The sequence below is a fragment of the Lagopus muta genome, chromosome 2, assembly GCF_023343835.1.
Source record: "Lagopus muta isolate bLagMut1 chromosome 2, bLagMut1 primary, whole genome shotgun sequence".
In the NCBI taxonomy this organism is placed as follows: Eukaryota; Metazoa; Chordata; class Aves; order Galliformes; family Phasianidae; genus Lagopus; species Lagopus muta.
Window position 1 is genome coordinate 108,963,387 of NC_064434.1, and position 244,398 is coordinate 109,207,784.

Sequence of the window (244,398 nt, forward strand, 5' to 3'; positions counted from 1 at the left end):
AAAGGTGGTCGCCTCGTGCCAACTTTGCTCCAACTGCGGCCGGTGCTCGTGGCCCAAAGCCGAGGCGAGGCGCGGCGGCACCGGGCGGCCCGGGGGGAGGGGAGAAGAGGGGGGCCAAACTCCGAGCAAAAGTTGCCATCCACCCCCACCAAAAAAAATAAAAATAATTTAAAAAAAAAGAGTCCGCCTGGCCGGGGGGCGCGGGGGCTGCGAGGAGTCCGGGCCGGGGGCGGCTGCGGCGGCCGCGCTGCTGGCAGCGGCCGAAAGGAAGAACAAAGGCGAGGGGAGAGGGGCCGGCAGGGAAAGGAAGGGAGAGGAAGGGAAGGGGCCGGCGGCGCGCCCTCCCCCCCCCCCCGCCTGGGCCGCGCCGCGGGCGCAGAGGACCGGCCAGGTTCAAGTCCGCTGCCGGCGGGGTTTTTGATGTCGGTGTGCCTCCTAGCGACCGCCCGGCACATCCCGCCCGGCGCATCCCGCCTGCCCGGCTCCTCGGTCCCGCTCCTCCGGTCCCGCTCCCGCCCCCGGCCCGGCCCGGGGCCGCACACGTGCGGAGCTCCGCGGCCGCGCGGTTACGCGCCCGGCTACGCGTCCTTCCGCTGCCCGGCCCGCGCGGAACGGGGCGGCCCCTTCGGGACGGCGGCGTGGGCCAGCCGGCGTCGCGGCCCCCGCCTCGGGAGAGGCGTCCCCAGGAGCGAGAGCCGAGCGCCGGCGTAGTGCCGAGGCAGTGCATGCGGGAACGTGCGGAGAGCCGTGGGAGGGAGCGAGGGAAGGAAGACGGCCCGGAAAGTTCTGCAAAGCGTGAGCGGGGACTGAACGCGTCGCGCCGGGTCCTGTGCCGGCCCTGGGAAGGAGCAGGGAACACTCGCTGGGAATAATGGGAAAAAAAAGATGGGAAGAAATAAAAGGGAAAAAAATAAACAGCCACGAGTAGCGTATATCGTTTCCCTTTCTGCACGCTCACCCGAGAAAAGGGGGATTTTCTGTCCCTTCCTCCCCCTCGCCCCGCATCTTTCTGCAACCCGAGGTGCCCTTTGTTGTGTGTTGAGCGGTCCGCTCTCCGTGTCCCGCCCGGAGCGCGGTGCCGCTAGCGGGGAGCGGCGGTTCTGCGGCGAGCGGCGCTCCGGGACCGGGCTGTGTCTTCTCTCTCCCAGGGAGAGCACGTTGGGTTTGGGGCTTAAACGCGGGCGCGGGGCTCCCGGCTGTGCGAGTGTGCGAGCGCGAGTGCGTGTTTGGTGTGCGCTCAGCCCGGGCTCGCTCTTGTCTGTGTTTGTTGGCAGGAGGCTTCCCGCACACGCGGCGCTTGTAAACATTCAGACACGAGATTTTTCCCAATCAAAATCCACTTCCACTTTTTTTGAAAATCTTCCAAAAAATAGTAAGTGAGCGAGGCAGCGCGAGGCGAGGGCGAGGAGGGAATCCCTCTCGGCGCGCCACGGCCGCCCGCCCGGGGCCGCCCCCCGCCCCAGCCCGAGCCGAGCCTAGTCGGGGCTGGGGACGCAGAGGGCGCGGGGTGCGGGGGGAGGTGGGGCGGCGGGGCCCCCGGGGCGGCCGGAGCGGGTCCGGCCCGCACCCCGCGACGGAAACAAAAGACAGCCGGGCCCGAGCACCCGTACGCCCTCGCCCCCGGCCCCGCGGAGGGTGCGAAGGCGCGAGCGGCGGGGAGCGGCGGGCTGCGCTCGCCGGACTTTCTCCGCGCCTCTCTCGCTCCCGGCCGCCCGGCGCCCACCGCCGCCCCGGCCGCGCTGCCCCGCGTTTCGCCCGCCCGCCCCCGGTCGTGCTGCCCGCCCGCGCGGGGCGCTCTGCGGAGCGGGGCCGTGGCGCGGAGCGGCGGGACGAGGCGGGATGACCGGAGCGGCGCGGGATTGCGGGCGGCGGGAGTTCGATCTGCTCCGCTCGCTCGCTCCCTCTCACTTTTATTTCTTTTCTTCCCGCTCTCGCTCGAATAGAAAATTAAATCCGCGAAAGGGGAATTGAAGGAGTCGCTCCACAGCTTACTTACGCGAAAATTCCCGCTTGCTTAAGTGCTGGGGCTTGCCCTGCTTGCGGCGCGACATGGTGGGCTGGCGGCGGCGGAGCGCGCGGCTCACATCGGGAGCGCCGGGCTGCGGAGGAAGGAGGCTCCCGAGAAAATATCTTCATCAATGTCTTTTGACATCCAAAATAAATTAGAAATAATACAAAGATGGCGCAGGGAAGATGAATTGTGGGATAGCAGTCATGGCTTTTTTTTTTTGTGCGAGGAAAAAAAAGAGAGGGAGAGAGAGAGGGAGAGAGAGGGAAAGAGGGAAGAAGAGAGAGAGCGAGATGAAAAAAATGGCAAAAGCCCCCCTGAGCCGCAAGTTCAAGTGCGGACGTGACGTCCCCGCGAACTTGAACGTCAGGAGCCTGGATGGACAGAGACATACAAAACATGGGCAGGGCGAGCCGGGGAGAGGGGAGGAGGGAAGGCGAAGGCAACACCAATGGACACTCATCGGGGGCTGGACATGAAAAAGAGAGCAGGACAAGCCAATGGCCGAGGACCGCGGGGGGGAGCGGGGAGGGGGCGCGCCGGGCGCACGCCGCCGGAGGGCCCCGGGGCCAGGGCGGAGGGGGCCGGCCGGGCGCGAGCGGCCTCGGGGCGAGGGAGGAGGGGGCGGGGGGAGCGGTACCCGAGCCCGGGAGAAGGACTGGAGGAAGGGGAAAGGGGAAGGAAAGAGAGAGAAAGAAAGAAGGTAGAGGCAGCGCGCACACTCTCACACCCCCGCTGGAAAAGTAAATACATCTCTGAAGCCAGAGGCGGGGGGGGGGGGGGGGGGGGGGACGCCGGGCAGGCTGCCCTCGGGAGGGGCGGGGGGTAGACCGAAGGAAGCCAGCCAAGAGCGGGGACCACCCAAAAGGAAGGGGGACCCATCCGGAGCCGGCGTCCCCACTCGGCCCCCTCCCCCCAACCTCCGCGCCGCGGAATCCCCTCCTCCCGGGAGCCGCGGCCTGGCCCCGAGGGACGGCAGCGGCGGCCCCGCGGAGAGCCGAGGGGCGGCGGGGGCCCGGCCCGGCCTGAGGCAAACTTCGGCGGGGAGCGGCGTGCCGGCAGCCGGCCGCCTGCCCCGGAGCGGGGGAGGAGGTGGCGGGGGAGGGGGGGTGGCGGGAGGAGTTCCGCGAGCGGAGGAGCGGGAGGAGAAGGCGCGGGAGAAGAGGGAGCGGAGACCCCGTCGCCTACCCCTCCGAGCCCAGCCCGCGGCAGCGAGCGGCGGCGCGGGGCAGCGGCTGCAGCTGGGGGATGCGCAGCGCCGGCCACAACTTCCCCGCCGCCGGCACGGGGAGGGTTCAGGTTGCAGCGGGAACGGGCTTGGGAGCCGGGCGTGCCCGCACCGCCGGGCCGAGAGTACCCGCGTGCGGCACGGAGGAGAAGGCGGAGAACGGAGGTGGCGGCTCGGACGGAGCGCGGGAGCGGCGCGGGGACCTGTTGACCGAGCGAGGCGAGCCCGTGTCGGAGCGGGACCTCGAACCGCGGGCGGCCCGCCGCCGAGCCGAGCCGAGCCGGGAGCGGCGGGCGGCGAGGGGTTCGATCGGCGCGAGGCGGGGAGGAGGCGCGGGGCCGGAGAGCTCCAGGTGCCACGGTCACGCTGCGCACAGGGCGAGCGGCCGTGTCCGTGCGGCCATGTGCTCCGTGCGGGGCGCGCATAAACAGGCGTGTGCGACACAGGTACGTTCGTACGATTTGATTTGTATATAACGGAGCGTGTCAAGCTTCTCGAGGTAACTGCAGTGCAGAAGTAATGACTTTATTACCTCTGAAACGTTCTGCAGTTCGCATTTAACAGTGCTCTGAATAATTACAAGTCATTACGCAACCGTGCGCTCTCCGAAGCCCACGTACGGTGGGATGCCTGGCCGGGGCCGGTTCTGATAAATAACAGGCAGCGTCCCATCGGTTCTCTGTAAAAGCTCCTAGCGAATTAATCTCTTAGTTACACCTCAGCCTGCCGGCTCGCTGCACCGCGGCTGAGATTCCAGCGGTGAATGCCCCGGCCGCACCGTGAGACGTACTCGACAGCTGATTGTGCGGATGCTCTCGGGAACGGCTGCGAGCGAGTCCCGCCGGCAGCGTGCCCTCAGTGCCGGCACGGAGCAACAGCTCGGGCGAAGCGGAGCCGTACCTCAGCGGGGCGCTCCCCCCGGCCGGCCGGGCGCTGCTGTCGGCACTGATCACAATAACGCGCTCTGCCCGCCGCCCCCCGCGCCGCTCTGTCATGTGACGAGAGGGCGACAACAGACCGGGAAACGAGGCGTCGGGAGGCGTTCTTAGAGCGCCGTATCCACGGGCTTTATTAAAGCAGGTGGGTTTTTATTTTGCTGCGCTTTAGTGGAAGGAAGGAGGCTGTTTAACGAGCAGCCGTGGACACGAATAACTGTATTTACAAGCCCTGACGCGGCTTTTGCCAGGCGGTAAATCCTGAGCCGCGACCATTATTCGCCGTAGCCCGGGGCGCGCAGCCCAGTCCGTGCCCCATAACGATGCAGCGCGGCTCTCCCCGAGCCCTTCGGTGTACTCCAGTGTCAGCTCGCGGCCAGCAGTGTTTTGAATGGGGGACTTTTCTCGGCGCTTCCTGAGGTATGGTTCTGTCTCTGATCTCCGCCTTTAATGGCCGAGCCCTGGTTTATGCTTTATAACGTGTTGACAAGTTTTCTAACAGACTTTCTGAAATAACGCACATATATTCACGTCGGTTACAAACTCTACAGTATTTTTAGCGCCGAGTAGATCTATATCCTAATGCACTGAGAGGGAGTGTAAATCATGGAGGATTTCATAGCCCCTTCAGTAGTTTCTGTATGAAGTACGAGCAGCGTGGCCTCCAGACGTAACCTTTTAGAAAAAAAGACAGCTCTTTTATTTTATGGTGTAAAGTGCTTTTAGCTTCAGGGCTCTGAACGTGAACGCGGTCAACAAACAGCTCCTGCGAGGGGCTTAGCTGCGGTCCGGCCCCTGCGCTTGTTGCTGCGCGGCCGTCGGGCGGCTCACGGGGCCCCCTCCCCCCCGCCTCCGCTCCGCCTGTGCACAGCCGCGCACGCCTCGCCCCGGGGAGGGGTTGCGGGGCCCCCGGCGCGGCCGGAGAGGCAGCAGTGGCGGGGGTCCAGCGGCAGCGGCCCCCGGGAAAGGAGGAGCTGGGGGGGCCGCAGGCGCTGCCCTTCCCACAGCATCCTCTGTACGCCGCCCGGGCGCGTGGCGCGTGGTCAGTCCGCACTGTACCTACTGCATGAAGTGACGGCACTGCTCAGTCACGCTCATGGACGCAGCACTTAAACACAGCTAAAATTTTTCAAAGGCTGCTAGTTGTGGAAATGCGGCAGGCAAAAGGACGAGTGGGAACAAAACTGGGCAAGCGCTAAAGACTGCCCAGCAAAAGGGCTGCAGGACTGGCACGCACTCACACGTCACCTCCCTCTCAGCCACGGCCCTCCCCTGCCGTGCCATCCTGCCGCTGTGCCTCACCCCAGCCAGATCATCCACTCCTTGGTACGGACTCCTGGCTCCAGAGCTCCAGAGCAGTCTTGGGAAAATGTGCCTGATTGCTCTAGCCGTGTGCAGGCAAGCCCAGAGGTTGGCGCTGGAGCCTGAGCCATAGGGTTGTCACATTCACCTGGGAGTCCAGCCTCAGGAATAGGCTGCCCACATGCTGCAGCCCCTCAGCTGGCTCCCATCCTACCCCTTGCAGACCAGAGCCCCAAGACGCCTGCCGAGAATGTCTCTGTGCCTCTGGTGCCTCAGCCCTGGAAACAGCAGCATGGTCCTTCCTTCCAGCGGAGCCTGGAGGCTGCTCTATAAAGGGACTGCCTCAAATGGGGAAGTGTGGTCTGCCTCCCTCTCACAGACAGGCACATGGTCCCTGTGTGGCGCTGAGGCCCAGAGGTACAGAGGAGCGTGATGCAGCATGTGCTGCATGCTGCCATCCCTGTCTGTCTGCTGATTTAGCTGCAGACTTGGTAGCAGGTGAGTTCAGGAACTTAGGTGGGCAAATGTTCCCACTTCAGTGCTCCAACTGTCATTCTTTCATGGCAGCGTTCTCACATGTCAGAATGGAACATTAGAACCAAACACAAATTCCAAAACAATGCCAGTCCTCCTGAGCCACGTGTTACATAACGGCCAGCATCACAGGCACCCTCCTCACCCAGTGATAGCCTCAATCAGGCAGAGGCACCATGGGTGGAACTCTTATCGCACCAAGCTCACCCCCGACGAATGAGCAGAGGACTCGCGTGTCCTAGAAATGGCGTGTGCATTGGTACTGCAGGGCGAGCAACGTGGGCACACTGCTTTCGGTTTTCTCCTTTTTTGTTGCTGTTTTTGTTTTGTTTTTTACTAAGGGCTCAAAATAAGCTCTAATCCTGCAAGCACTTACTAGCAAGCACTGCACACACAGCAGCGAGTCTGTGCAGGATCACACACATATGGGCATCAGGTGACCAAAAGATTTTGTTATGGGCTGCTCTAGACAGGATCCAGAACAAGGTGCTGAACTTGAGGAGAGTTTTTCCAGAGATTACAGCAAGGTGTGGGTTGTCAGCCTGCTCCTGCTTGCACAGCACTGGGCACAGTGGAGCCCTGAACCTTGACTGGGCGGTCTAGGGATGGCTGTAAAATGAATGGCACAAAGCACTCGGGATGTAGACTCATTTGCAAACCCCTCCTCTAAGTGTACACATCCTCGTGCTCGTGGGTAGGCAGGCGGGGAGGCACTGGTTATAAAGGATGCCAGTAACAGCTCACTTTTAATCTCATGTTTCATTTTGGCCAAAGTCTGGTTTTAGTTTTCACTACTCCAGAAGTTATTTTACTATTAGTTATTTTGTATTTTATTTATGGTCTCCTATTTTTGTACGTAAGCATGTAACACGCCCCTGACAACTTGTATCCTAAGCTTCGAGCCGAGGCAATTTAAGTGTGGTGGGTTTAGAATCGATGTATGGTGTGAATCCATACGATCTTAATTATAGCAGTATAGCAGACACGGTACGAGGGAAGTAGCAGGGCTTTCATTACTAAAGAGGCACAGTAGTTAAGGTCTGTCAGTGTTCCTGTTACAATCCCCATCTTGAAGAGGTTATAACTTGGGCTGTGTAAATTTGATTGAGCTGAAACTTGGGACTCAAACTGCCAGTCCAAATAGGGAATTACCTTATGAATAATTGGCTAACCCGCTGCTTGATTCAGAGGCCTTTATAAAATGATTTTAATGGGTTCTAATGTTTTTTTCTTTTACTGACATCTAGGGTATGAATGTGGTACTTCTAGCTCTTTTGAAGCTCCATATTGAACAGCACATATATAGGTACATGCATTAAAACTATACAGCAACATAAGAGTTCATGGGGCACATGTGTCACTCTTACAGATCCATGTGTGGACATTTGCAGACCGAGACCGTGTAGAAGAAGTGTGACAATCTATCTCAGAATATGTGAGATAAGCAGAAAGGAAATGCCTCAGACAGAAGGGAGCTAAAGCACATCCATCGTGTCTGCTGTGTCCCTCAGTCCCATGGTGACCCGCTGTCAGACCTGCTCACACCACACTGCTGGGAAAGGTGGGTGTTTCCTGATCCAGCCGCCTGAAGCAGTTCTGGTGCACTACAGGAAAAAATATGTCATGGCATTGGTCACTTGGTTTTCCTTGTTAACAGTTTTTTGGGACTTAACATTTCTGGGGACATTTTCTTTCCCCAAAATGTGTGGAAGTGAGTCCCATGTGCACCTTAGCATCAGAACAGGCATCATCATGAGTGCACTTTGAAAGACATCAGCTGCTTGACTTCGAGCACTGGCCTTAAGCATGGCTTTGTGTACAAAGAATTTTACTTAAAAATACTCTCAGTGATACTTTCTGCTTGTTCCAAACCTCTGTGGTTCAGAGACACTTTTTATCACTTGGGATCACTCTAAGCCAGAGCATGCACATCTGGGGAAGAGTGCAAACTTGGAATTTTCTTTGACCCTAGCAGAAAATACTGGCAAGCCCAAGGCCAGCAAGATGAGCTACAAACCATGGACAGGTTGCTCTAGTGGAGCCAAACCCCAGAACATTTCTCTGCCAACCTTGTAAATGTCTGCAAATCATGAACACTATCTTTTGAGACGCCGAGTCATCCGTTTACCTAAGCAGGTCATTCTTTGAGCTTATGTTATTGACCCAAGTGACTTTCTAATTGGTTTTCTGAATTTAGCTGCTAGGATTGGGGAGATCCCTAGCTAGCCCAAGGCCAGGAATTATGGCTAGCTCAAGCCACAGGCAGGCAGGCATAACCTGGTGGCCCAGCAGACATTGAGCTCAGGGAGGATGAGCATGCTGCATGGGTGAAAAAGGGTGAGACAAGCAGCCAGCAAACTCCTGGTAAGGCTCAAGACAAGAGGAAGCTGAGTCTGGCTCTTTGCAGCTGTGCTGTGGGGCTTGACCTGCAACTTTAAGAAAGGACAGCAGTCACCAGTGCCTGGCATCAAGGCATGCCAGCAAGAAATTTGTTTCCTGGTTCCAGTTCGCTGCAGCTGGAGTTATTTCCCTGCTATATGACAGGCACTGGTGCCAGCAGCCACTGTTCTGTATGTATGTGTGTATCACTCCCACAAGTGAGCAGGAATGCACCCCAAAGTTTAAAAGCAGTGGCACACAATCACTGCAAAGTGTCTGCCAACTGGCAAGATGGGAAGAGCTGGTCTGCTCCTGGCCAAATGACACACGTGGGGCAGCACCAGTCTTTTCAAACTGTAGTTGTTTAAGATCAGCCTTCCCTCAGGATCATCACGATAAGCTTTTCATGCTTCCCTGAAAGAACAGACCAAGGGGTGGTGAGAGCTTGGGCTAACAGGAAATTCAGAAAGCTCCACTCTAGGTGCAGCGGGAAGGAGGATGGAATTGCAAACGTTTTGTCTTGGAAAATAAATCCAACTACACTTCCATCAAATTAAATAAGAATTCCAGGATAACAAAACTAATTCATGACCAAGTCACCCAATACAAGTGTCAGTGATTAAAAAAAAAAAAGAAAGAAAGAAAAAAAAATTCCGTTGAGGAATTAGTTTTGCTGCAGGAGATGTGGAAAGATTCAGTCTGTTTGCACACTCCCCAGCACATCTGGCTTGAGTGACAGCAGGGATGCAGAGTACAGTGGAAAGGATTCTCTCCTCTAACGCTGCTCAGTGCATCCCATGCCTGAGGAATCTGCTTGGACTTGGGCACCGAAAAACCCGTAAGCATATCTGACACATCAGCTGTACCCAGAGTCTGCAGTAAGCATGAGGCCAAGTATTCTGTTAAGATGGTGTCTTTTGGAAATAAACTCTATTAGGTAGGTTTTTAGTTATTAACAATGCATTTAGCTGAAATTTCACATCATCATTCTCGATATTAATTTTGTGTTACTGTTGTAGATTACATTTAATTTTATCCTTTAGGTTCAGCAAAGAAGAAATACACGTGCTGTCTAGAACATGGGGCCATTTGTGTGAGGCTCCATCTAGATGGAAAACAAAGAACTGTTGAGATAGCAGAGATCTTCTGCATTTAAAAACAAGAATGGCTTTGCTGTGGGGTTTTTTCTTTGCCATATTCATCCTGTGCAACTCCGTGTGCAAAATTTCGACTTAATTGAAGTATTTTAATGCAACTCTCTGTAGTCAAATTGATATAGTGTTATACAGCCCAAAGCTGCACAGAAAGATGCCGTGCTGAGGCATAGCGAGAGTGATGGTGAATAAAGCATGATACAAGCACACTTCTTTCAGCAGTTTGGATACTTTTGCCACCATTTGTTATTGTCAGCACATATAATTTTTACAGTACGGTATGAATTCTGACTGCAGCGAGAAGAATGCCTTCCACTGCCAGTATGAATAAGATTTCACTCAATTAGAATAACGTGCAAGCGTATCGTATAGTATTAGCACAGAAAGCTGATGTGCATTAAGTCTGAATGCTGGGAGTTATTGTGCTAATGCTATTGTTTGGTGAGCAACTATTTCCCGGCAGTGAAAAAAAAAAGAAAAAAAAAGCAAGGGAAATTAAATACATAAATCAAAAATATGCGCAATGTTTGATATTACCATACTGAAATTAATGTATTCATAATTTAAACTTTACCTTGCTCTATTGTATTAAGTTTCTGCATACCTATAGAGAAACAAATGTAAACACAAAGAGAGCGACCCATAGCCTGTGTGCTGAAACAAGTCTCTCATTGCAGTGCTTGTTGTTGTGGGTAAATGCAAGGGAAATGCAGGCTGTGTCGCGTTGCCAGGCGTACAGGCTGTTTGCTACCTGTGTCAGTGAGAAGTTGGGTCTGAACGCTGCAGTAGTGACGCATCTGCTGCGACCACGCTCTCCTCGACACCCCAACAACGTCGTGCACTGCAATTGCACTCACGTTTACACCCCAGCAACGTGGGGCACCGTGTTCCCACACAGTGATGTGTTCGGGGGATGAGGAGCTGCACAGCTCCTGGCACTGCACTTCTGCTGCCCAGAGCTGAAGGTGTGCGATGCATAGGATGGGCACACAGCTGCCACCGCTCCTGCGAGAAAGGTCAAAAGTGCCTGGGAGCCGAGGTGTGCCTGAAACAGCCGTTGTACTTAGAGCCAGTAAACACGAAACTCTTCTCTATTGAGACTCAATTAGCTTTTCTATTCAAAGCCATGCTGCACTTCTGCACGTTGCTTACGAGTGGGACTGAAAAACACACGTACCGTGACACTACACTTTTAAAGTGTTTATTGACTGCCTTTCCCGTTCTCCCAGGATTGCCTCCTGCTTAGATGTGAGTTTTCGGTGAATATGACCTGACTAATTGTTTTCCCCTGCCATGATCACTGCGTTTCTCAAGCAGTTTGCACCTACTCACGGACCTCCCATCTTCAGCCTTGGATCTTAAAGAAATTGATAACTGCGCTTCCAGAAAACTGCTCGGTAAATACATTTCCTGCCCTGGGCTTTACAAGGACCGCTCTTGTCTCAGAGCCACCGTGTACGTACCATTCTTTTTTTCCCGGATTTTTTTTTTTTTTTTTTTTTTTTTTGGTGGTTTTATATTTTTTTTTTCTGTTACCTTTTCTGCCAGTGAAGTAATCAGGGAGAACGGCGGGAGGCTCCATAAATATGCAAATTGTCGCCAGATAACTGGTTTCGCTGGTTCCGCCTTGGGACTCCCGCCGGGCGGCTCCGCGGGGAGATCCGTCGCCCCCGGCCCCGCCCCCCACGCTCCGAGCGCTCCTTCCCCTCTCCTCTCCTTCCCTTCTCCTCTCCTTCTCCTCTCCTTCCCCTCTCTTTCCCCTCTCCTTCCCCTCTCCCCGCCGCTCTCCGGTGCGTGCCTGCGCCTTTCAGCTCCTTGGCAGCGTCCCGAAGGAGCTCCGCGTCTCGTCGCTGCTGGGGCAAAGCACGGGAGGCTGAGCCGCACTCGGGCCCTTTCCTTTCTAACTCGGAATCGGAAGGATTAAAAGCGGCCACTGGCTTCCAAGTTAAAAAATATGTTGAAGTGAAAGTTCAATTCGTAGTTAAACACTCACTCCTTAGTGGATTCTGATCTGACTGCTGTTAGACCAACATCGGTGTTGCACTGACGCTTTAATTAATAAAACGGTTGGAGTCCTCTCTGTCATTTCATTGTTTACCAGCCTCCGCACAAACTTTGAAGTCCCTGTCTAAATAGGAGAGCGAGAAGGAGAACATCAGCCGCCAAAGTTACTTCGAAGCCAGAGAAGCGAGGCGGCTGATAACTGCGGGCACTGGATGGGCTCCATCCCTCCGCGATCGCCGCAGCTCCCCGCCGTGGAAGCTGCCCGGCAGCCCGCGCTGGGACGGCGCTGCACTCACGGAGCGCGGAGGGCTGGAGGGGTGAGGAGCAGCCGCTGCCCCGGGATTTCCTCCTGCCCGCGGAGCCGGGCCTCACTGGGAAAGAGATGGAGGCGGCCGGATGGACAAATCCACCTGTGGATTTGTGGGCAGATCCACCTCCGTGAGAGATGGAGAGGGCAGCAATGGCCTCGTCTGCGGAGGAGGAATCTGGACTGCAGACTGGAGGCAGAAATGGGGGTTGTAGTTAACTTTCACAGTTTGCCGCCACTGAAAATTTCAAGTAACTTCCCTGAACTAGATTTAAGACTTTTTTTTTTTTTTTTTTTTTTTTTTCCCACGTTATCTCCAGATTTGACTGCTGGAAAAGGCTGACTGCACAATAGCAAAACAAGGGCACCATCCAGCAGTTGGGAATCAAGGCCCTTCTTTACCAGAGCCCCTGCCACATACGTGCTGTCACCCACCTTCCAGACACACGGCACAACCATTCGATCTACTGAATCGAGAGACTGTTTGATCTTATCTGCATCTGTGAGCTGACTGTCAACCTGCTTACACTGCATATTAAATCATCCATAGTAGCTGCATCAAGCTGGGATGATCTGTTAATTCTGAATTTACTAACCCTTCGAGTGCAGTCATTGTGTTTAATCTAGTGTAGCCAGCATTTATTTTACAAGCTTAAATCCTTCTTATATGTCTGTGCTGTAGGTTAAAAAATCATTAACGTGTAGGAGATGGTAATTGGGAAGAGTTCACTTTGATCTTTGGAAGCCAGTTGACAGCATCACTGCTCCAAACACACACGTGTGTGCTCTCACCATGTGCTGGATGTGTGCACGCATACACACCTAATGACATTTCCTTGCAGAAAGAGTTTTGCATGAGACAAGGAAAAAGAGAGGCCTCAAACAGTGCCTTCATTCCATGTCTCAAGGAAGACTTACGGTTGAGAGGCAAATTCCTGGTGCTGCAGTGCAGTGAGAGCATGTGGCTGCAGGCAGAGCCCTGCCAGGAGGGCCAACAAACGTCTCCTCGAGGCAGTGCCCAGCTTGATGCCCAGCTTGATGCGTGCCTGCAGCCACTGCCAGCACCAGACATCCCCACGCACTGAGGACCACAGCTCCTGCCAGGCTTGAGAAAATCAAGTGCTGCTGTCAGCACCTCTACCAACGTGCCCCCTCCTCGACGCAGACACATACGCAGAAAATTGCGTGCAGATATGTACATACATTTAAATATGCTAATCTGTTCACTGTACACACCCATCTCTCCCTGTCCCACTCTCCTGTTACCTATTATACTTGCACGCTGCTGATGGCATCAACGCATTCACAGCTTTTATTTCGGTCACAAACTGGTAGGCATGCTTCCTTTTTTGGTAATCACATGCCTGGTGTCTCTCTAATGTAGCCTAATAACAATTTTAGCATTCAGATAAAACGATTTCATTCTGTGATTGCCTTTTCTATTAGATTTGATTCTGAGAAGCCCCAGTGGGTGCCTCCGAGGCAGAGATCTATCTGTGAGGCTGCAACCGATTCAATAGCAGCCTGAGCTAACCTTGACCTTTCCCTAGACCCTGCTCCATCTGGTGCCAGCCTGGTCCCCCCCTTCTCCTCCTCCTTGCTTCACAGGCAGCATTGATCAAGACGAAATCGAGCGGCTCTCTCCCTCGGAGGGCTGGGCAGTCACAGGAAGGACAGCACATTTCAATATATGGAGACGACCGAGCCTCTTATGCAATCATAAATCTACATAGAGGCTTCTGATTTGATATTTCCTTCACCTCCAAAGATTTTCCCCTCCCTCCCCCAGCAGGGATTTATAAACTATAAGACAACGGCTTTCCCCAACACCTGGAAATTATAAAGCTGGCTGTTGGGAACGCATCCTGGCGATTTGATCTGATTTACTCGGCTTCTTATTTATTTCCTTGCAGCTTGCTCCATCTTTTTCCTACGTCCTCGGTTCTGTATCTCTGTCTCTTTTTTCTGTTATTTTCCCCCGTTCGGAGGAGGCCTTCATTCGCCTCCTCGGGGATGTCGGGGTGCCGCTGTGGGCAGGCTGGAGGGGCCGCGGGTAGGCTGGATCGGGAGGACCGTCTCCCTCCGAACCCCGGCACCGACTGCCGGCTCGCTCGGGCGCGTTTCTCTATCTGCAAACGAGAAGAGGTTCCCGCGATCAATCGGCGCACGGCGCTTCGCGCTTCGTTTTCTTCCCTCTTCTCCGCTCTGCCGCTGCACCTGTATCCCAGCGCCGCCTCGCCCCCAGAGCCCAAGCGGAATTGCGCCGTGCCCCGCGGCCCCGCACCGCCCCGCACCGCCCGCCGAGGCGTTCCGACGCGCTCCCTCCCCCGTTCCCTCCCCGGCAGCAGCCGCGCTTGTGTTCGCCCCGCGGACAACCGCCGCGTCCCGTGCTCTCGTCTCTTCTCATCTCCGTGTGGGTTCCTTAATTGCCAGGACGTTCGTTTACAATCCGCGATTTGCTTTTGCTTCCCAAGAATTGTAGCATGACCGCGTTTTCTCAGCTCGCAACAGTCTTGAGATTACATAACAGATGATGCAAAATTATAATGACGATCTAATCTGTGTGCGCTGTAATTATTGTATAGAGTTTCCTGCACACACACGGCTCGTGCAGTATCTGCAGAGCCAACAACAGGCTGCGGATGCAGAGTAGAAAAAGTAGAGATTGATATTTGGCAGTATGAATGTACCAGAGAGGGATATTACTTAATAGGAGAATGTGTCTGGAAATGCATTTCTCTTTCTTCTGAGCAATTTGTTTTGCTTTATCTCCATGGGTTGTAAAAAATAATAGGAAGAAACTGTGAATTAAGCTGAAAAAATACATATACTCAATTTATCAGTTTACTATTACACTTCCTATCTGCAGTGTTACAAAGATTTAGTACATTTCCAAAACTTCTGGATCTAATCCGCATTTTGTGCAGCCTACGGTTTGTTTGCGAGACCTGCCACCACATGCCAGCTAAAAATGAGTGTCAATTAATAACAAAAAACTCCCTTCCTTCCTTATTTCTGCACTCTCGTACTCTAACGGATAAAACTACTGATGGTGAGAATTTTCCATTACTAACAGTTTTTATTCTAAAGCACCAAATCTTCCCCAAATAGAGCTGCTGAATATTTCCTTGCTTTTCCCAGTGGCAATTTATGCACACCACTGCTCATTAAAAATATAAAGAATATTCAGCACTTTAAGCAGTGTTTTTTCCTCTACCCAGATCAGCCAGTAGAACCAATCACTAATCCAGTGACTGCAGTGCGTTGTTTGTGGTGTTCCAAATTAGAAATCTTTTGAAACCAGAAGTAGGTTTGTTTTTTGTTTTGTTTTGGTTTGTTTGTTTGTTTGTTTTTTGTTTTGGTCTGTATTTCTGTTTTGTTTTTACTGTTTTCTACGTGAGAAGTAACTGAAAAACATTCACCCTTGTGACACAACAGATTTTCTAAGCTCTTTTCTTTCCAGGCTACCTGAGCAGCCGTGTCATCTCTGCAGAAATGCCCGGGTGTGGGTTGCTGTTTAAGAGCATATTGTACTTATCAATAAAATGTGAAATGGCTTTAAAAACAATTTGAGCTATGAATTGCCATCTGCTCTTTTGGGGGGGGAAGGGAGTGGGGGGTGTGAAACAGAAAGTAACTGCATTTATTTTCTCACTTTCTTTCTCTCTCTTTTTTTTTTTTTAATAGTAACATAAACAATACTGCAGAATGCTGTAAAGCTCTGGCTGTATGAAAGGCATCGGCACAGCTCATCATACCTTAGGTCAGGACTTTGCCCACGTTGTTAATCACCACTTCTTTTATCTATCTGCAGAAGTGCCCACAGTACTTTTTTCCCCATTAAGCAGGGTGTCCTTTCTAATTTCAGACATTAAAAGCCTGGTCCATCTTCCCACGTGACACAGAAACGTCCCAGTGGACAGCAAAGCGGCCTGCAGACCCTCTTCTGTTCTACATGGGAGAGTGGGATCACTTCCTCTGGTTTGCCAGCAAACCTGAGGCTTTGCCAGCACCACAGCCTCAGTGCTGGCGATGCAGTGCTCCTGAGCGAGCTGTGTGCATCACTGTGAGGCCAGCTCCAGGTGCTGGGAGGCCTCTGCCCAGCCCAGGGGAAGGCATGGCAGCCCTGCCTGGCTCCTGCCTCTCAGCAGCCCTTCCTGCCCACACCACTACTCCCCGTGGCAGGGCTCACCGCAACAACATCGAGAGAACAAAATAACAGCTTGCTTCTGCCTACTTAGCTGGAGTTATTTCTTTGTTGTCATTCAGCTGGGAGCCCTGACTTTTGTAACCTGTTTATTCCAGTTCTTGCTCAGCTAACCAACCCAGACACTGCTCCTACCTGCTATGTGGAGGGGAGGGGAGGAAAGGGGAGGAGAGGGGAGGGGAGGGGAGGGGAGAGGAGGGGAGGGGAGGGGAGAGGAGAGGAGAGGAGAGGAGAGGAGAGGAGAGGAGAGGAGAGGAGAGGAGAGGAGAGGAGAGGAGAGGAGAGGAGAGGAGAGGAGAGGAGAGGAGAGGAGAGGAGAGGAGAGGAGAGGAGAGGAGAGGAGAGGAGAGGAGAGGAGAGGAGAGGAGAGGAGAGGAGAGGAGAGGAGAGGAGAGGAGAGGAGAGGAGAGGAGAGGAGAGGAGAGGAGAGGAGAGGAGAGGAGAGGAGAGGAGAGGAGAGGAGAGGAGAGCACTCTGGGAGCACACAGAGCCCTTCAAACCAGGCAGTCAGGGTGGAGCAAGTGGAGGACATGAACAGAAGGTCTTGGCTGTAACCGGGTTTCACAGGAGCACGAGGGAGGGAGCTGTGAGCTGTTACAAGCCACTGAAGGAGCACAAGTTTCACACGGCCATTGTGCAAAGCATAAACTGCCCTCCTCTGCCCAACATCTTGACACTTCTACTCTCTGAAAGACTGATCTGTTAAAAGCACTACTTCAAAAAGGAGAACGAGGGGCAGATTTTGCGCTCCCTCGGAACATGGCTGGAGTGTAAATAAGATGTAAGGGAAGAAGGAAAGGCAAATAAGGTGGCATTAGATAGGCCTGCACCCCTCACGTTTCAATTTTCATCGTGCTCCTGTTAGGGCTGGGGCAAGCAAGCTGCCTGGAGAGTTATATGCACAACACACAAGCTCCTTGCGATAGCTGCAGCACAGCACGTGCTGGGTACTTTGCACCTCACATCCACGGCCACTGCAGCATTAGGATTCAAATCCTCCATCACTAACACAGATGAAATGCCGGAGTGGAAGATTGAATGCAGTGGCCTGACGGAGTGTGTCATGTCTCACATAAGAAGAAATGCAATGAGTGCATGATCAAAAATAGCTGCCTTGTTTTGTGGCAAAAGGTTTCAAAGGTGAAATGCGTGTTCTGGGAAGGACCTAAGCCCTTAAACCAGTTTCATATGAGAGTAGCATGAGGCCAAGCCATACAGCAGGACAAATTGCTGCGCTGAGAAAAACTTACAGGTCTGTGAGAGTCACAGATTCTCTTTCTTTTTTATTTTTTTTCTTTCCCCTGTTACATTGTGCAGAAGTAAACAAAGCACCCAAGCCAAGAAGCTGCTGCAGCAGGGCGCTGCCGTGCAGAAAACTGCTGCTGCTGTCCTTTGCAGGGTTTATCCATTCTAAAACTTAGAGATGCTTATTCTTGGGTATTAAAACACCTCCAGGCATAGTTAGACTGGGGAAGGTAGCTTAATTTGCTAGTACAATGGGAAACCACATGTTTTTAATCTAGTTATCTATTTTTAACCAGGTAAAGATGGGAACAAAGTGAGCTTTATTGGTTTTAGAGGCTTGCACGTGTGTTCTTGTGTCACAGGAATGATAGAACCTCTTCCAGGTCAAGAATCTGCAGCATGAGAACAGAGACTTCAGAGATTTTGCAAAGAAGTAATTTAGATACCTCACTGCTTTCCCAAAGCCGCGTGGTTTTGTCTCAAATACACAACAGCTTTGTCTGACAGCACGTATCAGAGCCAGGTGCAGTCTGACATGCATGGTCCTGCAGCCCAAGATGCCTGCCAGACACAGGCAGGGTTTCTTTCCTCCAGCAGCGGAGTGTTTCAGCACTGCTGGCTATTGGCAGAGGCCAAGGACCAGGCCCTGCTCTGGCCATCTGACCAGTAGCCTGTTCACACAGTGGGTGGCCACAGCTCTTGGTGGCTGCTGTGACCGGTGGCTTTTTCAGTCTGTCCTGGCCTCATTTCTTCAGGAGAGAGAAGAGCCAGAGAGGGTGGAAAGCTTGTATGGAAGTGCTTCTGTTTTACAAAGCAGTCTGCAATATAGATGCATCTGATAAGCACAGTATGGCACTCAGAGAGAGATGCAAACAAAGTGGAGGGACTATCATTAGGGAATCACACGCAACAGGTATTTTCTTCTGCGTGAGTGGCCACACTATTTACACAAGGGCGGATATTGCCAGCTCCTCGCTGCTGGTCCATCTCCTCATGCACATATAACTAAAGGGAGAGTTAGAACTGGTTCTAGAAGGTTTATTATGGCCGCAGATGCTGGAGTGAGAAATGTATGCAATGCTTGCTTTGTGCTTGCTTTGTGCAGCAACTGCTCAAAAACATTGCCACCACCTGTGGGAAATCATAAGCTGCCAAAAGATTTATCCCAAGCAGCCCCTGGGAAAAGGTCTGTGGAGGCGTCAGCGCCCTCAGCATCTCCAAAGCCACTTCTCCAATAGGTGGCCCTGACGCTGTTCTGTCTGAGGAGGCACAGGTTCTGGAGTATCCTCTGCCTCATGAGATCCTCTGATGGGAGAGGGAGACAGGAGGAAAATGTACCGTGCCACTGCCCATGCCATGGCTGTTCTGCAGATAGCACGAGGACTTTGCTCCGCAGGACTGTCCATCTGGCACCATTCCTGAGCAATAAAAGCTCGCCCACAAAGCATTTTACAGCAAACAGCCTGTGTAATGAATACCTTAATACTCCTGTAGCTAGACAACAATACTACAGATGGTAATTACTCTAAACATACTCGCTCCATGAAAAGAACCCAAGTTCACGTACCTTCTTCTTCAGCCAGCAGGACCCAGGGCCCCACAGAGGAAGGGTGACTCCTCATGTTACTTGCAGAGATTCCCTGGCATGCTCCAAGCACACTGCCCAGGTTTTCCAAAAGCCAAGGTATCCTAAAGCCCTGTGGTGAGCGCAAAGGCAGCAAGCTGGCCACCAGCAGGCTCTCCCAGAAAGAAAAGAAGTGCTTATGCATGGGTGTGCGCATGCATGGATGTGTGGGGTCAGGCATCAAATGTTCTAAACCCAGGGTTCTGCACTTACCACTTTCCTAAACCTTTCTCTAATCTTTGCATAGATTCTTTCCTTGTCTTCACCTACTTTAAAACAAAGCAAAACAGGGTTACTGAAACAGCCTTGAGAATCATACGCTGTCTGTGATTCCTCAGCACACATCACGCACAAGAGCAATATCTGAGTTTGTAAGATACTTGGGAAAAGAAGCCTGTATTCTGTGAGATTAGAATTCAGTGACCAGAGTGATGCTTAAACTAAAGGACACAGGCAGAAATGTGAAAACATGACTTAAAACTACCTCCCGACCTGCACTCGCCTCCCTGTAGTGTCCTCTGCTCTGTATACAGCAGGCAGGCTGTGGTTCTGTTCTAACTTTGGAATTCTGGATTTGGATTTTGTTTGCTGAGAAACAGATTCCTCCTTTTGAAAGAGGCGTTTTCAAAAATGGCCGTTCATCACAGGATTGTAAAATAATTACTGAAACCTGGTGTATGTGGGCGCTGTGCCTAAAGAAGGCTTACATTACCTCGGGGAGAAAGAGCACTGTGAGGGGCTTCTCCTGTTTGGTTTCTTAGCACAGCACATTCAATCATCCCACAGCATTTTATATAATTTATCAATTAATAATAATACCTGTCACCTAAAATGAAAGCAGTATCAATTCATAACCTCGTTCTACTCCCAATCACCAGTACTCTTTTTCAAATGCAATGTATCTTCCACTAAATTTACAAGCCTTTTTCATGAAAGCAAGTGCTGTTTACTTTATGTGGCTGTATCAGTGAGCTAAATATTTATTGCGAGCTCAAAGCATTCACTGGCCTCATTTCCACCAGTTGTTGCATTCAGATTAATAAACCAGTTTCCTAGTTAAAGTGGAAAGAGAATTCAGAAATGTTAACACGAAGTGAAAAAAGAAGCAAGAAAATGACTAACAGACACCAGAATGCTTCATATTTATTTTATCCTGTCAATTATTTTTAAAGAATACCCTGTTTATGGAGAAAAAATGTTAAAAGACTCGGGCCATTAAATAAAGATGTCCACAAACACCAGTTCCTTCATTTTTCCTCATTTTGGAGAAAGTGGATACTGCACAGGTGTTTTCTTCCCCCTTTTACTTAACTCTATTATACTTTCACCAGTGCTGGAAAAAAGCTGCATCATGAGTTGATGACTCTACATGGTGTGTTTATGAAGCCAAGCACTCATCAGCACTTGCAGCAGTAGGAAATCATGAATATCCAGCAGTCTTAGCAGCCACATGTAAGGTCATGTAGCTAAAAGTTACTCCCAGGCAGGGGTGGCTCCAAGTAAACACTTTAGGGGGCTCAGACCTGGAGATAATTTCAATTTGTTTGTAAGCAGTCATGAGCACACAGTCACCTACTGAAAGTGCCTGGCTTGGAGCACAGACAGATGGAGAGCACAGAGGTTAGTACAGCCAAGCCTCGGACTGACCTTTGTAAAGAGAATTAAATCACTCTGACCTTGTTGCGAAGCCTAAATTATATCCATAGACCTCAAATAATACATCGCTGCCCTCTTTTTATCAGCCTTCTTACCTCGAGGGTATCTTGTTTGCTAACTACTAATGTTAAATTGCAGCATTTATGCTCGCATTTGTGACCTTAGTGGACATCTTGTCACGTTTTTCATGAACGCTTAGAAAAACAGAGAGAATGTATAAAACCAAAGTCTCCTTTCACTTAGGCGCAAAATAAATGTGAATAGGAAAAGAAATCTGTTTCAATCAGAGGGCACTGAACACAGCAGTCACTGTATAATTCTAAGCTTCGGTATCATCTATAACCTATCATCTGGACAGACCAGAAAACAGAGCAGTGCCATCTAACAGCATTTCCAGTACCTCAGAGGCACCTTTTCTTCTCAGATAGTTTTAATATTTCAGGATTTATTTTACTTGGACTAATACTAAGAGCAGCATAACCCACGTGGCACCTGCCAGTGTCGGTAAGGCAGGCATGAGCAGCACCAGCAGCAACATGCAGGAGGCCGGGCTCTCGTGCCTGCAGCAGCAGAGGAGCCCGGTGGAGGTGCAGCAGAACTGCAGCCCTTTCCCCGGCTGCGGGCCTGGCTCTGCCTTCTGTGGTTTTTCTGCTTCACCACAGCCTGACCAGGAGGTGCTTGGAAAAAAAAAAAGTCTAATTTCAGGATGCATCTTATTAGGGATCTTCTTTCTAAGGTGTGCTGGAGTTCCTTCCCTTTAAAAAACCAACAGCAACAACAACAACAACAAAAACACGTTTTGTTTTTCCTCTGCAATTGTTTTGATATTTTGGCTCTGCCACTGTCTTTCTTTGTAACAACAAGCAAGTCTTACCAAGGCCCTCAATGGGGAATACCCCTTGAATCTCCCCGCGGATGGCTGTGAGCCTGTGGGACAGCAGCCCTACAGGGCTGGCAGTGTGCAGCAGAGGGGAATGCTGCCTCGGGCAGGTTGAGCTGCCCAGCAGATCTTCCATCCCATAGGATCACACCTGCCCCTACAAGATGCCTCCACGCCATGTTTGGCACTGTCCCCTTGCTGACCATTCTTGGCTCTCTAAGCCAACAGAAAAACAGCCATTTCTTGCTGAGATGGTGTTCAGAGTGTTCAGCAAGCTGGACTGAGAATTAAATGGAGGGGTGAGCACCAGAAGTGGCAAGCAACAAGAGCCCACAGCTGCAGGGTGGAGAAGAGAGCAAACCAGCGCAGCACTGATGTGGATCAGCTACAGAACCACAGTATTAGATTTAACTGCTGATGGGGAGTTAACTTTGGCATGGGAGCAGCTGAAATGCTTGAACATAATGCTTTCTCCCAGCTTTGCTGTGCAGTACAAGAAAAAAAACTCACCAGAACTCTGCAACAAATGTCACTTACAGCCTGCCCTCCTAGGTGGACTGCAATGGTAAAAATCCTTCATGTACTTTGTTCTTACAGTAGTTTAGTGTTAAACTAAAACAAAACAAAACAAAAAACAGAGAAACAAAACAAAACAAAACAAAAAATACCAAAAACCAACCACACTTAAAATATTGCCCCTTCCCTGATAGATTAAACTGTTGATTTTCAAAGTAGACACAGCACGGTGAACACCATCCCAAATTGCCAGCTATTAACTCTTCAGTAGGTTCATTCTTTAGCCCTGAGATGAGTTCAGTCTCCCACATATCACAGATACAGGTAGTAATCCTCCCTACTCGTGTCACTTGCACCAAGGAAACCTGTCCTCAGAAACCAACAGCTGCTTGGTCAGAAGCACCAGCCTTGGACACAGAAGTCGCAACTGTGTGTGATGGAAACTGTATGGTGTTATTCTACTGAGGCTTCATTAGATTACAAGCCTGCAGATTCTATTGAGAACTACATAGAGTTAACCTACTTGAAAAGGCAGATGTGTGAACAGCCCATGGGGGTGTGCTTTTCACATTTTTTTGCCTGCAAAGGTACTAGAAATTCCCCTAAAGGAAAGTTCCACGCTTCCAAATGCACACTGCAGATTGAGAACACCAAGGAATGTATTTCCAGCAGATTCCTCTCAATATTTTAAAGAACTTTCAAATAAATAGATTCCTGCATTTCTAGGGACAGGGCCAGTGGCAGGCTACAAAAGCAGCCAGCCAGGGTCTGTCAAATCCCCCATGCTCCAGCTTGCTGCTGCTGTTGCTGCCACAGAGCAAGTGCTTGGGGTGGCTGCTGCATCCTGGATTGGAAAAGCTGTTCCCTTCTGACAGCAGCAGTCTTTCTCCACCTTCCAACCAGACAACTGCAGGGTCACCAAGCCTGGCCCCAAGATCTCAGGGCTGAAGCAACAAAATTCAGCCCTGCCAAGTGCCTCTGAGAAGTCTTGCTCCAGCTCTGACCCCACTACTCTTAGTTGTTCCTCTTCTGCTGTGTAGTTCCCATGTGGTTCTCTGTAAGGTGTGTGGAGTGAGGAACAGAGTCCCAAGGAGTGACATATCTGTGCATATCTGTGCAAGTCTGACCGAGGAAGAGATGGTCACAGGAAGGAAAAGATACAGAAGAAAAGCAGGCTAGGAGAAAAGGTCCATGTCTTGGAAGTCATTTAATATTCCAGGGCTGTGAGCTCAAAAAAATCAAGTCTGATCTAAACACTCATACAGGAAATAATGAGTGCGAACCACTGCTTACCTCCTTTGGCTACACAAAGCAAAAACCAAAGCAGTAATGACACTGTTTTATTCTGCGATCTGATGCCTGTGTTACCTTATTTCCCTGAGACTGTTCCTCTGCATACCACAACACGCCTGTCAAGATGTGGATTTACAGGTTACGCTGTAGCTGAACCTGCTAGTTTTCAGCTCCTTTTACTTGCTGGTACATGCCTAACAGTGTTGCAGTCCAGATTAGGAAACATTTGTTTATGCCCCAAAATCCCCAGCATATTTTTCCAGCTCTGCTCCCAGTGCTGGGTTTCATCCCACCCCAGCTCTCTGTTACTCAGCTCCCACACTGTTTCCTGGTGTAAAATTGATTAGAAGCAGCATGAAATGTCATTGGGGTGACCCTCAGGAGGCTGGGCCCACAAATAACAGGCGGGAAAAGTGGCCTTTTGATTAAACTTTCAATTGCCAAAAAACTGTGCATCTCCTCTCACCGTGCATGTGCACACACATTGAAAGCCAAGAGAATTCCACAAGAGATGCACACACCACAGTGACTTTAGCACAGACCTGTTCTTAACAGCTTCAGCCTTGCTGAAGACAGCAAAACTCTTGCTATCAGCTTCAGGGGCAGCAGAAGGGTCCTTTGTTCCCCTTCCTATTTCATATCTCTTTCTTCCTGGTCTTTCTCAGCTGTTAGCAGAGAGAGAATGCAAAAGTACTGTGCACCGGGACTGAAGAGCTGGTGGGGGGCAGCGTCTTGGGAAAGCAGCACAAGTTTTCAGGCATTCTGTAGAGTCCATACCAACGTGTTTTCTGGGTAGTGTTAGGATTGTGTTGTTTGTACTTTTCCAGTATCAACAATAACCAAGAGGCTCTTCTCATAGGGGCCTGGGAAATCCAGGTACTGCTTCAAGGAGACAAACAAGGCACATGGAGTTTTGGTGGGAAAGAAAATGTGACAAAGGAAGAAGCATGCCCTCATGCACGCCTGTGCTGATACGAACATCTGATACTATGCGCATATTTTACATATTCATATATTTATATGTCAGACTGCTCCCATTTCACAGCCTCATTACCTAACTTGCTGCAGAATAGCCAGATGAAAAGGAATGAGGGAAGGAAAGAATAGCAGATGTTGGAATACCAAAATTTCTGGGCCTCAGCAGACTTGCCATGGTCTCGTTTGCGTGTATTTTTTACCCTCATTTAGAACTACCAGGTTACAGTGAGCCCCTGCTGTACACCACATCTCTGCTTGAGGTCAGTAGCAAAGCAGCTTGGCTAGGTGTCAAAGCACATGTGTTAGTAATGCTTTCAGGTTCAACATTTAGAGCTCATCTCTAATCCAGGTGAGATCAGTGGTACATAGAGGCAGGCCACGAGCATACAGCAAACCTCTCGCTGCCTCCTGGGGCTGTCTGAGGCCAAAACCTGCCTCTGCAGGGCTGCACCTGGGCCACAACAACATCCTATGGTTGCTTTGCAACACGAGCAAAGCCAGTCTTCTTAGGTCTAGCGATGAGCTGTAAGAGGCTGGTGTTACAAAAAATAATGACTGCTATTATTCTGAAAATAGGGCTTGAAATGAGCCAGTGTGAGCTGCGTGATATGTGGTGATACAGACTCATCTTGCCTTCTCTCACTCACGCTTCTCTTTCTCTCCTTTTCAGAGGATATAGGAACTTTCTTGCCTCAACCTCAATAGCAGCTCCTCTAAACTTAAAAAGGACAGCTCTACTGCTACAGTATTGCTTTTTTTTTTTTTTTTTTTTTTTAACATTTCTCATCTCCCCTCCACTATATTCAGCCTCTGAGTTTGCAGTGTGCATAATAAATTGAAAAAAAAAAAATTTCTGAAATTTTTCTCAAATAATTCTCGAGGATTATCATTATCACCATATTGAAGTGACAGGAAGAAAGAAGAAAATTCACAAGGGCCTGGTAAGGCATATCTATCTTGAGCAGGGAGCCAGTGTTTGGTCAGTGATGTGCAGTGTACCTGCCATGGAACCTGGACACTCGCAGCAATTCGAGGTAATATCTTGGTCAGCAAGTGGAGACCCCAAGCACACAGCTGGTTTAAGATGGGAGAAACAGACATCCACAGAAACCCGAATCACACGCTAAGGCTGTTGTTTAACATTCTAGGTATGTAAGATAGAGGATAGAAAGAATAAGAATTATCATAAAATCCCTGCTAAATCATGCCCTGCTTTCTCAAGGCAACCTCGAGCTTTAGTAGTTCAGGCAGATTCTCTAGCTGACAATTAATATTAATGGGTAGATTTCACAATGTGGCATTATCACACTGTGAGATGGGTGGGCATACCATCTGGGTTTTGGCAGGTATTAGATGTAATCAAAGGGATTACTTGGCTCAGGGAGAAATGGAAAACCTTGCGCTTGTTTAGTCTTTCTTCTTTTGTTTGGATGCAGCTCTAGGTGTACTTAACTATTTTCCCCTTGTCCTTTGTTTCTCGTGATGAGCGTTTCTGAGTTTACATGGGAAACGAGAGGCGGATACCAAAGCAATTGTATTAGTTGAAGACTGAACCGATTTGCCTTATAGCCTTTCTCTTTCTCATGCAGTGTTGTTTTGGGATCGATTGTCAGCTCGTTTAGGGGCCTCGCTTTCGCACCTTAGAAGGTTAAGCGGCGTATTTAAACGATGAGCGATTTAAAGAGAAAACACATTTAGATAATCAACCAACCAGACCTTTTTCAAGACAAGCTGAGGAAATTAGGTGTGTGAACAGATATGCGGGCTGAAAAACAGACTTTGTACTTTTCTTTCCACAAAGCAAATACGAAGTGCCAACTTTCCGGGGCGGGTGGGAAATTCCTGTCCCTCCCTCTCCCTTCTCCCAGCCCAGCCCAGCCAGCCCCGAGCGCCGGCGCTACTGACGAGGGCAGGTTTCGTTTTAAACTTTAGGAAAGCTATCGATTTGGCAGCCTTTCTTCCCGCCTGTCTGTTCCCCAGCTGACTGTAGCTAAGTAATCCTCATCAATCTGTGGTAATGCAGGACCGTGTTTATTGCTGTAGTAGTTAAGTTGTTGTTAATTTTACACTAAATGGTTGTTATGATGATGAATGAGTAGCTCAGGCTGCCACCCAGGGGACTTCAGCCCATGCAGCCAACGAGAGCGAGATCGCAAGGGGAAGAAGGGGAGAGGAGCAGGGAAGAAGCCAGGGAACACACTCGGAAACTTTTTTCAGGACCTCTAAAAAAGGCGGGGGGAGTTGGGAAGAAAAGGAGAAAAACAAGAAAGAAAAAAAGAAAAGAAAAAGAAAAGGAACGAGCTGATCGGCTGCTTTGTGTCTGAATTAGTACGCGGTGGGGTAACGAGCTGTCCGAGCGTTAGCGCGGCTCTTTTACACGTTAGCTGGAATGAAAGGGGGGATGAAAGCAGCCGCGGCCCAGCAGCGGCAGGGATCCCGCCCGAGGGCAGCAGAACCTCCCGCAGCCCCCCGTCCCTCCAGGGCTGTCCTGCCGGCGGCCGCAGCCGCGCTCCCATCCCGCGGCCCGGCCCCGCCGCTGCCCGCCTTTGTCCCGTCGCACCGTCCGCTGGCGGGCGGCGCCCCCGTGCGGCCGCGGCGAGGCACTGCGGGCGGGGAGACGAAGGGAGGGGAGCGGAGCGGCTGTCGCCGTGGCGGAACTTCCTCGGAGGTGGGCCGCGGTGAGAGCAGCGCTGAGCGATGCAGCGAGCGCTCCGAAGCCGGACTGGCCGCAGGCCCTGAGGTTTTTATTTCTTTGTGTCGCGTAGGTCTGGTTACAGACCAAAACGTACAGTTTGCCCAGCTCTTATTGCTCATCTGGGTCAAGTGGCTTTGCATTTCCATTATGTGTCACCGCGCAGAACGATTAAGAAGAAGGAAGTGTGGAAATTTATTCTGGGAGACCCTGAAGGGAAAATAACAAGAGAACCCAGGAGCTGCAAATATGCCCTGGGAGCATTCAACGGCTGGATCCCAGAGAAAGTGTGGGCCAGAGTCAGTACGGAGTGTTGCAAGCTGGGCGTGCTTCTTCCAGCCTTCATTCTGTCTCCAATTTTACCTCGTCCCCCCTCCTAGTGATCACTCCAAGTGATCACTCACATCAGGCCACCATGCAGGTACAGAAGCATACAGCCACATTTCTGTAGACTGGATGCAGCACCCACAGAAGCCCCTCACTTATGAGGGCTGTCTCACGGTGTTTTGCAGCCGCTGGGGTTCCTGTGGGTAGTTTCTCAACTCCAGTGCTGGGACCTCCAGAAAGCAGGTTCTGCCGCCAGCCCTGTGCCCAGACAATCTCTGTAGCCAGGATTCTTTCATGGAAGGCAATACAAAGCAGTCACGGGTGGCTCTGAAAGCTGGTCAGCCCACCTCCAGTCCTTTGCACAATCCAGATAGTATTTGTGCTGAGGAGGTGAAATCCACCTGTCACAGATTTGAGACATCTGTTACAGGTGAAAAGCACCACCACAAGAGCCAGTAAAGCACTCCATTGCTTTGCTTCCCACCTTCAACACCTGGTCTTGGCTCTGCTCTTATTTGTTGCACAACTACAATATTTGGAGTTTGACAAAGCTTGTCTGTAGTCACAAACTTTGAAACTACAGGCATGGTCCGTGAAGACAGCCTGTTTCTAGCACAGTCTATCAGTTCCAAGTGCTGCCTCTCTAATACTTGCTGCTTAGAAGTTTGAAATTTGAAGGACATATTGAAGAAGACCAATTATATATTAAAGAAACAAACAACAATGCAATTCCATAACTCTGCCTTACAAACAGATTATCTTGCATTCTCTTAAAATTTTGATAAAGCAATCCAAGATTCCCTATAGGAGCAGCAATAAATAAATAAAATAAATAAATAAAAAGTAACTGTGCTTATGTGGCTTTAGATGTTTAATTCTCCCTGGACCTCTCCCATTGCATTCAGGCAACACTTGGCAGCTGGCGGTAGCTCTCCACAAGGCCCTGCCATGAAGTCACCTGCTTGGCTCCACCTGCCAGCTCTGTCTTGGAACAGCACAGGATGGTACAGGCACCCTTTGATCTCTTGCTGCCAGATGGGAACAGGGCCTCCCCGCATGTGTGCTGAGCAAAAAGGCAATTTCTGCCACAAATTGCTTGTGATCCACTGTTTTCCTAAGGCAGCGGACAATATTTACTTTCTGTTACGATTAGCTGGAATATAGGCAAGTAGACCAACGTTCCTTAAAATTAATAGATGAATTCTAGTTCTTCTTTATTTACATTGCTGTACCTGTTCTGAGCATGCTGTTATTAACTCTCAGTCTGAGGACCACAGCTCTATACCACAGATGGCCACACGGTGCCCTAAACTGTGAGAGGACACGTACACACAGTCCTGCAGTGATCATCTCTGCATATATTTAATTGTACAGCACTAGTGCTATTGCAAGAAACAGTATGAGCCAGAGTATATGATATTATTTTCTCAAATCTGCCACAGCCTTTCTGGATGGCTTTGAGCAATTCACTCAGCCTATTGCATTTTGATCATTATTATTTTAAGATTGCTATGAACTATTCATGAAGTCAAAGGATGCAATTCACAGCTGCCCTTGCACAAGACAAAGCTCCCTTTTGGATTATCCTCTCTGCGTACATATCTGTGCTCCTGTGCAAGAGACTCTGGCAAAAGGCACAGACATGTCAGTGAAGTGCTGGGAGAAGCAGATGCTGGGTGGTCCTATGCTTAAATTATTTGCTGGCTGCTTCTCTAGGGACCATGGCAACTGTGGCACAGATAAGAGAATCCCCAAGGACTACACTCAACTGGGTCACAGCCAGGAGAAGAAAAAGGAAGAAGTCCTGGTATTGGCATAGGGATGAGATGCCCTGCCTCTTCTCTTGGGGCCAGAACCATCTCTGGCCCCAGCAACTTGTGCTCTAAATTAAGGGCTACTATCCATCTGAAGAAAGGAAGAAAAGGAAGCAGCAGCAATACAAAGAGACTAAGCATTTATTTTTGGCTCACTTGTTCTTAATGGAGATAACAATACCTCAATCTTTGACAGCAAAGCAGGGAGACTCAGTTCATGGAAGTTTGCCAAGTAAATTGAGATCTTTGTACAAAAGGCACTTTCGACATGCACAACTTCTGGCTTATTAAAGCAAAACAAAAACCATTCACCTTAAGGAGCATTCAGGAATTAGGAGGCACAGCTCCCCACGACTCAGTGCCTTATATGATTATTTAAGCTTGTACACATCCAAGAGCAATGTTCAACTAGTTTAAATACCTAACGCATGAGGCGTGGAACAGTGAGGATGCAGGACTGCTGTCTTTTCCACGTAATTTGCCAGTCATTCGCCAAGGCTCTGCTCTGTTCTTTTTTGAGCGGCATCTAAGCCACCAAACAAGGCGTTGTATTGTAACCTTATATACTTACAGCTGTTTTAAATACATGCATAAGAGAGGGAGGCTTGTGGCTAAGTGGCCTGTTTAGAAAAGCCCCAGAACACCTTTTCTGTAATTTTCTTCTCACTTACCCTCCCTTCTCCCCTCTCTTCTTCTGAAACAGCTAGTAACCAGAGCAAGAGCAGTGTATGAATTGATTTGGAGACGATCAACATATTGGTGTTCAGCTCTGGCCAGCTGCCATGTCGTTGACTGCCTCAGGATTGATTTGCACACCATTTCTTCTCAGCACATCTGACAAGGCAAATGGAGAGAGAGCAATGAAGTGAGAAGAAAATTATGTATTTGTAGTAGACACTTTCACCTCTCTTCACATCCTCCCTTGGGAGAAGTCGAGGGACACGGACTGACTTCAGTGCTACTTTTAGAAAGTGCCAGGAGAAGAGTTAGTAGAAAAGGAACAGCAGGGATCCACCTCCCTCTCCCCCCTCAAATCCTCTGTCAATAACCACCTACAAAAGTTAAAGAAATTAAGTTTCTGTCTATAGCAGAGACAGATGTTCAGCAGGCCAGTTTTGGATAACATATAATGATCATTTTTGCTGCTGTTTAGTAGCCACAAGTTTCAGTTTGCTTAAAACACATCTAAAGAACTACTAGAGTACTCCATCAGGTAAGCATTTTACAGGCATCTGCTGCCAGTGACAATAACAGAAATAACAGAAGAAAGCAAGCTCACGACAAGTTGCTGGAGAAACCATGTGGTACCAGTTATATTCACAGGGCTTCCAGGCAGGGCAGGTAAGTCAGAGACTGATCAATCATCAGGACATTGGCCATGCCAGAAGCTAGAGATAACTCAGCCCATCTGGGATGTGTGCACTGCTAACATATTTCTATTACCTGTATATTTTCCCTTTGGAATCAGGAGGTGCTGATATCCCAAAGATATCCCAAGTTGTGTCACTTATTTCTAACTGTGAATTTCATGTCACTGGTGCTCTCCTGGAGACAGAAGGACTCTTTCAGGTGAAAGATTTCTTGCAGATTGATACCAAAACTTTGCGAGGTTGTTTTTATCAACATCTCTATCAAGAAAAGTGAGAAGTTACTTCCCTCTATTTTCTCTCTACTGTCACATGTCAAATTCTCCACTTAGAGCTACACAGGGTTGTAACAATTCTCTAATTTTTGCTGCCTTTGCAAGCACAACAGTTTTCTGATTGATTCCTCTCATTCATTTCTAACACTCCGCACTGAATTTGGCAACATTTTTCAAAGATCAATTCAGACCTCAGCTCCCATTGTCAACAGCCAGTGACTCTCAAAAAGTCCTGGTTTCTTATAACACTTCTGAAAATGTGCATTAGGCTCCTAAGTCAACTGGAGTGCACTGTGTGTAGCATGTAACTGTAAAACAAGACCTGGATGCTAGAATTCAGAAGCAATCTTCAAAATCAAATAAACACTTCCATAAAGAACCATGCTGGTTTATTAACCAAGGTGTTTTGAACAACCTCATACTCAGAAAATTCATAGTCTGCAGACTGCAACATGTAATCTAGAGAGCACCACTCCATCTGCTATATTTTAATCTCTTCTATCTTTCGCACCTTCTATTGGTTACTCAGAGACAAAAAATTTAGATGAGAATTTGGGTTGATATTGTAGAGACATATCTATGTTCTTATCATCTGGGAAATTTAGGTTCCACTGCACCCATGATACAGATGTCATTTTTCCTTCCTAAAGAGTTTGGAAGAAAGTGGCAGAGTAACTAGGTGTTCATTTTGCAGATACCATCATGACTATAGTTACTGCACAATACAGTCATACTGTTACACACCACTGTTCTGTTTTCTTCTGATTTCACTTCTATAAATCAGAGACACTTGCTTTCTAATTTTCAGACACACCCAACGCTTTCCAGAGAAGTTTGGGTCTGAAAGGTCACCTGTATATGAGTGCTAAGAAACCTTCATTCTGTTATCCTATTTTCAGAAAAACTCAGCTTCCATTTAAGTAGTATTATGCAAAAGAGCAGCCTGATAATATAAATTGAATCACAGAATCATAGAATCACTAAGGTTGAAAAAGACCTCCAAGATAATCCAGTCCAACCTTCCACCTATCCTCCAATATTTCCCACTAGATCATGCCCCTCAGTACAACATCTAAATGTTTCCTGAACACCTCCAGGGTCAGCAATTCCGCCACCTCCTTTGGCAGCCCATTCCAGCACTTGACCTCTCCCTCAGAGACCTTTACTGGTGCAACTGGAGGCCATTTCCTCTATTCCTATCACTAGTTACATGGGAGAAGAGGCCAAACCCTACCTCACTACAGCCTCCCTTGAGGCACTTGTAGAGAAGGATAAGATCACCTCTGAGCCTCCTCTTCTCCAGACTGAACAATCCCAGCTCCCTCAGCCACTCCTCATAAGACTTGTGCTCCAGACCCCTCATGAGCTAAATTGCCCTTCTCTGCACACGCTCCAGGGCCTCGATGTCTTTCTTGCAGTGAGGGGCCCAAAACTGAACACAGCACTCAAAGTGCAGCCTCACCAGGGCTGAGTACGGAGGGATGATCACCTCCCTGCTCCTGCTGGCAACACTATTTCTGATACAAACCAGGATGCTGTTGGCCTTCTTGGCCACCTGGGCACACTGCTGGCTCATGTTCACTCGAGCATCAACCAGTACACCCAGGTCCATTGACTGGCATCTCAGGAGATCTTTTGAGTGTAATGTGACCTGGCGACGAACAGAAATTTTTAAAGTTGCATTGATAACAATCAGAGTTTTGAAGAAACCTGGACAGCAGCTGGCAGACCCCAGAAGACATTACTTTGTTCTCTTGCAGGGTAATTTATGCAACTCTGAGCTCAACAGACAAGACAGGTACTCACTGCCCTGGTGAGTAACAGTCAGTGTTACTAAAAGATGCTAGAATACATTGGTTGTCATGGAACTCACATTGCTCTCTTTTCACAGGCATGATAGAAGGCTTGGTCTCTTCATCTCACCTCACTTCAGATATATATATATATAAACATTTATTTATATACAAATATATAGAATATATATATCCTAGAAGCTATGTTAAGGCACATACATGACAAAGAGCCAGCATGGCTTCACCAAGGGCAGATCGTGCCTGACTAATCTGATGGCCTTCTATGATGGAGTGACGGCATCGGTGGACAGGGGAAGGGCGACAGATGTCATCTACCTGGATTTCTGCAAGGCCTTGGACATGGTCCCTCACCGCATCCTTATCTCTGAATTGGAGAGGTGTGGATTTGAAGGATGAATTGTTGAATGGATGAGGAATTGGCTGGCTGCCGAAGCCAAAGGATTGCGATCAATGGCTCTGTGTCAGGGTGCAGGCCAGACACAAGTGGTGTCCCTCAGGGATCGGTCTTGGGACCGGTGCTCTGCAACATCTTCATCAATGACGCAGATGATGGCATCGAGTGCAGCCTCAGCAAGTTTGCAGATGCAGCAAATTTGCAGATTTGCAAGCTGAGCAGTGCAATTGATACATTGGAAGGAAGGGAAGCCATCCAGAGGGACCTGGACAGGCTGGAGAAGTGGACCCATGAAAACCTAATGAGGTCCAATAAGTGCAGGCGTTGCACTTGAACCGGGGCAATCCCAGGTGTTTATACAGAGTGGGGGAAGAAGTCCTTGAGAGCAGCCCTGCGCAGAAGGACCTGGGGTCCTGGTGGACGAGAAGCTGGCCATGAGGCAGCAGTGTGCGCCTGCAGCCCGGAAGGCCAGCTGTGTTCTGGGCTGCATGAAAAAGGGGCGGCCAGCAGGAGAGGGAGGTGATCGTCCCCCTCTGCTCGGCTCTTGTGAGGCCCCATCTGCAGCGCTGCGTCCAGGCCTGGGGCCCCCAGCACAGCAAGGACGTGGAGCTCTGGGAGCGGGTCCAGAGGAGGCACTGAGATGAGCAGAGGGCTGGAGCAGCTCTCCTATGGAGAAAGGTTGAGGGAGCTGTTTAGCTCGGGGAAGAGAAGGCTCCAGGGAGACCTCATTGTGGTCTTCCAGTATTTGAAGGGAGCGTATAAACAGGAGGTGGAATGTCTGTTTACGAGGGTGGACAGTGATAAGACAAAGGGGAATGGTTTTAAACTGAGACAGGGGAGGTTCAGGTTGGATATGAGGAGGAAGTTTTTCACCCGGACGGTGGTGAGGCACTGGAACAGGTTTCCCAAGGAGGCTGTGGATGCCCCATCCCTGCAGGCATTCAAGGCCAGGTTGGATGTGGCTCTGGGCAGCCTGGGCTGCTGGTTGGCAACCTGCACATAGCAGGGGGGTTGAAACCAGATGATCATGGTGATCTTTTTTAACCCAGGCCATTCTATGATTCTCTTTCTATATAGTAGCTCTGAGCTACTGTCTGGATTCCTTTTAGAAACAATGGAGAAAAAACACCTTTTGGAATGCAAGTCAACCAAACTATTTCAGGTTCCTGACAGAAGAGAACATGAATCAGGCCCTAGAAGTCATTTTTATTTCTATTGACTACATAGATAGTTAAAATATTAAGCCGAAGTAGCGATATCTGCAAGACAGGTGCCCACAAGTCAGTCTAATAACAGTCTAATGACTCTCACTCTTTGATTCCCTTCTAAGGTAAATAGCTTTCAGAGAACAGAACACTCATCACCTACCATGTGGCATGTCACTATAACCCTCCTTTTGGCCCACTCTTCCCCTTTTGCCTCTTCTTGATCCTTTCCACCCCACACAGATTACAAAGGTAATGTTTCTTGCCTTCTACTCCAAGCCCCTGCACTTCAGATTCCTCTAATATTCTCCATTGTTTCATCACAATGACAATTGCTTTGTTCTTAGTTTCTAGCTTCTAAGCACTTACTCATTCTCATCTCTTGCCACATAGCCTCAGAACTCTCTGTTCTCCTACATGAGCCATCACCATCTCCACACATGTCCAGAAGGGTCCTCTCTCCTCCAACCCCTCCACAAACCAACACATAAGATGCTGTTCTTCTATAGCATGGAACCTGTTGCTATTGTGGCATCCACAAGAGACTGATCAGCTAATAACCAAGATATTAATGACTAGTTTGGTACAATCAGACCACGTTACATAAAGTTTGGAAATGCAAGTAAAAAAAAAATTCATTAGTGATAAGAGAGTCGCTTTTTTCTGAGGTAAGAAACAGATCTGTGCTGACCATCTCCCTTCTAAAAAAAATAAGCTTTAAGAAAATTATGTCCGGACACACACATACATGAGAAAAAAAAAAAAAAAAGAAAGAAAAAAACCCAAAAAACTGATATGACCCCCCCAGTGGTATAAGTACTTTCAAAAAACTCAGCTAAAAAATCTGTTTTTTAAAAGAGTAAGGTGGAACAAAAACGTACATCTTCAGAGCATTTTTCTCCACTGCTTATATGGCATGTATTCTTACTGGATTCGGTTTCAGATACAAATAGTAGAAGTGAATAAATCCTTAAAATGGAGTTTCTCAAAACTAGATTGCAAAGTCATGATTGCAGCTTTCCTCAACTCCAGATTGTCCAGAATTCCAAGGGTAGTCTGCTACCCCCCAGGCTTTTTTGAAATGCACATAAAAAGTTCACAGAGATTAGTTAATGTGCAGACCAAGGAGATTTCAGAAAAGGCTGAAAACCAAGAAGCATTTTTGAAGATGGGTTATGACAGAAAATACCTGAAGCTAGCCCAAAAGGCTGAGAAAAGCATAGTCACTTCTCTCTGCCCCAGGATGCTGCTGCACACATGGCTGGAACACAGCTCCCTTTATCCTGGTGGTTGCTATACACTGGTATTTAGAGTTCAGTCTGCTAACACAGCATTTTGTTCCATGTTTTGCCATAACTTCAGCAGAGGTACATATCTAGAAAGTTAAAATTCCTTTCTGAACCCAGGTACAGACATACAACCTGAGTCCTGCTGTAAAGACAGCAAATATAAGGATGCACAATCATGCCACACTTAAAAACATGCATTTTCTCTACTGATATATTGTGGAATGGAGAAGAACACTGAGCACTGATGTAAACGTGCTCTGCAAAAGCTTCCTCTATGGCCCAAATTAGACTTAGAAATTCAGTTCATTTTGTGTGCTCTACAGAAAAGTTATTTATAGAGTTGAGGTTCCAAGAAATAGGTTCTGTACCGTAAGCTTTTGTTTCCTGCCCAAGAAAAGAGGTAGTCTTTCCAAAATGCAAGAGGAGTAACTTTCTGACATTTCTTTCTGACATACTGAGCTTTCACAGAATCACAGAATTGTAGGGGTTGGAAGGGACCTCCTGAGATCATCGAGTCCAACCCCCCTGCCAAAGCAGGTTCCCTACAGCAGGTCACACAGGTCGGCATCCAGGCAGGTCTTGAACATCTCCAGAGAAGGAGACTCCACCACCTCCCTGGGCAGCCTGTTCCAGTGCTCCGTCACCCTCACTGTAAAGAAGTTCTTGCGCATGTTTGTGCGGAACTTCCTATGCTCCAGTTTCCAGCCATTTCCCCTTGTCCTGTCTCCACTCACCACTGAAAAGAGTCCGGCAATTTAGCTGTGGAATAGAAAATAGTTAATATTACAAACAAGCAATTGCATCAAATATAGTTGCTTTGAACTCAGTTCAGAGTGAAATACAACAATTTTTTGAATGCAAGACTGTCTGGATTATGATAGGTTGTGAAACTCTTTTTTGAGTTAAGTACACATCCACCAGTTCTGGTCATCTCTATAGATAAGTAATTCATGGTGAGCTGGTAATTTCCAAAACTAGAGACTTCTTACATGATATCCATAGGAGAGATGCTCCAGCTGTGATCTTGCTCATGGCCTCCTCTGGATCTGTTCCAGTAGTTCCACTTCTTTCTTGTGCTGGGAGCCCCAGGCCTGGATGCAGTACTCCAGATGAGGCCCTGTGAGGGCAGAGTAGGAGACAACCACCTCTTTCACCCTGCAGGCTACCCCTCTTTTGATGCAGACCAGGGTGAAGTCGGCCTTCTGAAGTTCAAGCACACTCTGCTGGCTCAAGTGAAGCATTTCATCCACCACAAGATGACCCATGTCCTTCTCAACAGGGCTGCTCTCAGGGACTTCTTCTCCTGATCTGTACATATATCTGGGATTTCCCTAGCCCAGGTGCAACACCTTGCACTTGACCCCATTAAACACATTAAGTTGTGGTTCCACCTTTTGAACTTGTTCACGTCCCTGTGGATGGCAACCCTTCATTCTGTTCTATCAGCAGCACCTCTCATGTTGGTGTCATCAGCATACTGCTGAGGATGCACTCGATCCCACAGACCATGTCATTGATAAAGGTGTTAAAGAATACGAGTCCCAAGACAGACTATGGGGGGAAACCACTCATCACTGACTTCCATTTGGACATAGAGCCATTGGCCACAACCCTCTGGCTGCTATGCCACTGAATAGTCCAGCCTTCAAATCCACAGCTTTCCATTTTAGAGATAAGGATGTGGTGTGGGACCATGTCAAAGGCCTTATAGAAGTCCAGGTAGATGATATCAGTTGCCATCACTCTATCATAGAGGTTCATCAGATTGGTCAGGCACAATTTACCCTTGGTGAAGCCATACTGGCTCTGTCTCTGTATCTTGCATGTGCCTCAACACGTCATCCAGGAGGATCTGCCCAAGGCAGAGAGGTGACGCTCACCAGCTTGCAGCTCCTCAGGTCCTCCTTTCTCCCTTTCTTATAAATGAGAGTGATGTTTCTCTTTTTCCAATCACTGAGGACTGTGTCTGACAGCCACAACTTCTCGGATCTGATGGAGAACAGCTGGGCAACCACATCAGCCAGTTCCTTCAAGATCCTGGAATGCATGCTATCGGGTCCCATGGACTTGAACACGTTCAGTCTCACGAGGCAGTTTCAGGCTTGCTCCTTTCTTGCACTGAGAGGGGTTTTACTCCCCAAGCTCTCATGTAGATGTTTAGAGATTCAAGGTTCAGAAGTATGAGAGGCACGAGAAGCCTGGCCACCAGTGAAGATTGAGACAAGGAACTTGTTTCATGCTTCATCCTTCTCCATGTTGTACCTACTTTTCTCACTTACCCAAGGGGTATGCTCTCTTTGTCCTGTCCCTTCAGATGCTCATTCTCTAATTCATGTCAGAAAAATTAGCTAAGAGAGTTCAAGCCAACTGTTGGTACTGATAGAGATAAGCCAGCTGTGCAGGGGATGAGAGCTGAATCCCATGTGGCTCCCAGTTCTTTCCTCTGTTACTGCAGGATCAGCAGCTGTGGCAAGTGCTTCCTTGGCCAACAGACACAGACACCTCTGTCACTGTGTTACAAGAAGGCATGACCCTCTTTTAGCTGTTCCTAAGAAAGAACAGAATGAGCAACATGGAAGCAGGGCACTTTTGCGACAATTTTTATACTTCCACAAAGGTTTTTATCTGTTTAATTACTTGAGAAAACAAAAATACACTACTAAGTTCTAGTTGAAATGGTCCTTCACATACTTAGAACAACACCAGCTTAAATAAATGTTTTAGAGGTGAGTTAGCTAACAAAACAACAACTTACTTGGCAAGCCTGCCTGTTTTATGCTGTGGTCAACTAGGAATCACAGTTTCCTTAAATCTTCAATTTCACTCAAACTTCTGTGGGATATGTGAGTGGGATTCTACGTATTCGGTATCACCTGCATAAAATATGATACCAAAAAAAAAAATGATACCAAAAGGGTATCAGTGTACTGTTCTACTTAAAGTTCTGCATTATTTTAATAATGAATTATTCTGTTTATGAAATCTGTCATGAGTTACATGCTGCTGCTTCTACTTCTTAAACAGACTAGTGTAATTCTGATAAGGACTCAGTTGAAATCAGGCCATTGCTTAAGGTTGCCTAGGTGTTTCACATACCATGTTAAGTCATAGCTATCATATGATACACACCAACCCTATTAATACATATCCCTGCATCACAGTATCCAGTACCTACAATCCAAAGCCATACTTCACATCTGCAAATGCAAGCAACAATAGCCAGAGACCATTACTCAAGCAGGTCATCCTTATCTGTTTTTATAAATACCCTTCATGAAAAATCAGGTTTTGGAAAGTTGGACTACAGAAATCAATACTCAGATTTATCAGAATATTACTGACATAAAAAATGCCTTTCTCCAACCTTTCTCCAATATAAGCAAAAGGTTTAAGCCAGAGATTCAGGAAGATATTTCAGAAGCCTGACACAGGGAAGCAACTGACAAACATATTCAATTAATCACAGATCTTACACTTCTTTTCTTTTCCCATCATCTTCCACTGTCTTAGTGGCTGAAAAGAAAAGGCTTGAACATTTTGGAATAGGCAAGGAGGCATATCCCAGAATGTTCTAGGTAATCATTGGCTGAAAGGGAGCAAATGCTTAGATCACAAGGAATCAACCACAGATTTATCTGTTGCTGAATGCAGTAGGTTTGAAATCAAATTGAAGGCAGCAGTCAGTAGACTCAACTATATGGAGGCAGGAGAAGAAACACGGGATAATAAAAAACTGACAAACCTAATCTCTAGTCTAATCTGGAAGAGACACCAGCAGAAGTCAAAGTCACATCTGACTAAATCTGAAGCTCTTCTATCAATAACATCAAAAGAGTACTAACATGACCATTACTGAGAAGTGCAGGAGAATAATAAGACTGAGACATCGTAAATTTAAGCCCACACACCACTGGTGTGCTAAATTCAAAGCTAGTATCTCCATCCTTCCTACTTGGTGTATTTTTTGAGCCTGAACAGTACATCCAAATCCTGCAGAGTCTGAACTTCTTTTTGCGTTTGACTGTAAGAGAGAATCTTCAGTCCATGCCCAGAGTTTTAACCAAGGCAATGAAACATACCCAAGTTAGAATCTCAAATAATGGTCAAGAAATGAAAACTCTCTCACCTACCTTTGGATGTCAGTGCCAAAGCAGAACAATGGCAGATAAAAAGCCAGCATCAGCGGTTCTGCTGAAAGCATTGCCACAGATAAAACGGGAAAATAGTGAATAGCAAAAAGTGGGATTTGGAGCTGCTGAAAAAAAAAAAAAAAAGATTATTTTCTTTAAAAATAAAGAAAAAGAAACAGAAGAAAGGGAGGAAACCATATATGTATTAGACCTAAAACAGGGCACATGTCCCTACAGAACAATAATGTAAATGAGACTGTAAATGTACAGGAAATGGGGTTATCACTAAAACAGTGAGGTCATTAAGACAACTGGAGTCTCCATGAACACCTTCCACTGACACCCACTGTGGTGCCACCACGGACTGAAGGAAGGGCAGTTTGGCACTCGCACATTAGCCTACAGGTCAAAACAAAACGTACAGCTGTGCATTCTGCACTGACTTAATGTGCCAATTTAGACAGATCTCTGTGCTACCAAATACATGACAACTTGAGGAACAAAGTAGAACAGATGCCATTCTAGGCAAAAAAAAAGAAAAAAGAAAAAGAAAAAGAAAGAAAACAAACAAAAAAAAAGCCAAAACCCCAAGTGTTTTGAAGTTTTAACTATCTGAGATTTGTCAGCTGGAGAAATTTTTAACATCCTTTTCTGTTAATGAAACTTGCAACAGCACTGAGTTACTGTCCGTCACACAAATCCCCTCGTGCTCCACCTCTGAGAGGTCTGTACATGTTCAGACTGAAGAAGGAATGTTTCATATCTGCATAGCTTAACAGAAAAACTCAGGAAACTCTGGAACAACTTGAATCAGGAAATAGGCTGATACTGACATTTGAAAGTTGCCTTTCTTTGGAAGTTTAATTGTATTTCTTGGAAAACACATCAAGACAGATAGAACTCACTTTAATGTAGCTTCTTTCTATTTTTGTTGCTGAAGTGTAAACCTAAGAAGTGTTGGCAAAAATAGAAGGCTAATCTCGGCAGCCAGAAAACTCAGAGAGGTGGGAGAAAAAGACAGGAAGGGTTGAAACTCAGGGGTGGAGGGCAGTATTTGAAAAGCACACAGGAAAAGCAGAAGTTTGAAACTGTTCACAACTTAACAGGAGAGAGAGACATCAAACAAGTAGTTCAAAAGGTAGAGAGTGACTCTGACAATTTCTCTAGTGCCCCAGCAGCAGCTGAGACTGCAGGTAACAATTCAACCACTAAATCACGATTTACAACTGCAGGTCTTCAAATACGTGCAAGGCCGTCCTTCTCTGGGGAATGTTCTACCTGAGGGTGGCACTGATGGATTCTCCAGTGCTCACCACACTCCCTCTTCACACAGACCTCGTCCAGCCCTAGAGAAGCTGCCATGTAAGGCCTCTGGCTGCCAGTTGGTCAGCAACCTTGATGGTTGCACTGGATGATCTTGGATACCTTTACCAACCTTGGTAATACTATGATTCTGTGATTCCCCCGTGCTTATTGTCAGGAATTTGGAGGAAAACAGTGAAATGCAAGCTTTTTGGATATTCTTCTCTGTGGACAGGTAGCCATTAACAAGTTCATCTGCCTTCATGCACAAGTGCAGTGATTTCCATTCTCATCCTCACCGTTCTGATGTATTCTTACCAAGGCAACTCAGCACATTGCTCTAACATGTCCACATGTCCCCATCCTTCTGTTCACTGTTTCTTTTTCCTTGCTCTACATTGTCTTTTCTGTTCACCTTCTGCCTGTTATCGACAATTTCCACTCGATGCACACCATGGCACCAGCAGAGATAAACTGTATCTGGATGGATACCTATCATAACATAGTTTTATGGCCGGAGAGTTCTATAAACAGAATATGTCATAACTATTGCAGAGCTGGACTCCACATACGAGGTGAAGTTGAAACTACTGCCAGATTACATCCCTCATCAAGGGTAACTTCTCTCTAACAGTCCAGTATCTTTTTACAGATGAATTTGATCCCTGAAAGGTGGTAACCAGCAACAGAGCATGAAGCTAAACATTGTTTGGATTTTACACCTGCCTTTATAAGCAGAGAGCACGACTGTTGCACTTTGGAAAAACTTGCCTAATTTTATTCCCATTTCCAAACAGGTATAGTTCTCACTTAAAGAATGTTAATTAAGATGGATTAATTGTGATTTCAGAGTACTTCTTGTCTAAGCTTGATAAATTTATCACAGACACCCCTAATAATACATAGTGAGTTATATCTGTACTTTCTGCAAAACTTTTTGCAAGGGAGCAATCATTGTATCCTGCAGATCTTCTTGTCATCCTTCCTGTGGGTGGACACTGAAGCAATTGCACACTTCAGACCTTGGAATGGACTTCAGTATCTTTAAGCTTCACCTGTACTGTCAGGAAATATCTATAAAACCCTTGCAAAACTGAGCAAATCTGCTTACTACCAGGCTGTACAGAGAGTGACAATGTGCTGCAGATTTCAATTGCTCTATTAATGTGAATATCCCCAGGGCAGACCCAAAGAGACAGCCTTCTATTATCTTCAAAACATGGGAAGATTTTTACCAAACTCTACATGAGTTTGATCTTTTAACTGGTCAACTTCCAATTTTAAAAGGTTAAGAAATAGCAAGATAAAGATTGCCAGCGATTGCTCGAGTTTGACTCTTGGGGCATATTGAAACAAATCTTTAATTACATGACCATACACTACTATCATCCCACCTTCAGATTCCTTTTTTCTCCATGAACTGTGGAAATGAAGTATGACTTCGCACTGAGAAATCTTTTAGGCTTTATCTTCTTTTTCACGTAACTAAGGCCCTGAAAACAGGATAATGTCTTGAATTTGCAGAAGAATGATTGTAAAGTTTTAACAGCTGGCAATAGCAGGACAGTAAAATTGATGTTTATAGATTTTTATTATTATTATTGTTACTACTTTTTCACATTGGTCATTGCATGTGTTTTACATGTGTGCAGGAAGGAATCAAGTGGGAACAATGATAAGGAGATCTAACAGAAAATCATTTGATTAAAGCTTGTGACATGTTCTTTACTAACAAGAAGCCTGAAGTAAACTTCTCCAGGCAGTTTGGACTTTGACTTTTTCTACCTTCTGAAGCCTTAAAACTTCTTTTTTTTTAATTAATAATAATAAAAAATATATATATAATTGCTTCCAACTTTTGGGCACACATGATATTAACATTATACAGAGCAGTAAGGTTAATTGATTTGTGAAATATACAATGGAATGAGAGTCAAAGACTGAGCAAGAGTACACAAAAAGAAAAGATGTCACATTGCTGGTCGGTCACCAGTGAAACTACAAATCATTCCTCAACATTAGGCAAAAGTATGTAGCAATATTGCATCCACAAAAGTAAAATTGAAGTGACAAAGTACCCTATGAATTAAACTGCAAGGAGGAAGAACACATGGCTAAAATAAACAGCAGCACAGAAGCCACTGTTCTGCCTCAGGAAAACTGAGAACAGTTGGGAAAAAAAAATGTCCTCAGATTGATCCTCTGATTTTTCTGTGTTCAGCACTGAGCTACCCAAAGGCAATTGCCTGCTGCAGGGCCCCATTTCAGGATATGAGCTGTTCCATGAGGTCCGAGAGGTGTGGAGCCAAACAGAGAAGGCTCTAGAACAAGGCTCTTAAGGCATGAAACACGTAGGGACTGGCAGCATGTCAGTGTCTTGTCTGCCTCTGACCTCAAGGATGGTCCCCTGCACTCAGTAGCATCAAGCAAGAGTTTCATTCCACTGCCAGGAACTTCCAAACACTTGGAAACCAAGAAACGGGAAGTTCCTGCAGTAATCATCTACCTACCTGCTGGAGTCCTTGCTTCAGAAATCCACGTTCCTGTTCTGCCTAATTTAAGTGGGTGCACCTGAACTTCAGTCCTTTGCATCTCAGATTAACACCTCAGCCACCAGAGGATTTAGTGTCTTGGGCATATCTCTTTACTTCCCCTCTTAAGCCCTATTTTCACATTATATAAATAATCTAAATTCTGAATTAGAGAAGAGCATTGCTATGTCAGCGGAGTGGCCTGTGCTGGTTAGAATTTAAGTCCCTGAAGGCTGTAGAGAGCAGATCAGCCTTGTTTTTTAAAGCGTATCTGGAGACATCACTAGTCACATATATTGGGAAAAAACAAAAAACCAACAACCAAAGGAAAACAACAAAAAAGAACTGTGACACATCTCTGATATTGCCAAGATCTTTTCATAACACCCGGATGTCTTCCAGGTGTGCTATACCTGAAAACAGATGAAACAATCTAGGCAAAACAGTACCTGTCTTACCAAATACCCTTCACATAGAGAGAGAAGTGAGAGCAAAAAAATGAATGCTAAAGGAAGTTCAATAAACAGCACACAGGCTACTGAAAAACAAGGTACACTGCATCTTTGCAGACACAAGTTTTGCAAAGATACTGAAAAGCTTTTATAAGAAATACTACCTACCTTGGCAGAAAAAAACTGAGAAAGATCAATACAGGTTATTGTAGAACAGGTTACCTCACCACATGATGAACATCAGCAGATGGATGCAGGTGGCTAGCAATGATGTGCAGGATCTGATCTACCACAGAGGAATGTTAATGTCACCAGCAAAAACAACCAACAGGACTTCCAGGATTTAGGATCACATCTGATGATACTCTGGAATGTAGGCACAGGAAATATGTAGGCATAGCAGAAGCAGTGGCAGAGCACTGCTGTATCTCCAGCTGATGGCAAGAAAGCACTGAAGGTAAGTTAAAGTGAAGCTGGAAACAGCTGCAAAGCTACACACAGGGCAGCCTCATTCTCACTACAGGACGTACAAGCTGAGTCTGAGAAGCCACTCAGAAGAGCTGCTAAAAATCCAGCTAGGCTCAGGTGTTATTAGTGCTTAACATTTCAGCTGAGCTCCCAGATGCAAACAAACTACTGATAAGAACAGTAGACAGAGTTGTGATGCAGACATGGTAAATTCAGCACAGCCTTCCTAAGAAGCTGGGAACACAGCCTACAGTACAGCCACAGGAATGGGGATGTTCAATGCCATGAGAAAAGGAGGTATTTGGTGGAATAAGACATAAGATTTCTTTCTTTAGAGTTTGAAAGTCAGTGCTGACATCAGAAAAAAAAGAAAGAAAGAAAAAAAAACAACAGAAAACATACCTTTGAACTGAACAGGTAACTCCTGCAGCACAGCGTGAATGACTACTTACAGTCCAGGAGTGGAAGAAGGATCCAGAAATCACCAAACTGCACTGTTAGAACCCTGCCACCTCTGCTCAGCCAGGGTTTGCATGCGCAGTCATGGCTGGTCAGTACAATTCTACTCCAGTTCAATGTGCAAGTGCTCATTTTCCATCACCATTAGTTAAATGAGTAAGTAGAGAGGTGATTTTCACACTAGGAGATTCAGTCCAAAATATTTCATTACGCACTACAAAAATTACTATGTTATAGCTTTAAAATACAGGTGATTAAAAAAAAAAAGAGGGGCAGGATCATGCTGCTCATGACAGCAGCAGCGCTGTGGCATGAAGATGCAGTGCCTAAGCAAGATCTAGAAAATAATTGAGAAGTAGAAAATGAAAGTGAGATGGTAGTAGGCTCAGGTATTGCATGCTGCTCTCAGGGCTGGGATGGAAAGAATATGGGAACATTCCCCACAACTCAGAATGTTTTCACAGGTGTTTGTAACCATCTTCTGTCAGGATGGCGACTCAAAGAGATGGTAACTCAGCAGGTGCTCTGCCTGTAAGTATTGGGCGAACTGAGCAGGCACAAAGTTATAAGTAAGAGCATTCAAGTTACGAAGCAGAGGTCATTAAAAATTAAAACAAGGAATGCTTCTTGCTACTGCTCATTCTAAAGGCCTAAGTGTGGAAAATCACAGATGCCATATACTGGACAAGTGTGTTAATTAATATCAACCTCATGATGAGTAAAGATGAGACACACATGGAAATGCAAGCAAAGTGACAAAAAAAAATCTGTGAAAACAGAATTCTTAAGAGACCATGAACTAAAACCAAAGTAGAACTATTTCCCCAACTGATTTAAATTATGTAATTGCTGCAAACAGCTACTCTGACTTCTGCTAACTGGTTATGATGACTTGTACTGCTACAAGAATCATCATAATCAAAGTGGTGAAATGTGTTGATTCAAACTGTGTTGATTCAGAAAGTAAATTTGCAGTAATTTGTAAAAGAAGGTTCAGCTATACCAGAGTGTCACCATAGCCCTTGCTCATCAGAAGGTAAAAGTGAATTGGTAAGCTCAGCAGTTACAAATAGCAATGATTGGCAAGACTTTCCAGGCAAGGGAAGTATCCCTTGGGAATGGCAGTGAGAGCAACCTGGAGTCCCAGTGCTCTCACAAAGCTCTCACAGAGAAAGGGCAAAAAATGAGAGGGGGGAACACAAAACCTCGCAATAGCCAGTACCCACCCATACTGAAAAGATAGGACCAGATCTAGAACCAGCCAAGACTGTGTAGTAAATGATTTCCTTGGGCAAATCGTGCACTCCTAATGGTATCTTGAACATAAATTCTCATTCACATTACATAGCAATGCTGGATCTCTCTCACTAGTGTAAAAGCCTCTCTCTCACTAACGTAAAATATATTCACACATTCCAGCTTAATTAGTGGAAGAGTAAAAATGCAGCCCAGGAGCAGATAAGCTCATAAATGTCTGAGCATTTTCAAACACCCCAGAGAAAAAAAGTCAAGACAATAGTAAAACAGGGAAATATCTTATTTACCAATCAAATAAGCAGACGCTTTAGAGTTGAGCTCACTTTGTATGTTTCCGCATATAAGTTCAGATGTTCACTAATACAGACATTTGTATGTGATATTACAACCCTTATACAAATATTTTAAGAAAGTTCTATAAGTATGTTTTTTTGTTTGTTTGTTTGTTTAATCACAAATACAATAGAAAAGAAGTTAATTATACCTTGCCCAGTAGGCAGGCATTCTACTGAAATTATATGTATCTATGGTCAGGTCTAGGAGCCTTGGCATATACATGTGGCTCTAATTAAAGTGTAGTGTTCTATCCAGTCCTTCTGGTTGGAGCCTGGGACTCAAGTAGAAAGAGAGGAATGGATCAGTTGAATGAATAGCTGCATGAACGATGTGATGCTTGGGATTTTTTGGATTCTATGAATTCAGACACGACTTAGAGAAACCAGGCAAGTTGACATCATGTGAGACACAATTGACTGGGAGGGGCAACAATGTTCTGGGCAGAAAGCTGGCTGACCTGATTAACAGAACTTTAAACTAGATTTGATGAGGGAAAGGGATGTACTTTTGAGTGACAGAGAGGAGTCAAAGAAAAATTTGTCTCGTATTTGTCCCAGAGAAATTTGAGAGGGCTCCTCCATGAAAGTAACACAGCTGATCGCCCAGCTGAACTGCCTCTGCACCAGTGCACACAAGATGGGAAATAAGCTGGAGGAACTGGAAACCGTGGTGCAACTGGAAAACTACGATTGTATGGTATCATGGAAATATAAGGAAACAGTGTGATGACTCACACAGCTGAGTACCATAATTGAGGTCGATAAGCTTTTTAGAAGGGAAAAACAAGGTAAGAGGGGTGTGGGTGTTGCCCTGTGGAAGGACTGCAGAGAGCTGTCTCTGAGAAACAGTCACAAACAGGTTGAGAGATGTAAAATTAGGGTAAAATTAGGGTAAAATTAGGTAAAATTAGGGACTGGACCAATAAAGGATATCTGGTGCCTGAAGTCCACTACAGGCCAAGGGGATCAAGGGGAGCCTGTTCATGAGGCCTTCTAGCTTCAGCTGCAAAAAGCATTGCACTCACAGACTCTCATCCTGATAGGGGATTTCAACTGCTCAGATATCTGCCTTGAAAGCAACACAACAGGCTATAAGGAATCCCAAAGACTCCTGCAATGCATTGAGGTTAACTTCCTGGTCCAGGTGTGGACAAACAAAACAGAGAAGTATTTCTGGACATGGTGCTCACCAACACAGAGGAACACATTAAAGAGGTTAAGACTAGAAGAATTGTGAGTAGTAATGACCACAGCTGAGCTTGTGATTGTGAGGAGATGGGCCTGGCAAAAAGCAAAGTTAGTACCCTGATCTCCAGGAGAATAAACTTTCAGCTATTTGAGGAATTACTGTATGAGATCCCTTGGGAAATTGTCCTTGGAAATGAAAGGAACTGAAAATTGCTAGCAACTCTTCAAGGACAGCTGTCTGAGAGCACAAGAGTTCTCACTCCTTCAGCATAAGAAATCAGAGGAGGCAGATTACCAACACGGCGGAACAAGAGCCTACTAGTTGAACTGTGACATAAGAAGAACATGTACAGTCAGTGGAAGCAGGGATGTGTGGCCTGAGAAGAATACATAGATACTGTCCAGATGTGCAGAGATGGGATCAGGAAAGCCAAGACACAGATGAAACCCTGATTGCAAGGGATTTCAAAACTAACAAGAAGGGATTCTACAGGTATGTTGGTTAGAAAAGACAGGCCAAAGAGACTGTACTTCTCTGAAAAACGAGAAGGGATACATAACAACAATGGACATAGAGAAGGCTGAGGTGTTCAATAAGTTTTCTGCCACAGTCATCAGAAAGTGGCAGAAAGCCTTTCCACATCTTTCATGTATCTAAACCTCTAAGTAGGAGCAAAATCCCTCCCACTTTTAGAAAAGAGCACGTTTAAAACCACCCAATGAGGCTGACTGTGCCCAAGTGTACGGGGTCAGATGACACACATCCAAGGTCCCGAAGGAACTGGCTCATGTGGTTGCCAAGACACTTTCTATCACACTTGAAATGTGTGGTGAAGTTCCTGGTGAAGTTCCAGGTGAAGTTCCTGATGACTGTAAAAGGTCAGCATCACTCCTATTTTTAAGAAAGAGAGAAAGGAAGATATGGGGAACTACAGGCCGTTGAGCCTCATGTATATGCCTGGAGAGATCTTCGAGCAGATCATCCTGGGGGAGATATTCAGGCACAGTGAGATGCAAAGGTGATCCAAGACAGCCAGCAGGGCTTCACCAAGGCCAGATCATGCCTCACCAATCTGGTGGCCTTCTGTGATGGAGCAATGGCATTGGTGGACCAAGGAAAGGCAACCAATGTAATCTACGCTAACTCTGCAAAGTCCTGGATATGGTCCCACATCATATTCTTATTTCTAAATTGGAATCTATGGATTTGAAGGCTGGACTGTTCCACGGATAAGGAATTGGTTGCAGCCAGAGGACTGTAGCTAAAGGCCCAGGTGGAGTCTGGTGATAAGTGGTGTCCCCAAAGAGTCCATCCTGGCTCCAGTGCTCTTAAACATTTTTATCACTGGCATAGGCAGTTGTCTTGAGTGCACCCCGAGCTTAACATCATCAGCAAACTTGCTAAGAGGTGTAGTTGATAGAACAGAATGAAGGGATGCCATCCCCAGGGACGTGAAGAAGTTCAAAAGGTGGAACCACAGGAACATAATGAAGTTCAACAAGGTTACATGCAAGGTGTTGCACCTGGGCTAGGGAAATCCCAGATAAATGTACAGATCAGGAGAAGTCCTTGAGAGCAGCCCTGCTGAGAAGGACATGGGGCTTGTGGTGCATGAAATGCTTCACTTGAGCCAGCAGAGTGTGCTTGAACTTCAGAAGGCCGACTTCACCCTGGTCTGCATCAAAAGAGGGGTAGCCTGCAGGGCGAGAGAGGTGATCGTCTCCGTCCTCATGAGGCCTCATCTGGAGTACTGCATCCAGGCTGGGGACCCCCAGCACAAGAAAAACATGAAATTGCTCCATAGGAGGGCCGTGAAAATGATCAGAGGGCTGGAGCAGTTCTCCTAAGAAGACAAGGCTGAGGGACCTGGGCTTGTTCAGTTCAGAGAAAACAAGGTTCTGGGGTAACCTTAGCACATCCTTGCTGTACTTAAAGAGAACTTATAAACAGGAGGGAAAAGAACTTCTCACACAGTCTAATAGCTATAGGGCAAGGGGGAACCGTTTTAAACTAAAAGAGAGGTGAATTAGTTTTAATATTAGGAGGAAAATTTTTACTCAGAGGGTGGTGAGGCACAGGCATGGGCCTGTTGATGTGGATGCCCCATCCCTGAAAGTGCTCAAGGCCAGGTTGGATCGGGCCCCGGGCAGCCTGACTCAGTGGGAGGCAACCATATGATGGCAAGGGCTTGGAACTGGGTGGGCTTTTATATCCCTTCCAATCCAAGCCATTTTGTGGTTCTCTGGAAGATAGACTGAAGAAAGCTTTGAATACTGAATTCAAGCACAGGTAGCAGACTAACTGTGGGAGCATGGAGCTCAGCAGGGGCTAATTTGTCCTGCTGGAAAGTAATCATCATGTAATTAATGGAAATAATACTCCTTCATCTACTCCCACCTTTCAGAATCAATCTGCCATACAAGTTGTCAAGTAAAAAATGTACGTTTCAAATATTTATCTTTCTGCAAAATAACAAAGAAGTGTTTTAATCTAATTGCAGGTTTTGGAGGGGGAGGGAGGGAAATTTGCGTAGCAGATCATTCTTATGCAATAGGTCACAAGAAGCATGTTTTGTGCGCTGAGGTGAGAGGGGAACTCTGCCCTGCCCTGCACCCTATGTGGTCTCAGGACTTGGCTTTATGGCAAACATTCTCAGAGACTCTCCTGAGATCACTACTTCCTCTTCTCTGGTAAAACAAAGCTGCTTCTCTCTTTTGTTGTATCCTTCCTTTGCAACTCATTAAGTAAAAACCACCACAATATTTACTATGTTTTTTCTTCCGCATGTGGTAAAATTAAGCCTTCAAATACAGTGTAGCAGCAGTGTCTCAAATGGAAACAAAGAGCACTGTTTCTACCAACACTGCTTTTGTAGTGGATTAGCTGTGTGGAAATGGCGTATCTGTCGTGGATGTTCATTAGCTCTATCAAGCTCCTCTTCTACCAGCATCTCTTCTAAGTCACAGCTTACATTGGAGTGATTTAGCTCAATTATGTCTTAATGAAACAACTCGTTTTAACCAGGCTCACCATCTTCTCAAACGGGAACCGGACAACTTGAGTCTGCTGCACAGCAAGATGCCATAATCTGAAGTGAAAATACAGCTATGCTGTCACAGCTTACTCGCTGCCTATCAGCTGAGGAACTAACACTGATTATCTTCTGATGATTACATTCATTATTCAAAGATAGGTCCATTCTCTCTCCAAGGCACTGGACCATAAAACACAGTCCCACTAAGGTTGCTCACCAGCGTTCTGGGCCCTTTTTAAACAGACTTGCTCTCAACAGAAATGCATTCCTGCCTGTTTTGGTGTGCACAGAAATGGTTAAGCAGTTGGATGTTGCTGGTGCTGCAAATAGATTTTCATGTTAACCCCTAGCTGAGCTGAATGAGGCAAACCTCTGCTAGCTCAACAAAGCCTTTCTCAGGGCATCCCTACTGAACATGCACCATCAGTTCCCATTTTTGAAGATGACTTCACTACCACATAAAGAAATGTAAGAACAACTTTAAAACAATGCTGAAGAAAGCCAGTTATCAGCATCCATAAATCAACTACATACTTGCTAGAAAACAGGACAACAGGTATTAAAACAGCACTTACTGGGCTGCCAGTTCAACAAGACACCAATCATTTTATTGTTCTCTATTCATTAATTGCTTAACATGGTGGAGTAATGGCTAGGTTTTGGTACCAAGGCGGAAATATTTTGTTAGCTGGTAGCAGTAACAATAGATGAACCTATTCTTTAGCCTTCTCCTGGTTACCTGTGGATGTGGGGCTCCACTTCCTTTCCCTTCCCCCATTCACTTAGCCCCACAAATGCATTCCCATCATTGTGTTGCCTATCTCAGCTAACAATCCAACAAATTGCTGTTTCGGTGAATGGTAAATGGGGGAAACAGAGTGGAAGAAAATTAAAAAAAATATAAAAACATAACAGCAAACTAATAAAGACTGTTTTAGTATTTACACAAACCATATGGAGAATTTGGGTGGAGAAATAAAAGACATGCAGCTCACTGCAGTGAGAGAAAGGCAAAAGGACGCTGCAACGAGAGACTATGAAGTACACTTCGTTTTCCTGGAGAGTAGAAGGCAAAGTAGAAAAGAACATTTAAAATTCATTCAAAATTCTTCCAAGCCAACATGCATGCCAAGCTGCACCATTTCCAAGGTAGATTTGTCTTCATTTGTTCTTTGGTATATACATACATATTTCAGACTGAATTTCAGCAAACTGGAGATTGCAAAGAGAACACTCAAACTTTCACTACAACGATGCAAAACTTCTTACTGGATTTCTCTGTCTGGTCAGATGGATGCCACAGAGAGCAGAGGAAAATTCTTCATTGGCAAGCATTATGATAATTCTGGGGCTATTCATCGTTGAAAAGTACAAGTTACACAAATGCACAAGGGTTTCTGCATGAAATTATTCATTTTGGAACTCACATACCTCAATATAACAAGCACAATTATAAATGTTCTTGCCAGCATATCAACAGGTGATACAAGATCTTTGTGCACAAATGGAGAAGAGCAATAGTCAAAGCGTTTACATGAATTGAATGATACTGCTGTTTTTCCCACTCCAAATAAATCTGGGGCTCTCTCATTACACCATGAAACTTACAGGCACTAATCATGAAAATAAATGTTCCTTGCCCTCAGGTGCAACACAGTTCATACACAAGAGAAATGACCAATACAACTCTCTCTGATCAAATTACTGAGGATGAAATGAATTTTAAAGCAATGTCCCAGGTGGACTGTGCATTTAGCTACTTAAGAAGAGACTTCATAAGTTCTCCCGTTTATTACTTTCTTTTCAAAGCAAGCTATTGCAAATAATTAAGGTGCATCTCTCTTCACTTGTTTTAAGGCTTTGGAGCTGAACAGTCTATGGATAACAGCCAGGTGCCCTATTGTACCTCTCCCTTTATTTTAGAAAAAAAAATTGATATCAAATAGTAAATCCAGGTAAATTAGATGCTATCTGTTATCAACACTTCACTGATTTTTACAGGAAACCACAGAACACAAAAGAATATTTTGACTGTTGACTTCCTCTTCCCCCTCCCCACCCCAGATTGGTAGAACCAATCCTACAGATGTGCACTTTCTGATACACTACATATAATCTCATTAAAATTAAAACAACAATACAACACTGGAAGGCAGGTGTTTAATTATCTGTAGACTCACATTTTAATAGGATTTCATTCAGGTTGGGCTTCTCACAAGTATGAAATTAAGCATGATGAAGCATTTTCCAAATGAGGAAAGGCTGAGAGACCAGGGACTGTTCAGGCTGAAGAAGAGAAGGCTGGTAGGAGTTCTCATAACTGTTTATAAATATAAAGAGCTGTGGAAGGCAAGTCAATAGGGACAGACTCTTAGGTGGCTCGCAGCAAAAGAGCAGTGGCAACAAGCAGAAACTAGAACTCAGGATGCTCCATACAAACACTAGAAATAATTGATTTACTGTGGGAGTGATGGAGCACTATAACATGCTGCACAGAGAGGATGTGGAGACTGCTTCTTTGGAGACACTCCAGACCTGTCTAGACAGTTTCTGTAGGTAACCCTCTTTAGCAGGAGGGCTGGACTTGGTGATCTCCAGTGGTCCCCTCCAACCCCTACAGTTTTGTGATTCTCTGATGTACATTTGCAGAATTAAGGCTTGTGAGCTGACTGGCAGGTTGACACTGAGACTCCACTGGGGCTGCATGCAGCCAAGCTGCTCACACGCATGATGCACCCTATGGAAGCAGCACCTACAGTGATACAAATCTTTTGTGCCATCCAGTTGGTTGCTTCCTTAAGTCTAATTTTGCCAACTCAAGGCGTTCCAAAAGTAAATAAAGCACACTTTCCAGAAGTCATGTGATTAATTTGAAAAGCATGCCATTATTAGTCAAGAAAAGAGTGTGTTTTTTTCTAATTGAACAGTACCTTTTGAACTCCACCAAGAAATCTGTCAATGGAGTCAGTTTGTGTGTTCAAGCTTTCCTTCACACTACCAGCAGAGACAGAAGTTTAGAAACAAAAACTTCAGACTTTCTAACCTCCTGATTACAAGTATTTTCTCCAAGCATAGGACAAAAAAAAAGAACATAAAAGGTATACATGGTCAAAATTAGGATTGTGACCAAAACAACTACTGTTCCTCAACTTCAGACACCAGCTCAATGCCCTTTTCAGCCATCCTGGTCTAGTTTTTTCTCACTGCACTGTAAATCACTGTCCATTTTCTTGCACCCAGAATCAGCATTCATTAAATTCCACAGTGAGAGCTCAGCTGCCAATACAGCTTTATACAGATTTAGTTTCTTCAACAGACATATGTATGAGAAACTCACATGCCAGTGCAAGGGAGACAGGGTGGAACTCCAACACCACCACCTGACAATGGCTTGAACACAGTTACATTTAACTATAGCCCAATGAAACCGAAGACATCAGTATTCAAATATTCAGGAGAGTAATTATTTGTCTTGTAGAATGTTCTCACTTTCTAAAATACGTAGATGTAAGCTCTTCTTTCAGATGTGCCAGTGTAAATCAACAGCGGAGCAATTTGCTCAAATTTACTTTGGTGTGACTGAGAATAGCTTTTGGCACATCTGACAAAATGAAGTAGAACAGTGTTTTACAAACACAACAGAAGTATCTAATGCAAGGATTACTACGTGAACATCTCAGTAATTACAAGGAAGCTGTTAAGAAGTGGCAACTGGGTGGTAACAGAACTAATACTTAGTATTTTTTTACTGATTTGTGTCCACCTAGCTCACATCCCATAAGCTAAGAAGCATCAGGTAAGCTCAGCATTTTGACAGAAGATTTTCAGAAGACTGTGAGCCTGACGCACAGCCCCAGATTACCCTTCAGGGTTCTGGCTGTTTGTTTAAGCACTGCAGGCAGCCACAATTGTATGGCTGGTAGATGGCTTTTTTTTTTTTATTATTATTATAATTATTTTTTATTTTGCAAAGAAGTGACACAAAGTGATATGAAGAATTCCTCAAAATAACAGAAGGATCACTCAGGATATTTATTCAAGGTTCCAAGTGCTATCAGACATTCTAAGTAATAACAACCCTACCAAGAAGTGTTAGATTTACAAGGCTCTCTACAAGAGCCAGGATGATCCGGGCAAATTCCAGTTTGAGTAATTAGATTGTTCTGCTTCCAAACTTTCACTGACATCATAAATGTGTTTATTCCTTGCCTGAAGTGTAGCGGAGCCTCACTGCACTATTAATCAGCTGCATGCCTGAGTGCTAGGTGACACGATCCATCCACCTTATTCTTAGAGTGTTTCAGAACTTTACAGAAATGAAGAACTTACTACTGAAAAAAGAATAGCACAGAAATGATGTTTGGTCCTCTCACTAATGTTTCCTGCCAAATAAAATGTTAAGAAAATATTTAATAGTAAAACAAACAAGTAAAAAAAAAAAGCGATAAGGGAAGGGCACAGAAATGACAACACTAAAATGTTCTAAATAAAAAGAAAAAAAGAGGTAGAAAAACTGTGCCAAAAGGAGTGCATGAAATGAAACTGTGAACTTTCTTAGACAAACTATAAGAGCAAGCAGTATGAAGAACTATAAAATAATTAATTCTAAAGCTAATTCATATGCCTCTACAGTAGTAAAATATAAAGTGTCTGTTCCTGAGGGTTTTCCATTTTTGCTAGCATTTTAACTAAGGACAAAATATTTAAAGGCAAATTAAAAATATTATCTATTGCTAAATTACATAGTATATAAATGTAAATGTGATCACACCACACTTAAATTCTTATAACAATAAACTATTCTGTTTTCTTCCCCCTGACATTTACAAAATTCATTTGGAGGAGTAGGATATACCTTACAGAGATTAGTGATAAATCATGTATTTTTAATGAATATCAATAGGAGAAACCCCAGGACATAGCCCAACATCTAATTTGATTAAACTGTGCTTAAGGCAACACCACCTCTCTGTCTGGGGAATAGCACTATAATGACTTTGTGAGCATTATTGCAGGCTATTTTAATGATTTAATGAACTACCTCTATATTTAGTTCAATAGCCTTAAAATGATTAGTGTTTAAGAAAAATTAGCTCACTTTGATCTGATTCTATTTGATAGTAAGTTTAAATAACCGAACCCTTCAAAACACAGTGGAAAAAAATTCCTAGAATCACAGCCAGCTAACTGCTAGAAAACATTACGACAGTCATTAATAACAGTTCATTTATGTTTAGCTACAGCATATGGAATGACATATCCATCCCCCTAAGATAGAATGGAGCACATACATTCAATTGTATTGAATCATTTTCCTGTGCATTTTTAGTGTGAATTATGTACTAAGAAAAAAAAAAACCTCACGTGTGCCAACACAATGCAAAAATTTAAATTAAAAAATAATTTTAAAAATCCATCAACTTAAGAATTTTAATTGTTGGGTCCAAAGTATGGACCTGCTTCTCAGTGAGATGCATGAAGAACTTACAGTTACCAAGGTAAAACAGGAAAGGTGGGCCGATGCTCTGCCAGTCTCCTGGACTCGGCAGTAAAGGTGAGGTTTCTAACTTGGAACTAATCAGGAAAGAGAGGGAGAGTAACCTGAGATTTAGATTTGCAAATGGAAATACCTGGCCTTGCAACTTGTCACTGCTGACATAACTATGTGCATGACTGATGCATCCTAGTTATCAAGGGTGAGCACTAAGACTGGATTTCGTTTACATTTTTAGCACACTTCAGAAGAGGACACATCACTTGAATGTACTGGTCTGCGAAAAAAAACCAAAACCAACAACTTGTGAAAATGGCAAGCAAGCAAGCTAAACATATTTAATTTCAGTTATATTACTTTTATTCTATGGCCACTACACATAGTGTGATCTAGAGTTGGGAGATGATCTTGCAAGGCCTTGCATCTTAGTCACGCCAAACCCCCCACTATCAGCTGGGGGACAAAAGGATGGAGCACAATTTTATCAGAAAGGATGAGGGAGTACTGGTGGACGGCAAACAGGGCATGAGCCAGCAGTGTGTGCTTGCAGCCCAGAAAGCCACCCATATCCTGGTCTGCAGGTCAAGGGAAGTGATCCCTCCTCTTTGCTCTATGCTGATGAGACCTCACCAGGAGTACTGTGTCCAGATGGGAAGTCCTTAGCACAGGAGAGATGTGGACCCATTGGAGTGTGTTCAGAAAAGAGCCACAGAAATGATCCAAGGAATGGAACACCTGCCCTACGAGGACGAGCTGGGGCTGTTCAGCCTGGAGAAGAGAAGGCTTCAGTGAGACAAAAGAGTGACCTTTCAGTATCTAAAGGGAGGCTGTAAGAAGGAAGGGGGAGACTCTTTAGCAGGGTCTGTTGTGATAGGACAAGATGAAATGGTTTCAAATTAAGAGAGGAGATTTAGATTGGATATAAAGAATAAGCTTTTTACATTCAGGGTAGTGAGGAACTGGAACAGGCAGTCCAAAGATGCAGTGGATGCCCTGTCCTTGAAGACAATCAAGGTCAGGCTGGACCAGGCACTGAGCAACCTGATCTAGAAGTGTATGTCCCTGTTCATTGCAGGAGAGTTGGACTAGATGATCTTTAAGGGTCCCTTCCAACTCAAACAATTATTTGATTCTATGAATTTGGTATTCTGGAGCTTTGAACCATGCTTGATGACATTTATCAGCATTGGCAAGCTACTTGAAAATACTCAAGCAGTGAACGCAACGCAATCATGCTGCCAGAGGAAAATCTCCAAATAAACCATAATGCTCAAATATCTCTTCTGCGAGGTTGTTTATAAAGAGTTCAATTCTAGATTTCCAATTGTAATGAAGCTGATTTTTTGGGGGAGAAGATGAAGAACTACCCACTATGCAGGCTTTTCTTTGCACGTAAACTCTAAGCACACACATTATGATCCACATCCAAGGAAGCTTGGGTGTATTGCATTAGCACGAAGCTTGGGTGTATTGCATTAGCACTCTCTCTTACTATGATCAGCTGAAAGCAAGACCACAAAACAAGTGTACAAAACTATACTGTGCTATGAAAGCTCAGAAGTAGCCAGCCACTGCCTAACCCATCGAGGAACCACAAACATAGATGTGGAATTCTTATGGAGAAACAGCACTAGCAGGCAGATTATCAGCTCTTTGCAATAACACCTCAGAGGAAATCACAAGTACGAGCTGAAATAAGAAATTAACAGAAGATACTCCCTTGTGTATTTTTACACTTTTTTACACTTTCCTTCTCAGTGTTTCCAGCATTATAGCTATGAACTATTTGCTCAGTTCTTTGTCCTAAGCTGTTCATCTACAGTATAAACTGAAGTCAAAGCCGGGAGGCAGCAAGTATACGTTTCCCTTCAGAGAGACCAACCGCACATAATTGATGACCAGTGAACCTGCCTGGGTAGCTGGCAAGTTGCAACAGTAAATCTGCAAGTAGATACCTCAAGAAACATTCCTCCAAGCTTCCTTGGGAAGGGCACAATAGGCAAGTTGTAAGTACAGGAATTTAATTTCCAAAGCAAGTTAATAACTTAGGTCAGGAGTTTTGCAACACCACAGAAGTTATGTGACATGGAACAGAAGGCCTCGCACAGCTGGTATTCTGAAGAAGGCAATGCAGATTCAAAACACCAGTATGCAAATACTCAGGCATGCAGCAATAGGAGAGCTTTTGCTCCACTTCTGATAACAATTGCTATTATCTAGATGCAGAAGACTGCAATCCTGTTTTTGGAAATCGGTGCATTTGCATCATCTGAGGCAACCACCAAATTCACCCGAAGTCTGGAAACAAGGCAAGTTTTCCAGTAAGATTCAGTAATTGCTTCTGTTGAAACTAGTCACAGTAGTATCGAACCAGTACCTAGGAACAAACCAATGCATTTTTCTCTATGGAGATGCAGCTGTCCTGTAATGCTGGAGCTAAAGGTGCTTTTCTCTTTTCCTTCAGTTGCTGCCCCCACTCTCTCCTCTGCAATCCCTCAAGCTCATTTGAATTTTGTTCCAACTTGAAATGTAAAAAAATAACTTTCTGCAAAAGTGGCGTGATGGTGAAAATGTTTTTGGCAATCAAAGAGTTCAATTTTAATACCTTTCATTTCTTTAATACATAAAATATTTAGTATTCCATACTTAAACTCTTACCTCGGTAGATCAGGATGATCACTTTCATTCTGCTTAGAATTTCAATGTGAAACATGTCAAATAGTTTAATAAAGAATATATAGTCCAAATGACACTCATATTACTAAAACACTGAAAAACTGAGTTCATTTTCTTATTCCCTTATCAAAAGCTGCAGTCAGATAGCCACAGTCCCATGAAACATTCTGATTTCCACTAAACACATTTTCTAGCAATAAACTGTTTCATAAAAAAAAAAAAAAAAAAAAAAAAAAATCAGCCAGCTCTAATGTGCCTGAAGTCTATGCAATTAAAAAAGTTTCTAAATATAGCTTTAATCATGGCCGACCCCAATCTTCTCAGAAGTCCTTGCTCTCTAGGCCATCCCAAAGGGATGAGAACATCCAGTAATAAGCCAAAAGTCTCATGACAGTGTGTTGACCCCATTTGATATTTATCTCTAGCCATTTCTGAGTGCTTCCCATGAGCTTAATTAAGCTCATTCATTTCCACAAATTGTGGCATCCTAGAAAATATCAGACTTCCCTTTGATAGATGAGATGTATGAAATCTTATGGGAGGCTAGGTGTCTCTCAGGCTATTTGACAGAGTAGTTCATGAAACAACTTATCCAGTCCCTCCTTTCAATAGCATGGAAATGAAATACACATAGGATTTCAAGCTGTCCAATACAGACTACAGCAAAAAGCCATCTGCTATGAAATTTGAGGGGAAAAAATGCTGAGGAAGCTGTATCCTTTATCAATGGGAGCAGTGATGCAAAACTGAAAAATTATTCCTGCCCTATAAGGGAATATTTCAAAAGGAAAACTCTTGCTTCAGAAAGGGAAGATAGGAGAAGTAAACACACAGAAAAAGTGTGTTTCTACACTAGCATTTGAGTTCAAATATCATCTTCGGCTTCCCCACATTTTATTTGGCATTGGTGCTATACCCAGTTGCCTCTAACAAAGATGAATCATGAGAGAAAGCCCATCGGGGGGCACATCGTAATAGTCTTCTGCTATGTGAAGGGCTGCTGTAAAGGCCAGTCAACCTAGAGAAGACAAGAAATAACAGCCTTAGAGTCTTAAATATCAGGAAGAATCCAAGCATGTGAATAGCTGAATATAGGAAGACATCTTTATTACTTCAAACTGTTTATTTTTGTGTACCTTTTTTGTTTTGTTTTCCCTCCACAAAACCATGACAACCAAAGACTAGGGAAAAAGCACACCTACTGTGCTTTAAAAATGCTTCCTAATATCAAATACATAGAAAAAGCACATTTTCCTAACACAATAGGTATTTTTGCTTTCAAAAATCTTTCATTTTATTCCATGTCAAGATATTAAGGTACAAGTTAAAAACCTAAGATTTCTCCACCATGGATTTTTCTTCCACAGATGTTTTCTTTCACAAAGCTGTTTCATTCCATTTTTTTTTTTTCTGAAGACCACTGCTAATATAACTATATACAAACATACATATATATATATAGCATATATTTAAGCACTTCATTTACTTCTGAACTTTGATTCAAAATTCATCCAATAATAAATTGCTTCATTTTCCCTTAGTGTATTTTCACTATATCTGTACCAAGGAGTGCAGGCACTTCACATGAAGGAAAAGCATTTGGCTTGCAGACTAGTTCTACAATTGCTAATTTTTCCAGAGCTTATTTAAGTCCTTTTCTACTGTTTTTACTGTTTCATTCACCCAACACTTCAAATCAAAGCTTTTTTCCCTTCTGTATTTTATCATGAAATATCTTACTGCTATAGCACAAATACTCTGATCTCCGCTTTCTCTGTACACGGAAGCAGACGATCCTCAGTGCCTATGCTGGCAGGTTTAACCAAATAGCTCACCTGAAATAGACAGGTACCACATAGGTATCAAAGCACAGACTGCCCTGCATCGTCCTTGCTGTTACATTTTGACTAATGCAAGGTTTTGCTTTGTGCTCAGCAAGAAACAAAGCCATCTAGAATGTTATTTAAATATCTGTTTCTAGTAAAAACAAGCAAATTAAAGCATACAAGGTGTCTCACAGAAATCCATCAGTAGAAAACAAGTTGCAGGGAAAAAAATGAGAAATCTAATCTTTTTACAGAAGTCAGAACAATTAGTTTTCCTTTGGCCACCAGCATGACATCACAGACTGTTTCCTAAAGGTGGCATCTCTATCCTGTAAAAAGTGAAAAAGGGATAAAGAATGCCCTTGAAAGAGAATCGGCATTTCTGTCCAGCTCCACTGGAGAATATGGAAGGAAGAACACCGAAGCAGCTTCCTGAAGAGTATACCTCTCAGATCTATGAAAATATCCTATAGCACAGAGAAGCTGCAGTTCACTAAGTGAGAAGTCTCACCTATCACTGCTTGCCTGCAATTCTGAGACAAGCCCTAAATTCTAAGACAAGAGTATAATTCAAAAAGAAGCATCTTGCACACCATGCTAGTTAGTACAGTACCACATACAAAGCTTTTTATCTCATGTATTTGCTGCCACTGAATACTCTTTTATCCTACAGGGGTTTTAGTCTTCTGTAGTTAAAGCAGCTTCTTTTCTTCATAGTTTCCCTTTCTTACAGGTAGCTTGCCTGGAAAAGAATGAATGCAAATCATCTCGTCCTGGAGCCTATACATTTCTACACCTTTATTATTATTAGATTCATACAGATTCAAAGTGGCAAGATAAGGCACTTCATGAGGATGAAGTGTTTTGAGGACAGAACTGTCTAAAACACCAAGATAGAGTCAGTAGGTACTGAGCAGCTTCAGGGAAAAGCAGCTGTAGGGATTTACACGCATAGACACTGCTGCCCTAAAGCCTAGGAATATTCTTTTAAAGAAGAATTCAGGTTGGGTTAGGTCTTTTTGAGGGGTGGTTTGTTGTTTATTTGCTTGTTTCCTCTCCAGTTCATCCTGTATTTCAGGAGATGGCTTGGATGTAACAGATGAAGCCAATGCGAAGTGAAGCAGTGACAACTGGAAAAAGAGGCAAATCTATTTCTCCATATCTTGGCCCCATACCTACAAAAATAAAAGACTTGCCAACCTTAGATCAGCAGAGCTTCCATTAATATATATTTCCAGCTAGTAAGGATTTCTTAATTCCCCACTTACAGGAGCCTATCAAATTACTTAAATTAATACAGATCAGGGACTTGAGACACAGATTTCTTAGAACCACAAAAATATTATACTACAAGACTAAAGAACCTAACCTGGGCTGTGTAAGTGAAACTATGGGGTTCTTATAGGCTGCTTTTAGATATAAGACATGTACATACAGAAGTGGTCTGTGTGGGAACTGCTGAGTCATGGTCTCACCTGATTGATCACCTGGGGAAAGGACAGGGTCAGCCCTGGGAGCACAGGTGAAGGCAATTCAGCTGTGTGACCAGAAGGGGTGGTGCCTGGCTGCACCTCTCTAAGGCCCCATTTAAGGCTGACTGCTGCTGGGGAACAGTCCCTGGTTAGAGATCTCTCCATTGTGGAGTCTTTACTGTGAGCCTAGATCTTCAGAGACAGGTGAACACTTCCACTTTTCCTTTGAAATGCTATCTTCTCCTCACTATTCTCTTTGTTGTTATGCTCCTGTATCACCCTTCCTCTGCATTAATCTTTCAGATTGTAACAGTGGTCAAAAACTTAAGGAAGATTATAGAGCTGGCCTTATTCTGTCAGTGTTGTCCTACTCTGTTCGGGTCTGACAGCTCAGAAAGCTAAAATGTGCTGAAACATGGATTGTAGAACTATAAAACTCCTCAATTACTTCTTGTTGGCTGGCTAGGCAAGCCTGTTAATTAACAATGTATAATGATCCAGAATTGTAAACTTTATCACTCAGAGGTCATGAGAAAAGGGGCACAGGTACAGTTTGCTAACCTTCCCTAGATAGGTCTTCACAGTTATCATCCAGAAAGTGTAAGAGATATGTTATCTTTGAGCTTGGTTTGTCATAACATAGGTGAGATTCCACATGAAGCCAACTTAGTATGTGACTGTTGCATGTTCTTCAAAACAAAGTCAAATCAGTAAAATATCTTTTTTGATCGTTGAAATGTTGAGAATAACATGACACCTCTCCTTTCAGAGACTAACACATTATCATTCTGCTCTAGTTTACCTTTTCTTGACACCCACTGCTCTACAACTTTAAAAACACCTCCTAGCATCATTTATTATGTAATACAATATTTGCATTAATACCTGAGTCCAAAGTCGAGCATTCCAAACTGACTTGCATTTTTTCCAAGTGTCAACAATTGTTTAGAGTTTTCCTCTCACTGGTAAGGTATGTTGATGTTTGACCAGTAAATTTTGGCTTATGTTAACTATCTGTGCAGTATCAGATGAGTAGTTCTTGTCAGAGAGTTTGAAGAACAGATCAGCCTTATTTCTTTCAATTTTCCTACACAACATTCATTTCAGGTATGGACTTGAAGACTGGTTTCATAGGTCTCTGGCTTTCCCCCCAGAAAGGCCCCTGCAGTTACCAGAAGTACTGAAAAAGACTTGGAACAGACAATTGCTGGTCAAAGCTGAAAACCAGGAATATGTTAGAGTGTGTATTCAGTTCTCTAAAATGGGACAAACAGACTTTATTAATGTTATTGGTGGAATCATAACTTTGTCCTTCATCTAGATTAGCCAGAGCTTTGTGTTGACATAAACAATTGTCATCCTGATAGATTTATACAGAAGTTAACTAAAGTACCAGTAATATTAAAACCAAAGTTCTCATAAATCTATTTAGTTAAATGTGAGCTGGGTAAGCTCGGTTTGCAGCATTTTACTGAATCAGGCTGATATAATAGCATATCCCTAGGTTACATCTTATGCTTTACTCAGTCTAAATCTGTTCCTCTCAGGAGCCAGAGCCCTGTTTGTCCAATGCCTTATTGCTGCTGTATTCCTCCTCATGCTATCAACTAGCAGAGGTTTCTGTCGGCTTCTTTATCACCACTGGGCAATGCAAGAACAAGAATAATCTATGTCAGCAATGTGTGCAGGTCTACTCTTTCCACATCTGACATTAGAATGACTAAATTGCTCTCTGGGCCACAGCACACCCACACTTAAGCTGTGTAACCCAGAACTTGCCAATAGTAAATTAAGCTGTCAAAATTATTCCAGAGATGTCAGCTATGGCTCAATAAAACAATTACAGACACAGCTGTACTGTTTCAGACTTGCATCATTTTCAGACCAGAATCCTCAGTAATAAGAGAAAACTTCAAAGACCAGCAAAAACCTTCATTGGTTTCTAGTGACACGTAAAATATAGCTAAACCAGAGTATAAAGGAATGTGGAGCACCTTTGGGAAAGGCATACTAAAGCTTGTGAATCTGCAGTGATGTATGATGTGGTAAATGAAGCATTCTTGGTTTACTTCAGGAACAAGCTCAATACTTCAGCAAGGTTCACCTCTAGTCACTCTAGTGTTCCTCAGTAACAAAGTAATTTGGAACCTCTCATCCAAGGATCAAATCATATGCTTTGTGTATCAAGTACATACTATCATAGAATGGCTTGGGCTGGAAGGGACCTCAAATGTCATCAAGTTTCAGCATTCTTACAGTGGAAATGCTAAGTGATGCTTGAAACAGTGATTGAGCGCCTGGTGAGAAGGCAAGGCCAACCCAGGGGAGCTCAGGTGCACGAGTTCAGACCTCATTTAAGAACTGTCTGTGGATGTGAGGGCATTTAGGGTGCATTATCTTGAAAGGTTAATGCTTTGGCTGATGACCAGAACCCTAATATCTCAAAGGAGACACTCCCAGGGGAAACCCTGGGATTCCTGTGTTCCCCATGGCTGAGTGCTGCATGGATTATTGAAGAATGGGGACTTATAAAGGACAATGGTCCTATTATTAAATCCTCTTCCAAGATGGCTGAGTTTTTGAATAAATTACAATAAACTTTCCTAACAACTGAGGAAAAAGTAGTAGCAGCATCTGCTGTAGCGTGGTCACTGCTACTAGCTATTAACATGTATCATTTCTCCAAGGAAGAACTGAAAGACAAAAATGAGCTTTTATTTTCCAGTTGTCTGATAAGGATTTTTAAAATTTCACTTCTGATGGGATAAATTGCCTCATATTTGAATAGCATTTCCCCTCTAAATTTAAGAACGATATCAATGGAAGTGGAAAATGACTTAGATCAACAGGATCCGAGGATCCCAGTTGAATCTAAAAATAAAAGGAGAATCAGAAAGACTAAAATCCAAGTAAAGGATCTGGGATCCTCAGAATCCTAAAAACAAGACCAATAATTACTCAAAACAAACAAAGTCCAAGACAGACCAGTGGGGTTGTCACTCAAGATGTGGCCCCCTGATCATACTACATTACCTGTGATGGTGCACCTATACATGGCTGACAAACCCATGGATTTATTACGATTCAAACAAAAACCATGAGAGAGCATTACCAGTTTGGCTTTTAAATGGGGGTACAAGATGAAAGAGGACATGAAGGCCAAAAGTGTAAATATTAATGGACTGGAGGTTTCTAAACTTGCATCCAACCCTCAGACAAGGACTACCTGCAAATGTAATGCATAATGACAAAAATCATGCTCTAATTCAGTGGATAATGGCTGCGTGTAGAATCATGTTGCCAAATAAAAGCCAATAAACACTGGTCTATGGACTTCGATGGAGGAACTTCAAAATTTCATCAGAACTGGGAATGAGGAGACTATTTATGATGATGCTTTTGAGAGTACAGACCTCAGCCTGTCTTTGTAGGAGAGGTGTTCCAGCCCTCTGATAATCTTTGTGGCCTTCCTCTGGACCCACTCCATAATCCCTGCATCTTTTTGTGGTCTGGTTGAAGTATTTAAGATGAATCTCATGAAGACTGAGCAGAGGGAGACGACTATCTCTCTCTCCTCTAGCTATCCTGCTGCTTATGCAGCCCACGATACCACTCGCATTCTGGGCTGCAAGTGCACATTGCTGTTTCAAGTTAAGTGTTCCATCTACCAGAACACTGCAGTCCTTCTTGGCAGGGCTACTCTCAAGGAATTCTTCTCCAAATCTGTACATATATCTGGTATTTCCCTACCTCAAGTGCAACGCTTTGGACTTGACCTTGCTGAACCTCATCAGGTTCTCATGGGCCCACCTTTTAAGCTTGTTCAGATTCTTGCGGATGGCACCCCTTCCTTCTGTTCTGTCACTTGCACCACTCAGCTTGTTGGATCATAGAAGGCCACCAGATTAGTAGACAGGATCTGCCCTTGATGAAGCTGTACTGGCTGTCTCAGATAATCTCCGTGTTTAACATAAGCATTAATATATCTTCAGGATAATCTGCTCCATGACCAGAGGTGAGGTTCACTGTTTCTGGGTCTTCCTTTCTTAAAAATAATAGTGATGTGGCTTGGCAATCCCATCAACCAGTTTCTTCAGGATCCTTGTCATCCAGTCCCATAGATTCATACGCATTGAAGGCTCAAAAGGCAGTCAAGGGCATACCTGTACCAACAACACAAACATAATGAGCATGAGTATTTAATGTAAATATCTAACTCCAAATTAACATCTCACACTGGCTAAGCAGACATGAGGAGCTTAGAAGCAAATGCTGCAGGCCAAAGCTTTTCTTCTATGACACTGAATTTTCTCTTGGTAATCGCTTTCCATTCCTCTGCAGCTTAATGATTGCCTAATAGATTTGCTGACTAAGTATTACCTGGAAGCATCCTAAATTGACTTTCTTCAAGTATAAATGACAGAGGAGAAACATCATTGAGATTTTTATGTCTGCTTCTTTTTAAATCTAAATATTTTAGCTGTTCAAGGGACACATACTTCTAGAAATCTGCATTTTAGATCTGTTTGTTGTGTTAGCTGTATTCAGAGTCTACCTTATATCTTATGGAATATCTTTGCTCCAAACCAAAATGCAACAACATTTAAATGAGAAACTGTTGAATAAAACAATGTATTTCTAGAACATGTTAACCAAAACACTCTCTAATCTTAGGGCAGATAACTTCCATGCTAAATAAACTGAAATGGAGAGAGAATGAAATGAGTCTTTAGATGACAATATAATTTCAGATTTTATTTTTTTAAATTCAGTTCATGTTTGCTTTTTTTTCCCCTTGGCTGATCTATAATATTAGTGGTAAAATATAAGGCTCCTTAAAAATACTGCAACTAGTCTTCTGTATCCTAACAAAAATTTTCTTCACTGGAGCATAATTATTACAAACATCAGTGAAAAACAGAATAAAAATTGGGTTATAAACAGGATTTATTAGCATCTATCTGAACCAACTTCTTAACAAGTTTAATCCATAAGTGCTCTGGCAAACTTGGTACTGAGCATTGTTGTTCACATCTCTTAACACAGGGGCTTAAACAAACATCATCTTCTATTTGTTTCATGAACCCTGGATTTGCTAGTTTCAGTGAAAAAAGACTGCCCAGAACATCAGTTATTTCTTGGTTTTCTATAGGCACATATAGATTGGTGATACATACTGATTTGTCCTTCCAAGATGTGGTCTTCTTCTAATAACCATGCAGTGTTTGTGAATATAACTAGGCAACTCCATATATGCCTGATCAAGCTGCAAAATGTTTTTTAGTAAATCCTTATACCAGGCTGGCAGAACTCTAATTATTTTCATGGATATACTGACAATTATTCTGACAATAATCAGAATTAACTGGCAACAGAGTGCTTTTATATTATTTTAATATATTTATACAGAGTGTACAACTGTGCAGAGGACATTTTCATTAATTAATAGAAGCCCTGGGTAAACCTTTGATCAGGTAGATAAACCCTTTGTCCACAAAAGGAAAGATTAAATTAACCTGCAAATCACTTCTGATACGTAATATTCCATCTCTTGTGTTTGCTTTCACTAGAGACTTTGTCAACTGAAGCTATTTCTGTTCTACCTAATTGACAGGTCTAACTATAATACTTTCTGACTTATTTTTCATGTTCCTGAAAAAACAAGAATAACCCCTTTAGACTATTCCATATAGTTCCCCTACGAGGCCAGGAGAGGGAGTAGTAGGTTATATTTTCCCCAAGAAAAATCACTCTGGATGGCAAGTATTCAGGTATATTCAGTTCCCCAAGGGGTAAAGATTTCATCCTGTTTATTATTTTTTTTTTAAAGACCAACAGTAGATATTTTTCCTCCCCCATCAAGAAGAGCTGCACACTCTGAGAGAAGAGCATCTGCTATAGGAGAAATTCAGATTAGCTTTGTAAAAAATCAATCTGACACACTGAGGAAAGATATGCATGTGTTTACAGAAGTTAATCAATGCAAGCTCTGTCATTATTTACACAGCTGAAGGAACGACAAATCCAGATCACCTGCAACTGTGTAACTGTACAGATGCTAGCCAAAACACATGTAGCAGGAATGGTAAGTCACATCTTGAGACAGTACTTGAGCACCTGGTGAGAAGGCAGGGCCAACCCAGGGGAGCTCAGGTGCTTGCAATGTCCCATAGTGACTGGAAGTGGTGGAGCCAGGATGGAGGCCTTCCCAGACCTCATGTAAGGGCTGGCAGTGGAGGCAAGTGTGCCTCATCTGGAGATCCCTGCACACCTGAGGCCTTCTGAAGGTAAGCAGATGATCTGCCTTACCTCTGTGCCCACAGCTGTTGCATTTGAGCAAGTCCTCACTTGCTGCAGCCTAGGACCTTACTGCTCTGTTGTCATTACAGTGCTTTCTATTGTGTTACAGTGTTACAATTTGATATTACGTTCAAATCCTTCCCACTCCTCTTACTCCAGTTACAGAAGTTTTAATAAAAATAGCCAAAAACAAACAAGTGTTTTTCTAAATTTTGTTGCTTCTGATGGAAAACAGAATGTACGCATGCACTTTTGCTTCAAGTTTCCCTGCAGCAAAACCTGAAAAAGGACTTAAGTTTTCAAGAATTCTGGAAAAATTCAACATTTCATAGAATGGCTTGGTTTGGAAGGGACCTTAAAGATAATTGATCTCCAGCCCCCTGCCGTGTGCAGGATGGCCACCCGCCAAATCAGGCTGCCCAGAGCCCCGTACAATCTGGCCTTGAGCACCTCCAGTGATGGGACACTTACAGCTCCTCTGGGACCAGTAGTTTACTGCCCCCTGAGAAAAGAATTTCTTCCTAAGACTTGATATAAATCTCCTCTTTTAGTTTAAAGCCATTCCCCCTTGTTCTTTCACTACCAGACTGTACAAAAAGTTAGTTTCCCTTCTGCCTGTAAGCTCCCTTCAAGTACTGGAAAGCCATGATAAGGTCTCTCTCTCTAGAACTTTCTCTTCTCCAAGCCAAACAAGTCCAACTCTCTCAACCTTTCATCATAGAAAAGGTGCTGCACCCCTCTGATCATCTTCATGGCCCTACTTGTTCTTAAGCAATTTAAAATTCTTTGTTGCAAAGCTGGTCTTTGTGAACTCTCCACTGTCAAGATGCTGCTAAGTGACATCATCTTGCCGAAGGTGACTTAGAAGAGGAAGAAAAAACCCCAGACTAAAAACTTATGTATTTTCCAGCTCTTCCAGATGGTGATTATCTCAACCTGGAAAACAAAAAGGAAAAGAATTGAAATCACAGAACGTATCAAGTCAAGTATTTTTCAAAGAGATGAAGAGAGGTATAAACAACACAGTAGGAGGCACTGGTCAGGTATGAGCTACAGTTAACCCTGCCCACATCTCTGCTGCAAAGCCTTGTACCGGAGGGATTAATTTCTCTCCTGACTACAGAGACTGCCTGAGCAACTAACAAGTTCAGAGAGGTCTGCTAGGTGAGAGCAGTGCCAGAGAGAGCGATGCCAAGCTCAATCTCTTACATTCCAGCTGAGAATTAGTGTGATTGAATGCCGGGTTTTAAATCTTAGTCTGCACTCATGGGTTCTGTTTCTCTAGCTCAACCAAGAAGCAAGTCCCTGCACATGTGTCACTGTGGAAACTGGAGATGAGTACACTTGACACCCACGAAGAAGTTACCTTACACAATAACATCTAAGTGTAATTGTGTGAAATGGTATCCTCCTTCTCTGAGAGTCAGTGGTGCTAATGGTACTTAAATGCATTGGTATTAATTAACAACATACAGCTACAACAACTCTAATACATTCTACAGGGCCAAAAAAGCACAAAAGTTAAGCAAGCAGTATGAAACAAATGAAATCACAAGCTGAAAAGAAAAATATAAGTCTAATATGGGAGACTTTTTTTATTGTTTTACTTTTAAACCTTGCCACCTAAGAAAGTTTAAAAAACATGCACACCACCCTATACTGCATTGCAAGTACCTACAGCTAATGAAGGAAAAGAGCTGGCAGGAGTGAGAAATCAGACAGGATCACAGTAGGATTACCTGATACAATCGAGCCTTGTCACCACATATATGCTGTATTCAGGATTAGGAAGAGGATCAAGGCATATAGTTTGTTATCTGGGCTGTTTGCCAGTCCAAAATGTGCATAAAAGGTGACTTTACAGTTAACTTAAATTGCTGGAAATAGAGCATCATAAAATCTTATTCTATACTCCTGAAAAAAGTCTTCACTCATAGGGTGAGGATGGGGGTAAAAAATTCTTTCCATATGAGTGAAAAAAACCCAAATACAAATATATAACTTGATTGATTTCCAGTTTCAGTTTTGAATCGGAGAAGTTTCCTCTAACAGCACTGAGTTACTGGGCTAAGGTGTTCATCAGCGATACTACAGCCTGTAGGAATCCAGCCACTGTATTTTCAGATATCTGCTTGAGTATTTAGCCACTCACCCCTTCACAATTAAACTGTGCTGGATAAAGAAGTCGTTGTGTGCCTAACCGCCCGTGCAGCTTGTGGAGAAATTTTAGGAGACTACATTTACATTATATCGTCCCCTCTTCCATGAGAAGAAGGGGGAAAAATTATTCTGAGTGATATTGCTTGCAAACTAAGTTTTTATGCACTGCATTAAGGGGCCCTTACTAGTGGCAGAGGCCTTGTCAATTTAAAAGTTATGCTCTTCAGTGTTGAGGTGCTTGACATGGCTCCAATTAAACTAAGTAACTTTGATTACATTGCAGATCTTCACCGGATGAAAATCTAGCTCATCCGTTATAAATGATTTTCCTTCTGTTTTTCCTTCTGTTTGACCAAAGATATAGAAGCAACGATCTTCTAGCAGAATTTGAAGAACCAGTTCAGACTCAAATTGTGCCAGTCCAGTCTGAACTTAGCTCCATATCAAGCCCCATTCAAATTTAAGTAGAGCAATCACTTTCTCACTGACTTTCACATGACATTTCACATTTTTTACATTAAAGATAATTTTAAGTAACCTTTAATATTCCTTATCCAGATCTTCAGTTATCCAGATTTTTAGTTGCCTACACAACAGGAAGTCCATACTGTTTCCAATCCTTTTTAGTGTGAACAAAGTATTATTTCCTTATTTTGCAAGTGCTGTTATTCTTATTTCCTAAAGGAGGGCTATGATTAAAGATTCACTTTCACTTGATGAACAATTCATAAAATTAATTTACCCCACATCAGCTTTCTCCCCCCTGCTACCTCTAAGGACATTCACTGCTACACTCCTCTGACCACCAGCTTCATTATTAATCCTCACTGAGCTGCTATTACGCTGATTTAGAGAATGTTTTATGGGAGGCAAGTTCCAAAGAGCCTCTTTCTTTTGTACATGCAATGTGTTTAGCATTCACTATCAGCTCTGAGATTTACCAAGAACTCAAAAAATCTGTTCTCATTCTCCATGAAAGATTAGCAAATTTAGGTATTTCTACAATTACAATGGACAAGTTTCTAGAAATACCATTATCAAGAATGAACTCTGTCTCACTGAAATTAGATTCTCCTTATCATTAGCTTTAAAATTGTCAAGATCATCTAGCCAGCATTAAGGGGATTCCACTAGCGACTACACAACCAATATTTTCTACAGCCTAAACTCTCTCAGGAAAGTGAAGGCCTATCTTTTGCAAGCCAAGAAGTATTCACTAGACTGAAAATCTACCATATACTATTTGGAAAACTGCAGTGCTGGTGGAAAAGATTGGAAAAGAAGCCTCTATGCTGTTCAATCGTTTTCAAGCTCCACACTTCACAATGGCAGGCACTCTTGAAAGCTTCTAATTACAGTGCAATATGAAACTAGCAGTATGAAAGCCTATTTATTCTTATTTAAGTAGTTAAACATAATTTGTACTTTTATCTTCCTACATGCTTCATTGATGGAGTACAAGGAAAGGAGAAATTGAAGAAGTCTACACGTAGTTAATACCAGTCTGTAGAGTTGCAATCTAAGGACAGAGGCATTAATCTACTTATTAGTCTTGTTTGTGAAAAATAGAGATTTATACAAGTAAAAATAAACATCTAGTTGCTGAGCTGTGTCTATTTTTTCGCTTTTGACCCAGCCATGAGAAGAGATCTTCACTTAGAATTTACATTCCACCCCATCCTGTTGCGTAACAACAAAATTTTCACAGCATAGCTATGAATCAGATATTTGGCAAGTAGGTTCTTTCCACAGCCATGACTAAAGTAGGGGTGGAGAACACACACTGCACTAATCTAAACTCAGAAAAATAAGAAAAATACTTCCTGTTATTTTCTTGAAGAAACTGTGGACATCAAAATGAAACCCAAAGCAAAACTCAGCATTTCATAAATTCTGTTACACCCATGTGGGTACCACGTTGAGGCCAGTCCTCACAGTAGCAAGACCACTGTAGCTTTGTTGCTAGAGGTTCTCAGCATCGAGATTTGGAGCTGAGTTCTGCTCTTGCTCTGCTCCTCAGACAGGTGACCTGGAAATCACATGGCATAGCCAGTAGAACCACATGAAAGCGTTCAGATTAGAGAACATGCAATCACAGCAGAGTTCACTTTGCACAGCATATGTGAAAAGCTCTTATGCCTACCAAACAAAAAAACAAGCATAAAACAAGTAGTTAAAGTTTAGACAAATCCTTTGTTTCAGCAGTACCACACTGAAGTAACAAGGAGAGAATTTAGTCACTTGTACAACCTAGCTCAACTGTTAGAAAGACGATCAGCGAACTAAAAGTTCATCTCAACAATATCAATTGCTTTCTAGGATCATCACAAGTTTTATTTATACAGACTGTAGATGTTAATTCCCTGCTATTATTCATGTTTATTAATCAAGAAACATTAACAAACATACTGGTCACCCACCATGGAAAGGAACCAGTGGTTTAAAAAACAGGATACATACGTATGTGAAGCACCTGGCAGATCTACAAGCACATAAAGACTACATTTGTTCTCTTCTCTGCCTGTAAGAGCAGTTTGTTTTTGCAGATGATACAGAAAAGCATGTCAAAGACAGGTGTTCAAGTACAACCTTGAGCGCATACTTGCTTACAGCCTCATGTTGCAGTATAACTGTGCCAAAGGTGAGCAGATGAGAGAGCAATTAAAAACAGTCTTGCACAAGTTGATATTATTTCCTATAAATCTGAAAGAAGTATTCCTGTATAAAATAGCAAAGAACAGGTGGAGCCTTATTGAAGAGTAAACTGAGCTGTCTCAAAATGGGTCACCATCTCCAGTTATCAATTAAACAAGAGCTCCTCAGGGAAAACAGAGTGCTTCAAATATGGAAAAGTTATCTAGCAAACTTTTACTAAATCAATTTTGAATGATCTCAAAAATCTTCATAGGAATATTCCCTGTGAACACCTCTTTTTTATTACATTATTGCAAATAGCAACTAAGTGAAATCTTTCAGACTGAAATGGGATTATTAAGAGAAAGACCAAGACCAAGAGAAAGAAAGAAGCATTATTTAGGCAGAATCAACAAAATGAAAGTACAATAAAGACAAAAGTAACTACTAGACACATTAAAAATTTGTAAATTCCAAAAGTCTGTGGGAAATCTTTCATTATTGATATTTTCTTTCATTACAGCATTTAAAAAAAAAAAAACAACAAAAAACCTACTTGCAGTCAGGAATAAAGCATGTTTATACCACCTGATTCTCCTTTGTATTTTAGGGGACACAACGTACAAGCAAATGAAGCCTTTCTTCAGGAGCTCAAAGCATTTCAGTGCTACTCACACACTGGAACACCCACCCTAGCACTATTCCTGAAGGCAGCCTTCATGGAATCACAGAATCACAGAATGGTCCAGTTTGGAAGGGACCTCAAGGATCATCAAGAATCTCCAACCTCCCCGCCCTCCCCCCTCCCCCTACATGCAGGGCCACCAACCTCCACATTTAATACCAGCCCAGGCTGCCCAGGGCCCCATCCAACCTGGCCTTGGACACCTCCAGGGATGGACGGGGCATCCACAGCCTCTCTGGGCAGCTGTTCCAGCACCTCACCACTCTCATAGTAAAGAACTTCCCCCTGACATCCAACCTAAATCTTCCCTCCTTCAACTTCAAACCATTTCCCCTTGTCCTGCAGTTATCTACCCTTTCAAAGAGTTGACTCCCCTCCTGTTTGTAGGCTCCCTTTAAGTACTGAAGGCTGCAATGAGGTCACCCCGCAGCCTTCTTTTCTTCAGGCTGAACAAACCCAGCTCCCTCAGCCTGTCTTTGTAGGGGAGGTGCTCCAGTCCCCTGATCATCTTTGTGGCTCCTCTGGACCCTCTCCAACAGCTCTCTGTCCTTCTTGTATTGGGGGCCCCAGACCTGGACACAGTACCCCAGATGAGGCCTCAAGGGGGCAGAATAGAGAGGGACAATCACCTCCCTGTCCCCACTGGCCACCCCTCTTCTGATGGAACCCAGGATACCATTTGCTTTCCGAACCACAATTGTAATAATTTTGTTTCCTAATCTTCCTCTTGCCCTTTCCCAGATTCTTACTTCATTACTGCTCACTCATTTGCTTCTTCCTTTCTGGTTCAGGTGAGAATTCAGATGAAGAGTTCAGCCAAAACCACAAAAGCCTCAAGAAGACTGCTCTAGGCTATTTCTGCGTTCACCTCTTATTCAACTCTTTGCCAACTATGTCCTCTATTATGGAGATCGGTGACAAGTGGCATTTCTCAGGGATCAGTGTTGGGAATGGTATTGTTTAACATCTTTGTAGGCAACGTGGAGAGTGGGATAGTGCACCCTCAGCAAGTTTGCAGACAATACCAAGCTGAGTAATGCTGTCAACACGCTAGAGGGATGATATCCAGAGGGATCTAGACAGGGCCAATGACAAACTCAGGAAGTTCAACAAGGCCAAGTGCAATGTCCCGCATCTAGACTGGAGCAATCTCAAGCACAGATACAGGTTAGGCAGAGAACGTCTTGAGAGCAGCCCTGAGGAGAAGGATTTGGGAGTGCTGATTGATGAGAGATTCAGCATGAGCCAGTAATGTGTGCTTGCAGCCCAGAAGGCCAACTGCATCCTGGGCTGCATCAAGAGAAATGAGACCAGCAAGTCAAGGGAGGTGATTCTGCTCCTGTACTCTGTTTTTGTGAGACCCCATCTGAAGTACTGTGCCCTGCTACGGAGCCCCCAACACAAGAAGGACATGGAGTTGTTGGAGTGGGTCCAGAGAAGGGCCACAAAGATAATCAGAGGGCTGGAGCACCTCCTCTGTGAGGACAGACTGAGAGAGCTGGGGCTCTTCAGCCTGGAGAAGAGGAGGCTCTGATGAGACCTTATAGCAGCCTTCCAGTACCTGAAGGGGCCCTACAGGAAAGCTGGGGAGGGACTTTTTATTAGGGCAGGTAGCAACAGGACAAGGGGAAATAGTTTTAAACTTGAAGAGGGTAGATAGGGTAGATTTAGACTAGAGATTAGGAAGAAATTCGTTATTGTGAGGGTGTTGAGATACTGATGCGCATTGCCCAGTGTGCACGTTGTGAATGCCCCCTCCCTGGAACCATTCAAGACCAGGCAGGATGGGGCTTTGAGCAACCTATTCTAGAAGGATGTGTCCCTGCATATAGCAGGGGGGTTGGAACTAGATGATCTTGAAGTTCCCTTCTAACCCAAACTTGCGATTCTATTATACTTTTTACTTCAGAACAATATGGCAGTAGACGTTAGAGAAGTTTAGTTAGTTTTTGCTCTTTGTTTGGAGATGTAATATAGTGAAAAATCCAGAAAAGTGCTTAAGTCATACCGATTTTTTCAGAGAGATTATCCTCTTCATCCTTCTGGCATATAGTGATCCACTGTGAGTTGCCCCTTCATAATTGCTCAGGAAACACCACAACAGAAATATAAGATGGTGTCATGGTTTTATGATGTTTGATTATCAGTATTCTACATCATAACATCATGTAGTGCACTGGGAATTAAAGAGTTAAGGCTCCAGGTCCAGGTACCTGTCCTGGAAGAGAAGAACTACCACACCCCAGAGGACTGTTTGTTGTTCTGTTATCATTTCTGCTCAGAGGGAAAAGATAAAAGGACCTTCGTAGATCACCTGATGGCCCCTTTTGATCATCTGGCTCATCTCTGTCGTAGGTGCCATCTCAACAGAGCATTAGAGTAAGGCCTTTGACTTTCAGACTGATGATTTAATTTGATGTATTAATTTCAATTCTAATTATATTGTATTACAGTGCATTATCTTGAATTCCAATATCTTATTTAGTAAATCAGTTTGTTTCTCTTCAGATTGCTGCTACTGTACTGTTTTTAGGACCATCTCTCTACCTCCCATTCCCCCCCCCCCCTTTTCCTTTTCGGGGCATGGATCTGTAGGTTCCCCAGCCACGCTAGTCACAAAGCCAGGCTGAACCAGCCCATAAAATATTGAGTTGACAAATGTGATGCTCAGAATGAAAGAAAGTATATAGAGAACTTTAGTTTTCTTGACCTTTCATTTTGCTTCTCCTTGTTTCAGCATAAGGAAAGTGGGAACAAGCATACTGTGGGGAAATAAGATGCTATGAACAAACAGTATTTCCTTGGTAATGTCTTCCATGAGACAACAGGTCTCCACAGGAGCACAATTCCACCCAGAAGTTAAACACATTTTTAAGCACTGTCTATCCAATTGACTGTTGAGGAAGTAATTAAGAGGATCAATACTATTTACTTGTATTTCTTATTAAAGCAGAAATGACATTATTGAATAGTTTATTTCCCTTAAAACAGTAGACTAGATCAAAATTGCTTAAAAACAAGTACAGCTATACAACCTCCCTAGAGCTTTATCACTTTTGTCGAACTAAGGAAGGGAATCATCTCAAATATAGGAAGTCAAATAGATGAAGTTCGGCCAACTCAGAGTCCTCTTTAGTGGGCTCAATTCCACAATCAAGTTGACTTCTTTTTGGAAACAAAACAGATGCTTAGCTTCTGCACAAGGCTGGTAATAATGCCACTGGGTAAAAGGGTGTAAGGGAACCGGCTTCAGCAATGACTTACTCTAGTGTTAATGGATATGAAAATTTCTCCCAATGCTAACACAGAATTGAGCGGTTACAGTAATTATCGATATCCATTCCTTTAAGTTTTTTTTCTGCAAGCAGTAATCAGAAATATATACTTTCTCTGCATGAAACTAATGGATTCATGACTAAGACGACTCATCAACATGATAAGAGATGGTACATCAGGGATATTTCCCTCAGGCTTTAATGCCCAAAAACACTCTCTCAGCCACGTTTCAGCTATAAATGAACTAGAGCAAATTCCAGTGCTGTACAACATCGCCTGTCCAAAGACTTGAGTTCCCACTCCCATTCCAAAATAAAAGAAAGTAAAGAAAAATGCAAAGACTAAACAGGTTTGTTCTCTTCCTCTACCAAAGGAAAGAATATATTTCTGCTCTCTGTGTAAAGCTATTCATAAGCAAAAAAACAGCACTCTCATTTATTGAGGCTTCCATTCAGGTTAGAGCAACCATTTTTTAAACATTAAAGATTCACATCTCCTCCTGTAAGAGAAGCATTAGCATACTACCTTAATGTTACAGGTAAAGATGAAAAAATAACAGTGGAATAGTCTGCATATTACGGCAATATCTTCCTGTCAACTAAAGAATGCCTTTGGTCAGAATTCACAGTATCTACTACAAAATTTTTCCTTCTTTAGGTGTTACCTAGCAAGCTCATTTTTATTGTAATTTTCTTTTTCCCCCCTCCAAAATAAGTGCATTTCTCACTTACCTTTCCCCCCTCCCTCCCCCTCCAAGGACACACATTAAAAAATAAACTGCAATGGCAAAGAATTATGTATATATCACCTTTGAAGGGCACTAGAGTTCAAATCAAATCTTCACAAAACAGAACCCAAGTTCTCTATGGGAAATGCAAACACTTCAAAATTACCAACAGTCAAACTTGTGACCACAGTTTTCCTTTCACAACAAAACCCAAAGAAATTGAAGACGCTTACATGATTTAATATGTCAGCTGCTTAGGGAAGTGCTGGCATACACAGACTTTGTTAAGTATACCCCTCACTTGAGATTACATGTCAAGTACCAAGAGAGCTGTCTGCACTTCCACGGGAAGAAATATCCCCAAAATGCTGTCACTACACCTGAAGCATGTTGTGGAGTCAAAGGAAGCTCCTCTAATATGAGACGAGCAGATTGTAGTACAGATAAAAATGCATGAAGTGGAAAGGCAGAACTGTGACTTTGGATGTGGGAATGACTACAGAAAACAGACCTCAGAAGAAATAGTTGGAAAGGAATAATGGTACCTTTAACTCTCTCTGCCATTTTCTTGCTGGTTCCTAGGCATGTTAAGCCATACCCCACAATGACACAGCAGAGTAGCAGTCCTTTACGTAATTGGATCAGGTAATCAAAGTAGGAAATAGCTAGGAATACTGCCAAGTGATTAGAAGAGAACAAGTTGTAAATTTAAACACCATTTTGATTCATTAATCTCCAACAGCTAAAGACAAACCAAAAGCAAAATTAACATGATCATAAACTAAGCACTCATATCCTGCAGAGAAGAGAGAGCTGAGAGAGAACAAGCTGATCAAAGACACATACTTCATTGTGAGCTGCAAGATTAGTGCTGCTTTGGTGAGCTCACACTTTAGATCCCATTAACTAATTTGTTTTAGAAGCAGGTAGCACCATAATTAATCTTAGCTTCAATTCAAAGTGAAACAAGGGAATGACCTATCCATCTCCAGATGACATTGAACCTTATAATCTGCTGCAAGTTTATGTATAATCTTTTATTGTTGTTGACCAGGTAAAGAACGGTAACTAATTTCACAAACAGATGAGTCACAAGCTTCCAAGATCTCCCTGGGAACACAAGAAGGAGATTTTGTTTTGCTAGCTAGCCTTGATGTACAGTGGCAAGCTGAAGTGATTCCAAATAACCTAGAAAAATCTACTGTGGTTTTTACAACCAGAAACGAAAAGCTAGAAGCCATTAGCAGCAAACCAGGCTGAAAAGGCATATAGTATCCCAATAACTCAGTCCCCTTAAGCCACACTCTCCAAGAAGAGTGCTTCAGCAGAAACAGGATTTACTTAAAATATGAGTGTTTACTGCATTTCTATTTCTGTATAGATTGTTAGGCTAACAAATACCAGAGTTTTGTACAGTTACATCCCTTAATTTGTTGAAATTCATGAAAGAAAAATAAAAAACACTTCAACCACCAATTGTTTAAATCCATCCATCTGAAATGTCTTCAGCAACTCTACCTTTTGCTGTTCACTGCTATCTCTTACCATAACCATATTTATCATCCCACACAGCATGATAGATGGGTAAACCCTGAGAGAATTTGTTACAAGACGTAGCTTTCCAAAATTGAATTAATGTTATAGTAATGCTGATATTTGTCAGGAAGTAAATGCATATTTACATATTACTGCTGACAAAGATCTTTCCCTGATGAAACATGGTACATTACAGAGAAGAAATTTTCCATATATATATATATATATATATATATATATATATATAAGAAAAAAATAATCCAAAGTCTGAATAAAATATTTGTCTGATGAATTATGCAATACTAAAACACTGTCCACTGAATTGAGATTATTTCTACCATAGCAGTCAGTTTCCATATGTTGAAGCAGAAAGGTTAAGGTGCACTTGCTGGTGCACGACTGTCCATGCAAAAACTCCTCCAAATAACTGTTTAAATTCTCACAGAAAGACTAGGATGGGATCACAGCAATCATCACAACCCAACCCCATCTGCCACAAGCAGGGATACCAACTACTAGATCAAGTTGCCAGGGCCCCATCCAACCCAGCTGTGAGTACCACGAGGGACAGGGCATTCACAACCTCTGAGCAGCCTGTTCCAGCACCTCATCACAGTGAAAAATTCCCTTGATATTTAACCTGTGTCCTCTCTTTTGGTTTACAACCATTCCCTCTGGAAACAGACAAAACATTTAGCAGGAGACAGAAACATGCCAGCAATGGGTTAACTAAAAAGTGCAATAGGGCATCCCCTGTTCCAAGACACACATCTCCCCCTCCCACTGCAGTCTCCCCCCGGCTTTTATTCTCTCCTAGGGTCTGCAAGATTTTTTTCCCCCCACTTACACGCTGCACTTGGTCAGCATGTGACACAGAGCTCAAGTGTAACACCTGCTTGCAAGCTCAATCACTTACAAAACAAGATAAACTGGCAAGGTCAGTTCTCTACAAAAAAAGATAAACAGCTGTAGCCACATATACAGCCTCCCTTAAAACTGTCACACAGCCCGTGATTCTAGTCACATAGGCATCCAGTTGTGTTCTCTCCCAGAATCCTTTGTTTCACCTCGGGATCACTCTTCGGTCAGAACCTCTAGGTCCCTGACACACCTCAGCAAAGTCACTCTCAAGGAGTTCTTTTTCCAGTCTGCATACATATCTAGGATTACCCTGATCCAAGTGCTAAACAATGTACTTTGCTTTGTCAAACCTTGTTAGGTTCTTGTGGGTTTACCTTTCAAGTTTATCAAGGTCTATCTAAATGACATCCCTTCTTTCTGCCACATCAACTATACCACTCACCTTTGCGTCATCAGCAAAGTTGCTGAGGGTGCACTCAATCACATCATCTACATCACCAATAAGGACACTGGACCTTATTATCCGTCCCAAGATAGACCCTTAGGACACTGCTTGCCACCAGCCTCCACCTGGACATAGAGCCATTGACCATAATCTTCTGGCTGCAACTTTCCAACCAGTTCCTTATCCACCAAGTAGTCCAACCTTGAAATTTATATCCATCCATTTTAGAGATAAGAATGTGGTGTGGGACCATATCAAAGGCCTTGTAGGAGTCCAGGTACACAGTATCAGTTGCCTTCCCTTTGCCCATCACTTCATCATAGAAGTTCACACAGATTGGTCAGGCATTACATTCCCCAGTGAAAAGTGAAATAATGCTGGCTGTCACAGACTATCTGCTCATCCCTCATGCACCCTAACATGTCTTCTGGGAGGACTTGTTCCAAGACCTTCCCCAGCACAGAGGTGGCCTGTAGTTTCCTGGGTCTTACTTTCTCCCTTATAAAGGAAGTGATGTTTCCTTTTTTCCAGTCACCATTTTTCACCTCATTTTTCTTCAGTGATCAACACACTAGAAAAAAAACACACTAGAAAAAAACATCAAGCAATTCACCAACTAAAATTTAAATTAAGGGCACATAGATGAAAATCTTTCTGAAGAAAGATATCTTTTTATGGGTTGCAGCACATAAACTACTTACGGGAAGCTGATAAAAAGCTGCAAGACTAAGGAAAGAGAGTAAATCATAACTTTTCACTCACAGATATGTATTGCTTGATACCATCATCACACAACTCTAGCTTTGCTCTTCCTCACAGATATCAACTCTTCATAGACATCTCATTTAGTAAAAGAATTATCTCCAAACAAATGTGTACAATCATCAATAGATCAGCTGATAGATGGTACGTGTTGAAAGACGGATCTAAGCATATAAACGCTCCCATATCCAGAAATGAGAGTTCACCTTCTAAAACTAGCATTGTAATATTTGACTGCAGTAATACTTACACATAATCCTGTTTTGCTGTCCTCCAAATGATAAACTGTCAAGCCATCTTCCTAATACGGGAACATTGAGTACTTGACAAGAAGTTGTCTTCAACTACACATTTGCAAGTATGCTGTGTAGAGCAGATATGCACACCTGGATGCATACAATTCACTAGATACAAAATAGAAGAAGGAGAATCAAAGCAGAGTAATTTGTAGGGAGAGCTAATAGTTTTTCAACTTACGTACTGGAAAAGGATGCAAGCTTCTGTGTATGCTGTCTCCCGAGGATGCACTAACCTAACTAATAGAATCCTTAGACTTGGAAAGGACTTCTGAAGTCCATCTAGTTCAATTCCCCTGCAATGCACAGAGACACCACAGCCAGATCAGGTTGCCCAGGGCCTGATCCAGACTTGCCTTGAAAGTCTACAGGGACAACCACATCACTAGAACAGATCGCCTCACCACCTTCACTGTAAAAGATTTTTTTCTTTATATCTAACCTAAATCTACCCTCTCTATGCTTGAAACCATTTCCCCTTGTTCTATCACCACAGACCCTGATAAAGAGTCTGTCCCCTTCTTTCCTGTTGCTCCCTGTTAGACATCAACAGGCCGCTCTCAGGTCACCTCACAGCTTCTCTTCTCCATGCTGAACCCAGCTCTCTCAGCCTGTCCTCATAGGAGAGGTGTTCCATTCTGTGGAGCATCTTCGTAGCCATTCTCTGGACGCTCTCCAAGAGGCCCACATCTCTCCTGTACTGAGCACTCCACACCTGGACACAGTGCTCCAGGTGAGGTCTCACAGCACAGAGCAGAGAGGCAGGATCCCCTCCCTCAGCCTGCTGGGAGGCTCTGGGCTGGGAGGGCACACTGCTGGCTCGTGTCCAGCTTCCCATCCACCAGTACCCCCAGATCCTTTTCAGCAGGGCTGTGCTTCATCTTTTTATCTCCCAGTTTGTACTGGTAATGGGATTTGCCTCACCCCATGTGCAAGATCTTGCATTTGACTTCATTGAACCTCATGATGTTCACCTGGGTCCACTATTCAAGCCTGTGTAGGTCCCTCTGGATAGCATCCTGTCCCACTGGTGTGTCGACTGCATCCCTACAGCTTGGACTTAATCCCGCAGTCCATTCTTTGTCTATCAAGCAGTCCACCCATCAAATCCCTATCTTTCCAATCTGGAGAGAAGGATGTTGTGGGGTACCATATCAAAGACCTTACTGAACTTGAGATAAGAGCCACTGATGTCATTGCCCTTGTCCATTGAGGCAGTGTCAGTAATCCAGAGCGAGTAATCCAGGCTGTTATTGTTGCAAGTCAAGTAGAGATTTATCTTTGTTCAAATCTTGTATGGCTACCCTCAATTATAGCAATATGTACTTCTGTCTAGGAGAATAATCACAACAACCTAGATCAGAGAATATTATTATGGAGCTGCTATATGAGTTTAAGTGGGAAGAGTCTTATCTGTGGAAGATACAGAATTTCACTGGCAGCTACTGAAAGCATCACCTCATCTTCTTCTCTCCCTACAGTCTATTGTCACTCCTCCATTTTTATCAGTAGTTCTGACTACATGACCATAGAGTTGATCTGATTTATCTAGTGAAAAAGAACAACTTCAAAGATTATCTTAATTTGCATGAATTGTATGCCAAGTGAAAAGCTGGTTAACTGTACTTCAAATGAAAAAATATTCTTTATAAGGGAAAAATGGCAAGATTATCACCTTCTACTGAAAAAGCACACTTCTAAACAAGCATCCCCAGTGGAACGTGGAGGCTGTAGACAAAAAGGAATATGAAATAATAACAGCAAAACCTATACTTAGCACCTAGCTACTTTTCATTAGCCATTCACATTTACACCATAAAACTCTAAGAGTAACTAGAATGTAGCTTCCCATAAGTAGGTTCTACAACGTAGAACGCTATCATTGATTTAACACAAATGATACAAGAGCTACAGACCAGAATGCATGAAAACACACAGTTTATGTATAACTATTTATTATGATGCACTTCACCAAGAAGTTGGTAACAATCTCTCATAAAATAGGAATACCAAAACACATCTTTATTTGCCTGATAGAGAGCACTTTCGCTTTTAGAGCAGACCAGCAATTAAAAGTAAAGAAACTAACATAAACAAAAAAGCCATCTGTAACACAATGGAAAGCGCAACAAGACAGCAGAACAGCAAGATCCCAGATTACAGCAAGGAAGGATCTGCTCAAAAACATAACAGAAAAAAAAGAGAAAAAAAAACCACTTATCTTTAAACGTCCTAGAATGTCCTCAGGTGTAGGGGAAATGATGAGATACCCTCATCAATTGCCAACTGTTAATTGAGGTCTGGGAAGGGATGCATCCTGGCTCTGCCCCTTCTCTCACTCAGGCATACTGTGTGCTCCTGAGCTCCCCTGGGACAGCCCTGCCTTCCCAATCACTCAATCGCAGGTTCAGGTCGTGACTTAGCATTTCCACTACGCCATCCTATATTACTGTAAGAAAACAGATTCTGTTTTTCTAACACCCCATCTGGATAACTTGTACACATAGCAGAAGAAAACATTTGACAAGCTGCTGCTTCCTTCTGCCTGGACGCACCAAACCGCGGCACAGCCTGTGTTTCTCAGACACCGATCGCTTTTCTCTTGATCAGTCTACGTGCTTTCAGTAGTCAAATTCAGCTTGATTAACCACCATTTGCATTTAACACGAGAGTTTTTCTTCCCTGTTACACCTGAAGAAAAACCCGACGCCCCGTTAAGCGTTACAGGCGAGTTAGCGAAAGGTGCCACGTCTCACTCAGCGGCCTTCCCGCAGCCGCTAAGCGGAGCTCCAGAGCAGAAGCAGTGCAGGTTCAGCTCGCAGACGAGGTGCGGCCCGGCCGTGGGGGCGTGCCCCGCGCCAAGCCCCGCCCGCTGGTGAGCGGGAAGGAGGCGCGGGCGGCGCGCGGCATAGGAGGGAGCGGGGCGCGGGCTGCGGTGGGTTCGGCAGCGCGGTGTGCGGCGTGCGCCATGAGGGAGACGGGCGGGTGAGGCGGCGGCGGGACTCTTGGGCCGTTCCTCCTCTTCCCCGCGCCTTTCTTTGAAGCTTGTTTTTCGCCGCGGTCTTTGATGCCTTGTGTGAGGGGCTGATGGGTGGGAAAGCTGCCTGGTTCGGGGAGGCCCTCTAAAAGCGTAGGAGAACCCCCTGTGAGGGGCGCGAAGGGCGGTAGAGTGGGTTAAGGGCTCCGTGAGGTTAAAAAAAAGGAAAAAGAAGTGAGTTGGTGTTGTTAGTCCCGGATCCGTGTGGCTCGGGGAATGGATTGCTTTAAGTTACGTTCCTGGGTAAAACTAGAGCCTACCAGAAGGGATCATTGGAGCAAGGGTGTGTGGTGTGTCTGAGTGGTGTCGCTCTTCGCGTTGTTCTCCGAAGGAAGCGCTGGGGCAGGCTGTGCGCTCCTGTTCGCTGATGAGCTGCCGGTGTGTTTTTGCTTAGGTGTGATGCGCAGCAAACAGTAGAAGCAACACAGGCTTTTCTTCTGTCTCCTGTGAGAATGGTGTCATGAGAAGAATGATATTCATTATGGTTGCCCTCACTTATAAGCTGGAAGTTGGCAAAGTCTCTGAGCTTTTTAAAAACATAGTAGCAGACACTTCATTTGAGAAACAAGGCCACGAGAAGGAGGGAAAGAGTTTAAAAAAAAAAAAAAAGCCACCAGAAAGCATCCACAACTAAAAGCTGCAGCTACAGTTAGATAAAGCTACACTGAGATAAATCCTTCTTCCCTCAGTAGAGGAGTGAAGACAACGATTAAAAATTTAAAAGCAAGCAATCAGTTTCTATGGCTCCTTTAGGTCAGCCACTGAAATTGTCTTGTGGGTCTTCCCATGTCAGCTGAACGTATTGGGTACCGTAATGTTTTCACAACTTGTTGACTAACCCAGCTGATATTTTATATATATAATATAAATGTCTGTGCATGTACAGCTAAGACTTCTGAACTATAGAAGTTGGACATTGTTAAGAGCACAAGGCTCTGCATAAGCTGCAGATTGGTTGATAGTTTTCATTCATGTTCTTCCCTGAACAAAATAAGGGAGCACTGAATCTTCAGCATCGACTCTGTTGAGTAGACCATGCCATTTTCTGTCCTCCTTTACACTGAAGTGTAATACCCTTTCAGCATCAGTAGAAGCATGGCAAATCTGTTTTTTTTCTATCTTGCAGTTTGCTATTGTGGTATCATGCTTCAATGTGACTACAAGGAGCTTGCCATAAATTGTTTTGATTAATGTTAGCAGGAATCTGGTGGGAGTAGCTTAAGTTAAACAGTGTGAAACAGAAGTGTATCTAGAGCTTCTGCTGTAGACAGGGTTGCCCTTAATGGATATCAGATCTTATTTCCTAGTGATTTGTTCTGTTTACGACGATCCATATAAAATGCATTGTCGAAGTAACTTAGGATGTATTTAATATTCATAATTGTGGTTTCTTTAATGGTTTTGACTCTCAGTATTAATAACTTAACACTTGCAATCAGAGCACCTTAAAAACTCATCTAAATGGTTTTCTTATCAATATTAATGGTGAGCAGAAATTGATTTGGAAACCTGTAAGGTGGAAGATATTAGTGAGGTTTTGGTTTGTTTCTTTTTGTATATTTTACTTCTGTGACGTCTTCAGTATTTTTTTTTCTCCCATAGTACTTCTATGCTGCAGAACCAGCCACACAGGCACTATGGAATTACCTCTCCAATTAGCTTGGCTCCTCCAAAGGATGTAGATTATATTCATACTCAGAAGCTAGTTGAAGCAATGGAGTCATTTGGAGTATTTGAAGATGAGGAGGAATTGAATCACAGGTATAAGAACACAAATATTAGTTAATCTCTTGATTTTTTTTTTTTTTTTTTTTTTTTTTTTGAGAACAGATTTAATGTGAGTTTTATTTGCAGGCTGGTGGTTCTTTGTAAACTGAATAACTTGGTCAAAGAATGGATTTTTGAACTTGGTGAGAGCAAGGTAGGAATTCTTATTATGCTCTTATTGAAAAATCTGAAGCCTCATTGTTTCTATTGATGTCACACTACTGACTTATGCTAAACTTACATCTTTACTCTTAAGTGTCAAGCAGAGCTATGGTAACTGGCACTGAAATATGGTGGAAAAGATTATTCATATCAAGATCTTGAAGTCTTTGAGGCAGTGAATAAACTTGTGAAGCAGCTGTATCAATTGGTTGTAGCAGTTAACAAAGATGAACGTTTTTGGGGAGTCAAATGGAAGTTAAATGGGCACCAATTTTTGCCCCAAACAGCTTGAAGATCTCAATCTAATATGAAATCATGCTAGACTTGCCTATTGTATAAGATAATGTTAATTAAAATGCTTCTTCTGCGGGAAAGGCTAATAGTAGGTCTTAATTTGTATAAAAATAATTAAAGGACTGCTGCATTGCTCATGCTTTTTTGAGTTGCAAGTGCTTACTTTAGAAAAAAAAAGTATTAGTCTGTTGGAGACTTGACTGACAACGCAGTACAGGAGTGGAAAGCCACGTTTAAGGATGTATTCAAAGTAACTCATTCTAATTAAACTTGCACATACTTCAGTAAGTATTATATTCTAAAGAGAACTTACTTCTACCTGCAGAACCTTCCCCCTTCGGTGGTAGAAAATGTTGGTGGCAGAATATTTACGTTTGGTTCTTACAGGCTTGGAGTACACACCAAAGGTAAAGTTCTAATTATTTGATCGTAGTTCTAATGATTGATAGTGGCTACCAACAGTAATAGGAGAAATTGAATCTCTCTGCAGGTGCTGACATAGATGCTCTTTGTGTTGCTCCTAGACATGTGGAAAGATCAGATTTCTTTCAGTCATTCTTTGAAAAACTAAAGCATCAGGAAGAGATAAAAAATCTAAGAGTAAGTAAGCTCTTCCTCATAGACTGTGTTACTTCTACAAATAGGAACAGTTGTGTTTGATATTCACATTAGTAGTGAATGTATTTCAAGTTCTTGACCATTATAAACAATGTTTTTTTGTGGTGTGAAGATGTTGAAGCCAAGCTTTTGGTTCCTTTCCCCAGTGGCTGTACATAATGGGGATATTTGTGGTACACTTGTCCATATACCCAGCTTTAGCAAACACTGAATTTGCCACTAAGGGTTTTGCTTTAATTTTAGATGCTGCAAGGGGCTTGGAAATGAGGTTATTACTTGCATGTAGAAAGCAGAAGGGTCAGCTTAAATTTAAGGTAGATGAATATGATGTAGAAAGGCTTCTGTCAGTACTTCATAGGGCTGGATTTGCTTCAGTATTTTCAAATCATTTGTCTCCTTTTCTGGGTACTTAGCTTGAGATTTTGCAGCAGTGATGCATATGGACAGCTCTATCTAACGCTCATGGGGGCACATGTAAGCGTATGTACACATTGCTGCTTTGTAAAATCACTTCCAGAATGTTGCATGTCTTACGTATAAAGCTGAACTCCTGACCTGCCAACTTCTGAGCAGGGTTAATACCATCTTCCTTGGGGGAGGGAAGTGAAAATACTACAAATGTTATTCTAATCAAGGCCTTAAGGTATGTATTACTCAAGTATCTAGGGAAGGTGTTGTGCCATGATGGTGTGTATCTTCTATAGGAGGTGAAAGATCTTCAGACTTCTGTCTGTATGGCTAATCAACACAGATACGATCTTTACTTAAAATATCATGATACTATTTCACAGCTAAGCTGTAAAAACTTATTTTTAAAAACAGCTGTTTGCTTTGGCAGATCTAGTGGATAATACCAAAGGTGCTTCTAGAACAGCCATTTAGCATTGATTGTCACCAGAGTTAAATCTTTGACATCAGCTTGTGCTTCACTTGTTGAGTTAGTGATTCCTGGTACTAAGTCTCCAAGAAGTCCATGTTTTTGAGTGCTGTAATAAGATTTGAAGGATATTTCGGGTCATTATTTTGAGACGAGAAGTGAATGTGTGAACGCTTTTGAGAAGGTGGGGAATTTTGCCCTTATGAGTTCTACTCTGGTGCTAGCCTTTGGTCTCCACTGTAGGCCAGCAGTCACATGGCCTTTTGCTGAGCAGAGGTTAGTTTGCTTTGCACTGGTCACTTTCCCTGCAGGCTGCTGGATGTTTTCTTACCTATTTTTTTATATTTTAGATTTTAATCAAATATTTCATGCATCCTTTTATTTTCATGTCACTTGTTTTGTTTGCAGGATGCCTAAATTGCTTATCCCTAGATGTAGCAGTCTTACCTGAATGCTGCTTGCAGTCTGACTCTAGCTAAACATAGAAGGAAGAAGAGGCTTTGTTCCTGTGGGGGGCAGGCACTAGGCACCTGGAATGGCTGTCCTTCAGTTGTTTCTCCTAGAAACATGAGCTAATAAGCATAGCTCTTATGCTTACATTAAGATTGGAGGCTATGCTTGTTCATTCTTGTCTGCTCTGTTCTTAAAAACAAATTCAAGTTGTAAGCTTTCTAATCTTTATTATAAGTTGACATTTTTCTTGGAAAAAGTCAGTTGAGTCAGTTTGATCAAAGTCAGTTTGAGTCAGTTGAGGCCAAGCTTCTTATTTAACAAAAGTGCTAGCATATGTGGCCTCCTGCTTTAAGTTATGGGGACAGTCTATGCGATAGTTTTTTTGCTGTCCAAACCTTAGGAATGGAAAAGTGCTTCCCTACCTTAGTTTTCCTCTGGCAGTCACATTGGAAAAACTTCATATGTATAAGCAATGAGCTTAAATAACTTTAGTATCAGTACAATACTGCCTGCAGCTTATCCAATTTTGTTGGTTCAGAGGCAACTCAGTACTTATATGAGTACTATAAATTCTTTATTTCTTCGTAGTCTGAGGAAAATGACAAAGTAGCAAAAGGGGTTTTTAATTATCCTCTCCTTCCTAGGCAGTAGAAGATGCATATGTACCTGTTGTTAAGTTTGAGTTTGATGGCATCGAGGTAAGAATTCTTTTTTGTCCTTTGCAATAGGATAACTTAGCATCATCACAGGTCTCTGAAAATTATACCAGGGTTTTGGTACCTTAGGGTTTTTAGAAAGCTGTAGGAGAACAGCTGTACCACAATCCAGGGGAAGACATTACAGCTGAAATGGAGTTTGGAGAAAAGTAAGTCCTTAGGAAGCCTGGCACACATGAGAAAATCAAGGATGTTTTGTTCTAGATGTGTGCTGTAGGCCAGGTTTGCCTGCTTGAATTATTTCCATCTCACAAGGACTGTGCAGACTGGAAATAAAGGCTAAGGCTTTGCTAATTCTTCTTGGCTGTGACAAGCTAGCTTTCTTCAAAAGGCTGCGTGTTGTGTATTTCACTGTATGAGTTGTGGGCACAGTAATAAACATGCTATTGCAAGTGGGGGGGAAAAAAGTAACAAATAAATGCAACAGGACAAAATGAGGAAGTATTTGCTTGATTTCTGCCTACCTTTGTTGGTTGTAGGAATCCTTGTATCTTGAGTAAATGTTTTCCATTAAATGAAGGCAGGTGTGTGTTGAAGTACCCAAGCATGTTACTGCTTGATATCACTATCATTAAATAATAGTTTTTTATCATCTTCTCGTGGCTTTTGTCATGTAAAGACATTTTCTTAACTTAGGTTGTACTAAATAACATAGGCTCAGAAGGGGTTACCACACATAGTGCTGTCTGCTGTAGTTGAGGTCATAGAGTTAAGGTGCAACTTTGCTTTTTAAAGGGAAATCTAAGTTCAGAGTCTTAAAACACCCCCCCCAAAAAAAAAATCAAAAAAACCCCAAAAATCTATCCCAAACTCTTTTATGTAAGCTAGAAAGAAGTGATGCATTGTAGAATTTGTAAATAAGCTTCAAGCAACTTTTTTGTTTGATACTTCTTTAAGATTGATCTCGTGTTTGCAAGACTGCCTGTGCAAACTGTTTCTGATAATCTTGATCTCAGAGATGACTCACGTCTCAGAAGCCTGGATATAAGATGTATACGGAGCCTAAATGGTAAGTGTGTTCGTGCATCTTCAGAAAGAAGGTGCTACTAAAACTGGTATGGAACGCATGTTACTTCATCCAAGTGTCTGTGTGAGATGCAGAAACTGATCTCAGTATACCTAAAATCTGAGGGGGTGACGGTGGGCTTTAAATTTAAATGCTTTCCTTAGTAGTGAGTAGGTAAGCCTGTATCTTCTGTTCCATTGGTTGTGATGTGCGTTCTTACAGTGTACCACAGGGTTTCTCCAAGTGAATAAGTGAAGCACTTGATAGAGAAAGAGGCATTGTGATTACTAAAAATAAAGATATTGAGGATACCTGAATCCTCACCAATACCAACAGATATAGCTGTTGAAAGAAAGCTAGCTTTCAGAATAAGTGTAGAAAGGCCATATTAAAATTTACTGGCTGGAGTTTTTTTGTTTTGTGTTTTTTTTTTTTTTGTTTTGTGTTTTTTTTTTTTTTTTTTTTTTTTTTTAAGTTCAGTTGTATCAGTTATCCAAAGTGATCCTGAATGTTAGGTGTAATCCAGGTAATGCAAAACAAGTGATCCAGAGTTGTTTTTAGACTTGAGTATTAAGTTGTAAGCAATTGATCCAAAATAACAAAATCATGTGATACATATGAATTGTATCAAACATGAAATGGACCTGTAGCTGTTACTGCAAACTTTGATACTTAACTTTTTTTTTTTTATTTTTTTTTTACAGGGTGCAGAGTTACTGATGAAATATTGCATCTAGTACCAAATAAAGAGAACTTCCAGCTCACACTCCGTGCAATTAAACTGTGGGCAAAACGTGAGCAATGTGATTTTATGATCTTTGAAATGTTTGGGGGAGCTTCATGCTGGAAAGGAAGTTAAAGATCATTAGAAATACTTCAGACAATTCTTTTAAATGTTAGTTGGTTTTTTTTCTGGGCAATAGACATAACAAGATAAGATTCTTATTGGGAACCTGACTACAAATGGTAAAAAGGAAGCCAAGTTTATCCAGAATCCTTGATAAATAGTGAATTGGGAAATATCTTATTATCTTATGGGAATGTAGTTAAAGCAAGTGCTGGAACAATGGCAGAACTTTTGTTTGTTTGTTTGTTTGTTTTTTGTACCTCTTCACCCTCCTGGAAAAGAAATCAGGGCAAAACAATATCTGTAACAGTACAAGCAGATTTCAGAGCAGTAATATTTTGGGAAATGGTGTAGTAATGATTATTTATCAATGTAAGAACCAACACTTCTTAGCTGCTTTTTTTTTTTTTTTCTGTGCTACATGGTCTTGTGAAGTCTGTGCTGTAAATTTGAAGGGATGTAAGAATAGGCTAACTGCAAAGTATCCTTTCTAGGACGTGGTATTTATTCCAACATGCTGGGATTTCTTGGTGGGGTTTCTTGGGCAATGCTAGTAGCAAGAACGTGTCAACTCCATCCAAATGCATTGGCTTCTACTCTTGTGAACAAGTTCTTCTTGATTTTTTCAAAATGGTAAGAGCTATTGCTTATGCCAGTTACGGTCTATAACGTAGTAACCTTTTTAAAGCTAGTTCCTTAAAAATGGTATTAACAACATTCAGTCCTAGCCTGAATTACATGTCTGAGTTTTAAAATGGGCAGTTGTTTATCAGTTAATGGGTTATCTTTTATAGGGAATGGCCAAATCCTGTACTGCTGAAACAACCTGAAGAGAATAATCTTAATTTACCAGTATGGGATCCTAGGGTATGCAGAAATTAAATACAAAAGCCTTAAAACTTTCTTGTGGATTAAACTGATGCTGAACAGAACTATTTTAACACCTTAGGTCAACCCATCAGACAGGTACCATGTAATGCCAATCATCACCCCAGCCTACCCACAGCAGAACTCTACATACAATGTATCTACATCAACACGAGCTGTAGTGGTAGAGGAGCTCAAACATGGTAAAAATAAAGTTCTTTCTGTGCTTATTAACTGATTTAAAAAGTATAATGTTTACTGTGTGGAAGCATTATTTGAGTTGGTTATGTTTCATGAACCTGCTCCTTCAGGTAGGATGGACCACAGGGAAAAGATCTTGAATTGCTGACCAACCCAGTTTTACAACAAAACATTGTAGTATGCTTGCTTTGTGTCAAGGGAATTCTTGCTTTTCATCTATTAATGTTCAAAACTTTTATCTTGTAGAGTTTATATCGTGTTTTTATCATATTTTTGCAATGTCAACTGTAGGTCTTGCAGTTACAAATGAGATTCTCCAAGGAAAGTCAGATTGGCCAAAGCTCTTTGAACAACCAAACTTCTTTCAGAAATACAAGTATGTATGAAATCTGTTTTCTGAACTTGGAATGATTTGGGTACTGGTGAAAGACTGGAACGTTATCTAAATAGATGACGCTGATGTTTACCTTTTACCTACTGGATCTGGTATTAGATTTGTAATAAGGATGAACGCAGGGGAGATGCAGAAACTGTTGTGTTACCAGCTGATATTCTAATTAGAAGATCAATTGCAGTGTTTTGAATGTAATAACAGAATGTGACTCTAAAGAATGTGGTAACTTTTTCATTTCACAGTTAATACTGTGCTGAATACAGGATACAACCTTACATACTTACATTACTGTCTTATCTAGATGTCATGTTATCTATATTTAAGTTTTGACTTTGTTTCAAGGAATAAAGACCTCAGCCAGTATATTTCTGTTCTTATTGTAGGCATTATATTGTACTGACTGCCAGCACCTGTACTGAGGAGCATCACTTAGAATGGTAAGGCTTGAAAACTTGGGTTTGGTACGCAATTGAAATACAAGTAATTGTTGCACTTTACTGTTAACTGTATTAACAAATTAAATATTAAACTGTGAAGTATGGCATCATCTACTAAATGAAAAACTATCTATCTTGTAAAAGAAAACTAGTGTAAATCTTACTGTTTTGTGGAGTTATCATGAAGATCTGAGTCACAGTGAGGGAGAGCAGCACTAGTGTGCGATATACGTGAAGGTCAGGTGTTCTGCGTCATCTGGAACAGCAGATGTGTCTCCTTACAAACATCAACACATCTTCAGTTAGGAGGTTCTTGTTGCAAAGGCTCTATCAAACAGGGATTACTTGATGTGACCAGATCTGTAACAGCCACTGGAGAGCCAGGTATTTTACAGACTTGAAGAGCAGTGGTCAGTGCACCCCCAATATATGTATTATTTTCAAGTTACACTTTACTGAAATTCTCATTTTCTTTCTGTGTATTAATGGATTGTCTTGTGCACAATTCCAGCTTTCAATACAACCACTCTGTAACCTTGAAAGAATTAATTTATAGCTTGTTTGTTAGATGTAATATGTGATTTACAATGAAATTGTTCTTGAATGCTAATTTGCTCCAGCTTGGTAGTCACCTAACTTCAGAGCCTGCTTTTTCCTCCAGTGAAGTCAAACAATACTGTTTCATCTGAGTGAGGCATCTGCCTGACAGCGCAGAGCATCTGTTGTAAAACATATTTACTGAGGTTTTAAGCTATTATGCGTTTAGACCTGTTACATTTTGTGATGAAAATCAGCACTTCAGTATGACTGGTAGTTTAGAAGTGCTGATCTGCTTTGCAAAACTTTGTGAGAACAGCCTCAGTTACAGTTGGAGGAAGCCACTAATTATGAAGTGATGTTTGGCACTGCCTTAAGGGAGATACAACAAAAATTCTGGCCATCATGTGCTGCAAAACTTTATGTATGTTGAAGCAAGGAGTAGTAGGTGAGGAATTAAGGTACTGTGACTTTATTCTTAGCTTTGCAGTGTATTATATGTTAAGTATTTTATATTCCCTGTTAACTATTTTGAAATGTTCTCTGAACTTTGGAATCTGTCCACTTCAGTTGTATCAGCTACAACTTTGTGTCAGTCACAATTAAATGCAACAAGGATTTATGGGCGGAGGGCTTAAAGAGCTCTGATCTATTTTTTTTTTTTTAATACAACATAGTTTGCATCCAAATATCTTGCTTGCAAGATGAAGAAAATTCTGACTTCAGTAAGAGCTGAAATTTTTTAGTTTTTAGAAATTGAGCCATAATGAGGCTTGATTGTGTATCTGTGGAAACATAAAAGCAATAGATGGACTTGTTTCAGTTTGCTTTAAGTTCATAGCTCTTGGTTGGATTTGGGAGTAGCCAACACATCTGTTGTTCACTAGTTTATTTCCTGTAGTTTTTTAACTGCTTTCAAAGTTAGTGGTGTTCTTGGGTAAAAGGGTGAAGTGGCATTACTCTGTGGGCATGGTTTGTGTCTTGAAGTTAAAGTGACTTGTATCTTAATTATAGGAACTACATTTTCTGTTTGGTTTGAGGAGGGTAAACTTCTGTGTTTAATCTGTCTAATTCCGTCTTCACACAAATGTGATTGTCCTTGATTTTCTTTCTGAACTGCTCATCCTGATGATCTTTAGGGTTTTGCCTACTTTGAGATGCAGGTAGAGATGCTGGGATGTGCTGACTATACTCCCACAATTCTGATGAAATGTAGTCTGTGATGAAAATAAAAACAAGTAGGTAAACTTTGGTCTTCGGAAGCTCTAAAGCTCGGCTATCACTGGGTTAGTCTCAAACTGCAGTGTGTGATCTCCTGTCTTTTCAGTTGGAAGGAGCTTATTCCTTTTTGGTTGATTAGCATTACGTTATAAAAAGACATAATTACTCTTTTGGGCACGGTAAAGCTGAGCCAATGTTTCTTGTTCTTAGGGTTGGCCTCGTGGAATCTAAAATTCGCGTGCTTGTTGGGAACTTGGAAAGGAATGAATTTATAAATATCGCACACGTAAATCCACAGTCTTTCCCTGGCAACCAAGAACACTGTAAACAGTGAGTGTCGTTACTCTTAAATACAGTTTAGCCATTGTATTAACTTGTTTACATTCATTTATCTCAACTTGTCCAGCATGTTCTGCTATGTACCTACTGCTCTGTAGGTGCAAGATTCTGAACACTTTGGATTTTTTCAAGAAGGGCAAACTTCCAAGAAAAGTACTTGGAGCTTAAGTAAGGGCTGACTTCAGTATTTAATTGCTGTGTACAGCCAAGCTGTTGTCTCAATCATTTGTTGAGGCTACTCATCAGCATACTTGGCATGTCTGCATAAATGATAGATTTCTGAATCTGTCTCTCTAGGAGTCGCTATGTGTCAATGTGGTTTCTGGGAATCATATTTAAGAAATTGGAAAGCGCAGAAAGTACTAAGATTGATTTAACATATGATATACAGTCATTCACAGATGCAGGTAAGCCTATGTTTTATTTTGCTCTAGTCTCGTTTCTTTTTTGGTTCTACTGGAAGTTGCATCCTGGAATGAAATGTACTTCCCCCTGTTAATTATTATCTAGGGACCAACATAAAGGGTATCTTTAAAATCTTCCAGTTCTGGCACTTTAATGAAGTCCATCTTAAAATGGGTCTGTATTGGTCATATACAAAATGATGAGATGCTTCCAGATGCTATACCAGAAGCAAGGGACGTAGGACAGATAGGTCTGGACTATAGTACTCAACAAGAAAATGGTAGTGCTACTGTAAGCCTAAAAATCCCACTGTTCTAGTGGGTGAGTGAAGATCATGCTGAGTTTGGTGGAAGAACTGCATTTCATGAAGCAGGCGGTCAGATGTGAATCTTGTAGGTGTTGACTGGGTATATCTACAGTTGTTAAAAAGGAGTCAGTTGTGTGTTGCTCTGAAACAGGAGGTCAGCTGCATCAGATTCTAAAGACTTACAATATTTTTCTGATATGTTTGTGTATGATAACCTTAAAAGTTCATAAGCCGGTGATCTGTCGTGTTAATTGCATGCAGTTTTGCATGTTTAACTTCATATTCATCTCCTATCATTACTTTTGATAGATGTAACAGTAATATTGTATGTATTGTCAGGTAAGGCTAAAATAAAGAGAAAGCAGGGGAAGAAGTCATTTGAAACTACTTTTTTCTGTAGCCTACTAGCTCCTGACCTGACTACTCGTGAGTTTCTCAGAAACACGTATGCTGTTAAGCTCATGGCCTTACAATTTGCTAAAGAAATCAGGTTGATCTTCTGAAGTGGTGTTAGGACAAATAATTTTGAACTGTGAACTTCCTTAAATGTTTATTATGCTGATGGAGAGTTTATCAACAGAATAAGCTTAGATTTCCACTTAAAAATGTGGTAAAAGCTGAGCGCCTTACCTCATGCTTTGGGATGTAAGACCTAGAAGAATGCATCTGAACTCATCTGAATTTTTAAGCTAATGAGACTTCCTTCCTCAGACTCATGCTGTTGTCTAATGTGTACTAATTCTGCTGAGCTAGTGTGACAGTTAACTTGCATTTAAAAAAAAAATGCAGGCAGTTAAGGAAAACTGTCTTGAATTGCAATTCTGGTAAGTCAGATGTACCTCGGATCTAGTTTTTGACTTTTCTGGAAGACTGAATTCTTGAATCTGAACTGCTGGGATGTTGGATGATATTACAGAACTGTTATAGGGGGGAGGGAAACGCAACACAGTTGCACCTTAAATATGAAACTAGTCTGAATCTTGAATAAGGCATCTGATGTCTTTTCAGCTGTGCACTAATAAGGGTTCTGGAAAATCAACTGGATACCTTCTCTGTTCTGAATCAGAAAACTAATGGCAATGGAATACTATTTCCTTTAACTTAAAATCAGTCAGATACAACCTGCAGAGTCAGCTATAACCAAGTACATAAACACATTTGAACTTAAATATCTGTTACGTGTCTGGTCTGTACTGGATGTGAAACGATCTTGAGAAGACAAGTGAGCTGATGTGCTGTGTGGAGGACTGGAATTGCATTTGGTGGTTAGTTGGGCGAGAAACTTCTTGTTCTTCATTTAGGCAGAACAGATTCAAAAGTTGCTTCTTTCCAAATAAACCGTGTAGCTTTGATAAATATGTAATGCAAATGTTATCATTAAGCTACGATACCAAATTATGTGTTAGTTTACAGGCAAGCAAACAACATTAACATGCTAAAGGAAGGTATGAAGATTGAGACAGCTTATGTGAAGAGAAAGCATCTCCATTATTTTTTGCCTGCAGGAACCTTACAAAAAAGAAAGAAGGTATGATTACAAATAATGTGACTCTTTTGCAAACTTTATCTTGCTTACTACTTGTTTGGAAAATGAAAACTTCCAATTTGTTTCAGCAAAGCATGCTAAATATTAGTCAAAATGCTACTGGGCTTCGGTGCAAAAGGGCCTCTTCAAATGAAAGCTTGAACAGTTCCAGAGACGACAACTCCAGAACACCATATAATTCCTCTTCATTAAGTATGATATCTAAATTGGACACTTCTACAGCAGAGATGGAAAGGTTAGTATGATAACCTTAGAACTGAGAAAGCTTCTGTTAACTGACTCATAATAAGAACAAGGTCTAGGACTTCATGTTTGAATCTATGAAGATCATGAGAATGTGGGACCCCATTGGCTTTGGGAACAAAGGTGGAACCTTCTTTGGGAGTGAATCAAAGGGAAATTGTTACAATAACTTCATACACATCAGTATGTAAGAATAGAGTAGAATTTGGTAGTAGAGCAATTATTTGGTTTGGAGTATAAATAATTTTAGGTTAGAATACAACTTTTTGAAGCTGGAGTATTTTATATGTAGGTAACTGATCTTTCTAACAAAGCATGGTTAATGCCAAGCAGAGTTGAGTTCTATTACCAGCACTGATCTTGATCATAAAAACTCCAGAGCGGCTACTGAATTATTGGGGCTCTGTAAGAACTTGGACGTAAGATTCTTCAGTGTATTGCCAGCTGTATTTAGGCTTAGTTTGGTATTGTAGAAGTAGCATTTTAAAAAAAAAAAAAAAAAAAAAAAAAAAAAAAAGAGGGGTGGCACCTGTTAGAAGAACAGATGCTTTCAATGAAGAAAGTAGCATGGAGCACTATGTATGCAAAGCTGGAAAAATCTGCTAGTATATGGAGGCTCACCTAAAGAAAATATTCATCCTTAATCTGAAATTCAGTGGAACGATCTGCCAGATTGTCAGTGAGTGTGCCTGAGCTGCTTAATAGAGCTAGGGAGTAGACTGTTCTTGTTGTGCATGAACGTTCTACAACTGATGTACAATATTTTGAACTAGTATTTTATTACACCAGAATTGTGGAAAAACATATTTTTACAGAAATGCCACAGTTTGGAGAACGAATGGTGCTAACAATAGAGAGAAGATGACTCATGTAGCTGTGTCACCAGTGTCCAAGGGAATCTCCATTCCAGTTATTGGTTCAAGTATGTATTAAGGTGGTAGGTGGAATGCAGTCTTTAACTTCATGACCGAGGTCTAAAAGTTTGATGTTTCCTGCAGAAATGGAGGCTGCAGTTGCTATAAGAACATCAGGACCTCCATCTGACTGCACCATTCCTACAGCAATAGGACATAACGCTGTTTCTCAACTTAAAACGCGTTTTGTCCAAGGACATCATGAACTAAGCGGGACTCAAATTACAGCTTCAAAGAGTGCTGCACCTAAACGGCCTCATTCACCTGCCTCAAAAGAATGCTCCAAGAGATCAAAAGACAGAGAAAAGGTAGAGAAGAGGGGTTAGCCTGAGGAGGATTTGAAGTAGTAGTTATTGATACAGAATGAATCGGATAACTGATAAAAAATATGTATGTACATCCCTAACAGATTCAGGAGTCTAAACTTAAGTATAAGGATGGTTTTACTAATGCAAGTATTAAAAATTGTCTTGGATATAGTATGTGTCTGGTTAGCAGTTCTTTTCATGATCTGACACTGACTGTTTCTAGTCTGATGACATCATATCTAAATGCTACTATTTTTGTTCATGCTCCAGCCAACTACCAAAGGAAATAGCTCATTTGGAAGCAGTTCTTAGAACAATTTAGAAAACATCATAACTGTCTCTAACCGAAGGAGATAGCATCTTACAAACACAGATCTTCTTGTGCTATGGAAGAGAGTGTGAAGTTGCTTGTTAAATCTTGTTCTCATGAAAGCTTTAGATTCATGCTTGATTAGTTCTATTACAGAAAAAAATCTCCTTTGAGGGCTGCTTTTTGAGATTTAACCTTTGCTTTGAGGCAGAAATCAAGAACAATTCAACTCAATTTTGCATCTTGAAAAGCACCACCAACCTTTGGAATTATTAACTAGTATTGAATATTTCATGTGTAAAAATGTAAAGAAAGAATAGTAAGAGTTCTAAGTGATCTGAGATTTCTGTTAATGTTCTCAGTGTCTAAATGTTATTATAAGAATGGCTAATATGACTGAATGCTGTTATCTGGGTATGAAGGTAACTTTAGTCTAGGAATTGAGTCCTGTATATTTTGTTTTTAGTTAATTGGCCAGGATTCAGCCTTCAAAGATGATGGTAATCCGGAAGATGTAAAGAGAAGATCTACAGAAAATGTAATTTCAGGTGGCTTTATTCAAAGTAGAGTAAATGGAGCGTTCTAATGCTGAGAATTCATGACATACTCTACACTTACTGATGTAAACAAAAGTATGCTGCGTAGTCTATGCTTGTCATGCATTAAATAGATTTTTCTGTATCAGCAAATCAAGTTGTTAAAGACTAAAACTGCTATAAAGACTGAAGCATTTAACCCTTCAAAGGACGATACAGAGCCCTGTATTTATTCCTGCTTTCTATGAACTCTTGAGGGCACGTTCTCAAATCAGGATATGGTTTTGTTGGTAGATTGGAAGTTGAAATACCTTAAACATCGCATGTATGCTTATAGGAACTTAATGAAAGTGTAGTATTTATCTAAAAGGTGGAGGATGTCAATGCACATGTGTATTTAGCTTTGCTCTCTGTTAAGTAACAAATTTGGAATAGCACCTAATATATCCTTTTTTGCTGTTTAGGTTGGCCTTGGAGGAAAAAACAGGCTGATTGCAAGTATTGACACATCGAGGTCACAGGTATTGGGAAGCAAAATTAGATTTTTCCTTGTATGTGCAAAGGCTTACGTACTAACCTCTGAAACTGATTCTTCTAGTAAGTGGCAAGCCTTTACCTTTCATGCTTCTGAATTGAGTTGCAAACAGGAATCCACATTTGCAAAGAGAAATCAAAGATTCCAAGAACTTACGCTTCGAGATCCCTGTCGCCATTTGACATCTCCCATCCCCAAAATGACAGATTATTTCCAGTTTGCTTTCTTATTTTTTTATTAAAGTGATGTGTATGTTCCTTGCAGACCTTTTGTAAGGTGCTCTGAGCTCCAGCTACTTTTAAATATTTGTGTACTGACTTCATTGACAGGGCTGGAAGCTTCAAAGTGTACAAATAAATCAAATTTTTGAGTCAAGTGGAATGTTGAAGAACTGGGGGGTTATAAGAGTGGAAGTACACTGGACAGTAGAGACATTGTATTCCTGATCAGTGGATCCAAGAGGAACAGTAGCTGCTTCTATTACGCCTTTGAGCAACTTCTTTTCTGGCAGGAGATGTTTTTTTTTCTCTCAGGAATTAAGTGTGTGGAGAGGAAAAGTGAAAAATATCCTTTTCTGTGAATGTTTATTTTGAGCTATACTGGTTTGAGATATAAGAGATAATCTATTCAGCTAGGAAACTTTTATCTGCTACTTCTTAATGCACTTATTTTTTTTCCCTGTGGCATCTTTCTGTGTGTTATAGAGGCTCTGCAGTGAAGAACTACCTGATTCTTCATCTCCTGTTCCAACAAATGGTATTCGTATTATTAAAAGATCCATCAGACTCACCCTTAACCAGTGACCAGCATCTTCAGGTAAAGATGATATTCCTTTGTTTCATATTATTTTGTGGCTCCCAACAATAAATGGAGGGTTACTGTTGTCGTGCTGCAATGTTACCTAGTTAAACATTTGTGTTTTTTTGACTTGCAGGTATTGTAAGAAACTCCTCTGTGTAGTTTTTACAAGATCACTTGCTGCTGAGTCACTGGCTATGGAAATCATACTGCTATTTTTAAGTAGTACTAGTTTAGGCACTCGCTTCCTCTGGAACTGCTTCATGTGTACCCTTGCAGTAGCTGTACTTAAGCCTTTTTAAAAGTCTTAATCACTAGCTGAAACAGCTTTTTGAAAAAAACCACAATCAACTTGTCTTGTGACTTGGATTCAGGATGTATGTAAACAGGGTTGACTAGTCACTGCAACCACATTGTGGCTTCAAGTATGTAGGTATGTGCTTATTCATGTGTGCTTTCCTAGTTGATGTGGATTATTGTTCTTATCTTAAAGTATCTTCCAGTTTGGCACACACACCCTGTGCATTCGTCACAATGATGCTCGGTTTTGTACAGGCAGTAGTTTTCAACTGTCTAGCACAGCTGTGTACTATGCACCTATTGTCTCTCATAGAGGCCCGTAAATAATCTTCACTATTGAAGAAAGTGCAATAGGACTCTAAATAGTTACATGTAGCAGTCTTATGTCTGGCTCTATAAACATTTATAACACTTCTTACCCAGTTAAGTGCATTAGAGTTTTTTGGGGGGGTGGAAAGAAATAACTATTGATTAAAAAAGAACAACAATCTTATGCTATGTTTCTACTGCAATTTCTTTATAATCTGGTATTTTTTGTAAATGAAGTTGAATGTCTTTTCCAGAGTATTTTTGTATGTATTGTAAATACTATCTTTCAAAGAAATCTAAAACTTCAGTCTCTTGTTTCCATTTTTATGAAAATGAAAAGTTCTTTTTAAAAATGTCAAGCCAGAGGTGTGGGCAGGGACAAACAACGTTCTGCAAAATGACAGCCGTGCTACAGGCAACCTGAGCCAACAGTGCTGCTGCACTGCTGCTGATGCTTCCTTGTCTTGAGTTAACATACCCTGAGTGAATAGTGCAGTTGGTAAAGTGAGTTGACAGCTGATGTTCCAGTTTGCTCTTTGGGCAGTAGATGCTCCTCTTAAAATGAGTGCTTGTCTTACAGCAGTTCTGAGCTTTGATCATCTTTAGCATCCGCATGAAGTCCCAGTAACAAAACTGAAGGATCCTACAAATCTTGTGAAATCTTCCTTCTCTAATATTATCCCTACTGCTAGTTTTCCAAACTTGTGGAGAGAGCATGACCATACTTAAAGTACATACGTAGTTCACCCATATTACACTTGGCTTCACCCTTTCTTCAAGCACCTTTTTCTTTTAAAAAGCTTGGCTGGGTTTGAGAGGTCACTTCTTATACACCCTCTGCTCTCAAAAACAAAAAAGCCCACCCAGCCTTCACTGCAAGGCTTGCATTTAATCACAAGTTGAAAGGAAGGAGCTGAGCACAAAGTGGGATTGTAAAAATGATACTTTGTGACTGTTGTTTTCACATAGGCAATATTTAAATATCCTGTTATTAGCTACTGTACTTACATATAACTTCAACACTTGTGTAGATAAAAGTTTGCCATGAGTTTGAAGAAGCCTATCTAAAGTAGATAGGCTTGCTTTTTTTTTTTTTTTCTAATAGGAAAGCTTCTTACAATAGTGTGCAACTCTGTAATATCGTGCTTCTTAAACAATTTCCCTTTCAGTATTACAGGAGCATTAGGGGCTGCCTTGCCCTTAAGCCCCTTCATCAGCGCACAGATTTATGCAAACAGTCTTTGACTTTGCTAATGGTTATTGATGAATGCCTTCAGTTGTTTGTTTGGTTTTTTTTTTTTCATACTCTCCTGTGCAGTTAGCTTCTAGTCACTATTACACCATTTTTCTTTATGGTTAGAGTGAAGAAAAATGTTTAGGAAGGATCTAGGTTACTAGTTTTTGAGACTTGATCCAAAATAGATGAGATCACAGATTCTCTTCATATACCCTGGTTTAACACTTAGTGCAGTGCGCAGTGTCCCCGTTGTTCTGTGCTTTCACTGGCTATTGCAGATGTGCAATACTGCAGTTATCTGGTGTTCTCAGTTCCTCTCTTGGTCTTTGGTGAGTTAATGATTGGAATTCAGCAATTTTGACTAATGTTCAAATTGCAGAAATGTAAATGGTTTTCCTTTGTTTATTGAGCAAGTCCTTTGTTAGAGTGACTGAAAGTTACTCATGCATAAAGACTTATTGAGCCTCTCTTCCTGCAAGTTTGTTTATCTGCTATCTTAGCTGACTGTTGAGTGTGTGGCTTGGAGATTGAGGTGAAAGGGGATGAAGGATGCAGTTTTTTAAGGAGATGAATTATGCTTGTATTGGAAACTATTCCCAGTTACTAACAGTGTGTAAGGAATTAATGTATACTGTAGTTTTGTTTGCTTAGTATTAGCAAGGAGACAGTTGCTGTAAGTTACCTACACTTCCTTTGTAATGCAGGACCCTGCAGCAGCTAGGAACAGCTAGTAGAATATTTCTTGTGCTAGTGCATGGGTGTCCAACCTTTTGGCTTTCCTTGGCCCCACTGAGTGAAGAGGTATTGTGCTGCGTATACATGTGTTACTTTTGGTGCAACATCTCCTACTTATTTCCCTGGAAACTACACCAGATATGAGGAACACAATAACACTATTTAATAGAGCAAATAGTGTTTCAACATATTCATTGTCATGCATTTTTACCAACAATTAACAAGAGCCTGCATGCTGTACTGGCCTAACTCTGTACCAGTAGAGGTGACCTACCGCTGCTGCTGTGCACCACCCACTGCCTCTCTGTGCTTATATCCACTGTTTGGTCTCCAAAAATGTACGTCAAGCATTGATGAATGTCAGCGGGTGCCATTTTTTCTCCGTGGTGCAGTTCAGTGACACTTTTGCTTCATACATACTTCCCTGTCAGATGCCATTTTGTCAGTATGTCCCTCTTCTGTCATTTGTCACGCAGTAACAAAACAATATTAGGGGAAAGGTTCAACCTCTGCTGCTATACCACCACTATTTTCTTCTTTTGACTTTTAAAGATGGGCATAAAGAAGGCATTGAGAACCTCAACCTTTTCCTTATCCTCATCGGTCACATTCCCTGCCACATCCAGTAAAGGATGGCAATTCTTCTTAGACCTGCTCTTACTGTCACTGTATACTGTATATAAAAAAAGAATTTTTTTTTGTTCTTTTTTACCCCAATAGCCAAGTTGAGTTGAAGCTGGGCTTTTGCCTTTCTGATTTTCTCCCTGCACATCCTAATAACTTCCTTGTACTCTCCTTGAGTTGCCCGTCCCTTCTTCCAGAGGAGGAAGATTCTCTTTTTCTCCTGGAGCCTCAGCAAAAGCTCCTTCTTCTTCCCCGCTGGCATACCTTGCAGCACAGGAGGATAGCCTGCTCCTGTGACTTCGAAGACTTCCTTCTTGAGGAGTGACCAGCATTCCTGGACCCCTCTACCCCTCAGGACAAAATCCCAAGGGACTTTCCCTACCAGCATCCTGACCACTTTGAAGTCTACCCTCCAGAAGTCCAAGGGAGCAGTTTTGCTGCCCCTCCTCTTGACTTCACCAGGAATTGAGAACTCTGTCATTTTGTGTCACTCTGTCCAAGGCAGCTCCCAACCTTCACATCTGCCACCTGTCCTTCTCTGTGAACAGCAAGTCTAGCAGGGCGCCTCCCCTGGTAGGCTGTCTTACCAGCTTCATCAGGAAGTTGTCTTCCGTACGCTTGAGAAACCTAGACTGCTGCTTCTGTGCTGTATTGCCAGCATATATCAGAGAAGTTCAAGTCCCCCATGAGAACAAGGGCAGGTGATCACACAGCTTCCACTAGCTGTTTATAGAACACCTTATCCATCTCTTCATTATAGTTAGGCAGCCTTTATCCTTCGTGCCTTGTTTAAAGCCTACCCAACGAGCGCTGCCAACTCCTGGGCTAAGGTCTGTTTCACCCTTTGGAACAGGTGAGACACATCCACAGCCATCGGGCCAGCTGCTGAGTAAGCTGCCACATGGTAAAAAAAAAAACCCCAAAGCTCTAGCATTATAGTTAATTCGTATCAGCAACAAACTTATTTAGATCTTTCATTTTTTTAATTAAAACAAACAACAAAATATAGAGGGCAACAAAATAATAAAGCTACTGGGATATTTGACCTCGTTTTCGTGAAATTGATGCATCAGTGTGGTTCATGGAAGTGATTGCGGCTCTTAGTGAGCTTTTCCAAGGTGCTCATCAGATTTTGAATGAAGTTTTACTCCTCCCGTGCTTCATCTTTGAAAACAGTTGTTCACAACTGGCACCTACGACCAAAAAGTGGTGACGTGAATGAGGCATGATTGTGAAGTGAGGAATAATTTGTCTGGTAAGAGAGGGCTGAGAGACATGATCAGATTTTTGAGCTGAATATCTGATTGCAGCTCCGTACATTAAATTTGATAATTTTCAGGTCAACTGAAAGTAGAATCACAAATATACAAAAAATTGCGCATTTTTTTGTTTTAGAATTTGAGAGTACGTATCAAGATCACTTTATCAAAATGGAAAGCATGGCTGAATATTTTTCGGTTTGCAGGACTGTGGTTGGCCAAAATATCAAAATATATGGAATTATTTCCCACGGCATGAGATAGCATTGCTCTGCAGCCTCCCTGTGCCCTGCTTTTAGCTGAAGCAGAGTTAGCACCACAGCAGTGTTTGGTTATTGTAAGCAGTGGATGCGTGTCTGGGGCAGGGCCACTCAGTGGCGAAGAGCTTCTGCCCTGATGGTGTGGGGCAAGGGGTGGGTGCAGGACAGAGCTGTGTCAGACTGCGTATGGACTGTGGGTTGGACGTGGCTGCCTTAGCAAATACAGAAATCAAAGGAAATAATCCATCATCTTGAAACTGGTACATGTGGTTGAGGGAAGGAGGAGGCTCACTGCTTTTGTGATACTCAGTGGAACAGGCTGCTTAGCTTTAACACAAGCAAAAACCCCTAGTTGTGTTTTTGCTATTACCTCATTGCACTTTATAAAAAGAGCCTGATCCTGTGAATTATTCCAGTAAACAAAAGGCCATGGTTGTCACGTTATGCATCTGCCTGCAGTCGAGGGGTGTTACAGAGTGGAAAGTGCAACAGTGACAGCAAAGCATCAGGCTGCAGCAAGTGAGGATTCACTCAAACACAACAGCAGGGGGCACAGAAATAAAGGAAAGAAACTGGTAACCTTTGGAAAGCCTCAAGTATGCAGGAAGCTCCAGAGGGATACCCTCACCTGCACAGCCAGTACTTAAATGAGGTCTGAACTCATGCACCTGAGCTCCCCTGGGTTAGCCTTGCCTTCCCACCAAGTGCTCAAGCACTGTTTCAAGCCGTGACAGCCATTTCCACTACAAGGGTCTAATGCCCATCTTGGGCAACAGGTACCAGGGCCCTAGAGCCAAAGGAAATCAAACTGCTGCAGGGGGCATGCTGGCAATGTTCTGTGAAAACAGGCCCCTTCCCCTCCCCCAAGAGGGCTCTAGGCTGCTATCTCAGGAACAAAAGGAAAGTTTATGTCTTCGGAAGAGTGGGCAAGCTACTTGTGACAATCACAATTACGTAGTGAAGCTGTGCAGGAAGAAAATCAGAAAAGCTGAAGCCCAGCTGGAACTGAACTTGGCAACTAAGTTGAAGGACAACAATAAATATTTAATAAATACATCAGTGGTAAGAGGAGGGCTAGAGAGAATCTCTGTCTCTTTTTGGACACCAAGGGCAACATGGTCACCAAGGATCAGGATAAGGCTGAGGTACTTTATGCCTTCTTTGCCTCAATCTTTAGTAGTAAGACTAGTTACTCCCTGGGCACACAGGCCCCTACGCTGGGGAACAGAATAGGCCCTGCATAACCCATGATGAGATGGTTTTGGACCTGCTCTGAAAGCTGGACACCCACAAATCCATGGGACCAAATGGATTGCACCCTAGAGTGCAACGTGGCAGATGTGGTTGCCAAGCCACTCTCCATCATCCTTTGTCAGTCCTGGCTATGGGGAAGTCCGACAGATTGGAGACTGGCAAATGTGACACCCGTCTTCAAAAAGGGCTGGAAAGATGATCCTGGTAGCTACAGACCTATCAATCTCACCTTGGTGTCTGGGAAGGTTAGGGAACGGATAATCTCAGGAGCCATCATGGACCAATTGAAGGTCAACCAGGGGGTCAGGCATGTGAATGGGTTCATGAATGGTGCATCCTACCTGACAAACCTGATTTTGTTTATGACAAGGTGACCTGCGTAGTGGATGAAGTAGTGGCTGTCGATGTGGTGGACTTCAAGATGTCCTGGATGTTGATGTCCTGGACTTCAGGAAAGCCTTTGACACTGTCCCCCACAACATTCTCACGGAGAAGCTGGCTGCCCATGGCTTGGATGGGTGTACACCCTGCTGGGTGAAGCACTGGTTGTATGGCTGGGCACAAAGAGCTGTGGTCAGTGGAGTTACATCCAGTTGGTGCTGGTAACGAGCAGTGTCCCCTAGGGCTCGGTACTGTTTAACATCTTTATTAACAATCTTGATGAGGGGATTGAATGCACCCTCAGTAAGTTTGCATACAACACCAAGTTGGGAGGGAGTGTTGGTCTGCCAGAGGGGAAAATGGTACTACAGAAGGACCTGGATAGACTGTATCAATGGGCTGAGACTAACTGTGTGAGTTTCAATAGGGCCAAGTGTCGGGTCCTGCATTTTGGTCACAACAATCCCAGGTGATCCTACAGGCTTTGGGAGGAGTGGCTGGGAAGCTGCCTGATGGAACAGGACCTTGGTGTGCTGATGGGCAGTGGGCTGAATGTGAGCCAGCAGTGTGCACAGGTGGCCAAGAAGGCCAATGGCATCCTGGCTTGGATCACGAATGGTGTGGTGAGCAGCACCAGGGAAGTCATCCTGCCCCTGTAATCAGCACTGGTGAGGCCTCACCTCGAGTGCTGTGTTCAGTTTTGGGCACCTCAGTACAGAAAGGACATGGAGGTGCTGGAGCAGGTCCAAAGAAGGGCAACAAGGCTGGGGAAGGGCTTGGAGAATATGGCCTATGAGGAGAGACTGAAGGAACTGGGGCTGTTCAGTCTGGAGAAAAGGAGGCTGAGGGGAGACCTGATTGCTCTCTCAAATACCTGAATGATGATTGCAGCAGAGCAGGGCTGGTCTTGTCTCATTGGTGACAGGATGAGGGGAAATGGCCTCAAGTTGCACCAGGGGAGGTTTAGGTTGAATATCACGAAAAACAACTTTGCAGAAAGGGTTGTTAAGCACTGCAATGGGCTGCCCAGGGAGGTGGTTGAGTCACCATCCCTGGATGTGTTTAAAAACCATCTGGATGTGGTGCTCAGGGACATGATTTAGCAGAGGGTTTTTAGGGTAGTATGGTTAGATTGCAGTTGGACTTGATGATCTTTAATGTCTTTTCCAACCTGAGCAATTCTATGATTCTATGATCTCTGCCTGCCCACTGCAAGGTTGCTGTAGAAGTGTGCACTTCCTGTGATTGAAAGAGTTAGCAAGGAGGGTCCAACTTCCTATGCTGCAGGTTTCCTACTATAAGGCCTGTGTGGGGGTGGGGACAAGAGCTGCTGGGACAGGGCTGGCACGTCATTGCAGTGCAGCATATGGGGGATGTGTGGCTGGAGAGCATTGCTGCCCAATTCCCTGACCAGCCTGCAGGGGTTGTGGGGACCATCTACTGCTGACTGGCCAGTTCTTTTGTTACTCTGCCTTGCTTTCTGCTTTGGGCTCAGCAGAGTGTAGTAGGGATGTTTTCCAGCTTTTGGAGCTGATAAGAAAGGGGAATCATGGGCTGTGAGCTCACTGGTTGGCATGGCTCCATCTGTGGCTGTCTCTTCAGCTGCTGTCTGCACCTTTGACTGGCCTGGCACTGTAGGTGCAGCTCAAGGGCTGGAGCTGCTGGACCTGGTGTATTTTTTGTAGAGGATGAGGAATACTAACAAAACAGTAGCTAGGGGAGTGTTTCTTCTATTATTGCAGGAGATGCAACTTGTTGAGCTCTCAGCAGTCTGACATTCAAGAAACTGATAGAAATCAAACTGAGTCAGCTTGTCTTCTGTGCAGTTCCTCTTTGCAGGGAAGACCCTGTCTGACTCATCCTGCTGCATTCACCCGTCCTTGTTTCTTATCCATACCTTTTCACTTTGTCTCATCTGAGACTTTTGTCTACTTTGCTGTCTTATTTTTCTACCCAAATAAATCTTGCTTTTATTACATGTGAAATGGGCGGTACTTCTTTCTGTGCTGATGGGCAGAAAATCCTGATAGCCTTGAAATCAAAGGAGAAATAACCTACCTTCTTTCAGTTTCAGTTTGGGGCAGCTGGGCAGCCTACTGCAGGAAACATCCAGCAGGCTCTGCAGAGTGTGCAATAGAGAGAAATCTGAATATTTTCTGTTCCTAAGCAAATCTGGCAAGCGTGCGTAGGTTCAGACTTCTCAAAGGCTCAACGTGTGCTCAGATTTGTGTGGTTTTACAAAAGAACAGTAAAAAGTTCAATAGTGACACCAGCACAACTTCCATACTGAATTTCATGTCCTTGTTTCTGAAATGTGAAGAAGAGTTTCTTGAAAATTTTTAGAATTCTTTGAATATAATTAAGGATCATGTTTTCCCCATGTGTTCTTCTTGGAAACAACTGAGTCATCTTTTTCCAAAAAATCAGGTGGGAGCAGTGTGTGCAGTCATACTCCAAAGAATTTGTGTTTTTTTTGGTTTTTTGTTTTTGCAAACTTGGAAGTAACTGAAAATGTGGTCTTAAAACAGGAAGTGTTGACTTGCAATAACTAACGAAGTGCATTGATGGCAGTATGAGTGGGAAAACAGCCAGTAGGTACGAGAGCCAGAAATTGCTAGAATTAATTTTGTTCTTCAACTTTTAGTATTTTCCTGTGTGCTCAGTGGACATGAACAGAAAGAGATCCTATAAACACTGTAACCAAGTGCATATGCACATCGCTCTGTGTACAAGCACCTGGCTTTGTGTCTCTAGCACTACTCTTGCCTTTTTGAATTTTTTTTCAGATTTCTTTTTCTCTTATGCATTAGATGTTGAATTTACATTTTACGTACAGCCTTTTCCACTACTTAAGCAGAAGGGAATAAACTTGTCATTGTGAGCAATACCACAGATTCCTAATAACTATGCTAAAAAAATAACTATTATTTTGAGTTTTGCTTTTTTTTTTTCCTCCTCTAAGCAAGACAAGCATTAGAACTTCAGGAAACTGAATGTTTATCCTGCCTCTGATTCTTATACACGAAACCAGAAGTTTGTAAGTACTTATTGCAAGACTTGTACTTGGTCATTACGTTCACTTCTGTTTTTGTCTGGTTGGCATAGCATGCATTAGTTTTTCCACCTTACTGTAGGTGTTTTTACAGGTCTTTACTAATACTGTGCCTGTTACTGCATAGAATAACAGCTATGTTAGAGTTTGGACACAAACCAGCATAGGCTTTGTATTTACAAAACAAATCCAATCTGTTAAATCACGAGCAATAGGAATATGATAGATACTGTGGACAGCCACTTTATAGAAAATGCTACAGTTAAGAAAATCAGTTGAGACAAAAATATGTCTCTGGGAGTTGCATTTTGAGGAAAATGAGTCTGTTGCCATCAATTGTTAGCAATGAAAAAGCAAGGGAATCCCCTGTGCTCCTGCTCTCCCAATAAATAAATCATTGTGTTACACTAAATGATAAACTGTGTAAGTACAGAGATATTTACTTTTCTGTAATCCAAGGTAAATATTTGGCCCAAGACTGTAAAACTGTAAATCTATTTACTAAATTATTCCTCTAACAGAAATAAGTAATGAAGTTGATTGTATCTCCCATGTTATTACTTCACCGGGGGAAAATTCAGTCAGGGTAGTATCTCAGTGCTTTCCAGGCTCTGCTTATTTAAATACGTTTTCAGTTCACTTTTTAGTAACATTGGCCAGAAGACTGGCTATGGAGCTCAGATGGGGCTGTTCAGACTTAATCTTGCATTTTCTCAGCCTTAAAGGTCATCCCTTATTTCAGTGGTTGTGATGTCAGTGGGGAAACCCGGCTGCACTTTTCTGTTCTTGTGCAAAGGTCTCAAACGTCAAATAAAAGCAAAACACTTAGAAAACTTAGAAAAGGCTTCTTAGCCTTAGAAAACTTAGAAATTACCCACAGGTTCTTAGTGACTCCTAACCAAAACCGTGTTATTTCATCAGCTCTTGCTTGTATGTGAACTTGTTTTTTTTTTCTCAGTTGCTGTTTCTTTCACTTAGTTTGTTTTCTTTTTCAGCTGCTTGTTAGGGGAAGCTGTTGTTGTTCTTCTGTTTGATAAGTGATGGATGCCACTAACTAGTTTGAGAGAGGACAAACCAGAGTGTCCACCAAATTTCCCATAACATTCTGTATTAAGGTTTAGTACCGTTGTGTACTTTCTTCAAGGCTGATCCTGACAGTATGTCAGATTATTTTTCAACACTTGATTCTTTACAATATTTATGAGAATTTTTCTTGAATCTCTGCTTTAACATAGGAGGAATCTGCTACAGAAATTAATAACTTGAGATGTCAAAAGTTTGTGGCAATACTAGAAACTGAAGCCAAATTTTCTGAATGTGTGAGATCATGGTGTTTGATCCTTACCCTTTAAAGACATGTCGTCTGTGCCTGCAATGGGGGTTCCCAGTCCACATCATTACTGTATCCCACTAAGAAAGACAGTTGTGACTACCTCTAGGGGTTGTAAGTAACCACCTGTTGATTTTTAGGCTGCTAGTTATATGATTGATGAGATTGTTTAGGAGGAATCCCAGTAGTTCCTGATAGCAGAGTTGTGAAAAAATTCCAGAGTACTGATTGTCCAAATTGTAGATGGCTTTTTACCTGGTCTCTGAGATTCTGATCCAGATACTGCTAGAGATGTCTTTCACTGATGCTGTTTGTTGTACCATACAGCCCTGGCTTCTGTACGAAGAACGAATGTAGCCTTTCAATGAGTAAATCATTACAGTACTTTCATCTTTTGTGGAAAATTGTCTATCACAGAGTAGCACTTAATATGAGAGATTACTTGCTTAAGGTCACGCATTAAAGTCACAGAGACATTAAGCATCACATAATGATGTTGTGGAACTGAATGAATTGGAGAGATTGCTGCTTGGTGATATTAATTCCCAAGCTGTGTGTTAAGTACTGCAATACTAAGTAGCATAGCAGCTAGGTTTTGCCATGGGTTTGCCTCCAACACACAGCCCTGATATGAGACTTGATTTTGTTGTCATGCATTTTAGACCCAGAGCTATCTCTCTTGAGATTCAATATTTAAAATGACTGCTGGCTTCAGCAAAACTACATATCTTCATGGGGAAAGGACTGTAACTACTGAGTAGGGTAGGTATAGTTATGAATGTTATACATATGAACTGGTGTGTTATGTCTTTCTGAATGAATGAGAGCTTACAACAAGTTGTTGGGTAAATCTCTCTTGCAATACTTAAATGAATAGTAAGTCTGTATGGCTGCATGTTTTTTATCGCTCAGACAAAGTTCCAGACAACCTAAGTGGAAGTTTTGCCCGTAAAAATAAATAATTGATAAAAGTATGTTTGGGTTCATGACACTTCAAATATATTGCTAACCTATTGTTGCACGTCCCAAAAACTTACTAAGCTTACTGTTGTAATCAAAGCTTGTTCTGTGAACAAGCCTAAGAATGCATTATTGATTACAACTGTTCAAATCCAGTCAAGGGAAGCTGACATACCCCTTCTCTATGTCTTTAGGACTGTGATTTTTCCTACTTTTTCCTGGATAAAGTTGTTCATTGGTCTCCGCTGCTTTAGTATTTTATATGCAAAGAAGATCAGAATTCTGGCTCCCCTCCACCTCACTCAGCCAGAACAGAATTTATACAAACTACCAAACTTCTGTTCGTGAAACATTGCTACACACTGCATTAGATAGCTCTGGGCTGGAAAACAGCCAGTATCTTTTGCAAAGTTGAAAAGTTTGTGAGTGAGAGGCTTACGAGGGGCAGAGGATATTCAAAAGAGAACTTAGCTGGAGCACCTCTCCTGTGAAAACAGGCTGAGAGAGCTGGGCTTGTTCAGTCTGGAGAAGGCTCTGGGAAGACCTCATTGCAGCTTTTCAGTACTAGAGAGGAGCTTATAAACAGGAGGGAAACCATCTTCTTACGCAGTTTAATAGTGATAAAACAAGGGGGAATGGTTTTAAACAAAAAGAGGGGAGACTTGGCTTAGATATTAGGGGAGAGATTTTTCAGTCAGCAGGTGGTGAGGCACTGGCACCGACTGCCCAAAGAAGCTGTGGATGTCCCATGTCTGGAGGGTGCCCAAGACCAGGCTGAATGGGGCCCTGGGCAGCTTGATCTAGTGGGGGGCAAGCAGCTCGTCTTACAGCTAAGTGCCAGGGCAGCTTTAATGTTCCTTCCAACCCAAGCAACTCCGTGATGAGCACAGTTATCATTTAATGGGGTTGTCATGCAGATGAAGAGCTGTCTTAGATCACTCTGTGCTGCAGAGTCAAGGTAATAAATCACCCCAAAAGCTTGAAAGCCCTAGAAGCCTAAAAACAGAATACGAGAACATGTGAAGATAGTGAAATGAGGTAGCACTAACAATATACAAGCTAGTAACAGTTTTTAATTGCTGCTTTGTTTGATCAAGTAGACATTTTGAATAATTTTGTGTTTATTCCAGCTATTTGTCAGATCAGATAGCAAGCCTACTTAACAAATAAAAATGTCTCCAGAATTCTGTCCAATCTTGAGGCTATGGCTAAGTCTGAGCTCCCAAATGGAACCTTTTCTGCCTTATTCTTCTAATTGTTTTGAAAAAGGGTGCCAAATAGAAAAGCTTACCTAAGTTTAAATCTTATTTTGTATAGACATAGCTGACCATGTGAAGCAAGAGTCTCTAGTCTCTCAACAGCTTTGAAGTTGTATTGGTTCTGAATTGGTTCTCATTCATTTCTTCTCTCAGAGGTTAAGAAAAGGTAACAAAACTAGCTGTTTTTTAATCATCTTTAAAAGTTACACCTTTCAAAGCAGATTTAGAATTAGCTTTGCTGACTGATTTTGCTTTTTAAACAAAAGATTATGGAGATTCACAGAAATGCTTTATAAACTCCAGTGGTAACTTTGGTCTTGCTTTATTTTGTTAGGCAGATTGTTGTTTATGCAGGCTTCTCGATGGTAGCTCTTGGAAAAGGTGCTGTTAGCCATCTTTCACTGCTTTCTCTGTCTATGAGAACTGGAGATACTGCAAAGATTGAAGTTCTCTGCGTTATTCACCAAGATCTTTTTACTCTCTTGTGCTGGAAGGAGCATGAAACCACGCAAGCACAACAAGCTATTAGAAGCAGATTTAGTGAAATTTAGGGAGGAAGTGATCGTTTGCACATCCTTCTAGGAAATCTTCCCACTGAACACTAGGGGGCATTTTACCAACATACGACGAACGCAGCGCAGTTGCCAACGATCGGTGGGAGAGTGGCGTCAAGGCCCTTACAGAGCAAGATGTTGTGATGGCAGGGATAAGGCAGCAGAAATCGTCGGGCACTTTATTCAAATCTACTGCCTTCTTTCCCTCCCCCCCCCCTCCCCCCGACCCTCCCCCAGTTCTTACTTACATCGACACGCAAACTTGTAATGCTGAAGCTAGTGCAAAGGAAAATCGTCAAAGCATTACGGTTGGAAAAGACCACAGCACAACTGTCTTCAATTTTTATTAAAAAATAAACCCAACAAAAACAAACAAACAAAAAAGCAACCCAAAACCATATGACCAAGTAATAACAAACTTGTCCCAAAGCCTGTATGCTTTAAAGAAACATAACAACTTTGTAAAAACTGAAAAACTGACCGGAGTTAAAAACTTAAAAAAATCTGAAATCTGTCCAACTTCAGATTTCTTATATAAAAGAAATATATTTTCATGTTTAATAGTGTCCTTTCTTTACAGAAACAACTGCATTTGAATACATATGCGTAAAGAAGTAACTGCATATATTGCTGCATGTAAAGTGGCCTGTTGGTTCACCAGAAGTTGATGAAGGGAGAGTCCTTGTGTAGGTGCAACTCATAAAGTGAGTAGACCAGCAAAGCCTGGAGTTCACTTGTGAGCTCTACCAAATCCAACAGCTCTTTGCTTTCTGGGTTAAATGCTTCAAGATCTGTCACACAAGAGAACAATTGGCTGAGAGAAGTACGTTTAAAAACTCCGCCTCAGCGATACTGTGATTTCCAGATTGCAGTGGAAGCTGTGAGATGACATTTTTAGCCTCTTCATCGCATCTGAGAGCAAGAGTCAGTTCTGCAGTGCCTGAGAGGGACGCACTTGAATGTTGTAACTTGTCAAGAAAGGCCCATCTGCATTGGTGCATAAAAGGCTCTTCATGTGCAGAGACACTGGGAATATGGTCAAGCATTTGTAGCTCTTCTTTTTTGCCTTTCACATAAAGTTATCTTTCAGTTTGTCCACAAAATTCTCACTTTGGCTGCCACTGTTTTGCACTCTCAACAGACTGTTTATACTTCTTGTACAGATATGGGCAATGGACAGATGAATGGATGTTGGCCAATATCTTGTGTTGGCTGTCCTTCTACTTTTTCATATGTAGAATGTCTTTCTAAATAAAATTTCTCACTTGGGAGATATTTTTCTCCAGAGTTCCAATAAAGCACCTTGGTTGTTTTCTGTACTAGCAAAACTACATCTGTAATTGTCATTCTGGTCAGCAGTGGTATCTTCCAGAGTGACAGGCTTTGGCTTCTTTCCACTGCTTCCTTTCAAGTTTTCACTGTGTGTCTGGCTGCATCTGCAGACCTCTGAGTCTTTGGCAGCTGTTTGCCCTTCCTCCCTTTTTCATCTCTAACTTTGAGAAGCACAACATTGCTCTCTGTGGCACTTGCTGGCCGACTGGAATCCACGTGCAGTTTGATTGTCACACTTGAATCAGTCACCTATGTAGCCAGTGGTTTGCAATTCTTTTCGCCAGTTCAGATGCCCTGGGTCTCAGTAATTTGCTATTGGCAGACTCTATGTTGTTGGGTCTGTCTTTGTATGTCTGACTGGTTTCAAGGTTTGGCTGCCTTGTGCCAAAGCAGAACTGCTTCATGTTGTCCTGCACTTTGCTGGAAGTCAGAGCAGAGCTGTCAGTCTCGTGAGCAGCCTTCCGGAAGGCTGGTGCATTCTGGAGGGCTGCTTTCTCTTTATCTGGCAGATAAGTCATCTTTCCTCAAGCTGAGCATTGCCAAACTCAGGGCTTGCTGAAAAATTATAGTTTTCATGCAGATTGCTATTTCTTCCAAACTCAGGAAGATTTTGTGCTGAGATGCCTGTTCTACCTTGTGCTTTGTAGGGTCTGTTAGCCTAGCTGCTGCTCTGAGCAGCAAAGCCAGCTCTCACTAAACTGGCCTTGCTTTTTTTTAGAGTCTTGCTAGTCCCACAGAAGCTCTGGGAAGAGGTGCTTGTTGCTTTTGGCCGTTGTTGCTGTGGCCGGAGCCCTGGCGCAACTTCAGAATATTATTGCTGGCTGCAACCTCATAGTGCATCTTTCAGCCCATCTCCAGGAGCTCTGGAGCCTACCGTGCTCCTCATACCGTGCACCTATGGGGTGATGACTCTACTCAGCCATCCTTCTCTTTACTATGTTGCTGAGGTGCTCTTGCTTTACTAGTCAGTGTGTTCGGGGCTCTTCTGGGACCCAGTTCTAATGCTCCAGATTCCTTATTTGTTTCTTTTTTATCTGTCTTGTGCTGCCAACTGTTCTTTATGTTTTTTTAAAGGAAGCTAAGGTAAGGAGAAATGAAAAATAACTGATCCCTGACTTCATTCCTTTTTGCAGATTGTCTCTTGGTCATCTGAATGGTGCTTTGCAAACAGCAGTTTCTCTCTAGATACTTCAAACTTCAAACCGCTCTTGTCTTTTCCAGCTGGAGTAAGGTTTTTGGATCAGGGTTTAGAATTTAAAAAGAAATGGTAACAATAGGTTGTTACTTCTCCCAGAGTAAATTATGAGATCATTCCCCTCTGGTTTGCACATGTTTATCTTTGATTTTTGTAATTTACACATGGTCCAGTGTGATAACTCTTAGCCTACCTCTGCCAAACAGGATAAAATCCCTTCACTTTTAATTTTAGTTATTTTCTTGTCATCTAAACTTTAACTGCAACATTGTCAGTTCTAGCCCATCCTTTTATTACGACTGTCATTCTATGCTTTCATGTCATGTTTTCCAAAAGGAGCTTGTGGAAGATAAATACTAATGGTCTACTGGCAGTGGTAGGCGCTGGCTAGCAGTTACATGTTTCAGTCTCTGTGAAACAGATCATTCAGGGGGGGATGACCTTCAGCACTGCTGGCTTGGCTTGTAGTCCAGAGTCTTACTGGAGTTGATCAGAGCTGGAGCCGGGACATCAGTGGCTCTAGTATCATACTCATTTTTTTCTACACCTGTGTGTTAAGCAGTTATCTCTTTTTTACATCCACCTTTCTGTATAACACTGCCACTTATTTCATCTCTTTCTTGGTCTCCTTTCTTTAGCTCCTGTGCTTAGATGACAGAAGAAACTTGTCCTAATTTTCTCCTCATATGTCTGGTTTGTTTCCATTCAGCAGACTGTCTAGATGTGCTTTTTATACTGCACAAAGAATCTGTTCAGTTCCTTTTTATCAAGATGTATTGTGCAACAGATATCTTGAGGAATTATTGTTTGCCCTTTCTTATTGTTTCTTTTAATCAAAAATAAGTTACAAGGTCGATATGTATATTTTTTATTCATGTAGAGGAAAGCAGTTTTTCCAGGCATCTGAAATATCTGAAAATGCTTTGAGTCTTACAGTGACCTATACATACACTATACCTATGGCACAATAATATTTTGAGCTGAGGATTTCGTTTGGATATTTATGCACAATTTTTTTCCTAAAATATGTTTATGTTCAGCCTGAAGAATGGTGTTCTTTCTGTGATTCCTAGGTGTAATCCTTGAACTATACAGTGCGTAAGTCAATGGACCAGGGATTTAAAAATAAGTCATGGAAGACTTCAAATCGAAAGATGTATCTAGCTGTTCTATATATTGAAACAATTCATTTTTCTTTTATAATTCTGGCTGTATATTTTGTATTCCAAAGCTGATGTTAAGTGGCTTACACTTCCTGCAAGCCCTGGAGAGAAAAAAAAAGGCTTGTAGTAAAGTTTTGAATGAGTGATTGTTATCCTCTGCAGGTGAACCCAGTGCTTTTCTGACACCACCACAGTCTAGAAATGTTTGTGGAAGTGTAGTGCAGTCGTGCTCAGTGCGCACATATAAAAAAGATGAGAGTTTTGGTGGGTGGACTGTTCAATGGGTGAAGAACCAGCTGCAGGACCAAGCTCAGAGAGTGGTGGTCACTGGCTCAATGTCTTGGGTGAAGATCCCCCCCAAGGGAGCAGTGGTGGGCCTGATACTCTTAATATCTTCGTCAGTGACATTGACAGTGGGGTTGAGTGCACCCTCAGCAAGTTTGGTGATGACACACCAGAGGGATAGGATGCCATTCAGAGAGACAGGCTGAGCAGTGGGCCCGAGTGAGATTCATCAAATGCAAATGAAAGATGATGCATTTGGGTCGATGCAACCCTCATTACCAATACAAACTGGGGGGTGAAAAGATGAAGCACAGCCCTGGACCTGGTGGTACTGGTGGATGGGAAGCTGGACACGAGCCAGCAGTGTGCCCTCCCAGCCCGGAACCAGCTGTATCCTGGGCTGCATCAAAAGCAGCTCGGCCAGCAGGCTGAGGGAGGGGATCCTGCCTCTCTGCTCTGTGCTGTGAGACCTCACCTGGAGCACTGTGTCCAGGTGTGGAGTGCTCAGTACAGGAGAGATGTGGGCCTCTTGGAGAGCATCCAGAGAATGGCTACGAAGATGCTCCACAGAATGGAACACCTCTCCTATGAGGACAGGCTGAGAGAGCTGGGTTCAGCATGGAGAAGAGAAGCTGTGAGGTGACCTGAGAGCGGCCTGTTGGTGTCTAACAGGGAGCAACAGGAAAGAAGGGGACAGACTCTTTATCAGGGTCTGTGGTGATAGAACAAGGGGAAATGGTTTCAAGCTCAAAAAGGGCAGATATAAGGAAAAAATCTTCTACAGTGAGGGTGGTGAGGCACTGGAACAGGTTGCCCAGTGATGTGGTTGATGCCTGTCCCTGGAGACTTTCAAGGCAAGTCTGGATCAGGCCCTGAGCATCCTGATGGAGCTGTGGTGTCCCTGTGCATTGCAGGGGAATTGAACTAGCAACGCTAAGGATCCTGTGATTCTATAATAAACAGTTCACTCCTTGTGAAATTGCATCATAAATGAATAAGATGGTGTGAGAGCAAGGAAGTATTTTCTGTTTTCTGCTGGGGAAGCTGAGGCTCAGAATTAAACAACTTGCCTAAGAGCAGGAGGGCTGACTTGCCAAGAGCCAGATTCCAGTCTCCTGAGTCAGGGCCTTGTGCCTTATCCACAAGACCAACCTTTCCCTTGTAGCATTTCCTTTCTCTCCACCCTGTTTTGAGGGAAGGAACAGTAGCATTGTTCTATGTCAAACAAATTTAAAGCATAATACAGGAGAACGGCTGGGACAACTTTTGAGTTTATCATTAATTTGGAAGCCATGACTTTTCTTGGAATGGCTTCTGCATTGGAACCCTCCTCAGCAGGAGCAATAACCACAAAAGCTTCAACCACCAAAAGACCTGTCTTTAAATAAGAGGCTTTTGAGATTAAAAAAAAAAAAAAAGAAAAAAAAATTAAAAACAAGTAAAAAAAATAACAAAAGCACTCAACACGTACTTAAAACAATAAAAACTTTTCAAAAGGCACGGGAGATTGGAAATTACTATTCAGGGGAGTGCATGAGACATGAAATGCGGTGGTCAAGAAAGCAGGACTTCAACTTTGTTCCATAAGTGGTCAAGGTACATATATTTTTTAATTTGTGATTTTTATTCATAGTACATAGTGGTACCAGGAGAGCCTAGTTCTGTAAGTACCTTAATGCCTGCTTGCCTACTTAATCAGGCTGGTGACAAGGGGCTTATCTTTGACATGTCAGATAGCTGGGAAGAGAAAATAAAGACTGAAGTTTGCCTTTGCTGCTGCATTGCAGAGCAGGCTTCAGCAGACTTGATTGGGCAATGCTTGTGCTAAGCACCACTAAAGGGTATAATGTTGACAAGTATCCTGTCAGTCACTCTGTTTTCTTTTGCTGTAGGAATTGAGTGGTTTTTTGTTTTGGGGGTGGTTTTTTTTTTTCTTTCTTTTTTTCCCCCCCTCTCTGTCCTTTTCTGTTGCTGCCCCATGATATTGTGGGGTTGTTCAGCCTGGAAGAAAAAGGCTGCAAGGAGACTTCATTGCAGCCTTCCAATATTTAAAAGGAGTTTATAGACACGAGGGTAATCAACTGCTTACACAGGTAGATAGTGATAAGATGAGGGGAAATGGTTTTGAACTAAAGGAAGGGAGATCTAGATGATTAGATGTCAGGGGGAGGTTTTTAACTGAGTGATGAGGCACTTCAACAGCCTGCCCACAGAGGATGTGAATGCCCTGTCCCTGTTCAAGGCCAGGCTGGATGGGGCTCTGGGCAATCTGATCAAGTACTTGATCTAGTGGCTAAATCAAGTTTGCCTGTGGCAAACTTGCCTGTGGCAAGGGGGTTGGAATCTCATGAACCTTGAGACGTTCTATGATTCTCTGCCAGATTAGGAAGCTGAATTCCTTACAGAATTTCTTACAGCAGTCTAGGTGTTAACAGGGCCAGCGTGGCAGCTGATGTCAAGCAAAAAAGGAGGAGCAAGGACTTGTCTTTGGATAAGTGGAGAAAAATGGGATCTTAAACAACTTTAACTGGAAGACAGGAAGTGAAGCACTGGATCAAACTGGTTTAAGAATTCTGGTATCTTGCCTCCAGCTACACAATAGCCAGCTGACAAAAATAAGTGATGCACCTGGCTTCTGTTATGCAATGTTACAAGAGGGGAATTCCGCCCTATTTGCAAAGATCTGCACATGCCCGAAGTTATGACATGTTCTTAAACTCTGTGTCAGTTGCTGACTGGGTTTCTGTGATTGCTAGCACTATCCTGCACTTCTCAAGTTTGCATCACTCACATGGGGATGATCCCATGCCATAAATTCAGCTTGAGGCAGAGTAAAGCTGCATACAGGGCAGTCACTGGAATAGAGCACCGTATACTTTCATGGTTTTGAATAGGGCTTTTCATTTATTTGGTTTGGTATTGGTCTTTGGCCTTAGAAGGCTTCTCTCTTGCTGTACAACTTTTCCCTAGTTTAGGAAAATGAGTATATGACAAAAGAGTTACGTTGGGTTTGTTTTGTCCCAGAAATATGTTCTTTGCTATGCCTCTGCTTGTGTCTACTACTGCACAGAGGGAAATGGGCAAGAAATTTCCACTCACACTGTTCTTTCTCCAATCACTTTGTTCAGAGATCTCCTGAGCCAAATCTATCCTGTATTCCATCAGTGCAAATAAATCTGCCACATGAAGCACTTCTATCGTTGGCTTTACTGTTGCTTTATTAAAGCTTCTTTTCACTTTAGAGGAGGAGTATAGATAGAAGTCTTTTGGATGCTACAAGAAGTACACCTCACTTAACTTTTTCTCAAAAAAAAACCCAAAACCAACAAACCATAAAGCAACAGCGTGCATCACAGACATCGATGTGCGTCGCTAATTCCTCAGTTTCTGAAACGGTCCTAAGGAATACCTCTGGGTAGCCCGTTTCTGCAGACCTGAAGACTTACACATCAAAAGGACTGGGTGCTGATGTTTTAGTCAAACAGATGGTGGTTGCATGCTTGGAATATTGCCTTCCGCACCAGCATACGCCGCGCACCTTACAACATTTTCCTTATGAAGAGGGCTTCCGCTGCGAGGCACAGAGCTCCCCAGGTGCCTCTGTCTGGCCCTACCCAGCAGCGCCGCGGCACAGCTGTCAGCCGCGCTTGGCGAAGTCACAAGGTTTGGCCTTCCGGAAAGCCAAAGCTTACAGTCTGAAATCGAGCGAACCAGGCCGGACGGAAAGAAGGAAAGGAAAGGAAAGCGCGGCCGTGCGGAACCGCCGCCCCAGCCCTCGGATCGCAGCGCTCCTCCGCCGCGCCCGGGCCGAGCCGCCGTCCCGCGCAGGCCCAGGCGCTGCGGGGGCGGGCGGGGGGCGGGCCGCGCGAGGTCGGGAAATTCCCCCCGAGTAGAGCGGCGAGCGGGCGGAGAGGCAGGGCCGCGCCCGTTCGTGTGAGGTGCGGGCCCGGAGGCAGTCCGCGGCGGCAGGGCCCGAGCGGCGGCCGGAGCTGTCGGCATGGCGGGTGAGCGGCGGGGCGGCGACGAGTGGGGCGGGCGGCGGGAGAAGCGCGGCGGCGGGCAGCGCCTTTCGCCGTGCCGCGCGGCGGCCGGCGCCCTTCCTTCCCCCCGCCCGCCTGGCGCGGCGTCCTCGTTCGGGGCGCGGGGAAGCGCTGAGGCCGGCTGCCGTCCCGTTTGCCGCGAGCTGCGGTTGGCCGCTCTTCTTCCGCCGCGTCCGAGCGAATCCCGCCGGCGGGCGCGGCGCGGGTGGCGGGCGGGCTGAGCGGCACCTCCGTGCTTTCACCGCGCTGCCCTGCCTTGCTTGGAGCTCCGTGCGGTGCGCCTTGTTCAGGAGGCTTCCGGCCGAGGCCAGCGAAGGATCAGCGCGAGGGAGTTCAGACCGGTGGCAGCTGTGCCTCCCGAAGCCTCGTGTCTCAGGTTCAGTCTGTGCTGTGGGCGTTCAGTAAGTGCTCGGGTGGCTGTGCGGGGCAGAGCCGTCAGGGTGCCGGTCCCAAGGGCTCTGGCTGCCGGGAGGATGTAGGTGCGTAAGAACAGATGTCATAAATGCAAAGTAACGCGGGGATAAGGGCTCTTATATTGGGTAATTGCATTTAAAACCAAAATCTCTTTGGGGGATTTAAAAGAAGCCAGTTTTAGCATTAATTGGTGTTTGGAAGGAGGCTCTCTACCCTCAGCACCAGACTCTGCTCTGCTGCCTTTAGCGCAGTACAAACTTTCACTCATGTCAAGTGTATGCTTGCTCTACATTTTCTGTTTGAGAAGGCTGAACTGAAGTGAGAGCTAGTGCTTTTTTCTCACCTTGAATGTGTTTTCAGTGTAATTAGGAACCAGATAAGGATTTTTTCAGCAGGGGAAGTTTACAACTTCCTGGTACAGCTAGCTTTTGTCATTGTTTTTTTTTTTTTTTCTTTTGGCTGTTGTTCTGTAAGGTCATACGATAGTAAAGAGGAAGTTTGTGAGCAGTTTTGTTGCGCTGTTAAAATCTGTGTGTTTCATGGGTTCCAAAGTAGATTACTGCTCTAAAATAAAATAATGAGTGCACTTTGGGTCGTATTAGTTTTGAAGGAGAATGTAACAAATCTTCTGCCAGTGTCTCTTTTTCCTGAGCTCCTCCAAGAGGCTGAGCGCAAGTAGGGTGGGAGCATGTAGACAGTCGGCTGCTACTGCTCAGAAATGGCTGTTGCTGTGGAGGACGGAAGGTCACCAGTAATACGTAAGGAGATGTGACATCAAAGCTGAAGGGCATCACTTCTTGCTTCTGTGTTTCACTGCTGTCACCTGAGAGCATCAGAGTTTCGGGTGATACTTTCACATCTTCCACATCTTCCACAAAGACCCACAGCTGCTTTGCTTTCAAGCTTGGTGATTACTGGAGAGTATGTTCACAGGGTACTTAATACTCCTGGTTGTGCAGGAGAACTGCAAATCACGTAGCCTTCCAGAAGCACTATTTTTTATTTATCTTTGAGCCAAGGAGTAACACAGGGCGCACTGGACCCGTTTTCCTTCTGGTGGCAGTGTGTTACAGCCATGTTTCTTCCTGGTGGCACAGTCATGCTTAGCCTCAGGTGTCTCATCGTGAAGAGGTCTGAAGTTTAGAGTCTTTTTATATTACTCTAACAGATTTAACAACCTTCTATGCTTAAATGCAAGCATGAGGTGGCTGTGTTCTTGGTGCTGGCCTTACTTAGTCTCTTTATGTAGTTGGGAGAGTTGGTCTCTTGTATTTCCTTTAAAATTGTTTATCGTAGTATTCAGAGTGTGGGGGGAACAAGCAAGTAGGTAATATAGGTAGCTGTGCATTTCTTTGAAAATTAGTGAAGGAGCCTTAGACATGGCTCATACTGGTTTGACAAATGTCTGGAAAGGAGCTGGTTCCCTGTAGGAACTGACAGCTCTCTGTGTGAGTGTAGATTGTGAAATAGTTAAACCACATCACTTCACAAGCACATTGCTCATTTACAGAAATAGGGAACGCCGAACAGACCTCCACTTCTCTTCACAGTGCTGATAATAGCTTTGGCTCACACTGGTACTCGTATGCGTTTCCTCTATGCACAAAATATAATGACAGTGACAATTGTGGTAGAGATGATAGTGTGATACTTAGAGAGAGTGAGAACCAAGATTGAAATGAATTTTAATGTTTAATCTCTGGAGGCTACCATGTTACTGAGATTTGCTTTCCCATAAACACACCTGCTGTTAAGCAGTGGGTTTGCTCTCAATGGCACTTGTTTCAACCACAGTCCCATCACAGTCGTTGAGCATGGAGTTTTAAAATAAAGTGCTCTTAATAGCGAAGAAAAAAAAGTCCTCATAAGCAAGCATTAGTAGAGCACGATGGGAAATTGATGGTTAAAGCAGAGAGGATTAAAGACTTGAAGTGATTCTGTTCTCTAGTAATTTCTAACAGAAAGGCTCTACCTGGTTTTGGCAAACACATCATACACGTGGGTGTATGGTGCGTCTGGTTAGCAGCTATGTAAGCATGTGTACCTCCAAAGAAAGATGATTAGTAGGTACTTTGCTACAATTTTGTCATTATAATGTCTAAAATAGATTTTTAATTTAGTAGATGGATATGTGTCTATGCTTGTGGTTCAGTGTTACGTAGGAATGGAGAAGTGAGGTTCTTTTCCCTCCTCAATTACGTGATGGAAATGGGAGGCTGACTGGTACACCACCATCACTCCTCACTGCTGGTAGAAGTTGTCTGTTGCCTTGTCCACTGGGTTGTCCTGAAAAGGATAACATAAGTAAATGTGAGTGTGGCAGTTAGAAGGCTGTATGCTGGGGCGCGAGCTTGGCTCTGGGAACTCAGACTTCTGATCTCTTTCTGAAACCAGCTTTACATCAGGTCTTGGCTTTTTTGTTACTATTGTCCACCATCCCACCTTTTGCTGGCATTGCTAATTTTCCAGAAAGAGAAAAGGAGCAAAGCTTACCTACAGGGAAGACTAGAAAAGATCTGGAAAATGCCTAGGGAAGAGAACGTACCTGTAAGGAACTGGCCCTTGAGCAGTGTCTGTGCTTGCTCAATGTGACAGCTCCTTGTTTGTTTTCAGACGCTGATTTAAAATTAGTGGTAGATGATCAGCTGAGATACTGCATTTTGCTAAATTGTTGGAAAAGAACGTACAGAGTCTTAAACTGTTGTTCTTTAATGTTTGGCACGAAATGCGGCCTGGAGTTGAAATGCTTTATGCCCTTTTTAAAAAGTGTGCCTTTTGAAGAGGCACATACTGGGGACAGTTTTAACGTCAGAGCAGCATTCATGCTCTGCTATTGCACAGCTGTCTGTGCATTACAGCTGAAACGTGTTCAAATAAGACCAAGCTAACATCTCAGAAATGTGGTTCTCCTTCCATTCTCTACTTTTCTTGATTACTTTGTAATATTTCTCTAATTTGGGTATGAACTGCTGAAGCACCATAATTCTTCTACAAATCAGCAAATTCCAGTTGTAAAGTTCAAGTTTTGTGTTGGCAAATATACTTAAGTTATTGTAGGTGCAACAAACAAGAAGGTTTTTATTACGGAGCTAAGACTGTAATGCTCTTCTTGGGCAAATTCATGTACTAAGTACCTTAGGCTGACTAGACCTTGGGCGAAAGGAAGTACGGAATCTTTTACCCTTTTAATGCTTTCAATATATTTAATAACTATTTTGTTTTTTATGTTGAAGTCTGATTGCTGTTTTCACACAGCCTGTTGTGTTTCTGATGTTCACAAGCCTTGCCTGAGTAGGATGCTATTATACAAAGATGACAGAGAGCTCGGTAGATGTTTCCATAAGCTGTATTCTTCTGATCATGCCAGAGCCGTGATGATTCAACCCCTACAATATTTACTTATCCTCTGCTGTTTGTTTTTCACATGCCATCTCGCTGTTGTCACTATTTGATTGACTCTCCTGTTTGATGTTCTCACTGAGATACATTAAATAGTTACTGTCCGGCAGTCACACTGCTATAAAAGTAGTGATACTCTTGCTAAGGTAATGTCTTTCTAAACCTTTCATTGAAGAGGTTTGTTGTTGTCTGCCATTCTTGTCTGTAAGTTAAGTTTCCTTGAAAACATCATGAGACCCAATAGTTTTCAGTAGGTGATCTGGAGAAATACTGCAATTAATAACAGGCCCTGTGGGACATGGGCAGCTCGAGCTGTAGAGTTCAATACTAGCCATCAGGTATTTTCTGAGCCCACAGTGATGCTATTCAAACCAATAGAACTGTTTTTTTCTTTCTTGACTTGTGTACTTTCTGCTTCAATATAATAGGAACTAAATCAATCAATTCTGAGAAAAGGTCTTTGCTTCCAGAGGGCATTCAAGCAAACATAATGGTACCTGAACTTTGAGGAGACAACTGTATTGTAATTAAGAATATTAACCATTCCCTTGAAATAGTGTTTTCTGTTGTATAAGAGATTATTTCATCAGATATATACCCTAAAAGAATCTAACATTCTAGGTGAGATGGAGGGGAGGGAGTCCTCTGCTAATTACTAATATGGCAATGATAAAAGGAGATTTCATTTTATGTCTGTTAACACCACTTACCCCCATCGTGTGCATGCATGTTTTAAAGAAAGTTCATCATATGAGGAGGCAAATCAAGTGAATGATATCAATCAAAGAGTCTGGACCTCACAGTTCTCATGGAGCACCTAACCATGTAGCCTGCCTTCTGCTTCTTTTTAAGCTCTAAATTAAAAAGGTTTTGTTTTGTTTTAAGGTATTTCAGAGCCCTACATTGAAATATTTGAACAACCCAGGCAAAGGGGCATGCGGTTCAGATACAAATGTGAAGGAAGATCAGCAGGTAGCATTCCAGGAGAACACAGTACTGACAACAACAAGACATTCCCATCTATACAGGTAATACTAATTTATCCGTAAGTTACCAGTGCCTATATTTTCATTGTGCTGTAGCTGTGTGTTATCCTTAGTGTAGTAAATAAAATGGTTTTCATTACATATTCTGTTGTTCTTTCCTTGGCACGCAAATGTAGTCGCAACACAGTGCGGAAGAGTTCTTTGCTCCTAGTCGTTTTGTTCCCATTTACCAGAGAAGAAGGTGTAGTGATGTGTAGCAAAGTGCCAGTAGAAAAGGAACTCGGTGAATTTGTCTAGGAATCACTCAGTTATTAACTAATTAACTTTCTGCATTTACATTTGTTCTAGTTTCTTAGTTATGTGATTTGGGCTTGTTTTTACTATTTTGATCATAATGTGAATTTTGGGAGAGTTTTGAAGGAAGTTGTCTGCTTACAAATTTCGATAAGGTCAGTCTAGGTGCTGGATATAACATGGGAAGAGGCACTTTGTACAAGTGCACAAAATAGGAGAGTGACTTGCTGCAGGTGATTTAGTGATAAGGCTCTGCAAAAGAAACTACTGTGAAGTGTATGAGTTCAGAAGGGGATACAGAATTTTAAAAGGATCTGAGAAAGGGGAAATGAGCAGCCAGAGCACCTGCAATGAAGACTAGTCGGATGACTGCGTTATGGTTAGGTTGGGAAATCCAGAATGAAGGGATTCATACTAATCTTTGATCAAAGCAGGGACAAAGACATGGACAGTACATATCTTGTCTGTCGTTTTCTTTCATATGCAGAACTGAGGAATGTAAGAGATGCTAGACAGGTTGGGTGAAGTAGAAGAGTTTCTGGTTTCCTATTTGATGTTTAGGTTGGCAATATTTCCTTAATAATGGTCTCCTTCAGTCTGGAGAAGTCTGGATATCTTCAGAGATGAGATTATAATAGAAACTTGCATGTGAATGGAAGGAAATGAGTACCTGCCATCTTGATATATGCTATTACAGTGCAATATTTAAAAGATAAAATGGAGCCAATGTTGGAGTATCTGGAATCACAGAGATAAAAGAATAGGTACAGAAAATGTGAAATCTGAAAAATGAGTAGTTTTAGACTGAGACATAAAAATTCCTTGAGAAGAGGGAGAGTGGAGAAAGGTAGTATTGGCAGTTGTATGTTGAGCAGCATAGAAAGCCTCTGCTAGATAAAGCAATTGTGCTGCTGAGAAAGCTGCTCTTCCCCTGAAGCCAGAATTCCTAAGGGGGAAGCAAACAAGAAGGATCCCTTTTCAGGGTTATAGCACCTGAGTTGAATCAGGAATGCAGAAAGTAATTCCTTGTTGAATTGGTAAAGTGCTGAAAAAAAAAAAAAAGAAACAATCTGGCAAGGTCTGTATGTATGCTAACAGAAATAAATACTTTGACAGAAGTTACTGAGTGGTATGAGCCCTTGATTCCTCTCATCCTTGACTGTGCTGTGTATGTGAAGGTCATCCAGAACCTAAAGGGAAGGTTGAACTCAGTAGATGACTATGCAATCCTGGCTTAGTTTCTTCTTTTCTAAAGATGACTATTGATAACAGAGCTGATGGATACTGATAGTAGGTGATTTCAGGGTGAATTCCTGCCTCCCTGAAGCCTGTATGAGGCTTTGGTGTTGATTTAGCTGCTAGGGGAGTCCCCTCCAGAGATGGCAGTGTCAGTGAGGATGAGAAAAGAGAGGCGAGGATGATACTAAATTTCATGTTTTGGGTGAGGTGGAAAACATTAAGGAGGAACTAGAGAACTGAAGTGGCTAAATCAGTCCTCATGTTCAGGGGACTAGGTATGCAATGAGGGAGAAGTTATGTGATGTTTGAAGAAGCTGAAAGAGCGATGGAAGCTTCATTGAAGGATAAATAGTGTGTATGAACACTGATGGAAGTTAGAAGAGCGTAGGTCAAGTCAGAGGTTGAGGTGCTGAGTGGAAAAACGTGATGGATCCATGGAGTATCTTGGAAGAGGTAAGAAAGGGCTGAAGGAAGAAAAACAGTTACAGGATGGAGGAAGTGGAGGTGGAGACCACGCCTCTGCACAACCTGTGCTGGTGCAAATCTTGCGTGTGCTTTCAAGTTGCTATACTTCAAACAATTTAGGCCAAACTGTTTTTTAAGCCTCTCCCACGCAAAGCTTGCTGACTTCACTGGTAGCTGTCAGTATGAAGGAAGACTTGCTCACCTGAGATGTGAGCTGAGTCTGACTTCTTTGAAGGCAACAGTAGGGCTTGAGAATGCAGTGCCCCTCTTCTTAAATGTAAGACTGAATACTTACGGGCAAATTAAGGGGGAAGACTTTGCAGGGGCTTATGCCATGCTCTATTTTATAAGATCCTCACTGACTGCTTCGTGTTCCATTCACAGGAAATATCCCTGAGGCTCTAGTAGCTTCTTCCTAAAAATCTTTGGAGCTAGAACTGCCCTTAAGTAAACATTTGTGTACAGTTGCTGGGTGGAATTTTGCATCTTACACTGTAACACCAGATGTGAAATATGTCTTCTTTTGGTCTTACACCAAAGCTGTTTTACTTTCCAGTAAAGAACTGGAATAGAATGAATGGTCTGGATGGTCTTGGTTTTTCTTTCATAGCTTTTTCTTTTAGTTGTGGTATTTCTTCCATACGGTATTTTAGGATTAGATATATTTTTTGTTACGTGCTCACACTTCGCTAGTCCTGATATCTGAATCTAGAAAATCTCTCTTATTCTTCTAGATTCTAAACTATTTTGGAAAAGTCAAAATAAGAACTACATTGGTAACAAAGAATGAACCCTACAAGCCACACCCTCACGATCTAGTTGGAAAAGACTGCAGAGATGGCTACTATGAAGCAGAGTTTGGGCCCGAACGGCGAGTCTTGTCGTGAGTAGTGGTGGTGTTTGGGAATTTGATTAATTATGCAAGTGATATGCTCATCTTATGTCTTAAAGCATTTAATTGTGATTAAGAGGGCAGTTAGTAAGCTTCAGCAAAGACAACGTGCTGATGCATCTCGAGATGAGTCCAAAGGTTCTTGGAGCTATTTCCTTTAAAGGTGTTTCACAGGCTCCTTTTTTTTGTTCTGTTCTTCTCCCACCTCCCTTTTTTTCTTTGTTCATTCTCTGTGTGCCAGTCTCCATTTTCTTTCTCCCACTTGTTTGCTTCTTTAGTCCTGGGCAGTAGCACTTGAGCTTGACAATCTCTCCTGCACTCAGTGTACAAAAATAATGACTAATAGAATTGTTAATGACAACACTTGAATTAATGCCTATAAATTACCTAGACTTAGGTAATTCATGTTTCCACAGGAATTGTGTGTGGACTTTCTGGAAACTGGAGGAGAAAGCTCGGAAAGCTTGCACTGAATATCATGTTTAGATGGTGGTGATTGTCAGCTGTTTAGAAATGTGTTAGCAAATAGAAACAGCAGCAACAATTGCTAAATATTGCGGGTTTGTTTTTTTTGGTGGTGGTGTCTTTTTCTTTTTGGTGAAAATACAGATTCTATTCAGCCTTGCTGGGAAATGACCTATTTATGGAAGTAGTAAAGAAGAATTAAGGCTTTGTATGAAATATATTTCTCAGTGCTGTTCAGAGGGATATTGGGAATGTCTAGACTACAGTTGTATGTAGTATATTTCCCTCAAGTCTACCAAGTCTTATGTAATAAAGTGAAAGCAGAGTAAATTGCAACAAATATAGACTGATTATAGCTGTAGAGAGAAGTTTAAAATTGACGAGCTGTTTGTAGTTCATGGCTTGTGTTGTAGAAGATTTGGAACTAGGCTAATTCTTTCTAGTAAACAGAGCTGAGCTGGGAAGAAAGGAAGGTAAATATTTTAGTGTGTAAGTAGCTTTTACTTAGGACTTGCTGGTGTGACGCTGTTAATATCAGCAAAATTACTTTGTATTTATGTGGGTTTAGTCACTAGAATACTATTAAAGGAGGGAACTGAAGACACACAGTCTGTCTAATGATAATAATTGCCTGGTGGTGCAATAAACAGTTTTAATAGTGGAGATACTTCTACAACATACAGCTCAGGCTCAAGTGATCATGAATGTATAGTGAACATATTCAGCTGTTATCTGACGTTTGCTGTTACAGATAAAAAAGATTTTACTGTTGTTTTGTTGTTGTTCTTAGCATTGTTCTCAACTTTGTCCTAATTGATAAATGGTAGAAAAAACTTCATGCCATTTCCCTATTTATTTTTTTCCACCATAATAGAAAGATAGAACTGTCTCTTCAGATACTTATCTTCCACTTTGATTATTCTAACATTATCTTCACTGGCCTCCCTGCAAAGAGTTCATCTTGTCTATGTGGCCATCATAGCTATCTTAAATTGCTAAGAGACCTTTCACCTTCCAGGACCATCCGTTCACTACCATGCCTCGTGTCTTCTCAAATCATGTGTTCTTACACAAGTTCAAACAGTGCTTGCTGTTCTTCCCCATCCTGCTTGCTGTTCTCATCTCCAGGGCTTCTGATCTGAAGCAGTAAAGCCCAATTGCTTAGCACCTTTTCTGGTTATGTATTACATCTACTGGGCACAGGAAGACCCTGATGATTGTTTTTTCTCTTGGCACTTCATTGCACAAGTTTAAGCCCTTAGAGATCCTGAATTTATTAGCCATAAGCTGTAATGCCCAAAGCACTGAGATGCTTTGCAAAATTTGTATTTATTTCATGTCTATTATATGCATATGTCAAATCATGTTATTTGATGTAATGCTGTTTCTATTTCATTTAAGGCATTCGTGATTATTTGAAATAATGGAGTTCATTATTTTTATCAATAGTTTTAGAAGTTAGCAAGTTAACAATCTAACAAACCAGTATCCAGGCTACTTCCCCATTACTACGTAGCTGATATGTAGCTGATACGTAACTTTCCCTTTACTATGTACTAATACTTTCCCTATGTACTGAAATGAAAATGAGCTTCAGTTTGGCATGAAATTCAAGATCCTGATGGGAAGATGCTCTTTTTGAATAGTTTCCAGCGTTTGGTACGCTTCTTAATAAATAAATAAAGAAAGAAATAGAAAATCATTGGTTGCCTTAAGATGAAGGAGCAATTCAAGTCATTTTCATTTTTGTGGCTGATGACTCAGTCCTCACATTCTCTTTGCATCCATGTTAGAGAAAAGCCTCCTACAATACAAGTGAGCAGGAGATGTCCTCTCTTGGTGGTTCTAACTCTTTACTCTTGCTGGGCATCTCAGAAGAACTCCCAGTTATTTTGTGTAACTGGAATTATCATACCCAGATTTTGGACTGTGTTTTACTTAAGTTCCCTGTGTAGTTGTAGTTGAACAAAACCTTCTGTATTGCTTGTTGACTGATCTTTGTGCTGCTGCCTGAACTTGATCACGTCCCTCTGTCCCATATATCAAAGTAAAAGTATCAGTGTTGAAGCTCAAATGATTGCCTGCATACTAAGACTTTCACTTCCTAGCTCACATCTCTACATGGATGATATCATGGATGATAGATTTAATGTTTGGTCATTTTTTTTTAATGTTTTTTTTTTGTTTGTTTGTCTTTTTTTCTCTTCCTATTTCTCCCTCTCTTCTTGTTATCTTGCTTGCATCTTGTCAGCAAGTGTTTATGTGAAACCCTGCAGGCTTCCTGAGGTTTTTGATTGTTTCTTCTCTGACCCTGTCCTTGTTTGTCAGTAGTTAAATAGACACTTGCACTGTTGTGGTTCATGTTTTACAAAACATTTATAATCCGGAAATTACGGGGCACTTGAAAGTCTAGTTTCTTTGCCCAAGAGATTTCCTTCACAGTGGTTGGAGGAGGCAGTATGAAGGTTCTTGGTCCTTGCAAAGCTGCGTACAGCTTTTGTGCGGCCAGTTCTGTATCTGTGCTCAGCTGATGTCTGTGACTTAAGGTGAATTGCTGGAGAGTCTGAGCCTTTTATGTGGCAGTTTGGGGCTGTAGATGGAACCAGGTCTTTCTGTGGACTTGAAGTATGCTTCAAACTGAATTAGCAGAGGAAAGAACTAATTTGTGTGTTGTCATCAAGCACTAGAAGAATAGTATCTACAAAAAGGATTGTGAAGTACAAATCTCCAGTGTCAGTAGTCACATATGAAACCCAAGCGATCTACTGAGCTATGACATGCTGATGTGGTTTGTTTTCATTTTTGGGTCACTGTGTCAAGTTCAGAGGGAAGCTTAAGCTTTTTTCCAGGCAGCAAAAGCTCTGGAAGTGGAGCCTGATTGCAGTGAATTTGGGAATCAATGAACAGAGTGTATAGGGCACAGGCAAAGTGCGTTAGGGGAATTAAACTTGGATAGTCTTTTCAGAGCAGGAAAACGTAGCACTATTCTTGAGAGATGTGGCAGGAAGGTGGATCAAGTTATTTTTAGGTATGATTAAAGTAAAGAACTTCTGTTGTGTTTTGAAGGAAGGAATGCTGGTGGTTCTGGAGAGGGATGGTTAGAGCCTATTGCCATGGTTTGTCTTCTGAGCTTATTGTAACATTGTGAAACATGAATTTTTTTTAAATATTTTTATTTTCTAACTTCCTGTTTTACATCCACTCAGCTTTGATGATGTCATGGTTTTTCCATGTGGGAAACAGTCATCTTGCCTGGGACTCCCCCCACCTTCTGCATTGGGGTGACCTATACTCTTATGCAAATAAAGGAGAGCTGCAGCTCTTCAGAACTTTTCCGTAGCTACATGAGATCTCAGAAAGTGCTTTTATTTGAATCAAAAATCTTTAAAACTGTGTGTAAGATTTACATTCCCTGATAAAAGCAAGAGCACAAGTTCTTAACTAATGCAAACAAGAAGGTTTGCTTTAAATACTTCTCACTTTCAGTTACCTGAGGCTGACTGTATTTTAATTTTTAATCACTGTGGGTTTACTGCAGATTTACCTGTTTTAATACAGAAATATATATTCCTCCTTAGAACTGCATTTTAGTAGTTTTTTTCAATTCTGGTTTTGCTCTTATTTTAGAAAAATTATATCCTTACTTTGAGACCTGTTAACACCTTTGTCAAAGGAAGCATTTTTTTCATTTCTTAAACCATATGTTATCACAGTATTGCTCAGCAAATGATTTTTCTAGTATTCTACACAATTCTATTATTTGCTGAAATCCTATCATGTGTACTTCAGTTTTCAGAATTTGGGAATTCAGTGTGTGAAGAAGAAAGACCTGAAAGAATCAATTTCTTTGCGAATCTCAAAGAAAATCAATCCCTTTAATGGTGAGTAGAACTTCTCTGATTGCCTGAAACAAAAGTTTCCTTTGCAAGATTGTTGCTGGTTGGCTGGTTTTGTTTTCTGTCTTGCCTTTGCTTTTGTGGTGGAGCTATATTTTTCAGTTTTTCATTTCAGTTTTTTGGAGAAACACTCTTTCCCCCTCTGTGCCTCTTGTAGTCTTTCCTCACTGGCATCACATGATGAATCTGTTTGGAAGGTTGCTGTTTTTCTTCTCCCCCACAGTAGCAATGTAAGTTGGCTGTGTCTTTTTGGCCACATAGCCTGGACAGTGCCATCATGCAAATTTAAGAGGCTGTGGGATAGCAACAGAAGCTTTCCCTGGAAATGTCTACAAGTATCTCAGAAATCAGATTTCCCTAATTTTGGCGACTATGGAGGAAGACTAAATTAGTGCAGTTCCACAACATGTAAATCTGGCTTGCTACAGCCCCGCTCCTTCTCTTGTCAAAAGACCAACGTTCATGCGACCTCTCAGCCAGCTACTTCAAGGAGCTGAGCCCATAGGTAAACTATGCTGCTCCTTCCTTAATTTTGAAGCATGGGACTGATACAGGCAATCGGGGTGTCAGTCAAGTTGTTGCTGCAGAGTTGCTCCACCTACCCCTGGGCTGTAGTTTGACATGATAGCTGATCTGACTTAGCTGTGGGCTGCTCTCGAGAAGAGTCATCCTGCCCTTCCCTCCATCCCTGGTCACGCACTCTTACCACTTCCTTTGCATCAGATAGGGAGGCCTTGTGTTGCCATGGTGAACAAACTCAGCAAGTTGCTCCAGTGGAAAACCAGCCTGCAGGGGAAAAAAAAAAAAAAAAAAAAAAAGCTTTCCTCAGATCAACTTGCTGAACATGGCCTCACAGCCACGTAAATGCTATGTTCAGTGCACAGATTTGTTGCTGAACACTCTACAAGTTGTAGGGTCAACCAAAGTGTGACCAAATTTTCAGCATACAGACACTACTTAGATGAAAAACTTAAGTACCCAGGAACTACTACCTCTTAACTGCTTAACCATCTTACTGGTAAGCTGGTTGTTCTAAGTTAGTATGGTAAGGTGGAGTCACTGTCCTCAAAAAGCAGTACTGTGTGGTAAACACCATGTCAATATTCCAGTTGTTTTTTTCTTATTGCTTTTTTCTTTTTCTACCAGTAGCTGTCTGGGAAGGAATTACGTTTAAGCATTTCCTACTTGTTGCTCTTTTTTGCTACTGGTCATTCTGTAGAGAAAGGGTTCTTTGACATCTGAATCCACTGCACGGAAGGATTGTGCTATAACAAATAGGAAGACAATGAAATAATTTAATCTACACCTTTCAATTTCTCCAAGTTCTTGTCAAAATTCATCAACTGGTGGTATATGTATTTTATGGCTTCTTGTAGCTACAAGAAAAACTATGTTTTTTGTCAGTAACTGTATCAAAGAGTTTCAAAACTGAAAGGTGTTGTGAAAAAAACACATCCCAGACTTCTTGACTTCCTCGTATTGAAGCCAATGCACACAGCAGTGCGATTGCTAAGTAAATGACCTATTGCAAACAGCACCATTATCGCTTACTGACATACTGAGCTTCTACAGATCAAGAAAGGTTATGTTTTTAACACCTAAAAGCCCACAGTTTTTGACTGTGTATTTAAAATAAGTCATTCAGACTAACTCTAAATTCATACAGTTACTTCAAAGTTGTATTGTTTCAGCAGTGACTTATGAATAATCTGCTGTAATTACAGAACTAAAATAAAGAATGTGTAGACTCTTCTGTGCTTCTCTGATTTCAAGCACAAATAGTAACTCTGCAAATAAGGATTTGTAAACATTTATGTGTGGCAAAAGCCTGGAGACGTTTCAGATGCTTTTTTAATGCCTACAGGAGTCATGCTAAATTCATGTAAGACCCTCATTAGAGGCTGAGAACTGGATTTCTAGCAAGCTTCAAAATACATGCCATGCTTTAATCCTGAATTTAAGGGGGGAAAAAAAAAAACCATGCTGAACTTACTATAGAACCAGAAATGTTTTAAATTATTGTCTTTATTTCAGGACAGCTGTTTGTAGTCAGCCAAGTCCATCAAAACAATTGCCCTAGCTCTAGTAACTCACGCACACAGCAGCATGTTTTTAGATTACTGCAGTCATTCAACACACAGTGTAAACTAAAGTTCAGTGGTTTACTTTGGGTCAGCCTACTCTATCTTGATTTCAGACAAGACAATAAAGAGCTCATTGTTCAGCCTTCTTACCTTGCTTTCTTTTAATCAATAAGTAAAAAATGAATTTATGTTTTTATCTTGATGTTGTGAATTAAAAGAATATAATAAAAATCCTCTTACATAGGTCTGTTTCACCAAAGAAACTTCAGTGATCACATCCTAGCAGCACTGAGTGCAACTAAAATCATTAGGGAATAGACTGTTGCTGTGTTTGACACATAGCTGCAAATCCACTATACATTTTTGAGGCAATTACAACCTGGCAGCACTGGGTCATATCCTGGGCTCCCTTCTGCCAGTAGCCCAGCAGCAGAAGAGACTGCAGCCCTGTTGTGGCAGTGGGAGCTCCTGGCGTGGGTGATGCTCAGGGCTGCCTCCTGCTCTTGCAGGCTGTGCACTGCCAAGGGGGTGCTGGCATCCTCAGGCTGTGTAGCTGCCTTACTGCACTTGGTAATGTGTCAGCATGGGCAGAGCTGCCATGGGGTTTGTCTCTAGCGGCTGCAGGGCAGTCCCATGCTGAGCTGAGCCCTAAGAGGTGTAGGGCCAACGTAAAACAGGATTAGTGACAAGTACTTTTGTGTATGCTTCGTTGATCAAAACAGGTTTTGGTAGCAGCAGTCACCATAATGTTTGCAGCTTGTTGAGATTGAAACTTGTATATATGGACTTTTCTTTCTTTTTTTAAGGTCAGATAGTATCACTGTATTCTCCAAGATAATATGGGTGGTACTGTATCCATCCTATTTTGTGCATTTATTTATTTGCCTCCAGAATAGTATCCAACTTTCCTATTTAGGGAAGTGTCACAGAGTTAGGTGCGTCCTGGAAGCAGGTTGCAAGTTAGCACTACTCATTTCTTCTATGAACATCAATTTCTGCAGGATTACTAGTGTTTTTCAGCTGTGTGGAAAATATGTTAGGCAGGTTTTCATGGAGTTGAAAACTTCAGGGTGTCTGTGGGCCAGTTGTTTTTGTTTTCTTTTCCATCTTCTGAAACAATCCCAGACCTCCCTACCCATTGGGGATGAAAGCTGGCCCTCCTAACAGACAAAATGTGTCTGCAGCTTACCAGCATATGTATGACTTGCTGTATAGGCTGAAAACTTTACTTGCTGTAAAGGCAGAAGTAATAGCAAAGGGTTAGCTTGTGAGGTTGCTGTCCAAACTTCCTTGTGTAAAGAGACCTTAAAGAGAGTCTTCCAGGGAAGGCAAATTGCCACAGGTGCCTGGGGTGGCAAAGGGAGAGTGAATCGAATGCAAATTCTCTAGTGGTGTTGTTCCTCTTCCGCACCGTACAGCGCATGGTTGTAACAGGCAGCAGGAGGAGCTTGCTCAGTAAAGATGCATGTTTAAGATAACTTTCTCTGGCATGCTCATCTGTACTGTTAGGGAACTGATGTATCCTCCAAACTCCTGGATGGGATGGTAGGAGATCTATGTTTGCAGGTGGTGCCTTGTACCTAGCTGGATCTGATGACACTGGAGTCGTTCTGAAATGTATCTGGAAGGCTGTTTGAATCTGAAATCCCCGCTGTTAGCTGGCAGCATTTGTCCATTGTTAATGCTTTCAGCATCTTCTGTGCAAATTGTGTGCGTTCGCTATGATGCCAGTCAGATGATGTCCCCTCAAGTTTCTGCTCTCGACTTGGCCTTGTTTGAGAGAGAATTGTTTCTATACCATCACTGGATCTGTTTGCAATCTGTCTTGGTCACAAAGCAATATCACACATATTTTTGCCCTCTAAAGAGCTAAACTATTACAGGAATCTCTCATCTGTTATCCCTGAACACACCAGGAAAATTGTATGCAGTGGCAGCCTAATGGGAGCTTCTAGGCATGATGATGCTGCAAAGGGCACAGCTTCGAAAGAGCGGAGTTACTCCTCCAGTGGAGCTGGTCCATGTCTGCTTTCTAGGGTGTGTGTTTTCTTTTAGTAGTGGTTGAGTTGTGCTGTATCCTTGTCTTCCGATGCACTGTCTGATGTTCAGCCAGCACAAATTAAAAGAAGAGCTAGTCTTGAGTTAAGAGCTTTTGTGGGTGGGTGTGACATGAAGCAGAGACAACAATTGACTTAATTATTACCTTAGTTAATTATCAGTGAGGAAAATACCTAATTATGTTTTTTCAAATTTAAGGGAAAACTACCTGTTGAGCTCTTGCAGAGCAGTAGCCTTTTTCTAGCGTGAAAATCCTAGACTTGGCTCAGCTTGAGAAACACAGAGAATTGCCAAGTGCCAGGCAGTCGATTAAGAGAACTTGATGTTTCTGCAAGATTTCTGCTTCTTTGCAATTGCTCTTGCTAATACCCATTTAGTTAACTTTCAGGCCCTGCCGTGCACCCCAAAACTATTTCAGCCCCGCTTGCCTCCGCAATCTTTCCTTTTGCTGTTTCCCCTTTCTGCCTGCGAGCAGCTGACCCTGCATTCACTTGTGCTCGTCACAGTCTCCATGACACCCCTGCACGCCTCCGTGCCGTGCTGGGCTCGTCCCCACGCTGTCGCACTCACTTCCTGCCCACGCACAGCTCTCCGCAGCTTCCTTGCTGGCCTTGCGAGCGCTGTTCGTAAGACTCCCTGCTCTGACACCACCTGCCTGTGCCAGCCGGGTTCCCCAGGGTCCGCTGTGTGCTGTGGCTTGTGGCACCACCCATCTCATCTGCCAAAGGCGACTCCTAGCAAGGGTTTGAGAGTTTGGAGTGGTTTGAGAAAGTGAAAAGCATCGGACTCTTTTGTAAGGAATGTCTGAGGTGTAGAAATTTATATGTATTGTCCTTAAATTAAAACAAGTGCGTAACTGTCCCCACCGCCAACCAGATTCTCAAGCTGAAAGCACTGGTGAGTGAGAGCAGCCAGCTTTTTAAGAGGTGCATAGCAGATCCGCTTAGGCTAAATGTCCTGATCATCCCATCACTGTAGCTTTCCCTTTGGAAAGTTTTTCTGTCCCTCATACATGCATTTATTGCTGAAGTTTGTACATTAGCTTGAAGGACTGCCTCTCTTCAAATTGTCTAAAAATGATAAGGAAAATTACTAAATAGAGGCACAAAAAAAAATGTTGACTTCTTTTTTCTATACTGTAAACAAAAGTTGCTAAATGTATGTCTTAAATCCAGCAATCCCCGTTTCAATCTAAATCTGTTCAAATTTTATTCTCTCTTACAGTGGGCTTTAAAAAAAAAAAAAAAAGAAAAGAAAAAAACCAAAACCAGCAGATTCGGGGAAGTAGTGCTTGGATGAAACTTTTGAAACTCAGATGTTTTCATTTCTGTTTTTCTCCTTGGCTTTTTTTATCAAGCCAGGACATTTGTTTTCTCTGTGCTTCTTTCCTCTGTGAAACAAAAAATGCCCCTTACACTAAATCAGCGTGAAAGATGCATGCGGAAAATGTAACCACAGTAGTAGTGTTGGTGATCATCTGAATTTTAGTCGTTTGTGTCCTGTTTGCTTATTTTTTTGAATTATTGATTGCTGCAGTTGTGTATTCTCTTCATAATTATGTACTTTTCCTGGGGAGCTGGTTGAAACTTACCTCCTTGGTCATCACAGAGGTACAGATCAGGCATGCACTGACCAGAAGGAACAGTTCTGTCACAGCCCTTTTCTCTCACTGTTCCCAGCTTCTCCCGCTTAACAAGTTGCAGATGCTGCTGTGCCCCCAAAGGTGTATCTAAACAGCTAAACGCCTGTATTTACCTAATGCTGTGTATCCAGTTGGTGAAGTCCAGGTGCAAAGAAGAGAGGGTAGTATTCAGCTTTTGCCAGCAAGAGTTAAATAGTACATCCGGACTCTCTACTCTTCCTTTTATACCAGCATGGCTGTGGTTCATTTGGAAATAGCAAATGTAGCGTAAAACGAGCTGGCAAGGTTCTTTTTAGTTGTATATAATTCATCTTTGGGAGATGTGTGTCAAATGCCAAGGCAATTCCACGCGTGCCATTCCCTGCCTGCTGTGGCTGTTCTGAAGGTGGCTGCCACATAGGTAGGCCTCAGCTGGAGCTGTAGCTGCTGCATGAGCATGGGCTGGGGAGAGCGAGTACAGTCTGAAGCATGCCTCCCAGTGCTGCTCACATCCAGTTCCTCTGGCCATCTGAGTCTGGCACAAATCTGCTCTAGCAGTGAAAGAGGCAGTCCTTCCTCTGCTGTGTCTGCTTCTACCTTCTGCCAGGTCTAGTATTCACGTGAACTGGCTGACTGAATGCAAACATTTTTCTCTTCTGGCAGTCTAGTTTTGAGCCATGCCAGTTCTTTGATCTGATTCACCACCTAAAAGCTAGTCCCAGCATAAAGTTAGTGCTTTAATGGGAAATGGAGGTCAGGCAGAGCCACCCTGCTGCGACAAAATCCTTGATGTTGGCTGGCTCAAACTGATGGGCACGTACCGGGGCAATGGTGTGTCTGTGTGCCCCCAGCTCGTTTGAGGAACAGAACACATGAGTAGGCCACCTGTGTGTCATCACTGAAATGAAACTGAACTCCCTGCATATCTCTAAATTAAAAAGCACTGCGTGTGTAAGAAAAGAGGTAGAATACAGCTCATCGCGATCATGAATGATGTTAGTTCCTGAGCAGTCTCTGTGGTGAGGTACTTTCGTTTGCAGGAGGTCATTCACCTTGGCTGAGCTCTAACGTTGCTCATACTCCCCCGCAGCCCCCACTTGAAAGTGAAGGTCACACGATGTCCTCTGCAGTTTGAACTGGTGTTCTCAGCGCAGCCCTCTCTAAATGTGTCACACCATGTCATTTGCCCTGGAAGTTTCCGTGTAAGTTACACTTAGATGCTGCAGTGCTTCCATCTCCACCCACTGCAGAAGCTTCTGGCATCATTAGTCTAGAAGCTGGATGAAGGCCTGTAGAAGAAGAATCTCCTGTCCAAGCAGTTATCGCATTTTAGGTCAAAACCAAACACAGCGTCATTTCTCAAAATAAACTTTCACTTTCTCTGTATCATCACCTCATGAGTAAACATCAGAACCTTTAATTCTCTAGTAATTTCATCAGATAAATGGTACTTTACTGGTCTTTTTGGATGTTGAAGTAACGAGAAGCACTGGGGATCCATAAATAGGAGGCCTGAAGCTGTTGTCATCTTTAATTTTGTGCCAGAATTTGGAATTGCCTATTGGTGAATTGGACTCTGAAGTCTTCAGCGTTGTGCTATAGAGGCAAACACAAGTTCTTCTCTTATTCAGCAGAAACCCAATGAGGTGCCTTGATTTCAGCAACAAAGATCTGTGAGTCCAGGACAGCCATAGCTCTGGTGTAGCATGAGCTGCTTGGGTTGGCCAGCTGGGTTGGAAGGAGCTCATGATTTGTGCCCGCAGTGGGGCTGTACTGGGTTTCTCTTTTTGCTATTAGGTAAAAGAGTAAAGAATCATTTTAAAGGCAATGATTTGTTAGGTTGGGCAATCATGATTACTCCTAGAGAAGCTGTGCACAAATTTGTAAAGAAAGGATCTGCTAGTTATTGTACCCCGTTGCTGGTTGGACAGCCAGTTCTGCCCAGAGACAGGCAGACGCCTGTGCCTTTAGGTACTATTTTATAAATCCTGTTGCCAGAATCTTGGTGAGTGATGTTAGTTTTCTTTTATCATTGTGCTGGTTGTGGTTTTGTGGATTTTGTGGTATCAAGCCCCCTAATTGCCTTAGACAGTTTCATTTCTTTTCAAATCTTCTTAATATTATTATTTTCGTTTCAATGTGTTTGAGTTGTGAAGCAATAATTTCGAAAGTTTTAATTCCCCCTGTAAAATAGCTGTATTTACAAACATTATTTCATTCACTTCTGTTTGCATGGATAACTACAGAAGATGAATTCTAGCCAGATAAAGGATATTTTTTTTTGTTAGGGCCATCACTGAAACAAGCCTAGATTGCAGGTTGGACCGCAGCTCTTTTGTGGATTCATACCAAGGTAATAAGGTGTGGTACTACACAGCTAGAATTCAGAAGAGGAACTGCTGGACTCCTGCCAGAAGCAGAGTACTTCTTCCTTGTATCCATGTGCTGTGTTTGAGCCTTTTCTGCTGCATCTGTTCTAAATGTGCTGCGTTTTGCAGTCATTCTGCTTGACGTGTGTAGTGCCACTGATCTCAGTAAAGCTACATATGTGAAGCTTGCATGGTTGGTTTCCTCCACAAACCTTTAGCAGCATTTCTTAACTTGAATAAATTTAGGTTTGTCTGGTTTAATGCTGTCCATTCTCCTTTGGTGTGGAAGTTAATGAAATAACCCGAATGGCACGACCATCCTCTGTATAGCCATACTCCAGGCATTAGTCATTGTGTTCGTCTGCCTCATTTTTGTTTGTTTTTAATATTCTCAAGATGTAAGCCAGCATACGGTCAAGTCTGTGGTTACTCTCAAATAGACTTCAGAGGGAGCAGAATTAGACGTTCATTAAAAATAACAACATTTTATTTTCTTTGGATGATTATCTTTTAGGCGTGAACAAAATATGTTTTGAAATTGATGAAAGCTGTGTGCATCTTTATACAAGCATGGAATTTAGCCTCTGTATTTTTAAGTGTGTCATCACAAGATGGAGTCACAGCTGTCTTGTTCTCCTTTTTTTTTCTGTTATGTTCTTCTCATCTGAGCAAAAATAGCCCAAGAGGAATCAGTCTTGACTGAGCACTTCCTCTCTGAAATTGCAGGTTTTTATAATTTATGAAGTCATTTATAAGGACATGCAAATTAAGAGCCATGTGTTTTGCTGCAATACAAGGAACTGTTTACAGTAGATCTGTTTACAGTCCTGTTTAATGTCTTTATTGATGACCTGGACGAGAGAACTGATTGCACCCTCAGTAAGTTTTCAGTTTACATACCTGGTTGTCCTCTCAACCAGGAGGGCCCTATAAAGGGATGTGGACAGGATGAATCAATACGCTGAGGCCAGTCGTATGAACTTCAACAAGATTAAGTGCCAGGTCTTGCACTTTGGTCACAGCAACTCTGTGTACCTGGCTTGTGTCAACAGTAGTGCAGTCAGCAAGACCAGCACCTCTGTATTGGCACTGGTGAGGACACACCTCAAGTGCTGTGTTAGGGTTCGGCCCCTCATGACAAGAAAGACATTGAGGCCATGGAGCACATCTAGAGAAAGGGCAGCAAAGCTGGTGAGGGTTCTGGAGCTCAAGTGTGATCGGGAGCGGCTGAGGGAGCTGGGGTTGTTTGATGTGGAGAAGAAGGGGCTTAGGGAAGACCTCACTGCTCTCTACACCCTGACAGGACATTGTAGTGAGGTAGGAGTCAGCCTTTTCTCCCAACTAGTGAGCAGATGAGAGGGAACAGCCACAGGAGATTCAGGTTGGATATTAGGAAACATTTATTCTCAGAAATGAGTGATGAGGCATTGGAACAGGCTGCCCAGGGAGGTGGTGGAGTCACCATCTCTGATGGCATAAGGAACTTATAGATGACGTGTAGGGACATGGCTTAGTGGTGATGGGTTGATGGTCAGGCTTGATGGTCTTAGAGGTCTTTCCCAATCTTAATGACGCTGTAGTTCTATATCTTGAAATTTTTGGGATGTTTCACCTTTCCTGAATCAAGCAATCAAACAGATTTGTTGGGAACTTAATTTCGTTTTTAAGAGGTTTGAAATTTGACTACAGCTTGGGCTCTGTGGCTCAATAATGGCTGGTAAAATTCACTAACACAAGCCATTAAGCCTGTGTGTCCCTGCAAGCTAATTGCTTACTGGCACAGTGTTTAAGCATGGATCAGAGTCATCTGAGCTGCTGGGAACAAATTAACATTAAACATCTGATAATGCCCTGTGCAAGCTCTGATGTAGAGAACACGGTTTTTTCCCCCCCTAAATCAGAGTGTGTCAAGAGGCAGTTGGGGTACAACATGCTGAACTGTTTCAGCAGTGTTGATGTTCAGAGACCTCCTAACTACCTATTAGCTCATCTAAATGTGAAGATATTGTCAAGTGTATTTTTAACATAAGTTTGCTGATAGTCACCATCAGGTGTGTTTTGGCTACCTTCTCCACAGCTGTGAGCACCTGAAGGGAGAAATCACCAGAACCTACACCAGGAACTGGCTTGTCTGTAGCATCCTTGAGAGCAAATGCTGTGGAGTAAAATTATTAGAGTTTGAATATTTGTTTGAAGGGGAAAGGTCAACAGAATGACAGGGGGTGAACATCACAGCTGCTGTGTCATTACTGACTCACTGGCTTTCTGGAGTAAGTGCATGTGTTGGGTGTTCTGCCCCCAGTGAGGCAGCGCTGGTTGCTGTGTTCCCAGTGATACTTCTGTGGTGGGATCCATGGCGCAGTGCAGGGCTGGGGGTTGAGATGGGCTTCTGTCAGTTTGTCACCACTAAAAGCACAGAACTTAAAAAACTGTAGCAGCGGAGAAAACTTGCTTTCTACAAATGCTGTTATATTAAGTTAGTAGCTCAGCTAATGAAGTACGCGAGATTACAAAACTTCACTCTGCATATCTGGTAACAGAGCCGAACAGAAACCTGCAGAGCTCACGCAGACAGAACTTCCCTGGGTCCCAGCATTTTTGGGACTACATACATAGTTGCTGCTTAATTTTGAACTGACCAGTATTTGTCTTAAGACTGCTGATTGCAGGCTTGTAAAACAGAAAGGTGATTCGATTTCTTTTTACTGAGAAACGGGGATATTCAGAACACAAGAAAGAGTAAAAATGCCAGTGGAAAGTATTCTGAGCTCAGCATTGGTTGTTTCACACTATCAAAAGGTGAAAGGAAGAAATCGCTTGAGTGGGCACTGCGGAATCCCACTCATGGCAGGGTGGAGACCAACCCAGTGATAAATGCTAAAGGTCAGAACATTGCAGTCTAATCACTATAATGCGATCCACAGGCTTCTTATCACAAACACATTTAATTTTTTTTTCTTCAAGAGGCCTTTGAAAGGGCTGGAGAGGGAGTGAACTTCAGAAGCTGTGATCTGCTGACTCGATGCACATTCACTTTAGGCAATTATAAAGAGTATGAGTATGTTGGACTGCTGCATTGAGCAATTTTGGAAAAGAAAACTGCTTCAAGTGATTTTAATTACTAGTGCTTCTACTTAAATGAAATTAAATCAGATTCTCATTTTGCTACCATTGAGTGTTAACACAATAATTTAATGTCAGGCCTTAAAGAAAAACATTGATTTCAGATATGTTTATTCTGCCAATTACCCATGGAAACTGGGAGTACATTGAATGTTTGATGATTATATCCTAGGTCCTGTGTTTTGAAATAAAAATAAGTAAACCCATGAACAAAACTGATATGCTGAGCTGGGGTTATTTATTACTGTGTTTTACACTGAAAGGAATTTATGAGGAAACATTATTTCCAGCTAGGGTTTGCTCGTTGGATTAGAGAAGGATATCATAAAGACACCACTAATCACTGTACCCAGGTTCAAGAGTGATACTGGTTTTGCTGGGAAAGTGTGGATAGCCTGTATGGTTTAACCTTCATCCTTGTCCCAAGAACTGGATTATTTTCCATCTCAGTCTCTAGAGGAAAATAACTGTTGTCACGCAGCAGAAATCTCTCACTTGCTGCAAATTCTTAGCTAGATCCTAGGAGTTCTTTGTGCTGAAGTACTTCTTTTTCCAGGGGCATTCCTTTTTTAAATATCATTATGCGCAAGTCAGAGATGCATCCAGAGAATGACTTCAAAACTATAAATACATGAAACCGGTCTGGAAGGCGAGGTAAAGAAACTGGTAGGCAAGGAGGACACAAGGAACAAGTTTACGACCAGGAAAAGAGGACAGTGAAGGTGGAGGATCTTGGTTGGTGCCTGCTGCTCAGGGCCAGCTGTGCTGAGGCTCAGTTTGTCTCATCTGAACTCACCCATGGGATAATGCAGTCAAAGAACAAACCTGTGTAGAAACATGACGACTGACTTCTTTGAAGGGAAGTTTTTATTGCTTACTTCAGATTTAGTCTTGCTCGATCAAAGAAAAGTATTAAGACTTTTTTTTTGTAGTGTTTTTTTGTATACAAGGAATTTATTCATGCATAGTACTGTAGAATGCTATGGACACACTTCCTTTGCTTTGGCAACAACTAGAAATTGGATAATTTCTTTTACTGGTGGAGACATAACTAGATTCTTAAAGATTCTTAAAGAATTACTTTGTTTAATTGTTGTTTTTGAAGCCTATTTCTCAGTCTTGTGTTTCTTTTTGCTATTCAGTGCCTGAGGAGCAGCTGCACAACATTGATGAGTACGATCTCAACGTTGTCCGCCTCTGTTTCCAAGCTTTCCTCCCTGATGAACATGGCAACTACACATTAGCTCTTCCTCCTTTGATTTCCAACCCTATCTATGACAACAGTAAGTAACAACTCAGTCAAATGTGCTCCCCTCTCGTGTTTCCCTCCCCCTCACTTTGAGATGAAAAACACCAGGACAGAGTCTGAGCTTTTGAGCTCTTCACTAGCACTCGGAGGCACTTTTGTATCCTATTGCTATTTTCAGCGTAGACAGACTAAGTAGAGAATGTTTGGCTGTGATCTAGAAGGATGCAGAAGTACAACACACCTCTTCTTAATACCACTTTCTACATTCTGTGAAACTTGACTTCCGTATGACTTCAGTTGAGGATTTTGGCTTCCAGTGTTCGGTGGATTTCTTTTGGAGAAGAATAGCAGAGGAGCTAATGATCAACAAAATTTTTTTTTTTTTTTGCATTGATTTTTATTTCTGCAGTGAAAGTACTCCTGTGTTTAAGGTGAAGATTTGTTATTTAGTAGAAGATACAGCTTAATCTGAGATCTGCATTTTATACTATTGACATGCAGAATTTCAGTGATGTGCACATAAGCATTATCATAGAATAGCTTGGGTTGGAAGGAACCCCAAAGATCATCAAGCTCCAGCCCCCCTGCCATAGGCAGGGCCACCAACCTCCATACCTAATACCAGACCAGGCTACCCAGGGCCCCATCCAACCTGGCCTTGAACATCTCCAGGACGGGGCACCTACAGCCTCCCTTGACAAGTCTGTTCCAGCACCTTACCTCTCTATTAGAGAAGAACTTTTTCTTGATATCCAACCTAAATTTTTCCTCCCTCAGCTTAAAACCATTTCCCCTCCTCTTTGTAGGCTCCCTTCAGGTACTGGAAGGTTGCAATGAGGTCACCCCGCAGCCTTCTCTTCTCCAGGCTGAAGAAGCTCAGCTCCCTCAGCCTGCCTTCATAGGGGAGGTGCTCCAGCCCTGTAAACATCTCTGTGGTTCTCTTTTGGACCTTCTCCCATGGCTCCCTGTCTTTCTTGTATTGTGGTCCCCAGACCTGGACACAGGGGCTTCAAAAACAGCAGAGAGAAACAATCACCTCCCTGTCCCTGCTGGCCACCCCTCTTCTGATGGAACCCAGGACACCATTTGCTTTCCGAGCTGCAAGAGCACACTGCTGGCTCACATTGAATGTATAATCAATGACTATTAAGATGTTATAATTACAAAATCAACAAGAGTGTTAGGCAAAGCAGATTATGATAACAAAAAGAGAATAGACAGAAAGCTTACCTGTATCCTGGGCCCACAAAACTCCAGCAGAGCAGCTCTCCAGTAGAGCTCCTTTCCCACTGGTATCCAGCTCTTAAATAGGTCTAGGAGGGGTGGAGCCAGGCAGAACAGGTGAATTGCCTTCACCTGTGCTCCTCTGGCTGACTCATTGCTCGCCTCAGGTGATCAATCAGAGGTTCAGGCCGTGACTCAGCAGTTCCCATACATTAAGCTTTTCATCTATCAGAACCCCCAGGTCCTCCTCTGCAGGGCTGCTCTCAAGGACCGCTCCTCCCAGTCTGTATGGATGCCTGGGATTCCTCCCGACCAAGTGCCAAGCCCTGCACTCTGCTGTGCTGAACCTCATCGGGTTCACCCAGGCCCACCTTTCTAGCTTGTTGAGGTCCCTCTGAATGGCATCCCTTCCTTCCATTGTGTCGACTGCACTGCTCAGCTTGGTGTCATCAGCAAATTGCTGAGGGTGCACTCAATTCCATCATTGATAAAGATGTTGAAGAGCACCGGTCTCAAACAGACCTCTGGGGGACGCCACTCACTACTGGCCTTCACCTGGACACAGAGCCGTTGATCACCACCCTTTGTCTTTTATTTTATGAAAATGTTTAATATGAACTCCAGCATTTTTTGTGTATCTAGAATTACCTAGAAATTGAAATTGGCTGAGAACACTTGTAGTAATAATTTGGGTTGAGAAAGAGTCGATACACAGGATTTGCAGCTACATCTCAGATGCCATTTAAAAAAATGCCAAATCACAATTAGTCGTCTGTGTTGATTGACGTCATTCTTTGCTAAGCTGCTGAAATGGCAGCTGCACAGAGGGGAAGCTTGGGTTTTAATGTGGGTATATGTGGGCAGATTCTGATTCACTGTAGGTATCTAAAATCCTCCATGTAACATAGCAGCAGTGTAAATAGTGCATAACTGCAACCACGAAATCACAGAAGTTATGCTGCTCTTGTCTGAAATGAGCAGAATTTCTTGAAAAAAAAAACAAATAAAGAAAGCCTTTGTAAATCAGCTCTGTCATAGAATACTGAGTAAACTCAGGTTACCACTTTGGATAAGTGATAAAAATGTACAGTACATTGGGCTTGGGAATCCTGTGTTATTATTTCAAGCTTTTGCAGCCTTATTGAGATCAGAAGCAAAAACATACTTAGAGCTTCTCTGAAAATCATGTTCAGATTTTAAATCCAGTCTTTTCTTTATTCTCTATCACCAGTCTGGGTAGCAGACATGAATAAGAATAATTGGAATATAATGTAGAAGCAGTGATGTCAGCAGAGACTGAAAGTTTACGAAGTCCATTATGATAGGCAGTTTCTGTTTTCAGTTATTTTATAATGTTAGCTGCTTTTGAACAAAAATCTCCCAAGTTGTCTGTCTTACCACCCCCAAAACTCTTGGGAAGAGTCATAGAAAGCAGCTTACTGTTTCTGAGAAGTTGGGAAGAGCATGTTCTCATGCTGTTGTTGAAAATGGTAGTTTGTCTGTGACAAGTTGCATGTGCTTGCTGAGGACATGCTGTCGGGGGTTAAGGAACAGGAACTGAGCAGAGCTGAAGAGGTGGGGAGGCGGGCGTGGGAGCAGGGTGGCACAAGTGGCCCCGCAGGCAGCTTCCCTCTGGGCTCCCACCTCCCTCACTGTCCTTCCCAGCGCTCAGGCTGACGGCAGCGGGGCGTCTGCCAGTGTTGGGGTTTCTTTCCTTTTCCCTTCTAGATTCCTCTACAGTAGTTAACAGAAACAAACAAACAAACAAAAACCAGCAACCACAGGTTAGAACCCCTTCCCTAAAGCCTGTTAGAAAGCACAGAGTGCTGTTCAAGCTTACCGAAGTGAAACCAAGGTAAAATTAAGCTTCTCCTTGCAATTCTTAATTTACTCTTCCTTTGATAAACGAACAACTACACTGCCAGCCATATGATCCTGTACTGCTTCTGGTATGGTTTTCTTTCCCCTCCCTTCGAAGTTTCTGATTCATACAGAAATGAAGTGTCGTGTGGTCAGTGAGGCTGTAGCACCCACTTGTGTTGATGAGGATGATGATAATAGTGCAGGCAGCAACTGTGTCCCTGGGCTCTGGCCCAAGGTTACCAGGAGCTCTGTTCTGAACATAGCCTGTATGGTGCTGCAGGTTCCCTACACAGGGCCAAGTAATGTCAGGCAAGGATTGACTTAAACTGATCTTCCAAAGTAGATTTTCCATTTTTTGAGTGTGACACCTTGTGTTCTGTGTTTCATCTCTGTGCGTGGAGCAGGGAGCCAGACAGGGCCTACCTTGCAGCATCAGATGAAGGGCATTTAAGTACATCTGGAGTTGGGAGTTTTGATGTAATGAAACTGGAGAACATTGCAGGACAGTGTAGTTTCGTTCTGTTGGGATTAGAGAGCAGGAAATGATTCAGGAAATAAGGAATATGGTCACTTGTGATAGCAGTTACTTTGTATGTTAAATGGATAGGGGGTCTTAAAATGGGTATGTGCTCGTATACTTGAAAGCACCAACAGAACATATATGCAAAGGAGGTTTACTTGAAGGTCTAGGGAGTTCTTTCACTCTGGCTTTTTTTTATTTTTTTTAACACTTATGAATCATTATACTGTGACATTAGTGCCCTTTTAAATAAATTGTGACACCACCCACAAAATGGTGAGGGACCTGTTGTTCCTTCGTTCAGTTTTTTGTCTGCATTTACCCTGCAGACTGCTGTTGTTGACCTGAGCCAGACGCAGGAGTTGTACTGGTCAGGGCTTTGGTGTAGCAACCAGGCTGTTCAAGACACAGTGTGCAAACTTTGGTTGTGTTTCATTTGTTGCAATCTGCAGTGCTATCAGAGGCTGTGCAGAGGGCAGTGCTCTGCCAGAACTATGCTGTGAGTCTGGGGTTCAACTTCCAGCAGTTTTGAATGTTAGGCTCCTAGGTCTGTTTTCAACTGCCTAGATGGGGTAAGAGAGGAGAGTTTTGATTGCCAGATAAAGCTGTGAATAGAACTACAACTGCACACTTGAGGGGATTTTCTTGACTTGCTAGCCCAGCATTTTCCAGAGAAGTGTGACTGCAACTTGTAACCAGTCACTCAGAAAACTGCTCTGATTCTACAGCTTGAAGAAGGGCAGAAGTGCTGAGCACAACTTTGTCATGTGGGAAAATACTTTGAGACTATTCTAGAACAGTTAGGGAGCGTCACATCCCCACTTAAGGGGAAGGAAGGTGGCCCTTTACAGAGAGTGAGCGGCACAGCTGTGCTGGAATCTCTGTTTGAGATAAGTGATCAAGAGCAGTAAGAGCCACGTTTCCTTGCTGTCACTGTATTTGCGTGGAACATCAAGCCCTGCTGGACTGACATTTTTGGTGTGGATTTACGCTCCTCCAGCTGCTGTGTTCCCTTTATGTACATTTAATTACCAGCACCTCCCCTTCAATAGTGACAAAGTTATAGTGATTATTTATGATCAAACTTGTCTGTTTGTTTCCAGGAGCTCCCAACACAGCAGAACTGAGAATTTGTCGTGTGAATAAGAACTGTGGAAGTGTAAAGGGAGGAGATGAAATTTTTCTTCTGTGTGACAAAGTTCAAAAAGGTAACCTTGGCTAGGACTTCCCTTACTCCAAATGGCTAACACTCCACTTTCTAGCTGAGGAACTGAAACTCTCCACTGTACTCCTATGGCAGTGGACTGCTTTTAGCTGAGCAGAATCAATTCCAGGATCAGGAGCTCTAAATACCTCTGAAAAATATTCTGTGCCTTAAAGTCAAACCATTTAATTTGGCTCTGAGTTTGGAGTCTGATTCCTTTCTTTGTTCCCCTTCCCACCTTTGCTGCTGCTGCAAGTTTTCAGTTTTCTTCAGCTTAACAAGGATCTTATTTCTAATGAACTAGATGACATAGAAGTCAGATTTGTCTTGGACAACTGGGAGGCAAAAGGCTCCTTCTCCCAAGCTGATGTTCATCGCCAGGTCGCAATTGTGTTCAGAACACCGCCGTTCCTCAGAGACATCACAGAACCCATCACGGTGAAGATGCAGTTGCGAAGACCTTCAGACCAGGAAGTCAGTGAACCAATGGATTTCAGATATTTACCAGATGAAAAGGGTATGGGTCCCATTAGCTGGCTTCCTTAAAGGTTGTTTTCAGTGCAGAATTCTTGTTGACAATGAACAGTAACCTACTGAGTTTAAAAAAAAAGTCTATACTATTATTACAACATAGATTTTGGAGTTTGTTCTAAAACTAGCAGTAGCCAATTTGCTCTCTTTTTCAGTGAAAATATCAAGAGTTATGGTTAATAACACTTCTTCGTTTTTTTAGAGTATAGCCATGTCTCAAATATTTCTCTTTAAATACATTTTACTACAACAGGGAGCCACTAGTCAAGTTTTAGAAACTTCTTTTCACAAATTATTTCCAAAGGTATTTTAATTAACAGTTTTTCATCCCGCTCCTTTCATTGTAGATCCGTATGGTAACAAAGCAAAAAGGCAGAGATCAACGCTGGCTTGGCAAAAGCTCATACAGGACTGTGGTAAGGAAAATACTCAGCCTCTTTTTTTCTTTTTTTGGTCTGAGTGAACTTAACAGTTACGAAGAATCATTTTGTTTAGAAGCAAACCTTCAAAGTGAATTCATGCTTTCTTCTGTCACAGGATCAGCTGTGACAGAGAGGCCAAAAGCGGCTCCTATCCCCACTGTCAACCCTGAAGGAAAGCTGATTAAGAAAGGTAAATTTCTGCTCGCGTGTCCCAATCCAGCAGCAGATGGAAGCCAGCAGTGTCTGACTGCTGAGGGGAGAGGCTGGCGCTTTCAGGAGGGAGCACTGAAGTTCCCAAGGCAGCAGCAGTACAGTCTCTCACTACTCCTCAGCTGGAACTTTCTCTTTCCCCAGGAGAGCACTATAGTGCTTTCAACATAAAGATTAAATTTAAATGAAATCAAAATTACATTAGAAGCCTATTTAAGGATTACTTGCTTTAGTTGCTACTTAAATGTAGCTTTAGTTAGGTGCTGATTTTCGCTAGGTTCAGACACTTTCTTTCAGACATAAGGCTCAGACATGAGGCCTCCCCATCTCTTTGCTTGGAACCTGTAATATTTTCTCAAGGTTTTTCTTCCTGTAAAGTAAGCCTACCATTCTTTATTTAAATGTAAGCTGTTCTCTTAGAAGGGGAACAAGGCAGCTGTCTAGAAGTACAGTGCGCCTGGACAGCATTAAAGCAAGTGCTGGTCCACATGTAATCACATTGAGCTAGCACTGGTTTTGCTTTTTTTTTTTTAACCATCTGTAACTTAACATAAAAAATGGTATAAGAATTCAGTAATATCTTTCCTTTTCACAGAGCCAAATATGTTCTCACCTACGCTGATGCTGCCTGGGCTAGGAACGCTGGGGAGCTCCAGTCAGATGTACCCTGCGTGCAGCCAGATGCCCACCCAGCCTGCGCAGCTTGGCCCTGGGAAGCAGGACACACTCCCTTCCTGCTGGCAGCAGCTGTACAGCCCGTCCCCTTCAGCCAGCAGCCTGCTCAGCATGCACCCGCACAACAGCTTCACAGCAGAAGTGCCTCAGCCTGGTGCTCAGGGCAGTAGCTCTGTCCCGGCTTTCCACGATAACCCACTGAACTGGCCCGATGAGAAGGATTCCAGTTTTTACAGGAATTTTGGCAGCACAAATGGGATGGGAGCAGCGATGGTGTCAGCTGCAGACATGCAGAGTGCTTCCAGTAGCAGCATCGTCCACGCCGGTCACCAGGCCGGTGCCACTGCTGCGAGCATCATCAACATGGAGACCAGTGACATGAACTGCACCAGTCTCAACTTTGAAAAGTATACTCAGGTGTTAAACGTAAGCAACCACAGGCAGCAGCTCCATCAGGTGCCTGCAACATGCCCACCTGTGGCAGCCCCTGGCAGCACTGCCTTCAGTTCACAACCAAATTTAGCTGATACAGCAGTTTACAGCAGCTTTCTAGACCAAGAAGTTTTAAGTGATTCAAGACTATCGACCAACCCTCTCCAGAACCATCAGAACAGCCTCACCCTTACAGATGACCAGTTCTACGACACCGATGGTGTCCACACTGATGAGCTCTATCAGTCTTTCCAGTTAGACACCAACATGCTACAAAGCTATAACCATTGAGCCAGCAGCAGGCTGAGGCAGGCACATAGAGCTTTTCCAAGGAGTAACTCACCCTTCTGCTTTCTCTTTCAGAATGCTACTGTGCAAACCTCATGATACAACTTAAAGTTATACATATATCGATCAGCCCAACTGGTCGACTGGTGCCCATGAAGAAGCATTTGGGGTGCTGTAGCTTCAAAGCTCTTCTTAAACATTTGTATGGTGTTGGAAAAAGGAATTACTAATACTTAAAGCATTGGGAAGAAAAGCTGATATCTTCAGAAGGGTCAGATTTCCAATAATTCACAGGGTTAATACTGTCTAAAAATAAAACATTTTGCTACAGAAATTAAATTAACATTTCAGAAGGACAAACTAGGAAAAAACTGCACGTGGGCACTCTAGTTCAGACTCACCTAACATATTTTATTCATCTTGCTTGAAAGATTTAGGGTTCTTACCCTCTTTCACATAAAATATTTTTCTCCTAAAACAAAATCATGCATTGATTTTTTATTTTTTTCTTCCATGTTTCACCACATTCCATTTGCTTTCAAGGCAAATTTACTCTAAAGAAATTTAATGACTATGTCATTGTTAGATATGTTTTAAAGACCGGAAGGTTTGAGTTTTTAAATAGTCCAGCTCTGTTGTAAATGCATCACTGCACAGAAGAATGAGCAGAAAGTAAGGACTTCTCTGCACTTCATCCCGAGTGCACTATTTTAAATGACAAATCCCTGTTGCTTTAGGAATGGAGCATGCTGTTATTTCTCCGGAATTTGTTTGGTGTGTGTGTGTGCGTAGCCACGATGTGCATTTTATTTTGAACTACAGAAATGCAGTCAAAGCACCTGCCCGTTCCTTCCTCAGACGGCCCAGCAGTTTCCTGCTATGCAAGTGACTGCTGAAAGGCTCAGGTCTGGCTCCCTACCAGCCCTCATGGGAAGAGGTGAAATGCAGCCCACCCAAACGTGCTGTATGAACAATGCGAGGCCGTTCCAATCAGTGTCAATTAAAACAGCCTTCAGTCCGCGGTATCGAGAACCAGAGCTTCCTCTCTTCTGCTAGCTTCCCAGTCTCCACTCCGAGGCCTGAGGCATGAGATGTCCAGTGGCACCTCGCGTAGCTATCTGGCTAGGTAAGGCACTCAGGTCTGTGTTAGGGCTTTGCTATTTTACTACTGATGTACGAGGCATCACAGCAAGAAATATATCAGTGTATTTATTTATACGGCTGGTTATTGTGGCAGATAGGGCTTAAGAACCTAATTTTTACTGTTTGGCTATCTAAAAGTGCACCATGGAAAAAAGCAATAAATAGCACGCTTGGATATGTAGGGAACAGAAACCACAACCACAAGACAAAAAGCCACTTGAGATGTACAGTCACACACCAGATAGAAAGGAACTCCAAAAACCTCCATGGTTTAAGGGAAAGCAGCAATTACTCAGTGCAGTAATTCACTGCATGCAGAGCCATGAGGTGCTGCAGCTGTAAGGCATTACATCAGTTTCACGGGTCTGACAGAAGGGGCTCTTCCACGGTGTACAAATGAAGTCTGGAAAACTGCTCCCCGTCACCCCATGTACCCAACTCCAAACTTACAGCAGTTTTTCTCACTCCTGCAACACACCTTTCCGGGAGCACGAAAGAGGTACAAAGAACGCTTGCAATGTGTCATTTATTCAGTTCTTCCTTTTTAAGTTCTCAATGTTTAAGTTTATTGAATGTAAACATTTTCTTTATAGAATGCTCTTTATAGCACAATTTGTTTTTACAGTATAATTAAATATTTTCAAAATTCTGTTTTCCTTTGTAAACAAGTTGGTTTGGTAATTAAAGAACTGGTTATACTGAGTCCTGAGCTTCTTCAGCCTTCTCAGCCTTGCAACACTACAAGACATGTTAGAGAAGCCACACAGAGCTGCTGGGATTTGGGTTGCTTGTCCTGGGTCTTCCTAGAGTATTTTACGTTACATTCACAACTGCTGCTGGCCACGGTGCAGTAAGGAATCCTCAGCACTTGGCGGTTCTTTGTGGCACAGTAGCATGACTGATGGACAGGGAGGACAGAGGCACTCATGTTCAGCCAAGGCTGTGCTACTGGCACAGCTTCGGGCAGCAGGGGTTTGCTTTGGGTGAGCAGCTACTTGGAGAAGTACAACAGCTTCATCCAAGTCCTTCTGGTATGAAGAAATATGATAAGGAACACTGGCTCTTAGATTTTAGCATTTACACATAATCTGCTAGAAAACATCTACTGTTTCATGTTTACCACAAGAACAAAATTAAATCTTGCTCTTACTACTCTTAGGAAATGTCCTACTGGAGTATTCACAAGTAGGTATTTTACATTTGAAAACAAGATGAAGTGTCTCTGAACTGTAACAGGAGCAGAAGTCCCAGTTAGCACCATTTCCCCTTTGGGACACCTCTTCTAATGTCTGTTTTGTCCAGCCTACGTGTGTTTCCAGTGTATAGAACTGATACACCATTTGTGTCAAGAATCACAGAATCACAGAATCACCCAGGTTGGAAGGGACCCCAAGGATCATGTAGTTCCAACCCCCCTGCCTAGCAGGGCCACCAAACATACACATTCAGATCAGGTTGCCCAGGACCCCGTCCAACCTGGCCTTGAACACGTCCAACGACGGGGCATCCACAACCTCCCTGGGCAGCCCGTTCCAGGGCCTAACCACTCTCCTAGTAAAGAACTTCCCCCTAACATAGAAATAACAGAAATAACACAGTAGCCTGAAGTTTTCTTTTCCTTTTTTCCTGAATAGTTTCTGAAGCTATCCATCGTTCACAACAGTTCCATTCTGGGCAAAGATTTATGTATGAGACAACTACTCCTAGGATCAGTTCTCATAACAGCCCTATGACTGAAATTGAGAGAATCTTGCTGTCTGAATCATGGCTCATTTTTGCATTTAAAACATGGGACCTTCTGAACAACTCCTATGCTTTCTTATGTCACTGTGGACTAGGAAAACAAACGAGGAAAGTTTTGACAGCCCATGACAGAGTATGTAAAATTCAGGCTAATTTTTCAAGACGAGTTTTTACATGGGCCTTTTGAGCCTTCACCTGCAGTTACCACCTAGCTGTTCTGTGAGGTCCTGGCACCACTGACTTCACGGTAACATCTCCGTAATCTTTCACTGCTCCCACTGTTTTCCCTGAAAAATAATTAACCTTTATTTCTGAAATGTTCATTAATGAAGAGCCCTTAAAGTCCAAACCTTAATTTCCTGAGTTTCTTGGTATCCCTATTTTTCTCTAGGATTCCACCACACACTTTTGCCAGGAATCCCCAGCCTGACGGTGACTCAGGGAAATCCTATGCTTGAAGAGGCCTGTAATTCAGCTAAAGAGCTGCTGAGGAGCCAAACACCTGAAATGGAGTTTCTACAAAACATCACTGGTGTTTTTAAATGAGAGACACTTGATTTTAAGTGCAAAGTTCTTATCTGGAAACTCTTCTTGCTTTGAAAAGTGCTGTGGGAAGCACATCTGCCCATCTCTGAAACCAACGCTGATCAAAAAGCAGCTGGCACAGGGCAGAACACCTCCTTCAGGCACTGTCCTGTGGGCTTGGTTAACAGCCCTGCACGAGTAGTGCTCAGAAAGTGTTAGAGCTGCATTTCAGGTGATTCAGTACTGTTCGCACCCAGATCAGAAAGCTGCAGCATTAAATATAAAAGCAATAATAATAATTAAAAAATCTAGCTGTATTGGTTAACTTTTTTTAATTAAACATTTCAAACAGTACTGCATTAAGCACATTTGTTGTACCCACTCAGCACACCATTTGTTTTTCTTTGCAGATTTTTAAAAGATTTGTTATCAATACATTAGCTTGCCAAAATCGCCGTACGCAGAGAAGAACATTTTTAAAAAGCTAGATATTGAATGACCACCACCTGAGTGAGTTGATCAAAGGAGCAGTGTCCTTTGGCAGATCAACATGATCCAAATGTTCAACAAAAATACTTTGTAACCAAGTTGTAGTACTGTACAGCCTTCAGTAGACAGGGGAGCTGCTGTGTGACATCCCAACTCGTGAAGCTAATTCTCCAGGGCTGGAGGCCAGTCAATGTCCACAGACTAGAAGAGCAGGAAAAGAAGGTAAAGATCAGCAGATTCGGCAAGTCTCTTCCTATTGATAGAATACCATCTTTGTGCTTGTCAGCTACAGGTTAATGCTGGAAAGCAACAGTAAACAGACATGATGTGACAAGGAGGAGAAAGTGGCAGGAAACAGCCCACCTTCTTCCAGTGGCCTCAGGAGTGTCTGTAGAGCATTTTCTGGGAGCAAGGCTTTTTTTACAAAGTAGAATTGCAACTACTTGTACTACAGCTGCCAGCTGCTAGTTCAAAGTGTGAGCCGTGTGAGAGCAATGCTTATCAGCCTTGGCCAAGTTAGGCACTCCTGCTTTCAGAGCTAACTGAAGTGTCCTCTGCAAGCTCTCTTTCTGTATTATCCTACCAAAGATACACAAAAATCTGCAAGTCTGTTCTGCAAGAAGTAACATTTAGACAGTATTCTGGAAATATATTAAAACAAGCGTGTTGATAACTGGCTACCAGAAGTGAAAACTTATGTTCTAAATTGACCTTGCAAAACCACCAGGTTCAATATTAAATTCAAATCACAACATACATTCTTTTAATCAAAATAAATGTTGTAGTTACAGGTTATTATCTACCCAATCTGACTCTGCTAAGTGAATGCTTATATTTAGTTTGAACCAGTGGTAAAAGAGGAAGTCAACTCTTTCCTATTTTTCATCCAACTCCTTTTTCAAAAGAAATGATGTAAACATAATACGAAAAGAAAAGATTCTGTTCCAATGGATACTAATAATAAGTGTCATGAATTCAAGGTACATCCTCTCATCCTTCCCCTTTCTCAGCAGAGGAAATCCCACATGACAAAAGCACGTGGCAGCACGGTACAAACCACAGTCTTTGCATAAATGTCAAATTTTCTATTAACTGTGGTAAGAAATGTTGATTTAGTTAGACTAAATTCACTGAAAGAACCTCACAAATGCAATTACATTACTGATTTCCAGGAAAGTGAAAAAGAATGAACAACTCACTTCTACGTCCAACTCCAGAATGTCCGTGGTTCTGTTCAGCAGGGAGCCAATATTTGGCTTTGTTCTTCCAAAGTCTCCATGCACAAATTCTTTAACATAGCTAACAACAGCGGTTAAGGAAAGGTCTGTTTCACCACAAAGAACTCAAAAAAAAAAAGAAAAAGAAAGAAAAAAAAAGAGAGGGAAGAAGAGAGGAGGGGAGAGGACAATGGACATCTGCTAAGCCCATGCCCGCCTTAAAGGACTGCTCATTCTTGGCTTCTGACTCCGCTGCCAAAAATTGTATTATCAGTCTCTATTTTATGTCCTGTTCCAAAGTGTGTGGCAACTATGGCTAAGCTTCTGAGTATAATCAATCCACAGTATGCATTACAGGGCATTAAGTACTGTGGAAAAGCTATTTTCTAAGGTAAAAATTTTCCACTTGAATTAAAAGGGGCTTAAGTGTACCTTTAACCAATACATTTATATAGATATCACACACTTTAGAGCTATCAGAGTAGTCATAAAAAAAAAACAAAAAAAAAACCAACAAAAAAACCCACCCCACAACTGAATGTGAAATTCTGACATAAAAACAAACATTAGCAACATGAGACTGCTGAAGAGCAGATTTAGAAACATTGCAAAGGTAAAAGCAAGAAACTTCCCACTGCTTACAGTACCCTAATCAACAACCAACATTGATGTGTTGAGTAACAGCACTGAAGATACGTTCCTGCTTGTGTTTTCAGATGCAGGCGAAAGTGATGCTCATCTATGTACTCAGACTTCATGGTGTGAATGATTCGACATCTTAAAGCCAGAGGCCTTCTATGAAGAACCCGGAGTGGTGTCTTCTGGTCAAGTTTTAATTCCTATTACAAGAGGTAAGAAAATAACTAAGGAAGGAAGCATGCAACATCCTGCACAGACTGAGGTAAAGGCACATGGAGCATTAGGCAATCACATCTCTTCTTACTCTGTGTTAAGTTGAGAAATCTCCTCATGGAAGGACTATTTATTTATTTATTCATTTATGTTTACCAAAGGAAAAAAGAACAGCCATCTCAAAAGCTATATGAGAAGGTCTCATATAAAGACAGTGTAATGGAATCACAAATACAGAATAATCTTGCAATCTCAATGGTCATTTGTTGGAATAACTCCAGGATTTAAAGTCACACTGAGAGCCTCAGGCGATCTAAAATAAAATAAAAATCCCCCACACAAAATGCATTACCTAAAGCACAGCTTTAGAAACAACAGAGAGAGCTAGAAGAAACAAACTGAAATACGATCTCACAATAGACTTTTTAAAAGCTCATTCCCTATTCTCATCCGCTTCCCCAGATGAGATGCACTTTGAAAAGTAACCTTTCAGGAAGTGGGTAGGCGTGCTTAAAAAAAAACAACGAACCACCACCAGAAACAGCTCACAACAGTTGTTATCCTGAACTGTAGTGTTTTTAGCCCACAGCTGAGAATCATTTCATGGCCAAAGCCTGTAGGCAACAGTGCAATGCTACAAAAACTGACGACATTCCTTCACCAGCATCGCCTCTCTGACCTACATTTGGAGGAAGTTCTTATTGGCAAAGCCCACCTGTCACACTGAGCATTTGGTTAGGTCTTTTTGCACTAGTTTCCATAGACCTTACAAACTCCTAACTGCTGCAGCTGTGAAAGAACAGCTTTAGAACATGCAGAACAAGACCACCACCATTCCTTTTACTTAACACACAATTTGAGAGAAAGACAGGAGTGCCAGAATTCCCCCTCTTCCATTATTTTTTACTAACTGGTCTACTGAAAGGCTAACATTATACGGTAATTTGTCTTGGCTAACAAACAACTGTAGCGCTGACATGGCAATGACGAAATGATTGAGAAGGGGGAAGTGAAAAGAGGTACAAAAGTCCTAGAATCTTGATCAAAAACAAGCAACAGAGAAAGAAATACATCCATGAGTGCATTCATATAAACTCTCCTCTAAGATACCAGGAAAGGCACTACATAAATTACCAAAAAGAGCTACACGTACCTTGATATTATCTAGAAATGCAATATGTTCTTTCTGTATTGTTTTGTCTGTCCATATTAAGGCGCTATAGGTCTTTGTTTTTTCCTCTTCACCTTCCTTCATACGACCAATTGCCTCTCTAAACAAAAGAAATTAATTGCTCACATACCATACAAATAATCTTATAATGATGTGAGCAAGAATGCTTGCAAAACTCCCAAAGCATCACACTACAATCCCTTGCCAGTGATGATAAATACTGACCTGGTGACAAGTTGTAAATCTCGGACCTGTATTTTGTCTGAAGAGTTATTAATTGTCTGTGAGATTTAAAAAAAAAAAAAAAAAAAGAATCAGTTAGGAAAACTGCTCAGCTAGAGAAGAAATACATACTCTACGAATTCCACAAGGTGCAAATTATTTACCTGCTGAAGTCCCTTCATTTCCTCAGCAGTAAAATGTATTCTATGAGGATTCACAAGCTCAATTGCGAAAGGCCTTCCTGGAAACATGCACAATCATAAAATATAAAAACATATTGTTCTAAATTAATGTTTGAATTTATGCAGTAAGGTCAGAAGGTGTGAAAATTGTCTGCTGTTATGCAAAGAGGGATAAGAACTTGTGGGTTTAGGGATGTAGCATCAGATGGAAGGAAAGAAACTAAGGGACTTTTTTGGCTATTAAACCATAGTATCAGCAATAAGTGCAAATTACTACTTCCCAGAAGGCATCTTGTAGAAGTCTGTGCTAATTAAAAAATAAAATAAGAAAAAAAGTTAATTAGCTTATTTTCTGTCACCTATAGCAATGCCCAGGCACAAGATGATGTTAAATCCCACTCCCTCAGCTAAACATCTGTTGCAAGAGCTGCACTTTCTATGCTCAGGGCCAGGGATGATCCCCACTATAAGCAGTGCCAAGAACTGCACTACAAATCAGTCAGCAACTAGAACACATCATTGTTAGTCTTCACTTTTTCTTCTCTCCTCTGGATTGTAGATTCAGCATATTTTCCAATACCAACCTTTAGAAAAGCAGCCAAGTTCAAAAAAAACAGAGTCTTCCCCAGTGACAGTGAAGCAAAGTACAGGGGCTCAACAGAAAACAAGACAGGAATCTGACACAAAAGATATAAAAATAGGAAGCAAATAAAATACTTCTAACCAGTTGTGCTTTTCCATGCATCTGTGTAGCCAGGACAGTGAAAAAGGTCTACTTTTTCAGTTCTTTTTGTGAAATGGTTCAGTCATTAGGAACAAATACATAAACATCACCAAAATGTATCCAAGATAAAATTTCAAAGTATGTCTAGTCAACTTAAGCACTTAGCCTTCAGCAAGGTCTATTAAGTTAATTCAGTTAACCATTTTGTTTGTTTGCGTGCTCTACTGAGGATGTTTCTAGCCTTACCATTGCCTAGTGTTCTCACATCCACGTCTTCTCTTCCAGAGGAAGAAAAATTAAAGCCTATAACAGATTTGAACAAGGAAGTTTATTTTACATTTTAATACCCACCACAGCTTTGAAAAGGTGAGATATTCTAAACTACTTTAAAATATACTAGAAATAGTTACGTTAATAAAATGAAGCCTGCACTGTATTAGAACAAATCAGGGAACAGTTACTGTTTATTTCTCCAGGTTCACAAATTTCTTGAAGAACTCCTAATTCTTTGGCCTGAATGTGACAAACCTGAATCCGCCCAACAAAGCAGGACCATCCTAAAGGAGTTCCACTTTTTTTGTTCGTGTCTAACCCAGATACTTCAACTCTATGAATAAAATCAAACTAAGCTGTCTTCATCCAAAACACAACTTTTTATCCTAACTACACCCATGGGTTTCAGAGAAATTTCTGCTAGTCATATGCACCTGGACAGAAGAAAACTCAGACAGAAAGATAACCTCTGTGTATTTCTTTCCTGTATTCAATCTATGAATTGCTGCATATTTAGTTTCCTTTGTCAAATCCCTTCCACCTTTAAGCTTTGCCTGAAGGAGTGAAGGGGAACACCAAACTCTGAACTAGAAAGTAGCTTCGCAGCTCTGCTCCAAAGGGTCTTTGAAAACCTGTTTCACTTTTTTCCCCCACACGGAACATGCAAGAGCACATGAAGATCGCCTATTTTTTGTTATCCCTCACTTCTCCAATCACGCTGTAGCAATAAAACAACAGTGAGAAAATTTTCCCATGCTCTTGGTTACGTCTGTAACACTAGCAGAATTTTCTGAGTTGGGACTTTCTTGTACAAAACATGTTCCAGACCCTTAATTATGGATGGGATGCCATCCAGAGGGAGCCAGACAGGCGTGAGCAGTAGGCCCAAGTGAACCTCATGAGGTTCAGCAAAGCCAAGGGGAAGGTCTATAGCACCTGGGTCAAGGCAAACCACGCTATTAATAGAAGCTGGGAGATGAAAGCACAGCCCTGTCAAAAAGGACTTGGGAGTACTTGTGGATGAGAAGCTTGACATGAGCCAGCAGGGTGCTCTCAAAGCCCAGAAAGCCAACTGTATCCTGGGCTGCAACCAAAGCAGTGTGGCCAACAGGGCAAGAGAGCAGATCCTGCCCTTCAGCTCTGTGTTGTGAAACCTCACCTGGAGTAGTGTGACCAGATGTGGAATCCTCAGTACAGGAGAGATGTGGACCTATTGGAGCACCTCCAGGGGAGAGCCATCCAAAGGATGGAGTACCTCCACTATAAGGACAGGCTAAGAGCTAGGGCTGTTCAGCCTGGAGAAGAGAAGGCTCCAACAAGACCTCAGAGCAGCCTTTCAGTATCTAAATGGAGGCTTTAAGAAGGAAGGGGACAGATTCTTTATGGGTCTGTTGTGATGGGACAAGGGCAAATGCTTTCAAATTTAAAGATGGGAGATTTAGGTTAGATATAAGGAATAAGTCTTTTACAGTGAGGGTGGTGAGACACTGGCTCAGGTTGCCCAGAGATGCGGCAGAAGCTCCCTCCCTGGAGACATTCAAGTCAGGCTGGATGGGACTCTGAGCAACCTGATCTAGCTGTGGATGTCCTTGTTCACTGCAAGGGAGTTGGACAAGATGACCTTTAAAGATCCCTTCCCACTCTCTCTAAGGATTCTATTATTTTATTTTCCAACTCCTTCATCAAAACAGAAAGCACGGCTGTGTGTTCTCCACTGTTCAGAGCCCTGCGTTTAGCCAATGCATCACAAGGCATATAGCTGTTTGCCATCACTTCAGTCAGCGCTGCACAGCACTGCCCTCCTGAACCTTGCTTTCAGTCAACACACAGTTAATACTGCGCTGAGGTTTGGCTGCTGCTGAGCCATGCGTGGGCCACTCTGGGGGGAAGAGCCATTGCCTTTACAGTGTGGTGGTGATGGTGGGGGGCCGCACTGTGAGCCACGTTGGGCTGCATGCGGCCTGCAGGCTGTGGGTTGGATATGCCTGTCCTGCATGGTTATAATGCTTCTCAACATTATTTACATATATTTCTCATATTCACCTGTCATAATTCTGCATGCTGAAATCAGTTCTTATATTGAAGAAAAAGTTTGAGGATTTTTCCAGTATTCAAGCTAACATACCAACCTAAGCAAGGAAGAAAAGGAGGGGAAAGTAGTTCTAAACCAATATGCAATGTAGTTTGTCCTTCGGATTTCTATGTCTGTAATTTCAAGCGTAGTATACAACAAATGATTATTTCATCTGGATAATCCCTGGATAAGCATTTAGAACTCTACACACTGCAGAAAATAAAATTAATCAAGGTAAGAAACATGAAATGGCTGAAAACTAAGCAAGTATTATGGAATGCCGATGGCAAAAACCATCAGCATTAGGAGGCATTTAATGAATTACCAACTGTTGTGGAGTATGGCTAGGCAAAAATACTACTGCATAAAACCATGCTTACATCAGCTCAGCTGAGGAGATATTTCACAATGATAAAAAATACTGTATAAACCAAAGTTATATGTCTTCTCACAGAGCACAACTGTGTAGACGCTTTGACTTAGATGGGTAAAAGAGGAGAAAAAGAAACAAAACATTTTCTGTTACACTGCTGTATTAACTGAGTAGCAATTAAAAATATACACAGCAAAAGATCTCCTGGATACTTACTATCTGCTTTAAATTCTGCCATTAGATGCTCTGAAATCAGTTCTTCCACTGAAGATTCCAGCTTCCGCTCTCCATCAATAATCCAGGGAGTTTGAGGTAAATTCCTTGAATATTTATTGTACCTTCCTGTAAACAGCAAGTGTGGTACCTATAATTGTTCTGAAGCAATGGATGAAAGCTTCAGCCTTCCATATCATAACTCATTTAACTTTCATAGGAGCCTCATGAAAATAAACATACTTATACTTGCTCATACTTGTTCTACACCAAATTCATGCTCCTGGACCTACAAGAGTTTCAGTATCCAAGATAGCCAGCTTGAAAGGAGACTTGGAGAGCCTACTGTTGTAGTCAAACCTTCAGGTAAAACCACACAAACAAAACTGTATGAAGCCTGACACAACTTGGAATGAAAAAGAAGAGGCCCATGTACCCAGGCTGAGTAAACTAAGTTGAGGAATTATTTGTGGAACCAGAACATGGCATCAAGCCAGTCTCCCCTACACCAAACTTCTGCTATATTTATGCCTGCCCACCAACGTACATCTCCTAAGTAAAGAAGTTCTCATACACCCTTGTATCAAGTAGTTCAGGCTTCAATCCCAAGTTCTGCCACTGCACGAATGTTTAACAAAAGAAACCCGAATCAAAATGCTTTGGCTTATCACAAGGAAAATCATGCTCGCACAATCTCTCAAGAATAAACTATTGCATATTTTAGAAACTCTGAGAAGTTGCTATGTAACGAGATTGCCATCCTCTGATCAATTTGTCAAACCTCATATTGTGTCACGCTATTACGCAGCCTCCCATAACCCAAGGACTACCTCAACCAAGAACCAGTCTGACACAGGTGAACAAGAGCTCTCCTACTGATAGGTTTTACAAGTGAAAATGTTCACAAAATAGGGAGCTTACTCATAAAGAACAATGAGTAACCTACGCTACCAAGTAACTGAAACCTTGCATTTATTGAATTTAAAAAGGCTTTCAAAGTAGCTGTGCATATTGTACCTGTATCTCTGTCACCTTTTTTTTTTTTTTAAACTTTCAGTATCATATTTTCCTATATCTAGCCACGTTTTCTTCCTGCATTTTGATCTGCCAAAAAAACACATAAAAAGATGGGGAAATTGACTAATATTGTTTCACTGGGGCAGATCATGAAAGTACTATGAATAACCATTGAGAAGTCAGCTTCATACTGCTTAATTCTCTTTTCATAAAACAGAAATAGGAAAATAATACTTTTTTCTTTTTCTTTCAACTCCCCGTTCTGTAATTTTAGCTTTTGATTTGAACAAGAGGGAGCTAAAAGCAAAACTAGTGTTTTTCAGTTTGACAGCTTCTCTTGAATACCTAAATATATATCTTTTTATTATTAAACAATAAAAAATGAGTCCCATGGAGAAGGGATCAGTAAGCACCAGCAATAAGGTCAAGGGGGCAGTAAAAACTAAAACTGTGATAAGAATTAAGATCCTGATTAAACTTCTGTAAAGGCAAACACTGCACTACATTGAAGAAATTCTTCTGGATTTAATTCTTCATAAACTAAAGACAACATACAGTCATACGAGAACATTCATCTCAATCTATAAACTGTGAATCACAGAAACAAAATTAAATCACTGTGCAACAAAGTAAGCTGAAATAAAGCAGCGTGTTTGGAAAATGCTAAAAAGCACTGCGTATCTCCAGTCTGTGAAAATGTACGTTTATGGTTAAGAGAACACAGCAGCAGAAATAAACAGATCACTTTACCAGCCACAAAAACTGCACCATTATTGCACTGAATTTCCAGAGCAACACAGAGGTTCTTTGGTGAACTTGGAGGACATGGAAAATGCCTGTATAAGAAAAGATGAGAAAAAACTAGGAATATCAAGATGTAACAGAGTATCACCATAGCAACAATGACATGAAAGACAATGGCTTCAGTTAGAAAAACACACACCCACAATATAAATATAAAATATTCACTTTAACAACTAGAACACAAAGAAATGAATAAACACTAAGAAAATCAAGAAAAGTGTATTGCAAAATATACTTCTGTTAGTCTATCATCCATCATTATGAATGTGTAACACTCCAAAGTGTGCTAATAAGAGATACCATGTTACAGATATAGAAATAATGAAACCAAACACTGAGTGAAAACCAGCTTCACTGTCCATCACTAAATCTTTGCTGGGAATCCAGAAAAAGAGCTGAAAAGATTTAGTGCAATTAAATATAGTGCACTAGTGAGAAAAAGTCTGCTTATATCTTCCCCCTGACAGTGATCTTTTTTTCTACCACTTTACAGTGCTTGGTGTTTTCTTAAAACTCAACTCCTAATATTTGGAAATACGGGGCAAAAAAATTCATGTAAAGAGGAGTTTGCCTTACAAATTCTAAGGTTCAAAATTCGTATGAAAGTTGCATGATTTCTAAATCTCTCCTGTGGTTTTGAGGATGTACATGAAGACTTTTTAATGTACGTGATTGGCAATGCTACAATAAATTGTTTTCACTTCTGACCATTATAAACCCTGTGCCAGCCCAGAGACCTGCAGTGACATGCTGCTGGGACTGCAGAGCAGGACTGCAGCTTTCTTACCTGCAGTTTCTCCTCTGCAGTGCTCCTGGCATAATAAACCAATGAAGCACTTTTCCTAATAGGAAAAAGACCATTATTTGCATTATGTCTAATTTTCCATTCTAACATTACTCTTTAAATTAAAAAAATAGAATTGTACCTTAGCATCAGAAGCCTAAAATGCAACATGTTTTAACTAACAAACTAGCAGAATTAAAACTGCTTTTTTTTTTTTTAGATTCCTTTCTACTACTGACCTGCCCATCCTAATTCTTTACAAAAAAACAATATTAATAAATAGTTTCAGTGTATACTTACTTGAGAAAATCTTCTTCTTTTATCTTCTCTAGGGCTTTTATAACTGCCATTCTAGTGAAAACAGACTGCACAGCGAAATAAAAAAAGTCAGGAAGATAAGCTAAAAAAGAAAGAAAATCTTAAAACATATACACCACGCACTTCTCACAATACAGTTTTTTCACTTACGTTCTGTGTTTTCTTATACCTACTACCAGTTCAGCAGGATATGATTTTAACTCCTCTTTTGTTCTTATATCTTCTCTGAAGCTTATCATTTCAACTCGTGCCCATTGTCTCTCACCTTTCTAAAAGCAGTGCAGTGAAAAGCCTAGTTCCCTCAACATCTCTGTAGTACCAGGGGCGCTTCTGTCGAGCTCTCTCAAATGCCTTCTTCAGGCTGAACAAGACCAAGTTCCTCAGCCTCTCCTCACAGGGCAGGTATTCCAACTCCATTTTTCTAGGTCCTCTGCTGGATTCCCAATTTAATGATGTCTTTTTTCCACTGAGGGCCTAAACCCGGATGTGATCTCCATACAGCTGAGGAATATAATATTGTCTCTCAGTCTACATGATACATTTCCATTATTAAAGGCCAGGATGCTGCTGGCCTCCACTGCTGCCAGAGATCAGTGCTCTTTCTCAGCTTGCTGTCTGCCTGCCACAACTCCCAGGGCGTCTTTAAAAAAACTGCTTCCCAGCCTGGCAGTCCTCAGACCACGTTACTGCCAGACATTATTCCTTCTCAGGTGTCCAACTATTGTGTATTCATTGCAGCCAAATTTCATATGGTTCCCATCCACCCATTCCTTCAGCCTTCCTAGATCACTCTGCATGGCAGCTCTGCCCTCAAGCATACCTACTGGCCCTTACAATTTGTTGTCATCAGCACGCTTGTTGAGAATGGTCTCCACACACTCCTCCAGGCTTCTGACAAAGATGCAACATAGCAGGGATCCCAGGACAGATTCATAGGAATATGAGATGGAAAACCCTTAAACTAGCAATAGGCTTCAGACATTTTTACTCAGAATCCAGCTTTTACTCCACTTCTGATTAACACAGCCCTTGATACTGACTTCAAGCACAGCTTCTCTTTAAGGAAGAGCCTCTGATTCAGAAACTGTATTTCTTCCTTTACATTTTGTTACATCTTGTTGCCTGTGTGGTTTCAACAGGCCCTGCTGGTTTAGCTTTTTACGGGGGATTTCCCCACTTTTACATGAAAGCAGTGCAGCAAACAGCAGGTTATCACTGTACAAAGCTTCTAAATATATATATATATATATATATTTGTATTTATTTGTGCAGTGGAGTACAGTAGACAAAATTCAAGGGTCATATCAAATGTTGCTAAGACCGTTCATGAGAAAGAACAACAGGTCTCCTACAGACAGAAATTACTTTTCTCCCTCTGAGCACACCTACTGTCCTGGTCACACCAGTTTATCTCCAACTGTTTTTTATTCTTAAACACCCTCTTTTCTCATAATGATTAAGTGTGTGTTCAGGGTCTGCAGCAAGTGTCAAGGTCTCTTTTCTTTTTTCCCCACTTCAGAAGTGGACAGGATAAAATCATCCAGGAAGTATTGTGCCTTTCATTTGGATCACAGGACATGAAATCTGTAACATCTGTATGAATGATGTTACATGAATCTGTCCCATCATTCCCCTTCAGCTGCAGAGTCTCCTTTTCAGAGTGCAGCTTATCTGAATTGTTTCATTCACAGAGAAACTGGAGATCATGTTTTATGTGTTACTTTTAATGCAAGACACTCAAATTCTTCCTCTTGAAGGCTGTATTTATAGAGAACGTTCCTTAAAGTATTCGTTTGGACAATCTGGAAAACAAATGAGCTAAAGAAAAGCACCGAGTTCATCATTTTCCTAAGCAGAGAAATGTTTAGTGAGTAAAATGAGATGACTATTTTCAGATCAGTAAAAATTCTGAGAGATCTCTGATGCAGGAAAAACAGACATTAAACAGTGATGAAAAATAGCCATGGAAGTTTTTTGTTGTAGCTTTTAGTGTGAGAATCTGAATGTCAAAAAGGAAATACAGCAGTGATGAGATCCTACCTGTTTGTTCTTTGCTGGCTTGAAACAATCTGGACAGACTGTGGCTCTAAATACAGAAATGAAAATTAGCTGACAATCTTACAGCAAATGCAAAAAACAAACGAAACAAAAAACAGAGACAGTCATACTTAGAAGCATAACACTTAATGGCCTTTTTACCAATATATCCAACACCTCACTTCCACAGTTTAGCAAAGAGCAGATTTCTAAATCAATTTTATACTAAACCACAAATGGGGGAAACTGCGCATTGCTTGATCTAGAGATAAATCATAAAGCATTGTAAGCCTTTTCTGCTCTGACTGAACCAAATGCATTTCACTTTTGAAATAGAATGGAAAAGCACCTAAGTTTATCTTCAGTCCTTTGCAGTCCTTCTCAGTAAAGGTTACAATTAATGTTCCGCACAAGGTATGCTGACATCTTGAAACGCACACTGTAAATTAGGCATTTCAAAATTAGAGACTCAAGTTGGTGCTTCTGGATAGGAAAATTCAACTTACTATGGAAAAAAAAAATCCCTTGCTGTTTGGTACCATTTGTGCTTTGCTGCTTCAAAAGGAATTTCTTGGCTGTTTCACAAAGGTGAAAGCCAACTCAGTTAAACTTTTTTTCCTGAGTATTGTAGAGGAAGTTGCTGCACCTATTAGTGGATTTCTATGCATACAGTTAGAGATGATTTCTAGCCTGCAACACAGTTTATCAATCTATAGACTATAGCAGACCGTAAAGACGTAGGTCTGTCCTCTTGCAGTTTCTATACAAACAACTTCCTGGGCAATTTGGGACACAAATCCCTTCTTCCAGAATTTAAATACAAATTTCCAAATATAAACATATATAACAAAACGTAAACAAATATGAACAATATATCAAAAGCCAATCGATCTTCCATATCACACCAAGGGCTATTTTAGCACATCCACCTGTGCACAACTATGCAAAAAGGGCTTGAGAGAAGAGAAACTGCAGATGCCATACCTGGAAATCCCATTCATAACCATACCTGGAGTATGGGAGACTTTTCCAAGTTCGGACAACCCCTTACTTTGCTTCCATATGACTGTCATTACTAACATCCTGATAACTGCCAAATTTCCTTATTTACATTAAACCTTAAATAAAACCTCAGAAATACTTCCACATACAGAGAATGCCTGAGAAATTATCAGGTAAGTAAGCTAGGCAATATGCTGTTACTTCAGAAAAATGTCTGATCATTAACTAATTATCCCAGAAAGAGAAAGCAAATACAGGGATATTGTCAAGTCACACAGAACAGATCTGAATACTTCTTTACAGTTTTCTACTCTACAGGTGCACCAACTTTGGCACTATAACAGGCTTGGCATCAACATTTTTGAACTGCCACAAAATGGTAGTGAAAGGATGAGTTGAAAATAAGAGCTGCCAGGTTTCAGAGGAAGGAAGACCACTGAAGGAAACCAGAATTAATCAAATAAAGTGAAATAAATAAGAACAGAAGTATGATCAATTCAGAAAATGTGGAGTTTTTACAGGACTGCAGGTAAAATGGTAGTTCGGCCACACCACTTTATCTCATTTTTGCCTTGTCTTGAAGATGCTGGAAGGGAAAGAAGTTCAGCAAATGCTGATACTCATTTCTTCCTAGTACCAGGTCATCAAGCATGCATTACCTCATCACCGTGCCCCTACACAACAGATAAGAAGGATGCAGTTGCTGAAAACCAAGAAGGTGGCAGATCAGGCATTCACAAGTTGCCAGATGAGATAAAACCAGGCAAATCTATTAAATACTGCAAAGGAAATTCCTGGTTTCCAGAGATGAAGTCACTATGCAACGCAGAAATCTGAAGGGGAGCCTCCTTCTATGCTAGGTTTAACTTGCTCTAGGAGCACAAGAGTAGAAACACAAATTTTCCAGGAAGCATTAGCAAACAGGAAGATTGAATCTAATTATCCAGAATATAACAACTGCTAGATTTTGAGAAATCAGACTAAATGTTAAACTAAATTCACAGAAATATTTTGCTTCTTTGTGTTAAAAGAAGATTTATATAGCAGATACTCTACAGAGTGAGCCAACAGACTGTGAAGTGGCCAGGAAACTTCTGTTTCTTCCTATCCATCCATGAGAAGGATGAGAGCAGGAAAACCTAGGCATGACCTCAAAAGATGCCCGTGCCCTAAATGATCTGATTTGAATTTATTTATTTTCAAATGATACAAGCTAAACTGAAAAGGGTAATGAGTTTGAAAAGGGCTGAAATTCAACAGCTGGTTTGAACGTTCTCCTTCCAGCTCAAATCAAAATTCAGAATTATTTTCTTCACCAGATTTAAAGCACAGAATTAACCAGAAGAAATGGAGTAACTTTAAGCTCTGCAGCTTTATCTAAATACAAGGAAGTTTAAACACCATGCTAGCTTACAAACACTGCATATTCTCATCTGTAGCAAATCCAAACCAATGAAGTTGTACAATATTTAGATAAAAGATCTTATGTTATTTACATCAAAACTTACAGGAAATGGCACTCCTCATCTGTTTCTGGGTGAGCAAAGACCACGCTAACTTCAAACAAACTCTAGATTAAAAAAAAAAAAAAAGGATGGGGTATAATACTCTGTTAAACAAGCCAGGAGGATATTCCCATATACTGTAATGATAGGAAAACAGTAAAGAGGCAGACAAAAGAGAAAGTAATACACTTATTCTACAATATAATATATTCTGAATATATATTCTACAATATAATACAAAGAAATACATTAAAACTTGAGCCGTGACACTATTTGCATTTCTGAAGTACTCAAAGATGATCTCAGAACACTTCAAAGGCATGAGTGACCTACACATCATAGATATTGGCCCCATTCTGTACAGGGAGAACTGAGTCAGAGACAGTATATACTCAAAGCCTATTATGGTCACTAAGCTTAACACACCTTCTGGGAAAGCAGTGCTTAGTGTGGAATAAAGATAAAAACCCTGTAGCGCTCATCACTGTAGAATTTTGTCAGGGGCTTCGTTTGCAGTGACTGGATGGCCTTGGGGCAAAGAAAGGCAACATGTCCTAGTGGACTAACAGCTAGACTAGAAACCACTGTAATCTCAATTCTATCCCCAATTCCCTCTTTGGCCTTGGGCAAACAACACTCATTACTTCTGTTCTTCAGATACCAGTATATCTCAAGAGGGCTATTGGAAAGATTGGCTAATATTCAAGTGGCTTGTAGATAAAGAGCACTAGAAAAGTAACTTTTATGGTACAATGGAGTCTGAAGTGCTTAGTGTCTAAGTCCTGCAGGGTGTTTGCTAACTTGGTACATAAGAAGTTTGTTTCTTTTTGGATCACCTTCAGAGTGACTGCATGATTCTTGCTTCACTAAGACAAAACGGATGCTTTCAATTAGTACTCCTGGGAAAAGACAATCTGTAACTACTCTGGAAGTTGACAAATCAACTTAAAGACTGAATGAGTATAGTCATGGCATCGGTCCTATAGCTGATGAAAATAACTACAGACTGCTTTGCCCGCAGCAGGACTTTCAGCCATGTTTGCAGAGATTGATTACAGTCAAGATGATAGCATTTCTGGATTTGTCTGACAACTTCTCAACGTTCATCCAGTCAATGCATTTCAGAAACGTTTGGCAGAATTCAAAAGTTAAATTAGGGTTTGAAAAAAATTATGTCCTACTGCTTGTTCACTAGCACTACAAGTTCCCACGTGACTATCTCTAGCAGTCATTACAATGAACAAACACTAGTCTTTCCTCCTTCAGAATGTTTCAGAAATATATTCTATCCAGTGAACTTAACATGCTAATAACCTATACAATTTATCTCACATCTATATACGCATATGTGAAAACAAAAAAAAAAAAACACACAGGAAAGAAGTATTTTCTTATTTATACAACACAATACCTTTCCATCAGTGGGAACACCCAACTCCTCTGACAACTGGGGATGAATAATCCACTTATAAGCTTCTTTCAGCTGAACAATGTCATCCTTTGCCAAGGAAAGGCCCAGTTTTCTGAATAATATATGTAAAGAAATAATAACTTGCACAGGAGTCAAAGATAGATACCATATGATATTTCAAGACAAACTTAAGTAACTAGTTGCAGGTGAACAAGCACTGCACAAATAAAAAGGACAAACATGCTAAGCATACAGAGCACAGCATGAAAGAAAGGCTGTTGCAAGGGTTCTTATAATTGCAATGAATCTTTGTTTTGAATCAACAAAAAAGGTGTTGAGGAAGCATTAAGGCCGGACCAGGATTTCAGGTAAGATGCTTTCCAGTAAACAAATACTCGTGTGCATGCTGACACCACTCAGCACAGTAAATCATACCAGTACACTGATCCCATTCAGGGTAAATCTAAATACATTAAAAGGAACAGTTACTGTTTTTTCCTCCAGACAGACCAGTGAGATGATCAGCTCTATGGGTGGGTGGTCACATAAGTATTTATGTTAATACAAGAAAGACAGAAGGTACATGCAGATGGAGCTGGGATCCCTATTATATCAACATCCTTCTTGAATCAACTTCAAGATTCAAGTTCAACTTCAGTAAAAATTTTCTATCTAGATCTTGTTGTTCTCAGCACCCTGGCCACTTGCACAGTATCCTCTCATAGAGGTTCCAGATAAGATAATACCACATTTTGTCCTGTTTCTATTTGCTAATGTTTCTTTAATTAACAGCTTAAGAACAGGTTCTTTTCTTTCCTGTGTAAGAGAACGCACTATAGTTTCATGGTAGATCAAAAGTTACCAAAACCTTTTCAGAGTCTACATGGAGAAGAGGTTAGAAAGAGACTGTCAGAAAAAATCCTTTGTTTTAAAGCAAAACAAACAAAGCCACAACACTAATGTAAGACATTTTCCTGTTGTTAAAGGAATGATTCACTCCTTCATTAAAGGAAGGACATGAACTTCAACAGACAAATTCCAGAGGGGAAAAGTCCAGATAACAATCTCAGTTGACCTTGCTGGGAGAGCTCAACTGACTCTGTAGGTACAAGACCAAGCTTTGATTCCCATGTCTTGCCTATGCAGAGAAGAGTTAAAAGGAGCAGTTGCCAGTAAGAATGCCAGCACATGATTTCAAACCCCTCATTAGGGAACCTGCAGAGCAAAGCATACGTCCTTCTGCATGAACAGACCCAATGACAATATCTGCTCTATACAGGTTAATCTTCTCTGAAGCAAATTAATGAAACACTGGCTTTAAAATTAGTCTCAAAATAAGAAGTGATTTATCTTTTACTCCGACTCTTTCATAGGAAAGCAATTCTACATATTCCACAACTGTTAGTTGAAGCACCTTTAAATGAAAGTAACTGTTTTGATCTTGAAAATAAGGTATTAATTCCTTTCTCAAAAATTTTTCTTGAATAAATATCTCTGCAGGTCCATTGCATTAAGTGATGTCTCATTTCAGCTATGCTGAAAAAAAAAAAAAGCTGTAGTAAGAGTATCTCTCCTTTCTCTAATTCTTCGGGACACTTAGTAGACATGACGTGAGAACTGCCAAAATAAACTACTCACCCCATTTCCTGTTTTACCAGCAGCCAAGCAGCATGCTATATGTCATCAGCCAAGCCCAGGAAGAAGAGAGAAAAAAAACGCAAGTGAAATTAAAGCTCAAAACTTCAACTGTTTGAAAAAGTGCAAGAAAAATAATAACAACAACAATAACAATAATTTAAAGTTTAAAAATACCTCACGTCAGTAAGGAAGCATTAGGATTTTAAGTCAGCTTTTGCTTTAGGAGTAAAAAGACAGAATTAGTGTTTGTTCTTTTCCTCAGAGACTCACTCTGCATGCGTGAGCTCTTCCTTACTTTATTGCTCATTCTCCCATCACTGCACTCACAGAAACATAGGTAAGCTTTTGGGAAGCAGAAAAATTAATCAATTTTCCATCACATCAATTGGAAGCTTAACACGTTTGCAGAACAAATAATTGATTACATGGCAGAGAGAGTGTGCTACCCCCACATGGGACACCCTAAGTAATTTAAATCAGTTCCTAGGACAATCTGACATATGTGGAACTGGGGGCAACAAAAAGCAAAGGAAAAGACTTGAAGATAAATGATTTCTTTTTCCCCATTATGCTAAGCTACGTTTTCGTATTTCACTAATATTTGAATATTCTGCTGCTTTTCTCTTCCACTTGCTGATTTTTAAAGTGTCAGTCAACACAGTCCTTTCAAAGCTGCTCTGTCATAACATTCTCCCTGTTCTCTAACTCTTTGAAAAAGCTTTCACTTTTATGCGCTCCTTCCTATACGTCTCCATTTATCACTCCTGATACAGTTTGAAAGAACAAGTGCATGTGTCTTACAAGGTCAAATACGAAAGAACCGCCCACTTTTATTTATTTACTTATTGCAGAACAGCTCTTCCATTTCAGAAATAACTGAAGATAAGCAGACAAAGTTGAAGTTGTGATTGCAGTATCTATAGACACTAAAAGTTTAAATCCCGAATACAGGAAAAGCTAAGGACCATTTTTGTTCCACACTGACAAAAAAAATCAGGCTTCCCCTGCTGATAACATTAGTTCAGTTTTTACTTTCCTAGTGATACTGAATATACTCACACATCTGGCTAAACGAAAACCAAATTAGTATTACTGAGTACTAATGAGCATTCAGTCTGCTACCGGAGAGACCATGGAAATGACACAAAAGGCAATGGGAAGTCCCAGATCTCTGCAATAAACTGCATAAATTTCTAAGTTTACAAATTAAATTTTCAGTTTACAAATGGACAACCAAGACACCTCGAATCTCATCTATCTTTAAAAACAGATCAGGCTACAATAAAAGCACTTCCAAACTTGCTATTAACACTACAACTAGGAGAACTGATAACCTAATTCAAGTGCAGCCAGCACGTACAGAGAAATTAAAACAAATGTCTAAAGAGATGGTATTTGAAAATTGATCTGGCATACTTTAAAAAAATAAACACACAAACAATAACAACAAAACAGAGTTGGCATCCATAATAAATAAAAACACGAACTAGAAGACATACTTAGGGTAATCACGAACCACTCATTTACACCACTTAGTTAAGGAGACACGCACTGAATATGGAAAAGCAAAGAACAGAACAATATACTATCAGAAAGCTGAAAGAGCTGTTGGTACAAACACTGGAATTCACTAACAATTGCTTATTCGGGCAGACTTCACTTCATATTCTCCTCTTCATTTCCCAGCTGACCCTCTGTTGTTTTTTACAAATCCTTTGTGAATACCAGCTTCTGCAGCTCCAGATACACTACTTTGAATGGAGGTTCCATGAATATTTGATTTACATGAGAGACCATAACAAAGTTCAGGGATGTCACAAGGTCTTTATCCAACCTTGTGCTTAAAGCACTTAAAAGTTATGAAACCAGGTTGCTCGGGGCCTTATCCAATTAGGTCTTGAAAGCTTCCAGTAACGAAGACTTCTCCACTTCTTTGAGCAACCTCCTCTAATGATTGATTGTCTTCAGTCCATCCTTTATAAATACTCCATCATACACTGCTGCCCACCTGCAGCAGCAGGCTTCTTTAACATGATAGTGCCCAAGATAGAAGATCCTGAACTTAGGTGTCACAGTCAACTCAACAAGTGGAACTCAGCAGTACAACATTTAATATTAGTTGTAACAAAAGTCAAAAGCAGAATTAAAATGACCGCTGATAAAAAATGATAGCAGAAAAACACAAAAGAAAGCACAAGAAGCCACAGCCTTCATATCAGTGCAATGCTATCAGATTTAAACAAAATTTAAAGGGACCAAGAAATCAAAGACTGTTTATGTCAAAAGCTTCCAAAAGCATACCTTTCCAAAACTTTGCTCTGGGAAGCTTGGCATTTTAAAGGTGCATCCCTTTGCAGACCCAATCACTTCTCTTTGTATCGACATATTAATCCCATATGATGATCTCTTGCTTCTTTCTAGTAATTTTACAGTGATTTAAGCTTTATGTTTTTCACTCTGCAATGCGTTAAGAGTTACTGCCATTCACAGAATGATTTCCACAGATTTCCTTCCTATTTATAATTTTCCTTTAAATACTGTTAAGCTGTAATGAGGTCTCCCTGGAGCCTTCTCTCCTCCACAGTGAACAAGCCCAGCTCACTCAGCCTTTCTTCACAGAGGAGGCGCTCCAGTCCTTTGATGATCTTCACGGTTCTCCTCTATAATTTTCCTCTGCTGAGGGACCCAGACCTGGATGCAGTACTGAGAGGGACCTCACAAGGGACAATCCCTCACCCTGCTGCCCCCCTGCCTCTTCTGATGGAACCCAGCATACCATTGGTATTCAAGGCTGCAAGTGCACGCTGCTGGCTCACATTAAGTTTTTTCCTCTACCTTGTCCTTCTCGGCAGAGCTACTCTCGAGGAGTTCTCTGCATCACACTGAAAACACACTTTACTAAACTGAAGTTAACCAAAATTCTAACTCTGACATCAAATGATCTTCCTCTAGTCTAAATCACGTCATAATAATATCTTTTGTCAAGGAAATAATGAAGAGGTTGGAAAACATGTATCAAACTTTTCAGAGCACAGGCACGGTTGCATCATCTTTTGGTTAAAATCAGAACAAAACGTACCATATTTCACTTTTATATGCTGACAGAGGAACTCAGTCAAAAATTCGTCTTCCTTTGGTACATCTAAAAGAATGAGGCAATCTTAAAAGCAGTGCTAGAAGTAGTAGGGGGAAAGAGATATGGTGAAGAAACCACGCAGACTTTGTTAGATACATAATACACAAATCAGCTCGTTACTGACCAAAATAAATATAATTGCATTGACGGAATACTGTTTACTCAAATTCAGTGATTCATTACACTGCATATGTAGACAGTATGAGTAAGACTCCTTCACAAAATACTTGAGGTATACTATAATCCTGTTTGCATAATAACCCAAATAAAATCATGAATAAAATTAGCTTCAAATTGAATTTCCTTGAACACACTCACACTCACACACATCTAAACTAGAGTGTATGACCATGCCTAGAAAGAAGTCTGCATCAAAAAGTGCCAATTTAAACAATCATATGTCTTGATTTAAGGCACACTGTATGTTTGGTAATCAGTTGGGTGGCTGATCTCACCCCCTTTCCCTGTTTTATGGGAGTAGAATCAGAAACTCGAGAAAACTTACGTGTGTTACTAACTGCTAAAATAGGTCCACAGGACAAATTTCACCTTCTCTCTACTGACTGCAAAGTTAAAGATAATTAAAGGGGTTTTAAATTACTTTTCCCCTTCAGTTAAGAGGAAACAGTAGATTAGGCTGTAGTGAGCACATAAGTCAGAAGACCCCAAATTATAAATCAGATTCAAACAATCCCTCTACTCTTGCCTTAATTCCCCAGCTCTGCCCTTTCCCAGTTGTATGCAAAGCAGGGGATCAGATCCTTCTATTTCATAATTACATTATGTTTGAGAAGTGGTTTGAAAATGAAAGATGCTCATTACAGAGCTCAAGCCTGCAGGGCAATACTTAAAACCTAACATATTTCTGAAATACACTAGCACAGGCACTGTATTGATTACAAGCTGCAGGATATTATTCTAATGCTATCTGAGGAATCACAGTGGCAACTGTTGAAATACCACGTGCAATTCCAGCCATCGCACTTTTTCTCTGTATTAGAGCTCAGAAATGGGGAATTCCATGATGAGGTATACACAGCCCTAAAGGGAGTAATGACTATACATGCTATTTGCATCAATGTCCTTGTAGCAAGTATCAGGATGATGGATCACAACAGAGACTACAGACACTGCTAACAGTCACATTTTTGAAGGGCACGACTCGCTTCATATTATAATATCGTTGCCTAATGTAAACTTGGAACTGCTGCATTTATGATTTATTTCAATCAAATATCCTACTTCTAGAAAGAGGTGACAGCTTCTGTGCATTACAGATACAAATACTACGCAAACGTTAATTTTATGTCTTCCTCTTTTTCAGTTCATTCCTACATTTTAGGATTAGCAGGATAACAACTGTTACAATAAAATCAGTTGAAGGTAATATTAAAAGACAGTTTCTGATTCTTTTTTTAAAGTAAGTCTGAGAAAATCTGCATGTCATACAAAAGGTCACTGGGACAAGGAAGGCTGTCTTTGGGTTGTCCTTTTATTATAACATTATGTATGTTCTTGCGGAGTGCAACTTAAAAATTAAAAGCAAGATTCAACAAAAGATCATAACCTCAACACAGAACATCTCGAAATACACCCACTTCTATCACTTGCTGCTTTTCTGTAACTATAAAGTGGAACAGTTTTCAACAATTTTTGAAGTGGTAAATGAATAGGTGGTAAACAAAATCTCATGGTTTTAAGCAAGTTCTTTCTCACCACCACTATCAATCATTTTCACCTCCTCAGTTAGAGCACAGTTCTACAAACAGCTGAGTTAGCATTTGGTACTGAAGGTATAGAATAGAAATGACAGTAGAAACCTTCTAAAGCAGGTCCCAGATGAATCAAAACTGTTTCCAAAGAGAACATACATATTTTTGGAGCTTCCCATTCATTCATCTCATTCCTCTTGCTCACCTCTGGACCCAAATCATATCTTTTATTGCCTCGGTTGTACCAAGCACGTAATGTTTGTTTGCTTGAACATAACAACCAGAAATCTCAGATGGAGCAGATGGACAGGTTAAGAATTGCATCATCTCACTCTTTTTATCAAGTTAATAATTTACTGCACTTAGAAGACAGTTATTATAAAATAATAAATCTACTAACTACATTTGCCAAGATAGTTTTCCCATTCCATAATCTCAGGGCATCATCAAGATTTCAATCACCAAGAGGAATTCTTTGAAGGAAATTATTCTTTTTTGCTTCCACTGCCTCAAAGCAGACAGAATCGCCCTACTTGTTCAGACCAGCAGGAGAACACCAGTGAGCTAGAACTGCAATGCAAGAACACCCCCTACCGAGGTATTATGGTAAAGACCCATAAACAGGTTGCTTCACAGCAGCAGCAAATTTTTCTTGCCTCACCTCTTAGTTATACACATAAGCTATGAGGAAAAATACATATCTTCAAGATAGATAAACTATAACTGTCAAGCCAAATATGCATAATGAAAATGAATTAAAAACTTGATAACATGAGAAGTGCAGTTGAGACTCAAGGCAAAAGACTGAGTTCATTATTTTCTTTTTCACGCACAGACACTACAAAGATTGAAATTCCCTTCTGGAACTGGCAATTGAAAAGCCTCTATCACTGGCACCCTGGATATAATAGGGCTCCTCTTTTATTTTAAAGGTAAAACTTCTTTGGTTAACTCTAAGACAAACTTGGGGTAATTTTGACCAACGTTTGGAATTCTATGTCCATATACTTAACTAGCCTAAGTGTTGGGTTTTTGGGTGGATTTTTTGGGGTTTTGTTTTTAATAAATCTCATTTCTTGGATGACCATAAAATGAGAGTAGTAAGAGTTTATCCGGACACAAAGCAAAAAAGTAATTTGCTCTGGCATTATTTTACTAGACACAGTGGCAGCTGAAGTGACCAGCACAACTAGGCTTAGATTTGGATAGGATGCAGGTAGTCTGATGTGGAATCAGACTTAGAGCATACATCAGCACAAGTTCCTACACTGGCATTTGCTGAAGATATAAGAACTAATAATACTACTGAACACTAAAAACTTCAGAATGAGAGCAAACCTCGTCACAGATTCATACACAAATCCAAGAGGATCAATACTACTTTCTGCCACATGCACTCAAGTTTATACTAGATCCAGAGGCACCTATCTTAAAGAGTTACAAGTCGCTTTTTAAAACAAAATTTTTGAATCAATTCATCACTTCATTAGAAAACAAGGCAACATTGTAAAACATCACATAATAGTCACTTTACTGGTAAAGTTAAAATATGCCTAATATTCTCCCTCGATCTTCAAAAGAATTATCAGATATATATTGTGTCCATGCTATCATAATCTTATGTAATTAAATGACTAAAATGTAAATAATTTAAGTTTTAAATTTAAGTCAATAATTCTTAACAATTTAAGATAAGAACTGCTATCAAAAAAGTAGTTTTGAGACTACAACTGAAAAAATCCAGACTTTCAACAACGCTCAAGACAGGTGACTACCAAAAGATGTCTTTTTACAGCTTTTAAAATGCTTCCAAGTTAAAGAGCTTAAATTCAAACTTCTTCACTTCTACTCTGAACTACCAATTATCATTTATTTCAGGAAAGGCACCAGCTGTGCTGTTCCTTCTCTGAGAAGATCCTCCTTACTTTTTCAGATGTAAAGTAGCTCCCAGGCTAAATGAAAACTGAAGTGACTCAGACACCTTACTAATTATGACAGTACTTAGCAAAAAGGAAAGGAAAAGCAGACTACACTTGCAGCAAGGTTTGGGGTTGTTTTTTTTTTTTTGAATGATAGCAATTAAAAATCAAACTACCTCCAGTCTGTACCTTCCACAGTTACCTTCTTTAATACGTGCTTAATTTATGAAGGAGTATCTGCAAAACTCACCTCCCTGACAGACAGCTGTGGTGGTAGTGACACAGAAAATACAAAACTGGTGAACTGGTAGTCAGAAGAATTAACCTTTTCACACATCTGGAAAAAAAAGAACATTAACATTGAACTACAGCAATGGAACTAAGTTGATAATTTTTTTAGGTTTTCTTTATCTAGCATAATCATTGTAAATCCATATTAGTACACATTCAGATAGATGCCAAACATACAAACTAGATTAGCCCCTAACAACTTACTGAAATACAAGCCTGAAAAAAGACCTTACTAATGACTCCTATTCTTACTGGTGCGTGACATTATGAAATAACAAAACACATTCTTTTAAGGCCAAAACCATATACACAAATGTTGATGTAGGAAATTATACCACAGAGACCACATGCTAGAAGAGTTGACTCGCGATATTTTTCTTCATGGCACAGATACAATTCTATGAAAATAAAAACTTTTAAGTTCCTATCATAAGAAAGTAACAAAAAAGTATTCACAGTAATAATTCAATCTTCAAAATAACAGAAGACAATGGAACATTTCATCTTTCAGTTTATGACAGAATTTTCTCAGGATTAGTATACAGTTATTACAAATAAGCAGAAACATCATCTAGTCTTCTACTGTTCTTTGATATAAAAACCATGTTAGTCACTGGAATTACAGCAAGAACCCGAACATGCATCAAATGTTTTGAAGTAAGTTAGTGAAAGCTGATGGCTAGCTGTTTCTACCAGAAGGGACAAAGACTAATTATGAGGTTCCAGGATGAAATCAGCAACTCTGATAAGGAAATTTCCTTGTGAGAGAATCAGATTTTGCGGTGCCTTAATAAATGTGCCTGTGCGCAAGAGCATGTTATGTGATTTTCTACTGTTACAAAAGAGCATAACTCTGAAACAAGTCTTAAAAGTAGGTTCAATTAAAATATATATACTCTTTCAATGGAGACAAAAGGAAAGAAGCATCCAACAATTCAACAGAATCTATGTAGTATGTTCCCACGGCCCTATTTTTAGATATATTAACATCATTAAACCAAATCTGTTTCGATAAAAACTCAGTCAAACATCTCAAGTGCAAGTGGCATTTCTAGCTAATATTTTGGCTTGTCACATAAGCAATTGTACTGCTTGGAGATGATATCTGCAACATGTGTTATGTCCATGCTCTCTCTTAACTCCTTTTTTCTTTATTATCTGCAATCTGTTGTACCACCAAACACATTTTTTCCTTTGTGGCTTTCTAAAAAGTCCCATATGGTAAAGAAACACTCCTATATTAGAAACACACAGTTAAACTGAATAGCACAGCATTTGATGCCTCCTCATTTTGCCCTTACATAGCAAAAAGGGGAGAATCATTTACAGTGAGGTTTCACTTGTACTCTAAGCTCCTAAACTGATTACAAGAATATGCTCCTGTCTGTCATTCCATTGCACTTATACTTCTCTTTCTGAAGTTATATTATAACAAACCTTGGATAAAACACAGTCACACAAACAATTTTATTTTCCAGCTCCAAAATAGGTATGCAAGCACTATGTCAGTGAGCAGTATGTAGCTGAATGGCGCCATCTACAACCCAAATATTCAACACAAGTAAATGTTTCAGTTTGGTTTGCTCCCTCTCTCAATTGTTTAACTGTACAGTGTTTCTGATCACCAGATCTATACTGCAGACCCTGAAGTACAAAAGCTCCTAAAAAGTACCTAGATTAAGAACTGATAATTTACCTTTTTAACAAAGTCGATATCGCAGAAATCTTGAAGAATTCCCAAACACACATTGCAAACCTCCTCAGCTGAGTTCTCCACAGCAGCATTATCATCATTAACCAAAGGAACCTGACTGAGCATTCCATTCTGGTTCAGATCATCAGGCCCTTCTTCTGCATGTCCACGTCTGAATCGCTTACAAGGCGGATCAGCTACATCAAAGCAAGCTGCATCTTCTTTTTCTTGATTACCTTTCAGGAATTGTTTCAAATCCTTCATCAACTCCTAACACAAACAGAGGGATTTTACTGTTGTTGACTATTCCTCTTTAATTCAGTGCTGTAAAAAGCACTAACAAACATGGGTTTAAAGAAGCAGAAGAAACCACCTGTAGCTTTAGTCTTTGTGTATGTAACTAACAACTTGTAAAACATACCAAAAGACACTATCACAATAAAAAATAAACTTCTGTCAAAATGTTACAAAAAAAAAAAAAAAAAAGATTTTTGCTGAACAGACTACTTTACTGTCCAAGAACACTGGAAACATTTTACAGACTGACTTGCAGAACTGCATTTATCTTCAGCCTCATCACTGCTCAAGGAAAATAGATGTTTATTCCCTTTTTGCCATTCAGATAACCTAAGAATTTAACTCCTCCAACACGATTAGCCCACACAACAAAGACAGTTGGCTACCAGAGAATGAGAAGAAAATTAGCACAGATAAATGTGATGGTGAAATTAAACACACATGACAAAGTACATGTCTCAATCACTCATGTAATGAGAAATTTAGGAATATTACCAAGTGTGGTGGTGAGGAGAGAGAACTAACCATATATCTGAAATTTAGGAAGGATGAAAGGTAGAGGTAACACACAGGTCAGAAAAAAAAGATTTATTAAAACATCTTCAATAACAGCAGTTACTGTGTTGTTGCAACTCAGATGAAAATTGGGTACAGCTGCAAAAGAATGATAAATCACACACAACAACACAACTTCTCAACACAGAGAGCTGACTAAAAATGAAAAAAGGATAAGGAAGAAAGACGTGGAAGAAGAATTCTGGAGTCTAAACTTGAGTGAAAGTGAAATAATCAAGGCAAACACTGTAACACACAAACATAAAGACAACACGTTAGAGCAAATACACAGAAATAATGGGCCTACACAATGAGAACTCTAAGAATCAACATGGTGGAGGAACAAATAGCCAAAAATAATTTGACAACTGCATAATACAAGAAAACAGGAAGACTGTGCACAACTGGGAAAAAAAATTAAGAACACTGAATTTCAGCAGGAAGGTCAGCTAAACAGAGTGCCTAATAGCACTGTTTGAATGAAAGTGGAGAACCTATCCTTCACCTGTGCCATTCTTAGCTACATCCCTCAACCAATTCTCTTGGAAGATGGAAGAAATATGAAGCAAAAAGGGAAGGCCCTGAATCAGCTTCAGTGACCCATAGCCCCTTTGCTACTTACTGCATGAAAGGAAAAACAAAGGAGGGAACTGTCATAGCTACACTGCAAGAATGATAGAACCATGCTGTGCAGAAGTTGCTCTGTCCTGTTCACAGGGGTTTTCGAGGAATGCACAGCAACTTAATAAACCTAACACCGAAATCATAGGAATTCTTATACTACAGCATTACTGTAATTTCTCAAATTTGCACAGTTCTGCAGCCACTTCTCTTGACCAAGAATACAAACAACATCCTTCTCCTCCAAGGAGTGTGCAAATAATACTGCATTCACGCGGTTTTACATTCTAATTAGGAAAACAAAAAACAAACCTTGTATGGATGTCTATAAAGCGTCTGCGATCCCACACGGCAGAACCTGAAAATACATCGTGGGCACGTGCCAGAGCCCAGTAACAGCTGAACAATCGGTCTGTCCTTTTCTGTTAGAGGAGGCATGCTAGACAACACTAATATATACTTCAAAAAAAAAATAAAATAAAAAGGAAGAGGCTAACGATAAACGCAACTCAGCAAACAATGAAAGAATTCATTCACCTCCCAAGGAGGCAGCCGTGGTGCCAGAGGAGCCAGGGAACCCAGTATCACGGCACGGCACGGCACGGCACGGCACGGCACGGCACGGCCCTCAATCACACACAGCACTGCGTGCAGGGCCGCGCCAAGCAGCCACTGCGGCGCGGGGCGGAGCGCGTCGATAGGGGCGGAATGTGGAACGAGGAACGCGGTGCCGGAAGGCCGCCGGTTCGATCGCTCGGCGCTGCGGCGTCCCGCCTGCCGGGGGCGGGCGGAGGAGCGCGGCGGGCCGGAGCTGGTCGGTGCTAGAGCGGGGCTGCGGCGAGGCGGAGATGGCTTCGCAGCCGCCGCCTCCCAAGCCCTGGGAGAACCGGCGATTAGCGGGTGGCGTGGCGCCCGCCTTCCAGTGAGTGTGAGCCCCGAGCCCGGGTCTCTCCGCGCACGGCGGGGTCGGCCTTCGCTTCCTGCGGGCGGCCGAGCTCAAAGGTCGGGCCTACCCGTCCGCGCGGCGCCGGCCCAGCGAGGCCCGAAGGCTTTAGTCGGGCCGGGAGGTGCAGAGCGGGTTGTGCGCGGGGCGGCTGTTCAGCCCGCTTCGTGGGGAGGTGTGTAGGGGTGTGGGGGGAACCCTTCGTCGGCACGAAGGGTGCTGTGGGCTCCTAGCCAGGCTGTGGAAAGCCGAGGATTTAACGAGGTGGAGGCGGACGTGTTAGCAAAGCTGGGTGTGTTGCCACGAGTGGAAAAAGCGCTGCCGTTCGTAGCTGAGGGTTGCGGAGCCGTGCTCGCCGTGGGAGTGGGCCTGTGCGCGGGCGTTCCTGGCGGTGGAGAAGATGAACGTGTGTTTGTTGCCGCTGTGCTGACCTGGGGCTGGGCTCCTCCAGAAAGCAGCGTACGCACTGGGAAGGATGCCGCGCAGAAAGGGTTGGCGAGCTCATTTAAATCAGAAATCAAGGAAAGCTTGATGGCTGGAGATCAGCCTAGTTTTTCCGCTTGGTGCTGTTGATTGCAATTATGGTGAGCTGAAACTGGGTAAAAGGTCACCTGCAAACTGAACTTTCAGGAAAAACCATGTTTTCACTATAGGCTGAAGCTTGCTGAGCAAGATGTGTGATGTTTTTTTCGTGAAGTTATCTACTTCATTTTAATTTACTCCAAGTATCTTAAAAGTGAGCTGTCCTAAGGTGGCTTTTGGGCAGGTGTCCTCATCTTCTGTAGTAGTAACTTATTTTTACATCTGCTTTTAACTTGAAGTTGAGATTGGAAGAAACAAACAGTATCAAGATACAAATATTATACTTTGCTTTAAGTAAACCTACAGGTTTTGTTGTGGGAAAAGTTGTTGCCTATCATATATGTAAGTAGTATAGCAGATTGCTTCAATATGGAAAACAGCAGATGTTGGACAGCTACTTAATAGAATTCAGGTGCCAACCTAGAACTTGCAGAGACCTATTAGAAAGGGCATAGGTAAACTGGCTGAAACTTACAGGCATGCAAAGGGCTAGAAGTTCATTAAATTAAAAAAAAAAAAAAAAAAAAAAAAAAAAAGTAAATGAGCTCATAATACCTCTTTCTGCCAAGTGTTAACAGTTTTAGATTCAATCCCAGTTCACTAAGGGAAAGCAGGGAGCCCTACTCTTGTGTGTGCTGTATAGTCATTTGAATTTTCAGTTAGGTTCCACCAGCGGTTTCTCCCAGGGTGACTTCAGAGGAGCTGTCTACCTTCCTTCTTGCTGTACCATTGGCTATACCATTATCTAGAAGAAACGAGAACAAATGCAGGAATTAAAGCTTTCAAATTGCAAAATATTCTTGGTAGTGTGTATGAGATGCTCTTTTGCACATGCAAATGACTTAGGAGTTGAATGAACATCATGTTGGATGGGTCTAGCCATAGCATTTTGTGCTTTTAGTCTGTACGATAAAAACAGTTTATATATGTTTCAGTTATGCTGCAATTCAACACTTACACTGATTTATTTTATTTATTTATTTATTTTTTAGTGAAAGGCTTGTATTTCTTGACAGAAATTTTTACTTCCTACTAACACTGTGCGACAATACAAGTATTTGGCAACCAGGTTCCTCAACCATTGATAGCCATTCAAGAATGCTGGAGAAAATAAAAACATAACTCATTCTGAGTACTGATCTTGGTTGTCTGAATTTGTTTAGGTCTCCTGACTTGAGTGACAACTTGCTGACCAGACCTGGACAACCCGCAGTTGCACGAATACCTCCACCTATTTTGCCAAGACCATCACAGCAAACAGGAAGCAGTAGTCTCAGTACTTTAAGGCCAGCATATAGCAGTTCTTTTACTACAGGCTATGGTTCATATGGAAATTCTTTTTATGGAAGCTACAGTCCTTACAGTTATGGATATGGTGGCTTGGGCTATAACCGCTTTCGTACAGATGATATTCCTCCCAGCAGGTTTGTTCAACAAGCTGAAGAGAGCAGCAGAGGTGCATTTCAGTCCATTGAAAGTATCGTGCATGCATTTGCCTCAGTCAGCATGATGATGGATGCTACCTTTTCAGCTGTGTACAACAGCTTCAGAGCTGTGTTGGATGTAGCCAACCACTTCTCCCGCCTCAAAGTACACTTCACAAAGGTGTTTTCAGCTTTTGCTTTAGTGAGAACTATAAGATATCTCTACCAACGTCTACAGCGATTACTGGGTCTGCGGAAGAGCTCTGAGAATGAGGATTTGTGGGCTGAAAGTCAGGGGACAGTAGCTCGTGTTGGTCTTGAAGACAAGGCAGCTAACTCGGCAAAATCCTGGCCTATTTTCTTGTTCTTTGCTGTTATTATGGGAGGTCCATATCTGATTTGGAAACTGCTTTCTACATACAGTGATGAAGAATCAGGTAAAGATGATCTGCAGCATGGGAGAATCATGAGAAGTACAGATGATATTGTTCATTTAGTTATCGCGTATAGAGATTAACCTTACACTTCAGCAATGGAAATCTATAGATTCTGGGGTACAACACTGAATTTTAAGCATGTGGTATGGTACAAGTAATAGCTTGTATAAATAGCCTGCTGTTGAACTGAGATTCAGTTTCACGGTACACTTTATGTGATTGCAAAATCATGATTCCTTTCTATTTAAATGTGGCAGGTGGAGAAGAAGGAAAAGCTGTTGGTTAGGTTTACTCACCAAATCACAGAATCACAGAATGGCCAGGGTTGGAAGGAGCTCAAGGGTCATGAATCTCTCCAACCCCCTGCCACACGCAGGGCCGCCAACCTCCACATTTCATAGCAGCCCAGGCTGCCCAGGGCCCCATCCAACCTGGCCTTGAACACCTCCAGAGACAGGGCATCCACAGCCTCTCTGGGCAGCTGTTCCAGCACCTCACCACTCTCTCTGTAAAGAACTTCCCCCTGACATCCAACCTAAATCTTCCCTCCCTCAACTTAAAAGGTTAAAAATATTGTCTTTGTTAGTCCTGTTGGTTCTCTGCTAGAGAAGCAAGAAAGTTAAGGTGTCTTCTCCATTTTTCTTTTATGAAAAAACCAAAACCAACCAACCAAAAACTTCTCATCCTTGAAATTCAAAGCAAGTAATTTCTTAATTTCTTTTTGGAAACAGTATCTAGTAACTGGGCAAGTGGAGAAGATGATCATGTAGTTGGAAGAGCAGAATATGACTTCAGTGCTCTCTCAGAAGAGGAAATATCCTTCCGTGCTGGTGACATTCTAAAATTAGCACCCAAAGGTAAGCTTTTAACTTTCAACTTGTTTTCTAATTGTATGTGAAATAAGTTGTGTAGTTTGAGTCTGAATTGTGTGTAGGGGGGAAAAGAAGGGAGCAAGGAGCACGGGGAGAAAGTGAGAATGTAAAAACAAAACGCCTTTTTTGACACAATTCCTCAGACCTACTGATTTTTTTTTTTAATTATTTTTCATTATATGCACTGTAATAAAACTTACTAAATAGTTTTGTTCAATTTCCCTGAAGTGTAACACAGCCTGAAAGTATTACTCTGAGTATACTTTGTGGTTACCTTTGTGGCTATCCTTTTTTCATATTTGTTGTCCAGCTGTGAGGATCCTTAGGCGTTTGCAGTATGGTGGTGTCAACAATTTCAGCTTCACAGTACACTTCAGAACACCTCATCAATGCAGATCCTTGTCATTTCTCTTGCGTAGTAATTTGTATTTCCCTTTTATTACAGTTATTTCTGTGTGATCAATTGTGCTCTGCCTTCTTGTGTATTTGTGCCTCAACTGCAAAATATTTTGAATTGCTTTGTAACCTAATGCTCTTGCGTTTTCTTTTTCAGACCAACAACCCAAAATCCGTGGCTGGCTTCTGGCTAGTTATGATGGTCAAACAACAGGACTTGTACCAGCTAATTATATCAGAATACTGGGCAAAAGAAAAGGCAGGAAAACAGTGGACCTGGAAAGGATTACAGAGCAACGTCCATCTTTCACTGGGATGCCTGCTAGAGGATCCACTGCTGCTGTGACTTTGGAGGAACAGGAAGCTGCTTTTGATTCTGTTTTTGCAGGAAGTAATAAAGTTCCTGTTGCATCTGACTCCACTGCAGTTAGAGGAGAGAAACAGGAACTCTAATGCACTTTCCTCAACAAAGCAACTGAATGGTGTTTTATTGATAAAACTTAGGGTATGTTTAAAATCTATGTTGTAGTAGAACACTGATGGGCCTGTACCAGACTGGTAAAAAGATGGAGAAATTCTTGCTCAAATTTGTATTATTTCTTTTTAATTTACCTAAGGCTGCATATTACCTAACCACCTTGCAGCAGCTATAAGATCTGGAGCCAGGAAGAATTGAGGTGTTTATAACAAAGCAAACAAACAAAGTAATAAGTGCTGGTCTGTTCTGATTAAGCAGAGAAACTGTTGATAAAGTCTAGAATTAATGTCCAGTCTTCATTGGAATGTCAGCTTGACAGGATGCCACTTCAGCTGATGTGCAAAGGGAAAGTAAATTTCTGTGAAAGGTTGTCCGGAACTGGAGGCTGAGGACAATACTCTAGTAATAGTACTTTGTTTCCCTCTAAGAATTGCGAGAGATTTAGGTGACACAGTCAAACCATTACAAGTTCTCAATTGCTTGCTTTTGGTAAGAAGTATGGCTTCTGTCATAAAGACTTAGATTGCTCTTTCTCATAAAAATAGTGACTTACAAGAAAGAGAAGGGGGTACAGTAAGGGAAGGAGATAGAAATAAAAAAAAAAAAGCAATGCATCTTTGCTTATTAAAATAACATTAGAGTAAAGGGCATCATCTAGTCACGCACTTCCCATGTTGTTTATTTTTACTTCCTTCTCTAGTATGTAATTTACCATCACCTCTAGCCATTTTGTGTTGCAGCCTATTAACTGTCTGTCAGTCACTTATCAACTACCACGTCTCATTTCCATTTTTTTTATTTATATTTGTTTTAAAAGAATGTCAAAATATCCTGCATAATAGTAATGCAGTGGAGAGGCAGGAGTTTACAGAATTCCATTGAGTGGCAAAGAAAATGTAAAGTTTCGTACTTAGTTGTCCCAGTTAGCTAAGTTCTTGGAGGAACACTGCCATTCAGGTGGTAAATGTTACATCAGCCCATAAATTTGAGAGCTCTGATTTATCAAGAGCCATAAGTGCATTAAGACTGTTCAGAGTGTGTAGTATTTTATTCATATTGATGTTTGAGAATACTGTATTGAAATACAATTTTTCTTAATGAAGGAGAGAGAAAACTTTTTTCTTGTAGAATATATATATATATATATATACACCCATTCTAAAAGTTAGAGGAGTAGATAAACTTATTAAAACTTGTTTTTATGGTTGAAAAACAGTTTTTATTTCGAAGATAGAAAAGGTAGGATACAGGCATTTGCTTAGCTGATCCAGAAGTTTCAGTTTGTTTCTGTAAAGATCTTCAACAGCCATTATGTATTTAAGCAAAGCTTTCAGTATTTACACTTTAATTGCATTTGCTGACCTTCTTAGAATTATCAACAAAATGGACAAGAGAGGAGAGCATAGTTTTGTTGAGGTAGAGTGACTGAGAAGATGCATCTTATGCTGAATCCTCGGATTTTAAAGTAACCTCTGGGTGTCTATTTGATATAGCAAGAATAAATGGCTGTGGTCAGGTGTTGGGAGATACCATTTTTATTAGATTGTTAGATCTTCAAGTGGAGAGAAAGAAATAGTTTAAAAAACAAATGTGAAACTGTATTTAAAACAGAACATCTGAAATACATAGACAAGAAAAGTTGGGGGGTGGAGGGGGAAGGGTTAGTGTGCACGGTTTTGTTTACAGTGTGTATTCATGGGAGGAATTATTTACTGTTGTAAGATTTGCTTAATGGGCTATCAGTCTTCTGTGGCAGGGTAAGATTTCAGTCAGAGGAAGGGTTTACATAAATGAACAACCCAAACTTTTTGTAGTGTCCATTCAAGTTGACTTCTATTTACTTGCTCACAGGAAGTTTGGTAGATAGTGCTTTGGTGTTTGTTAGAATCTTTCAAACTACTAATTCTAAGATAAATTCAATTTTTCACATTGTAAGACATACTATTTTAAAACAGTTAGTAGAAAAATATGTTATTAATAATTTGTCTGTACAACAGTTCAACTTTTGTCTACCGATCACTACTTCTCATAACTACCAGCTAAATGTTGGCAGAGGTTTTGATTCTTTCAGTCTTATGATTAATGGGAAAAGAAAGATAAAGCAATGAACTAAGTTATTTAGGTGCAGAAGGGTGTTAAAATTAAGTAAAGTGCATGTTTGTTTCAAGATTTAAATTTTGTTTTTTACATGTACAAACTAATGTCAGGAAAAGGCCTGAGTCGTACAATCCCACACAGCCCCCAGACATTCCATATCTGGCTGTATGTCAACCTCCAGAGAAAAAAATCATCTAAATGAATGCTGATTGAAAAAGAGCAGCCTGTCAACCATGCTCCCAAGACTTGCCCAACTTTAGCAAAGTGAGCAGACTGGAAAGAGCAGGTGTGGCTCCAACAGGAGTGGGTGGGAGAGAAGATTGGGAAAGCAGTTGATTCTTAGATCCTAAGACCTCTACATTCTATGTTATTCTTATGTTATTCTTTGAAATTGTTTATATACCTGTACCATATAGGCATAGAAGGCTGTAACAGACCTATGACATTTGCATATATAACATTTTAGTTTATTCTTTCTTTAGTGTCATTGATACCCAGTTCAGTATGCCAGCCATTTTATGCTTGAATACTGTATGAGCTAATGACAGTTGCCAGTTTTGGCTGGTTCTCTGGGTGCTGGCAGGATGCAAATATGCACATGTTCAACCGCTTTGCTCAGGTTTCTGAAGAATAAATTAAAAATATTCCTCGTCTAGTGTAAGTTTCTAAAATTTTCTGCTCCTTTTGCACAGGTTCAAATACTGTGTCTTCTGTGGAACATCTGAGCTAGTAAGATTGTGTTGGCATATTTGGTCATTTTGCTGAAACGTCCTAGTTGGGTAAATATGGAGCAAATTGTTTCTTATAAACCTGTTCAGTGAAAATTTTCCAGAGGAGGTGGACCTCACCAACAAGAAACAACCACACCAATTTCCAGAATGCACTATCAATATTGTAAAGAAATGCACAACATTGCTTAGAAATTCTTGTTGGTGGCAGCAGAGGAATGCTTCATTTTCCACAACATAAGTGACATTAAGCCATTTTCGTAGGCGCTGGTGTGGCTGCGCGTTGGGCTTTGCCAACACTTGTGGCAGTGGGGTTGTCGCTGTGTCCACAAGCGATAACGTGCGCTCCTTCCGCTTGCCTCCTGACGCTGCTTCTGCTGTTTTGCGCGCCGTGTCCTCGCTACAAAGCTTCCTCCCCGCGAAGCTCTCGCCTTCCGCTTCGTTGCTCCGTTCCACCCCTGCTGAGCCCGTGGCGGCGCTGCGGGGCGGAAGCGGGACAGCGTCGATGACGAGAAGGCCTGGGGGGCGCGTAGCCAAGCGACTGGACGCGGGGTTGGAGAGGGCGCTGCCGCTGCACTGCGACAAGGTGGGGCCGCCGGGAAGGGCGGTTCCTCCGCCGCGACACATCGCGGGAAGAGCTCCTGCCGCGCTCCTCCCGGGCGCGCTATTGGTCGTCACCGGCGGAGGGGAGCGGAGTTTCATCACCCGCCAGGCGCCGGTTGGCTGTGAGCTGTCCTGTCCCTCATGACGCACTCCGCCTCCTCGATCTGAGAAGGTGGCGCTGGGCGGTGCCGGCGTCTGAAGTGGCCGTCGTACGGCACGGCTCTGCGGCTGATCGCGCCGCGGGCTGCTGCTGTTGCTGCTGCCCCTCCCGGCTCCTCGGGAAGCGGCTCCGTCCGCACGCTCTCCGCCTTTGCGCCCACTGCCCCGCTGCTTGGCGCCGGCCTGGGAGCCCCCCAGGTAACCGTGCCCCGCCGCGGCCGGAGAGGGCCGGGTCCGTCAGCGGGCGGGCTGCCCCCGACGGAACCCTTGTTGTTATCCATGGAAAGATGCCTTGGTTTTATCGCAGAGCTCCTCGCTGCTGCTGTTATTCTGTATGGAATGAGTGGGTAAAACGTTATTTGGAGTGCGATTAGGTTTGAGAGTTTCATGATGTTTCTGGGTGATTCTTATCGCTGCATAGTGATGTGTACGTGATTTTGTTACCAGCAAAGTGCTTAAAGTTACTGTGTTTGTTCGTTTAAATGATAAACTCTCACTATGGCAAAATAACTGCTTTTCTTTTTTTTGTTATCCCATGTGATCCTGTTGAAGGAAGAGGTGGTATATGCAATATTGGTATTATTAGTACCTTTACTCAAGTTTATTCTGTATCTCGAGACCAGGGGGTTCTTGGTTCTCCATCACTGGTTCATTTCCATGGATTTGCAAACCAGGTGCAATATGCACAGAAATCAGTGTAAGAAATGGGCTTTGTGTCCTATAACCACAGAAGTTTACCTCTGGTGCAGACCTGTCCATGCCTTGAATTCCGTACGCCAGATATTGCAGATATTCAGTGGCTTAACTCTGATTTTTGTGTGTCTGTACACTGCTGGAGAGAAGTTTCCAAATTACCGTAGTGGCATCATCTAATACTGCCATCGTGATAAGGGCTTAAGGACTCAAATGTGGGGACTGATCTACCTGTACTTCATAGCAGCATCTATATTAGTTGGAATTTGGAGCTTGTATGCCTTTATTCTTCAGCTATTTGAAATGCTTTGCAGTAGATTTCATTTAGATGGAATTGCCAAGCGGCTGTGACTTTTATCTGACTTATCTTTCTAAAAGGAAGGTCTTCAACCTGGTGCTGTAGTTTGTGGTGTTTTTGCTTTGTTTAGATATCATGAACATAGGGAACCTAAGCATTATCTTAGCATGCTCTCATTTCTTCAAATTTCTGATTGTTTCATTTCGCTGCCCTTTTGAGAGAATGAAGGCTTATAATTATCTGCAAATTTTGTTTCTAGTAATAGCAATAACAAAAAACACCTTCTGGAATGGATTCTACAGTCAGAAAAAAATTAGTGCTTTTTTAATGTATTTGTCTTGTCTTTTAGCTATATGGATAGAAAGCTATGCAAAAGAAATGCCTATATTATTCCTTTAGTAACAGGGAGTTAGTTAAGACTGCTATGGTCCAGATGTATTTTCCCTGAAATACTCTATGATCCTTGCTTCATACATTAAAATTCAACTGACTTTTAGATTCTGCTATTTATGTGATCTGCATAAGGTACTTCAGAAAAAGTCTAAAGCAATCTCCAAATACGGGTGCTTACTAAGCTCTCTAGCTGGGTGCTAGTTAATTATGGAAGTGTTGGTTAATGCCAGCAGTTTTCTCAGAGTATACTAAAGCAAGTGCTTTGAACTTCTACTGTATTCCCTTTTCTTAAATGTAAAATGCATTTAAATGATTTTTGTTGTTGTTGTTTTTTGTTTGTTTTGTTTTCCAATTACTTGGTCTGCATTTTAGAAGTATTCAGTGCTTATGCTTGTTCTGATGTTTGATCTGTTGTTTAACTCGAAACTGGAAGAACGAGGTTCTTCAACACTAATAATCCCAATAACTGGGTGTTGTGAATGCTTTAGGACAACTCAAAACTCAAGTGTTCAGGATGAGGGACGCTTAGTTGCCATGTTCTGAAATTTTAGCAATTGCCCCTTAGCTGGATGCCTGAGTTGACCTCTATTAGATGGGAGTCAGATTTATAAAACAAAAAGCAGAGCAAGAGGAGGCTGACATAGAAAGTTTGGAGAAAAGCAGAGAAAGTGTATGTAAGTGCAAGTAAACTTAAATAAAAGAGCCCCTCTGTAGTTTAGGCTGTTTCTTCTGAGACTGAAGGAGGCCCTGCAGGAGGCACTGAAGAGCTCAGTGTCATGAATTCCTCTGAAAATAGACTATGGGTAGTTCCCTTCCAAGCTGCTGAAAGGGGAGGTAGTTCGGGGGTATATCCTGAACAGTTAAATACCAATTCCTTGCACAGCCTGTACAGAGTACTACAGAGCCTGTAGTACTCTGAAAATTATTCTCACCTTTGGATTCGAGAACCTATCTGGGCCCTGGATCCTTTATTTTCTGTTCCTTCTTCAGGGGAGGGAATTAAAAATTCGTATTTCAGAGTTCTGATAGAGTCCTTTTGTTCCAAGTATTTAGCAACAAAGCATTTCACATGCGTTTCTTTTCATTCTGGCTCATACAACACCTGCTGTATAGCTCCAAGGTTTTGACGGAGTTAGAGATGCAATCTTGAGAGCAGATGCAACACAATACAAGTTCGTATAATTCATACCATTCTTTAACTAGAGCGGACATTGTTTTTTAACCACCATTCGTAATGATCTCATGCTAATACATAGGACTGTGATGTCCAGTGGTTGGTGGATGGGCATCTTGTGTGTAGTCGACTGTAGAAGTAGAAGCATCTAGCCAAAGTGTATGACTAGCACTTGGGATAAAATAGTGTGCTTGCTAGAGCACAATGGCAGAGAAACAGCAGCAAGTCAGTAGGACTAATGGTCTAGTTAGTGTGCATACAAGGAGGGGAAGAGACCAAAGAAGGAACCTAGTAATATTTTTGATTGACTAGGTTGTTATTGTGTGGTCTTTTATACAGTGGTTTTAGGTTGTTTTTTTTTTTCTTTTTTTTTTTTTTTTCTTTCCAGTTACGGATACTTTTGTGGAATCTTTAGTTTTATCTTGGCTCAGCAAAGAGGTGATCAGGTTCTGCTATGTGTTAGCAACTTGGACCTGGAAACAGCAGCTCTTGACACTGCACTGTATTTTCCTTATTGTCCTGTTCTGACTTGCACTTCCATTCATAAGTTAGGGAAAGAGAAACTCTACAGCATCTCATTCAAGAGTAGACTTTCTTCTAGACTGTATTTAGAGTGCACTTCTAAAAACTGTTGCTTCTAGGAACATCTGTCTCTTGGAGCAACTGTTTGTGGCTTCCTTTTCCATCCTCCCCCCGCCCCCCCCCCCCTTTTTTTTTTCTTTAAATAAAGCTTCGTAAATTTACATACAAGTGGATTTTTCTGTTCCTTTGTGTTGAAGCAATTCAAAGGAGTGACATGCTGTAACTGAGTCTGATTTGATGTGTTGTACGCTTTCTCTCCTTTCCCTCATAGAATTTGAGTATGTGGATATGAAATTGTCATGGTTTTATGATCTCTGTTAGCAGTATTCCCCATCATCACATCGTGTAGTGCGCTGGGAATCTCAGATGTACTACAGCTCTGGTGACTTGATGTCACCAGACTAGCTCTCTTTGCTCTCTGGCAGATCAAACTAAGAACCTTGCTTTTCAGAAACTCTCTCATTTATTTGATTTATTAGCTTAAATCCTGATTAACTTGGTTGTTGTTTTTGTTTGTTTGTTTTTGGGGTTTTTTTTTGCTGTTATAATTAGTAAGCCAAGTTTGTTTTCCTCCTCAGATCATTACTGCTGTTATTGTTTCCCTTTCATTCCCTTTTCCTCCCTTTTTTCAACATTTTTCAAGCCCTGTGGGGCCTGCTGTTTCCCTATCGTGGATACAGATCTAGAGATAAGACTGTGACAGAAACGCTGGCAAGAGTTACTGCTATGAGGATTGTAATACTGTGATGTTTCCCACAGTAACATGCATTACCTTCTGCACTTCCCATTACCTTCTGAAAGTTAATCTTTAGCAATCGTTGCAATGAGATGTGATAATAGCATTTTCTCTTCTAGGTATAAGCAGCGAAAGATGAGTCGTGGTTTTTCAGAAAACAATAACTTTCCGTATGACAACAATCAAATGGTTTTGGATATGATCCTGTGTTCCCTACTTGGTGTTTCTCAGCCTATCAACTGGGACAGCGTGGCAAGGCTAGTTCCTGGATATACATCCAAAGAGGTGAATTTACTAATAAAGGAGTCTGTATACTTCAAGCAGTATATGATGAAGAAGATAGCTTCTTTGGGAGGGAGGAAAATTGAATTTAAGGGAGGGTGGGTTTTTGTTTTTTTGTTTTTTTTAAATTAATTTATAATCGGGAGAACTGAAAACTTTGAGCAGTAGATTGAAGAAAAAATCTGTTTGTACAGAACACTGAGTTTAAAAAGTACATTCTGCATTTTCTTTCACTAAGGCTGGTACAGAATACAAATTTTTGGAAAGTAGGAATTGAAATTGGAATAGCAAGTGAAAACTTATGATGTATTTAAATGTACCTGGCTAAGATTATTTTCATGGAAAGGGTGGCAGTACCTACTAACTTGTAGCTTGTGGGTTACGAATTTCTCATTGACATTGTAATTCTAAGTAAGAGTTCTTATTGTGAAGGAGTGCAGATGTCTTTCTTGCTTGGTCTTAGAAGATGGAAATCATAAAGTAAAGTAATAGGAATTATGAAGAAATTATGGCTACTTTTAATTAATGCTTTGATGCACAATGCTTTAGATGAAAAAAAAAAAAAAACAAAAAAAAACCAACCCAACTAGCTTCAAAAAGACAATTTAAGCACTCCCTTAATCTCCCTTTTGAAGATTAGGCTTAAAATTGTATGCCTTATGAAAATAAAGATTGGAACAGGTTTCATCATATGTATTTTTTTTTTCTGTTAGACTATGACCAAACTGTTCATGTGCACAAGGTAATACAAAATACAGTATCTGCCTCAATTTAGAATTATTAAAAATGTACCAAAAGCTACTGCTTCGTTGTCCTATCATTTTATCTTGTGACAGTGTGCAAAAAGGTTTGATGAACTAAAAAGCACTGGAAGTTCACCCGTTGACAACCAGTATAATCCCTTGATGGCTGCTGGTGAGAATCCTGTGGAAACTTTAGCTGTGTACATCAAATCCTCCTTGCTCGACACACAGACAGAGTTTCAGGACACTGCTATTGGGCAGGATTCCATTACTATAACTGGTATGTTTTAGTTGTTCTGAAATATATTGGCTTGGGGGTATAGTCAGTGTGTGCATGCTTTTCTGTCTTGAGTGGTAGGTCCACCCAGGAGTAGTCTTTGTCTTAGAAAGAGAAAAGTTAAGCATAATTAATAGTGTGTACTCGAAGTCTCTTTCAGTTAGTTTACGTTGAGGCAGTGGATATTTTCAATAGCTTGCCTTTCTGAAAGGTATTTTCTGTGGGAGCACATAAAAGATGGAATCACAGAATCCTTACAGTTGGAAGGGACCTTTAAAGGTTATCTAGCCCAACTCCCCCGCAGTGAACAGAGACGTGCACAGCTAGATCAGGTTACCCAGTCCCTGATCCATCCTTGCCTTGAAAGTCTCTAGGGACAGGACATCAACCCCATCTCTGTTATTCTATTATATATATATATGTGTGTGTGTGTGTGTGTGTGTGTATATGTGTGTATATATATATAATACAATATACTAATCTATCAATATATACGTATTATATATATTACATTATTATGTTATCTCACAGTATTTTTAATAATGTTCCAGTGCCTTACCACCTTCACTGTAAAAGACTTTTTCCTTATATCTAACCTAAATCTTCCCTCTTTAATCTTGAAGCCATTTCTGTCACCACAGACCCTGCTGAAGAATCTGTCCCCTTCTTTCCTGTAGGGTCCCCTTTAGATATTGAGAGGTCACCTTGCAGCCTTTCTTCTCCAGGCTGAACAGCCCCAGCTCTGTCAGCCTGTCCTTGTAGGAGAGTTGTTCTGTCCCTTGGATCGTTTTTGTGGCCCTCCTGGACATGGTCCAACAGGTCTATGTCTCTCTTGTTCTGAGGACTCCACATCTAGACTCAGTACTGCAGGTGAGGCCTCACCAGCACAGAGCAGAGAGGCAGGATCACCTTGCTCGCCACACTGCTTTTGATGCAGCCCAGGATATTTTTGGCTCTCTGGACTGAGGGTGCATTCGACCCCATTGTCAGTGTCGTTGATGGAAAAATTAAAGATTATCGGTCATCGCTGACCCCTGTGGGACCCACTGCTCATCACTGATCTCCATCCAGATATTGAGCCATTGACCACTACTCTCTGGACTCAATACTGCTGCCAGTTCTTCATCCATTGAACAGTCCATCCATCAAACCCTTTGGCTAAACCTTTCTATTTAGGATTTTTGGTAGAAGGAAGATTTATTTTGTTTTGAATCCCCAGTGGTGCATTGTTAACTCTGCGAACATTTGTGATCACAGTAAGCTGTGTTATTAAAATAACTTGAAAGCTCTGTGTAGAAAAGCTGCAAAGACCCTTGAGGTCAAACTCTCCCAGCAAAAGGCCCTTTTTAGTGCCTGCTATGGTACTTAACGGCAAGAAGGACAGGAAGGAGTTAAGAACATAGTCTGATTACTTTTTGATGCTGGATAGTTTTGCAGTGCCATACAATGTATCTTAGTCAATTATGTATCTCAGTAATATTTTGACAGAAGAGGATATCATTCATAATAGTTGTGCACTTATTGAAATATCTCATTAAGTATTTCTACTGTAATTAACTATATGATAGTTATTCTCTGGATTTCGGTGTGTTCTGAGATGTTTTAGATGTTTTCAGCATGTTGTAGAACCAGGCAAATGTGTTGCCGGAGAAACTTGCTTTGCTGGAGTAATGAGTGAACTATTTTTGTGTTGCAAGCTGAAAAACCGGTGAAGTATCAAATAAAACACTCTCTCTTATAATGTCTTTTAGCATTGGTTTCTGGTTTTTGTTTTTTTTTTCAGAAGAAATGCAGCTGTTTGACCTTCACTGGAGAACAAATGTTTTTATTATAGCTAATAGAGATGACATATGAAAACTATAAATAAAATACATAGACCAGGATTGCTTTTATCAGCTTTCAACTTTTTACTTGCTAAACACAGTACCTGGAACAAATTCTTGCACCTACAGGTGGCTGCTTAGAAGATTATTAGCTTTCCAATAGGTAGTTAACTCTGCTCATAGAGCTCTTTAGACATCTAGTGAATATTTTCTTTTTAACTGTTTATTATTAAGTATTAATGTAGTTAAGTACCCTAAAGTTTCCTAATCGAAAGATAATAGTAGCATGAGAGAGATTCTGTATTGCTTTGTCTACCACATTTTTTGTGACTGGAATAAATTATTTTTTGTTTATATATAACTTCTTAATATTAAGGTATTTTTTTCTCACACGTTTGTTGTGAATTCACTTTCTTAGTATTTGTGGAGTACTCATATATTTCAGAATTAAGGATTTGAGAAAAGTCCATTTGCAGATTGTTTTTTCATTTAATTACTTCCTTGTGTATTCACATATACATATTTATATGGACAAAAATCTTGGACCTGTTTGGATTTGCTTGTAGATGTGGGTAATAGCAAGTAAATTAATCAAACCAAATTCATTTTGAATTGGGTTTTGTTCTTGTTTGAGTGATAAAACATTGTTTACTACTTGCTAATTACAAGGCAGATTGCTGCCAAGTCCTTCTGAATGGCAGTAAACATATGGGACAGACTTGCCTAAGTTAGTAGCTTTCAAACTTTGAGCCATCTATAAGCTCTGAGAGAAGATAGGGAAGAAAAAACAAAGTAGAAACACATAGTGAAATTTAGTTAATCTGACTGTTGCATATTCTTGACAGCATTATTTCCTTTTCTTCATTAGATAACTTCACTGTGTCCAAAATAATTTCTTAATATTTATGGACAAAACTCTTCCATGTTTTTTTTCTCCACAGACCTTTCCTTTTAAAATATTCATCTTACCTTGTGTTCAAAATACTGACTTCTACCTTGGCAATATTTCTGCTAGCATGGGTCACATGCCTGCAGTTGAATGGCTACACCGAAGGCTGTGGCTGACTTTTCCAAGGTTCTCCTAGGGTCTGTCCTATAAATTTGCCACTTTATTGACTACCTTTCTTTGATTATGGCCTTACTGAGGCTTGGCTGTCCAAGATGGTAGGCTATATCTTTGGAGAAAGCTTTGTTCTCCATTTGATGTGATACCTAATTTTCCAGAAGGTATAACTGTTGCATTCTGAACTGCATAGAGCTTCGAAATCATTTGTTATCATTCTGCTGTTGTAATGTAGTCATGAGATAAGAAGAGCTATCTTAGTCCTCAGAATAGTTCGGCCTCCTCTATTACTTGAGAGGGAGAAGGTGCTTCTGGAACCATATGATCTTTAAGGTCCTGTCCAAACTAAGCTATCACAGTAGGAAAAGTTATCCAAAGTGTGAAGCTGGGGTATCTTAGCTCTTGATTTATTATTTATTTATTTATTTATTTATTATTGACTAGACCTGCTAGCCTTCAGTTTTTTGTACCTGTTACGTTGCCTGAGTGTGTTTGTGAGGAAAACATTTGAAATAGAACTCAGCTATGCTTGAAATAAGCTGCATAATGGAGTTCTAGGAAGAGAGAGATTTAATGCTCAGCTTTTTATGAGCATTGTTTTATCCTGTTGGTTGCTTTAATCCACGTATTTATGAAACCTACCAAAAACACATTTACAGAGACTTCTATGCTTTTGTTTGGAAGCAGCTTTTTTTCAGAGCTTTAAAAAAAAAATAAGTATGCATAAGAAGCATTGAGACAGGATTGATCTGAGTTCACAGCCAAGTGTCTGGGCATCCCAGCAATGCTGCTGATCTAGATTTCTGTTTCACAGTACTCAGAGGAGGGATTTGGATTATCTAGTAACCCCTGTGGTAGCACAGATCTATTGCTCTGTACTTAAACATTGTTCTGCAATGGAAGCTGTACTTACATTGGATTTCCAAGATACTGAAAAGCAGGTCAGGCATTTTTTATCTAATGCAGCCTTTTTCTCCTTACTCTTAAGGAAGGCCCAGCACAACCTCCACAAGGAATTGTTCATCAGAATCTGACAAAGGTCCTGTGCATAAGAGTGAAGAAAGCACTGATGAGAGCCAGGGGTAAGAAGGTCCTTGTGTATTTGTTATTTGGAAGATTATAATGATGACAGAAAGTTATCTAAAGTTCTGTTCTACTATCACAGTGAAAATAACTAGGAGCATCCTGGAAAGATCTATAAGAAATGTTGAAGCTTTCTCTGGCAGCAGAAATGTTAGGGATTGTCTTGAGAACTTATGTGCTGGGGGGTGACTTGTTTATGAATTTGTCCCCAGTGTTTGCCTGAAAATGATTGATCATTGCAGTGGTAAGAATAGGAAACAACCTGATTTTTAAAAAGCAGTAAATGAAGATTGATGCTGAATGACATTTATTCAAAAAATAGTTACGTTCTGTGAGCATGGGTTTGTCCTATTCATGGGACAGATGGAGAAGAAAACTGTAACTGAAAAATGCAAATGAACAATTTTACTACCCATTCAAATAGCCATTTTCCTTACTGTATGAGATGTTTAAGAGTAACATGTTTGAGTCATGCATAAGCATGGCCATCTTTTTCTGGAGGCAGCGTAGACTGATTCTAGCTTTTACCATAATAGTCACTTTAATATAAAATACAGCAGCTTTAGTTTTATCTGTGCATTTTTTCACTAAAATAAAGATGTGAGAACAAATAAACTCTTCATATAATTCAAGTAGCATCCTATAACAAACTAGAGACAAATTAGGGGAACTGAGCTCAAACTTTTTTCTGCTGATCCTGAACTTTTAAATGGCTCTGCTAAATGGATCACATGTCAGGGAACACGTTTCTGTTTTTCACCCAGTGTCTGACGGTACTTTCTATTAATAATTGATAACTGCAATTTGTATTCCATCTGTTAATAAAAGCAGTGACATCAGTATTGCAATGCGTGATCCAGATTTGGAAGTGAGGTCTTTTGAGTTTTAGCTTTCTAATTGGTCCTTACGTGTCTTACGGTCCTAATTTGTTTTGTGGCTTACTTTCCTTTTGAGGCCAAATATGGTGATACACGTGTGTGATGAAGCAAAAAACCTCAAAGAAGATTTTGTTTGTCCTCGAGATCTTTTGATTTCCGAAATGAAATACTTTGCTGAATATCTATCAGTGGATGCCCAGCGCTGGGAAGAAGTGGACATTTCAGTGCACTGTGACGTTCACATCTTTGACTGGTTGATAAGATATGTTAAAAGAAACACCAAAGATGGTGAACCTTATGAAATCCCCGCTTTAGGTAAAATAAAATATGTAGAGCATTTGTTACAGAATCATTTATCTTCCATTAGTGCAGACAATAATGTTTTTGCTGCAGTTCAGACACAGTCTCTTGTTTCTAACAAGTAGAACTTTTCAGTTATTAGAAAAATGTTGCAAAAGCAGCCCTTAATGCTGACACTTTTGAGGAAACATCCTGATGGCTGAAGTGGTGAAAAAGATCTGACGTGGTTTGGGATCTGATGGTTTTAATCAAGGCTCTTCAGACCTCTTCTGAAAAACAAAAACAGAGTGGGAGTCCTACAACAGAGATGATTGTTTGCTTAGGTTTTGTTTTCTTTCCCTTCTGCTTCCCAGTTGTACAGCTGCAGTATTTTTTAAAATTTCAATGCAGTCTGGTAAAACAGTAGAAGAACTTTTCCTGCATTAATTTTGGGCATGTTTTTAATATACAAACCTTTCATTAACATTTCTTAAGAACTATGAACAAAACTGGAATATTGTCACAATAAATGCAGTTACAGAGAGCAAAATCTCACCTGGATATGGTGGCTAGTGATGGAAGTTAATCTTTCTGTCTAATTGCTTAGTCACTGTATCCTTGTGATGCACTTTTTGCAGTCTTAGTAAATTGCAGTTATAGTTGTGTTCTGGCCACCTGGATGTTAAACAAAAATTTATTTCATAAGATGGTAAACATTCTACAAATTGGAAGAGGTAATAATGGGTTGATTGGTAGAAAACTCTTCACAGATAAATTCTAGCTATGCCAAGGGAGGGATGTGATATCACCAAAAGAATTCATGTAAAAAAAGGAAACTTTTTTGTTTGTTGTCTTTTAGAACCAGCAAATGTCATATCAATTCTCATTTCTTCTGAGTTTTTGAAGATGGATTCATTAGTAAGTATTAAGAAAGAAGGATTCTGTGCCTTAAGGATGCAAGTAAAATCCAAGTACCTGTGCTCTTGCTGTTGTATAAACAGATGATGAGAGATGCAGTAAGAGCATTTTGAGATTTTTGTCACCTTTCTCATTTAAAACACCTAATATTTGCAGAATCTCAGTGAGAACATAGAAATAACTTCTGCAAACTTTACAAATGTGGGAGTGGAGTTCTGGATTTCCCTTTTGATGGCTGATTGAAACAACATCAGAATCTGATTTACAATAAGACACTTCTGCAACTTACAGTCTGCTTCAGCTCTGTGTAATTTGTCTGTTGGCTTGTTTGTTAATACTTCTGTCAGGATCTGTCATTAAGGTGACCTACAATTAAATACATAGCAATTCTAGCTATTTAAATTGAGATCTAGGCAATACTATATATAATGCATACTATGGTTCTCCTTTGCAAGCAAGTGAAAGTTGTTACTGAAAATGAAACATCCGTAGAGATTTCTGTAGAAATCTTTAGGAGGAGATGCAAAAACTGACTCAGTCAAGTTAATTCATAGTCTCTTTAAGGTGAATCTGAGACTTGCTTTCAGTTTTTCAGGTGTAACTGAAATAGTTGTTTAAAATACTAGATGCTATAAAAAAAAAAGAAAGAAGAACCTGAAGTAATTAGTGCACTTCTGTTGAGATATCTTTGTTTAGAATTCCATATCTTATTTTTAACATTTCTGTTTTTCCTAGGTAGAAAAATGTATTCACTATTGTCATAAAAATATGAATGCCATTGTAGCCACGCCTTGTAACATGAATTGTATCAATGCTAATCTTGTTGCACATATTGCTGATCTCTTTACTCACAATGAACTGGAAGAGCTGAAGGACAAGAGAGATAAATTTAAAAGGTAACCTTTTGCTCTGAAATACACTGCTGAAGTGCCATAGTACTTTTGAATCATTTTTCCAGAATATCTATGACAGTATGAAGTTGGAGTGATATATGAGAGTATGTATCTGTGTGTGTGTGTGTATCTTTAACGCAGAATATGAAGAAGTGACTTCAGAGTTTAATATTAAAAATTCTGAGCAAAAGAAAAGAGTTTTTGTAGGAGACAAGCAAAAGAAAAGGCTGCTACTAGGAGTATGAAATGGATAAATTATTCATAAATTCTCACATGGAAGCCAGGATTAGGGTAAGGAGCCCTTTATCATATGGCATGGTCCTCAATTCTGTAATTTGGTTTCAGCATCCTGCAATCTCTCTTGTGGAAAATATAACTTAGGATGGCTGGAATCTTGAAGAGCTGTGATGGAGTATCTTTTCAGAAAGCATATGCTAAGGACTCTGGCCTAGTCACTGTCAAGAAAAGGGCCAATTATTGGAGGGCAGAGTGACAGACAAGCAAAATGGAAGTAAAAACTTATTTTAATCAGTAACAACTTTCAACTTTACATCTATCAGAACCGAAGTTAACTGTAGTTTTACAGTAAAGATCTTCTGTTCAGGGTAGATGCTGGTAGCTTAGATTGGCAAAAAAAAAAAAAAAAAAGACAAGAAAACTTAATAAAGGAAAAAAAATAAGGGATCTGTTTCCTCATATCTTCATAAAAATAAGAGATGACCAGAGCAGTTATTTAAACAGATTATTTTAAAGGAAAACCACATTAAAAGCTGGATTCTGAAAGAAACATGAAGACCTTTGCAAATCATCAGAATATGTCTCCCTGCATAAAAGAATTTTCAGGTTTTTTTTCTAATGAGTAATCTGTGTTGCTGTCACTAATAGTAAACTTTTCTGCAAGAAGATTGAGAGACTGTTTGATCCAGACTACATAAATCCAGATTCTCGAGGAAATGCAGCTACCTTATACAGGTGTGGTCTTACTTTCTTACTTTTGTTATTTCAATTGCAAGAACAGTACCTGCTATTTGAAGTCCTGCTCTTAAGCCAATATTTTATTTTATTTTTAAATATAGATGTTGTTTATGTAAGAAGCTGTTAACTAAAGAAACTGAAAGAAGAATTCCGTGTGTACCAGGAAAAATCAACATAGATCAACATGGGAATATTGTCTATGTTCATATAAGGTAGTGGGAAAAAAAAATGACTATATATATGTGTTATTTTGAGTGATTATGCAAAATACTGTATGTTTAGGATCAGATATTTGTGTTACAAAAGAAAGTCAAAGTTGCATGTAGAACAGACTAATTGTGGAATGCTGGATAGAATATTTAAGGTTGGAAAAGACCTCTAAGATCATCTAGTCCAGCCTGTGAAAGCAAAGAAATGCTGAAGATTATATTCTAGACTGGCTTTCTACTGTCCAATCAAATATTCAGCTTGCAAAAAGACTACCATAAATAAATGTTGCCAATTGTTTTCCTGGTGAAACAGCATTTATCAAAGGAGCTTCCAGGACCTGTTCTGTAAGTGTGCCTTGATTGTTTGGCACAATTATTTAACTCCATCTGTTTGAGCCTTCAGCTGGAGTCTCTTAATGAAGATCAGTGCATAATGAGCTAGAGTTTTCCTTCCCTCCATCTCCACATACGCTGTTTAAGTAAAATAATAGGAAATTAGTAGCAGGAGATCTTTCTCAACCTATCTATTTGTTTCTGAACAACCAAAATGTTTCACTGTCAGCTCTCTACATAACATATTCATTTAGTTTTATCTCCCATAAGTAATTTCAAGTTCCACCTAACAGTCTAAATAGTACCAAATTTGTGATCTTTATGCCCTGGCACATATTAGGATCTTTGGTAATTAGACTGTTAAAATTGCAGTACTTTACTTAAGTTGATCCTATGTAGTCACTCTGCAATTCCTAGCACACAGGTACAGTACAGATTTTAAAAGTTACTCAGAGGATTATTTAGATTCTAATTATTTGCCTTGTGGTACATGCAACTTATTTTCTATTAGAAATTCATCTACTGACCCTTAGATGAGTAAAGCTCACTACTGATAAACTCAAGCCTAAGATATAATAGAATCCCATCTTTAAGGTTTTAAAAATGGGTCCTCTAGTGGTACCTAGAGATAACATCCAGCTGGAAGTACTGCTTGCTTAGTCTTGGTTAGATGAGTGTATATATAACAAAAAATGTTTCTGGCCAGGACTTAAAACTGTGGGAAAACAATATCTGATCTTTCTGAAAATAACATGCCAGTGCTCGTTGTTTTTTCTTTTTAAACTATAATTTATATTTGTCATTGTATTACTGGGAAGGAGCAATGTCTATAATACACGCTATTTTTTAAGTCCAGAAGTCTCAGCTGCATTTTTTTTTTTAAATCTCCTATTTTCAAACTTTAATTCTTAACTGATTCCTCTCACATTGTGTATGCAAGAGTATTCTATGTCTTAAAATAGAATGGAAGTACTACATTTCTAGTGCACAACATTATTTAAAGGCAGAGAACCGCAATATCCTTGGGCTTGTTTGCACGTGCATGTTTTGACTTATTCTCCTCTATGTATTTAGTTTCTTCTGTTTTATGGTTTTCTTGATTTCTAAAAGGCTCAATATTTCTCTTAGCATACAGATTTGCTGTATGTAGCACTTGAGATGAAACAAGCTGTAATTTCTTGTTATTAGTAAGCTTAGGAGGTTGTGAAAGAACACAGGCATTTTTGTCATAATCTGAATGTAACGATTGTCCCACAGTGTGTCCTTCCTGTTCCAAACTCTTATGTAGAATTTTCACTAGTAGGCGTTTTGTTCTGCACCTTTTTTACCCCACCTTCCTGGTGGCTGAATCAAAACAGTTTTATTATCTGCGTGCAACCTGACACTGTACTTTTTCAGAGATAAAGCCTGGGAAGTCCATGAATACCTAATTGGCCTTCACGAAGAACTGAAATCTTGGCAGGATGTTTATTGGCGTCTCTGGGGGACTGTCAATTGGTTGACCTGCTCAAGATGTAACCAGGTGAGTACCTTTCCATTTTCACTTGTTTGTTAGTAACTTGTTTGTTGTGGGTGAGCTTTGAGACTGCGTCAGAGATTAAAACTGTTATTGCTTCCTTCTCTTTCACTAATTTTGTCACCAGATAGCAATCAGTGATTTTTGTTTTATTGCTGGGAGATGTGGTTACTTTATGGGAATTATAGATCCTGATTCATTACTTCAGAATACTACTTTTTCCCATCATTAGCTCTTTCCTTTTTGTTCTAGCCACTAAAAGCAAAATGACACTAAATTAGAATGTATATCCTCTGATTTCTCAGTTTCTACTGAGACATTCTATGGTAATAGAGTTTTTGCATTTCTGGGTGCATGACAATAAAGTTTGCACTACAAAGAATGTAGGTCCAAACTGACTTCTGAGGTCATCTCACCTCTCATTATGTCTCTTCTTACTCTTGTGCAGTCTTTCCTGTGTACTGAATTCTCTCATTGCCAGTACCATCCACAGCCAGTTCTTTATCCAGGTGTAGCAAGTGCTCTGGGGTCAACTGGGACAGGAGTATATCCATGTTGCAACCAAAAAGTACTTCGATTTGATCCTACTACCCTCCCAAAGGTACGTCAGTACTGGCTCACTTTTTAAAGAACACAAGAGAGTAATGTCTGAAAGACATTTTTATTTTCCAGTGCAATAACAGCGTGCGTAGTGCAAGTCATCAGTGCAAGCAAGGGGTACCATCTATTCTGTCTCCGTACAGTTTGACAATGTTTAATGCTAAAATTGGTAGTGAAACTGTTCTCTAAATATTGTTAGCCCTATCTAAACAGTACAGTGCTTCTCAGAATCTCTTCTATAATTTTCTCTTAACTTCAGCAAGAACACAATTGGTATCATCTATAGAATCAAAAGACCATCTGTATGGTTTACACCATGAGAAAACTTCTGAGTTTTCAGATAAGATGTTTCTAGAAAGCTGAATTTTCGTTACTGTAATTCCCAAATATTGCCATTTATTCATTTTTATGTTGTATGTATATTGCAGGGCTGTAAGGTGAGAGATCACGTGACTAGTTTACCTTCTGGAAATGAAGATGGGGATTCTTTGCCATCTCAGACCACTAAAATATTGAATGATCTGCTCCATCACAGAGATGTTATTGTTGTTCCTTTTACTAAGGATGAGAATAGGTAAGGGTGTTGTATTGTTACTGAAATAACTTCGTCTTGAAAGCTTAACGTGTTCATGGTACACTTGAGTAAGTTTCTCTCTTTTTAAATGAGTGACACGGTGCTTGGTAAAGGTGACTTTATTTGGAAAAGGAAGAACAAATACTGTTGCTTTTTACATTCACCCTCCTTCACCATTCATTCCTCTACTTATTTGCATTTTAATGGATTGTTATCAAAATGTTACGTGGCTTACTTGGAGGTTTTTTTCTTTTGGTACATAATGAGTAAAAACAGATTGATTCCAAATTGTGAAATGGAAAAAAAAAATGTTATTTTTGTCCCACATCTTTCCCTAAGTGACTCTGGTATTGGTCTTTGTGATGAAAAAGGCATTGAATGTGATGTGCTCGTAGAACCAAATACACCGTGGGGCCCCAAAACTGGAGAAATCAATGCTGTGAGTGACTGCTGATATTATTTCCCCTTTTTACTGATAATGAAGAATCCTACAAGAGTACTTTGAAGGATTCATTAGACAACTTTAAGTACGTTGCAGGAGGAAGAGATGCAGTACTGAGCATTGCAGAGTGGCATTGGCTTGTGGATGTATAAAATGCCTATTTGGCAAAAAGGCAAAACCTTTACCTGCGTTACCAGAAATATTTCTGTAAAGCAGAAGTAATTATCCTATGTAACAGCCCTTTTATAATCTGATTGTATTTGAGGAACCAGTCATATACCTCACATGATAGACGTTATTTAAATATTTGCCACCTTCGTTTATTGCAGAGGTATCTGAGTATGTCCACGTGGCTTTTATAAACTCATAAACTAGCAGTAATCTGAGATTTTTGTTTGTTTGTTTCAAAAATGTGAATGATCTTACCTTCCAGAAATATAATTCCATTTGTTGTCATGCTGATGTCAGATCAATAGAGATGTTTTCTAAGCCAAGTTTAAGTAGATTGTATATCTCTTGAGTTGAAGAGGCCTTTCATGCCAAGATAAGGTTTTGAAGATCTGCACTCATTGTAGAACTTCTGGTAACTCAGCAGTCTTTATTGTAGCATAATGCTGAGTGTGAAACCTTTATATGGTGTCACTAACTTTCCAGCAACAAATGCAGGAAGCTATTAAATCTTAACTCCATACCATTGTGACGCAGGACTGTCCTTTCAGCTCCAGACTATTTATTTTTGTTACAATGACCTGTAAATATTTTTAATGCAAAGTTTAGCAAATGGAAATGTGACTCTAAATTGACTGCATTTAATTGATTAGTTGTTCACAACCTGTTTGCCTAATTTATCATTTCATGAAAATCAAAAGTAAAAGTAAGTAAAAAATGCGAGTAGGTCTTCTAGGAGTTATCAGTGTAGATTGTTGTATGTTAGCATTCCAATCCTGTTTTTAGGATTCCACTTACTTTTTTCTCTTCTAATAATTGCTGTTAATTTTTATGTCTCTCCGTTTCTTCCTCTTATTCATTAGTTTCTTTCTCTGAAGAACTGGACTTTACAACTGGTCAGTAAAACGTTTTGTTCATGTTTGCTCTAGTTAACCTTGATCTTTTTTTTGTCTTGTTTTCTGAGTAATTTAGACAGAAGTTCATCTGCTTTTACATTGTGGAGGTTGCATTGTAGCAAAATTTTCTTACGAGGAGCTATGAAGTGTGTGTGAAGTGCTAATTTGGTCTGAATAGAAATAAAAATGTCCTTTAAAATACTTTTACAAATGACAACAAACAACAGACCAGCAATGCACACGTGTTCCTCGTAGTTCACTAGGCTGACAGTAATGCAGATCTTAAAAACAAATTTTTGATTGCCTGTCTCTCTCATGGCTTGTCAGAGATGCTTCAGCTTGATGCTGCTTTGTTACAAAAAATCTTCTATCAGAGTTGAATGACTAGCCAAATACAGAAGGTGTGTAGTTGCTCTTCCAGCCGTATAGCACTGGTCATAGTGAGTCGTGTCTATTTTGATACGCAAATGCTTGAGAAATAGCAGTTTACTTCTGTCACTCTTGATGATCTGTTCTGCAGTCTCATGTTCCTGTTGTCCTGCAATAATCTTTTTGAATTTGCAGGTCATGTCAGCCCTTGTTGTTTCTCATGCGTTACTAGGCAATCGTGATCACTTAAAAATGTGTGTTTATTTCCAAACAATGTGAACATCACATTCCTTAATATATTTCTTATACTGTACTGATACTAGTACCTCTTGCCATTGTGGTGCCATCTCTTGCAGTATTGGAGTCAGTGATTTGTTATGATGTGCAGAGATGTTTTAAGAAATAGTAAATAAATAGATGTGTGCTCTGCGTTACTTGATTACTGCTGAGACAGCAGTATCACACAGTTAGCAATATAGAGCAAATCTTGGGAGAGCCCTCCCTCAGTAAACCCTGTAGTTTGTTCTATGATTTACGTGGCTAGCTCAAAGTTTTGCTGTTGAAACTTGAACTTTCTTATTTTTCTTAATATGTTAATTAATATTTCCAGCAATATGATGAATGATAAATGTGGATTCATACAATAATACGGGCTGGAAGGGATCTCTGGTAGTCATCTCAGATATTTCCTCCCACTCTTAAAGTTAAATTCAACTTCAAAGTTCAACACTTTACTCATATCCAGACAAATCTTTGGTTTCTCTGAAGATAGAGAGACCACAGCCTCTCTGGGCAACCTGCTATGATGTTTTATTGTCTGGAAGAAATCTAGATACAGGTTTTTGCCAAAACACAAAGATTTGAAATTACTTTCTTAACATTTGAGAACAGTTAAGAAAGTTAGGTTTTCAGACTTAGCTTCTCACACACATTAGTGAGTTACCTCACTAAGATGTGAAGCAAGATTTGAAGGCAACTCACTTGGGACAGATTTAGTGAACTACTGAGTAGGAATCAAGCCTCACACAACATGTGGCATTCTGCTTCTGTCAATTAGAAACAGCAGTCATTGTTATCTGAAGAAGAGGAGTATACCACTGGTTCTGAAGTCACTGAGGATGAAGTGGGGGATGAAGAAGAAGTATGCAGGAAACCAGGTACAACAGTACAAAGGTATTGTAGTTGTCCTCCACGGAATATAAAGATAAAGACTCAAGGTAGTAGATTTCTTCTGTAAGAAAGCTTTAGATGTTAGGAAATACTTCTTTAATTTCCATTTTATTTCCACAGTTTTCTTTGTGTAGCTACAAATTAATACCCAGTTGCTTAGGGTCATGCAAAAACATTGGCAAAAGCAAAGTGGCAACTGTTCTCATCCAGGATGTCCTCAAAGTTGATTCAGAGCTTATTTTGTAGGACAGATTGTCAAAGGACTTGACGTTTTTTCCTAGGTAAATTTTAGAAGAAAAAAATGTAGTGACTACATGATTGATAGACGTGGCTGGAATTGTGTCTGCACTGAAAATTAGCTGTATATTCTAAAATTATTTTTGTGTTTCTTTTCTTGTTATACTGGAAAGTTGAGGAATGTGCAAAGCAAAAGGCCACCTCTCCTGTACATACTAGTAACATTTGAACTCGAGCACTTTGGTTTTTGATACTTTGAAGGGATTCTTTTTTTATCTTAATGCAAATTTAGTTTTTTTTTAAGTGCCAACTTTTTTGCAGCCTGACTTTAAACTTACTTGATCTGATATCCTTCAGATTGTCGATGCAAGCAATATGGTCAGAGATGTAGGTTGTATGTGCTCTTGATTTTAAATTTACAATCTAAAATTGAAAGCGTGGTTGTGTCATCATCTTATATTTTAAATGTGTATTAGAGTTAATGTATGCTTCTACTGGAAAAGAGTAACCCATGTGTTTTAACTTGCCTGCAATACTAACAAATTAAAAACAAATTGTTCATTTAATTTTTACTGTAAAGGAATAGGGGAGGAAAATCCTTTTGTAGCTATGTAGTTGTAAAATTCAGAGTATCTGTGATTGTGTCAGTCAGTAGATATTTCTTCAATTTGCAGGGAGAAAGGAGAAACTAAAGAAGTTCTATAAACACCCTAAGAAAGGGGCTTCTTCACCTAGTATTCAGAAAAAGGAGAAGCCATCTGACAAGGTAAAACCAGAGCTGTGAACACAGCCTGTGCTGTGAGAACGTTTTTTTTTTTATGTTTTAAGATCATGTCTTACTTAATATATTTTTATTTATTTTATAGCCAGGTTCCCGGGATGCATCTCCGTTCACGTAAGTAATTTTCAAAGTCCTTGATAACAGGTGGTAGTATATCCTTTCTCGCAAATGGTTACTGACAACACTGCATGTATCTTTCTTTTTTAATCAGTGTAAGCGTGCAGCAGAACAAATGGGATGCCTCCAGGTCACTGAGATTCAACCAAGATGCTCAAAGAGAAGACGGTCTGTTCTTGCATGATCTAGCTGTTATGTTAATGCTATACAAAGAAAATCATTATTTCACATTTAAAATGGCTATTTTTTTTTAAATACAGCAATTCACAGCATTGTAAACAATGAAGAAAACAACAATAAAGAAAAAACTTCATTTTATCTGAGATAAAACTCAAGCTAAATTGTAGTGCTCATATGTAGGAAAACAGATTTCAGCTACTTGTTAGTAATCAGCTTTATCCAAGCCATACAGCAATTTCAGATTCTTCAAAAAAATAACAATAAATAAATAAATAAAATATCTGTGTAGATAGATATATACATAGCTGGGAGCTCCTGAAAATATTAGTTCAGAATTTGATTGGCATTTATTAGCAATCTCATCTATTCTACAGGACTCAAAAACCTGTGTCAGGAAGATGGAAAGAAAACTTATTGTAAACTACATTATAGTCTTGCATACAGGCTGAAAAAGAAATGGGCATCTTTGGACCCTCAGACTAAGAAAATATTTGGAAGGAATTCCAAGTTTACAGAAAAAAATATTCCGTTCAAATTGTGTTAGCATCATTTACATTCTGTATTTGGAAAGTCTGCACATAACCTGCAGAGATTCTAATTCTGTCCTCTGATGATTATACAAGTAAGCAAAGATTTTTTTCTCGCATCCTTGTGTTATTTATCGCCTGGATGTATAAAAAGTGATACATGCATTTACTTTTATCTTCTTCCCTGTCTTCAGAATTCTAATATTCAGAATTATATTAATTCATACAGCTTTTTATATCTTTGAGATTTCTATCTGTTTTTACTGTTTTGAAAGTCTTTTCCTCAAAACTGTTTCCGTATATTTTTTTTATCTCAGTGTAATTCCTCAGGCTGATTCTGCTCTCTGCCCAGAATGCTGTGAAGCCAGATTATTCATCAGAATACATTGTTGTTCAAGACTTCTATATGAGCTGAGAAACAAAAAATTACTTCTTGCAAATAGGATGCAACTAAAGTGTGTTTTGTGTATCGATCTCTTTGTACTCGGTAGCATGAAAAACCTCTGTTCTAAAATAGTGTTTTTTTCTGGCAGACCAGAGGAGAATGTCTGAGATTACAGGACACTTGATAAAAATCAGACTGGGAGACTTTGGTCGAATCAAGTCAAGAGAGAGCAAAGAAGTAAGACTGTCATAACGTAGTGATTATCGAATTGAAGCAGGCCTTTGTAACAAATGTGTAACACAAGTGAAAACAGCATGCTTTCAATTACTTACAAAGAATTGAGTTTAATCTTCATTTCCTTCTGAGCATGCTTTTTATTTTTTTATTTTTTTGTAAAGGAGTTAAATAACAATTATTGAAGTTCACTGCCTTTAAAAATTAAACATGGAAAATAGGATGGTTTAAAAACATTTCAGTACTGGGTTGTGCTAATGAAAAGAAAGTATGCTATAGGTTCTCCTGAATATTAATTATTTTCGTGAAAGGACACCAATTAGATTGGAATAATGTCACAACTTGTGTTTTTTGGGGTTTTGTTTTGTTTTGGTTTTTTTTGCATTTCAGTATGCGGGAGGTATTTATTCGAGACTTGAAGCTCAAATAAAGGCCTCAGCACAGGTCAGTGCACGACAAATCAGCACTGAGAAGAATGCCAGGTAAGACAAAATGAAAAAGCAGGATATGAATTTCTGGGAGGGCTGGGGGTGGACACTGTTTTAATTTAAGTATGCTTCATTTCATACACTTTCTTGCATCAATATCTCTCCTAGCAGGCTAAATATATATGATGTGAAAGCTTCCTTTGTAAAATTATGTGGCCAGCAGGTGAGTCTCTAGATGCTGACAAACTTTTAAGAATACACTGGGTGCTTCAAATACCTTGTGGATGTTCAAAGCATGCATGTGACTACTACTGCAGAATTAATGATTTCATAAAAAGTTATTTGACATAACAATTCTTTGAATTGTTGGATTCATTGCATACCTTTGTATGAATGTACAGTTTATGGCTGCAGGTACATTGACAGAAATGCAGCTTTCTCAATACAGTCGTGAGATTTCCTTTCTTTTTTTCTCAGATTACACTTTAGCCTGAAAGTAGTTTCTAACAGGTACTAAACCAGAGAGCTGACTCTGTAATAAGTAAAGCATTCTAGATATGATAACCTGCATATGTTTTTTCTGTGCTCTTAATCCAGGTCAAAATCCCGTTTTGGTCAAGGTCGTCCAACATAAAGACTCATGAAAAAATTGTAGCCAGAATGCATTACTACTTCCTGAAATTGTATGGCACTCTTGATATATGGAGAATATGCATCTCCAAAAGCCTTGACTTGATAAGCAATCACTTATGTCTTTAAGCCTTGTACATTATTGTGTATGATAAATGAACATAAGTCCAATAAGGTCTGTACTTATTTTAATTGTAAATATACTATTTCTTAAATTTAAGTTTAGTTGCTTTTTGGGCTGTTGTTTTGAGACGCATAGAAAATATTTTATAAACCTGTGCAGTTAACTTATTCAACTAACTTTCTATAGGGGAAGACATAAATATGCCTTCCAGTATGAGAGATACTGGAAATGAAAAAGCAAGACTACTGAATTCTGAATGCATTCAGCAATGTTAACATAAGTCACGTGGAATGTATGTATATGTTATGTTGTATTTGATAGGACATTTTAGGCCTGTCCTCTAGGGATTTGCATTTGAAGTCAGTGACAGTACAATAGCTGTGAATTAGACTAGTTAATGCGGAGTTTTAATGCAGTTCTGAGGCTTCCTTCCATACGTCTACACAGCTCACATTCATGTGAAGGTGGCTAACAGATGGAAGCTAGACCTTAAGAGATTATTTAAGTGCCTCACTGATTCAGATCTTGCATGTGAAACACTGAATTTACCTGTAAGTGAAGTTCACACTTACTCCCATACCATATCTGTTTCCTCTTGCATGGTACCGCGTTTGGTTCCCTTCTAATGCCCAGGCACAGCTGTTCCAACTCCCAATGCCATACCACTAAATTACTGAGAGGATATGCTATTAATTAGGCATCTTTCAGTTGAAAGGCATCATTATGAAGAGTTGTCCATATACATGTTTCAGGTCTAATTTTTTTTTCTGAAACCTGCCTTAATAGTACTGTTTAGAAGGCACTTTCAAATTCTGTAATTGGAACAACAGAATACAAGTCTGTGTGTATGTAAAATCCAGGGCTACCAAAATGAACTAATTTGCCTAGAAAATAGTTCATGTGTTAGCAAAGAGGATGGCAGTAACAGTGGCTGAATTCCAGTAAACATATTCTGACCTTTTTGAGACAAGTAGTAAGAGCACTCAGGGAAAGTTTGTTCTGGATCAGAGCTGCAAAATGTGAATTTGGAGTTAAGTCTGCAAGATAGTGGGAAGTGGGGCACAGAGTTCAGGCTGGAACAAGGAGAGGGAGAACGTGACTGTAATCATTCTTCTCTCCATTCAGGCTTTTTTGTGTGTTTTGTGGGTTTTCAGCGGGCATTAGAAGATTGGGATACCAGTGCTTGAAAATACTGCTTTCCAGATGGAAGATTTTTTATTAAAATTTAAAATGAGTAAATTCTGTTTATTTCTGTATTTTTTCCAATGCAAATTCAGAGCACAATAAAACTAACAGGCAAAGCTGTGGATTTCACTGGCTTTGATTTTTGGGCAGGAACCTTTGCAGGTGTGCTCCAATCTGTATTAAATAAACAAGGCCTTGTTAATGTGCTGTGTCTGTTTGCGAGTAGTAAAGCAGCTTTAAACACCTGTAGTGAACACTGGAAGAGTGTGTATATGTATGCTTATTTTTCTTAGAACAGCTAACCAAAAATAGAGGGAATATGCTGCTGGTTTTGTTGCATAGGGAAAATGCTGGTTTTATGTGCCAATGTTGTTACATTTTTTCAAAAGTATTTTGAGCATATAACAACAACATGCATTGTGTGCAGCCCTTTTTCCCTGCTTGCCAACCACATTGTTTTTGTTTTGTTTTGTTTTTAATTTTGTATTAATTTTGAAATTGTCTTGGTTTAATGGAAATAAAAGTAATTAATTTAAGAGATGTGTGGGTATTCTATGGATACTTGTAAGAAGTGCATAAATATTGCAACTTTGGTCATGCTTGTGTGTTTTTGATTAGTTGCAGCATCATGATACGGATGGTTTATCTGTAAAGAGAAGGATATAATTGAAGGCTGAGCTATCCCAAATATACCTGAAAATACTTATCTGCATTTAGTTTTTGGCTCTGGAGCAACCTGCCCTGTAGATTGCTTAAGTGAGCAAAATGTCGGATTGAGCTATGCTTAAAAACATCCTTAATTTTGCATCCCACTGCTGCAGTCCTGATCATACTATTTAAATAGTCTGATAGATCCATGAATTAGGATTATTTTCCATTATTTGTTTGTAGAAATTGCGAGATGTAGATCCATTTTATGTGCAGTTGGTATATAGGAAAGAATACAGCATGTCACATACATGTGTGTTTGAACTTGCTTGCTGTTCTGTGGAGCTGTGCCTGTTTGCTTAATGTCTCAAAATGTTGGGGAAAGGGACAGAATATTCATTTTAGCCACAGAGATGGCTTCGGAACAAAAAAGATGTAGAAGAAGAGAAACATGAATGTACAGTTATCCCTGTAAGCAATCTCAAAACCTGAATAGTATGAGCATGTTTTACATGATAAAGTTGAAACATGAATATTTGAGTAATTGCTTGGATCTTTATTAGTATTACCTATGAGTATAAAATTACAAGAGATTCTTGCACGGACACATCATTTTCCAGTGTAGATAAGCACAGTTTCAGGGGTCTCATCAGAATACACTTTAAAATGGCAGGTATTATGTTCAGTGTTATAGAATCACAGAATGGCCTGGGTTACAAAAGACCACAATGCTCATCCAGTTCCAACCCCCTGCTATGTGCAGGTCACCAACCAGCAGCCCAGGCTGCCCAGAGCCACATCCAGCCTGGCCTTGAATGCCTGCAGGGATGGGGCATCCACAGCCTCCTTGGGCAACCTGTTCCAGTGCCTCACCACCGTCTGGGTGAAAAACTTCCTCCTAATATCCAACCTAAACCTCCCCTGTCTTAGTTTAAAACCATTCCCCTTGTCCTATCACTATCTTCCTCCATACACAGATGTACACCCTCTTGTTTATAAGCTTTGTTGAGACAAATGCCTTGAGCTTTGACAGTATAACTCACAAATAAGCCCTTGTTTTTCCCTTACAGCACGTGCACCAACATCAACAGTTTGCCATTCATTTCCATTTTGTTGAGCCCATACTCTATGTTCTAATGGACAGAGTGTAGCCCCACTGTGAATAAATCTCAACACAACGATTGGGTATATGGTATATACTGAAGCATTGCATATCGTTCGGACAAAGGCTGCAGCATGGTTTTTAACAGGATCATGAGTAAAACACCATAGATGCCACCAGGATTGAAATTCTCTTTCAAATTTATTTGTGTTACGCAAATCACCTTTTGAATTTCAGTGTGCGAAGTACCTCCTTCACCTTCTCTTACAATTGCTGCTACTGTAGATTGCATCCATATTTGAGCTTGGATATAACTAAGAGCTAGATAAACATTTCCTTGGATTATGGCAAGTGAATCTACAATTAATTGTTGGTCTTTCATATGAGTCCTCTCCCTTTGAGGTAATAGATAAGAGCCTCTGGTTGGTTCCCAGTGCTGATAGGGAAGACTGCAAGCGGTGCTGTAATGCATGCAGGTCACTTGTTGGTGTACTTTACTTATGAGCATTTCAGTATCTGTACTACTTACTGCTCCTAGTCCTGCTCCTGTTATGCCAGTCACACACTCATTTAGTCAGGGGAAGTGCTCACCTGTGTAGCCACGTTAGCCATGCTGCACAGGATACATTTAGAAATGGTGAGCAGGTTGGTTTGATTGCTGCGATACTAGTTTTCATCAACAACTTGACCTTTTAAGAGACCAGGATGGATTAAACAGTATCCATTGTTAACCTGTATTTCTGCTTGCATGTTTCAATCTCATAATGCTGTGAGGACAAAGCCTTTTCCCCATCCTCTACTACTCAGTAGTGGGGTGACTGGGAGGAGTCAGTGTAGGCAGGGTGCTTTTTCTGTGTTTGATAACGATTAAATTTAAGTGATCATCCCAGACCACTGCTAGCCAGAGACAAGCTACATTAACAGGTTGCATTAAAGTAAAGTGGTACTAACAGTCCCACCTTTCTGTGGGACTGTTACTTTTCTACCTCTTGCTCCTGTTTTGACATCAATCACAGAGATTTGAGATACTTTCTCATGGTTGCACCCATTGTTCACCAACATCCTATCTTTAGTTCTTGCATTTCCCAGGAGCTGGGGAGTCACGTATTCAGAGCATGTGCCAGCTACATTCATTTTTAAAGCATATTTCATTTCAAGCCTGTGTTATAATTAGAATTTGGTTCCATCCTTTGGAACACCTGACACAGGAATGGGACTACAGCTACCCAATATGCACAAAAGGATCAGCATAAGTGATTACAAATATCAATCCAAAGATGTCTGCCCAGAATAGTGGCATTGACAATGCCACAGACATCCTAGAAAAAGGAACAAGGTAAGAAGGGAACTTGTGGGGTACAGTGGTAGAATCAGCATTTGTTAGCATATGAAAAACAAAAGAGAGAGAACTTCCTGGTCCCAGAGGAACCAAGGGTAGAGTATAGGTGAAATCCAGCAGCTTAATTTTGTACATTTTCCTCAATGATCTCAAGCCTTCCAGTTTATTTGTGCAGAGGTTCAGTGAGGGTCAAAGGGACAGGCCTGATGTTGGGCTGTTTAATGAATACTGGTTGGCCCGAGGAGTAGCTGTGTTCTGTTACATGAACTCTCAAACGTAGTTACAGGCAAAAGTAAAGTGACATTGGGATAGAAGGCATTAAAACTGGGACACTCACGTACCCCTCAGTGGTCATTGACTATTGCAGCAGCCTCAGACAGTCAGGAAGCCCAACTGTGTAGGCCAGAGACTATTTCTGCTTAGACTTGTTAATGTTGTTTGCCTTCAGATTTATGAAAAGGACCAATATAATCAGCCTGCCACATCTCCCATAGGTGCTTTCCTTCCCTTAAGTGGAGAAGGGCTTCCTGTAAGGGATGTTTGTCTGAGCAGGTGCAGCACAGTTCACAAGCAGAAATGCAAGTGTGACATTTCTCCCTGCTAACGGACCAGCCTTGAGCTTGGCCCTCCCAATGCAGATTGTGAGCACTGCTATGCCCCCTTTCCACAAGTCTCTCCTAGTTGTCACCATCTGGTTCTCTGTCTCGAGGGGGAAATCCTGGCTAGTTTGTCTGCCATATTGTTTCAGTGACTCGCTGGAATCCTGTCATCTGGGCGGGATGTGACTCACACACAGAAAATAGACCGTGTTTGGCAATAGCAAGAATCTCTTGCCATTTATCCTTCTGCCCTATGAGGGTACAGTTAACTTTCCAATCGTTTTGCTCCCAGAAAGGGAACTACACTGTGCAAACTTGAGGACAGCATACCAACCAGTATAAATTTGCACGTGTTCAGTGGACTCTGATTCATGCTGGAATGCACTCCCTGACCTGAGCACTCCCCTATCCCTTAGTGACGTTAATGAAATTGATCCTTATCTCTAGGACCATAGCATGATATTTTCATACTTTTCCTTTGTGTTGGGCAGATGTGTCTGTGAACCAGACATTACTAATAATCATCTTTGTCATCTCCATGCTTATACTCAGTTTTTATCAGAAGGTGTGGAGGGGTCACTGAGTTTTCTAACTTCTTTATTTGGACTCTCACATTATCCAGGCTTTCTTTTGGATCCCTGGGGAATGGAATCTCATTTATCAACTGTTTTCTAAGGGCTCATTAGAAGAGGACTGCTGAATGTTTTCCTTCCTCTAACTGCCCCCTAAGATCTTCTGCCTACAAACTTCTGTCGATCTTGAAGGTTTTCAACCAACTTTTCCAGCTATTGAATAATTTGAGTTTGTTGTTCACAGAATTGTATGGCAGCAGTAAGGGCAGCTCCTGGAATGATTTATTTTTCCATTCCCCTCCATCATATGGGCATCGTTGTGGAGGGAATTCATATGATCTGAGACTCCTTCTAAGTTGGACCAAATATTCTGTGCCCACTCCATCCCCACAGCTCTGACACCATGTTTTTCTGAGAGGCCAAGGAGAATATTCTCGCTCTCATTCTTCTTTTCATCAGGGACTGTCACGATGCCTCTCTTTGACTGACCTTAGAGCCCTGATCACAGAGAAGAGTAACTGAGCTGGAAGAAAGCATCTTACATGTCAGCTTTGGACTAGGAACATCTCAGCTAAGAAGCTGCTGAAAAGGCCTGAGCTGTACTTAAGAGTTCTACGCCCACGTGTAGGTGACCTTCAATTATCTTTTTTCTTTTTTTTTCTTTTTTTTTGCACTGGGTTTATGTACAAGAATGGCCTGCCTCCTTTAGCTTATAGGCTGTCTCTGAAGATACTGAGGGAGATCTTTCTGGAATTTAACCCTTTATGGTCTAGTATGATTTATCATTGACCTTTCTATCAGAAGTTACTAGAAAATACTGAGGCTGCTCTGCCTTTGCTGTGACTTGGAATATCTAACAGTAGATCTTCATTAATGGTTAAGATTCCAGCACTGAAATATTTCTGGTGGTCAGGAGGATTTGTTGCTAGAACAATTTTTTTTTTTTTACATAAACATGAGGTTATATAGCCTCTGCTGTGGTATTGTGGCATTGAGATATATGTTATGCTGTTCACTGAAAGCTAGAGGAAATTTATCTCACTGAAAAATCTCTAGCCTTCTTTCTCCATCTGTCTTTTTACCTCCCTACCCTTTCAAGGAAGTATGCTGTGCACAGATCTGCATTGTGAAGTTCACCAAACAGTCTTGCTAAGACCTGGTCATCGTGGATGCAGGTAGCAATCATGCAAGAAAAAAAATGACTCTGATATGCTCTAGTAATGACATCACTGAATGAATGGACAATCATGGTTGGATGTGGCGTTTCTTCAAAAGAGTAACAGAGATCAAACTTCTTTTCATACTTCTAAACCCTCCTGATTGAATTGTTCCCACATTTCCATTTCAGTTACTTAAGGCTAGGAAAGTGTAATAATGATTTGCTATTCAGTTAAGTGCAGCTTTATTGTTTTGTGTTTTCACTGAAGCTATAGGGATTACTTTTGTATCCATGGTGACAAAAAAGTGTTGATGCAAACAGATATGAACCTTTCTTTGGCAGTTTCATTTCTGAGTAATTGGTTGTTGCTTTCAATTAAAGAAACAACCTCTAGATTTCAGTTACCTCTGGGTATTTCAAACGAACTTCATGCTCAGAGAAATCATTTGTCATCCCTGAAAATCTTCTGCAAACTTTCTGTCCTTTTTTTGGAGGTACCTTCAATGAAGTAAAATGTTTTAACTGCCTGCTAAACTTATTCTGAACATACACCAGCTGTAAAATCTTAGGTACATTTCAGGAGTGTCTGTTCTCATCACAAAAAATAGGAACTATTGTTCTTGCAACATCAGTATTTCTTTCTTGTGGAACAGAGTTGTAAGAAGATACTCTTTCAGTACAATAGAATCAAAAGGGATAACGTGGTTCCTTTGCTCTTTCACACTCCATTTAGTTTTCCTTTCCAGAGAATATGTCGATCTCTCTGCTGTTGGTCAGAACATCTTACAGGTTCTAAGTTACTAATTTATTTATTTCCATCTGTATGTTAAATAATAATTTTTTAAATAGCTTTTTTTTTTTTTTTTTTTTTTTTTTTTTTGCTATAACACAACAGTATTTCCTTATTGGTTTATTTTTACTGCCCAAAATGGACTTTGATCACATGAGGTGATAAATGAGGTGATAAAATGATAAGCAGGTTATATAGTCTGTGGACTTTTATCAAAGGCTTGGCACGTTTCTTTCCTCATCACTGGAGTATTCATCGATAGCTGCAAACTATGAAGTAGATCTTTGAAAATACTGCATATGAAAAACAACCATCTTTTTTGCCTGTGGTAGTGTATTTTTTCTGCAGCGCTCATGGCGTATTCAGGATCTGTGGGTTTTGCATTGATTAGTTGGCTTATGTTCATCTGTCTTGATGCACAAAGTAAGTAATATCATTTTTATTAGTGTCTTTGGTTCTAGTCTTGCTTTTAATGAAATAGAACAGCTTATTACATTCACATCAATTACAATCCTTGGGGTTTAAAACTCATTTATTTTTTGGACTGATAAAATAATATCTGAACAACCAATCTTCTTGGTATCAATGGAGGTGATCTGTAGACACAAAGAAGCTCTGTAATCATGTGTTGAAAACCACTGCTCTTGAATTCTAACAAGTTCTCATTGAACTCTTAAGTTTTTAGTTTGTATCTGCAGCAGACACTGAGTAACATTTCTAGACTGAAGATAGATATGGCAACATTTAGATCTGAAGTTGGGATTGCTTGTATTTCTTTATGCTATTCTGTTAATTTAGTTGAAGTAGTTACCATTTTCATGTCTGATCTTTGTACTGGTAATGACTTCTTTAGAAATTCTCTTCCAGAAACTGAGAACAGTCATTCACTAGATAAATCTGGGCATAGAAGGAGCATTTGGGTACCTAAGCATAATTTTAGTCCTTCAGACTTTCTCTGGAAATTTCACAACAATGAAAGTGCTGAAACATCCTCCCCTCTGCAGGGGAAATTCAGGCTGCATATTTGGAAAAGCTCCTTCACCAAGAAGGTGGTTGTGCACTACTACAAGTACTCCAGGGCAGTGGCCATGGAGTTGAAGAAGAATTTGGACAATGTTCTCAGACATAGGGTTTTGGATTTGGGGTTGTTCTATGCTGGTTAAGAGCTGGACTTGATGATTCTTATGGGTCCTTTTCCGTTCAGGATATTCTATGATTCTTTGTTTCTGCTGGCTCCAGAGAATTGCCAGGAAAATCTGAGCAAATTTTTTTCTTCTTGGAGAAGAAAAACAAGAAGTTTTGTTTAATCATTTAATTTCCTCTATTGAACTCTATTGTAATGTTTAAGCCAATTTCAAGCTTCCGCCTTTCTAATCTTCTTCAGTAATACAGAACCTTCTTTTCCCAAGTAGACTTTTGAATACTTGGAGGTGGAGGCATAACCAGCAGCAGTTCACTGCAGTATTTTTTAAGAGTTACTTGTGTAAAAATTTCTCCACTGCTTCTTTATAAATGAGATTCTGTAGGGTGGGACAAATACAAAGACATCAGCCTCACATGTAAAGCTCACTATTACTTTTGCCCATTTGAATATGCAGTGAGAATGATAAGGAAAAGACTGGGACATGCTTTGCATCGATACAAACCCATGTGAGATCAAAAATGTCCGTAAGAATATGGATGTGTGTTGCATTGCCTCTGCAACAGATGTGTTCTGGTGGCTTTGCTGAGTAATTCTATTCAGGGAAGGAAGAGAAAAATCTGTGTGACTTCTCTGTGCATATTTGTAGATACAGGAAAAAAAAAAATAATCTCAAAAAACCATCCCTTTTTATCATAGAGAGAAAATGTAGAGGGATGTCACTGAGTTGTAGTGTAGAACATGAAAGCTACTACTCTGTATGAAATCACACTTTAAAATGCCAACTCAAGTGAATATATTCAGGCAAATCAATGTGCGTGAATTGCTTAACAATTTGGTGATGAATAGATTTGTGTTTATAGCTTCCTTGAGAGTAGAAAACGTTTTGCGAGGCCATGGACCTTTTGTCATGGTCTTTGCAAATGTTCAGCAGGAAATGAAAGTACAGTGATTCATGGCTATTAAGCGACAAAGCCAAAGTTTCATTCTGATCAGGGTAGGGAGGAAGTACAATTCTGCAACTAGTCATTTTCTCAAACTTTTATCAATAGCTGCTTATAAGTTCTTCACTGAAATAAAAGGGGGAGAAAGGACAGATTGGAACTAAGCCAGCAATCTAATCTATTTCAGGTGATATATTGTTCTAAATCCTGAAAATTGTTTTGAGGTATCACCATAATAAATCTAATTAATTTGAATTGATGTACACGAGTTTTATATAGCATAAGATTTTCTACTTTGTGCATTTTCTGGAAATTGCCCCTCTGATTTTCGTACATGATTTTTCATTTTCTTTTTAGAAATCACAAGCATAGACTGTGACACAACACCTACCACACTCCAGCTGTCAACCTTTTTAGATGAATATACAGGTAAATAATGATTTGATCCTAGAATTACCTGACTTACTCTTTAGTGCACATACTGCTTCAACTCTTTGCATAATCTATCTGTAATTTATAGTGGATCTGTATTATAAGTTTTTTTGTGGTTTTTTTTGTTTGGTTGTTTTTTTACAGTAGTTTTCATGACTGGATAAAGCAGCAACCTAAATGACAAACTGCTCCTTCTGGTGAATTTGTGCTTTTTAGTGTGTGAAATTTGAGGCAAAATTTGGTCTTTAATTTGCTCAGTAGGGTAAACAAATATGAGAAAAATATATTCACTGATCCAAAGACCTCATTAGCAGAATAGACACAGCCATAAATGGGGCTGAGTGCATCCTCAGCAAGTATGCTGATGGCCAGAGGGATGGGATGTCATCCAGAGAGACCTAGACAGGCTGAGCAGTGGGCCCACGTGAACATCAACAAATCCAAGGGCAAGGTCTTGCAACTGGGTTGAGGCAACCCCCATTACCAATGCAAACTGGGGGGTGAAAAGATGAAGCACAGCCCTGCTGAAAAGGATCTGGGGGTACTGGTGGATGGGAAGCTGGACACGAGCCAGCAGTGTGCCCTCCCAGCCCGGAACCAACTGTATCCTGGGCTGCATCAAAAGCAGCTCGGCCAGCAGGCTGAGGGAGGGGATCCTGCCTCTCTGCTCTGTGCTGTGAGACCTCACCTGGAGCACTGTGTCCAGGTGTGGAGTGCTCAGTACAGGAGAGATGTGGGCCTCTTGGAGAGCGTCCAGAGAATGGCTACGAAGATGCTCCACAGAATGGAACACCTCTCCTATGAGGACAGGCTGAGAGAGCTGGGTTCAGCATGGAGAAGAGAAGCTGTGAGGTGACCTGAGAGCGGCCTGTTGGTGTCTAACAGGGAGCAACAGGAAAGAAGGGGACAGACTCTTTATCAGGGTCTGTGGTGACAGAGCAAGGGGAAATGGTTTCAAGCTCAAAAAGGGCAGATATAAGGAAAAAATCTTCTACAGTGAGGGTGGTGAGGCACTGGAACAGGTTGCCCAGTGATGTGGTTGATGCCTGTCCCTGGAGACTTTCAAGGCAAGTCTGGATCAGGCCCTGAGCATCCTGATGGAGCTGTGGTGTCCCTGTGCATTGCAAGGGAGCTGGGCATGATGGCCTTCAGAAGTCTGTTCTGACTCTTAAGGATTTTATGATACTACGATAAGGAAGCAAGTGCAGAAAAGATACAGATGGTTACAGTTCACCTTGTTCAGTTAGCCTACAAGATCTGATCTCATCCTTCCTTTCTCCATCAGGGAGAACTACTGCCATCACAGCCCTGCTGTGAGTCTGGAGCGTACTCTGCTTTAGCCTGGAGCTTTTCTGAAAGCCAATTTCTTGTGTTGTTATGGGCAGTAGAAGGAAGAAATGAGGTGCAGAACAAGCAGGCTTACACTGCAGGGAATTACAGGGTTGATGCTGGCCACTCCGTGTATTTGCATTTTCTATTCTGGTTTCTTTTGTTAGTATAGCACATAGTATTCCCATGATTAGTTAATTTGTGCTGCCTGACATTGATCTACCACCCACATGTGTACTTCCTTACGCTGGCTGGCAAGGTGTTATTGCTCCTGGGAGAGAAAATCACACCTGAGTGTGAACAGTGGCAGCAAGAGCGCACAGTGCAGAAGTAGACAGTACATTGGTGGTTGTTTGTGTGTTGGAGTGTGTATTTACATTGCAAATGTAGGACAGAATAACTCCTTCCTTTCTTCCTTTCCCCACTAACCAGAGAGGTTGCTGCTGTTAATTCAAAGGTAGTGCTGTTGTCTGTATGTTAGAGGCAGTCAGGATAGGCCTGACAGGAATGGAGTAATTTTGCAAGGCAAGAGCTAAGCTGTGGCTACAGCATTCCCTTCAGAACAGAAAATAACCCATAGGATCTCTTGGGAGCATGCACCAGGCACATGCTGAATGTCTACAAGCAGGCTTAATTGCTTCTGGCTTTCACAGAGATTCAGAAAACACCACAAAGAGTGGTACTTTTTTTTCCAGTTACTGTTGAAACATTTCTGTGAGGGCATGGCAGCTGTGTATGACTAGTATTGGGACAGAAAAATAAATGCTTTTTACCTTGAATCCTCTTCATTTAATTTGTAAGCAACTAGCAAGACGTCCGGCACTTTGTGCATGTCACATGTATAAGTGCATGTACACATCTGTAGCAAAGGAAGAAAAGTAAAAAACAAGGTTTTCTAAGCAGTTCCTTGGTTTTCTGTTAGACTCCGTCAGTCTCTCCTCTGGACAGAACACTGTGAGGCATGTTGTTGCTTGTCCAAATGTGCCCATCTCTGGAAGGAAGGTTAGATGGTATATCAGCAACATGGTAGATTTTGATTTCAAAGTGCAGTTTCTTCAGCAGCTTCGACAAGATTGTACATGATGATGTGATACATCTTAGCACTTTACTCCTGAGATACAGCACAATTATTCTGCGCTCACTGCCACCTGACTGAACCTTATCCCTGCACGCAATCATAGTCTGTTATCACTGGACTCGTACCTGGGAGTATTCCAGACACTTCTTGCAGCTGGAGGAAAAGGTGTTCCCTTCATTTAGGAGCTTATGGACCAAGGCAGTGAGCCTGCACGTTGAGATTAGAGATGGGGCTGCAACACTAAGGTTTGCTAACCTAAGTTGGTAATGATGAAATACAAAAACAATGGAGTAAGAAAGAGACTAAGTTAGTATGCTTCCTGAGGATCATAGAAAACGTTCAAGATCTCGGGGAATGTTTGGGAGAGCAGAGACTTTCTTGCAACCCTGATGATGTCTTCCATGAGAAGATGTATACTATTTCATGAACACAGATATCTTGATAAGTGTAAGATAACTATGTTTAATAATTATTCCAGTAACACTGCACTGGATTGTTTACAAGAACACATTTCAAATGTGTTTTCAAGCATGGATTTGATGTTTAACAAAGCAAGCAACACACTTGCTACTGAAAGAGCAGCGCATTTAATCTGTCGTAATAGTAACAAAGTGCAAAACTAGTATAAAATTTAACTAAACCATAACCAATGATAATTTATCAGTACCTTTGAGATGAACCTGTGTCTTTTCCGTCAAACAATCTAATTTACTACACTTTCTTTCGCAGGTGATATAGAACAGATTATAAATATCCCACCCAATGTAAATTTGAAATTAAGAGAATTTTTGTTCCCTGAACACTTAGACTATGTGGAGCTGGAGTATGATTCTAGTACTAATAATGCAACAGTGAAGACACGTAAGCCACTGGATGTTGACTCTATTGAGGTATTACTTTCACTGCATATAAAATCCAGACATAAAGGTTTTCTTGGCTGGTGAAAAAAAGCACACTGATATACACTAAATATTTATTCTTTCGTGATACAGGTTAGTACACAAAAGAGCGGCATATCAGAAGCATCAGTGTAGACTTCAGTATCCACATCTCTGTAAAATCTGTGCCAAATATCTCCAATTTCCTGTAACTGAAAATTTAGCTGGGACCTTGGCAGTCAAGATGGTTCCTTAATCATGTATTATTACTCAGTAATAAAACTTGTAAATACTCTATTAATATAGGTTCCTAAAATTTATCTGCTAGTGGCATGCTAGTAGCTTCATCAAAGTGAAATTGACTGGTTATAATTTGCTAGAAGGCAATCTTTAATCCTATGAATTGTTATGTTATTGCTTAACTGCAGACATGAATTAGCCTCTGTTGGCTGAAAAGAATCAAGAGTCTTACTTCTAGGCCGTGGTTGCTCTGTAGGACAACCAGGGATCTCTAAAGCAATACTGTTTTGCCTTTGAACAGAAAAATGGTATAACTGCACAGTAACTGGAAGCCATTTTTTGTACTTTTTCAGGGTAGCATTGTACTTGGCAGAACTGAACCACACCGATTTTAAAAACAATTCTTACAGTCAAGATTTTTGATTGATGAAAATGCAGTTGAACGTTTGCGCTTCATTTCCTATTTGAATATTTTTTAAAATGAATTAAAACACTTTCCTGAATATGTTATGAAACTTTTTAGGCTTGTCTAATTCTCTGTCAATTGTCTATTGCAAAGAATAGCCAATATGTGGTTGGTAAAATCTGACAGGTAGCAGCAGCAGAAGAGAGGCAGCCAGTTAAACATTATCGTTAATAATCCGCAATAAACTTGCTATATACAGTGAACAGTGTTTTTTGGCATGAGGTGTTGAAATGACAAAGCTGAACTATGCTTCCTTTACCATGAATGTTTAACTGCCAATTCAGCATGGCACAACTGAAGTTTTGAGTACTAGAAGTTTTGCATAATTTTGCTATGTATACATTGAGATGGTGATTGTTTGACAAACATATGAAGATTATATCGATAATATTATTTACTTGCTATTCATTTTTAGAGTGACCATCTCTTTTACTCTATTGTTTGCCAAAGGTCTGGAATGGTAAGTAGATGTGTTATCAATGGTAAGCCGATGTGTTATCAATGGTAAGCAGATGTGTTATCAATTTTTTTGTCTAAGTTTAATTCAAATGATTATTTTCTGAAATACCAAAGATGTGATGCAGGGAGTTATGAAGATCTTATGAAAGATGTATCTGTTTAAAGAAGCCAACTGGAATGAGTGTTTTTGTTCTCAGTGAATGTAAGGTAAATTTAAAAAAAAATGTTTTTAAAATGTTTTCACAAACTCCATTGTTAAAACTGGTAGTCTGACATTAAAAATCTTTAAGAACTGAAGGGTATCTCTTTGAAGATGTCTTTTTATATGATGAAATTAAATGTTAGCATTGTGCTGCTACCTTGCTGATGTCATTTCTAATGTCTTTTGCTCCCATGGTGAAGAATGAAATAGAGAATGCACGGGATTTACAGTTAGAAGATGTAAATGACAATTCTCCAGAATTTCTACAAGCTCTCTATAACACTTCAGTATCTGAGGTGGGTTATGGCCAATGTTAATAATTTTTCATGTAGTATTTGAAATTGCTTTCTGAGGCCCAGTCATACCAGATAATCACATGCACTCTTACATGACTCTTCTACGCTTTCGAGATTGGGCTGCATGCATCCCAGCTGGAGGCACAAGGTGAAGAAGGAACATTCTGCTACCTGAACAGAAATAGAAATTAGAATTAGTTTGCTTCTTCAAAGGGACTGGTTACCTTTTCCTGCTTAGGAAGAAAGAAGCAAGACGTCAGAAGCAAGAACAAAATGGGATTGTGGCTGAGCATTTGATATTCTTTATTTCTAGGTATCTGCAATAAATTCCATAGTTATAAAAGTGGAAGCTCAAGATAAAGACCTGTCACCTTTGTTCAGCCACATTAGTTACAGCCTTTGGGTGAGTATCCTTTGTTTGCCCAAAAGTGAGCACCAGTGTATATTTCATACATAGCACAGCCTGTGACTGGATCCAAACGTATACTGCTGTACTGCAATGTTGTTATTACAAACCAGCAAAGTGACCATCAGAACCATCAGAAAGATCACTTAACGTTAGAACAGTATGATGACCATAAAAATTGTTACTACAAGACCTGTCAAGTATGCAAGAGGTGTGAATCTATTTCTTTAAGTTTGTGAAATGTTTTGCAGCATTACTAATGTGCAGCTAAGGAACCCTTTGTCTTTATTAGAAACAGGATTGAAGCAGTTTCCCCCCTTTCTAAAGATAGTACTACAAAGATTTGTTGTTGATCTTTATTACTGTTGAGGAGTATGCATAAGCCACTGGAAGTAAGGTTATTTCAACTAACTTTAGGTATCAGCCATGGAGATCTCCGTCTTTGAGCTTGATACCTCTGTTTCTTTTACAGTCAGGAAAGGGGAAATGATGCCATTTGTGAAATCTTTAGTTTCTGACCATATGATGAGATAAATCAGATGGAAACTCTAATGGCACTGAGAGGAGTGGCAGTCAAATGAGTAGAAAAGGACTTGCATTTTCCAGAGTTGTCATTAGGGAGATTCTCTGTCATTTTTGAATAGTCCAATAATAAAAGTGGCAAGAGAAAAGAAAATGTATTTCATTACTGACTGTGTAAAACATGTGGTTGATTCATTTTTCAGGGCCCAAACTCTGATTACTTTTATATAAGGGAAGGAGATGGAAACATCATGGTGAATAAAACTTTGGATTACAACAAGGTCAAACATTTCAATTTAACAGTCCAAGCAAAGGTATGCTATAAAATTTTAAAAAAGAGTAGGAATCAAGGCAGTTCTACAGTGATGTCTCCTTTGTTATATCTTGTTTTCTGTAAGTCTATAATCTAGGGATTCAAAACTCTAAGTTATAGAGTTTATGGACAAAAGTTCTGTGTGCATTTTGGGTCATACTGCAGGCAAAGTAGTTCATTCTTAATACTTGAGTTACTGCATTAATCTCCTCATAAAAAATCAGCCCAAGTTCCTTACTCTGTGCTTTTAAATATTTACACCGTATGTTTATTCTCTGGAAGATCTAATGTCCTATTATTACTGCAGCTTACCACCCAGTCTTTTTTCTGTTTGTTTGTTTGTTTTTTTTAAGATTAAGTTATGCGTTTGCCTTCTTAGGTCTAAAAAGAATAATTTAGCAACATATATTTCTAGTGTTGAGCAAATAGTATGGCTACTTCAAATGCACCATTACTACATCCTGCACGCTTCTCTCTAAATACATGTCTGGTACAAAATGAGTAACTAAGAACGAGCACCTTTTGATAGTATTGTTAATAGAATTGGATTTCTTAGTGGAAGAATTGGATAAGGTAAGAGTTCTCACAGCAAGAATGTAGACATTACAAAACACAAATAATAATATTCTGCTGTATTCTGCTTGTACTCTATCTGTATTCTGTGTTTTCTGTATTCTTATATTCTATTGAAAAATGGCCCTTTCATCACAGTGTTTCTTATTTTCTTCTTGGAATACAGGAAAGATTTGGAAACAACAGCAATACTGTATCACTAATAATTGATGTACAAGACTATGACACACTGAACCCCTATTTCAGTCAATCAGTGTACAATGGAACAATCAGTGAAAACGAGGTAAAAGCTTTTCACTGAATGCTGTAGATGTAAGTGAACTATTCCTGTCCACAGAGCTTTCCTCTCAAGGAATGTTTCTCATTCAGCTGCTTACAATTGAGGGTTAAGGAGGGCTGCCTTGATTTGTGCCAACTGGTGGATTTTATGGTTATTGACTGTAGACCTCCAAGTACGAGGTAGGCAGGACAACCATACGAATTATGAAGCTTTCTGCCACAGAAACAGATTCTTCTCAGAAGGGAAAAACAAACAAGCACACACACAAAAGAACAACAAACACCAAAACAAAAACAGACTTAACAGGAGTTGCAGTAGGGCTTATATTGTAAACTTGGAAATGTGGTTGACTACCCATCAGTCCTTGGGTTAGCTGCATGCTGTCAGCTTTAAATACTGTAATTCCTCTTTAAGTAAGCAAAACAAGAATCTAAATTGTAAACTATGGTGTATAAGTTTTTTCTCTATGTAATTTCTGGTTTGAATGTATTTGTGTAATTCAGGCCTCTGCATCCACTGCCAAAGAAAATAACAGTGTAGCAGCAATAATAACCCACTGAAGTTAAATTGGATAGTTCTCTTTCTTAACCCTATTTATCATCATCTTCATGTTAACGTGTTAAATCACCAATACTTGTGGTGTTATGCCTTTGGTATCACTTTTGTTAGAACTTCACCTTTAATTGTCTGAAAGGAATCCTTTAGGTCTTCTGAAATTGTTTTATCTTTAAAAAATGTTGTTGTTTTTATTAGGGATACAGTCTAGACTCACATATTTTTAATCAGAAAGGAATAGAAAGAACTGAGATGTTCAGCGCTGTTAATATTAATTCCATCATGACTACTGCTTCAGAGTCTGGTGTTTCTTAAAAAAAAACAGGGTATATACATAAAGTATTTTGCTCATCATTTCACTCTGTAAAGCCAGTATAGCAGACAAATATTTTTTTTCTGGATCCCAATGATTAGATTATAGATCTATAGGATGGCTTGGATTGGAAGGGGCCCTCAAAGTTCAAGTCTAACCTTCCTACTATGGGCAGGGTCAACTTTCACAAGATGAGGTTACTCAAACTCCTTTCCAAGCTGACTTTTTACAATCAGAATGGTGGCTTACTTAATGAATACATTTAAGTTTGTGTATTTTCTTTTTTTTTTTTTTTTTTCTAGTTGGGTCCTTTGTCTATTCTTCCAGAGAAGATATTTGCTAAAGATGGAGACACTGGTATAAATGAGAAAGTATATTACAGCATCAAGCTAGGTAAGAGCTTTTATCTTCTTCTAGATGTTCAAGCAGTGACTTACGATGTCTGCCCTAGTAAGGAGAATGATGAAGTACAGTATACAGGCAGAAAATGTCTTAACTGTGTACATCTTCACTGCAGTGCTGCTCCGCAAGCTGAGTTTCAGTCATTATGACAACTATTTAAAACTATTTTAGAAACATCTACATGTTCATAACCTCTTCAGAGTAAATTTCTGATTTAAAATGGAAGACAACTTGGAATCTTCTATTCAGGATTTTCAGTCAGGGCCAGCTAGAAGTATCAGTTCCATAGGGAGACATTCTTTCTGACAGAACTGCTAAAAGCTCCTGAGATGCTAAATTTGAGACCATTGAAATGTGACTGAATTTTCTAAAAATTGTTTTTAGAATGTGGTGTCTGAGGGACAGAAAAAAAAAAAAAAGCCATATATTTGGAATGTCTGTGTAGTGGAAATGCACAACCTGAAACAGTGACTGAACACCTGGTGGGAACTCAGGAGCCAGGATCCACCCCTTCCCAGACCTCATTTAAGGGTTGGCAGTGGAGGTGAGGGTATCTCTTGCTAGAGATCCCTTCCTACCTGAGGCAAGCAGCTCTTCAGCTTCGTTTCTGCATCTGTGGCTGCTGGATTTGGACTCATTCACTGTGACTTAAGACTTTGCCACCCTGCTATTGCCATCCCGTTGTAGCATTACAGTCTGTTAATTTTGCTGTGACTAAATCATAAAAAAGGACAGATTGGCCTTAATGTTATGCTTTGTTTTCATTAACCTTCAGTATTTTGTTGTTTTTGTGTTTTTAGTGAAACCTCCAGCCTATAGCAACACCTTTTCAATCAATGCTGATAGTGGAATATTGGAAGTAAAGACTGCAATTGATAGAGAAGAATGTCCTTATCTTATTGTGGGCATTGAGGTAGTCATTGTTATCCTGTTCAAGTCTCAATTTCATAAACTAGCATAAGAACCTATGTTGCTGTTAATAGTGCTTCTCATGCCAACGTTAAGGCACAGTTGGCATCCATTGTTTACATAATCTACAACACAGAATAAAGGGATTAAGGTGGAATGGCTTGATGTTATTGTATGTCGTATATGGAATTTACAGCTACAAACTCTGTTTTTTAGGCAGCACAGCAAGACAACATTCTGAAAACAGCTGATGCTATAGTACTGGTTACTATTGAAGATGTAAACGACAATCTTCCAGTTTTTTCACAGTCAAGCTACAATGTCTCAATTCTAGAAAATTTCCCAAATGGAAAGGAAGTTCTTCGAGTACAAGCTGTTGACAAAGATGAGGTAAAATGAATGCAGTTTTGGTTGTTACAAATACTGTACTTCTGAAATAAACCTTAAAGTGCATTTGCACTAAATGGGTGTGGTGAATGTTGGTATAGATATGTATTTTTTCTGAGTACCTGCATATATTTAATGATAACGAGCATAATTTAACTTCTTTGAAGAGGAATGTATTGCAGCCCAAGAGTAAATCTTTTTTCTGCCTCTGAAACTCCTCCTGGTTTGCTGAAGGTTACTGACATGAAAGTACAGAAGTAAGAAGTAGACATAAAGCTGCAAGTAGCCGTCAGCCTCAGTGATGTATTTCTTTCAAGTTTCTCAGTCCAGTTTTTGTGGAACTAAAACATAATTACACCTGAAGGTTAAATGCTCTCCACCTGCAATGAAATATTAAGAATAAAATATCCTAATGGAATAGCTTGGTGAGTGTCCTGTTTAATAGCAAATGTAATTGATGTCATTACTGCTTGCAGGGAGGCTTCCAGGGAATGTTCAGTCTTACTCCAGCTGATAGTCCCTTCCAGATAAGTCAAGATGGGATTCTAACTGTGAGGAACTCCACACTGTTGGATAGGGAGCAAATACCATCTATTCATCTACAGGTAATAAGCCCACTTCTTTGCAAAGCAAGCTGAGACAAACAGATATCTAAGCATGGAAAGAGGTTGACTCTCTCTGAAGTGAATCAGTGAATCAGCAGCTTACTTGAAAAATCAAATCCAGACTTCAACTCTGGAACTGTCTGGAGGGAAATAACACTGCAGTGATAGAGTTTATTCTGCTTGCAATTGCTGCTCATTCTTCCTCCTATTTATAGAACATGCATTCTAAACAAAACAGTATCTTTACTGCATCATTTTCAGGTCACTGCCAGAGATCATTTGTCACCTTACGATGAGGCACAATCTGCAATCAACATATTGTTGCTAGATGAAAATGACAACAGCCCAACTTTTACAGACACACGATATGAACAAGTTATTTTCATCAATATGACTGCAGGAATGCCCATTCTTCAGGTACTAGAAGTATTAAGTACAAATGACACTTTCATGTGAGTGAGTTCTTGCTTTGGTTTGTGTAATGGTCTTTCTGAATACGGAGATCTTTTCTGAACTTCCCTGATTTCAAAAACTGTCCACTGTTTTCTTTAAAATCTTGTATCTCTAGATATTCCATAAAAACAGCATCATAGAGGTTCCTGTTGTATCCCAGGTCATGAATGACAAAGGATTTTTTTTTTTCTTGATCTATCATCCTGAATTCTACGAACATGAGAGAGAAAATAGATTTCTTGGACTTGGCTGTTTGCGAGGTATTTATTGAGAACAGAATGTTGCTGGAGTCCAGAAAATGATGTAATCGTAAAATTTGTTGAAAGGTTGTTTATGCTGAAGCATTGTATTTAATTTGTATGTACAGACTTTTGTAAGAGAGATAAGAGAATGATATTAATTCATAAGTATCTGCTCCATTAATGATTTTTCTCTGCAGACTACACAGGAATAAGAAATTCTGTGTTTCTTAATAATACCACAAAAATCTAGAGTAAAACTACTTATTCTGTAGGTTGCTGCTGATGATCCAGATGATGGCATGAATGGAGCAATAACCTTTGTCTTAGCTGGTGGCAATGAAGATGGATACTTTGAACTGGATAAAGCCACGGGACAAATCAGTTTAAAAGCAGTAATCCCATTAAGAGTCAATGAGAGTAAGAACTTTGTCCTATGGGTAACAGCGACTGATGGTAAGGCAAGACTTCAGTACAGCTCAACACAACAATCTCAGATGAAAGTTTTGGGGTTTTTGTTTGTTTGTTTGTTTTGTTTTTTATTTTTTCATTTTGTTGGTGTTTTTTCTTTCCCTTCCTCTTACGGAATGTTTTCAAGATGGATGATATTTTAAAAAACAAAGTCTAGGAGCCTATTTTCACCTATTCTTATTTGTTAAACATGAAAAAATTTGTCATACTCACCCAAAATATTACCTCTGTAACTCTACTTTCTGATCATGCTCTTAAATCTGTTTGCTTTATATTATTTTGCAGGTTTCCATAGACATAAGTCTCATATCTACCTTTAACTTAATTATTGACTGCTTTTGCACAGGACAGTAGGCTGATACTCAGGCATATACGTTATAAATTAGAGGAATTTTAATTCCTTTAAATTCTAGAAATGTATAATTCAGTCTATTTACAGGTAGTAAAATAAAAAATCAGTGTAATGAGTAACTTGGTCTATGTTCTCACATCCATGTGGGCATGGAGAAACTAAAACGGAGATGCCGAAACCATTTTCAGGATGACTAGAACAAGTGTAGTTTCCTTAAACATATTTATTGAGAGTTTCTTTGGTTTAAGAGAGTAACAAGAACTCGATGAATAGTCAATCTGAATAATGACAGAGGTAAATGTAGACTAGGAAGGATATTCCTCTCCTGCATGAGCATCTGAAGTATTTTCATCTTTCCAGTGTTTCTCTCTCTGATTTTCTCAATATGTGCTTTGTGTCTTCAAATCATGATTCTGTAGATAAAATGAATACTAGCAGAAGAATAGTTGCACAAGAGGTGCACTGGTCTATGTCTGTCTGTGCTAAATATTAAGTGTTCAAGAGTGCATTCAATTTCATGTACTGAAAGTGTAACATTTGATAAATGATCTGATCTTCATTAGGACCTCTCAGCAGTGCCGTAATACAGTAAGGATGGGGGGAGGGGAGGAGAGGGGAAGCAAAACAAATCAGTACCAGTGGAAATATATATATATATATATATGTATGTGTGTGTGTATGTATGTATACTTTTAGGCAGAAGACGTTTTGTGTGTGTTTTCTTTTTTTGCTAGACAGTTTTCTTTTAATTGCAGGTGGCACAAATCCAAGAAGTTCATCGGTGCCAGTGCACATCTTTGCGGTTGGGGATTCCAGACCTCAATTTATTCAGAAAACATATAATGTGTCTGTGAAGGAAGAGCTAGTCAGTCCTGTTGAAGTGGCAAGAGTAAGAACAACTTTATTTTATCACTTGTGTAAGATGTGGTAGTTATAAGGAAATTCTCTTTCTTACCTGCTCAAAATTTTTATATCCCCTTGAATTATGCTTTGAATCGAATTTATTTTTGAAAAAGGAATTTATTTTAAATTGAATTTATGAATTTGCTTAAGCTTCATTTCTATTACACACTGATCTTGTCTATCATTTGAAGCCTATAACCCAACAAAAATTAAAACAGTTATCTGCTACTGTCCAGCATTGGAAACAACCCCCATCACCACCATCACCACCTGTCCTCACCAGCAAGTAAAGCAAAACAAAAGAAAAAAAAATTAACCATGGAACTTATCAAAAATAAAACAGTTCAACAAATAAACCACCAAAACTCACAGCTAGAACTACTTGACACATTTAAATCTCATTCTAGCTCTTCATTGCCTTTAGACATTCTACAAAGACTCCAGTGGCCCAAAGGTAAGCTACAAGCAATATACACTCATCCGTTTGTGATACATATGAGACCCAGAGACATGAGGTACCAGGACTCCATTTTGTAGCTATTAGAAAGCTGTCAGAAGGACATTTTCTGAGAAGGCTCTAGAGAACTTGTCTCCCATTTTGATCCAAAAATGCTATGCACTTTGATAACTCCTAGTTAGATGCAATTATGAAGACAGGTGGAAGGTTTAATACCGAATCAGAGAGAATACAGTGTGTTTCAGTGTTATATTTTTATAACATTGAGTTAGTTCATTTTTTTCACTTTTCTTTTTGAAAAGGAAGGCAGAGCTGAAAGTTAAACTGAACTCTATTGTTTTCGTTATGCATTTTGTTATTTACATTTCTGTCCCAGTGATGTTCCAATAGGAGACAATGCTCTCCAGCTGTATTTTTCTGTGTATAGTGTGGCTTGATTCTTATTTTCAGTAAGTAAAACTAATAAAATGAATTTGAACATAGTTAAAGCTACAATTCTTTTTTAAGTGGTGGTTTATTGGTTTGAATTCTTTTATGGATAATATTTTATCTTACACAGGTAAAATATGAGTCTCTAAACCCCCATATACCAATTATACTGAGCGTACTGACAGAATCAGCTACATTTGATGTTGACGTCAATGGAACCATCTGGACAAAAATCAAACTGGACTATGAATCCCAGAATAATTACACACTAAATATTTCCTTGTCAGATGGAATTACTACTGACTATGCTACTGTGTTTATCCAAGTTACCGATGTCAATGATAACAGTCCTGTGTTTGGTGTAACCAACACTACCATTAAGATTCTGGAGAACGCACCAGCTGGAACTTCTGTCACCAGCGTGCCAGCTACTGATGTGGATACTGGTTTTAATGGATTAGTGGTTTATACTCTGAAAGGTGCAGAGGAAAAAATGGATATTGATGGCTCAGGATTAATTTTGCTGAAGAAGGAATTGGACAGAGAAACGCAAGATATCTACAACTTAGAAGTGATTGCTAGTGACCAAGGCCAACCCAGACTTTCTACAGTTCTCAGTGTAACAGTTGTCATTGATGATGTGAACGACAACCCTCCAGTCTTCTCATCAAGTATATATGAAGTGAGTGTCCCCGAAGACAAAGCACGTGGAAGTGAACTACTGACAGTATCTGCTACAGATTTGGATGCAGGCACCAATGCCCTCGTGAAGTACAGGATTATCAGCCAAAAACCTCTAACTTCCTCACCAGTGTTTCTTGTCAACTTGACCTCTGGACAGTTCTTCCTGAGCCAGCAGCTGGATTATGAAACGACAAAGCAATTTGAAGTAGAAGTGGAGGCATCAGATGGAGGGCAGCCAAGTCTTAACACTAGCACGCATGTTGTTATCCATGTACTGGATGTCAATGATAATCCACCAAAATTTAATCAAGCAACTTATGATATAGCTGTGGTTGAAAACATAGAAAAGGGTAGCCCTATCTGTACATTCAGTGTTACTGATGATGATGAGGTAGGTACCAAATTAATCTCATCTTGACGAATCAGGGTAGCATTTTTCTTCTTTAAGAGTATTAGATGGGCTAAAGGAGATTTTCTTAAATGGTTGACAATAAATACATTCTGTGATATGAAAACATCATTCTGCTTTCTATGGAACTAGCAATAAAACGGCTCTTATCAATGGAGTTAAGACCTACAAAATAGTTTCCTGGCTATCTCAGAGAATCTAGGAAAGAATAAATGCATGTAGACTGGGACAGAAGTTGTTTTTCTGTGCCTGTGCATAAGTGATGAATGCATGTATGTCATACCATATAATAAGCAACAACAGAAACCTTAAACGTTATGGGAAATAATCAACTCTGTTTTAATATTGCTTGGTAACTTGTTTCTGTCTTACAATATGTTAGCAATTTTCTGTAACAAAGTCAACTTTCTCCCTGATGAAACTCTTACTAAGAGGAAGGCAGTTCTAAAGCTGATACAGTTTATTTTTCTTTAATAGAAAATGACACTATTTCATCCTGCTTTTTAAAAAGTTGGGTTTTTTAATCTCCTTTATTAATATAGAAATTTCACATGTAGTCATGGCACTGGTAACTTCGCTTGGAGGCAGAGATTTCTGATTTGCTTATGTTTTGCTATTTTGTTTTTATTTTTATTTTTATTTGATTTGATTTTCTTTTTTGTTTTGCTTTTATGTTTTTGCTTATGCCATTTTTAAAGAAGTGTAAATGTATCTCCCAGATCAGACTCCACTAACTGTGTTGTTGAGGACCCACTGTAGGGATTGGTCCTAGAAAGTTTTAGGAAAGGAATGGGTGGGTCTTAAATAGAGAATCCTAGAAAAACTTCTTACTTTCCTCCATTTCTCTTTGCCTGAGAAGTTCCGTTATTCCTGTAGCTCAGGTTAGAAGGTTTCATTCATTATCCTTGCAAAACTCTTGAGTTTTTTTTTAATGAGAAGTCCTATAGACAAGTCAGGTATTAATATCAATAATATATATTAAAAATGAAAATTATTGTAATCTTACAGAAACTAATTTTTCTTTTTAGGCTGGCTTTTCTCAGGGACGCTTCATTCATAACAGTACTTTTTTTACTGTGGATATTCCTGGAGTACTTTCATTAAGGAATGACACAGAATTGGACAGGGAGACTACACCTGGATTCACGTTACAAGTAAATTTGAGGGCAGATTTTGAGTTTTGGCTTGTTTCTACCGTGTTCCTTTCTATCCCTTCTCACCCCTCCCCCTCCCCCCCCCCCCCCCTTTTTTTTAATATATCTTCATTAACTCATTAAAATGTCAGTGCAGACAATTCTATTTCTGTTTCCCTTGGCAGGTATGGGCAGTTGATGCTGAAAAGGATG

The 244,398-nt window shown here is 41.2% G+C and overlaps 6 protein-coding genes across 24 annotated transcripts in view; 4 read left to right on the top strand and 2 right to left on the bottom strand.

Moving 5' to 3' along the window:
* Window positions 1-2,471, bottom strand: part of BCL11A (BAF chromatin remodeling complex subunit BCL11A) — a 59,993-nt gene extending 57,522 nt beyond the window's left edge. For 4 of the 10 annotated variants that reach the window (XR_007375454.1, XR_007375455.1, XR_007375453.1 and 1 more), the window contains exon 1: window positions 1-312. This exon is cut by the window's left edge and continues 1,160 nt beyond it. Coding sequence is in view for 4 of the 10 variants with exons in the window: in XM_048937681.1 (XP_048793638.1) it covers window positions 1,997-2,051 (55 nt within the window). In the remaining 6 variants the exon portion in view is untranslated. Of the gene's footprint in view, window positions 314-1,996 lie in introns of those variants that run through there. The other 6 variants (XM_048937681.1, XM_048937678.1, XM_048937680.1 and 3 more) reach the window with 6 other exon arrangements.
* Window positions 2,472-84,474: 82,003 nt separating this feature from the next.
* Window positions 84,475-116,062, top strand: PAPOLG (poly(A) polymerase gamma). Of its 6 annotated transcripts, none has more exons than XM_048937687.1 (23): window positions 84,475-84,561; window positions 86,374-86,532; window positions 86,626-86,692; window positions 87,320-87,401; window positions 87,485-87,594; window positions 89,587-89,640; window positions 90,556-90,667; window positions 91,369-91,458; window positions 92,006-92,144; window positions 92,306-92,378; window positions 92,461-92,581; window positions 92,871-92,955; window positions 93,357-93,410; window positions 95,379-95,498; window positions 95,805-95,914; window positions 97,626-97,747; window positions 97,834-98,000; window positions 98,824-98,930; window positions 99,007-99,230; window positions 100,007-100,078; window positions 100,541-100,597; window positions 101,316-101,427; window positions 101,546-102,431. In XM_048937687.1, exons 2-22 carry the CDS (start codon window positions 86,381-86,383, stop codon window positions 101,412-101,414), a joined length of 2,217 nt encoding a protein of 738 aa, XP_048793644.1. In that variant the 5' UTR covers window positions 84,475-84,561; window positions 86,374-86,380; the 3' UTR covers window positions 101,415-101,427; window positions 101,546-102,431. The 6 variants fall into 6 exon arrangements, with proteins under 6 accessions (XP_048793644.1, XP_048793643.1, XP_048793642.1 ...); XM_048937686.1 differs by having other exon boundaries at window positions 84,553-84,609; window positions 101,546-102,430; XM_048937685.1 differs by lacking the exon at window positions 84,475-84,561 and adding an exon at window positions 84,587-84,669 and having other exon boundaries at window positions 101,546-102,428.
* Window positions 116,063-122,752: 6,690 nt separating this feature from the next.
* Window positions 122,753-158,461, top strand: REL (REL proto-oncogene, NF-kB subunit). The gene is made up of 10 exons (XM_048937689.1): window positions 122,753-122,902; window positions 127,637-127,779; window positions 130,470-130,618; window positions 134,882-134,973; window positions 147,386-147,526; window positions 152,203-152,307; window positions 152,608-152,820; window positions 153,182-153,250; window positions 153,372-153,446; window positions 154,062-158,461. Exons 1-10 carry the CDS (start codon window positions 122,896-122,898, stop codon window positions 154,862-154,864), a joined length of 1,797 nt encoding a protein of 598 aa, XP_048793646.1. The 5' UTR covers window positions 122,753-122,895; the 3' UTR covers window positions 154,865-158,461.
* A 126-nt stretch (window positions 158,462-158,587) lies between these two features.
* Window positions 158,588-187,436, bottom strand: PUS10 (pseudouridine synthase 10). Of its 2 annotated transcripts, XM_048937690.1 has the most exons (17): window positions 187,115-187,436; window positions 185,333-185,599; window positions 183,596-183,682; window positions 176,579-176,613; window positions 174,941-175,052; window positions 173,533-173,594; window positions 171,026-171,071; window positions 168,968-169,032; window positions 167,830-167,915; window positions 166,066-166,191; window positions 163,376-163,432; window positions 162,388-162,464; window positions 162,227-162,282; window positions 161,984-162,101; window positions 160,675-160,817; window positions 159,961-160,060; window positions 158,588-158,962 (listed from the first exon to the last, which is right to left on the bottom strand). In XM_048937690.1, the coding sequence occupies exons 1-17, from the start codon at window positions 187,238-187,240 to the stop codon at window positions 158,924-158,926; spliced, it is 1,602 nt and encodes a 533-aa protein (XP_048793647.1). In that variant the 5' UTR covers window positions 187,241-187,436; the 3' UTR covers window positions 158,588-158,923. The 2 variants fall into 2 exon arrangements, with proteins under 2 accessions (XP_048793647.1, XP_048793648.1); XM_048937691.1 differs by lacking the exons at window positions 185,333-185,599; window positions 187,115-187,436 and adding an exon at window positions 179,658-179,720 and having other exon boundaries at window positions 183,596-183,670.
* A 91-nt stretch (window positions 187,437-187,527) lies between these two features.
* On the top strand, window positions 187,528-194,687 carry PEX13 (peroxisomal biogenesis factor 13). Its single transcript, XM_048937692.1, has 4 exons — window positions 187,528-187,724; window positions 189,491-190,188; window positions 190,920-191,045; window positions 191,614-194,687. The coding sequence occupies exons 1-4, from the start codon at window positions 187,651-187,653 to the stop codon at window positions 191,907-191,909; spliced, it is 1,194 nt and encodes a 397-aa protein (XP_048793649.1). The 5' UTR covers window positions 187,528-187,650; the 3' UTR covers window positions 191,910-194,687.
* An 807-nt stretch (window positions 194,688-195,494) lies between these two features.
* SANBR (SANT and BTB domain regulator of CSR) lies at window positions 195,495-224,589 on the top strand. Of its 4 annotated transcripts, none has more exons than XM_048935802.1 (21): window positions 195,495-195,719; window positions 199,517-199,682; window positions 200,516-200,702; window positions 204,574-204,667; window positions 205,623-205,861; window positions 206,685-206,743; window positions 207,479-207,639; window positions 208,522-208,608; window positions 208,713-208,823; window positions 210,552-210,675; window positions 211,118-211,270; window positions 211,698-211,843; window positions 212,183-212,282; window positions 213,317-213,349; window positions 214,776-214,875; window positions 215,800-215,891; window positions 215,992-216,020; window positions 216,118-216,191; window positions 217,264-217,352; window positions 217,740-217,831; window positions 224,436-224,589. In XM_048935802.1, exons 2-21 carry the CDS (start codon window positions 199,533-199,535, stop codon window positions 224,458-224,460), a joined length of 2,145 nt encoding a protein of 714 aa, XP_048791759.1. In that variant the 5' UTR covers window positions 195,495-195,719; window positions 199,517-199,532; the 3' UTR covers window positions 224,461-224,589. The 4 variants fall into 4 exon arrangements, 3 of the variants coding, with proteins under 3 accessions (XP_048791759.1, XP_048791758.1, XP_048791760.1); XM_048935801.1 differs by lacking the exon at window positions 224,436-224,589 and adding an exon at window positions 218,375-224,418 and having other exon boundaries at window positions 195,496-195,719; XM_048935803.1 differs by lacking the exons at window positions 195,495-195,719; window positions 199,517-199,682; window positions 224,436-224,589 and adding an exon at window positions 218,375-224,418 and having other exon boundaries at window positions 200,602-200,702; window positions 204,578-204,667.
* The last annotated feature ends 19,809 nt before the right edge of the window (window positions 224,590-244,398 follow it).

Bases quoted from the DNA above. Each gene is read 5' to 3' on its own strand.
- PAPOLG (XM_048937684.1), top strand. The intron at 89,641-90,555 runs GTAAGAATTCTT...TACTTCTTTAAG, and splicing joins TTGAGTTTGATGGCATCGAG to ATTGATCTCGTGTTTGCAAG. The intron at 97,748-97,833 runs GTATGATTACAA...AATTTGTTTCAG, and splicing joins CCTTACAAAAAAGAAAGAAG to CAAAGCATGCTAAATATTAG.
- REL (XM_048937689.1), top strand. The intron at 130,619-134,881 runs GTGAGTAGTGGT...TGTGTACTTCAG, and splicing joins CCCGAACGGCGAGTCTTGTC to TTTTCAGAATTTGGGAATTC. The intron at 152,821-153,181 runs GTATGGGTCCCA...CTTTCATTGTAG, and splicing joins ATATTTACCAGATGAAAAGG to ATCCGTATGGTAACAAAGCA.
- PUS10 (XM_048937690.1), bottom strand. From the start codon at position 187,240: ATGCCTCCTCTAACAGAAAAGGACAGACCGATTGTTCAGCTGTTACTG. The intron at 185,600-187,114 runs GTTTGTTTTTTG...TGTTTGTGTTAG, and splicing joins TTTATAGACATCCATACAAG to GAGTTGATGAAGGATTTGAA. The intron at 158,963-159,960 runs GTGAGTTGTTCA...CTGCTCTTCTAG, and splicing joins TTCTGGAGTTGGACGTAGAA to TCTGTGGACATTGACTGGCC.
- PEX13 (XM_048937692.1), top strand. From the start codon at position 187,651: ATGGCTTCGCAGCCGCCGCCTCCCAAGCCCTGGGAGAACCGGCGATTA. The intron at 190,189-190,919 runs GTAAAGATGATC...TTTTGGAAACAG, and splicing joins ATACAGTGATGAAGAATCAG to TATCTAGTAACTGGGCAAGT. The intron at 191,046-191,613 runs GTAAGCTTTTAA...TTTCTTTTTCAG, and splicing joins TCTAAAATTAGCACCCAAAG to ACCAACAACCCAAAATCCGT.
- SANBR (XM_048935801.1), top strand. From the start codon at position 199,533: ATGAGTCGTGGTTTTTCAGAAAACAATAACTTTCCGTATGACAACAAT. The intron at 199,683-200,515 runs GTGAATTTACTA...ATCTTGTGACAG, and splicing joins CTGGATATACATCCAAAGAG to TGTGCAAAAAGGTTTGATGA. The intron at 214,876-215,799 runs GTACAACAGTAC...TTCAATTTGCAG, and splicing joins AGAAGTATGCAGGAAACCAG to GGAGAAAGGAGAAACTAAAG.